This window comes from Pecten maximus, chromosome 2 (assembly GCF_902652985.1).
Source record: "Pecten maximus chromosome 2, xPecMax1.1, whole genome shotgun sequence".
NCBI lineage: Eukaryota > Metazoa > Mollusca > Bivalvia > Pectinida > Pectinidae > Pecten > Pecten maximus.
Genome location: NC_047016.1, coordinates 50,003,384 through 50,291,741, shown reverse-complemented (window position 1 = coordinate 50,291,741; position 288,358 = coordinate 50,003,384). Strand labels below are relative to the sequence as shown.

The following is a 288,358-nucleotide window of genomic DNA, read 5'->3' as shown; positions in this document are numbered from 1 at the left end:
AATTGTTTTGTATTCATAACTAGATCATGCTTGAATCCTCGATCAATATTTAACCTAGATCTACGCGAAACTTAACCTTAAGTGAAACCTTTCACAATCATCCGCTGTCATTGGCTACACGTAATGGGCCTGTTACTTATCAATAAACTTATCATTACCGTCAAAATATCGTTAAACTGGATATGGTCTAATCGACCATCTCAATAACAATTAATGGAGTCCCAGCTAAATGTGTCGGTGTTTAGTTTCATCAGGTTAATGTGATACAGCTTATATAAATGTCATTCAAAGCTATATAAACCACAACGTATATTCCGTTTCGTTTATCTTTAGTTGTGCGTTTCACTCCCAAGGGGTTGACAAGTGTCTCTTTATAAATGTAGCTGCAATAAGGATTTATCTCATTTTGCTGGGTGTTAAATATCCAGCCCGGTCTCATTAATCACATTTCACTTAACTTTGTGATTCAATTATCAATTGTCATGCCAGCGCTCTATTCTCTACAGTTGCAAACACTGCTCCCAAAGGGTCTGTTACGGACAATCAAACATAAAGGCAATGCAACAGTACAAAGAGAAAAGCATGATGACTGTCCGTGCAATCACGCGCTCCGATATGGTGGTAGGTATTTTGGGAATTATATGAACTAAGGCCAAAATTTTCAAGAGGAAAGTCTTTTATCTACAAAAATGCAAAATGCAAAAATCTTGTGAAACAAAATTCCTCGCAGGAATTATAGAGTTTTCATTGGGTAAGATAACGCCAGTGCTAAAGAGTTTCATTCCTGATTGAATGGCTTTGATATTTCAACTATCAACATTTTCCTTTAAAGTCAAAATAGAAAAAACAACATATATCGCGCTATATATACTCTTCGCTAAAACTATTTGATAGTAATTTTGACATAAGTCGTTTCAGGTATGTCTATAGTACCTACAATGTCATTGGTCTCTTGAAGATACCAACAAACATTATCTAAAGCGGGGAAGCGTGCTTCGCAAGGTCACCCCTAACCAGAGAGGCCCGGAAAAGGCACATGTCACAAAATGTCTTCCTTAGTCATTTGAGTGTCTATTTCATTTCTGTAAAGATAAGTCGGTAATCCTGGTATCTTAGAAACATAATAATCGGCAATCTGACTTTATAATCAATGCCAAGATTATGTGCCTTATCATTACTCGAACTCCGAAAAACTAGCACACAACCTCTAGGAAATAGATATAAGTAAATTTCAAATACAAAATAGTGTACAAAAGTGTTAGACAAACACCTCAACGTTAAATGTACATTGCAAGTTAACATTATAACCGTGTAGTTTAATTGATGAAGCCGGAAAATCAATACTACTCATAACCGTAAGCATTTGTTTGATGGCGAAAGGCAATGAGAAGATAAGCTTCCGCGAGGGGACGAACTGTTTACACACGAAAACAATCTTCAACTGAAAAATACTAGACAAGAAACGATAAGAACACAGCTACCAATTAATTAGACCAGGTCTTTATCGGCCTGTACAGTTATTATCATGATGCTATGTTCATTGTCGTCAGGAGAAGACAGTATTGAGACAAGCTAATCCCACAAATACAACATATAAGTAGTTCATGATATGGTTTTATGTCTCCCGTATGAAGCATTCATAACTGTTAATCTAATATCAAGACAATGTTTATTCCGTGGAATCAATCTTACTGACGAAGTTTCCCGAAACGCCACCGAGAATCATTGGAATATTTAGCTGCGAGACGCCATAACAAGTTTCAAACATGGTACAGTATGTTAGCAATCATAACGTAAAAATTAGAGACAGTTTCTGCGTATCTCTTTCGATAAACGAGCGCACTAATGTTTTCCCTACGTAAATGTCAAAGGATACTAGAAATGTCATTCTGACACTTAGACGGCGATTCTGTGTTCCGAGAACCTGGGGTAAGTTAGTATTAAAAAGCGACGCGTAGCGGGCGAAAATGTTACCAAGGCAAGTAATTCATGAACGATGAAACCGTTGTCAATTTTGTTGTATAAGTGGCTTTGGGGAAAGTTAATGCTTCCTTACCAGTCTAAAATGTATTAAGTGAATATGTATACAATACATATAAAACTAAATGTCAGGAAAATTCTTTTTGAAAATATTAAATCGCCAGAATATAGATTTTATATCAATACTTAATCCTATCACCGACTCGTTAGAGTAGCTGAGGCGATCAAAGTCAACGCCAACGCTGTCGATGTCACCTGATTTGTACAATAGGTCGGTAACCTGCCAGGGCTAGGGGATAATGATGTGCATTGTTTAACGCTGTCTAATAGCGGTCAATGCCAGCGATATCACGACTGGGCGTCACGTGATATGACGCGATAATGCACGCGCTTAATAAGCTAGAATTAGCAGCAATCGGAGATTTCCAGCAACCAATCCTGTACGAGAAATTAAATCCTTCAAAAGAAGGGAATGTGAAGACCATACATAATCGGCAAAAATATAATTGAACTATTTTTTAAAGTGTGGGACTGCATGTAATTTTATTTAGATACGAATCTGTCCACTGCTCCGTATTCATTTACTGATTTAGAAATGTGTCTAACGTCACGTCAGCTCAAGAAGTTCATTTTAGATCGGTGCCTATTTGTATGACGTCATCTCAAGGATCGCATTATAGTGCCATCTTAATGAACTATCATGCCTCAGATAAAAGTTAAAACATTTTCTCCAGCATTTTGTGCTGATTCCAGAATGGAGCAGTTATTCCCTGTATACCTCCTTCATTGCCGAGAATCACACAGGGAGAAGCAAGTGCAATTTTGATTGTTTTAGTGTTTCATGGCCTAGGGACAGATCCATAATCTACATATGAAAAAAAATAGCAAGCATAATTTTGATTGCTTTAGGGTTTCATGACCTGGAGGCAGAACCACTATTATATCCATAATATTCCTCGCATTGGCGAACGCCAAATTTAGTAGCAAAATAATGAGGAATGAGAAGGCATTAAGACAAAAACAGTTGTTTAGAAAGTATTGAAAACGTTTAGCTGCTTAATTTATTCGTATCGTACATATCATGTAATTGTGACAGCAGGTACAATCATTACACCGTATCTTCAAGTATTCATCAAATAATCTTACCATGGACAATCCAGCTCCGTACATGGTTAAGATTTTTGGAAAAGTATATTTCGTATACTAGAATGCAATTTTACAATAATGACCTATTTTAAATGGTTAACTTTTAACAGAACGTTACTTGCTACGGTATTATTATGATTACACTCGACAATAACCATCTTAAGATATATTATAAGAATAACAAATTTAAAAAGAAAATTATGAAACATTAGATGCATTAAACGTTCAATAACAACACGGCAAACTGTATGATATCGCCGCCATATTTTTTATAGGAATACCAAAATATTTGACAGTAGTATCGAAATGTTTCTATAATTCAACGCAACATCAGAACGGTGTTTAACAGTCGTTTTATTTACAACCTATTTCCGATGAAGCTTGGTAGTGATGATGCTGATTATATTTACTCGTGTTTCGTTTATTTCATGCAGGTAATTTTTTCGCGAGTCTGTAAATACCTTGAGTATAAGCGAACATTTTATACTCGCGAAAATAACCGACTTTGACGGCATGACTATTAAAATGCTTTGTTCATCTCTTCAGTTAGTACCTTCCGATGTATTTAAGTGATGTGTCCCTTAAAAGGGCATCTTTGAATAGTCCAATTAACTGATGGCGTTTTCGTGATATGGCACGAGCTACTGCAAGGATGATGAAAGGTCATAATTGTGTGTGTGGGGGGGGGGGGGGGGGGGGAGGAGGGCGGCTGAGGCGAAGAGAAAAGAAATAAAACAAATAAATAAAATACAATAGATGTAGTAAACAAAATTCATTTAACAACTAAAATTGCTCGTCTATATTTAACAACGACATTCCAGACAGATTAAAGGGGCCATATTTAACTGTAAATATAACATCCGCTAACGACATTTGATATTGAACATACATGTCGCAGTAAAGTTGACGACAGCAGCATACCATTAGTTTCATTTCCTCTTTTACACGTCAATCATGTTAAAGCTTTAAAGTCCGTCCACGCTAAAGCAAACCCGACAGATTTTATTGGTAAACTCTAGTCCATGTCCTTTGATAAAGCGTGTGTCAATTATCTGAGGTTTAAGGTATAAACATTTACATTCTTTAGACACCGTGGATAACCTTTTTACGTTATTGGAAATGTTACGGGGTTACTCATATAGGCCACGCACGATTTAGTCAATTTAATAGTAAATTATTTCCTGGAATCGTAATAAGACCGTGTTGCATGAGTTTACGTTAAAAGACTACAAACTTCATTGAGTGGGCTCCACACTCATAAAACCACCATGCGATAAAGGCCCTGCCACTTTGACAACGTGGCCGACTTAATCATTTCCGGTGTGGGTTTTAGTTTTGTTACAAAATGAATAAGGCAAAAGTGAACTATAAATTGCGTTGTAGAATTGTACTTCAGAGTTTTTGTCGTTTTTCATTTTTTTGAGCTGTGGCACTTTAACTAATTGATTAAGAGTACAGACAGTCTTTGTGGGAGGCTTTCGTCACTTATATTATTACAAAGTACAGTCCATTCCTACAGCAAGTACTGATTTAAGTTCATTTAAACAGGCTTGATCAGTAAATATGAACAGATTAAGAACCTACAGTTATACCACTGAAACTGACAAATATGAGAATATGACGAAGGATATTACAGACCCTATATATGAAAACCGTAATTATTCCGACTCTCATTTAATATTCTATTTCTTGATTGTAACATCCTTGCTTTTCAAGCAAATCCCACAGCTGATTAGTCCGGTATTCAAGTGCTTGTACCCATTTTCACGATATCTGTGACAGATGCCAACTAGTGACGACAGGAAATGATGAAACTTGATGTAAAGGAAATATTCTATCTTCTATTATCTTTTGCAATTTGACCTGTTCAGTGCTCAAAATGTTCCTGGTGATTTCCATTTAACTGAACTTGTTCATGTTTTGAGTACGTGGCGTCACCGGAATTTGACCTAGATTTGGGTACCGTCGATGAAGCGCAAACATTGTACTCCTTTGAGATCTTGCTTTTATTCTCCTTTTATCGTGAGTTTTAATATAAAATGTTATTAATGTTTTTTGTTGTTTTTTTTTTTTTTCAATTTATCGGAAGCAAAAATGAATTTATATATGTAATTGCTTGAATCCAGAGTGTATCACTATGATTCTGTACAAAATCACTAGCCGAAGACCCTAACAATCCATTTGGTTATTTTCGAGTGGTGATATTATTCAGATCGAAGACTTACACGTGCTATATTCTATGTGTAAAGTGATGTTCTCTGGAACAATTGGAGACCAGCTTTTCGGGGTCATGTACTTGTGTTGTGTTTAAAGAAGCGATGGGAGGTTAATTTTACCTCAGAACATACAATTAAGCTCTGGAGTACGGAAATAACGTCATGCTCACTGAAACATAGGGAGGTCAAACTTTCGTCAGATGTAGGCCCGGAGTATTAATTGCTCCTCTTTGACGTCACGTCGAAGGTGATTAAAGCTAAAGCATTAAACATCAGTAAAAACTGAACATTTAAGTACATAGCAAAGATTCATTTTCGTTTTCTACATCAATCGAGCGGAAGTTAAATGGCGAGCCATGCCGGTACCCTCATGCCATGATATGACCCAAAGGACCAAAGTTATGTAAGAAATGTCAGGTCGCTTAATTAATTAGCAAACCGATTGACATTTAACATCGAGGGGTGTCTCTTATCGATTAAAATTACGTTGGCGGGAGAAACATGTTCCTCAGTACACAACTTTAGTTTTAACGAAATGTTCTATAGAGATTAGTTAGCTATTTTCTTGCGATGCCATTAATGTGAAAAGGATGCAATACGCCAATGGTCAGAAACCTGTATCATCGACCAACGGTAATTCAACACCTGTAACTGACTATTCAAGGAATATGAAAGCTTTGCGCTTCTGTAGATTTTCTCTCGGGATTCATTGAAAAATTATTTTCAAACGATTGAGAAAAACAAAACAAACAAAAATACTATTCACGGGATTTTCTCTCGGGATTCATCGAAAACTTATTTTAAAAGATAAAAAAAAGACAAGTAAATAAAACTATTCACGGGATATGCAAGCAGTGCTCTTTTAGATATTTTCTCTCGGGATTCATCGAAAATTTATTATCAAAAATTAAAAAAATATATATCAATAAAGACAATCTTTTTTTTTAACATTATTATAGTTTACAAACATGCCTCCTCGACAAATACTGTTTTGAAACGCAGATTCTTATATATTGATAGAGTGCCTGGTTGATATTAACATATTTTTGTACTTAGTAAGGTTTATAACCGTGGTAACAACATTGGATTATAATTTGTATATAAATTGTTTAGATTAATGTCGGGACAATGTCTTTACGAGTAGCTAGGAGGTGATTCTCCCAATATTGGAGATTTCTATGTCATGTCTTCAACTGTAAACGATTGTTATACCATTATTAAGTACGATTTCCACAAAAAACAAATAAACATGACAGAAATGGACTATTCATTCTGCAAACTGGAATCCGCTAGGTTTATATTTATTCAGATAATTGCAAAGTTCGCTTGAATAATTAGCGAGGGCTTCCGTGTGAACACAAATTGGTGAATTTATGTCAAATCTGGTAATGATTTCACAGCTTTTGTCATTTAAAGTACAAAGGATAATTTCAGTTGAAATAATGTTATCTCAGGACAGGACAATGAAGACATTTAATTGATATTGGTGTTCCATTATTGCGTGTCGATCACTGAACATCCAGTTTTAAACCCTTCCTCCTACAGTTTCTACTTCTTGTGTAACATATTTTGAGATGCACTTTGAACATAACCTGACTGCAATCGTGAAGGATGTTGTGTGAGGTTTAAGAATAAAAAGAATACAAAATACACCATTGGGAATCATTAAAATGATGAAGATTTCACAATCTAGCGAATAATTTTTAATCACGGGTGATTGGATTTTTTATCACGGTTCACTGGTTCTATTTTTATCACGATGAAGCGATGAAGTAATACGGTTGACTGCGTTCTATATTAATCACGCTTTACTTGCGGTTACTTTGCCAAGTTTTACTCATGATTGGCTAAGTTTTATCTAGCCCGAGTATCCTCTGGCCCTGACACCATGCATGTCTGGTGTAGGGCCAGAGCGCACTACTATATGAAAACGTGGAATTCTCTGACTCCGTTTGGTGTCCCTAAGATTTTGATGCAAACACAATAATGTAACAGCCAAGTGGTTCGACCTAACCACTAATCCTGGTAGCGTGGCTGACTGCTACATAGGTTTAGGTATCAATCTTATTGATATAACACCTACCATAGCAGTACCGCGTGTCAAATATTCTGGACTTTTGCACAGACATCCATGGTAAATTTGTATAATAGTTACTTCTCACTATGTTCAATTCCCGTCATGCTTTAGGATGAAGGATAAGTTATAAAATTAAAGTAAAGAGTTATTTCACATTCGTCTATATACTAGGCTTGTTCTGGCAACACTATTCCCCCTGTTGTGATAGTGTAATCTGTACCTCCTAGTATCTGATATGTCCACACTGTATCGTCGTTTCTCCCGCGTCTGTATTGATAACACGTGCACACTCTAGACAAGGGTCAGCGTTTCCGGTGACGGTAATGGACGCGTATGTACACGAGTTTCTGTAGCTCAGAAATACATTTATTATGGATATCATCCAAGTTTAACGCTGATGATAAAACAGCTAATATTGTCCATATAAGTGTTACATGAAGGTGACGAATATATAAAAGCCCTTATAAACACATTTGTCACGTTGGCAACCGAAACATAAACTGGAAACCGAGGCATTCGGCCTTTATACAGAGGTCCATTTACGGTAAATTACGTTACATTGGTGACCGAGACAGGTGACATGTATATAGAGGTCCATTTACAGTAAATTACGTTACTTTGGTGACCGAGACAGGTGACCTGTATATAGAGGTCCATTTAGAGTAAATTACGTTAAATTGGTGACCGAGACAGGTGACCTGTATACAGAGGTCCATTTACAGAGTGTTTAACTGCAGATTAACTCGATTGCTTTTGTTCGATACTCTCGACTTTTGTCGAGTAAAATTTTTGTTGAACAAAAAAAATGTTAAAGAATGGAAAAGGGCTCGACCCTTCTGCGGTCAGAAAGAATGGAAAAGGGCTCGACCCTTCTGCGGTCATGTGTTCATTCAGAAAGTTAAGATATCACAAAGCTCGCGATATGTCGACTTATGATGAAATCATGCGCGGGTCTGTTGCGCTGTATCATGTCGACATAACGAGACATGCCCTAAGCTAGGTTATTTTTAGAATAAATTTATTTCGTCTTGAGATATTGTAGAGTAGGGACATTGTGATCAAAAAAGTGTCTCGTTGAATTCGGATTTAAATTAAGTTAATGTATAATAGGTGTAGAAATGTGTGAATTTACGACGACATTATTCCATAAAAAAACATAGACATCGCCTACATATGATCTATGTGTAGTGATGTTTTGATAATCTTTATACTCAGAAGTACATATGATACTGCCCATATTGTCTACCCTGTTTGATTACTGCCATGGCGAGGCCTCAGACACAATACACGAAAATTAACACTTTTACGGCGCAATAAGTCACATCATAAACTCATGATCTCGAGTGCCTATGAAAACCTGTTGCTAAATTGTCGATAAACGAGAAGTGATTCCGATAGACGAGGAATCATTCGGAAAGTCCTCTGTTATCATGTATGTATGTTACGTACCAGGAGTATAGGAGATTTGCTCATCTATAACAAGTTTCGCCTGTTTTATCGATTTATGAGTTATAGAGCCAATGTATTTATCCCAATGTGTCCCTAAAACATTCTAACAAATTACAATACACTAAGGGCCTTCCTTTGCTCCGTCGAGTACGCCAAAGTACGTCAATGAAGCTAAATCAGTTTGGCCAGAAATGTGTTGAAATTGCCACAAAATAAAATCATATAATAGTGACAATATAATTTGACAAATACTTATTCAATAGATAATAGTCTGGATTTACAGTTATTTGACACAAGTTTTTTTTACAATTTCCCCCTACTCACCGTAAACCTTAACATCATGTTGCTTAAAACGTTTTAGCATAAATGCAATCACATACATTTAATCATGGGCATTTTTATGTTTTTCAGTGGATTCAGACCAATCTGAAATTAAAAAGAGGATGGCTCCAGAAATAGATTATGAAGGATACAACCCGTACAGCGATCTATCCGATGAGGACTTGGCCGAGATTATCAAACGAGGAAGTCTACTTCGGTTCGGAAAACGTGGCAGCCTTTTGAGATTTGGAAAGCGTGGAAGTCTGCTCCGGTTCGGCAAAAGGAGGTCAATCCTGCGCTACGGAAAACGTTTCGATGACCAAGACGAAAATATGGAATTGCCCCTTGAAGATTACGCCGACGCCGGAAGTGACGACAAAAGAGGAAGTTTATTCCGATTTGGAAAAAGGAGGGCTCTTTTCCGGTATGGTAGGAGTGCAGACAAACCCCACACACCGTTCAGGTTTGGACGAGAGGAGGAATATTTAGAGAAATAGACCTTAAATTCCTAAATATATACATATATTTTTAAAACAGAAGAGACATTCTGCGATGACTCATAGCTTAAATGATACCTTCAGATGTCCAATTGCAACAGAAATACGAAATGTATATAGAACCGATTGCATGCTAATTAGTGTGTTCGAAAATGTTTCCTCGAGAATGACTACAGTAGTTTTCACCGGACTACTTTTTAAGTCATATATATCTGATGTATGATTATTAGAACCGGAAACGCGTAAGGACCCACAATTCCTCGCGGAACATGAACTTGTGAAGGCAGTTAGATGTCTTGAATCTGTGTACATCATTGCCATATTCCGGTTGGGGAAAGAACATGATGCCGCTCGTACTATGTGGATCTCGTGTGGAAAGAATTGATTTAAAATTCGACATTCGCTAGAAAAACATGGTTATCATATCTCATAAAACTTTCAGCAGAATCTCGAAACTTCAAAATGTTTTAATTAGAACGGTTAGAATATCTAGGAGATAAAGTCAATACGTAAGCGTGATAAAGTGATGACGTCACCGCAATATATTGTTGTTTTTGTTTTCAGTGTCAATTGTTTTGTTGGAGTGATATATTGTATTTAATGTTCAAGATACTGTCTGCTCACTAAACACTAGCATTATTTTATTCAAAAATTCCCGGTTTGTGAACTGCAGAAGCACGCCATTTGATCATAATGGTATCTGCTAATCAGCTAGAATAAGGTATTATTTGTGATCAAATTCAACAAATACAAAAAAAAAATTGCATGACGAAATAAGGGCGTAAACTTTTAAAAAATATTTTTGCCATAGAAGAAAAATAAATATTTAGAAATAAATCCTTTATACGTGTATATGAAAGTGTGTATTCTTAAAAAAATTCAAAAATATGTTACTCACAGTTATATACTGGTCATGGTTATCGGCGATATTGGCTTATATAGCGTACCTACGACGTCTCTAATTGGTTAGTTATGGGTCACGTGTTACTGTTTTTTGTCCCCATTGTCCTATACAGTGTGGTATGTTAGGCGATTTTGTTGAAGTTAACTGGTGATGTCGACAAAAAAAGGAAAATAAAGTTTATATTATTGTATGCTCTGCTTTGAAAGCATTCAGCGTTTTTCCTCGAACTCAAATGATACGTGACGTCATGTTGAAATTTTGTAGATGAGAACGTGACGTCACCATTTCTGGCCACTTCAATGGTATCGTCTTTATTTTGTTCTATCAGTACAATGCAGAACAGAAAAAAACACTAAAGAACCATTGAGGGTTTCGAACCTTTCAAAAATAAATTTGGCAAATGCGCTGTTCATTCGCTAAACTTGATTTTTCTGTCATCATTTTCAGAAGATTCAAATCGAATTGAAAAATCTCGCTCGACTTAATCCACCCTTAATCAAGACAATAAATGATCTGACAATGATAATTGTGAGGATTTAGGGTCGTAATTTGTTAACGGTAAATACACACCATTTAATAAAGAATCAATATTGCATTGAGTTATCTCCCCTTTATGACACGGTGCATGTTGAACTTCCTGTTTCCGATTTCATCAACGTTCTTTTTGTCCATTGGAAAGCAATATCGGTTTTAAGAGAGAAACTACTTACACCTAAGTAATGGATTGTTTGCAATGAGAAATGTTTTCTTTCTGAAAGTTAAGGGACACTGATCTGATGAAAATGGGGTCTGGCAGAACTTAACTGGCATTTATACTCTTATAACTGCAAAGTAGTGTACGTGTTATACAGAATAAACATTTATCACATAACTGGCCCGTTCTGCCATGTCATACGGCTATGTCATAAATATCGTAAGACACATGTATAATTTAATTTTGTATGAAAATACCTCCATAACAAATTTTTTGACGTTGCGAAATGTAACGTCATTTTTGATTGGCTGATGACGTTGCGTAATAATTTATCACAGAAAAGAGTTCGCCAAAGAAAGTGAAATATCTTGGTGTGTATAAGACGAAATTAAATTATAAGAATTAACATTAATTATTTTGTCTGTTATACAGTCATAACATAAAAAAAAACTGGAGTGTACTCTCTTCATAAACCGCTTCGCGGTTTATTTAGAGTACACTCCAGTTTGTTCTCTTATGACTGTATAACAGAAAAAATAATTGATGTTAATCCTTAAGTAATAACACTATTGTGACGTCATCATAAATATGTGACGTCGCATGATTGTCTGGGAAGACGTATATACCTTATACCAATGAGAAGGGCCCATACGTGGATCAATTCAATACACAAAATTGTCCGTGAAACAACTGTAGCTCATGGGGCAAACACGCTATTGATTGGTCAAGAACGCTATTCATATTGAGAGAGGTACCCTTGGATCAACATGGAATTTGAAAAAGTTACAAAACTTACATGGATGAAATTTTCATAGACGACAGAGTTGTTCTCTATCTTTTCAATTACATCATTATTAACATTCTATATCCTCGGTATTTCCCACAGTAAAGAGTAAAGATGACGAGGTGATGGTCGACCCGGTACCCTGACATGATCATAATGGCAATTAATCTATTAGATTATAGATCTACATGGATGCGGATTGCACACATATAACATATATATTCGACACAGTAAAACTACGACAGAAACTTCAAATATTTTCCTTCGGATATATACCAAAGATACAGCTAAACAATACTTATTGGCCCAGATGGAAGCACCAGGGTGATCTTACTGTGGGAGGAAGCCGGAGAAAACCGGAGAAAACCGGAAAGACCGGAGAAAACCGGAAAAAACCAACGTGGTTTGGCAGGTGACCCAATGTTTTCACGTACGATCGGGGAATCGAACCCGCCTAGGTGAAAGAAAAGTGTTTCCACTGTGTCACTCAACCATCGCTTAAGTAACACAAACTGATTATGCAATAAGTCAAAGTAACCAGACCCTATTTCGTGAAACTACTTTAACTTAAGGAATTTCCTTGATTACAAGTTTTCCGTTGAAAAGCATTTCAGAACTTAAAACGAAAAAAAAAATCGTAGATAAGGAACTTTACTTGATTATGTTATGCTCTCCCAAGGAGAACTTTAAGTCTAGGATTTTACTTAAGACAAAGATTGTTGATGAAACAGGAGTCAGTTCATCGCACTCTAGATGACACCAGATATGTTAGAGACCGAAGGGATGGAAATCCAGAGAAGACGTTTGTGATTTCAAAATTGATAACAATTTTCAAATAACCTACACATGGATCATGTAATATAGAATGTATCAATTAAATATCAAACGACAGTTATGGGTTCGAAATTGCATGTACACGAATGTGAGATTATATTTAACATGCAACTCTAAAAATGTTATTTTAAAAAGCTATTATGCAGACTTCTACCTAGTTTATATCCACAATTGATGGGAGACGAAATTTGCTTAGTTTAGACAATAGCATGACGGAATCTATTAAAAGACACGCATACGTAGTTTATGACATGTTACTCCATGTAGACGTGAAATCACGCGATGGAAGAAGCCATTCATTCGCTGACTTGAATTATAAAACACATTAACACCTGAAATTCATTAGGATATGTCATTATCTGGCGACCTACCATACCGTTTATACATGTACCTTAAGTTAACAGCTTTTGATTTTGATGTGGCGTTTTATACGGATAGCTAGGTTTCTCATTTTTTAAATATGAAATATCCGGCAAAAATCTTCAGGAAATTTCAAATATTAATACAGGACGTTTGGTTTGGTTTGTTTTTGTTTAACGTCCTATTAACAGCCAGGGCCATTTAAGGACGTGCCAGGTTTTGGAGGTGGAGGAAAGCCGGAGTACCCGGAGAAAAACCACCGGCCTACGGTCAGTACCTGGCAACCCAGATGTAGAGGGCTAGTGATAAAGTGTCGGTACACCTTAACCACTCGGCCACCGCGGCCCCTACAATATAGGACGTCAAAGTCTTTGCCAAGTCACAGCCAGGAATTAAAGTAATCACCACGTCCGTCCTTATTTCTTAACCGAACATCTCTGTTAAAACGATCGAACCATTTGTAGCGCGAAAATGAAAACGGCCAGAAACATGATTGATTCTATTACGATTGCAATAGTTTTGCTGTGAATTGAAAACAAAACTTTCCTAACAAGGAACTCAATTCTCATTGTATTATATTTGTCAATAACTTCTAAAAGCTGCCATTTTAGTATTGATAAAATTGTTTCCGGTAAAATAATTTCCAAAGTGGTGGGAGAATTAATAAATTTTTAATATGGACTACAAATCACAGACATGTTTGAGTTCCAGTGACGTCATTCGTTCCGTGCGACAATAATAGGGGAAAAAAAACATGTATTAAAACCGAAATTTGATAATCCTAGAGATTCCGTTTGTTTAATAAGTGCACAAATCTTTTTGATTGGAACGGGATTATTCAGATAATTTGATTCAATTTTAATTACGCATCACTGTGGAGAGATTGTGTTATCAAGCTTTGTCGCCCTGACAAGAGAGCATTTTAAACTAGTATAACTTCCGGTACGTTAACCAGAATTATCAACTGATCTCGTAAAGTCACGTGATAATAATATTGGAGAACATTCAGCGTAATAAAGGGTTGATGTTAATGTATTTTCCGTGAAATGAAGAGTTTGCCAAGGTTCCCTAATTCTCTTAGCGCGTCAATCAATGATGTCAGAATTGAGAATGTTATGTAATGTTTTTATTTCATGTATACGCCATGTTGAACATGTTGCTCAGTTAAAATATTTTATCATGACGATGTACACGGACCAGAGTTAGGTCGTTAACATCTTACATCATGACGATGTACACGGACCAGAGTTAGGTCGTTAATGTCTTAAATCATGATGATGTACACGGACCAGAGTTAGGTCGTTAACATCTTACATCATGATGATGTACACGGACCAGAGTTAGGTCGTTAATGTCTTACATCATGATGATGTACACGGACCAGAGTTAGGCCGTTAACATCTTACATCATGATGATGTACACGGACCAGAGTTAGGCCGTTAATGTCTTACATCATGATGATGTACACGGACCAGAGTTAGGTCGTTAACATCTTACATCATGATGATGTACACGGACCAGAGTTAGGTCGTTAATGTCTTACATCATGACGATATACACGGACCAGAGTTAGGTCGTTAATATCTTACATCATGACGATGTACACGGACCAGAGTTAGGTCGTTAATGTCTTACATCATGATGATGTACACGGACCAGAGTTAGGTCGTTAATATCTTACATCATGACGATGTACACGGACCAGAGTTAGGTCGTTAACATCTTACATCATGATGATGTACACGGACCAGAGTTAGGTACATGTAGTTAACATCTTACATCATGATGATGTACACGGACCAGAGTTAGGTCGTTAATGTCTTACATCAATGATGTACACGGACCAGAGTTAGGCCGTTAACATCTTACATCATGATGATGTACACGGACCAGAGTTAGGCCGTTAATGTCTTACATCATGACGATGTACACGGACCAGAGTTAGGTCGTTAATGTCTTACATCATGACGATATACACGGACCAGAGTTAGGTCGTTAACAGCTTACATCATGACGATGTACACGGACCAGAGTTAGGTCGTTAATGTCTTACATCATGACGATGTACACGGTCCAGAGTTAGGTCGTTAATGTCTTACATCATGACGATGTACACGGACCAGAGTTAGGTCGTTAACAGCTTACATCATGACGATGTACACGGACCAGAGTTAGGTCGTTAACAGCTTACATCATGACGATGTACACGGACCAGAGTTAGGTCGTTGACATCTTACATCATGATGATGTACACGGACCAGAGTTAGGCCGTTAATGTCTTACATCATGACGATGTACACGGACCAGAGTTAGGTCGTTAACATCTTACATCATGATGATGTACACGGACCAGAGTTAGGCCGTTAATGTCTTACATCATGACGATGTACACGGACCAGAGTTAGGTCGTTAATGTCTTACATCATGATGATGTACACGGACCAGAGTTAGGTCGTTAATGTCTTACATCATGATGATGTACACGGACCAGAGTTAGGTCGTTAACATCTTACATCATGATGATGTACACGGACCAGAGTTAGGTCGTTAATGTCTTACATCATGACGATATACACGGACCAGAGTTAGGTCGTTAACATCTTACATCATGATGATGTACACGGACCAGAGTTAGGTCGTTAATGTCTTACATCATGACGATGTACACGGACCAGAGTTAGGCCGTTAATGTCTTACATCATGATGATGTACACGGACCAGAGTTAGGTCGTTAATGTCTTACATCATGACGATGTACACGGACCAGAGTTAGGCCGTTAACATCTTACATCATGATGATGTACACGGACCAGAGTTAGGCCGTTAATGTCTTACATCATGATGATGTACACGGTCCAGAGTTAGGTCGTTAACAGCTTACATCATGACGATGTACACGGACCAGAGTTAGGTCGTTGACATCTTACATCATGATGATGTACACGGACCAGAGTTAGGGCGTTAACATCTTACATCATGATGATGTACACGGACCAGAGTTAGGTCGTTAATGTCTTACATCATGACGATGTACACGGACCAGAGTTAGGTCGTTAATGTCTTACATCATGATGATGTACACGGACCAGAGTTAGGTCGTTAATATCTTACATCATGATGATGTACACGGACCAGAGTTAGGTCGTTAATGTCTTACATCATGACGATGTACACGGACCAGAGTTAGGTCGTTAACATCTTACATCATGATGACGTACACGGACCAGAGTTAGGTCGTTAACAGCTTACATCATGACGATGTACACGGACCAGAGTTAGGTCGTTGACATCTTACATCATGATGACGTACACGGACCAGAGTTAGGTCGTTAATGTCTTACATCATGATGACGTACACGGACCAGAGTTAGGTCGTTAATGTCTTACATCATGATGATGTACACGGACCAGAGTTAGGTCGTTAACAGCTTACATCATGACGATGTACACGGACCAGAGTTAGGTCGTTAACATCTTACATCATGATGACGTACACGGACCAGAGTTAGGTCGTTAATGTCTTACATCATGATGACGTACACGGACCAGAGTTAGGTCGTTAATGTCTTACATCATGATGACGTACACGGACCAGAGTTAGGTCGTTAACATCTTACATCATGATGACGTACACGAACCAGAGTTAGGTCGTTAACATCTTACATCATGACGATGTACACGGACCAGAGTTAGGTCGTTAATGTCTTACATCATGACGATATACACGGACCAGAGTTAGGTCGTTAACATCTTACATCATGATGATGTACACGGACCAGAGTTAGGTCGTTAATGTCTTACATCATGACGATGTACACGGACCAGAGTTAGGCCGTTAATGTCTTACATCATGATGATGTACACGGACCAGAGTTAGGTCGTTAATGTCTTACATCATGACGATGTACACGGACCAGAGTTAGGCCGTTAACATCTTACATCATGATGATGTACACGGACCAGAGTTAGGCCGTTAATGTCTTACATCATGATGATGTACACGGTCCAGAGTTAGGTCGTTAACAGCTTACATCATGACGATGTACACGGACCAGAGTTAGGTCGTTGACATCTTACATAATGATGATGTACACGGACCAGAGTTAGGTCGTTAACATCTTACATCATGATGATGTACACGGACCAGAGTTAGGTCGTTAATGTCTTACATCATGACGATGTACACGGACCAGAGTTAGGTCGTTAATGTCTTACATCATGATGATGTACACGGACCAGAGTTAGGTCGTTAATATCTTACATCATGATGATGTACACGGACCAGAGTTAGGTCGTTAATGTCTTACATCATGACGATGTACACGGACCAGAGTTAGGTCGTTAACATCTTACATCATGATGATGTACACGGACCAGAGTTAGGTCGTTAACATCTTACATCATGACGATGTACACGGACCAGAGTTAGGTCGTTAACATCTTACATCATGATGATGTACACGGACCAGAGTTAGGTCGTTAATGTCTTACATCATGATGATGTACACGGACCAGAGTTAGGTCGTTAATGTCTTACATCATGATGATGTACACGGACCAGAGTTAGGTCGTTAACAGCTTACATCATGACTGATGTACACGGACCAGAGTTAGGTCGTTAACATCTTACATCATGATGACTGTACACGGACCAGAGTTAGGTCGTTAATGTCTTACATCATGATGATGTACACGGACCAGAGTTAGGTCGTTAATGTCTTACATCATGATGACGTACACGGACCAGAGTTAGGTCGTTAACATCTTACATCATGATGATGTACACGGACCAGAGTTAGGTCGTTAATATCTTACATCATGATGATGTACACGGACCAGAGTTAGGTCGTTAACATCTTACATCATGACGATGTACACGGACCAGAGTTAGGTCGTTAATGTCTTACATCATGATGATGTACACGGACCAGAGTTAGGTCGTTAATGTCTTACATCATGACGATGTACACGGACCAGAGTTAGGTCGTTAATGTCTTACATCATGATGATGTACACGGACCAGAGTTAGGCCGTTAATGTCTTACATCATGATGATGTACACGGACCAGAGTTAGGTCGTTAACATCTTACATCATGATGATGTACACGGACCAGAGTTAGGTCGTTAATGTCTTACATCATGATGATGTACACGGACCAGAGTTAGGTCGTTAATGTCTTACATCATGATGATGTACACGGACCAGAGTTAGGTCGTTAACATCTTACATCATGACGATGTACACGGACCAGAGTTAGGTCGTTAATGTCTTACATCATGACGATGTACACGGACCAGAGTTAGGTCGTTAATGTCTTACATCATGATGATGTACACGGACCAGAGTTAGGTCGTTAACATCTTACATCATGATGATGTACACGGACCAGAGTTAGGTCGTTAATGTCTTACATCATGATGATGTACACGGACCAGAGTTAGGTCGTTAATGTCTTACATCATGACGATGTACACGGACCAGAGTTAGGTCGTTAACATCTTACATCATGACTGATGTACACGGACCAGAGTTAGGTCGTTAATGTCTTACATCATGATGATGTACACGGACCAGAGTTAGGTCGTTAATGTCTTACATCATGATGATGTACACGGACCAGAGTTAGGTCGTTAACATCTTACATCATGATGATGTACACGGACCAGAGTTAGGTACATGTAGTTAACATCTTACATCATGATGATGTACACGGACCAGAGTTAGGTTAACATCTTACATCATGATGATGTACACGGACCAGAGTTAGGTCGTTAACATCTTACATCATGATGATGTACACGGACCAGAGTTAGGTCGTTAATGTCTTACATCATGACGATGTACACGGACCAGAGTTAGGTCGTTAACATCTTACATCATGATGATGTACACGGACCAGAGTTAGGTCGTTAATGTCTTACATCATGATGATGTACACGGACCAGAGTTAGGTCGTTAACATCTTACATCATGATGATGTACACGGACCAGAGTTAGGTCGTTAATGTCTTACATCATGATGATGTACACGGACCAGAGTTAGGTCGTTAATGTCTTACATCATGACGATATACACGGACCAGAGTTAGGTCGTTAACATCTTACATCATGACGATGTACACGGACCAGAGTTAGGTCGTTAACATCTTACATCATGATGATGTACACGGACCAGAGTTAGGTCGTTAACATCTTACATCATGATGATGTACACGGACCAGAGTTAGGTCGTTAATGTCTTACATCATGACGATGTACACGGACCAGAGTTAGGTCGTTAATGTCTTACATCATGACGATGTACACGGACCAGAGTTATGTACATGTAGTTAACATCTTACATCATGATGATGTACACGGACCAGAGTTAGGTCGTTAACATCTTACATCATTCAAAGTAAATACCTGAGATACTTGTATATATTTACATTTGCTCCGCATTTCCCCATTGACACAATGCTAAGAGGCAGTTGCCACCATACGCCTATAACACCCAATGCCTCAGGCTATAACACCTAGTGGGTCATGTGACATTAAAAAAGGCGGGATTTTTTTTGTATTGGTTAAATTATTTTCAAAGTTGACGAAAATGTTAAGACAATGTAAATATAAGTATTAAACAGTGGTTTTAATGTTGTTATAGTCGATATGGCAGCAAGATGTATGATGGGCAATTGTAGCATGGGAACCCGTTAGGCCAACATACATCTTGCTTTCATATCGACCATAACAACATTAAAACCATCGTTCATTGCTTAAATAAAAGTAACAGCCACTTTTAGCCATTTCTTACGACAACCATACTTGATAAACATAGTAACAAACACACGACAGTGCTATATTGATTGATCTTACATCCATGTTGAACCTATCTTTCGTTTGTGTTGTGCAACATCAAGAATAGTGTTAGTATTGTACAAACAAATTGGCAGATTAATAAGTAATGGTTCTTTTTCAGTAAAGACATGTTTTTGTTTGTATTTAAAATAATACATAAAATACATATTAATTGTAGGGTATGAAATCAAAGTATTTACTTTTAGCAAAAGTGTGTATTCATTTTCTTGAAGGGCTAAATAATATATATTTACGAGGTTATTCAGTTCCTTTATGTTTTTTTTCATGCTGAACAGTTGTACAAGATTGAAGACGTTGATTGATTTATGATAATAACTTTTAATCTAATTTCTATGTAAAATGGACGCTGTAGAATAAAATGGACATTGTAGTATAAAATGGACCTTGTAGTATAAAATGGACATTGTTATATAAAATGGACCTTGTAGTATAAAATGGACATTGTTATATAAAATGGACCTTGTAGTATAAAATGGACATTGTAGTATAAAATGGACCTTGTAATATAAAATGGACCTTGTAGTATAAAATGGACATTGTTATATAAAATGGACCTTGTAGTATAAAATGGACATTGTAGTATAAAATGGACCTTGTAATATAAAATGGACCTTGTAGTATAAAATGGACATTGTTATATAAAATGGACATTGTAATATAAAATGGACATTGTAGTATAAAACGGACATTGTAATATAAAATGGACATTGTAATATAAAATGGACATTGTAGTATAAAATGTACATTGTAATATAAAATGGACATTGTAGTATAAAATGGACATTGTAATATAAAATGGACATTGTAGTATAAAACGGACATTGTAATATAAAATGGACATTGTTATATAAAATGGACATTGTAGTATAAAATGGACATTGTAATATAAAATGGACATTGTAGTATAAAATGGACATTGTAATATAAAATGGACCTTGTAGTATAAAATGGACCTTGTAGTATAAAATGGACATTGTTATATAAAATGGACCTTGTAGTATAAAATGGACATTGTTATATAAAATGGACATTGTAATATAAAAGAGACATTGCAGTATAAAATGGACATTGTAGTATAAAATGGACATTGTAATATAAAATGGACATTGTAGTATAAAATGGACCATTGTAGTATAAAATGGACATTGTAATATAAAATGGACATTGTTGTATAAAATGGAAATTGTAGTATAAAATGGAAACTGTAGTATAAAATGGACATTGTAATATAAAATGAACATTGTAATATAAAATGGACATTGTAGTATAAAATGGACATTGTAGTATAAAATGGACATTGTAATATAAAATGGACATTGTAGTATAAAATGGACCATTGTAGTATAAAATGGACATTGTAATATAAAATGGACATTGTAGTATAAAATGGACATTGTAGTATAAAATGGACATTGTAATATAAAATGGACATTGTAGTATAAAATGGACCATTGTAGTATAAAATGGACATTGTAGTATAAAATGGACATTGTAATATAAAATGGACATTGTTGTATAAAATGGACATTGTTGTATAAATGGAAATTGTAGTATAAAATGGAAACTGTAGTATAAAATGGACATTGTAATATAAAATGAACATTGTAATATAAAATGGACATTGTAGTATAAAATGGAAACTGTAGTATAAAATGGACATTGTAATATAAAATGGACATTGTTGTATAAAATGGAAATTGTAGTATAAAATGGAAACTGTAGTATAAAATGGACATTGTAATATAAAATGAACATTGTAATATAAAATGGACATTGTAGTATAAAATGGAAACTGTAGTATAAAATGGACATTGTAATATAAAATGAACATTGTAATATAAAATGGAAATTGTAGTATAAAATGGACATTGTAGTATAAAATGAACATTGTAATATAAAATGGACATTGTAGTATAAATGGAACATTGTAGTTATAAAATGGACATTGTAATATAAAATGGACCATTGTAGTATAAAATGGACCATTGTAGTATAAAATGGACATTGTAATATAAAATGGACATTGTAGTATAAAATGGACATTGTAGTATAAAATGGACATGTAATAATAAAATGGACATGTATATAAAATGGACATTGTAGTATAAAATGGAATTGTAGTATAAAATGGACATTGTAATATAAAATGGACATTGTAGTATAAAATGGAACATTGTAGTATAAATGGAAATTGTAGTATAAAATGGAATTGTAGTAATAAGTAGTATAAAATGGACATTGTAATATAAAATGGAACATTAGATAATTGAAGTATAAAATGGACATTGTAATATAAAATGGACATTGTAGTATAAAATGGACCATTGTAGTATAAAATGGACATTGTAATATAAACTGGACATTGTATATAAATGGACATTGTAGTATAAAATGGACTTGTACTATAAAATGGACATTGTAATATAAAATGGACATTGTACGTATAAAATGGAAATTGAAGTATAAAATGGAAATTGAAGTATAAACATGGACCATTGTAGATTTAAAATGGACATTGTAATTAAAATGGGACATTGTAGTATAAAATGGACATTGTAGTATAAAATGGACATTGTAATATAAAATGGACATTGTTGTATAAAATGGAACATGTATTATAACATTGGAAATTGTAAGTATAAAATGGAACTTGAATCGTTATAAAATGGACATTGTAGTATAAAATGAACATTGTAGTATAAAATGGACCATTGTAGATATTAAAATGGACATTGTCGTATTAACTGGACATTGTAATTAAAAATGACACATGTGTATTATAAAATGACATTGTTAGTATTAAAATGGAAACTAGTATAAAACGGGACTTGTGATATAAAATGAACAATTTGTAGTATAAAATGGACATTGTAGTATTAAAATGGACATTGTAATATAAAAGAGACATTGCAGTATAAAATGGACATTGTAGTATAAAATGGACATTGTAATATAAATGGACATTGTAGTATAAAATGGACCATTGTCGTATTAAATGGACATTGTAATATCAAATGGACATTGTGTATAAAATGGAAATTGTAGTATAAAATGGAAACTGTAGTATAAAATGGACATTGTAATATTAAAATGAACATTGTAATATAAAATGGACATTGTAGTATAAAATGGAAACTGTAGTATAAAATGGACATTGTAATATAAAATGGACATTGTTGTATAAAATGGAAATTGTAGTATAAAATGGAAACTGTAGTATAAAATGGACATTGTAGTATAAAATGGAAACTGTAGTATAAAATGGACATTGTAATATAAAATGAACATTGTAATATAAAATGGAACATTGTAGTATAAAATGGACATTGTAGTATAAAATGAACATTGTAATATTAAAATGGACATTGTAGTATAAAATGGACATTGTAATATAAAATGACCATTGTAATATAAAATGGACCATTGTAGTATAAAATGGACATTGTAGTATAAACTAGACATTGTAATATAAAATGGACATTGTAGTATAAAATGGACCATTGTAGTATAAAATGGACATTGTAATATAAAATGGACATTGTAGTATAAAAGGACATTGTAGTATAAAATGGACATTGTAATATAAAATGGACATTGTAATATTAAAATGGACATTGTAGTATAAAATGGAAATTGAAGTATAAATGGACATTGTAGTATAAAATGGACATTGTCGTATAAAATGGAAATTGGAAGTATAAATAGACATTGTAATATAAAATGGACATTGTAGTATAAAATGGACCATTTGTAGTATAAAATGGACATTGTTAATATAAATGGACATTGTAGTATAAAATGGACATTGTAGTATAAAATGGACATTGTAATATAAAATGGACATTGTAATATAAAATGACATTGTTAGTATAAAATGGAATTGAAGTATAAAATGGAAATTGAAGTATAAAATGGACATTGTAGTATAAAATGGACATTGTAGTATTAAAATGGACCATTGTAGTATAAAATGGACATTGTAGTATAAAATGGACATTGTAATATAAATGGACATTGTTGTATAAAATGGACATTGTTGTATAAAATGGAAATTGTAGTATAAAATGGAAACTGTGTAGTATAAATGGACATTGTAATATAAAATGAACATTGTAATATAAAATGGACATTGTAGTATAAAATGGAAACTGTAGTATAAAATGGGACATTGTAATATTAAAATGAACATTGTAATATAAAATGGACATTGTAGTATAAAATGGAAACTGTAGTATAAAACGGACCTTGTGATATAAAATGAACATTGTAGTATAAATGGACATTGTAGTATAAAATGGACATTGTAATATAAAAGAGACATTGCAGTATAAAATGGACATTGTAGTATAAAATGGACATTGTAATATAAAATTGGACCATTGTAGTATAAAATGGACCATTGTAGTATAAAAATGGACATGTAATATAAAATGGACATTGTTGATATAAAATGGAAATTGTAGTATAAAATGGAAACTGTAGTATAAAAATGGACATTGTGTAATATAAAATGAACATTGTAATATAAATGGACATTGTAGTATAAACTGGACATTGTAGTATAAAAGGACATTGTAATATAAAATGGACATTGTAGTATAAAAGGACATTGTAAGTATAAAATGGAACCTGTGTAATAAAATGGACATTGTAGTATAAAATGGAACATTGTAGTATAAAATGGACATTGTAAGTATAAAATGGAACATTGTAGATATAAAATGGAACATTGTAGTATAAAATGGACATTGTAGTATTAAAATGGACATTGTAGTATAAAATGGACATTGTAGTATAAAATGGAACATTGTAATAATGACATAGTATAAATGGAAATTGTAGTATAAAATGGAAATTGTAAGTATTAAAATGGACATTGTAGTATAAAATGGACCATTGTAAGTATAAAATGGACATTGTAGTAATAAAATGGACATTGTAGTATAAAATGGACATTGTAGGCTATAAAATGGACATTGTTGTATATAAATGGAAATTGTAGTATAAAATGGAAACTGTAGTATAAAATGGACATTGTAATATAAAATGAACATTGTGTAATATAAAATGGACATTGTAGTATAAAATGGAACATGTAGTATAAAATGGACATTGTAATATAAAATGGAACATTGTAATATAAAATGGAATGTAGTATAAAATGGACATTGTAGTATAAAATGAACATTGTAATATAAAATGGACATTGTAGTATAAAATGGACATTGTAATATAAATGGACCATTGTAATATAAAATGGACCATTGTAGTATAAAATGGACATTGTAGTATAAAATAGACATTGTAATATAAAATGGACATTGTAGTATAAAATGGACCATTGTAGTATAAAATGGACATTGTAATATAAAATGGACATTGTAGTATAAAATGGACATTGTAGTATAAATGGACATTGTAATATAAAATGGACATTGTAGTATAAAATGGACATTGTAATATAAAATGACATTGTAATATAAAATGGACATTGTAGTATAAAATGGAAATTGTAAGTATAAAATGGAAATTGTAAGTATAAAATGGACATTGTAGTATAAAATGGACATTGTAGTATAAAATGGACCATTGTAGTATAAAATGGACAATTGTAGTATAAAATGGACATTGTAATTAAATGGACATTGTTGTAAAAATGGGCCCTTGTTTTATAAAAGGGGAAATTTTAGTTAAAAAATGGAAACTGGGGAGTATAAAAAAGGACATTGGGAAATAAAAAGAACATTGTAATATAAAGGGGGACATTTTAAATATAAAATGGAAACTGTGTATTTAAAAAGGACATTGTAAAATAAAATGAAAAAATTGTAATATAAAAAGGGCATTGTAGTATAAAATGGAAACTGAGTATAAAAAAAAGGGCCTTGTATATAAAAGAAAAAATTTTTAGATAAAAAGGACCTTGTAGTATTTAAAAAAGGGCATTGTAATATAAAAGAGACCCTTGGCCAATAAAAATGGACCTTGGGAGGATAAAATTGGGGCATTGTAATTAAAATGGCATTGGTTTTTTATAAAATGGACCATTGGGGTTTTAAATGGCCCCCGGGAATAAAAAGGCATTTTGGTTTAAAAAGGGGGAAAATTGTAGTATAAAATGGACCATTGTAGTATAAAATGGACATTGTAATATAAAATTGGAAACATTGTAGTATAAAATCGGAAATTGTAGTATAAAATGGAAACTGTAGTATAAAATGGACATTGTAATATAAATGAACATTGTACGTATAAAATAGACATTGTAGTATAAAATGGACATTGTAGTTCTAAAACTGGACCATTGTATATTAAAATGGACATTGTAATAATAAAATGGACATTGTTTATTAGAAAATGGACATTGTAGTATTAAAATGGACATTGTAGTATAAAATGAATTGTAATATAAAATGGACATTGTAGTATAAAATGGACATTGTAGTATAAAATGGACAATTGTAAGTATAAAATGGACATTTGTAGTTTAAAATGGACATTGTAGTATAAAATGGACAATTGTAGTATAAAATGGAACACTGTAGTATAAACTGGAATTGTAAGATAAAATGAACTTTGTAATATAAAATGGACATTGTTGTATAAAATGGAAATTGTAGTATAAAATGGAAACGTAAAAAAATGGAAAATTGTAAATTTAAAATGAACATTGTAATTAAAAAAGGCAAATTTTAGTCTTTTAAAAAAGGAAAAATGTTTAAAAAAATTAAAAAAGGACCATTTTAGTTAAAAAAATGGAAAATTGTAATTAAAAAAAAAATGGACCTTGTAGTATAAAATGGACATTGTAGTATAAAATGGAAAATTGTAATATAAAATTTGGGCATTGGGAAAATAAAAGGGAAAAATTGGGAGTAAAAAAATTGGAAAAAGGGAAATATAAATGGCCATTGTGTATAAAAAGGAAATTTTAGTAATAAAAAGGGTTGGTTAAATAACCCCCGTAAATAAAATGGCCCCCGTGTTTTAAAATGGGGGCCCCCGTGTATAAAAAGGGCATTTTAAATAAAAGGGGCATGTGTTTTAAAAGGACATTTTAGTATTAAAAGGACCTTGTAAATAAAATGGACATTGTAATATAAAATGGACATTGTAGTATAAAATGGAAATTGAAGTATAAAATGGAAATTGAAGTATAAAATGGACATTGTAGTATAAAATGGACATTGTAGTATAAAATGGACCATTGTAGTATAAAATGGACATTGTAGTATAAAATGGACATTGTAATATAAAATGGACATTGTTGTATAAAATGGACATTGTTGTATAAAATGGAAATTGTAGTATAAAATGGAAACTGTAGTATAAAATGGACATTGTAATATAAAATGAACATTGTAATATAAAATGGACATTGTAGTATAAAATGGAAACTGTAGTATAAAATGGACATTGTAATATAAAATGAACATTGTAATATAAAATGGACATTGTAGTATAAAATGGAAACTGTAGTATAAAACGGACCTTGTGATATAAAATGAACATTGTAGTATAAAATGGACATTGTAGTATAAAATGGACATTGTAATATAAAAGAGACATTGCAGTATAAAATGGACATTGTAGTATAAAATGGACATTGTAATATAAAATGGACATTGTAGTATAAAATGGACCATTGTAGTATAAAATGGACATTGTAATATAAAATGGACATTGTTGTATAAAATGGAAATTGTAGTATAAAATGGAAACTGTAGTATAAAATGGACATTGTAATATAAAATGAACATTGTATATAAAATGGACATTGTAGTATAAAATGGACATTGTAATATAAAATGGACATTGTATATAAAATGGAACATTGTAGGTATAAAATGGACCATTGTAGTATAAAATGGACATTGTAATATAAAATGGACATTGTAGTATAAAATGGACATTGTAGTATAAAATGGACATTGTAATATAAAATGGACATTGTAGTATAAAATGGACCATTGTAGTATAAAATGGACATTGTAGTATAAAATGGACATTGTAATATAAAATGGACATTGTTGTATAAAATGGACATTGTTGTATAAAATGGAAATTGTAGTATAAAATGGAAACTGTAGTATAAAATGGACATTGTAATATAAAATGAACATTGTAATATAAAATGGACATTGTAGTATAAAATGGAAACTGTAGTATAAAATGGACATTGTAATATAAAATGGACATTGTTGTATAAAATGGAAATTGTAGTATAAAATGGAAACTGTAGTATAAAATGGACATTGTAATATAAAATGAACATTGTAATATAAAATGGACATTGTAGTATAAAATGGAAACTGTAGTATAAAATGGACATTGTAATATAAAATGAACATTGTAATATAAAATGGAAATTGTAGTATAAAATGGACATTGTAGTATAAAATGAACATTGTAATATAAAATGGACATTGTAGTATAAAATGGACATTGTAATATAAAATGGACCATTGTAATATAAAATGGACCATTGTAGTATAAAATGGACATTGTAGTATAAAATAGACATTGTAATATAAAATGGACATTGTAGTATAAAATGGACCATTGTAGTATAAAATGGACATTGTAATATAAAATGGACATTGTAGTATAAAATGGACATTGTAGTATAAAATGGACATTGTAATATAAAATGGACATTGTAGTATAAAATGGACATTGTAATATAAAATGGACATTGTAATATAAAATGGACATTGTAGTATAAAATGGAAATTGAAGTATAAAATGGAAATTGAAGTATAAAATGGACATTGTAGTATAAAATGGACATTGTAGTATAAAATGGACCATTGTAGTATAAAATGGACATTGTAGTATAAAATGGACATTGTAATATAAAATGGACATTGTTGTATAAAATGGACATTGTTGTATAAATGGAAATTGTAGTATAAAATGGAACTGTAGTATAAAATGGACATTGTAATATAAAATGGAACATTGTAATATAAAATGGACATTGTAGTATAAAATGGAAACTGTAGTATAAAATGGACATTGTAATATAAAATGAACATTGTAATATAAAATGGACATTGTAGTATAAAATGGAAACTGTAGTATAAAACGGACCTTGTGATATAAAATGAACATTGTAGTATAAAATGGACATTGTAGTATAAAATGGACATTGTAATATAAAAGAGACATTGCAGTATAAAATGGACATTGTAGTATAAAATGGACATTGTAATATAAAATGGACATTGTAGTATAAAATGGACCATTGTAGTATAAAATGGACATTGTAATATAAAATGGACATTGTTGTATAAAATGGAAATTGTAGTATAAAATGGAAACTGTAGTATAAAATGGACATTGTAATATAAAATGAACATTGTAATATAAAATGGACATTGTAGTATAAAATGGACATTGTAGTATAAAATGGACATTGTAATATAAAATGGACATTGTAGTATAAAATGGACATTGTAGTATAAAATGGACATTGTAGTATAAAATGGACCATTGTAGTATAAATGGACATTGTATATAAATGGACATTGTAGTATAAAATGGACATTGTAGTATAAAATGGACATTGTAATATAAATGGACATTGTAGTATAAAATGGACCATTGTAGTATAAAATGGACATTGTAGTATAAAATGGACATTGTAATATAAAATGGACATTGTTGTATAAAATGGACATTGTTGTATAAAATGGAAATTGTAGTATAAAATGGAAACTGTAGTATAAAATGGACATTGTAATATAAAATGAACATTGTAATATAAAATGGACATTGTAGTATAAAATGGAAACTGTAGTATAAAATGGACATTGTAATATAAAATGGACATTGTTGTATAAAATGGAAATTGTAGTATAAAATGGAAACTGTAGTATAAAATGGACATTGTAATATAAAATGAACATTGTAATATAAAATGGACATTGTAGTATAAAATGGAAACTGTAGTATAAAATGGACATTGTAATATAAAATGAACATTGTAATATAAAATGGAAATTGTAGTATAAAATGGACATTGTAGTATAAAATGAACATTGTAATATAAAATGGACATTGTAGTATAAAATGGACATTGTAATATAAAATGGACCATTGTAATATAAAATGGACCATTGTAGTATAAAATGGACATTGTAGTATAAAATAGACATTGTAATATAAAATGGACATTGTAGTATAAAATGGACCATTGTAGTATAAAATGGACATTGTAGTATAAAATGGAAATTGAAGTATAAAATGGACATTGTAGTATAAAATGGACATTGTAATATAAAATGGACATTGTAATATAAAATGGACATTGTAGTATAAAATGGAAATTGAAGTATAAAATGGACATTGTAGTATAAAATGGACATTGTAGTATAAAATGGAAATTGAAGTATAAAATAGACATTGTAATATAAAATGGACATTGTAGTATAAAATGGACCATTGTAGTATAAAATGGACATTGTAATATAAAATGGACATTGTAGTATAAAATGGACATTGTAGTATAAAATGGACATTGTAATATAAAATGGACATTGTAATATAAAATGGACATTGTAGTATAAAATGGAAATTGAAGTATAAAATGGAAATTGAAGTATAAAATGGACATTGTAGTATAAAATGGACATTGTAGTATAAAATGGACCATTGTAGTATAAAATGGACATTGTAGTATAAAATGGACATTGTAATATAAAATGGACATTGTTGTATAAAATGGACATTGTAGTATAAAATGGAAACTGTAGTATAAAATGGACATTGTAATATAAAATGAACATTGTAATATAAAATGGACATTGTAGTATAAAATGGAAACTGTAGTATAAAATGGACATTGTAATATAAAATGAACATTGTAATATAAAATGGACATTGTAGTATAAAATGGAAATTGTAGTATAAAATGGACATTGTAGTATAAAATGAACATTGTAATATAAAATGGACATTGTAGTATAAAATGGACATTGTAATATAAAATGGACATTGTAATATAAAATGGACCATTGTAGTATAAAATGGACATTGTAGTATAAAATAGACATTGTAGTATAAAATGGACATTGTGGTATAAAATGGACATTGTAGTATAAAATGGACATTGTAATATAAAATGGACATTGTAGTATAAAATGAACATTGTAATATAAAATGGACATTGTAGTATAAAATGGACATTGTAATATAAAATGGACATTGTAGCATAAAATGGAAATTGTAATATAAAATGGACATTGTAGTATAAAATGGACATTGTAATATAAAATGGACATTGTAATATAAAATGGACATTGTAATATAAAATGGATATTGTAGTATAAAATGGACATTGTAGTATAAAATGGACATTGTGGTATAAAATGGACATTGTAATATAAAATGGACATTGTAATATAAAATGGACTTTGTAGTATAAAATGGACATTTGGTATAAAATGGACATTGTGGTATAAAATGGACATTGTAGTATAAAATGGACATTGTAGTATAAAATGGATATTGTAGTATAAAATGGACATTGTAATATAAAATGGACATTGTGGTATAAAATGGACATTGTAGTATAAAATGGACATTGTAATATAAAATGGACATTGTAGTATAAAATGGACATTGTAGTATAAAATGGACATTGTAGTATAAAATGGACATTGTAGTATAAAATGGACATTGTAATATAAAATGGACATTGTAGCATAAAATGGAAATTGTAATATAAAATGGACATTGTAATATAAAATGGACATTGTAATATAAAATGGACATTGTAGTATAAAATGGACATTGTAGTATAAAATGGACATTGTAGTATAAAATGGACATTGTAATATAAAATGGACATTGTAGTATAAAATGGAAATTGTAATATAAAATGGACATTGTAGTATAAAATGGACATTGTTATATAAAATGGACATTGCAGTATAAAATGGATCTAGGTATATTACGATACCGACCTTTTTCTATACATAACTGATGAGATACACGTCAGGTATAGACTTTTTTTAAGTAAAACTGTAACGTGAAGCTATCAATCAGGAATTGATACAAATAGAATTTAGATGATTTTTCAGAAAATTCATTTTTGTTTCAATGAAGTTATTTTTCAAACGCTACTTAAAACAATGTAAAGATATAGTTTCATTATCAACATAGTATGCATGCCAAACATTGCCAATGTCAGACGCCAGTAATAAGTTTCTAAATTTACAACGCCAATTACAATTTCTGTGATTACTCTCATCCAACTGCTTTAAAAACACAATTATCACATTTAATTACTTTCAACTAATATTTGATATTTCCTAATGTTATGTAAAGCATTCGCTCTAACTCCGAGTACATCATCAAAGATGGCGTACTTTTCTTTACATTCCGGATTCTTTTTAAACAATCAACATACACTTTTTCTACTTTGTCGACAGCAGGAAAACCCTACGTTTCGCAACCATAATTAAGAACTGGTGAAATAAAGACATGAAATATTCAGTTTAGATTACATGTTTGTAAAGGTCATCTGTGGCAGCATTTATAATTCTTGCTTTCATTTCTAGGGTGTAACAATCTACAAAACGAGAATTCATCAACTTTACATAAAGTTCATATAGATAGCAAATCCAGTGATATTTTACAAGCCAATATTTACATTTACACTGCAGCTCCATTATATAACTTCACCAAGCGCACTTGAAGGCTACGAGTCCATATTTTCCAAACCTTTCTTATGGACGTCATTATTATTGTGACGTCATAATTGTCACGTCGGCGATAACTAAGGATGGCTGTTGAAAAAAGACTGTTCCGTCTTTGACGGTAATAATTTATTAATTTATCGTAGGAGCAAAATTCCTGGATATAGCTTTAAAAAATCGTTCTCAAATGTAAAAATAAGCATTTCCGTTGGAAGTTATGGGCTGATGAATTCCTACTGGACAAAGCAAATTTAATGTCTTTGTGCAGTTGGCATGCATCAGCCCATAACTTCCAAGCGGTAAAACATGCGTAAAATGCAAGTTTCAGGAGAGCACAGTAAATTCATATGGATCACGTAAATAAGTAACCATGTCGTTATGCTCACAAGTTTCAATAGCAAAAAGTGTGAGCATTTGTTTGACCGGAATCAACCTGTTACTAAAAAACTTGAAATATCGCCATGAATACCAAGGTTATGCGACCAATGCTTTATAAAAGGCGTCATTAATGGCATGAACTTCATTTTTGTCGCCAAAAGCTTTGATAGATAAATCATAAGGGGGGGGGGGGGGGGGGGGGGAGAGAGAGAGAGAGCAGTAGCAAAATACTCTCTACTTCCACTTTGGCGGTTTCCTCCCAAAGTAAGACCCATTGCTCTCTTCCATCCAAGCAGACAAAAGTGATTTACAGAAGTTGATAAAACTGCACTTGTGGTTTGGCAATTGTTTTAAACAATTTTTGATGTTGAAGGAGGAAGAGGGTTCAAATACTTCGAGAAAATGTTTTACCTTGGACGGCCAAATCGAGATTTACACCACACCTTTGCACAGGAAGTAGAGCGAGGCAATTAAAGTTTTCAATAATTACTTAACGTCAGGTTCAAGAGGAAATAGAGTTAGGCAATTAAAGCTTTAAATTACGATATTGTACGAAAAGAGGAGTTTGGCAATTAGCGTTTTAGGTAACGGAAATATCCAGGAATTTATTTAAGGCAATGAAAGTTTAAATTAAATCAAGTTTGGTTATTAAAGCGTTACAGTACGACATTTTTGCAGGAAGCGGGGTTATGTAGCTAAACACTTACACCTCCATCTTGTTCACAGAGCGAAGACTTTATAATTGTAGGGCAGGCTTGCTACTGAGCAGAATTGGTCAAAAGGGCCTTGCTGTACAATGTATGTGACTATGACACATTCCGATACGCCACACGCAACTTTATCGATAATAAAATGATATTGGTATCAAGGACAGATCATCAGAAACTCCCAATCCTAAAAATGAGAGAGATCTCCTGCAGCATAGGATTTCCAGTCGGGAATAGACAGAAATGAAAGGCCACATTTTTCTTTATTTCCGGTTTATTGACAGCCGAATTTCTTTCCGCTGAGTTCTTTCTTTAGAACTTCCAGACGGTCACCAATGGCGTGACGGAGGTCAAGACTTCGGACAATGATATCGGAAATCGTCGTGTGGTGAGGTCCGGGCTCCAGTGAAGACAGGAACATTGACCATATGTACTCCAAGACAAATAATCTGTGTCACTGACACGCTCTTTTATATCCGTTATACAAACGCTGTAAAGATCAGACAAAGCTATTTTTATCAGTTTCGTATTTCACATTTTACTGACAACCGTGTACACCTAATACACATATATAGTGAGATTATATAAAACAGGGTTCCAGAAACAACCAACATTTTTAGTATTTCACAGTTCACTTAATCATATTTGAATATGCCATTCCTTTTCCATTTGGGAAATATAAAATGTCCACAGAACCTGCAGTTTACATTTTACAGTAAATATATTAAGTGCCGCAAAGATACCTCATCTCTGCAATTTGGGGCATACATTTCTCACATTTGCCACTTCGTTTCCACATCAACAATTTTTATCATCATTTTAGTATGATAAATTTACTCACCATTTAAAACCATTACCAAAATAGATTACATGCATTCTCTCTACACACACGTATTTCAGAAAAATACTTGATTCGTCAAAATAGTTTTCAACCATAATGAACATAGGTAGTTTTTACTTACTGAAATGATGTCAAACAATCTGAAAGTCATTTCATTAAAAAAAAACATTTAGAATATTCCAACGTTAAAACATCTTTTGTAATGTTCATACAAAACATACAATGACATACTATTATATACATGTAACAGTAGGTATTTAGGTATCATTTATTGTTATATGATGTAAAAAGACCATACCTGGCTATAGGTCAAGTTACAACAGTGTTGGCAGTATTCACAATAAAAAGAATGTTCACCATTAATGAAAATACCAATACCAATACCATAATATTTGTAAATGGAATAAGTTGCCGATATGTGTGTGTTGTTAGCTAATTGACTCGCCTCCGTTAACTAACCTGCCTGGTTTGGTTGACCCTAAAAGAAAACTGTGTAACCTATTTCCACGACAACCTTTCTAGCTTTTTTGGTTGCCGAGACACAAAGTGGTTGAAGGATTAATTTGTAACGTTTTTTTTTTTATTTTCGTCCACCCCGAGGCAAAATCATTACAACTGTTCTATATTTCTATTTTATAGAAGATATATTTTGCTTGGCGATATAGCATTACGGCCAGTGAGGAGTTCCTTGTGTGTTCATGAAAACTCCATTTGAGATTCAATCAATATTTTATATTAATACATGAACAAATTAAGTATGTTCCACAAGTTCCCAACAAGCCTGGCTCAGTTGAAAACAGTTTATTTGAACTTCTTTGCCTGTGAATCTATAGACACTGCTTGTGTTTAGTGAGAGAGATATGTATTACAGGATACTTCCAGTGTGGCAGCAAATACCCACTGTGCGTTTTCCTGGTGGACAATGACAATAATAATTTATGGCATAGTCATTCTTTTACGCTTTGAACGCTATCCAAACATTGTACTTTGTTTGTGCTTCGTGACGAGAACGTGTTTGTACCCGGATGAGGCCATCAGTGTGCTGGTACACCCATACCACCGTCGGTTAGGTGTTCTGCAATGATTACATGAATTGACAAGCGCCACATATGGCGGTTTCCAGGTATTCCATGTCATGTTCTGAAAAGGCTATCTCAATCGAACTTCTTCCACTCTGATATTGCCCTCTTCGACTTAGGACAGAGCTCTGTCAGCGAGAGAATTCTTCAATGAGAGCCTGGCCAACATTCTGATTGCCTGTTGGCGATCATTTGCTTCACGGTCGATTGATTGATTGTATGTGGGTCGAGAGATACCATTCGGACAGGCAGTGGTAATTCTTACAAGCTGTATTCAATTATTTAGATAATATAATTGGATGATAAATGTAGCTACTTTTCAGAAAAGTCTCCTCTGTTTGAATCGTCATTTACGACCCTGAGCTACGTGTTTTTTGTACACTGTTTTGTCTTAGTTTGATATTTCCTTGTCGTGCCGTGACTTGCCTGATTTCATGTAAGAATGTATGAATGTTCCAAACTAGAGTGACTCGATGAGGTTAAGAACATCACTGAACCCTCTGTCAACAAAAACGTTATCACTAGCATGTAGCCATATTGTCAGGGTTTCCACAGTTTTCGCTATCTTGGCATTGTTTTCATTGCCATAAAATGACTCTATTGTGTCAAAATCATAAACATTTGTAAGGACGAATCTCATTAACTGTAGATAATTCAACATTGTTTACTGCAATAGGATATCCTTTGAGTTTTATGATCTATACTTTTCTGGTTGTATATATACGTGCCATCTAACACAACAAAACTTTTTCTCACAGAAGGCTTTTGTGAGAGAGGTGTTGTGGAAAACGGTTTCTTCCCTGGTTAGATTTTCTAAATCATGGTATTTGGATGCGATAGTCATGTTCAATGCTGAAGTAAGTATATGGACGTTAAGGAAAGGTCAGAAATAAAAAAAAATATATTATACAATGCATGCAACTGTGGCCAAGTCATTTTGTTCTACGTTTAACCCAAGATAAGATTAATATACTGAATGATGAGCTACATTTTGTCAGCGATTGTGCTGACACATGTACTAGCTCATATATGTGATTTATGTTATTTATGTCGTCAAGTGACCAACCTGGCCATGCCTTACAGTCCTCATTGGAGAGTGACTCAAAGTCCTACTTGGGCTTGTCCATTCCGACAATCACTATGGCACTCACAGAAGATAGCTCCTGCTTTGTCACAGAGGTGCACCTTTAATGGAGCACGATTTTCCTTACTTGCCAACCTGGGATGTAAATCACTGCCGATGAGATGGTTTGAGCATACACATAAGTCAGTAGAACACGACACAGTTCGAATTTCAGAAAATGTGTCAGAGCAGTGAGGAAGGGGCGATAGATAACTGGACCTATACTGTAAACAAACTATTCATCTCCTATGGAAGCTTGCACCATCTTTCCACAGATGAAACTGAGCATTTCTTTCCACAGGGCTAAACCAGTACAGTCGGAAAGTTTAATACCTCTCTGGCACCAACTGGTCTTGACTTCCTCTCATAGCGCTTAGATCATTTGTAACAAAAGACTGCATCATGAATTATTGATTGGTCCCTACCTTCTTTAAAGACGTTTACAGAGCCATTTATGGTAAGTAGCCTTTCGAAAGATCTTTCCTTGATTTGGGAGGATCCCTTTCACGAACTATGCACCCTAGTGTATTAAAGTATATGGAATTTCACTATTCAAATGTTCAATAATTTAGCACCAGCTTTTTATACATATTGAATATAAAGTGCTGAGTGCCCTTTTTGACATTTATTCATTTAAATAACACATGTGCAGACAAAATAATAAACGACACAAGGTTTTACTCTTGCTTGTAAAATCTTAAGATGTTTACATGTTGGTCATCAAAGACCAATATTGTTATTGATTCGGACCCTATTGAAGAATTTTTGATAACACATATGGATATTGACTTAAAGAGACATGCGCTTGTTGAGGGTAATTACATTGTTATGCTGAACTTCTTGATATGCATGACGGCTTGATTTTGCTCATACTCTATAAGAAAAATCTTTGCGATCAAATAATATTTTCGTATATTCATTGACAAGTATTATTCAAATGCTTGAAAAACATAACAGATATTAAGATTTGATAAAAAAAATGTTATTCATTCATTTTTTTTCATTTAAGAATTATAGAATTACTAATTATAATATTTTCTATGCTTTCTAAAATTAATATTAAACATGTACACTCTGTATTCATCAAAACTTGCCTGACCATGTATATGTACTTTTGTTTCTCTCTGTCCTTCTCTCTCTTTCTCTGTGGTCAACCCTCTATTCCTCTCTCGTCCTCTGTACATGTGGTCTTTCCTCTCTCTTCCTGTGATCTGCTCTCTCTCTCTCTCTCTCTCTCTCTCTCTCTCTCTCTCTCTCTCTCTCTCTCTCTCTGTTCCTGTGGGTTGCTCTCTCTCTCTTCCTGTACCTGTGGTCTACCCTCTCTCTCTTCCTGTACCTGTGGTCTACCATCTCTCTTCTTGTACCTGTGGTCTACCCTCTCTCTTCCTGTACCTGTGGTCTGCCCTCTCTCTTCCTGTACCTGTGGTCTACCATCTCTCTTCTTGTACCTGTGGTCTACCCTCTCTCTCTTCCTGTACCTGTGGTCTACCCTCTCTCTCTTCCTGTACCTGTGGTCTACCATCTCTCTTCTTGTACCTGTGGTCTACCATCTCTCTTCTTGTACCTGTGGTCTACCCTCTCTCTTCCTGTACCTGTGGTCTGCCCTCTCTCTTCCTGTACCTGTGGTCTGCCCTCTCTCTTCCTGTACCTGTGGTCTACCATCTCTCTTCTTGTACCCGTGGTCTGCCCTCTCTCTTCCTGTACCTGTGGTCTACCATCTCTCTTCTTGTACCCGTGGTCTGCCCTCTCTTCCTTTCTCTTCCTGTTTATGTGACCTGTCTTTCTCACTTTGTGTACCTGTGGTCTACCATCTCTCTTCTTGTACCCGTGGTCTGCCCTCTCTCTTCCTGTACCTGTGGTCTACCATCTCTCTTCTTGTACCCGTGGTCTGCCCTCTCTTCCTTTCTCTTCCTGTTTATGTGACCTGTCTTTCTCACTTTGTGTACCTGTGGTCTACCATCTCTCTTCTTGTACCCTTGGTCTGCCCTCTCTCTTCCTGTATCGTATCATTAAGATAATGGCGGTATCAGCTAAGCTTGTTTGTCATTATCTACAAAAAATATTTAAATGTCAGTAAATGATATAATTCACAAACATCTGTGCAACTGTTGGCGTAATTAAATTGCTTCCTCAATCCTAACTACATCTTATGCCATAATCATCAGACTTATATAGACTTCGCCTGATATTCTATGCCATTGACTTTGTAATGATGTTAATAAAATTTGATAAAAATGAAAATGTCATGACGCTAAGCTTTCATAAACACGTGACTTCTAATGTCAGACAACTAAAAAATGACATAATTCATGAAAATCCTTATATACAAAGTCATGTAACAAGTTCATGTTACGGAGGCTCTTCCTGAAGTTGAAGGCAGATGCTTAACTATAACAAGGAACACCCAGACATATCGAGAATCGATTTATAATTTAGATACGATTTTAAAACGGATTGCTTTTCTCGGTTCGTTTATTGAAGTATTGATTTTGTTAGTAATAATACATCATGTAATTGTTAATTCGCCTGGGAGGTCTGATAACAGCACGTTAACATACGACATGTATAATGCTGCACGCATGTTTTCTCGGTCAAGTCACTGACTGATTATAATCATAACACGTGACCGTAAGTTTCGTAAAAAGCTAGCTCCACAGGAAGCCGTATTGTTTTTTGGCGTTAATAAGCGATAACAATACCATGTGAACAAGCTACTATGAGTACTTCTCTACTTGGTTGTCAGTCTATTTTTATAAAAGCGTATTATCGAAGCAATGCTTTCTATGTTGTTGGTTTTTTTTTGGTTTTTTGTTTTGTTTTTTTCATTCTACGTGACTTAATCGTACGACAGCAATGGCGAAGCCAGCATTCAATCGAATATCTTCGTGACCTTTCCATCGGAGTAGAAAATGCAACATACTTTTTAAACCAAAATCATCGCCAATTTCTCAAGCCGCCTTACCAACCTCTTTGTGTTCTTCTTTGAGAATTGCTTTACTGGAAACCTTAAATTTCAAACGCTTTTCTATATTTATGTTTTCTATATAAGTTATATCATCTTCTGTAGACAATCTAAGCACGAGGATGTACACAATATACTTCAAAATGAACCCGTTTAAAAATACTACTGTTCCCATTAGTGGTTCATTACGGCTCGTATTAACTGTTCACCTTGTCAAGTTTGTCACCAAACTCACAGGAGAGATTCCATTCTTTTATCAATGCATCACCAATATGCATTTGTCATACATAACATAAAATTATATAGAATAATTTTGTGAAAGAGACCAACGACTATACAAACATAGAGCCTTCTGGCAGGCAAACACACAAGACGTATTCCCGTGAGAAACACGGGTTGATTAACTCTATTGACACGTTTTATAGCCACCATCTATGTCTAATTTTGGAAATATCCCAGCTCCTTTCCCAATACGAGTTTCGTTATATCTTAACAACCTTACTTGTACCTCCAGTGTCACTAGAACAGCCAACATTTCCATACGCTACAAAACCTGTAATCGACCTAGATTTTCAGTGTCGATGATGAAGAAGAAGACGCTTACCTTGCCAGAACGCCTGGTCTTATTATTTTTCTTTTGTTTTATAAATCATATCCTGGTCTCAATCTTATCTTTGTTATCCTTTTATAGTTTCTATAATTTTGACATACATATAATAACTTTTTTATCTATCTACACTTTGGATTGATATTTGCCCATGTATTAACTCATCCCTGTATACAAATCTGAATGACACTCCCAGTACTCATACTTTAGGAGCGTGGTTTCCTTGTGAGGTTTAATATGTCTAATTTGATTTTAAGGGTCTGTCTTGACTTGATAAAACCACTGTATATTGTAATTCAATATTCATTATTCAACATGTAGCGTTTTAAATACGTACATAAATTTACTATTAACTCGTGTTTTTACTGATGAACCATACCCATAATATAACTTGATTATAAGCATGAAACTTTATTGATATATTTACACATTAACAATGAAAATGTCTGCTTCATTGTTTACACTGTAACTATGACAACCGACGGGTGTTCCTACATGTAAATACAAAAGACACCTGTTGCTACCGGGATTTCCAGATTTCTTCTTTTCCGAGTAACCTGATATTTATGAATTAAAATCATGAGAACTTTGTCGAGGATATAAACATCTTTATTATCAGTGTTTAATACTTTATTAATATCATGACGTTTGCCTGGCGTCTCCCATTCACAGTTATTATGGCCAAATCAGACGGTCTGTAGAAGGAAGTAAATTTTAAATATTTACATTTGCTCCACATTTTCCCATTGACACAATGCTAAGAGACAGTTGCCACCATACGCCTATAACACCCAGTGGTCATGTGACATTAAAAAAGGCGGGATTTTTTTTGTTGGTTCAGTTTTTGTCAAAGTTGACGAAAATGGTAAGACAATGTAAATATAAGTATTGAACAGCGGTATTAAAGGGTTCCCATGCCATTACCCCACCATACATCTTGCTGCCATATCGACTATAACAACATTAAAACCACTGTTCACATTGCTTAGGTGCAGATAAACCAACCATACCTGTTGAACCCTTGTTGATTTGCTAAGTTGTTCCGTTCTAACCACCCTTGTTTTCATTTGAGAATGAGACTTAACCCGGATGTTACCTACATTTTCACGACAGTTGTCATCGGCGAAGAAAGAGACGCTAACCCTTCTGGGACACCTGGCCCTCTTCTCGTATTTTTCAATGTTCCCTTTATCTAAATCTATAGTTTTAGAGTATGTCCTCATTTTTGTCGATTTGAGTTCTTTTGAATATCGATACTGAGTTTCTTCAACTTATCCTGAAATCTGAGAAAAGCATGGACTTACACTAATATAGAATTAAAATCAATTGGACCTCTACCATACACTGCAAGCATGATCTAGCAACAGTTCATCTGAGGTCATCTCAGCATGATCTTTGAGCCCCGCCAATCAGTAATCACGTAGCAAATCCTCGTAGTGTTTCGTTCAAACAAATTTATAAATATTAACAGTGAAGATCAGAGATTTCCGATATTATCATAAAACATAGCAGCGTCCATGTGAAAGTCAACGACTCCATCATCAAATAAAAAGTACTGCTTAGCTCGACAAAGTAGTGTTGGTCATGTGCGTTTTTATTATAATCAGAGATATTAGTACTCAAGTCAACGGTCGTGTGAAAAATTATCTTTACATGTAAGGTTCCCATCAGATCTAAAAGGTTAAAGAGAATTCCTTATAGGGTGATTTGTGACGTCTTGGCCAAATGCTAGCTTCTAACTCTAGATCAAATGATGTTATACGCTCATCTGCGGGAGGTTTTTAGATCTGATACAGCGTTGTTTAGTAGAGGATAGAAAAATAGCAGGAATTACAAGTACGATTTTAATAATATTTGCCCCTACATGAATTTTCATTTTCTCAAAGATTAATAAACGAGTCGGATATGTTTCATTTTACTGAGCCAAGATAAACTTTGAAATATTAGATACTATGTAGATTCTGTTTAGCACAAAATATAGCATATCTTGACAAAACAGCATTTTTTTTTTTTTTTACTTATATTGAATCTTAAAATGCTCATTTGACCCTTTGACCTTGAATGACCCAATTGTGCTGCTGACATTAAACGAATAACAGCCAACAATTCGCTGTTTCCTTTGTGATATCACTTTGAACATGTCGTGAAGAGGAAGGGGATTTGACAATGATGGAACCAATGTAATGTACAACCAATTGTTAGGTGTTATGTCAATATCACAATTCACATTAAAGGCGTTATGACACAGAAAACACCATAGATATTTGATAATATACTAGTATATATATATACATGTACTTATTCAACACTGATGTTACCTGAAATTCACCAGGGATCTTTGATATGAAGATTTAGAATAATTCTAAATTGAACCAAGATATCTTATAAACCGTATTGGTACTCGTTCCACCAACAAACACATGTTTTATTGTGGTTCGGCAGGCGTTCAACAATTTACTTTTACAAAGCGTAATCATTCTTAAAATGTATTTTCTTCTCTGCTCTAGTTTTTGAAATGTTCAGGTTTTGCGATTTGTGCCTTACAACAGCGACACTCTCCAAATGAAATACAGGCTTGGAATATCCGTTGCATTGGTTATGTAGTTTTGACATTGAAGAGATCTGTTGCCGGATTTTAAGCATCATGGGTGTTTTTTTGTTGTTGTTTTTCCTGGTGTCTTTATTTTAATTTTTTTCTCCATTTCGTTTGACGTTCCACGACCACGAGGTCCTCGACATCATACTTCCTATGTTTTTTTGGTTTTTTTTTTAATATGAAATATATACATGCTGTGCAAAATCGATATGTGCCATTTGTTGACGGTATGTTGTGACACAAAATAAAAGGATGAGGACATAACAGGGGGCTAGAATCCAGTTACTAGCTAAGTAAACAGCGCTCTCCTGATACCGCGGTATTGACTGCAGCACGCTGTACGAGTAGAGCTATCAGGTTGAGTGTCTCTGGAAGCGACATTCTCCGCTGGTAAAGTTAACGAAAGCGCCTGCTGATACTTTTGAAGCCTTCGGCTAAACATTGCAGATTGTTTAAAAGGAAAAACGATTTTTTAATAGAATATAAGTGGTGAGACGGAATGGTGTTAAAGCGAAGGACGAATGGACAAAGAATATCTGACTCATCCGCTTCGTTGAAATAACACATACAAGGCCATGCAGTGTATGTAATGTTAGTATTGTGGGGAAAAAAATGAATGACGTAAATATTTTATATTACCACCATATATAAAATATGAACTTAATGAATTAATAATTCCTTGTCATATGCAACTTGATTGTAATCTTCAAAATTCCACTTTGAACTAACTTGCTAGCCATTGATATTTTACTGAAGCGGATATGATTATCGATATTTCCTCATACAATCATCGTGTTATTCAATTCATACCAATATGTTTTGTGTAATGGAAAAAAAATATGAAATTTTCTTTTTCCTAGAATATCATGATCATGAAAGCAATAATTTGTTAAAAATAAATAGCACAAGGACCTTAATGTCAAATATAAGTACCCTAGTGCAATTATAAAGTGATGTATTAAATGCCATTCAACACTTGTACCAAAAACTTTAAGTTTTTTGTCAGTATAAGAGGTCTAAGTCCAAAATATGTCAAAAACGCTGAGTTTTTTCTCAACAAATCTTTTAGTTCGACTCCGGGGGGGGGGGGATAGAATAACCCTGCAGGGACCTTTATACCAAATATCAATATGTCTTTCAACACATACACAAATGTGTTAATATTAGAAAACCAACGCAAACGCCAACATAAGCTCTCCCTCTTCTTCAAGAGACGAACTGAAAAATGGGTTTAACCTTTTATAAATCTACTGTATTTCATCATAACGCTTCGACCTGTTTTACCGACAGGAGAACTCATTAAGTTTTGTTGTGTGTGTAAATATGTGAAATACAGAACGTTTTACGACATTAGCTTCCCTACATTGACAGATAATAAGAAAGGTGAATTCAGGCCGCCTCGGGAACAAGGATATAAATCAACTCTTCATCGAATAATTAATATTTTTAGAGACTGCGTTTTTGGCCGCACGACTACAAAATAACCATGCCAACATAATGATCATTTGACACTTTATTGATACGGGTTGGACATGCTAGAGACCGGGCCACGCCTCCTCGCGGCAGGCTAACAGGTAATAACATTTCGTAACGGTTATAGGGACATGCATCACATGTCAGACACGTGACCAAATGTCGTTCTATTTCATAACAATATATCGGCCTTCCTAATGCTACGGAAGGCGCTTTGGTTTGTACTTTAGGCGTTTTTTTTATCATTACTCTCCCTACTGAGTTGTGCCTAATAAACTACTACTAAAGTGCATTGTAATAAGAGCTTCGAGTAAACATCATCGGCTTATAGAATTTATTTATAGACATTTGATTGGTTCCTTGCGACCTGTAACAAATATTTATTTATGGTATATTAACCGTAAATAACATCTGTGATGTACATTGTAGACTATATATATATTAAGATCTCTGAGATAGAATTAAAAGTAGATTTAAGAGTATATACCATGTTAAACTGGTTAAAAATATTTCCTTGGTAAATTGCTGAAAATAGAAATATACTAAATGGCAAATTGATGGAAATGGGAAAAATACAACCACGATGAATTGAAGAATTACTAGCAGGGTAATTTGGACTACCGTGGTAAATTTATGAGAAATACTACCACGCTAAATTTGTTAATATAACTACCATGGTAAATCGATGAAAAATACTCCACACAATTTCTAATCAACCTTGTGGAATTTAACAGATGAACCTTTAATGGGACGACTTTACAATCCATTTTTATCATTTTTAGTAGTGGTACGGCAAAATGAAATATTCATCGATTTATATTAAAAACAAATATGGATTGAAATTGAACATGAAAGGCGGTACAAATATATGTCAAAACTCGACCATAAGAAGATAATTCCAAGCTCTTTGGTTTGGTTTATTTTGTTAAACGTCCTATTAACAGCCAGGGTCGTTTAAGGACGTGCCAGGTTTTTGAGGTGGAGGAAAGCCGCAATCCAAGCTGTATTTTGAGTTAAAACCCTGTTAATGGCGAACAAGACAAATCTGACATAACATGTACCATGTACGTAATCAAATTCAAATTTCAAATTTCTTTATTGCATTTAGCTTTACAGCTCATTTGCATTGTACATATGTAATAGTACAAAATTCAGTTGGCGTACATACGGGACACTGCACATATAATTATATCAATTAATTAGAGAATGGACAACATCATTACATCAGAGATTTTCTCAAATTTACTTAAAACATTTAGCTCTTTTACATTTGTTGTGCTTAATAGTTGGACAATCTTAAATACACATGGCTTTTTCCAATAATATTTTTTTTTATAAATTTCTGCCTTAGATATTGATACATTGGACATACAAGGAAAAAATGGAATTCATCCTCAAGATCACGATTAGGATCACAAAATTTACAGATACGTTCACTCATGACTATATTAGAATAACGAGTAGTCAACAGGCGTTATAAATCAACAGAATTGTCATTGTTTCGAGGACTGATGACACCAATAATAGCAATAACAAGTTAACACCATCCTCCCTGGTTTCATACGACACATCTATTCACAAAAACGTAAGGTACAATTTAATCAAATCACTAAAAGAGTAATTTCTGGTACATTAACTGGAATTATATCTCTCGAAATGTCACGAACATGTGATATAAACTTTTTATTTACTATGTTTAAAAAAAAATGTCATTTTAAAATGTTTAAATTTGCAAATTCAATTATAGAAACTGTACATATAATTGAACTGATTATATCTAATGTCTTTAATTAAAGCTGTTATAATCAGCCTTTGTGTCTTAATTACAGATATAAATGTGCAGAATATCGGTGTGTATATAGTGATATTGCGCAACAGGCGATAAGAAAATGAGCCAATTTCATTGAATTGTTTTTTTCTAATGTAACTAACAACGGTCTAAATACCATACGGCATTGCAGGGATTGAATAATGTGAAACAATTCACCTATATTAACGCATAAAATTCTCGGTAGATGGCGCGGTTTATTGTGCACACGAGACGTCTATTATTTATCCAATTAACGCTAAGTCTGATCTTACGACCTCGTGTTTCTCATGAAAAATGTTTAGGTGTTTATAGTGTCTTTCTAATTGGTTTATTTAAATAGATCTTCAAATAATTAATTTATCTAACACTTGGTTTCTAATTAAGCTTTGCTATCTTTTCTAATACTTAGTAATCAGCTGTGTAATGGATTGTCTAACATATATCAGTTTAATGATAATTTCCTTATAAATGAAATAAGAAAAGATTTGCCTAAATGTGGCGATATTCAACAATTATTGTGTTGGATTGTTCAGATATTTTAATCACTTTATTCTAAGTACAGAATGTATATTGATTAATCCTAAATAGAATAATTTAATTACGAGTCATAAAAAGGACGGCACTTAGCCCACACAAACGAACGATAGCACATTTCCAAATATGGATGTGTTGTTGATGATACGTCGAGTAATCGTATTGTCGATCAATTAACTTAAAACAGCATCATGCAACATTTTAACCTTCCAGATTTCGCCAGCGATGCATAAGGCCAAATATATAAACAACTGGAATTCCAGGAGGGAGGTTAACGAAAATATAAATGGGTTTGAACAAAGATTAATTTTCTTGTCGATGCAGTAAATAAATATATGTAAACATCGAACGACTGTTGTTGTCATTATACGGACTGTCCAGAAGGAGACTACAGATTCCGGACTCCTACTCCAGTGTCCACAACTTGATAGAGATTATCTGGAAATCGACGTCTTGTTTGAACGTGTTGAAGTAAACGGACGGCCACTTAGCACACGATGGTAACAACGTTAGCGCGACAAGGCTGGTGTAAGAGAGGGAACGGAGCCGCTGAAAAAATCCGGAAAACTAAATAGCTTAGGCATGTGGCTATCACAGTCGGAGTGTTACACCCATTTACGATCTGAGGTAATAAGATAGCCCGTACTTTATTCGATCGAACCGTTTGTTGACCCCGATTGATGTCACCAGTTTCCTAAACGACGGGCACATAACCATTTAGCGCTTGTGTTAGATAGACTATCTATAATCTGCTTTCTGGTGATTTCAGTCTAAAACCGGAGATTTCTGAGCTCCTCTACGACAATCTTTCTCGTTTAATACACATGCTTTTGGGTTTTTTTTTATTTATTTTTATTTTTTTTGTTGTGCGTGATTTTTAAATGTTGATGATTTAGGCGGTTGCTGTGTTCTCAATCACGTGGACAATTCCGCGCAGAGGAGAGGCATTGTGTAAAAACCCAATACAGTTGACATGATGACGACGACGACGATGATGATGATGATAATGATTGCTTTTTTTTTTTTTTTTTTTTTTATAAAAAATGTATTTTGAAAAATAAAAAATCAAGTTTTCTGGTTCAATCGTTACGGTATCCTTATGACAACGATGATGATGATGATGATGTTTTTTTTTTTTTTTTTTTTTTGATAAAAAATGTATTTTGAAAAATAAAAAATCAAGTTTTCTGGTTCAATCGTTACGGTATCCTTATGACAACTATCCCAGAAGTCCATATCTTATTGTTTACTGGAGAAATCATTTATATCACGTTAAACTTAACGACACACACTAATGTGTATAAATACAATATACAGCAGACAATCTAACAGTTGTGTAGGCGTAATGAGCATGCATTAAGACATGAAGTGTCTACTTTCTTATAAAGTTTTTTTCTTTAAGTATCAAAACAAAATTAGCGTATACAGAAGCGGATATTGTCAACCATCAATCGGATCTTCATCTAAGTTTCTAAAACCTACTACACTGATTAAATATTTTGTTGGGGGCAAAGGAACACTATATTTAATCATTTTGTCCATCTGTATTAAAGAATATGTTATTAGACAGCAGAATACTGTTGATTGATTCTATCGTTGATTAATGAGTATCGCCTACTCTAGTAAAATTGAACGGAAGAGCAACAGCGTCATGTAAACGGAATTAAAACCCATCGTTAGAGATAGAAAAGAACAAAACAACACCAAATCGACATAGAAAGCAACAAGAACAACGAGATACCTCAAGAATCGACGAGATATCACAACACTGAAAACAGCACAGAGAGAGCTGACGATGTGATAAAAGCAGAAAAAACAATATGAAGATCTCAGCAACATAAAACAAAAGTAAATACAAAAAATGTACAAGAACAGTAATTAATTGGACAGCAAGACAGAAGGACGCGCAACATCAACAAGACAGAAGGACAGACAACATCAACAAGACAAAAGGACAGGCAACATCAACAACACAAAAGGGACAGACAACATCAACAAGACAGAAGGACAGACAACATCAACACCACAAAAGGACAGGCAACATCAACAAGACAAAATGACAGACAACATCAACAAGACAAAAGGACAGACAACATCAACAACACAAAAGGACAGACATCAACACCACAAAAGGACAGACACCATCAACAAGACAAAGGACAGACAACATCAACAAGACAAAAGGACAGACAACATCAACAAGACAAAACAACAGGCAACATCAACAGGACAAAAGGACAGACAACATCAACAAGACAAAGGGACAGACAACATCAACAAGACAGAAGGACAGGCAACATCAACAAGACAGAAGTACAGAAAACATCAACAACACAAAAGGACAGACAACATCAACAAGACAGAAGGACAGACAACATCAACAACTAAAAAGGACAGACAACATCAACAACACAAAAGGACAGACAACATCAACAAGACAAAGGGACAGACAACATCAACAACACAAAAGGACATGAAACATCAACAACACAAAAGGACAGACAACATCAACAAGACAGAAGGACAGACAACCTCAACAAGACAAAAGGACAGGCAACATCAACAAGACAAAAGGGCAGACAACATCAACAACACAAAAGGACAGACAACATCAACAAGACAGAAGGACAGACAACATCAACAAGACAAAGGGACAGACAACATCAACAAGACAGAAGGACAGACAACATCAACAACACAAAAGGACAGACAACATCAACAACACAAAAGGACAGACATCAACAACACAAAAGGACAGACAACATCAACAAGACAGAAGGACAGACAACATCAACAACACAAAAGGACAGACAACATCAACAAAACAGAAGGACAGACAACATCAACAAGACAGAAGGACAGACAACATCAACAAGACAGAAGGACAGACAACATCAACAACACAAAAGGACAGACAACATCAATAACACAAAAGGACAGACAACATCAACAACACAAAAGGACAGACAACATCAACAAGACAAAAGGACAGGCAACATCAACAAGACAAAAGGACAGGCAACATCAACAACACAAAAGGACAAACAACATCAACAACACAAAAGGACAGGCAGCATCAACAAGACAAAAGGACAGGTAACATCAACAACACAAACGGACAGACAACATCAACAAGACAGAAGGACAGACAACATCAACAAGTCAAAAGGACAGACAACATCAACAAGACAGAAGGACAGACAACATCAACAACACAAAAGGACAGACAACATCAACAACACAAAAGGACAGACAACATCAACAAGACAGAAGGACAGGCAACATCAACAAGACAAAAGGACAGACAACATCAACAACACAAAAGGACAGACAACATCAACAACACAAAAGGACAGGCAGCATCAACAACACAAACGGACAGACAACATCAACAAGACAGAAGGACAGACAACATCAACAAGTCAAAAGGACAGACAACATCAACAAGACAAAAGGACAGACAACATCAACAAGACAAAAGGACAGGCAGCATCAACAAGACAGAAGGACAGGCAACATCAACAACACAAAAGGACAGACAACATCAACAAGACAAAAGGACAGGCAACATCAACAACACAAAAGGACAAACAACATCAACAACACAAAAGGACAGGCAGCATCAACAAGACAAAAGGACAGGTAACATCAACAACACAAACGGACAGACAACATCAACAAGACAGAAGGACAGACAACATCAACAAGTCAAAAGGACAGACAACATCAACAAGACAGAAGGACAGACAACATCAACAACACAAAAGGACAGACAACATCAACAACACAAAAGGACAGACAACATCAACAAGACAGAAGGACAGGCAACATCAACAAGACAAAAGGACAGACAACATCAACAACACAAAAGGACAGACAACATCAACAACACAAAAGGACAGGCAGCATCAACAACACAAACGGACAGACAACATCAACAAGACAGAAGGACAGACAACATCAACAAGTCAAAAGGACAGACAACATCAACAAGACAAAAGGACAGACAACATCAACAAGACAAAAGGACAGGCAGCATCAACAAGACAGAAGGACAGGCAACATCAACAACACAAAAGGACAGACAACATCAACAACACAAAAGGACAGACAATATCAACAAGACAGAAGGACAGACATCATCAACAACACAAAAGGACAGACAACATCAACAACACAGAAGGACAGACAACATCAACAAGACAAAAGGACAGACAACATCAACAAGTCAAAAGGACAGACAACATCAACAAGACAAAAGGACAGGCAACATCGACAAGACAAAAGGACAGACAACATCAACAAGTCAAAAGGACAGACAACATCAACAAGACAGAAGGACAGACAACATCAACAAGTCAAAAGGACAGACAACATCAACAAGACAAAAGGACAGACAACATCAACGAGACAAAGGGACAGACAACATCAACAAGACAAAAGGACAGACAACATCAACAAGACAAAAGGACAGACAACATCAACGAGACAAAGGGACAAAAACAAAACATGAAGAGTCGGCACCAAAAAGACAGTAACACACAACCTGATGTTCGCTATGGGTACCTCAATATACCAAATGCGATACCTACCATTCATATTTCATATACAAATGTTTCATAATCTAATGTATATATATTTGATGGTATTTTCTTCTTTGTATTTATTGATGTATGCCTTTGTTTGATTTTCGTAAATTTTTTTCATACGCTTTAAAATTTAGCTACGACATATCACTGTACCTACGTGTTATTATCAATTTCAAATAAGGATTTCTCATCTGTTTTTTGTTCATTTGTTTTTCGTTTATTTCGTCGGTCTTTTACTGCTGTACAAGTAAACTTGTAATTGAACAAACGGAAGAAACCCCATGCATTTATTTTGCACATTGATTAGATCGATGTTAATGTTAGGAAGATGTCCGAATCAAACGCCTGGACGAGCAATCACCACGTCAAATCATGCAATTGGTTGGTTTTGTTTTGTTTTGCTTTTTTTGTTTGTTTGTTTTGTTGTTTTGTTGGTTTTTTGGGGTTTTTTTTGTTTTTTGTTTTTTTTTAAATTTTGTGTGTTTTTTTGTTGTTGTTTGTTTTGTGACAGACATTGCGATTTCAGAACGTATCAACCAAAATGATGGTGAAAATAACATTTTCGCTCAATCTGAAAATGTTTTAAGCAGTTCTGCCTGTAGGGTATATTGAAAGTCTGTTTACGTTTTTAAACTGTTTGTTATCTAATTGGGTTTACACATTTTTTCAAGAACTCTGACATGCAAATATAACTTCTTGTCAAGTGACTTTTTGCGTTATAAATTACAGTTGTATAAGAAGGGGATGGCGTAACACTGTCTAGTGTCATGAGTTGATTTGGAACACGTGGTTTTACTCCAGAGGAGGCGCTGTCTGGTCCCCGAAGGTATCCTATTATAGGATCATCAATGATTTTTACAAAAGTATCGACATTTACATACAAAAAAAAAATGCAACTGACAAGTTAAAAGGCGATTTAATGGAATACACGGAAAATAAACCAGAAAACCAATCAATCAACAATTTAATATACAGAAACCAATTCAAGCTGACCAGTTAAATAACAATTAATTAAATACACTGACAACAAACCATAGGACTAATGAAACAACAATTTAACATTCAGAAAAAGTCAGTGGACGAATTAAACAACAATAAGATGTACAGAAGTCAGTGGACGAATTAAACAACAATAAGATATACAGAAGTCAGTGGACGAATCAAATAACGATTAGATATACAGAAAAAGTCAGTGGACGAATTAAACAGCTATTAAGTACACAGACAACAAGCCAAATGATCAATCAAATAACATCTAACATACATACAGCAAATAACGTATAGATGTACATGTATCTGTCAGAGAAAATATTACACGATAATTAAACAGTCAACATTTCAGATGACACATAAAACGAAGGAGAAAATGACTAACGATTAAAAAAGGTAACGGGTTCAGGCGTTCCAGTAGGGAAGCGTCGTGTTCTACTGCCGAGCGATTACTATGGGTAAAATCCAAGGAAGATCACGCTCTCAAACCATCAGACATAAAGACGATGATATAGTATATCCAACTTAATATTGCATAATTAAAGGAAATAATTCAAATTGAAACCAAAATGACATTCCTTCTACTTTTAACTATCTTTATCTCTTGGTATTAACATCTTTGAATTAACTTTGGCAGATGAGCACGGTGGGTTGGATAAGATGACATAAGATTAAACATGTTACTATTCAGAAATGGGAAATTAACAATATTGTTAAGGAATCCATCACAGTTATATTGCTCATTGGTAAGCTTCCTCTATTGTCTACTTTATTTGTTAATATCTAGACAATCTGATGATGTAACAAAGCCTGTTATTTTAATGTTTTCAGATTTTTTAGGTTATCGACATAGTCAATACACTTATGTTAATTAAAGAACTTTTGTTATTTAAAGAAAGTTCTTCGTTATCTTTTCTGATATGATCTTCAATACCTTAGGTGTCTCGTTAAAACAAAGTAAATTTTCTAAGGGAGGGACTCAGTTCGTTCCCAAGGGTACGCTAACGTCCTAATGGAATAGCATGCTGTTAAACCAAACGAAGATATTGTCACCTAGGAATCAATCACTCTCATGATTTCAACATCTGATACCCAAGTCGTGTGTTTTCACAACACACACTCCAGTATAGCTCACAGTCATATATAATTGTGCCGCGGTTCGCTTTCTTGGTAAAGAAAATTGCTATTTTACAATCCTTGCAAACGAATAACTGAATTCCTAAAGTGCAGAATCACGGAGGGGAATCACGTGATCTGAAGATACAAATTCAAAATTGTGGCCACCAGTGTAGAAAGCATAAAATGAGGTAAGACACTGAAAATACTCATTACATAGACTTTTCATTGTAGAGAGCATATTCTATACTCTAATCTAGACATATCTATACCTCATGTGTTCTGGAACAGTCCGTAGTTTTCCGTAACATTCTGACGAAAATTTTGAATCGAATTCGTCAGTGGAATCCTTTCGATTCGAAATTTTGGTCAGAATGTTACGGATAACTACAAACTGTCCCAGCACACACATGAGGTATGGATATGTCGAGATTATAGTATGACATATGCTCGCTACAATAAAAAAAAAACCTATGTAATGAGTGTTTTCAATATCTTACCTCATTTTATGTTTTCTGCACTAGCGGTCGCCATTTTGAATTCGTATCTTCTGACCACGTGATTCTCCACGGTGAGAATGGAGTATGGCAGTGTAAAGAGTGGGGAATGGAGTATGGCAGTGTAAAGAGTGGGGAATGGAGTATGGCAGTGTAAAGAGTGGGGAATGGAGTATGGCAGTGTAAAGAGTGGGGAATGGAGTATGACAGTGTAAAGAGTGGGGAATGGAGTATGACAGCGTAAAGAATGGGGAATGGAGTATGGCAGTGTAAAGAGTGGGGAATGGAGTATGACAGTGTAAAGAGTGGGGAATGGAATATGACAGTGTAAAAAGTGGGGAATGGTGTATGACAGTGTAAAGAGTGGAGAATGGAGTATGACAGTGTAAAGAGTGGGGAATGGAGTATGACAGCGTAAAGAATGGGGAATGGTGTATGGCAGTGTAAAGAGTGGGGAATGGAGTATGACAGTGTAAAGAGTGGAGAATGGAGTATGGCAGTGTAAAGAATGGGGAATGGAGTATGACAGTGTAAAGAGTGGGGAATGGAGTATGACAGCGTAAAGACTGGGGAATGGAGTACGGTAGTGTAAAGAGTGGAGAATGGAGTATGGCAGCGTAAAGAGTGGGGAATGGAATATGACAGTGTAAAGAGTGGGGAATGGAGTATGACAGCGTAAAGAGTGGGGAATGGAGTATGACAGTGTAAAGAGTGGGGAATGGAGTATGACAGTGTAAAGAGTGGAGAATGGAGTATGACAGTGTAAAGAGTGGGGAATGGAGTATGACAGTGTAAAGAGTGGAGAATGGAGTATGGCAGCGTAAAGAGTGGGGAATGGAATATGACAGTGTAAAGAGTGGGGAATGGAGTATGACAGTGTAAAGAGTGGAGAATGTAGTATGACAGTGTAAAGAGTGGGGAATGGAGTATGACAGTGTAAAGAGTGGGGAATGGTGTATGACAGTGTAAAGAGTGGAGAATGGAGTATGGCAGCGTAAAGAGTGGGGAATGGAATATGACAGTGTAAAGAGTGGGGAATGGAGTATGACAGCGTAAAGAGTGGGGAATGGAGTATGACAGTGTAAAGAGTGAGGAATGGAGTATGACAGTGTAAAGAGTGGGGAATGGAGTATGACAGTGTAAAGAGTGGGGAATGGAGTATGACAGTGTAAAGAGTGGGGAATGGAGTATGACAGTGTAAAGAGTGGAGAATGGAGTATGACAGTGTAAAGAGTGGAGAATGGAGTATGGCAGTGTAAAGAATGGGGAATGGAGTATGACAGTGTAAAGAGTGGAGAATGGAGTATGGCAGCGTAAAGAGTGGGGAATGGAATATGACAGCGTAAAGAGTGGGGAATGGAGTATGACAGCGTAAAGAGTGGGGAATGGAGTATGACAGTGTAAAGAGTGGGGAATGGAGTATGACAGTGTAAAGAGTGGGGAATGGAGTATGACAGTGTAAAGAGTGGGGAATGGAGTATGACAGCGTAAAGAGTGGGGAATGGAGTATGACAGTGTAAAGACTGGGGAATGGTGTATGACAGTGTAAAGAGTGGGGAATGGAGTATGACAGTGTAAAGAGTGGAGAATGGAGTATGACAGTGTAAAGAGTGGAGAATGGAGTATGACAGTGTAAAGAGTGGGGAATGGAGTATGACACTGTAAAGAGTGGAGAATGGAGTATGACAGTGTAAAGAGTGGGGAATGGAGTATGACAGCGTAAAGAGTGGGGAATGGAGTATGACAGTGTAAAGAGTGGGGAATGGAGTATGACAGTGTAAAGAGTGGGGAATGGAGTATGACAGTGTAAAGAGTGGGGAATGGAGTACGGCACTGTAAAGAGTGGGGAATGGAGTACGGCACTGTAAAGAGTGGGGAATGGAGTATGACAGTGTAAAGAGTGAGGAATGGAGTATGACAGTGTAAAGAGTGAGGAATGGAGTACGGCAGTGTAAAGAGTGGGGAATGGAGTACGGCAGTGTAAAGAGTGGGGAATGGAGTATGACAGTGTAAAGAGTGGGGAATGGAGTACGGTAGTGTAAAGAGTGGGGAATGGAGTATGACAGTGTAAAGAGTGGGGAATGGAGTATGACAGTGTAAAGAGTGGGGAATGGAGTATGGCAGTGTAAAGAGTGGGGAATGGAGTATGACAGTGTAAAGAGTGGGGAATGGAGTATGACAGTGTAAAGAGTGGGGAATGGAGTATGACAGTGTAAAGAGTGGGGAATGGAGTATGACAGTGTAAAGCGTTGTGAATGGAGTATGACAGTGTAAAGAGTGGGGAATGGAGTATGACAGTGTAAAGCGTTGTGAATGGAGTATGACAGTGTAAAGAGTGGGGAATGGAGTATGGCAGTGTAAAGAGTGGGGAATGGAGTACGGTAGTGTAAAGAGTGGGGAATGGTGTATGGCAGTGTAAAGAGTGGGGAATGGTGTATGGCAGTGTAAAGAGTGGAGAATGGAGTATGACAGTGTAAAGAGTGGAGAATGGCGTATGACAGTGTAAAGAGTGGAGAATGGCGTATGACAGTGTAAAGAGTGGGGAATGGAGTATGACAGTGTAAAGAGTGGAGAATGGAGTATGACAGTGTAAAGAGTGGAGAATGGAGTATGACAGTGTAAAGAGTGGGGAATGGCGTATGACAGTGTAAAGAGTGGAGAATGGAGTACGGCAGTGTAAAGAGTGGAGAATGGAGTATGACAGTGTAAAGAGTGGAGAATGGAGTATGACAGTGTAAAGAGTGGAGAATGGCGTATGACAGTGTAAAGAGTGGAGAATGGCGTATGACAGTGTAAAGAGTGGAGAATGGAGTATGACAGTGTAAAGAGTGGGGAATGGAGTATGACAGTGTAAAGAGTGGGGAATGGAGTATGACAGTGTAAAGAGTGGGGAATGGAGTATGACAGTGTAAAGAGTGGGGAATGGAGTATGACAGCGTAAAGACTGGGGAATGGAGTATGACAGCGTAAAGAGTGGAGAATGGCGTATGACAGTGTAAAGAGTGGGGAATGGAGTATGACAGTGTAAAGAGTGGGGAATGGAGTATGACAGTGTAAAGAGTGGGGAATGGAGTATGGCAGTGTAAAGAGTGGGGAATGGAGTATGACAGCGTAAAGAGTGGGGAATGGAGTACGGCAGTGTAAAGAGTGGGGAATGGAGTACAGCACTGTAAAGAGTGGGGAATGGAGTATGACAGTGTAAAGAGTGGGGAATGGAGTACGGTAGTGTAAAGAGTGGGGAATGGAGTACGGCAGTGTAAAGAGTGGGGAATGGAGTATGACAGCGTAAAGAGTGGGGAATGGTGTATGGCAGTGTAAAGAGTGGGGAATGGAGTACGGCAGTGTAAAGAGTGGGGAATGGAGTACGGCAGTGTAAAGAGTGGGGAATGGAGTATGACAGTGTAAAGAGTGGGGAATGGTGTATGGCAGTGTAAAGAGTGGGGAATGGAGTACGGCAGTGTAAAGAGTGGGGAATGGAGTACGGCACTGTAAAGACTGGGGAATGGAGTATGACAGTGTAAAGAGTGGGGAATGGAGTATGACAGCGTAAAGACTGGGGAATGGAGTATGACAGCGTAAAGAGTGGGGAATGGAGTACGGCAGTGTAAAGAGTGGGGAATGGAGTACAGCACTGTAAAGAGTGGGGAATGGAGTATGACAGTGTAAAGAGTGGGGAATGGAGTACGGTAGTGTAAAGAGTGGGGAATGGAGTATGACAGTGTAAAGAGTGGGGAATGGAGTACGGCAGTGTAAAGAGTGGGGAATGGAGTATGGCAGTGTAAAGAGTGAAGAATGGAGTATGACAGTGTAAAGAGTGGGGAATGGAGTATGACAGTGTAAAGAGTGGGGAATGGAGTATGACAGCGTAAAGAGTGGGGAATGGAGTATGACAGTGTAAAGAGTGGGGAATGGAGTATGACAGTGTAAAGAGTGGGGAATGGAGTATGACAGTGTAAAGAGTGGGGAATGGAGTATGACAGCGTAAAGAATGGGGAATGGAGTATGACAGTGTAAAGAGTGGGGAATGGAGTATGACAGCGTAAAGAGTGGGGAATGGAGTATGACAGTGTAAAGAGTGGGGAATGGAGTATGACAGTGTAAAGAGTGGGGAATGGAGTATGACAGTGTAAAGAGTGGGGAATGGAGTATGACAGCGTAAAGAGTGGGGAATGGAGTATGACAGTGTAAAGAATGGGGAATGGAGTATGACAGTGTAAAGAGTGGGGAATGGAGTACGGCAGTGTAAAGAGTGGAGAATGGAGTATGGCAGTGTAAAGAGTGGGGAATGGAGTACGGCACTGTAAAGAGTGGGGAATGGAGTATGACAGTGTAAAGAGTGGAGAATGGAGTATGACAGTGTAAAGAGTGGGGAATGGAGTATGGCAGCGTAAAGAGTGGGGAATGGAGTATGACAGTGTAAAGAGTGGGGAATGGAGTACGACAGTGTAAAGAGTGGGGAATGGAGTACGGTAGTGTAAAGAGTGGGGAATGGAGTACGGCAGCGTAAAGAGTGGGGAATGGAGTATGACAGCGTAAAGAGTGGGGAATGGCGTATGACAGTGTAAAGAGTGGGGAATGGAGTATGACAGTGTAAATAGTGGAGAATGGAGTATGACAGTGTAAAGAGTGGGGAATGGAGTACGACAGTGTAAAGAGTGGGGAATGGAGTACGGTAGTGTAAAGAGTGGGGAATGGAGTACGGCAGCGTAAAGAGTGGGGAATGGAGTATGACAGCGTAAAGAGTGGGGAATGGCGTATGACAGTGTAAAGAGTGGGGAATGGAGTATGACAGTGTAAAGAGTGGGGAATGGAGTATGACAGTGTAAAGAGTGGAGAATGGAGTATGACAGTGTAAAGAGTGGAGAATGGAGTATGACAGTGTAAAGAGTGGAGAATGGAGTATTGCAGTGTAAAGAGTGGGGAATGGCGTATTGCAGTGTAAAGAGTGGGGAATGGCGTATGACAGTGTAAAGAGTGGGGAATGGAGTATTGCAGTGTAAAGAGTGGGGAATGGCGTATGACAGTGTAAAGAGTGGGGAATGGAGTATGACAGTGTAAAGAGTGGATAATGGAGTATGACAGTGTAAAGAGTGGAGAATGGAGTATGACAGTGTAAAGAGTGGAGAATGGAGTATGACAGTGTAAAGAGTGGGGAATGGAGTACGGCAGCGTAAAGAGTGGGGAATGGAGTATGACAGCGTAAAGAGTGGGGAATGGAGTATGACAGTGTAAAGAGTGGGGAATGGAGTATGACAGTGTAAAGAGTGGAGAATGGAGTACGGTAGCGTAAAGAGTGGGGAATGGAGTATGGTAGTGTAAAGAGTGGGGAATGGAGTACGGCAGTGTAAAGAGTGGGGAATGGAGTACGGCAGTGTAAAGAGTGGGGAATGGAGTACGGCACTGTAAAGAGTGGGGAATGGAGTATGACAGTGTAAAGAGTGGGGAATGGAGTATGACAGCGTAAAGACTGGGGAATGGAGTATGACAGCGTAAAGAGTGGAGAATGGCGTATGACAGTGTAAAGAGTGGGGAATGGAGTATGACAGTGTAAAGAGTGGGGAATGGAGTATGACAGTGTAAAGAGTGGGGAATGGAGTATGGCAGTGTAAAGAGTGGGGAATGGAGTATGACAGCGTAAAGAGTGGGGAATGGAGTACGGCAGTGTAAAGAGTGGGGAATGGAGTACAGCACTGTAAAGGGTGGGGAATGGAGTATGACAGTGTAAAGAGTGGGGAATGGAGTACGGTAGTGTAAAGAGTGGGGAATGGAGTATGACAGTGTAAAGAGTGGGGAATGGAGTACGGCAGTGTAAAGAGTGGGGAATGGAGTATGGCAGTGTAAAGAGTGAAGAATGGAGTATGACAGTGTAAAGAGTGGGGAATGGAGTATGACAGTGTAAAGAGTGGGGAATGGAGTATGACAGCGTAAAGAGTGGGGAATGGAGTATGACAGTGTAAAGAGTGGGGAATGGAGTATGACAGTGTAAAGAGTGGGGAATGGAGTACGGCACTGTAAAGAGTGGGGAATGGAGTATGACAGTGTAAAGAGTGGGGAATAGAGTACGACAGTGTAAAGAGTGGGGAATAGAGTACGACAGTGTAAAGAGTGGGGAATGGAGTACGGCAGTGTAAAGAGTGGGGAATGGCGTATGACAGTGTAAAGAGTGGGGAATGGAGTATGGCAGTGTAAAGAGTGGGGAATGGAGTATGACAGCGTAAAGAGTGGAGAATGGAGTATGGCAGTGTAAAGAGTGGGGAATGGAGTATGACAGCGTAAAGAGTGGGGAATGGAGTATGACAGTGTAAAGAGTGGGGAATGGAGTATGACAGTGTAAAGAGTGGGGAATGGAGTATGACAGTGTAAAGAGTGGGGAATGGAGTATGACAGTGTAAAGAGTGAGGAATGGAGTATGACAGTGTAAAGAGTGGGGAATGGAGTATGACAGTGTAAAGAGTGGGGAATGGAGTATTGCAGCGTAAAGAGTATAGAGAATGGAGTATGACAGCGTAAAGAGTGGGGAATGGAGTATGACAGCGTAAAGACTGGGGAATGGAGTACGGCAGTGTAAAGAGTGGAGAATGGAGTATGACAGTGTAAAGAGTGGAGAATGGAGTATGACAGTGTAAAGAGTGGAGAATGGAGTATGACAGTGTAAAGAGTGGAGAATGGAGTATGACAGTGTAAAGAGTGGATAATGGAGTATGACAGTGTAAAGAGTGGAGAATGGAGTATGACAGTGTAAAGAGTGGAGAATGGAGTATGACAGTGTAAAGAGTGGAGAATGGAGTATGACAGTGTAAAGAGTGGGGAATGGAGTATGGCAGTGTAAAGAGTGGAGAATGGAGTATGACAGTGTAAAGAGTGGAGAATGGAGTATGACAGTGTAAAGAGTGGGGAATGGAGTATGACAGTGTAAAGAGTGGGGAATGGAGTATGACAGTGTAAAGAGTGGAAAATGGAGTATGGCACTGTAAAGAGTGGAGAATGGAGTATGACAGTGTAAAGAGTGGGGAATGGAGTATGACAGTGTAAAGAGTGGGGAATGGAGTATGACAGTGTAAAGAGTGGGGAATGGAGTATGACAGTGTAAAGAGTGGGGAATGGAGTATGACAGTGTAAAGAGTGGAGAATGGAGTATGGCAGCGTAAAGAGTGGGGAATGGAGTATGACAGTGTAAAGAGTGGAGAATGGAGTATGACAGCGTAAAGAGTGGGGAATGGAGTATGACAGTGTAAAGAGTGGGGAATGGAGTACGGCAGTGTAAAGAGTGGGGAATGGAGTATGACAGTGTAAAGAGTGGGGAATGGAGTACGGCAGTGTAAAGAGTGGGGAATGGTGTATGACAGTGTAAAGAGTGGGGAATGGAGTATGACAGCGTAAAGAGTGGGGAATGGAGTATTGCAGTGTAAAGAGTGGGGAATGGAGTATGACAGTGTAAAGAGTGGGGAATGGAGTATGGCACTGTCAAGAGTGGAGAATGGAGTATTGCAGTGTAAAGAGTGGGGAATGGAGTATGACAGTGTAAAGAGTGGGGAATGGAGTATGACAGTGTAAAGAGTGGGGAATGGAGTATGACAGTGTAAAGAGTGGGGAATGGAGTATTGCAGTGTAAAGAGTGGGGAATGGAGTATGACAGTGTAAAGAGTGGGGAATGGAGTATGGCACTGTCAAGAGTGGAGAATGGAGTATGGCAGTGTAAAGAGTGGGGAATGTAGTATGACAGTGTAAAGAGTGGAGAATGGAGTATGACAGTGTAAAGAGTGGGGAATGGAGTATGACAGTGTAAAGAGTGGAGAATGGAGTATGACAGTGTAAAGAGTAGAGAATGGAGTACGGCAGTGTAAAGAGTGGGGAATGGAGTATGACAGTGTAAAGAGTAGAGAATGGAGTACGGCAGTGTAAAGAGTGGGGAATGGAGTATGACAGTGTAAAGAGTGGGGAATGGAGTACGGCAGTGTAAAGAGTGAGGAATGGAGTATGACAGTGTAAAGAGTAGAGAATGGAGTACGGCAGTGTAAAGAGTAGAGAATGGAGTACGGCAGTGTAAAGAGTGGGGAATGGAGTATGACAGTGTAAAGAGTAGAGAATGGAGTATGACAGTGTAAAGAGTAGAGAATGGAGTATGACAGTGTAAAGAGTGGGGAATGGAGTATGACAGTGTAAAGAGTAGAGAATGGAGTATGACAGTGTAAAGAGTAGAGAATGGAGTACGGCACTGTAAAGAGTGGGGAATGGAGTATGGCAGTGTAAAGAGTGGAGAATGGAGTATGGCAGTGTAAAGAGTGGGGAATGGAGTATGACAGTGTAAAGAGTGGGGAATGGAGTATGACAGTGTAAAGAGTAGAGAATGGAGTATGACAGTGTAAAGAGTAGAGAATGGAGTACGGCACTGTAAAGAGTGGGGAATGGAGTATGACAGTGTAAAGAGTGGGGAATGGAGTATGACAGTGTAAAGAGTGGGGAATGGAGTATGACAGCGTAAAAAGTGGGGAATGGAGTATGACAGTGTAAAGAGTGGGGAATGGAGTATGACAGTGTAAAGAGTAGAGAATGGAGTACGGCAGTGTAAAGAGTAGAGAATGGAGTACGGCAGTGTAAAGAGTGGGGAATGGAGTATGACAGTGTAAAGAGTGGGGAATGGAGTATGGCAGTGTAAAGAGTGGGGAATGGAGTATGGCAGTGTAAAGAGTGGGGAATGGAGTATGACAGTGTAAAGAGTGGGGAATGGAGTATGACAGCGTAAAGAGTGGGGAATGGAGTATGACAGTGTAAAGAGTGGGGAATGGAGTATGACAGTGTAAAGAGTGGGGAATGGAGTACGGCAGTGTAAAGAGTGGGGAATGGAGTATGGCAGTGTAAAGAGTGGGGAATGGAGTATGACAGTGTAAAGAGTGGGGAATGGAGTATGACAGCGTAAATCTCCATTGGATGCTTTTTAACGTGCACTGACAGCTTTAACAGGGATACGCAAGTAAGAGCCGAACAAATCAGAGTTAAGGTAAGGAAACAGGATGTACAAAACTATAAACTCAATACGTAGAAAGGAGATTTGAAACTTTGCCTCCGTTTCCAGCAGTTCTCTAAGTGACCGTCCTATCAGCAGCTGTTGAAATGACTGCAAATTGATGTTTTTACATCTGACCTTTGCTGCGTTCCCATCTTAAATCTACATTACCGCTCCAGGCATTATTCCCGTCTTAAAGCAGACCTGAAATGCCGCACTTTATTGGATTAGATGAGAACAAATCTGTGAAAGCATTTGGTGCGCTATGCCACAACATAGCCGTCAATGTATAGTAATATCGTCATGCTCTATTTATAGAAATAGTGTAGGCAACGACATGCCCTTTTTTGGGCACATCGGGGTGTATTTTGGTTTAACTTACCGAGTTTAAGTCTACTGGGAAACACGAGCTTTTGTGTATAAAAGGAATTTATTGAACCCTCAAATACTTTCCATTATTAAGGGATATCGAAAATTCTCATTACCATTTCTTTCGATCGGTATTTGTTGTCGTTCAAATTTTACTTGATGATTGGTTTAGGCAGACATGTAGGGTCGCCCCTTTTAACCGCTGGCGACACGTGTAATTCTTGTGTGTTTTAACATGTCAAAATTATTGATGAATGGGCTCTTAGTCGCCGAAAGTGACATTAAATTTAAAACATTTAAACTCTCTAATTAGCATATCTGGATCATGACATTAACGACTGTGACTCAATCGTTTATTTTACAGCTTAAGACGACACAGACTTTAACATAGTCAGCGGCACAATACAATAATTCTCAGTTATGGCAGTTTTCAAGAAAACGGAAAAAATAACTTTCTACTTCTTCACTGAGATTATATTTATAAAGAATTTAAGAAGATGAATTTACAACTTATATACTTGTCAACATTAAAATACGTTCCTATACGGCAATTATGAAAACTTATCAGTTCTCCTTGTACACCATCATAAAAAAGTATAATTTCAGACCATTTTGCCAATGTTATTATAAAAAGGCCTATACTTAGATCCGATATATTTGAATTTAAGTCGTTCCAATAATTACTTAAGGTGATTGTGAAGAAAAAATACTTCTATAGGTGAATCCGGGATCATATAATTTTCGTAAAACGCAATCGGTTGAGACAGAAAGACAAAATCAATTTAAAAAAAAAAAATATGAAGAAACCAAAAGATACATAAGAAACCGATAATGTTGGTGGACTAAGATGACCTCTCTACCTATATGAACCCAGTTTCAGTAAGACCAGCGTACCTGCCTGACCTGTGTACCTGTGTGTCGCACGTGTAAACCCCTCGTGACATCCATTGTTTTTCTATTCTCGGTAGCGACCACCACTGGCTGTCTTATGGTCGAAGTGGGAAGTGGCGTGAGGAAGCAGGCGATCGTTTTACCTCATACAGACCTGGACGCCTACTTAATAATAGACAAATCCAATATCCTAGTGGTGTCCGTCATCTGTCGCCTATCAATCAATTACTGAAGCGTTATTGCGGCCATGGACCACACACTCCCCTCCAATGTTATAACAGCAACGTCACATAAAATCACATCACTACACCACGGCACCACACCTCCCCACCATCACATCACTACACCACAGCACCACACCTCCCCACCATCACATCACTACACCACGGCACCACACCTCCCCACCATCACATCACTACACCACGACACCACACCTCCTTACCATCACATCACTACACCACAGCACCACACCTCCCCACCATCACATTACTATACCACGGCACCACACCTCCCCACCATTATATCTCTATAACACGGCACCACACCTCCCCACCATCACATCACTATACCACGACACCACACCTCCCCACCACCATATCATTACACCACGGCACCACACCTCCCCACCATCATATCAATAGACCACGACACCACATCTCCCCACCATTATATCTCTATAACACGGCACCACACCTCCCCACCATCACATCACTATACCACGACACCACACCTCCCCACCATCATATCAATAGACCACGACACCACACCTCCCCACCATCGCATCACTACACCACGGCACCACACCTCCTCACCATCACATCACTACACCACGGCACCACACCTCCCCATCATATCACTATACCACGGCACCACACCTCCCCACCATCACATCTCTATAACACGGCACCACACCTCCGCACCATCACATCACTACACCACGGCACCACACCTCCCCACCATCACATCACTATACCACGGCACCACACCTCCCCACCATCACATCACTACACCACGGCACCACACTTCCTCACCATCATATCACTACACCACGACACCACACCTCCCCACCATTATATCACTACACCACGGCACCTCCCCACCATCACATCACTACACCACGGCACCACACCTCCTTACCATCACATCACTACACCACAACACCACACCTCCCCAACATCACATCACTACACCACGGCACCACACCTCCCCACCATCACATCACTACACCACGGCACCACACCTCCCCACCATCACATCACTACACCACGACACCACACCTCCCCACCATCACATCGCTATACCACGACACCACACCTCCCCACCATCATATCACTACACCACGGCACCACACCTCCCCACCATCACATCACTACACCACGGCACCACACCTCCCCACCATTATATCACTACACCACGGTACCACACCTCCCCACCATTATATCACTACACCACAGCACCACACCTCCCCACCATCACATCACTACACCACGGCACCACACCTCCCAACCATCACACCACTACACCACGGCACCACACCTCCCCACCATCACATCACTACACCACGGCACCACACCTCCCCACCATCACATCACTACACCACGGCACCACACCTCCCCACCATCATATCACTACACCACGGCACCACACCTCCCCACCATCACATCACTACACAACGGCACCACACCTCCCCACCATCATATCACTAAATCACGGCACCACACCTCCCCACCATTATATCACTACACCACTCCACCACACCTCACCACCATCACATCACTACACCACTCCACCACACCTCCCCACCATCACATCACTACACCACGGCACCACACCTCCCCACCATCACATCACTACACCACGACACCACACCTCCCCACCATCATACAACTACACCACGGCACCACACCTTCCCACCATCACATCACTACACCACGGCACCACACCTCCCCACCATCACATCACTATACCACGACACCACACCTCCCCACCATCACATCACTACACCACGACACCACACCTCCACACCATCACATCACTATACCACGACACCACAACTCCCCACCATTATATCACTTTACCACGACACCACAACTCCCCACCATCACATCACTACACCACTGCACCACACCTCTCCACCATCACACCACTACACCACGGCACCACACCTCCCAATCATCATATCACTTTACCACGGCACCACACCTCCCCACCATCACATCACTATACCACGACACCACACCTCCCCACCATCATATCACTACACCACGGCACAACACCTCCCCACCATCACATCACTACACCACGGCACCACACCTCCCCACCATCATATCACTATACCACGACACCACACCTCCCCACCATCATATCACTACACCACGGCACCACACCTCCCCACCATCATATCACTACACCACGGCACCACACCTCCCCACCATCATATCACTACACCACGGCACCACACCTCCCCACCATCACATCACTATACCACGACACCACACCTCCCCACCATCACATCACTACACCACGACACCACACCTCCCCACCATCACATCACTATACCACGGCACCACACCTCCCCACCATCACATCACTACACCACGACACCACACCTCCCCACCATCACATCACTATACCACGGCACCACACCTCCCCACCATCATATCACTTTACCACGACACCACAACTCCCCACCATCACATCACTACACCACGACACCACACCTCCCCACCATCATATCACTTTACCACGACACCACAACTCCCCACCATCACATCACTACACCACTGCACCACACTTCCCCACCATCATATCACTATACCACGACATCACACCTCCCCACCATCATATCACTATACCACGGCACCACACCTCCCCACCATCATATCACTATACCACGGCACAACACCTCCCCACCATCACATTACTACACCACAGCACCACACCTCCCCACCATCATATCACTTTACCACGACACCACAACTCCCCACCATCACATCACTACACCACGACACCACACCTCCCCACCATCATATCACTTTACCACGACACCACAACTCCCCACCATCACATCACTACACCACTGCACCACACCTCCCCACCATCATATCACTATACCACGGCACCACACCTCCCCACCATCATATCACTACACCACTGCACCACACCTCCCCACCATCATATCACTATACCACTGCACCACACCTCCCCACCATCATATCACTATACCACGGCACCACACCTCCCCACCATCATATCACTACACCACGGCACAACACCTCCCCACCATCACATCACTACACCACGGCACCACACCTCCCCACCATCACATCACTACACCACAGCACCACACCTCCCCACCATCACATCACTACACCACGGCACCACACCTCCCCACCATCACATCACTACACCACGACACCACACCTCCTTACCATCACATCACTACACCACAGCACCACACCTCCCCACCATCACATTACTATACCACGGCACCACACCTCCCCACCATTATATCTCTATAACACGGCACCACACCTCCCCACCATCACATCACTATACCACGACACCACACCTCCCCACCACCATATCATTACACCACGGCACCACACCTCCCCACCATCATATCAATAGACCACGACACCACACCTCCCCACCATTATATCTCTATAACACGGCACCACACCTCCCCACCATCACATCACTATACCACGACACCACACCTCCCCACCATCATATCAATAGACCACGACACCACACCTCCCCACCATCGCATCACTACACCACGGCACCACACCTCCTCACCATCACATCACTACACCCACGGCACCACACCCTCCCCATCATATCACTTATACCACGGCACCACACCTCCCCACCATCACATCTCTATAACACGGCACCACACCTCCCCACCATCACATCACTACACCACGGCACCACACCTCCCCACCATCACATCACTATACCACGGCACCCACACCTCCCCACCATCACATCACTACACCACGGCACCACACCTCCTCACCATCATATCACTACACCACGACACCACACCTCCCCACCATTATATCACTACACCACGGCACCTCCCCACCATCACATCACTACACCACGGCACCACACCTCCTTACCATCACATCACTACACCACAACACCACACCTCCCCACCATCACATCACTACACCACGGCACCACACCTCCCCACCATCACATCACTACACCACGGCACCACACCTCCCCACCATCACATCACTACACCACGACACCACACCTCCCCACCATCACATCGCTATACCACGACACCACACCTCCCCACCATCATATCACTACACCACGGCACCACACCTCCCCCACCATCACACCACTATACCACGACACCACACCTCCCCACCATTATATCACTACACCACGGTACCACACCTCCCCACCATTATATCACTACACCACAGCACCACACCTCCCCACCATCACATCACTACACCACGGCACCACACCTCCCCACCATCACACCACTACACCACGGCACCACACCTCCCCACCATCACATCACTACACCACGGCACCACACCTCCCCACCATCACATCACTACACCACGGCACCACACCTCCCCACCATCATATCACTACACCACGGCACCACACCTCCCCACCATCACATCACTACACCACGGCACCACACCTCCCCACCATCATATCACTAAATCACGGCACCACACCTCCCCACCATTATATCACTACACCACTCCACCACACCTCACCACCATCACATCACTACACCACTCCACCACACCTCCCCACCATCACATCACTACACCACGGCACCACACCTCCCCACCATCACATCACTACACCACGACACCACACCTCCCCACCATCATACAACTACACCACGGCACCACACCTCCCCACCATCACATCACTACACCACGGCACCACACCTCCCCACCATCACATCACTATACCACGACACCACACCTCCCCACCATCACATCACTACACCACGACACCACACCTCCACACCATCACATCACTATACCACGACACCACAACTCCCCACCATTATATCACTTTACCACGACACCACAACTCCCCACCATCACATCACTACACCACTGCACCACACCTCTCCACCATCACACCACTACACCACGGCACCACACCTCCCAATCATCATATCACTTTACCACGGCACCACACCTCCCCACCATCACATCACTATACCACGACACCACACCTCCCCACCATCATATCACTACACCACGGCACAACACCTCCCCACAATCACATCACTACACCACGGCACCACACCTCCCCACCATCATATCACTATACCACGACACCACACCTCCCCACCATCATATCACTACACCACGGCACCACACCTCCCCACCATCATATCACTACACCACGGCACCACACCTCCCCACCATCATATCACTACACCACGGCACCACACCTCACCACCATCACATCACTATACCACGACACCACACCTCCCCACCATTATATCACTACACCACGGTACCACACCTCCCCACCATTATATCACTACACCACAGCACCACACCTCCCCACCATCACACCACTATACCACGACACCACACCTCCCTACCATTATATCACTACACCACGGCACCACACCTCCCCACCATCATATCACTACACCACGGCACCACACCTCCCCACCATCACATCACTACACAACGGCACCACATCTCCCCACCATCATATCACTACATCACGGCACCACACCTCCCCACCATCACATTACTACACCACGACACCACACCTCCCCACCATCACACCACTACACCACGGCACCACACCTCCCCACCATCACACCACTACACCACGGCACCATACCTCCAAGCCATCACATCACTATACCACGGCACCACACCTCCCCACCATTATATCACTTTACCACGACACCACACCTCCCCACCATTATATCACTACACCACGACACCACACCTCACCGCCATCACATCACTACACCACGACACCACACCTCCCCACCATTATATCACTACACCACGACACCACACCTCACCACCATCACATCACTATACCACGACACCACACCTCACCACCATCACATCACTATACCACGACGCCACACCTCCCCACCATTATATCACTACACCACGACACCACACCTCACCACCATCACATCACTACACCACTCCACCACACCTCCCCAACATCACATCACTACACCACGGCACCACACCTCCCCACCATCACATCACTACACCACGACACCACACCTCCCCACCATCATATCACTACACCACGACACCACACCTCCCAACCATCATATCACTACACCACGGCACCGCACCTTCCCACCATCACATCACTACACCACGGCACCACACCTTCCCACCATCACATCACTATACCACGACACCACACCTCCACACCATCACATCACTACACCACGACACCACACCTCCACACCATCACATCACTATACCACGACACCACAACTCCCCACCATCATATCAATACACCACGACACCACACCTCCCCACCATCACATCACTACACCACGGCACCACACCTCCCCACCATCATATCACTACACCACGGCACCACACCTCCCCACCATCATATCACTACACCACGGCACCACACCTCCCCACCATCATATCACTACACCACGGCACCACACCTCCCCACCATCACATCACTATACCACGGCACCACACCTCCCCACCATCACATCACTACACCACGACACCACACCTCCCCACCATCACATCACTATACCACGGCACCACACCTCCCCACCATCATATCACTTTACCACGACACCACAACTCCCCACCATCACATCACTACACCACTGCACCACACCTCTCCACCATCACACCACTACACCACGGCACCACACCTCCCAATCATCATATCACTTTACCATGGCACCACACCTCCCCACCATCATATCACTACACCACGGCACAACACCTCCCCACCATCACATCACTACACCACGGCACCACACCTCCCCACCATTATATCACTACACCACGGCACCACACCTCCCCACTATCATATCACTATACCACGACACCACACCTCCCCACCATCATATCACTACACCACGGCACCACACCTCCCCACCATCATATCACTATACCACGGCACCACACCTCCCCACCATCATATCACTACAACACGGCACCACACCTCCCCACCATCACATCACTACACCACGGCACCACACCTCCCCACCATCATATCACTACACCACGGCACCACACCTCCCCACCATCATATCACTACACCACGACACCACACCTCCCCACCATCACATCACTATACCACGACACCACACCTCCCCACCATTATATCACTACAACACGGCACCAAACCTCCCCACCATCATATCACTATACCACGGCACCACACCTCCCCACCATCACATCACTACACCACGGCACCACACCTCCCCACCATCATATCACTACACCACGGCACCACACCTCCGCACCATCATATCACTACACCACGGCGCCACACCTCCCCACCGTCATATCACTACAACACGGCACCACACCTCCGCACCATCACATCACTATACCACGGCACCACACCTCCCCACCATCACATCACTATACCACGGCACCACACCTCCCCACCATCACATCGCTATACCACGACACCACACCTCCCCACCATCACATCACTACACCACGGCACCACACCTCCCCACCATTATATCACTACACCACGGCACCACACCTCCCCACCATCACATCACTACACCACGGCACCACACCTCCCCACCATCATATCACTACACCACGGCACCACACCTCCGCACCATCATATCACTATACCACGGCACCACACCTCCCCACCATCACATCACTACACCACGGCACCACACCTCCCCACCATCATATCACTACACCACGGCACCACACCTCCGCACCATCATATCACTACACCACGGCACCACACCTCCCCACCGTCATATCACTACAACACGGCACCACACCTCCGCACCATCACATCACTATACCACGGCACCACACCCTCCCCACCATCACATCACTATACCACGGCACCACACCTCCCCACCATCACATCGCTATACCACGACACCACACCTCCCCACCCATCACATCACTACACCACGGCACCACACCTCCCCACCATCACATCACTATACCACGACACCACACCTCCCCACCATTATATCACTATACCACGACACCACACCTCCTTACCATCACACCACTACACCACGACACCACACCTCCCCACCATCACATCACTATACCACGACACCACACCTCCCCACCATCACATCACTATACCACGACACCACACCTCCCCACCATTATATCACTACACCACGGCACCACACCTCCCCACCATCATATCACTATACCACGGCACCACACCTCCCCACCATCACATCACTACACCACGGCACCACACCTCCCCACCATCATATCACTACACCACGGCACCACACCTCCCCACCATCATATCACTATACCACGGCACCACACCTCCCCACCATCACACCACTACACCACGACACCACACCTCCCCACCATCACATCACTATACAACGACACCACACCTCCCCACCATTATATCACTATACCACGACACCACACCTCCCCACCATCATATCACTTTACCACGACACCACAACTCCCCACCATCATATCACTTTACCACGACACCACAACTTCCCACCATCACATCACTATACCACGACACCACACCTCCTTACCATCACACCACTACACCACGACACCACACCTCCCCACCATCACATCACTACACCACGGCACCACACCTCCGCACCATCATATCACTATACCACGGCACCACACCTCCCCACCATCACACCACTACACCACGACACCACACCTCCCCACCATCACATCACTATACAACGACACCACACCTCCCCACCATTATATCACTATACCACGACACCACACCTCCCCACCATCATATCACTTTACCACGACACCACAACTCCCCACCATCATATCACTTTACCACGACACCACAACTTCCCACCATCACATCACTATACCACGACACCACACCTCCTTACCATCACACCACTACACCACGACACCACACCTCCCCACCATCACATCACTATACCACGGCACCACACCTCCTTACCATCATATCACTATACCACGGCACCACACCTCCTTACCATCACATCACTACACCACGGCACCACACCTCCCCACCATCATATCACTACACCACGGCACCACACCTCCCAACCATCACATCACTATACCACGACACCACACCTCCCCACCATCACATCACTATACCACGACACCACACCTCCCCACCATCACATCACTATACCACGACACCACACCTCCCCACCATCACATCACTATACCACGGCACCACACCTCCCCACCATCACATCACTATACCACGGCACCACACCTCCCCACCATCACATCACTATACCACGACACCACACCTCCCCACCATCACATCACTATACCACGGCACCACACCTCCCCACCATCACATCACTACACCACGGTACCACACCTCCCCACCAATATATCACTACACCACGGCACCACACCTCCCCACCATATCACTACACCACAGCACCACACCTCTCCACCATCACATCACTACACCACGGCACCACACCTCCCCACCATCACATCACTACACCACGATACCACACCTCCCCACCATCACATCGCTATACCACGACACCACACCTCCCCACCATCACATCACTATACCACGGCACCACACCTCCCCACCATCACATCACTACACCACGACACCACACCTCCCCACCATCACATCGCTATACCACGACACCACACCTCCCCACCATCACATCACTATACCACGGCACCACACCTCCCCACCATCACATCACTACACCATGACACCACACCTCCCCACCATCACATCGCTATACCACGGCACCACACCTCCCCACCATCACATCACTATACCACGGCACCACACCTCCCCACCATCACATCACTACACCACGACACCACACCTCCCCACCATCACATCGCTATACCACGACACCACACCTCCCCCACCATCACATCACTATACCACGGCACCACACCTCCCCACCATCACATCACTACACCACGGCACCACACCTCCCCACCATCACATCACTACACCACGGCACCACACCTCCTTACCATCATATCACTACACACCGCTCCATCATCGTTAAGGTTTCTTAAATGTTCGGCTCTCAAAATCTAACAGTTTCTAAAGAAACTCATTTTCAATTGAGAATTATTAAGATTTTAATTTGGTATGAAACCTTTAGATTTATTGAAGGTCAAGACCGTGTATTTGTAAATAGGAACAAAATTGACTGCTTCTGTTCGATTTAAATTGTGTTACATTTAACGCCTTACTCTTCTTTAATGTAGTAAACTAGTTACCATACATGCGTTAATGATATTAGAGTGATACAAATCTTCAAATGCTGATAAATATAATTTAATGATAATGAATGTCAGGTATATTACATAAATATGTGCGACTGTAATTCGTTATCCACAGACAATGCTTCAACAGCTGTTGTTTGTAATTGATACCAATAAGATTGGCCGATTACCACAGTCTAACAGTTACATGGTCGACGCCATCGAAATACCGGAAGTGACGTTTCTGATTGACTAAACATACCGACACCATAATCAAACAGTAATTCTAATTCAAAACCAATGAAATTAGAGGGAAATTTGAAACACTAAATCTTTTTCTATTACAGTTCCTGAGTTATGCTCGTGACAACTAAGATTGGAAATCCAGACGGACAGCTCGGTAAGTCGACATCAGTATAAACCATCCAGACGGACAGCTCGGTAAATCGACATCAGTGTAAACCATCCAGACGGACAGCTCGGTAAATCGACATCAGTGTAAACCATCCAGGCGGACAGTTGGGTAAATCGACATCGGTATAAACCATCCAGACGGACAGGTGGGTAAATCGACATCAGTGTAAACCATCCAGGCGGACAGTTGGGTAAATCGACATCAGTATAAACCATCCAGACGGACAGCTGGGTAAATCGACATCAATATAAACCATCCAGACGGACAGCTCGGTAAATCGACATCAGTATAAACCATCCAGACGGACAGCTGGGTAAATCGACATCAGTGTAAACCATCCAGACGGACAGCTGGGTAAATCGACATCAGTATAAACCATCCAGACGGACAGCTGGGTAAATCGACATCAGTGTAAACCATCCAGACGGACAGCTGGGTAAATCGACATCAGTATAAACCATCCAGACGGACAGCTGGGTAAATCGACATCAGTATAAACCATCCAGACGGACAGCTGGGTAAATCGACATCAGTATAAACCATCCAGACGGACAGCTCGGTAAATCGACATCAGTATAAACCATCCAGACAGACAGCTGGGTAAATCGACATCAGTGTAAACCATCCAGACGGACAGCTCGGTAAATCGACATCAGTATAAACCATCCAGACGGACAGCTCGGTAAATCGACATCAGTATAAACCATCCAGACGGACAGCTGGGTAAATCGACATCAGTATAAACCATCCAGACGGACAGCTCGGTAAATCGACATCAGTATAAACCATCCAGACGGACAGCTGGGTAAATCGACATCAGTATAAACCATCCAGACGGACAGCTCGGTAAATCGACATCAGTATAAACCATCCAGACGGACAGCTGGGTAAATCGACATCAGTATAAACCATCCAGACGGACAGCTCGGTAAATCGACATCAGTATAAACCATCCAGACGGACAGCTGGGTAAATCGACATCAGTATAAACCATCCAGACGGACAGCTCGGTAAATCGACATCAGTATAAACCATCCAGACGGACAGCTCGGTAAATCGACATCAGTATAAACCATCCAGACGGACAGCTCGGTAAATCGACATCAGTGTAAACCATCCAGACGGACAGCTCGGTAAATCGACATCAGTATAAACCATCCAGACGGACAGCTGGGTAAATCGACATCAGTATAAACCATCCAGACGGACAGCTGGGTAAATCGACATCAGTATAAACCATCCAGACGGACAGCTCGGTAAATCGACATCAGTATAAACCATCCAGACGGACAGCTGGGTAAATCGACATCAGTATAAACCATCCAGACGGACAGCTGGGTAAATCGACATCAGTATAAACCATCCAGACGGACAGCTGGGTAAATCGACATTAGTATAAACCATCCAGACGGACAGCTGGGTAAATCGACATCAGTATAAACCATCCAGACGGACAGCTGGGTAAATCGACATCAGTATAAACCATCCAGACGGACAGCTGGGTAAATCGACATCAGTATAAACCATCCAGACGGACAGCTCGGTAAATCGACATCAGTATAAACCATCCAGACGGACAGCTCGGTAAATCGACATCAGTATAAACCATCCAGACGGACAGCTGGGTAAATCGACATCAGTATAAACCATCCAGACGGACAGCTGGGTAAATCGACATCAGTATAAACCATCCAGACGGACAGCTGGGTAAATCGACATCAGTATAAACCATCCAGACGGACAGCTGGGTAAATCGACATCAGTATAAACCATCCAGACGGACAGCTGGGTAAATCGACATCACTATAAACCATCCAGACGGACAGCTGGGTAAATCGACATCAGTATAAACCATCCAGACGGACAGCTCGGTAAATCGACATTAGTATAAACCATCCAGACGGACAGCTGGGTAAATCGACATCAGTATAAACCATCCAGACGGACAGCTGGGTAAATCGACATCAGTATAAACCATCCAGACGGACAGCTCGGTAAATCGACATCAGTGTAAACCATCCAGACGGACAGCTCGGTAAATCGACATCAGTATAAACCATCCAGACGGACAGCTGGGTAAATCGACATCAGTATAAACCATCCAGACGGACAGCTGGGTGAAATCGACATCAGTATAAACCATCCAGACGGACAGCTGGGTAAATCGACATCAATATAAACCATCTAGACGGACAGCTGGGTAAATCGACATCAGTATAAACCATCCAGACGGACAGCTGGGTAAATCGTCATCAGTATAAACCATCCAGACGGACAGCTCCGTAGATCGTCAAGTGTTAACCTACACAGAATATAAAAGAAGGTTCAATTACCTCCACACAAACAAGACTGCTCTTTTTTCAGTAAATGATACATTAAACGTCTGCTTGATTTGGAGAACTTTGCTATAAAGCTGAATTATCCAAAGGTGAAGTGTACTTTCGTCGCCATCATTCCCGTACACATAAAACCAAAAAGATTCTAAATTATAACGAAAAATGACGAGTTTTTGTTTCATTTAAAAAACAAAAGTACTCTAAAAGGATACATAAATTGCTTAATGTCTTCAGAAAGATAGCCGTTAGCGACCTCATCCCTTCGGAGCACACCTAACTCGGGGAACGCCAATGGCGAATGTTGTATACAGGTAAAGTGTTTTAAAGACTAGTGGTTTATGTCGATTCGGCTCTGGGCTCCCTATGGATCGACAGTGAGAACTTTTGCGAAGGGCCTTAGTAAGCCGTAAATAGTTAGAAAAGGAAAGTAAATAGATTTGCTGACATTTAGACAAATGTACAAATAGTACATTATTAGTAATTACTACGAAAGCTACGTTATTATATGTTAGGCAATGCCAATCAAAATTGTAGTTCTTTGGAATAGGCTCTCTTAACATATCTGAATCTACAATTTGATATTAAAAAATGGTTATTCCCTACAATTTACTTAAATGTCTACAAAAGTCTGAGCAGCAGTTTTTAAATGTATATCTTAATCTAACTTGTGTGTGTGCTTGTGTTAAAACTACAGTAAAGATAGGGCGTTTTTGACTGTGACTGTTGACTTTGATGATAGGATATTAAATACTGCTTCATGTAATATACGAAACATTTTTCTCAAAATGTACATACCATTATTCATCCCTATTACATGCCAAAAAAGGGCATTATAAAAATATGAATAAAAAAGAAAACACCATAAAAACAAAACCAAAAAAGAAAACAAGTAAAATTTTTAAAAGTGATCATTTATATGAATGGTGGTTTCATCGTTACATCCTCATTTTGAGGTCGAGTCATAACCCGGATGTGACCTAGATTTGAATGGCGGGTGTCGTCGATCGCGATTTGACCGAGATTTGTCTGGCGGGTGTCGTCGATTTGACCTAGATTCAGATGGCGGGTGTCGTCGATTTGACCTAGATTCATAAAGCGGGTGTCATCGATTTGACCTAGATTCATATGGCGGGTGTCGTCGATTGGACCGAGATTTGTATGGCGGGTGTAATCGATTTGACCTAGATTTGTATTTCTGATGTCGTCGATTTGACCTAGATTTGTATCGGTGGGTGTCCTCGATTTAACATTGATTTGTATGACGGGTGTCGTCGATTTAACCTTGGTTTGTATGACGGGTGTCATAGATCACACTTTCCATTCCGGAACACCTTGTCCTATTCATTTTCTTAATGTTCATGTTTAATCATCATTGAGTTCGAATACTGATTTTGCTTACATGTTTGTACAATGTATTATCTCTTGTTTGTTCTTTGCGACCTGACGAATATGTATCTGCATAACAGGAAATGAAAACTAGTTGTTCTGCCATGACAATCGATATATACAAAATTATATCAATTCCTTGTATATATGATATGTAAAATCTCTCTTTGATATCTATATATAAAACAATTACAGACAGTTTAATTGTTATGATATATATTGATAACTAGATATATTCCATTAAGATTTGTTTTAGCGGATGTGGTGCAGTGATATTACCCGGGGAGCCGTTTTACTGTCTATCCCCATGTTGTGTTAGCGCCCCATATGGTATGTAAGCTGTGGGTATTTCTGGCTAGACGATCAGGTGTAGTAGGTCGGAATTAGTTTTCCTTTGCCCTTTGTTTAACTGCTGTATGCTATAACTAATCATAACAAAATATTTCCTATGCACTGTGTGTTGTTGATCCGAAGTTCAAGATTTGAATTTCATGGCGTATTTATACTGTGTTGAATATTCATGTATGTAAGAATCAAAATATCTTTAAACTGTCTGAATGATATCTGTGATATTCCGAAACACTGGCTGCTGTGGCAAGTGATATGTAAACTTCATTGTGATACAACTGAACACCTCATTCGTAACTACTCAGCCGGTTCCGTACCTTCCGTACCCGGAGAGAATCGGCCGAGGTGTTCCGAGTACTGTATACCTTTGATATTTTACATATCTATACATCTCTGATAATCACTTAATGTCTTCTAAGTGATGCCGTATCTATCTAAGTGATAGTTTTGGTTGTTAAGTAACGAAAACCAGCCAAGTATTGTCGTTTTAACCGCAATATACATAATTATTTATTCTTCTTTTAGATGCTTTTCTTTCTTGGCAAAAAAAATAAAATAAACTTCTATGTATAAACAGGATCAAATCGAAAGCAAATATGTTCCATGTTATCCATTTTAACACTTTATATAATGTGCTCATCTTCGGTTTTCGATTGTCGCAAGCTACACAGTTGTATGACGTGCTTCCAATGTTCAACAATAGTAATGAGATTACTGTTCCAGTCTATTATCAGAAAGTACAACCTCTTGTTGAGTCACGTGCTGACTGGGTCACTTCCGGCTAACGTTGGACAGTCCAGTGTCTCGCGCCGTTGTTACCACCTGATGGTGTTAACCTGATGGTGTTATCGTTCTATTTCTCTTAATGAGGCACGGACAATCAAATCAGCACCGGACTATTTCTTCCGCGGCGACATAATATGTATTTTGGGTTGTGATGAGGACAACGCGTCAAGTACAAGTTACAGTGCAAACGTATTAGAATGCGGACAAGTCAAGTAGTTTAGCTAGCAAGCGAGTATCATATTATTATTCATATTAAACATCTTTTTGAAATCAAATTATTTGATTTAACAACATGGACAGAACAATAATATAAATATGTGCGTGCGTGCGTGTGTGCGTGCGTGCGTGCGTGCATTTTTTTGTGTAAGGGATAAGATTTTAATGACTTATTGTCTGCCGTACCGTTTCCAAACATAGGTACAGGGCCCGTATTCATGAAATTATTCTCACGCTCAATCATGAAATCTGTGTTCAACCCAACTTCCTTTACATTCGCTGAAATATTGACATTACAATTCAAAAGAGAAAACAAATAAGCATCGAAAATAATATATCTCACTTTAAGTCTTCCCGGAATGTCTTCGAATCATCGAAAAAAATAAAATTGATTCCGTTATCACAGCCATTACGACAAAATTAGCCTGAACACAAAATATATGTATTTGAGCGTGAGTACGGTTTCGTGTATACGGGCCCTGATGTTGTGAAATAAGGCATGTAACAGATGATTCCTCTATTCCCATGGCAAGCTTGTTAGACTTGTAAAGCATAATGAATTAACAAAACACCAAAATTAAATTGAAATATGCCCGTTTTATTAACGACGTAAGGATATCAATGTACATATACATTTTACATACATTGTTACATATCTAACGTTTTTTGATAAACCGTAGGTTATAAACATCAAGTCTAAGATGGGGGTATGCAAAACGCCACAGAGATAACCTAACCATGGGTAAATCCAACCCAAGGATAGGTTATCTCTCCCCCATCCGAAACAAGGCATGTTATTATCTATAACTTTGGAGTCAGGCACGGTTACCGGCTTCAGTATAACGTTGAATAATCTAAAAGTTATGAATATGACATGTTGAATGTCATTTATAGTCATATAAAATGTAATTTGTATAAACACACAATCACATCAATGAATTGAATGAATTGAATGAATTGAATGCTAAATTACAGAAGTTAAACACCGTAAATCACATTCATCACAAGCTCATGACAATAATCCACAAGGATAATTATATCTGTTTTAATCTTAACATATGTCCCAACAACATGACATTTATAAGTTTTCTGAAACAGATGTTATGTAGTGTTGCCACCACTTAAATTTTAATTCATGCTTAGTTGTTAATCTTTCTACAAAATAGCATATTGGAAATCAACAAATAACATAATTTGAAAATAATTGGAAGGTCAACATTACTTGGTAAATAATATCCTTAAAAATGAATATCTAAATCTTCAAATAAGTTTTCCTATGTCTGGGATTCATCGAAAAACATATTCGACACATATTGAAGTGTCCTGACACTTTATGACTAGCCCTCCACCTCTGGGTTGCGAGTTCAAAACCTACGTGGGGCAGTTGCCAGGTACTGACCGTAGGCCGGTGGTTTTTCTCCGGGTGCTCCGGCTTTCCTCCACCTCCAAAATCTGGCACGTCCTTAAAAGACCCTGGCGGTTAATAGGACGTTAAACAATTTAAAACCATAAAACCAAAGTACACTGTAGCACGTGTTCCTGAATACATTGTATAAACCTGTGGTATGACGTTACTGAATACGTTGTATAAACCTGTGGTATGATGTTCCTGAATACATTGTATAAATCTGTGGTATGTTCCTGAATACATTGTATAAATCTGTGGTATGTTACTGAATACATTGTATAAACCTGTGGTATGATGTTTCTGAATACATTGTATAAACCTGTGGTATGATGTTCCTGAATACAGTGTATAAACTTGTGGTATGATGTTTCTGAATACAGTGTATAAACTTGTGGTATGATGTTTCTGAATACATTGTATAAACCTGTGGTATGATGTTTCTGAATACATTGTATAAACCTGTGGTATGATGTTTCTGAATACATTGTATATCAACCTGTTGTATGATGTTTCTGAATACATTGTATAAAGCTGTTGTATGATGTTCCTGAATACATTGTATAAACTTGTGGTATGATGTTTCTGAATACATTGAAGCTGTTGTATGATGTTCCTGAATACATTGTATAAACCTTTTTTATGAGGTTTCTTGAAGTTTCACATTAATGTAAGTTCATAGTTGTATCCATGTATGAGTTTATGTGAAACAGAATGAACTTTGACATCATACGAGCAAACAGGATGTAATCAAGTCGTAACTTTTGAATTAATATAAGATATATAAAAGCTGATGAATGAAAGAAAAGTATAACAGTTTAAATGATTCATTAACATGTTTAATCATTAGAAGGATCCCTGGGCTTCACATCTTGACCTTCTTCCTGCATTATGTGCTTATAGAAGAAAACAGAAAATACAAGCATAACACATACTATTACATCTTAAGATATATCGCCGACATCGTATAATACTACTTCTTAGGAAATGGCACACACAGTATAGAATCAAAATTTTGGTGGGTGATAATATTTTAAGTTATACATGTATGTTTGTAATATTTCAATATCTTAAGTTTTATGTTTGTGATATTTCAATAGCTTAAGTTATAAGTTTGTAATATTTCAATATCTTAAGTTTTATGTTTGTGATATTTCAATAGCTTAAGTTATATGTTTGTGATATTTCAATATCTTAAGTTATATGTTTGTAATATTTCAATATCTTAAGTTATATGTTTGTGATATTTCATTAAATATACAAAATACACTTGTTTTCAATAGATCATACTTTTTCATTGTCGAAGATGCACAAGAAAACATTGAAACGCTATAAATCTGAAAAGATCCTCTAAAGCTGATTCACCAGTAAACACCCGAAACGCTAGAAAACTGTAAGGATCTTCTAAAGCTGATTCACCAGTAAACACCCGAAACGCTAGAAAACTGTAAGGATCTTCTAAAGCTGATTCACCAGTAAACATTGAAAAACTGAAAGAATCAGGTAACAAACTGACAGTATCATTTAAAATGATATTAATCAACGTAACGTGAACATGTGTTTTGAAACAAGACTTAAATTTGTCGAATGCATAACAAATATAACTTGATATAATTAGGAAACAGTTAAAACTTCAATAAAAAAAAATCCAAAAAACATCACACAAAGCACATTTGATCGATAATTCAATGCTCGTATGTACCGCTTTATAGCAGCAGTATACCCTGTTTTGTGTGTTCGCTAGTACGACATAGAACATACATTGATCATCTATGGTAGAAACTATACATACACATTATACAATTTGCATCTGGAGGTCGCGTGCTCCTTGTCTTGTCCAACTTGTTACTGAGAAGCTCAGAAGTAACGACGAAAACAATAACGTCTCAAACGTCAGGGAGACCATGATTTGTGACGGGAAGTGGATGTCATTTCTCACATCCGGTGTCGGCCATGACAGATGGAAAACAGCAAATTGATTTATTTCCTCCGAATAGAATAATGAGCGAGGCGGCATATTGACCACGTACATCACATACATTTGAAAGTGGAGACTAGAAACAAGGAGACCATGCTGCAACCAGTTGCCAATATCACAGCCCAGTGTGGGTATTGCTGAATTTGTCAAGCATGTAATGCAATGCGATTGCATTCTTAAGCAAGTTTAGCAATATAAGGCGGTCGCGTTGGCATGTAAATCACCAGCAATGCTGTTAGGATTGTACAAAAGAAAGGGACTGGCATATTAATACATTGAATTTAGGACAAAGACAGTAAACGCCGAATCATGAATAAAACTGACACCATACATGTGTGTCGTAAAACAAAGCATTATTGAGTCCTTGACAGAAGTGTCCGAAAGCCTGCATTTGCTATAGTACACATCAAGTGTGGATGTTACGTTTAAAGAACAACGCGGTTTGTACGTTATACCACCTGAAAACGTGTACGATTGGTTCTACATGTCAAACAAGTTGAAACACATAGATATAGTCCCTTTGCTCTTCTGACCCGTTCGATACCGCAAGCTTATCCTCACATACGGAAATTGCTCTTGGTTGTATGATACCGTCATCTTCTGTTAACAGTTCCCGGATGTTTTTCCCATCGGCGGACATTTGCACCACGTTGTTGGAATCGTAGTCACAGACATAGACGTTACCTTCTACGTCGACGTCCACTCCAGCAGCACTCTTCACGACACCGACTTTCATGATGTCAGTGTGCCTGTTGTCATGCGACAATCTGCTGACGGCCACTCTGCCATCAATGGTGGTGTTATGTGTGAGAAACAAGTGACCACGCTGAGAATCTTGAGCCAATCCGTATACATTATCACGATATTTCTGTAATTTGTGGGTCGTACCGTCCTCACTTACACTGCACACTTCAGATCCTAAACTCACTACAAATCCTCCATCTTTGTACGCAATACCATAACAAATAGTAGTAGTGTTTATTTCCGATATGATGGTAAGTTTGGAGGATGTGACTGTCACTACACGTATTTTCCCGGGATTACGAACAGCGGCCGCCACAGTTGTGTAATCTACCGTACAAAGGTCATTTATTGACCCTTTTATCTCGTCAACAACATTTCCTTCGGGGTCGATCAACTTTATCTTTTTGTTGTTGTAATCTCCAGCAACGACTCGGCCATCAGGAAGACAAACAAGTCCAACCACGAAACAAGGGGACGAATCCGACGGACAACGAATGTACGTCTTTCTGATTTGTTTTATCTCACGTGTAGGAAAAGGTCGAAGGAAAGCATCCAAACAACCTGGGACATTTCTATGCTGCTTTCGAACAACGACTTTCCCAAGACTCAAGGCTGCACACATAGCAGAGACATCGAATTTGAAATCATGCTCAAACATCGTGGTAGAAAACGATTTCATTATCTCTACTACCAAATCTCTACAGGACTCGAGCTCGGCTTGACCTCTTTGATACAGTAGAATCGTAGCCCTGTGGTCGTTATTCTGCGCAGCTGTAACTGACGATGCCAGGGTACCCTGCAAGACTGTCATCAGTCGTTCACACTTTTGACTGGAAACCTTAAAATTCTCCTGTTCTTTTTTGAACTCCGAAATCAAATCCTCAGTGACTTTTTTCTTTATTTGCTCAACGCATTTATTTATCCGTTCTTGCAGTTCATCAATGCTTTTCAATACCGCATCTTTATCGACTGTGACACTTTGCAGCTGTAGAAAGAAGTTCTTAATTAGAGTCTCCATGGTGTCAGCTCCTTGCTGTAGATATCTCAACCTTTGATCCAGTCGGGACGTATTTTCTAGTCCATGACAGTATTCTTCTATTGTAGACACATCTTCACACCTCCTGTGGTCGACATATATACACTTACTGCATCCAAAACACTTGTGGTTCTGACAGTAGCAATCACTCTTCTCATTGTGTTTGTCGCATCTTGTGGTCGAGTTTTCCTGCCTGATCTGGAATCTGTTAAATTCCGTCATATTGACAATATCACAATCGCTGTGGACCATATCATGGTGTTCCTCCTTGCATTGTTTGCAGAAGAATGTCTTGTTGTATTCACACCAGAACTGTGCAGACGTCGTATTACCTTTCTTCTGACAGGGTTTGCAGTAGTATTGTTCCGTCTTCTTGTTCGCTAGCTTGATCCTCTCTACGGCATGTCTGTCGGTCGGGAACTGTTTAGCCCAGTTTGTCTTGTCCTCTGATTTGTCGACAGGGTGAGTCAGTTTTCTACATACCGGACATGTAAAGGACGCCGCCGTACCATTCGACTTCGAAGTTTCTTTGACGATGTAGATACTCAAACATTCCTCACAGAAAGTATGGAGGCACGGTAGGTACTTTGGCTGTCGTAACTGCTCCGGACAAATCGGACATTCAAGGAGATATGAATCCGATTGGCTGGGTCGTGTATCAACCACTGAGGGAAGGTCTGGACGTGGGCCTCCTTCCGCCATGTTTGTTGGCACATTGGGCGTCCCTCTTATCTACAAAAACAAACGTAACAAAGAATTGTCAAGGTGACGCATTTGATTAAGGATTAAACTGTCTTTTTTTGGTGTCTATGGTCGATATAGATGCCAGAGCTATGCAAACAAACGTCATATTGTGCGCTAGCTTGTTTGCAAAGCTCTGGTATCTATATCGACCATAGACACCAAAAAAGACAGTTTAATGCTTATATTTACATTCTCGACATATTCGTTTTGTTATTTTTGAAAATTAGAAATAAAAATGCCAATATTCAGCGATTTCGTCAATGGGGTTCGACAAATAGAACAGCCTATTTTTTCAAAATTCATTTGTCACGTGTAGATTGGCAAACAAAAAAGTGCATTGAAATAATACGAAAAAAAACAAAGTATGTTCAATTCTTTTAGTTATTTGTGTAACAATATTGTATAAAATGTCTTTTTGATGCTTTTTAATTAACATAAAAAACGATTTACGTGAGTTACAAGTAGTTTCGGTGGGTGAATATATTCATGCGCGGCATGGATTGTTGGCACGTTTTGGGTGTCAATTATGGTCACATAGACTGCAAATCTTTTTACTAAGTTTATATCGTGGCTTTGCCACTAAAATGTAAATATGTGAATATATATTTGAAAACCGGTAAAACAAGTATTTCTTATATTGCACTATTTTTGTTTTTTGTTGTTTGATTTTTTTTGTTTTGTCTTGAAATATATTTCATCTATAACCATAGATCCTACTCTAAATGATACCAACGAAAGAAACTAACTGGTGGATCATAAAGTGTTAAACAACATGATATCATGGTAAAACCGAAAACAAGAAATTCCAGAGGAGTGTTATTGCTTACCTAAGACGTTCATTATTTGTTTACCATAGATTATCTTTATTTGTTTACCATAGATTATCTTTATTTGTTTACCATAGATTATCTTTATTTATTTACCATAGATTATCTTTATTTGTTTACCATAGATTATCTTTATTTGTTTACCATAGATTATCTTTATTTGTTTACCATATATTATCTTTACCATAGACGATCTTTATTTATTTACCGTAGATGATCTTTTACCTCTTTTATTCGTAACATTCATTCTAACTGAATACAGTTGTGTTTGTAATTTGCCGATTTAATTACATGAATTACAATATAATTTTATTTATTGAAAAGCATAGTAAATTGACACAAAATACATGTATACTAAAATTAATATGACTAACGTGTGTGACAACAGAATGAGGTGGGAATCAACAACTATCAAACTAACATTAGTTGAGGAACCTTAAAACAACTATGTTACTTCAGCTGAGGGGACTTAATACAATTCTCTGTAAGATCTTTATGCTTACATCAGTCGGGCTGGACCAGAACATGGTACTGGGAATATTGAGGCTTCTATTAATTCCAAAGGGCGCTATACGAGTCTGGACATGCGACCTCCCGAGACTCCAACATCCGGTGTCGTCAATTATTGTAACTTGTTACTATGTAAGTCATCGCTGTCAAACGATTTATACAATGTAATTTATTTTTGATTTTTTTTTATGAAATGCCGTGATAAACAAGTGTAAACATAAGGATCTTATTTTATTTCTTGTACCTTCATCGAAGTGTATTTACATTGGGAGTAACTACATATTTCTTTTCTTTTTTGCGTGTTAGTGAACAGTTAAGTTACCCTTATTTGAATACACTTGATATTTATTTGCTGTTTTCGAACAACAACTTCCCCAAGACTCTAGGCTGCACTCATGTCATAGACATCGAATTTGAAATCGTGTTCAATCATCGTGGTAGAAAGCGACTTCCTCATATCTATTGCCAAATCTTTACATGAATCGAGCTCGGCTTGACCTCTTTGATACAGCATAATCGTAGTCATGTGGTCTTTATTCTGCACAGCTTTAACTGACGATGCCAGTGTATTCTGTATTACCAACTTGAGTCGCTCATACTTCTGACTGGAAACCTTTAGTTTCTCCTGTTCTTCTTTGAATTTAGAAACAAAATCCTGACTGACTTCCTCCTTCAACTCCTCCAAACATTTATTTATTCGTTCTTGCAGGTGATCAATGCTTTTTTCAGTACTGCATCTTTATCGCCAGTGACAATTTGAAGCTGAAGATAGAAGTCCTTAATCAGGGCCTCCATGGCGACATATCCTTTTCGTAGAGATTCCCAAATCTGATCTAGTCGAGCCGTACTTTCTAATTGCTGATAGTATTCCTCTATTGTATATACGTCTTCACACATCCTGTGATCCACATCTATACACTTGCTGCATCCGAAAAACTTGTGGCCCTGACAGTAGCAATCCATCTTCTCACTGTGTTTGTCGCATCTTCTGGTTGAAGTTTCCTGACTGGGCTGGAATCTGCTTGATCCCGTCAAATTGACGATATCACAATCGCTGTGGACCATGTCATGATAATCTTCCTTACATGAATCACAGAAGAAACTTTTCAATGTCCCCCACCCGAAATTAGCTTGCGTCATGTTTCCTTTCTTCTGGCAGAGTTTGCAGTAGTGATGTTCCGTCTTCTGATTCGCCAATCTGATCCTCTCTACAGCATGTCTGTCGGTCGGGAACTGCTTGGCTTAATTTGTCTTGTCCTCTGATTTGTCGAGAGGATGAGTCAGTTCTCTACATACCGGACAGGTAAAGGACGCCGCCGTACCATTCGACTTCGAAGTTTCCTTGACGATGAAGATACTCAAACATTCCTCACAGAAAGAATGGAGGCAAGGTAGGTACTTTGGCTACCGTAACTGCTCCAGTCAGATCGGACAGTCTAGGAGCTGAAAATTCGATGGCTGGATCGTGTATCAACCACTGAGGAAGTGTTTGGTCGGTTACCTCCGTCTGCCATGTTTATCCGTGCTTGTGGTATCTCTCTTCTGTACAAGTACAAAAGAAACATTGTCCTCTCAAGATGATATAATGCATTAAATAACTTAATGAACTCAAATGGTCCTTTTATTGTTTATCACAGTGCTAACTTGTTTCAACGTTGTTAGTATTGATTTAGGAAGACAACTGTCAGTCGGATATTTTGAAATATATATTTTGTTATTAGAACATTATGTTAATGCAGTTTACTTCCATCACTCAAGCTTCGCATCATTGATATGATATTAAGTTTGAATGCGTTGGGGGAAAAGTCAAGCAATTTCTAATGTTTAAGTCACAAAGCCACAAAAATAGCATTGCTAATTAGGAATAATTTGGTATTTAGGTTGCAGAACTGGTCGGTACATGTAATTGAGTAAATGCTAACTAATGTAAGTTATCAATATCTTTGATGACTTGATTTGACTTGTCTTGGTTTGGAACCGCATAAAACGAAAACGAAATTAAAAACAATTGTTCAGATAACTTTAGGCAAAAGAATGTACATGGAAAATATTAAAGATGACTGTGCAAGTTAAAAGGCTTTCAAACAAGAACTAAAAATTCGGAATGCTTCCGAGATATTCCCCTATCTTAACGGTGGAGACATTTTAATTTATGCGTTGCTTGGATACGAGTATGGGCGTTTATGGTTATAAAAGTTGTTATAATTTGCACCAATAATTTTAAAAACAAACCTATTCTGGAAATGTACGCTACTGTCAATTAAAGTGAGGCAGTTAAAAAAACATTTAAAATATGAAATCTTGAACTTGCACGGTCACCTTTAAGCAAGCAAATATTACATTACTCACTCTACCTTCCTCCCAATCCTTTAGAACGGTTAGTGAATTTGAATAAAACACTTGATCAATCAAGCAAAACGTGAATCAGGTTCAGCCGCTGTAGCATACTACGTACCATGAGAAGTATTCTAATAACTGTCAGCCATTTAAGTTTGTTTGAGTCTCGTTTGTGTGGCTTACATTTATTTAGCACTGTATGTCTGTGTAATCTCCCACAGATCCCATATTACTGTACCAAAAAACTATTTTTAGAATTGTCAACCATATAATTTTGTTTGGTGTTGTATTTTATGTATAGATGATTGTATGCTTGACTGGTACCGACTTCGATACCATTCATTGTCCAGGGGCCATCTTGGGCTTCTGGCTAAGAATCAAAGTAGTAAAACTAATAATGTCACATGAATTCCGATCAATTTCGTTTCATTATGTTGTAATGATTAAATAACAAAACCTGATATCGACCTTGTGATAGTTAACTTTCAGATTGATTCCTTAAACATTGCTACATAAATTAGTGTCGTACTATAGTGTTCACCAGGTGAAGGATAGAAAATTGGACCTTGACCTTTGACCTGGTAACATATTCCACAATATCTATGGAGGCGATGCACATTTCTTTAAAAAATAAAGCCCAAAATGGATAAGATATATATATATATATATATTTAAAAAAGGAATTCATTTCCAGAAAAACAAATCATATTTATTTTCATTGCTAGACCCCATTTCCTTGCAAAGCCTTAGGACAATAGCATGATATAATGCACCAAAACTTTAAATGGATTAGGCGTCAATCAAGCGTAAAATATGGGTTAGATGCAGTCTATGATGTAGATAATGTGCTAGCATTCCCCTATTCAAAGACATGTAAGAACACCCCCTCACCTTGCCGCGTAAAATTATCCTGAAACTGCTAGTGACGTCATAAAAACAAACATGATAAGGCACTAAAATTACCAGGAACCGTCTTCTAAAACTACACACAAACGTATTATATTACCACAAACGTATTGTATTACCACAAAAGTATTATATTACCACAAACTTATTATATTACAGACGGTTCCATAACAGAGGGGTACTCCTAACGCAAACAGAACACTGACTACAGTCGGTGAGACGAAACCTAGCAATGGTAGACGAAAAACCAGTAACTTACTAGAGACGGTCTGGATAATATAGCACTTATAGTAAAGTATATGCCACACCTACTCCTATACGTATATGAGGTCTTATTCCACCTGATTACATTGGTGGATATTACGACCTCATATTGGATCAGCGTGTGTTTCTCGTAGCTGCCAGCGCCCCGACTGCAACAAAAAAAGTGTCTTAGACGATCTAATACGATAATTTTTGTTACAACTATGTGTACGCTTACTTGTTGATGAAGTATCAATCCACTTATGCACAAACTGATGATGGACACCTCTTAAATATAAATAAATCCACACAAATTCACTTGCAACCTACTGTGTTCAAATTCTGGGTCACTAAAACGACGATTAGTATAAAATACGGAACGCAAATGAAACATCATTAAACTCTCACATCGTTTCGTTCGTATTGTCTATTGTAATCCCAAATTTGGAAGAACCGGAAATAACCAAGAGAGGTCACAATCAAAACAAGTATGGCGGTATATTTAAGTGGGACCTACGCTTAAATTATTGATTATAATCACTAGTTTTTGGATACAGATATGGACATACATTTTGAAACTGTGTGTTTATCATAGCTTAATAGGAAAAGGTAGGTCACATCCTAAGATAACTTTTAAACGATTTTAATTAGGTGTATCACAACAACATATCCTACGCACGGTGGTAATTAGAGGTTACATGACAGCCTGTTAAAAGTTTTCTGTCGTGTTAACCTCTGATAATATTGGAGAAATGCTACACCCACACCAAAAAAAACTAGATAATAAATTTGAATGTAAAGAAATATTGTGGTTACAAGTGTTGTATATGTGTGTATTACATATTTTGTGACCACCAGAGATGTTTCTGGCAAATGAGTTTGATGTACTTTGAGTTTCCGCGAAAATTTGAGATAAACTACACGAAAGCGAAACAAGGAGAATTTGTTTTGTTTTCATCAAAATTCAAATCTATTACACAACACAAATTTAAGTTCCTTTGTTTCGACTAAAGGTCGACTTTTACATTTCCAGGCGCTAAAAGAAGATTTATTTTGCTAAAGTCTTGGTTTTCATTCCTTTTCTCACAGAATATTGTGGGTAAATTAATTATTTCCCACGGATGGTAGCTGCATGAAATGTTGAAGCGGAAATGGGTTTGGCACTTCTGCCTTTTACAGCCTAAAAGTCTATCAAAAATGTCAAATGCTTTTCCGCTACAAAAGTAGGCACATGAATTTATCATGTACAAACTTTTGTTTTATGATAACATTGAACTGTGTTTCCATACCTTCCTCTTTCGGTTTCCATATGTCTAGCATTGCTATCGCTATATTGCATGTGTCAGAGCCTGCGATATGTGATACACAATATTTGCACATCAAATTGAGCAATATACTTCAAATATATTGTAAGCGAAACATATCGGTTAATTATACACATGTATGTGCACTCACCTGTCCATGTATTTAAGTTGTTTGGTCAGGTCTGATGACAGTGACCAGGGGAGCACGTACTCTGCTGCTCTGACTTGTCTTCGTAGCCTTTGTTACGTCATCCGGTACACCACGATATAATGGTAGAATAGTATGCCGGTGCGTTATATCCGGATTTTAATGGGAATTGTCATCTCATCGCTAATAATTCGTAACATATTATCTTCAGAAGTATGGTGATTTTATACGTGAAGATAACCATTCTTATAATATCCCACAGCATGGTCATTTCATATGTATGTCAGCAATAATGATAAGAAATATTAGATATTAATAAATATTTTGTACTCTTATATTTCCATACTCTTTGTTATCGTTCATTTTTTTCCTATCTCTGATCACGTCTACAGCTAAAGGGCATGTCACACCTAGGCGATGTGGCTCGCCAGGGCCGGAACAAACTTTGGCGATTTTCGGGGTTCGGTATTAGTACGGAAGCGGAACGGTATCACATCGCTAAGAATATTAATGATAGTACCGATGGAAACTGTCATGTTAGGTTATCTATAAGGAACGTGAGTTGCCATTGTTAAAAAAAGAGGTATCCCCAAGGTAAGGCGTAAGGAAAGAAAACAGAATACGTAAAACTAGGTACAAGTGGTACAAAAGACATACAAGATATTAGCAAAAAAATGAATTAATTAATTAAATTAAATTTAAAAAAAAAGAGTCGGACACAGTAAAGCCAGAAATATTGAACCACATTATACTGCTGTTTTGTTCTTCTAGGACGGACTCGCCAATGACGTCCCAAAGAGTTGATTCTTTGGAGGCGACAGAGAAAACTGGGGGAAAAATCGAAAAAAAAAATGTCAAAATCTGCCTGAGGTAGTGCAACGTTCCCATAATTCAATTTATGTATCTATGTAATATACAACACGGTCAAGACTACTTAGTTTTTACGATGTTTTGGACAAATATAACACAACTTTTTTCTGATTTGTACTGCAAATAACTAATTATGTATATTAATGTAAAAAAATATAAATTTTATTCATTATACAACAATTCCGGACCAAGTTATCCAAACTTATTTCAACTATTGTTGATGGCCCGGAAAGAAGGGCGGTAGGGGTCCTACTGCGGGGGGAAACCGGAGTACCCCGGGAAACCCCGCGTAGTCCGGCAGGTGACCAAATAAATTTTTAATTCGATTGGGATGTCGAAACCCGGGAGTCTAATTGAAACGCTCACCGCTGTGCCATTCGACCATTTAAGCATTGAACTGCTTTCATTTGGAAGTTATGGGCTGATGAATGCCAACTGGACAAAGGCAAATTTAATGAAGCGCGCTAGCGCTTCATGTTGAATTTTCCTTCGTCCAGTTGGCATTCATCAGCCCATAACTTCCAAATAAAAGCAGTTCAATGCTTATATTTACATTTGACAACGAATTTGAAAGACTTTATTCAGGAATTTTACTCTGATAATGAATGAACAAATTATTATCGTCAAAGACGGCACAGCCTTTTCAACAGCCATCTTTCGTTATCGCCGACGTGACAATTATGACGTCACTATAATAATGACGTCATAATAAAGATTTGGAAGTTATATAGTGGGGCTGCAGTGTAAATGTAAATATATAGTGATATTATACCTCATTCATTTAAGTGCCTATTTGAGTCTAGTAGTTGCTCCGGTCCATATATAGTATATGGCCCGGAGTCAAGGGCCGAAGTCCTTGACTCCGGGCCGACGCTATATGAAAATGACGTCATAATACCAAGTTGACGTCGTCATATTATGACGTCATCATTTCAGACACTGAGCGAAATGGCGTCTGGCAGTGATAGATTTGTTGGTCATATTCGGTATAATATAACAAATATTGCATGTCACTTCGGGCAATATGGGAGTTTATGGACTGGTCAGTCACCCAAATATATGTATATGGACCTCAGCTTCGCTTCGGTCCATATACATATATTTGGGTGACTGACCAGTCCATAAACTCCCATATTGCCCTCAGTGCCATGCAATATTTGTTAAATATATCATTTTAACGTCCACCATTTAGTAATGAATAATGATTTGTTACCACAAATATTTATAGACAACACTCCTTTCAACGCCTATACGTACACAGACTCGATATTACAAACATCTGACATAATTTGATGTGTTCTTGAACCTCCCATAATTTAACACGTAAAAAACAGACATCAGCCACCGAATACACTTGAAATCGTCTTCGTTACCTTACTCAACCCACAACAATAATTGTAAAACAAGAATGCAATTAACATGAATCTCAGGACAGGAAATATTATAGCTTTTTATGAGTAGATCTACCCACAGACTAAAAAACTGGCCCTTAATCCTGACGATCAGTGTTCGTGCAAATGCATTGTCTCTTTTAAATCGAGGTCGAAATTACCCACGAGTACCTCTCCTATACGTAATACGCATTTTTGTCTACAATGTACTGGTGTCGACGTTTGTGATTACGTTAAAGTGTGACCCACTGCTTCCTTGCCATTGCCTCGGTTCTAACTTCGTGGACATGACAATACTTGGATTTGATAAGAAGCAGACGACGGGATATATTCCGATATATCTAGCAAGATTATTCTCTCACTCTTTCAATGTAAATACAATGTATATACTTTATTTCTTGTGCCTACATTAATTCACTTTGCCACATTACTATTGATTTGAAGTTTGAACTAGTTACGATAATATTTAGCTGGTTACAATTCACCATTGTGGTAGTGAAATCATATATCCAGCATGTGAATCCTGCGTGGATATTGAGCGAGAACTAAGTGCGCGAATCTTTAATGTGACTACAGCGCATGTACATTATGACGTACACAATTGTGTGCTGATTAAAGATGGCGGCAAATCATCACATGGTTACCATGAGTCGCTCTGGATTAAATCCGAATACGCAAACAATTATCTCTGATTGTCATTCAAGTTGAAACACCTGGATGTAGTTCTTTTCTGACGAACAGTTCGTCATCGCGATTCTATCACCACAAACGGAGATTGAATGAAGATCCGCAATATTGTCCATTTTTGTTAAAAGCCTTATGTGTTTCCCGTCCCCGGACATCTGTACTAACGTGTTGGAACCACAAACGTAGATGTTTCCTTCCTTGTGTACGTCCATCCCCGACACACATTCAACGATACCGACATTCACCAAGTCAGTGTATATATTGTCACGTGACAACATTCCGATGATCGCTCTATCACCAGTAATTGTGAAATAGGAGATAAACAGGTGTCCATGCGTAGGGTCATAAGACAAAGCGGATACTGTCCTATCGTACTGGTGAATCTTATGGACAGTTCCATCACTTTTTACACTATATACATAACACCCTTGACTAACGATAAACTCGCCATTTCGGTATGCTATACAGGAACAAGAGCCCAAGGCTAGTTTTATTTCGGCCGAATTGACCAGTTTGTATGGTGTAATGGTCACTACGTGTATACCGTCGTCTTTCTCCGTTAGGACAGCTATTGTCCTGTTGTCCACTATACAAACGTCCCAGATAAGTCCGTTTACGTCCAGTTCGTCCACAACATGTCCTTTTGCATCTATTAACTTGAGCTTTTGTTTATAATGATCTCCAACTACGAGCCGACCATCGGGCAGGTAAACATAGCCCCTACAGTCATATGTATCCGATGAACTTTTCCTATTCACTTTTCCTATTTCCTTTAGTTTACATTTAGTTAAATCCTTTTTTAAATTTTTGATACTTTCATGAACAATGCGCTGATCCTTTCGGACCGCTATCTTCCCAAAGCACAAAACTGAACTAATATCCCAGTTCGAATCAAGTTCATGTTCAATCCGTGTAGCAAAAAGCGACTTCTGCATCTCTTCTGCCAAGTCATGATACGATTCAATCTCCGTCTGACCCCTTCGGTAAAACAGGACCGTATTTATAAAGTCGTTCCTCTGCAACGCTTCAGCGGCCGACTCCAAAGTATTCTGCATAGCTGCCTTCAGCCGTTCACACTTTTGACTGGAAACCTTCAAATGATCTCTTATCTCCTTGTATTTTGCAATCATATCGTCTGTTACATCCTTTTTCTTTTCTGCGATACGATGCTCAATCTTTTTTTGCACATCTTCAATGCTTTTCAAAGCGGTATCTCTGTCATCTGCGTTGGTCTGAAGCTGTAGATCAAATTCCTGTATTAGAGACTCCATTTCGGTTACCCCTAGTTGTAGAGACCTCGTACTTTTGTCGAGTAATGATTCATTTTTCAATTTCGCACAAACATCTTTGAGGCTTGTCAAAGCTTTACAATCCTTATGACCGGCAGTGAGACATTTAATGCAACCGATGAATTTGTGATCCTCACAGTAATAATTCTTCTTTCTGTGATGTTGTTCACATTCTTCATTCATATTCAGCCGGTCAAACCAGTTTGTCAGGTCAACAATATCGCATTCAGTGTGGACCATGTCATGGAAATCGACTTTACATGACTCGCAGAAGGAGGAACTGGTCGCTTTACACCAGAATCTTGCATGTGTCGTCTGTCGCTTCTTCTGGCACGGACTACAGAAGAATGACTCTACGGGATGGTTCGCCAGTCTGATCCTCTCTACAGCATGCCTGTCGGTCGGGAACTGCTTGGCCCAATTTGTCTTGTCCTCTGATTTGTCGACAGGATGAGTCAGTTTCCTACATACCGGACAGGTAAAGGACGCCGCCGTACCACTCGACTTCGAAGTTTCTTTGACGATGTAGATACTCAAACATTCCTCGCAGAAACAATGGCGGCAAGGGAGACACTTTGGCTGACGAAGCTGCTCCAGACAGATTGGACATTCTATGAACATGAGGTGTGAATAAACCAGGTTAGATCGTGTGCTGTCTTTGAAGGGAGGATCTGAACTTTGTCCACCTTCTGCCATGTTAGCACTTACCTGTAAATATAATGCAGAAAATGTATCTTATTTGTGGAATACGTTAACCATCTAAGCCTCAAGTCTGGACGTCGATTAGTTTATCTGTACATATACAGACGAGCTAATCTATGAAGTCTGAATTGGTAGGTAATAGATGTAATAAGACAAGATAAGAAATTGGATATAGTACGACATCATTTGGCAATAGTGGGACCACTTGATGAGTGTCAAATAAATAGTGTGACAGCTAGATTAGCGGTGACTGGATAGTGAGACAACCAGATTAGTGGTGACTAGATATACTGGGAGAACCAGATTAGTGGTGACTGGATAGTGTGATAGTTAGATTAGTGGTGTCTGGATAGTGTGACAGCTAGATTAGTGGTGACTGGATAGTGGGACAACCAGATTAGTGGTGACTGGATAGTGGAACAACCAGATTAGTGGTGACTTGGTAGTGTGATAGTTAGATTAGTGGTGACTGGATAGTGTGTGACAGCTAGATTAGTGGTGACTTGATAGTGAGACAACCAGATTAGTGGTGACTGGATAGTGGGACAACCAGATTAGTGGTGACTTGGTAGTGTGATAGTTAGATTAGTGGTGTCTGGACAGTGCCACAACCAGATTAGTGGTGACTGGACAGTGTGACAGCTAGATTAACGGTGTCTGGATAGTGAGACAACCAGATTAGTGGTGACTGGATAGTGTGACAGCTAGATTAGTGGTATCTGGATAGTGTGGCAGCTAGATTAGCGATGACTGGATATACTGGGACAACCAGATTAGTGATGACTGAATAGTGTGTGACAGCTAGATTATTGGTGTCTGGATAGTGTGACAACCAGATTAGTGGTGACTGGATAGTGGGACAACCAGATTAGTGGTGACTGGATATACTGGGAGAACCAGATTAGTGGTGACCGGATATTGTGTGACAGTTAGATTAGCGGTGACTGGATAGTGCCACAACCAGATTAGTGGTGACTGGATAGTGTGACAACCAGATTAGTGGTGAATGGACAGTGGGACAACCAGATTAGTGGTGACTAGATAGTGAGACAACCAGATTAGTGGTGACTGGATAGTGGGACAACAAGATCAGTGTTTACTGGATAGTGGGACAACCAGATTAGTGGTGACTGGATAGTGAGACAGCTAGATTAGCGGTGACTAGATAGTGGGACAACCAGATTAGTGGTGACTGGATAGTGTGACAGCTAGATTAGTGGTGTCTGGGAACCAAATTTGCTATCGACATATACAGACCAATATGTTATATAGTTACTACGATGAACATATAATTACGAATCAGGAATTAGACTTATATATATTATGATTGATGTGTTATGTATTTAGTGTCCATCAAAAATAATTGAAAAATCCTGATGACTTCACCAAGTATCCAAGAACATATTAAAACCGTGTATCGAAATTCCCAACTTGAACGATCTACGTTGGTAAGAAATTATCAAGAAGTGTTGGTATGTCGGTATAACGCTTTCTTGACTATCTGTTGTCAACATTTACTCTTCACATTCACTCTTCACATTTTATTCTTCACATTTACTCTTCACATTTACTCTTCACATTTTATTCTTCACATTTACTCTTCACATTTACTCTTCGCATTTACTCTTCACATTTACTCTTCACATTTTATTCTTCACATTTAGTCTTCACATTTACTCTTCACATTTTATTCTTCACATTTACTCTTCACATTTTACTCTTCACATTTACTCTTCACATTTTATTCTTCACATTTACTCTTCACATTTACTTTTCACATTTACTCTTCATATTTACTCTTCGCATTTACTCTTCGCATTTACTCTTCGCATTTACTCTTCACATTTACTCTTCACATTTACTCTTCACATTTACTTTTCACATTTACTCTTCATATTTTCTCTTCGCATTTACTCTTCGCATTTACTCTTCACATTTACTCTTCACATTTACTCTTCGCATTTACTCTTCACATTTACTTTTCACATTTACTCTTCATATTTACTCTTCGCATTTACTCTTCACATTTACTCTTCGCATTTACTCTTCACATTTACTCTTCACATTTACTCTTCGCATTTACTCTTCACATTTACTCTTCGCATTTACTCTTCACATTTACTCTTCGCATTTACTCTTCACATTTACTCTTCACATTTACTCTTCGCATTTACTCTTCACATTTACTCTTCACATTTACTCTTCGCATTTACTTTTCGCATTTACTCTTCGCATTTACTCTTCCCATTTACTCTTCGCATTTACTCTTCGCATTTACTCTTCGCATTTACTCTTCACATTTACTCTTCACATTTACTTTTCACATTTACTTTACTCTTCATATTTACTCTTCATATTTACTCTTCGCATTTACTCTTCACATCTACTCTTCACGTTTACTATTCACATTTACTCTTCACATTTACTCTTCGCATTTACTCTTCACATCTACTCTTCACATTTACTCTTCACATTTACTCTTCACATTGTACTCTTCACATTTACTCTTCACATTTTATTCTTCACATTTTATTCTTCACATTTACTCTTCACATTTTATTCTTCAAATTTACTCTTCACATTCACTCTTCCCATTTACTTATGCCGATAGTATATTTTCTTACTTTAACATTGAAGCCCTGTCAGTTGCGGAGTTGGTGAGTGAAACAGTTATACTGGAGACGTATTGAGGTTAAACGTAATTAATTAACAAAAGTGACATATTGGAGTTCTTAATGATAAAAACTGTTTTTGACCTCTCCTAAAAAGGCAGAGTGTTTATAGACTGGTTCAAATTTAGTATGACTCATAATAACAGGTGTCACATGATTGTGTCACGCTGGGTAGGAAATAGACTAGCTGCCTTTGCGGTAGATAATAATGACTTCCCTTTTATTCCATTATCTTCACGGCTCCGGTATTGAATAGATAAAGCAAAGATCAAGATGCCGCAACGAAAAGCAGGAAATTTCGATGACGAGATTGCCTTAACATGGATGTCTTTTGAAGCGGTACTGTGTTAGCTGTTCTCAAATCTCTTCATCTCCCTTATTTCCAGCTGACGTTTGGAAGCTACATTTCAAGTACACGTGTATTGTAGTTGTCCCATCTACTTCGAATGAGCCATACACGACTTTTGAGATATCCCCTCAATTTCAACCAGTGACTACTACAATAGTAATATAAGACTTGCGAGATATCCCCTCAAATACTACAATAGTTATATAAGACTTGCGAGATATCCCCTCAAATACTACAATAGTTATATAAGACTTGCGAGATATCCCCTCAAATACTACAATAGTTATATAAGACTTGCGAGATATCCCCTCAAATACTACAATAGTTATATAAGACTTGCGAGATATCCCCTCAAATACTACAATAGTTATATAAGACTTGCGAGATATCCCCTCAAATACTACAATAGTTATATAAGACTTGCGAGATATCCCCTCAAACACTACAATAGTTATATAAGACTTGCGAGATATCCCCTCAAATACTACAATAGTTATACAAGACTTTCGAGATATACCCTCAATTTGAAACAGTGAATACTACAATAATTATGTAACACTTTCGAGATATTCCCTCAAATACTAAATGAGTTATATAAGACTTTCGAGATAGCCCCTCAATTTGAACCAGTGAATGCTACAATAGTTATATAAGACTTTCGAGATAGCCCCTCAATTTGAACCAGTGAATGCTACAATAGTTATATAAGACTTTCGAGATAGCCCCTCAATTTGAACCAGTGAATGCTACAATAGTTATAGAAGACTTTCGAGATAGCCCCTCGATTTGAACCAGTGAATGCTACAATAGTTATAGAAGACTTTCGAGATAGTCCCTCAATTTGATTTAGTTTAACCTATGTTAGGATAGGTATAGAAGACTTTCGAGATATCTTGGAAGTGCAGACTACAACCATTATGTTGTTATTAATTCCCATCAATTGAGACAATCCCTCAATTGACTACAAAAATGATATATATATATACAACATTTTGTACTCTTATTTAACAGGTAAGTAGGTATTTTAGACACATACAGACTCACATCATATGTCAGCATCGGTGTCAATGTGGCAAACACAAAATGTTGAACTGCCGAGACGAGTAAATCCCAAGCTACAATATAATATGTCGGTTGATATGTTAATTGCGCCGCGGTGTGCACTGTGTGCCCCTTTTCAAAGTGGCAAGGTAAACGGATGTATTTAAGATGTCTAGTGTTGATCAGAGTAACTAAATACAGGTGTTGAAGGTGGCTGTTTTATATAGAATAACATCAAGCAAATATATGACGTCCAAGGTCCACACTTTCACGCTTTTTGTTTAATATGTAACAGGAGAGGAGAAAATGTAGCGGCCAGACCGGGGTTCGAATCCGGGACCTCCGAACACTAGCCGGATGCTCTACCAATTGAGCTACCTGGTCACCGATGATCGACCCAGTCCAGTCCCGCTACAAATATTATGGAGTATGACCATAGTTAGCCCGAATTTCCTCTGGTGTGAGGGCCAGAGGAAACTATGGCTTATTCATAGCTTAATATAATATTCTCTAATGAATTCCCCTTAAGAGGACCCCTCGCTGTTTACTGTTACATGATGAAATATATGCATACCTGTGAAGGTGTATACAATTTCACTACAATACGCATAAATTAAGACGTGACTCATGTTTAGGACATTTTATCCGTGCTGCCTGTCTAGCTAGGAGTTATCAGACGACAGTAACTGTTATAACTACCATTTGCCATTTTATATTTGTGTAATTAAGCAAAAAAAATAAAAGCAAATAATGACGTGATATATTCTTTATTCAAATCGATGTTTTTGGTAATTACATGATGTTTATAACTACAGGGAAGGCTAATATAGGCTTTGCCTGTTGCCTAATTCCGATAGGATTTTCTGAAATTAAAGAATATTTTTATGCGACATATCAATATTTAAGGCATATATTTACATATAAATATATATAGTATATTCATAAACAACCCACACAAACGAAGATATGTTTCCATGACCTTTACGTAAATTAATTCTTATTGCAGTGATCGGCATCATATGTTATATTGTAACCAATTTATAGTTATTTTGTTTTGTTTCTTCATGCCATGCTGAGAGATACTTCTTATTTAAATGTGGCGTTTAAGTTCACCGAGATAAACTGAATGTTTTGAAAGAATGGCGATAGAATCGGATAGCCAATTGTGCAGCAAATGTCACCAGCTCGGGTAACCATTCGCACCATCTCGTTGAAATTTCCGGCAATCTTCGGAAATCAACTCCGATTGCCGAAGATTGACGGAAACTTTTCCCTAGATGTTGCGATTGGTCGGGAAACATGCTATCATCTCTCAATCTTCACACTTTAAAGTGACATGATAACCGTTAAAGTGTTTTAGACCTGGTGTTCTAGTTTAATTCATTAATACAGTGCAACTTCCGAAAACCGAACCTTCTAAAACCCGAACACCTCTGAATACCGAGCGAATTGTCATTGTACGGAATCGGTACTTCTTTATTATAGTATTAAAAACCTTCCAAATACCGATCCCTCTGAATTCCGAACACCGGACACCTCTGTACAGTGCCATTTATTCCAGTACGGATCAACCTTGATGAACGTATTATTTTAAAATGGCCCCTTTACTTCGTTTGTAAAGCCCACATTTTTATATATCAATAAAAACAAAAAATATCTTTAAAAAAGATAAACGGTATAGTTTTAATGCTGGTGGTTATGATGCAAAACTGCTGGTGAAATAAATTAACGAACTGATTATATAATGTGTTTCAGCACAAATAACAAAATTATATCAGTTTGAATCATTTTTTTTGAGATAATAAGACTGCATTTGAATCAGGAATATAATATTATCAATGTGTCATTTGAAAAGATACATCCACTTATTCAGCTTGCATTCAATCTTAACTTTGTTTCCCTTTTAATTGTATATCTGCATTTTGCATTTACCGCTATATTGACCAATCACATACTTCATCTTGACCAGTAACGCCACCTGTCGCGTCATATCCGGGACCAAAAGAATATTATACGGCTATGCCGAAAAAACAGCCTCATTTCTAGCCAAAACGAGTATGCTATTAATATTGACATCTTTTTATAGCCGGGAACGATCCATAACAAAAACAGCGACACTCTCTTTTGAATCCATGTTCACTGACTAGACATTTGTATTATTACCCTTTTATACAACATGAATTAATGGCAGTGTAAATGAGATGCACATCCACTTTTAGACTAGGTGTGGTTTAAAGCATGTCATCTATCAGTAGATGATCTTATTTCGTAATTTACGGAAATTCAAGTCATTTTGAGCGCACCTACGTAATACTTTTTTAAATGAATTCATAACATCAAATTTCCACACAGAAGATAGAATCCGCCAATTTTGTAAACGGATAGCAATACCACGCAAACAGCTCATGGCCCTTCCTCTCAGGCAAATTGAACCACTACAATTAAATTATTCATGGATGATCAGGAAAAATATCCAATTTGGGCAGATTTGTTTTAATCAGTGACCAGATATATGAGTAAAATTACTCCCCCGCGCATGCTTTGAAAGTTGATATTAACGCATGTTACTGCATTAGGGGCTTACTAATTCTCCTGTATATAGAATACACAATTTCTGATTCTGGATTCCAATACTTAGTAATTAGAGTGATTTTATATTTAGGAAGTAAAATATTCATGAGATACAAGCATCGCCTATGCTATCCGGAAAACACATAAACAAACGGCATGTTTACATACTGGAACGAAACAATCTGTAGCTTCTCACTCCCAGTTTTATTTTCCTTTTCCGACGGAGGGTCTATAATCTCGTCGGAGAGTTCCACCTCACGTCGTTGCTATGGCAACAGCACACGTATGCTAGTCACCACTTTGACACGTAGAGTGGATTTACAAGCATGCTCTCATTAACACTGCCAATCCTTGTTATCAACGTTTCGTCTGTTACTAGTTTTGTTCTCAACAAAGGCAGCATTGATATACAGACAGTCCACAGACAAAGTATAGCACACCATTCATACTGTGTATGTTATAAAGCATTTATAATTTAAGTATCTAATTTTATAAATCCATGTAAGACGACCACCACTGTTACAACAACAAAATATCAAAAGAACAAATTGTCACAGAAAGAGAATAGCAATGAGGTTAGAACTGTTACAAAAGGACGATGTACAAAACTGTAACAATAGGACAATACAGAAGAGTAAAACTGTAACAATAGGACAATACGGAAGTGTAAAACTGTAACAATAGGACAATACGGAAGTGTAAAACTGTAACAATAGGACAATACGGAAGTGTAAAACTGTAACAATAGGACAATACGGAAGTGTAAAACTGTCACAATAGGACAATACGGAGTGTAAAACTGTAACAATAGGACAATACGGAAGTGTAAAACTGTAACAATAGGACAATACGGAAGTGTAAAACTGTAACAATAGGACAATACAGAGTGTAAAACTGTAACAATAGGACAATACGGAAGTGTAAAACTGTAACAATAAGACAATACGGAAGTGTAAAACTGTAACAATAGGACAATACGGAAGTGTAAAACTGTAACAATAAGACAATACGGAAGTGTAAAACTGTAACAATAGGACAACACAGAAGTGTTTTAAGATTGATTAGCCATATTCAATTTCTGAACGTTTACAAACTATCAAAAAGCCAGGGTCTCGTTTACAATAATTTGGATATCACTTCATAATTATGTCAGTCTTTGAATCTAATTGTGAAAACAGTCGAATTTGCCATCTTTGCGTGTATCTAAATATGTTATAAAAGTTCAGTTTGACAATTTCATATGCAAAAGAGCTAAACAATCGCAGAGTAAAGTATATTCTTAACAAGACACGGAGAATAAGGCGTTACACTGAGGGACGTTAAGGCTCCAGATATCACAGACATATCCATGAACAATACAATCAGAAATAGCAATTGTTTATAAATGTGGCAATCAATTGGGTGTCGGTGATAATCTCACGCCTAACGTGACACGCTAAATTATTGGATGTATAATTGGAAATAAATGGTAGAGTGACCGTTCAATGGTTGAACACTGGGTGAAATAAACCGGAAATGACGTCGCCCAGACAATCGGACTGCCACGCCACCTACACAAATGTCACAAACAGCTCTCTATACCGATTTCTGTGACAACATAATTTCTGTCTGGCGTGTAATTTGTGTTCTGATTAAAGAAAATACTATTAATAGTTACATTTTCGAGAGATAGGGCATTTCACAGCGTTTTGATTCGTATGTGCCAGAAGACTTGAGGAAATCCTCTTAAGGGTTATCTATATAGGAGAATAATGTTGAATTTCAAACCCAAATAAGCCACAAAAATAATCAAGAAATATACCAAAACGTATTCATGCTGTAGATGCTAACAGTTTCTTCTATAGAGTTACTTTGAGGTAAGATGTAGCAAGGAATAATTCTAAGTCACACAAATAATCAAACATGAAAACATAGACATACTGTTATGCTCACAAGTTTCTATTGCATACGATAGGGGCATTTGTTTGACCGGATTTGATCTTATGTACGTATAAACACTGATTTTGTTTTAACCTTGAAATGCAAATGGCGGCTGGGAATATTACACAAATATGGCATAAAGGGGGCGTTTAAATCAATAAAATGTGTCCATGTCATACTTTTAAAACCATCTGATCATAGTAAGAAGGACTTTTTAAGACACATTGTTAAATTACTGAGTTTAGGTCCTTTTCCCAGAAATATGCACATTTTACCTGAAACTTAGTGTTTGAATCCCCCCCCTAAAACAGTCTTCTTGCCATGTCCTGAGACCTTTATTATGTCCAATAAGAGCATGTCCGATGTTTGAAATACCTCCTTGTGGCCTATATGCCATATATGTGTGCTGCACCATTTGCATTTTAAGGTCAAAATAGAATCAGTGTTTATACATATCATAAAGTCAAACCAAACCAATGGTCTTATTGAATGCTTTATAGACATGTGTGAACACAACGGCAGGACAATTTTGTGCAATATATGTGATACCAATGAACTAATTGAGTGCCCCTGTGGTTGACCCTCTATAGAATTTACTCAATCTTGTAAAATATGAATATATTCCTCGAAATTGGAAACAAGGCATTATAGTAACCATACATAAAGGCCATGGAAAACCAAAGAAGACCCAAACAGCTACAAAGGAATTACGCTTTTGCCGGTATTTATTTATTTTATTTATTTTTGAAACAATAGCAGTGTTGTTTGTTCATATTTTATGTTTATGTGAATCAACAAAATAAAATAGAGATAGTCATGCTATATTAGAACGTCATACTCCATGCTCCTTAGTGCATTTCACCCCATAAACTAAGTGTTGAAGCCGTGCTAATTATAGCTCTTTTTATTGGTGTATATGTTTAATGGATTTTTTTAAACGACAACCGATAAATGAACGAGTTTAATATATAGAGCATTGCCATGAGTGTAAGAGTCTATTCATAGAATAACTCGTACGAGAATATAATTGAAATCTGTCAAAATAATGCTACATGTATATAAGGCAGGGAATTTCACCTCGAACAGTTTGTTTTTCTCTACGGAGACAATATTGGCTTGTCCTTTGTGTACTCCATTGAAATGATGATTTTTATCCAAAGAATGTCAGCTAAAATATTCAATAGAGTGATTAAGCAAACTTTATTCAAAATGATAAAGACTATTTTAATCATAATAAATGATAATTATGATAATTGTGAAGTGATAAGTATTAATGATTGAATACATGAATAATCTGTGAATATTAGTCGCATATAAATCAATCTGTATACTTTTCATGAAATAAACGTGTTAGCCATAAAACTACATAGAAGATAATATTCAGCACGGCCGCGAACAGCCTGGGGTACTTAATTATCCGGCAGCTGAACGTCTATGCGGGATTCAAAATCTTTTACTTAGATATTTTATCGTACTATATAAGTATGTTCCTACAGAGAAGATGAAATTATTTTTCTATGTTATAATAGTACAAAACGAAGTTTCTATGGGTTTTCTCCAATAAATTTAAGATTTAAATAAGATATTTACATTCTGTGTTGCATTTGCCTATATGTCGTTAGTAAACCAAATTGCATTCATAAGACTGTATACTACAATTTACAGTGATTCGGTCAGTGTAGGAATACAGCTCCAGGTGTTGTAGGTTAAAATAATGGCCGCACAGTTACTTTCGGTCTAGTAAGAGGGATCCCCACATGCGATGTGCTACCTACCGACACACGTTTACTACCATAAATTGAATCTGTAGGCTTGTTCTATTGGTATATCATGCAATAATTGAAAAAATTGCTAGCTGCACATAGTTTATACAAAAATATTCATTATATAAGTATGTAATCAATTTTTTTTATCAAAGCTATTGTATACATTAGGCATAGTATAGTTTACACATCTTGTACACATTAATGACTGATTTTGTTCTTAACTTATTCATCTCGACTTCACTAATTTTGTAGGTTATATTTCCTCCAATCAATATATGTAATACATGCATTTCATAATCTTGAAGCGAGTGTAAATAGACACTAAACAGTATATCATTGATATTAATTATACAGCACCAGAGCTGGTCCCTCAAATCAGCCGTACTGTAGCACTAGATGTATCTTTTGGTCTTTATTTAAAAAAAAACCCATATTTATGACATAATTCCATTGTACTCAAGCTACGAATGTTAAAACTATTTTCATTTTATATTATACATATTCTCTGTGTTGAGGAAATCGAAGTGCGAACTTCCAAAAGCATTAAGTTTTAGTTGATTAATTATTTCTCGAAACCCTGTAAAATCATTATCAACTTTCTTTATTTACATTGTGTACCTCATATTTCGTTACAGAATTAGATTCTGTATATTTCCAAGCACCTTTCTTTCGAAGAGTTCCTGTTTGAACAAAACTGTCTAGATTTTAAGGCAGGTAATACTTTTTAAGATATTTTGACTTCCTCAGGAATGAATCCGTTTGGGTACGGTCTATATCTAGCCAAAACGAAAAGGGACTGGTAATAAAAACTTTACTAATAAAAGATATAGGATTCATTCTACGAAATTATCTTAATATTCCTCAAAAAAGTCCAACCGAGTCAAGATGTACACATGTCTGTTCTGGTTCTTTTTATCGAATCGTTGAATAGATTTTACAAGAAAATATTATGCTCTTTCTAGCATTGATATTTCGGTTTTTGTCAATTGCCAAAGCTCGCACCCTTAAAAGGCGGATGGATACAGTTTTATTTTAATAAGCTTCGCTACTGTTAAAGGTTTGGGAGCAAAAGAATGTGTACCAGAATCGATAAGGGACATTGTACCCGATCGTAACTTATAACATGCTAATGTTGTTCTCTCAGTAGAGTTCTCTTAATTATCAAAATTATCATAGAGGCGACTAAATTTGGTATCCCTTTTCTTCATTCTTCATAGTGTTTCCTTTGACACTGCCTCAGATTTGGCCTTTAGTTGAGCGTTCGCCCCTCTGAGGAAGGCTTTGGGTTCTGTCCCTTTGCCGAGACGTGGCAAGAGTCTAAAAATGGTAGTTGCTACTCCTGCTTAACGGTATATTAAGGGATGGTTCGCCTCTTGTCAGTGTAATGCGACCGGGTGGTGTGTCATGCTGGATGTCTTCAACAGTATACTTCATGGAGGTACCAATATTAAATCGGCATCAGTTTCATGCTATCATAAGGAGGCAAACATATCCAAGCCTTCCAAAATACACACAGACACCACACGCATGCATCTCGCACACATGGGAGGCTGTCCTTAAATCACCATACTTGTTAACAGGGCGTTTAACAAAACAAAACCAAGCCATATACCTCTGTACACTTGTATCATCAAAAAATGTATTTTTAAATTTATTTTTTTAAACTAATTGTTGAAAATGATATTTCCCCCCAGTTTTCTGACAATTTAACCCGGTCTAACGGTTTTTTGTATACTGAATTTGTTTACAGTTGGAGTCGTGTATATGTTAAATCAATAACAAGTGGACGTCTGTTACGGAAATAATGAGAACGGGAACAAGTCATTATCAGCAGGAAGATACAGGAAACGTAAAAATGTAAGCATTTAACAATTCTAGGTATTGTGTTTTCAAAGTCGTGATAGATGACCGAACTTTTTTCTGGTAGACATTACATATTTCGCTTACAGACCAGTTCAATAATTAAAAACGCATAAGTAGGTGTTACTTAAGCATTGAACTGCTTTCATTTGGAAGTTATGGGCTGATGAATGCCAACTGGACAAAGGCAAATTTAATGAAGCGCGCTAGCTTCAAGTGAGCTGAGTAAAGTTATATAGTGGGACTGCAGTGTAAATGTAAATATACGTCGGTAAAAATGTTCCATCATCGACTTATACTAATTTTGAAACTCTTTTTGTGATAAAAAAAATAACCCGATGAGAATATCGATAATTCTAAATCATATTAAGTACATTAAGGGGGACTGTTAACGGTGATAATATTTCTCAACTTGTCTTGCATCGGGAGAACAAAAGAGTCCAGATTGGAAGTTTGAATTTAATTTGCGTAGCATGCACTTCTTACGCACGCGAGAAAACTGCAAATAAACAAATCAAATTTCTACAACTCAATTATCTTCTTATGCAGTGCATGCTCCAACATTCCAAACCAACGAATTTACGTGTTTTAGCAGTTGATTTATTTCAAGGATAATCCTGTCAAAACATGAAAACATCTTAATAATGATATTATTTCACTCAGTTCAGGGTCTCCAACTTTTAAAGTGTTTAGCGCTTGTTTGGTCAGAAGATTGGAAATGCACGGACTGTAAATGAGAGAGGATTTATACGGTAGTTTGGTTTGATTAAATGAAGGAATACACATTAAATGCCCTGGCAGTCAATTAGGTGTTACATTAGGCAGGTAATGTGAAATAATCTAATAAAGACACCCACAGCAGATGTCTTTAAACAACTAACTTTAAAGATTTGTCTACAAATACCATATTAACTTTATAGATGTGTCTACAAATACCATATTAATTATATATACATGTCTACAAGTATCATATTAATTATATATATATATGTCTACAAATACCATATAAACTCTATATACATGTCTACAAGTACCATATTAATTATATATATGTCTACAAATACCATAATAACTCTATATACATGTCTACAAGTACCATATTAATTATATATATGTCTACAAATACCATATTAATTATATATATATGTCTACAAATACCATATTAATTATATATATATGTCTACAAATACCATATTAACTCTATATATATGTCTACAAATACCATATTAACTGCTTTACAAGTTGTATGCCATTGTAAGTCACATCTACATTTTTTTTTTCATATTTCATCATCAAAATGAAGATACATATATGATAAACAAGAGTTGCCAGAGCGATCATGGCGCAATCCACTGAATGATCTTAATTGTCAGACTGATCATCTTTCTTCTTTTCTCTTCTTTCCTTTTTCCTCTTAATAATCTGATAACCTCCAAATGAAATCTCAAAAAGATCAAAGAAGAACTGTCTGAGAAACAGAGATAACAAACAGACTGTCAACATCCAAGGCGACTGCCTGTCGGCCATTTTGTTTTCATGTTCAGATTAAAAATTGAAATATTCCTCCAGTGCCTTTAAAAACAAAGCGATAAAAACTTCAACTATTAAAATTCATGGTGGCCGCCTGTCGGCAATTTTGTTTTCCCTGATCAAAAATCAAAATTGAATAAGCACAATTAGGGCTCAAGGGGAACCGACACATGTAGTTTGAGGAATATCCCTCCAGTACTTCTTATGAAATAACGATAACAAGGATTGTTTACGGCCGGACGACGGACGGATCACGGGCGTAGGGCGATTTGAGTAGTCCAACATCTGATGGTGGCGGGATAAACAGATCAGTAATCTTCTCGAAATCTTTGAAACTATTGCAAAATCAGTCATGGTGGAACAAATAAATAAATACCCTTGACCAAAAACCGAATAAAAAGAGTTGTTCAGAGACACCGTCTTCTGATTCAAACATATTTTATTGTCAAAAAGGGTTGGGCACAAGTTTTTGTAACTTATCAACGCCCTTTCCGAAACCGTTTTCTTCAAAGACGATAATGTAAGTCTTAGTGAAACCAAATATTTATTTATATCTTGTTTTATTTTTAGAGAGTCGTTATAATGACATTTCAAGAAAATATTAAACCATCTCTTCAGCACCACAAAATCACAACAGGAAATAGGGGATTTTGTATGTGGGGCTTAACGTCATGGCTGTAGCCACTGTTATATGAGGACACTTGTTTAGATGGACTCAAACAAAAGAATACAAAATCTCAGAAAAAAAGCTCTGGAAGAAAAACAACAAGAACCAGTCACACAGCATGCTAAAAGAAAGACGTTCACTCGATGACACATCCAGAAAACCGTCGCCACAATGTGACAAGTATCAAAAAAAAAAAAAAAAAGGAAAAGAAAAAAACCGTTTCTGCATTTCTATATCTCATTTTATTCCAGTTTATCACAGATATTTTGTTTGATTAGTAATAGTCACATGGTAAAACAATAATACAGAAACATATTAATTGTTAAAACAGGACATCCAGCAAGCTGTGTTGTTCCGAAGGTTCTTCTATACAGTATAACACGCATTTCATTTTTTTTTTTTGATTTTGAAAAATGCATTTTTAATATTTATGAGAATCTGTCAGATTGAAAATTTAGGGCATTTTTATACCATCTAGGGGTTAACAATGTATAATGTTTAAAATAATTTGGGTTGGTATTTTTTTTCAAATGCTTTAAAGAATATAATTTCCTTGTTACTAGGAACAACATTGCTTAACTGAATAATACAATTGATAAAAAGGTCTTTAACAGAATATTCTAGCATCCTCAAGGTCTATCGAAAACGAACATATGTAGTAGAACATGAGCAATCCACAAAGCGTTCAAGACCAATTTATCATGATGATGAATTGGGAGGATCAATAACAACATTTTGTAGCATACAAAAGCATTTAAAACAGCATTTTCTGTGTACAACGAAATCTTGTTAATCTGAGCACTTTAGCTTCTGTATGCAGCAAAACCTTGTTAATCCGAACATTTACTTTGACTAATAAAGTAATTATTTAAAATTTGTTAAGCTTACGATACAGGAAATTCATCTGTGTTTTTGACATGAATCATTCAAAGAAAATAGATAATAGATACATACTTTTATGTAAATTGTGACGAAAACAACTCGATCAAATATAGATCACATGACATGTATAACTAAAGATTAATCATTCATTGATATAAAATAACTTTTGTGATCCCATTTTTGTTTAAAATAATTGAGAAAATTATTACTTTAAATTCTAATTATTGTTGTGCAGAAAATTGTTACATTTGACGTGCATTATCAGAAATCGATCTTAATTTATCTTATTTCACATCGACTATTACGCAACAAGGGCTTTGGATACTATTTATAACTTGTACCCAACGCCGCTGCTATTAAAAAGGCAATGAAAATGTTTAAATTGAAATTCAAGAGGTCAGAATGATTATCTGGACAATTCTTTAAATCATAATCATCATTAAAATCAAATTATGTTTTACATGTCTAATTAATCTGAGGTTGTAGCAAAATGATATATTGTTATGGTGAATTTCATTATCAGTGAAGATTACAAATTTAAATTAAATTGTTGAAAATAAATAAACTAAATAAATAGGAAAATGTTTGCTTAAATATTGTATGTCGATGAATATTGATGAAGTTTAAATACAGAAAATATTAATCAAAATCATTTTGGCAGTTAAATAATTCGTTAACATTGTAATCATATCACAGACGCTCTTTTTCAATTAATGCACGATGAAGATATTTACCGAATAAACATCTCTTAATAAGAAATGCTTGTCCTCTAGATAACAAATAAACCATTCTTTGTTAAGTAGTTGTAAACACATTAATCACAGCTAATAAACTACGGGAATAGCCGGTCGCTAACAAGCTACACACGTCGGCGGCAAAAGCCGAAATGGAAGTGAGAAAACATTATGTCCGGACAGACGTAGGAACTGATGGATAATTCCGACAAACATGTAGCATAAATCACAATTTGTACCTTCCCCTGTAAAGCTCTGTCCCGGTGGGGACAGTCCATAAAAGGAGTAATACGTATCCGAGGAATCCGCCTACTACATCAGGATTCCTGGGTCTGTCAAACACACCCTTCCAGGCCGTCATTGGTGGTCCATTAACGCTTCCGTACACAACGCATGTGTATCAATTATCACGGAATAAGACGACACGGCCTCCTTCTGCTAAATATCACTCGTGGGACCTGTTGGGATTACGTAGACAAGAATAATGAAATCTTACGAGGAGATTGCAGCAAACGGTCGACTTTGAAGGTCAAGCGCGGTTGCTGGCCTGATGGACACTACTATCAAACAACGTCACGATCAGTCAAATTCTGGTTAGCCGAAAGATATATATAGAAGTCCGTTCTCGTCACTGACAGCTCCCAGACATATGATGTCCACACATGGCACAAATCTGCGTCCATCATCTCAATCAGAAATATACAAGACTCACTTTGGGTCAAGCGATGTCGACACACAAACCCAAATCACAATAAAAATGGACATCGCTAATTAGCGGAGCATGTGTAAGGTCAAAAATCTATCACAGACGCCGTCGCAAAATGCAGCTAAGTGTCAATTAAGATATGCGTTCCCAGGTACCGGTCACAAAAAAATGTCATAAATTGAATTGCCATATCGTTGAACCAGGTCATAGACACCAAAACGTGTTATTTCCTGGGAGCCAAGTGCTGGCACCAAGTCGAAGAAAGGAAATTGCGTACACATCACAATTCAAAATAAGTCTATGATCACATCTCAAGTAATAACTTTAATAATACTATAAATCAACATTTGTTTCAGTATCCCATTCAGAAATATATTAAGAACATCTATCCATGGACAGTCTATTTCCAATATGTACAGACGGGTGATAACTTACCAATACAATAACGCATTATTACTGTAAATCAACTTATTTTCACGGTGATTTATTTTCGCGATTTACAGTCATTTAAATACCTACTCTGTGATTGAAACTATTTCGCAGCGATGTATTTTTGCGAATTTTTAAAAAATTGCCCGCAAAAAAACTCGAAAATAAATCGTACGCGAAAATAAGTTTACAATATTATAACGAAAACATCGATTTACATGCCCTGAGGATTCCTAACGATCTGTTACATATTCACTAAGATTAGACCTGGATAATCTAGTTAGTCTGTTGTAAAAAATGCTTAACTACATGTATGTAACAACCCGGACATTTCACTGGAATGTAACAAAACCCACTTATAACTATGGTCACGAATTTAAATCCAAAGGTTCGAGCTTGAGAATGTCTTACAATGTTAAATGTTTTACTTCTGTATTTAATTCAAATGTCATGTTAAATAAGATATAATAAAGTAATTATTTTACCGTGTAAATTGACTAAAACTTACACGGTCTGTGTCTTAGCCAGCTTGATTAATACAACGCCGCCATTTATCGCCAATACACTCAGTCTGTTGTACCCTACGATATAGTAAGATCAATCACAATATTTTGAGACCAGTTAGATTTAAACTGTAGCTCATATGTAAAATACCGACATCATTAACTTCATGACTACTCTTAATACCAGATATTAGGGGGAATTAATATGGACACGTCGTGCACGGGTTTATATCAAAATATTCAACCACACTGACTTTGTGTCCACGTCACAAAAACAGGAACTATAAGCAAAAATCTATCTGAATACGCCAAATCCCGAGAAATAATTCAGTTTCAGTATATTAGTCAACGGATTAAGTAGTACCAGTAAGAGGCCGTTTATTGGCAGACAGCTAGAAGAGCAAATACCCTGATTTCAGAGGTAACCCCTTATTTTTAGGTCCGGGGTTAAACTAATAAAGAAGCGTAGAGCATGCGTCTGTATGTGTCCACGTCACAGACGCGGTATTCTCTCGGTGAAATTAATATGTATTATCAGTTGTCTACCACGATGGACACTATCAAAGCCTTTGTATGGTCCCATTCTTCTTTTAACACCCGATTCAGTTCCACATCTTGTTTCCATCAGTTTTTAGTAGCTACAGGAGCGGCTCTTAGCCTCTTTATGTATTCTTGTCCCCATTCTCGGAGTAAACCCTGTCAAAGATAATGAATTAATAACTAATTGACAACTGCAAAGATTAATTAATACATTAAGTAATCATACAATTGAATGGATGATGATATATCACATATAAACAATAAAACAAACAGAAAACAATGCTATGTCAGCTCGATACATACTAAGTATAATTTGATTGAGACGAAAATGGAGGGAAATATCTGCCTGTAGGTTTTACACAGATAACTTTAGATGTCTCCTAGAGTTTCTGCGTATTGTGTTGATTTTAATTTGATCCTATGGATATCGACCTTCTATATTGAATAAACTGACAGTAAATCACTCACTTTCCATGTCAAATGCACAGAACGAATGGTATCCCCTCCCGATATCAATTTTATAGACAGGTAGTGCGGTATGTTGTCAAAGCTTGTTACGAACATAAGGACCGAATTCCAACATTGCTGCTTTATAAGTACGTCTGACTCCATTGCCAGCTCAGAATGAAACCTGTGATATACACTATTCCTTTAAATAGTTATGTGACCAACACAGATATACCCCGACCCTATAAATAGTTATGTGACTAACACATATATACCCCGACCCTTTAATTGGTTATTTAATTAACACAAATATACCCCACCCTTTAAATGACTATGTGACTAACACATATATACCCCGCCCCTTTAAATGGTTATTTAATTAACACATATATACCCCGCCCCTATAAATAGTTATGTAATTAACACTGATATACCCCGCCCTATAAATAGTTATGTGATTAACACTGATATACCCCGACCCTATAAATAGTTATGTGATTAACACTGATATACACCGACCCTTAAATTGGTTATGTAATTAACACTGATATACCCCGGCCCTATAATTAGTTATGTGACTAACACTGATATACCCCGCCCCTTTAAATGGTTATGTGATTAACACAGATATACCCCGGCCTTATAAATAGTTATGTAATTAACATAAATATACCCCGACCCTATAAATAGTTATGTGACTAACACTGATATACCCCGACCCTATATATAGTTATGTGACTAACACATATATACCCCGACCCTATAATTGGTTATGTACTAACACTGATATACACCTCCCCTTTAAATAGTTATGTGATTAACACTGATATACCCCGGCCCTTTATATAGTTATGTAATTAACACTGATATACACCTCCCCTTTAAATAGTTATGTGACTAACACTGATATACCCCGACCCTATAAATAGTTATGTGACTAACACTGATATACCCCGCCCCTATAAATAGTTATGTGATTAACACTGATATACACCGACCCTTTAAATGGTTATATAACTACTGTGATAATCTTCAAAAGTGAAGTTACTACTTAATTGTAAACAAAATCTGTTGAAATATCTCGTAACACGCCTATTTTCAACTATAGGTATTGCCTATGCCCACATAAATCTAATCAGGTGTAGAACTTTATGATGTTGTTATATGGTCTGATTATGAATTGATGAAGGGTTTGTGAGATATATCAATACACATTTTCGCTAAAGATGCATCCCCCACAAACGAATCAATGGACATCTTATTTTCTTCTTTACTAAGTGGCAGATACAATTTCTCTTATCAGCATTGCCCGTTTAGAATTACTCCTAAATAAATTACTATTTCGCAATTATTTCTTATAACAATGATAGTTTAGAATTACTCCTGAAAGATTTGCTATTTCGTAATTACTTCTGCTAATGATTCTAGTTAAAAATTACTCCCAAAAGAATTGCTATTTCGTAATTACTTCTGCTGATAATACTAGTTAAAAATTACTCCCAAAAGGATTTTTATTTCGTAATTACTTCTGATAACAATTCTAGTTAAGAATTACACCTTAAGATTTGCTATTGCATAATTACTTCTGATAATAATACTGGTTTACAATTACTCCTAAACATCAGAACTGAGTTTCCTTCCATTTCAATTCGTCCTTAACTGCACACTCCGTTCCAGAATTACCTATACATCTTAAATTGTGTGTGCTACGCTGTTTTTTTTAAAAAAAAATTTGAGTGTCCAGTTTCGGCTTCTTATGATTAAAATACTCAATCACTATTTCATGGAGGCAAATTACCAACTTAAAAAACGCTGATCAAGATTCTACATCGGAGGCTGAAATAAAATTTGGAAGCTATTGAAATTGACACCCGTTCCTAACAAAACAAGCAATGAAATCAATTTTTACTAAACCATCTTTGAAGGAAACTACAATTGTGTCAGACGGAACGCTCATACGTCAGAAATGATTAGTCGGTGTTATTTCTACGTATTACTGGCGACGTTGCTGTTGAAATGCTGTTGTTTTAGGCCTGTTGCCAGATTGGAATTGATGGTTGAGAGGGGTCTATCACCGTTGTTGCGACTGATAGTTGACACAGAAATGAATTAAACTGAATCTCATCCATTTGTCTTCAAGTGTACTCTTCCAAAGCTGAATTCTTTAATTGACCGTTTAAAATGATTTACGTCATAATTGACAAAATACGAAAAAGATTAATTCAATGTTTCAGTTCTTTCTCTAGAAACAAGCATTAAAGTCATTTAGATGGACATTAATTCGGGACTTCTTTCTATCAATACCTGACTGCGGCCTGTTTTCAATGATCACAAGACTTTGACATTTTAACAGAAAGCATGGCATTAGTGTCATTCTTAATACTCCGAAGACTATTTGAAAATTTTAAACTTGAAGGAAGCACTTACGTAATGAAGCATTTAGAACAATGTATCCATGTTCTTCATTTACCTTAAAACAATGTATGTTTCGTGAAATACGAAGCTCATTGGCAGCCGGCTGGCCAGACAAATGTCGACAATGCTATTTTTCTGTGTATAGTATATATACAATATGTATATCTCTTTACGTAATACGGTTGATACCCACAATCAATAAAAGTAAGAAGATTTATCACAATAATGTTTACACGTTCTGTTAAATACAGACGCCTGGCAGGAAGTAGGAAGGCGTGCAGACAACGTATAAAATGGAGCCAATGGTATAGGCTCGGTTATAACCGGAACAAACATCGTAAGTACCAGTACTGGCAATCGATAACATAAAAAATAACCGTCATTACAGTTGCCATGAAAACAATACATTATATATCAACGCAAATTAAACTGAAAATTATTCATGTACCGTTTCTGAGAACAACACGCCTTAAGAAGACGTTTCGGTTATCAAACAGTTGTAACAACAACACGTTTGAAAATTCATTAAGATATTAGACGTGCGACGTTACACTTACTGATAATAACAGTATATTTGGGTTGTTGAATTTAGTAACTACGCTGAGTAGCCAGGGTTTTCTAAATGATCAACATCGATATACACTAAAGAATTCTTACTTTTGTAATCATGACGTGATTCCCACCCATGTAAATATCGTATTGAAGATTTGACGGCGATGTGATGGTGGCCTACATAATTTCCTATATAATACTTCACAAGGGTGAAATTAGTGTAGAAAACGCTAGCAATTCCGGAACACCTGGTTCTGCCTTAACATTAAGGTGACGGTATCCAAATCGTATGATTAACCAAAATGGGCCACAATTTCATTAACAAGAGTACCGCAAGACTGAGCAATATTCGCCCGTCCCATATCAAAGATAAATGCATTCGGTGTTAAATTAAAATTGAAATAAATACAAACTTGTTAATGAACAATAATAATGTCTAATAAAAAAAAATCAGAAATCATTTTCGTTTCACAGCAAAGTACAAAGTTTGAAAGTGAGTTGGAAACTGAGGAAGGGGATCTACATTCGAATCATAATTGCGTTCAAGGAAAGACAAATGCATGTATAATCATAAAGCCTACACAGTTTCAAAGAGATCGGCTGAAAGAATTTCTTTTGGATCGCCGAACAAAATCCAGTTACTGAACTAAACAAAGGGTGATAACGTTTGCAAAATTCCTTTCAAAGAAACGCAGCTACATATAGCTATTTTAAAGCCTACAAGAAATCCATTGAAAACTGTAAAAAAATGCTCATTTGAAGTGTGCAATATTGAAAAAATCAGTCCGTAATCAGTTCTGGATACTGACATTTGGAAATACAGAAGAAGCTAATATTGGTGAACTTCGGATAACAGTTTGGCTTTTTGAAACACACTTCGATATTCTTCTGATGATATGACCGTAAATTGACGTACTTCATCTTCTTGATGTGTGTTTGGTGATCTGTTTTGATTCTGTCATCTTATTTGAGTTCATTGGTGACCTTCCAAAAGATTATTGGCATACCAATAGGAACAAACTGTTCCATCTACTGACTGACTTATCTTGAAAACCTTGCCCTTGCAAAGTACTTCAATCGAATGATGGTTATCTTTACATAATAAAGACTTTATCAACCATGTCGATCAGAAATGAACCATGTAGAACTTGAAAGCAAGGACACACAAGTCTCTTCAACACCAGCTGCTAATGTCGATCTTATTTTACAAATTAACCAACAAAGACAGCTTACAACCAAGATGCATGATTAATGTGATGATTGCAACTTACCAACAGTTTACATATTTAGATAGCAACATCCCTGCATCCCCTACCTACGGTGTATACCTGACCCCAGATGATTCGATATTCAAGGGCGTGTTCCCATGCTCACGTTTCCGCTACATATGTCGACTACTGACAGAGAGTTTAACAACAAGGTTTGAGAGATACAGGTTGATGAAGACCATGGGAACGCGATATGGTCGATTTCGTGATCTCATTTGGAAATATTCTAATTCCTTTAAGCATTGATGTCATTTTTTTTAGTTTCATTGGGGTATGAAAAAAAATTGTTTGCAAACTTTTGTAAGAATCCGCTACGCATACAATTTTTTTTCATACCCATATGAAACTAAAAAATAATTGACATCAACGCTTATAATACATAATTGTTTTAATTAATTTTCAAAATTTAAACATGTTTAATGTACAATTGAACTGATCTTATAAGGGATTCTTTTTTCACAAATCAATGAAAATGTCAATGGCCGTATTGTGACGTCACATATTTCGCACCATTTCGGATTTTTTTCATAGAGGTATGAAAAAAAATCTCAACCAATCAGAAAACTACATTCTGCGTACAAACACTGGACAATTAATTATTTTAAAAAAATTGTTTGCAAACTGTATGAAACCGCGTAGCGGATTCTTACAGAAGTTTGCAAACATTTTTTTTCATACCCCTATGAAACTAAGAAATAATTGACATCAACGCTTATAATTATTTTTTGAAAATAATTTTCTAATTTAAAACATATTTTATGCACAATTTTACTTGTTTTATATGGGATTGTTTTTCTCAAATCAAATCCAATTCGTATTGTGACGTCACATTTTTCGCGCCATTCTCGGAATTTTTTTCATAGTGGTAAGAAAAAAAATCTCAACCAATCAGAAAGCCGCATTCTGCGTACAAACAATGCAAAATTTATTAGTATACGATAATAGTCAGACGTGTTTGACGCTTATTGATAATCCTAGTGGTTCGTTGTTACCGTCCGAACTTCCATTGAGGATTGTAACTTAATTCGGATTTGACCTAGATTTGAACGAGGAGTGCCATCGATGAATCAGAAGACAACCTACTCTTCCGGAACTCCTGGTCTTATTCTCCTTGTACTTATGTTTCAGGAGTCTAGATACAAATTATATTTTGTTTATATTTTTTCCTCGTTTAATCGATTTTGAGTTTGAATTACGGTTTCGTTATTATGTCGGTATTCCTTATCGTTTTTGAAATGTCAAATAAGTGTAGGAGTCCACAAACCTCCAAAGCACTCAACGTAAATGAAGATCTATACTGATCGTCTCGAATGAGGTATATATATATATATATATATATACACAAGACAATACCACACCTAAACTACATTATTCAAATGTTAAACACATCAAAATAATGACAAACGTAATTTCCCTTTCAAACATGTTGGCGTAGGTGTGTCGATTGATACTAATTGTATTTTCCTGTTTGTTGTCTGGACTAAGTATAATGAAAAACCATTTCGTGTTGTTTTTTTCTCCCTCTCCTTGTGTATTTTTCCAGAGACTTCAATTAATTGATTGACAGATTGACATTCAACCTACCTCCGAATAGTTGAATGAACGGCCTAATTTACTAAACACTGGTCGCATCTCTTCATCAGTGTAAAGGTACTTGGCTATCTCTCCAGGTGGCGGCTAAAGAACGAAAAAGTGTAGATGTCAACATACGGAGTATAACAGTTTAAAATAAAACCCATTCTCCAAACGTGCTAGGCAGATAATAATGGTTATAGGTCATCTCCGACGAGCTTTCATGGCAAATTTAGCTTCTTATACAGTTTGGAGATAATTTGTGGATAATTATGAAATATTTTGATCAGAAACTATGCTTCCTGTACATAAAATAACAAGAGATCCCAGAGGGATCTTGGCGCCCACCATTGAATGATCTTTATAGGTTCCATGTCAGATTGATCTTTTCTCTACTTTTCCCTTCCTCTAAGTCTTACTAATCTGTGTAAATTCAGAAACAGCCCTCTAGTACTTTTCAAACAAGGGGAACCTATATATAAAATTTAAGATTTAGCGATAATGGCTGTCTGTCGGCCATGTTGTTTTCGGATTGGTCCCAAAATGAAAAAAAACTAGGCACTAAGGGGAACCTACATATGAAATTTGAGAAAGATCCCTTCATTATACTTTCTGAGAAATAGCGATAACAAACTTCAATTGTCAAAATCCAAGATGGCTGCCTGTCGGCCATGTTGTTTTCTGATTAGTCTCAAAATGCAATATGCATAACTAGGCACCAAGGGGAACCTGCATATGAAATTTGAGAAAGATCCCTTCATTACTTTCTGAAAAATAGCGATAACAATCTTCAATTGTCAAAATCCAAGATGGCTGCCTGTCGGCCATGTTGTTTTCTGACTAGTCTATAAATGCAATATGCTTAACTAGGCACCGAGGGGAACCTGCATATGAAATTTCAGAACGATCCATTCAGTGCTTTCTGAGAAATAGCGATAACAAACTTCAATTGTCAAAATCCAAGATGGCTGCCTGTCGGCCATGTTGTTTTCCGATCAGTCTCAAAACGCAATATGCATAACTAGAAACCAAGAGGAACCTACTTATGAAATTTGAGAAAGATCCCTTCAGCACTTTCTGAGAAATAGCGATAACAAACTTCAATTGTCAAAATCCAAGATGGCTGCCTGTCGGCCATGTTGTTTTCCGATTGGTCTCAAAATGCAATATGCATAACTAGGCACCAAGAGGAACCTACATATGAAATTTGAGAAAGAGCCCTTCATTACTTTCTGAGTAATAGCAATAACAAACTTCAATTGTCAAAATCCAAGATGGCTGCCTGTCGACCATATTGTTTTCCGATTGGTCTCAAAATGCAATATGCATAACTAAGCACAAAGAGGTACTTACATATGAAATTTGAGAAAGATCCTTTCAGTACTTTCTGAGAAACAGCGATAACAAACTTCAACTGTCAAAATCCAAGATGGCTGCCTGTCGGCCATGTTGTTTTCCGATCGGTCTCAAAATGCAATATGCATAACTAGGCACAAAGAGGTACTTACATATGAAATTTGAGAAAGATCCCTTCAGTACTTTCTGAGAAACAGCGATAACAAACTTCAACTGTCAAAATCCAAGATGGCTGCCTGTCGGCCATGTTGTTTTCTGATTAGTCTCAAAATGCAATATGCATAACTAGGCACCGAGGGGAACATGCATATAAAATTTGAGAAAGATCCCTTCATTACTTTCTGAGAAATAGCGATAACAAACTTCAATTGTCAAAATCCAAGATGGCTGCCTGTCGGCCATGTTGTTTTCCGATCGGTCTCAAAATGCAATATGCATAACTAGGCACCAAGAGGAACCTGCATATGAAATTTGAGAAAGATCCTTTAAGTACTTTCTGAGAAATAGCGATAACAAACTTCAATTGTCAAAATCCAAGATGGCTGCCTGTCGGCCATGTTGTTTTCCGATCGGTCTCAAAATGCAATATGCATAACTAGGCACCAAGAGGAACCTGCATATGAAATTTGAGAAAGATCCCTTAAGTACTTTCTGAGAAATAGCGATAACAAACTTCAATTGTCAAAATCCAAGATGGCTGCCTGTCGGCCATGTTGTTTTCCGATCGGTCTCAAAATGCAATATGCATAACTATGCACCAAGGGGAACCTACATATGAAATTTGAGAAAGATCCCTTCAGCACTTTCTGAGGATTAGCGATAACAAGAATTGTTTACGGACGGACGGAGGGACGGACGGAGGGACGGACGGACGGACGGAGGGACGGACGGACGACGGACCACGGACGCAGGGCGATTTGAATAGCCCACCATCTGATGATGGTGGGCTAAAAACTCAACTCAATGACCTATACGAGATTCTCCTATCTACCTTTGAAGGTCATTGGTGATCATCATTATGATGTTGTAGTTATCACATTTCTTCGGACACGTTATCCTGTTGCTTATTTAAATTCCCGTTATAACGTTAATATGAAGACCTACCAACATAGATTTGCCACGTAACGTGGAGACTCGTCTCACTAGGTATAACATAGTAGTGGCAAGAATTTTCAGGTTCCTCTCGGCAACGTCCGTGAGAGGCTGTGAGGACAGACCGTAGTCCACCGGCTTCATAAGCAACTGTGAACAAATATATTCTTTATACACTGAATTGTTGATAGAACGCAGTCATCCATACGTTTAGATATGAATCACAAATAGGAAAGTGAAGAAAATGAAATTAGTAAGTATGGCATTAGTCATAAGAATTTCTACAAAACATGTGTTAAAAACATAAGTCCACCAACAGTGCCTTCCTTCCTGCAAGCATTGTCTCGAAGGAAAGTCCACAGACAACCAGACGATAATACAAACTATCACATAATCGTGACGACATACACAAACCAATTACGTCACATCGTGATGACATACAAAAACTATCACAGAATCGTGACAACATACAAACCAATTACGTCACATATTTACGTCAAAAGCAAAAATGTTATTAGTGCATATAGTATGAAATTAGAATACACGGTGAACATCGAAACACGCTTTTTATGTTTCAGTCACTGGAAAAATGGGGGTTCTGGGAAAATATAATTAAAGTGAACTATATTTTCATTGTATATGTGCTCAAAATAATTATATACCAACCAGTACAAACTACAAACCTCAATCTTACTTGCAACGAAGCAAACTCTGACTGCAACCACAGTAAGTTGTACTATTAGCGAGATGTTTCTCTGTTGTGTTTTTGTATGGTCACGTGTAATAAACTCACACACAACACGTGTTCTGTTGATATTTACAAATAAGTTAGTTACAAACTGGCAACAGATAAGTTAGTTACAAACTGGCAACAGATACGTTAGGTACAAACTGGCAACAGATAAGTTAGGTACAAACTGGCAACAGATAAGTTAGGTACAAACTGGCAACAGATACGTTAGGTACAAACTGACAACAGATACGTTAGGTACAAACTGGCAACTGATACGTTAGGTACAAACTGGCAACAGATAAGTTAGGTACAAACCGGCAACATATAAGGTAGGTACAAACTGGCAACAGATAAGTTAGGTACAAACCGGCAACAGATAAGTTAGTTACAAACTGGCAACAGATAAGTTAGGTACAAACTGGCAACAGATAAGTTAGTTACAAACTGGCAACAGATAAGTTAGGTACAAACTGGCAACAGATACGTTAGGTACAAACTGACAACAGATACGTTAGGTACAAACTGGCAACTGATACGTTAGGTACAAACTGGCAACAGATACGTTAGTTACAAACTGGCAACTGATACGTTAGGTACAAACTGGCAACAGATAAGTTAGTTACAAACTGGCAACAGATAAGTTAGGTACAAACTGGCAACAGATACGTTAGTTACAAACTGGCAACTGATACGTTAGGTACAAACTGGCAACAGATAAGTTAGGTACAAACTGGCAACAGATACGTTAGTTACAAATTGGCAACAGATAAGTTAGGTTCAAACTGGCAACAGATAAGTTAGGTACAAACTGGCAACAGATAAGTTAGTTACAAACTGGCAACAGATACGTTAGGTACAAACTGGCAACAGATAAGTTAGGTACAAACCGGCAACATATAAGTAAGGTATAAACTGGCAACAGATAAGTAAGGTACAAACCGGCAACACATAAGTTAGGTACAAACCGGCAACACATAAGTTAGGTACAAACTGGCAACAGATAAGGTAGGTACAAACTGGCAACAGATAAGTTAGTTACAAACTGGCAACAGATAAGTTAGGAACAAACCGGCAACAGATAAGTTAGGTACAAACTGGCAACAGATACGTTAGGTACAAACCGGCAACACATAAGTTAGGTACAAACTGGCAACAGATAAGTTAGGTACAAACTGTCAACAGATACGTTAGGTACAAACCGGCAACACATAAGTTAGGTACAAACTGGCAACAGATAAGTAAGGTATAAACTGGCAACAGATAAGTTAGTTACAAACTGGCAACAGATAAGTTAGTTACAAACTGGCAACAGATAAGTTAGGTACAAACTGGCAACTGATACGTTAGGTACAAACTGGCAACAGATAAGTTAGGTACAAACTGGCAACAGATAAGTTAGGTACAAACTGACAACAGATAAGTTAGGTACAAACTGGCAACACATAAGTTAGGTACAAACTTGCAACACATAATTTAGGTACAAACTGGCAACACTGGCAACAGATAAGTTAGGTACAAACTGGCAACAGATAAGTTAGGTACAAACTGACAACAGATAAGTTAGGTACAAACTGGCAACAGATAAGTTAGGTACAAACTGGCAACATATAAGTTAGGTACAAACTGGTAACAGATAAGTTAGGTACAAACTGGCAACAAATAAGTTAGGTACAAACCGGCAACAGATAAGTTAGGTACAAACTGGCAACAAATAAGTTAGGTACAAACCGGCAACACATAAGTTAGGTACAAACTGGCAACAGATAAGTTAGGTACAAACTGGCAACAGATAAGTTAGATACAAACTGGCAACACTGGCAACACATAAGTTAGATACAAAGTGGCAACACTGGCAACACATAAGTTAGATACAAACTGGCAACACATAAGTTAGGTACAAACTGGCAATGTATAGAACCATGGTGGGGAAAGAAGTCATGCAAACCTCGGACATTGACGTTCCACGTATATACAATCAATGGGCGACGTAACATGATAGCGTACGCTTCTAAACTGTAGAGTTCGGTTAATATATTTGTGACGCATTCAAATTGTTTGAAAATATCTATTGTAAATTCTCTTAAAAATGTATAAAAATGAAATTATAAATACGAAAAACTGATTTCAGGGAACGTTTACCCATTGCGATTCACAAACTGATAGCGAAGACCTAAGATTGTAAATCGTTTCACAAATGAATGGCTTATGTCTGAGATAATCAATTTCTAGAATCCTATTTCAATCAGAAGGTATTAATGTTTTCTTCAGAGAAGAATCCATATGATTCAAAAGAAATATATGTGACATTACCACGTTATGTTGAAAGCCGTACATATGTAAGTATATCGGCACCTTCCACTTACATTTCCTATGCTCTCGCATGTAAATACAGACTGGATTGAGAGACATATTTGCCTCGTGTTTTGATGCAATTGTAATCGATGATTAGTCAGCACTCCTTCATTAAAGCAGTGACCTCATTGTGGATAGTACAATCATACGATGCAGGAAAGGTTCAGCTTTCTATGGAAATTATACCTTTCATGATTTTGTGTCAATAAATGGTGATATCCTGTTTCATTTGGAATATCTGCAAATCGTGTCTTTTTGTATCAAAATTGCATTCGGATCACTCAAATGAACGCTACAGTAACATTAAATTGATCTCCAAATATAGTTTCATCAATGTTTACCGCAATTGCAACAAATAAGAAATACATTTTAAATGCACAGATAAATCATGCATTAGATGTTTTATCATCAACATATGACATACAACATGCACTTCTCCCAAACATGTATCATACAGACGCTTATCAATCAACAAGAACTCTTACGGTTGTTACAAGACTCCTCGAGATGAAGATTCCGACAATAAGGAGAAAGGCCTCCGCATCACCAATATTCGTTGTTCTTCCGTTCTCAGTAAATTGAAGTCTGTCCTGTTTGTGTAATGGAGATGGCAATAACGAATTTCAATCATACTATCAATTACTATAAAACATTAAAAAAATTGCACTGTTCAAACCAACAGTTTTAAATTCTGCATATGGATTATATATCAACATATCATTTTAAAAATCTGTGTGCGGATTTTATTTCATGCGAGTGATTTGAATATTATGTGTACATATTTGGTTTCATGTGATATTATTTTTGAAGTCTTGTTTGATATTTCATATAGTCCTATATTTCAAATTCTTGCGCACATAATTCGTCGGATATTATTTTGAAAACCATGTATTAATTTTTCTTCGCGGAGTGCTTTTCCTTAGTTGTTGGGTACTTTATGATTTTGTTTAAATTTAGATGTAATAGACAAGAGAATTACTTACCAGTTCCGCCTGCCAGAAGTATCCATCGGGGAAGCGCTTTCCATTACGGACTAGTTCAAACACGGCAGACTTTCTGTGGGTGCCCAATACCCCAGAGCTTGGCTGTAAAAGTCACATGACTTTGATAGATGTGTTTTGATATATTACAACCATTAAAATAGACTATTTCCTCCACTAGTGGTAAGTGGCTATCCCTAAGGTACGTCTCTCTGTTGTAGCTATGGTATTCTACCATGAATTTCTCATTTTACTTTATTATGTTCACATTTTCTTGTTCATTATGTCTTACATTACCAAAGAAAGAAAAGCTCAATATAACCTCACGAAATGTTTTCCCGTCACAATACACATTTAAACACACATATTTATTACCATACAAACTTACAAACGATGTGACCTCTCAGTACACATACTTTTATCACAACAAATAGTAATAAAAGTATGACAAAGTGAGAGATGCCATAGAAGATAACATTTTGTATGTTTATAAGATATTTTGATTCTGACAAAGAAGTACAAGTATACTATTCAAGTTTGTTCCCTAACGATGCAACTTGTCAGAACTATTCTTATTGAACTCTTGACCTATGAACAAAATGGTCACGTGAAATAAATTCACACACAACACGTGTTCCTTTTATATAACTACAAATAAAAGCATCTGTGTACCTTCCTACCGGAGACAGTGTTTCGCTGGTAGGCCAAATGAGTGACATATAAAGAAACAGTGTTTCAAACATCTTATGTGATGTGTCTATAAATATATCGGCCCAGACACAAATGAAAACATGATAATACTTTCTCAAACAGTAATAAACGTATGACAGACCTAGAGATGCTGATGAAGAAAACATCATAATTTATATGTTTATAAAATATTTTTATTTCTAAAATAAAGAACTTGTATGCTATTTTATGTTTGCATGCTTAAGATATTAAAAATCACTTATCAGAACTGTTGCGATTGAATAGTGAATACCTTGACCTAAGAAAACAAATTGACACGTGAAATAAACTCAAACACAACACGTGCTCTGTTTAAATTTACAAATTAACATCTGTCCACCTCCGCACCGGAAACAGTGTTTAGCAGGTAAGCCATGTGAGAGATACATAAAGAAAAGGTGTTTCTAACATCCTTTGTATATGTAAATATGTCGGCAATGACGCAAATAAAAACATAATACTTTATTATTTGAATTGTGATATTGAGATCGGACTAAAGGACAAAGCTAAACTACATTACAAAACAACTTCTAGTGATACAAGTCAACTTCGTCAAAACATGTACTTGATTTTGTGTATGTTTGATTTAACGATAAACTTAAACTGATCACAAGTAGGGGTAGGTATCGATAAGGGTCTATCTGAGATCATTTGACATGGAATCCTTCTCACCATGATTTCGGTAATGTGGTAGACGAGATTCTCCACCACATATTGGAGTTCCTGGAGCATTACATTTGTCTCTTTATCGCCAGCCCTATCACGGAGCAGGTTTGTCAGGTCGTAGGCCTGCGGACTCACCACATCCGCTAGCACAGGATATATATTACCACTGGGCTGAAATCACATCATAAAATCAAACGATCTCTATATATCTGTGGTAGCGAGGAACTTTAAAATCTTCAAGCTTTATAGCAAAGACATGACAGAAAACAAGGCCATAAATAGCATGACCGTGGCCGTGACTTAATTTGTATTTACGTTAAGGTAGCTGTGGTCGTGACTTTATTTGTACTTACATTAAGGTAGCTGTGGTCGTGACTTTATTTGTACTTACATTAAGGTAGCTGTAGCCGCGACTTTATTTGTGTTTACGTTAAGGTAGCTGTGGTCGTGACTTTATTTTGTATTTACGTTAAGGTAGCTGTGGTCGTGACTTTATTTGTACTTACATTAAGGTAGCTGTGGTCGTGACTTTGTTTGTACTTACATTAAAGTAGCTGTGGTCGTGACTTTATTTTATATTTACATTAAGGTAGCTGTGGTCGTGACTTTGTTTGTACTTACATTAAAGTAGCTGTGGCCGTGACTTTGTTTGTACTTACATTAAAGTAGCTGTGGTCGTGACTTTATTTGTACTTACATTAAGGTAGCTGTGGTCGTGACTTTATTTGTACTTACATTAAGGTAGCTGAAGTCGTGACTTTATTTGTACTTACATTAAGGTAGCTGTGGTCGTGACTTTATTTGTACTTACATTAAGGTAGCTGTTGCCATGAATTTATTTGTACTTACATTATAGTAGCTGTAGCCGCGACTTTATTTGTACTTACATTAAAGTAGTTGTGGCCATGACTTTATTTAATCTTCCATTAAGGTAGCTGTGGTCCCGACTTTATTTGTACTTACATTAAGGTAGCTGTTGCCGTGACTTTATTTGTTCTTACATTAAGGTAGCTGTTGCCGTGACTTTATTTGTTCTTACATTTAGGTAGCTGTAGTCGTGACTTTATCTGTACTTACATTAAGGTAGCTGTGGCGGCGACTTTATTTGTACTTACGTTAAGGTAGCTGTTGCCATGACTTTATTTGTACTTACATTAAGGTAGCTGTAGTCGTGACTTTATTTGTACTTACATTAAGGTAGCTGTTGCCATGAATTTATTTGTACTTACATTATAGTAGCTGTAGCCGCGACTTTATTTGTACTTACATTAAAGTAGTTGTGGCCATGACTTTATTTAATCTTCCATTAAGGTAGCTGTGGTCCCGACTTTATTTGTACTTACATTAAGGTAGCTGTTGCCGTGACTTTATTTGTTCTTACATTAAGGTAGCTGTTGCCGTGACTTTATTTGTTCTTACATTTAGGTAGCTGTAGTCGTGACTTTATCTGTACTTACATTAAGGTAGCTGTGGCGGCGACTTTATTTGTACTTACGTTAAGGTAGCTGTTGCCATGACTTTATTTGTACTTACATTAAGGTAGCTGTAGTCGTGACTTTATCTGTACTTACATTAAGGTAGCTGTGGCGGCGACTTTATTTGTACTTACGTTAAGGTAGCTGTTGCCATGACTTTATTTGTACTTACATTAAGGTAGCTGTGGCCGCGACTTTATTTGTACTTATATTAAGGTAGCTGTGGCGGCGACTTTATTTGTACTTACGTTAAGGTAGCTGTTGCCATGAATTTATTTGTACTTACATTAAAGTAGCTGTGGTCGTGACTTTATTTGTACTTACATTAAAGTAGCTGTGTTCGTGACTTTATTTGTACTTACATTAAAGTAGCTGTTGCCATGAATTTATTTGTACTTACATTAAAGTAGCTGTGGTCGTGACTTTATTTGTACTTACATTAAAGTAGCTGTGTTCGTGACTTTATTTGTACTTACATTAAAGTAGCTGTTGCCATGAATTTATTTGTACTTACATTAAAGTAGCTATGGCCGTGACTTTATCTGTACTTACATTAAGGTAGCTATGGCCGTGACTTTATTTTGTACTTACATAAAGTAGCTATGACGTTCACATTATTCATATTTACATTAAAGTAGCTTTGGCCGTGACATTTTTATACTTATGTTGAGGTAGATGTGGCCAATTCTTTATTTATACTTCATTTAGGTTTGGCCGTTACGTTTTTTATATTTATATAAAGGTAGTTGTGGCCATCATTTTATTTGTACTTACATTAAGGTATATTCTATGTAGTGCAGCGACAATCTCTTTGAGAATGATACCAAACAGGAAAACGCTGCTAGGTCTGTTTCCAATGTTCTGTGCATGGAATACATAAAACATGATATTTTATCAATATATAAATTAATGAAAGTTTAAGCATCGGTACTGTATATCATATATTTATCGTGTGCAGTTTTCTATGCAGTAATCAATAGCTTCAGCGAAAATGCAAAATATTAAAATCTCCACAATTAGATTGACTGAAGTAAAATTAGAAACACAAATGTCTTATGACCACAAAATATCGACTTGACATATTTTTTATGTCAAATCATTAAAACTATAATATACAAGTCCCTAAGCATTAATTATCTTAATAATGAAACTCTGAATCATAGAAATATAAAAAAAAAAATGAAAGAAATCGCGAAGAAATACACGAAATAAGTCAACTGGAATACGAAAATAAATACTCACTGATATGAAAAGACTTATAGAATAGATTGAGCGTCAGTTTTAACAACGCTATCTTCTAAGTTTCCTACTACAAATGCATTTCTTATTTGATATATATTTAAAGCACCATGGTAAATTATATAATAACTGTGAACAAAAAGACAATTCTAAAAGCTCCCAAGGCCTGTGATTAAACCTTGCATGCCGCTTAACTGTACATAATACAGTGTACCTTCCTATCACTGTGACAAATCTAGGAGGAGTAATGATCTTGTAACAAATTTATATTTTCTGTATGAAAGTATTGTGTATCTAAGGTTAAATTTTCTAGGTAATTAATCATTATCTCCGTAAAATTTTTTAGCCTGAATCTTAGTATTATCCCCAGTTACATAACAACAGTAAATCACGCTAGAATGTTAGGCTGTACGAGAGTCTTGTGAACGATCTGACATTTTAAACACCGCCATTAGAACTGGAACACATTCATCAATATGTACCACTCTGTATAGTATGACAATGCATTTAGTTTAAAAGTGCAAGATAAAGGCATTTAATATCTAATCATATTAAACAAATCATTCATCAATCCGAGAAATATTTCTTCAAAAATTGTTCAATGATTGTTTATACAAAGTATGTAACATTTTAAGACTTTGTTAAAAATGTTTCGTTTACATAGGAAAGATAAAATTTGGACAAATTAAAAATAAAAGTTATTAAAATAATTTGGTCTAAAATGTGGCTTGTATCATGCTTGTCATGTTGGTAAGTGTGTCTGATAATAAGAGTAAATAATGGCAATAAAGAAAGCTACAATTTCTACTTCGTATTATCTTACACGCATAAGTTGTTGTTATTTATCATAAAACGTTGATCAGTATTTTTTACCACTTTTAAACACATGTTTTATTACTTTATTATAAAGTAACATGAATACTGTCTAATTAATGTTTATTAGGTATATTGTATATAGTGTAAGTCGTATGAAACTACCTACTAACTTTATACAGGTATAAGGGATATACCATACCGCCACCCATGCTTATCTACAAGGCAAACCGATCTCAACAATGGCTACCTCTAAGTAGACTACCACCAAAAGAAAGCATCGACATTTATTTTGTTAATAAATTAAAACTACTTACAATAAAAACTACCGAACATTAAAACATATCCCTACAAACAAATGTCAACCACGCGTACAAACCAGTCCTAATACTATCGAACATCCAAACCTTTCTCTACTAACAAATGTCGTTACCACCCGTCGAAACTTATATGCGCATGGAGAAATTCTTCGCATGTATCAGCAGTTTTCAAACATCAATTAGTTACCTCCAATGTACAATTCAATCTTATTTCCTAGTGATTCTAAGACGAACCAGGAACTGCCTATAAAATGTTATTTGCGAATTATCATATTAACCAAGCCCAATATTTCTCTTTTTGTATGGTACCTTACTTATCATTGAAATCTACACCCTCATGCCTTCAAAATCAGCAAGAAGCAAGAATCCACTGGCCAACGTAAACTGTACTTACAAACCAACCACAACCATCAATATCAGTGTAGGCCAGCGTTAACTGCCCTGACAAATAAGTTACAACTACCCACACACTATGTTTAAATACAAATACAAATTTAAGTAACTTGGCTTTCAGTTAATTAAGATCTCTCTGTGTAAGTTCTTCTTAAAAGCACCAAGCATCACACCAACAAAAGCTGCTGCATTCACCGTGAGATTAAGTAAGCTAAGAGCTACAGCCGAGTTTAGACTTAACCTTAACGTTACCCCGGATAATGCTTAATCCCTTTTACATCAAAGACATCTCAAGGACAGCCAAAAGGACATACTGGTACTTTCTCTGAATTATTCATTTTATCTACACCACTAACAGCAGTCTGAGATAAAAGTATCTATGTATGAAGATACAAACACAATGCTTCACTTACTACATCATCAGTTTAAATTTGATGTGTTATTCAAATCAAGGTCATGCTCGGCTGATTAAGAACAATGATAATGTTGTTGTTATATATATAAAAAAAACTCGTTTACCAACAGGTGTAATTCAAACACCTGTGGGAACCTAGATTTCCTATCCTAAAAGGTTTGGAGTCACCAAACGTTTTCCTTTCGATGCTGATTACAACACAAGTTATTTATATAAATTCTTCGTATAGTTATTAGTACAGGTATAGTTGATAAGATATAGTGTGTACATATAAATTTTACAGGTAGTAGTTAACATAAAGTTGTTAGTACGTATAAGTTGTGAGTACAGTTATTAGTGTATACAGAAGTTAGTGATACAGGATAGTTAGTGTAGTAGGTATGATTAGTGTATACAGTATAGTTAGGTAGTACAGGATAGTATGTAGTACAGTATAGTTAGTGTAGTACAGTATAGTTAGTGTATACAGGTATGTAGTGTTAGTACAGGTATAATTAGTGTAGTACAGGTATAGTTAGTGTAGTACAGGTATAGTTAGTGTATACAGGTATAGTTAGTGTAGTACAGGTATAGTTAGTGTAGTACAGGTATAGTTAGTGTAGTACAGGTATAGTTAGTGTAGTACAGGTATAGTTAGTGTAGTACAGGTATAGTTAGTGTAGTACAGGTATAGTTAGTGTAAGTAAAAGTATGAGTCAATATAGTGTAGTACAGGTATAAGTTAGTGTAGTACAGGTATAAGTTAGTGTAGTACAGGTATAAGTTAGTGTAGTACAGGTATAAGTTAGTGTAGTACAGGTATGAGTTAGTGTAGTACAGGTATGAGTTAGTGTAGTACAGGTATAGTTAGTGTAGTACAGGTATGAGTTAGTGTAGTACAGGTATGAGTTAGTGTAGTACAGGTATGAGTTAGTGTAGTACAGGTATGAGTTAGTGTAGTACAGGTATGAGTTAGTGTAGTACAGGTATGAGTTAGTGTAGTACAGGTATGAGTTAGTGTAGTACAGGTATAAGTTAGTGTAGTACAGGTATAAGTCAGTGTAGTACAGGTATGAGTTAGTGTAGTACAGGTATAAGTTAGTGTAGTACAGGTATGAGTTAGTGTAGTACAGGTATGAGTTAGTGTAGTACAGGTATGAGTTAGTGTAGTACAGGTATGAGTTAGTGTAGTACAGGTATGAGTTAGTGTAGTACAGGTATGAGTTAGTGTAGTACAGGTATGAGTTAGTGTAGTACAGGTATGAGTTAGTGTAGTACAGGTATGAGTTAGTGTAGTACAGGTATGAGTTAGTGTAGTACAGGTATGAGTTAGTGTAGTACAGGTATGAGTTAGTGTAGTACAGGTATGAGTTAGTGTAGTACAGGTATGAGTTAGTGTAGTACAGGTATGAGTTAGTGTAGTACAGGTATGAGTTAGTGTAGTACAGGTATGAGTTAGTGTAGTACAGGTATGAGTTAGTGTAGTACAGGTATGAGTTAGTGTAGTACAGGTATGAGTTAGTGTAGTACAGGTATGAGTTAGTGTAGTACAGGTATGAGTTAGTGTAGTACAGGTATAAGTTAGTGTAGTACAGGTATGAGTTAGTGTAGTACAGGTATGAGTTAGTGTAGTACAGGTATGAGTTAGTGTAGTACAGGTATAAGTTAGTGTAGTACAGGTATAAGTTAGTGTAGTACAGGTATGAGTTAGTGTAGTACAGGTATAAGTTAGTGTAGTACAGGTATGAGTTAGTGTAGTACAGGTATGAGTTAGTGTAGTACAGGTATAAGTTAGTGTAGTACAGGTATGAGTTAGTGTAGTACAGGTATGAGTTAGTGTAGTACAGGTATAAGTTAGTGTAGTACAGGTATGAGTTAGTGTAGTACAGGTATGAGTTAGTGTAGTACAGGTATTAGTTAGTGTAGTATAGGTATAAGTTAGTGTAGTACAGGTATGAGTTAGTGTAGTACAGGTATGAGTTAGTGTAGTACAGGTATTAGTTAGTGTAGTACAGGTATTAGTTAGTGTAGTACAGGTATTAGTTAGTGTAGTACAGGTATAAGTTAGTGTAGTACAGGTATTAGTTAGTGTAGTACAGGTATAAGTTAGTGTAGTACAGGTATAAGTTAGTGTAGTACAGGTATAAGTTAGTGTAGTACAGGTATAAGTTAGTGTAGTACAGGTATAAGTTAGTGTAGTACAGGTATTAGTTAGTGTAGTACAGGTATTAGTTAGTGTAGTACAGGTATTAGTTAGTGTAGTACAGGTATTAGTTAGTGTAGTACAGGTATAAGTTAGTGTAGTACAGGTATAAGTTAGTGTAGTACAGGTATGAGTTAGTGTAGTACAGGTATAAGTTAGTGTAGTACAGGTATAAGTTAGTGTAGTACAGGTATTAGTTAGTGTAGTACAGGTATGAGTTAGTGTAGTACAGGTATAAGTTAGTGTAGTACAGGTATGAGTTAGTGTAGTACAGGTATGAGTTAGTGTAGTACAGGTATAAGTTAGTGTAGTACAGGTATGAGTTAGTGTAGTACAGGTATGAGTTAGTGTAGTACAGGTATAAGTTAGTGTAGTACAGGTATGAGTTAGTGTAGTACAGGTATGAGTTAGTGTAGTACAGGTATAAGTTAGTGTAGTACAGGTATGAGTTAGTGTAGTACAGGTATAAGTTAGTGTAGTACAGGTATAAGTTAGTGTAGTACAGGTATGAGTTAGTGTAGTACAGGTATGAGTTAGTGTAGTACAGGTATAAGTTAGTGTAGTACAGGTATGAGTTAGTGTAGTACAGGTATGAGTTAGTGTAGTACAGGTATAAGTTAGTGTAGTACAGGTATGAGTTAGTGTAGTACAGGTATGAGTTAGTGTAGTACAGGTATGAGTTAGTGTAGTACAGGTATGAGTTAGTGTAGTACAGGTATGAGTTAGTGTAGTACAGGTATGAGTTAGTGTAGTACAGGTATAAGTTAGTGTAGTACAGGTATAAGTTAGTGTAGAACAGGTATAAGTTAGTGTAGTACAGGTATAAGTTAGTGTAGTACAGGTATGAGTTAGTGTAGTACAGGTATGAGTTAGTGTAGTACAGGTATAAGTTAGTGTAGTACAGGTATGAGTTAGTGTAGTACAGGTATGAGTTAGTGTAGTACAGGTATGAGTTAGTGTAGTACAGGTATGAGTTAGTGTAGTACAGGTATTAGTTAGTGTAGTACAGGTATAAGTTAGTGTAGTACAGGTATTAGTTAGTGTAGTACAGGTATTAGTTAGTGTAGTACAGGTATTAGTTAGTGTAGTACAGGTATAAGTTAGTGTAGTACAGGTATAAGTTAGTGTAGTATAGGTATAAGTTAGTGTAGTACAGGTATAAGTTGATGTAGTACAGGTATGAGTAAGTGTAGTACAGGTATAAGTTAGTGTAGTACAGGTATAAGTTAGTGTAGTATAGGTATAAGTTAGTGTAGTACAGGTATAAGTTGATGTAGTACAGGTATGAGTAAGTGTAGTACAGGTATTAGTTAGTGTAGTACAGGTATTAGTTAGTGTAGTACAGGTATAAGTTAGTGTAGTACAGGTATAAGTTAGTGTAGTATAGGTATAAGTTAGTGTAGTACAGGTATAAGTTGATGTAGTACAGGTATGAGTAAGTGTAGTACAGGTATAAGTTAGTGTAGTACAGGTATAAGTTAGTGTAGTACAGGTATGAGTAAGTGTAGTACAGGTATTAGTTAGTGTAGTACAGGTATAAGTTAGTGTAGTACAGGTATAAGTTAGTGTAGTACAGGTATGAGTTAGTGTAGTATAGGTATAAGTGTTAGTGTAATGTTTCCAAACTAGGAAACAAAACTTGGGTTAAAAGAGGTACATGACACTTTGCTAGATTCTAATTAAGTTGTTTCTGCAAGTGATGAAAAGAACAACAAATTATTTTAAAGCGTGCTGATGAATTAAATTATGTGTTTTTAGTTATTAGTAAAGCTGTTATTTCGGCTAAAAGGAGAGAACTTACTTAATATACATACCCTCTGTTTCTTATTTTTATACTTATGATAGCAAAGTAAAATATTATTAACTGTAAAGAAATCTTTATAAAGATTATAATCATTATTTACTTTTAACATACATTTACAATAATGTATGTATTAAAAGAAAATGTTCAGAACAATGATCTACAAATCTGGGAAACAATATGTAGATTTCTTTAATAAAAAATATTGAATTCAGAATTTTTCAATTCTATAATCTTAATTGTAATTTTGAAATTTTTGTCTATAATTTTTTTTTTTTTTTTCGATCCATGGCCCTGCTACAGTTCTCTCCCCTTGTTAGTGTGTTAGTCTACCTTCTTAGCCGCAGTTCTAAGTATTGCTATAAACCATGCAGCATAAGCTATGTGCCGGAACCTTCTGAGCGCTTCTGAAAAACAGAAAAAAGAAAAACACAATTAGGAAATTATAACAATTGTAAATGTATTTAACTACATCTAATCAATTTTTATATGAAACAATTAAGGAATGGAGAAAACAAAATCATTGGAGTTCAAGATTCATTTTTATTTTGCATGATAATAATTATTTTTTAAGAATAAGTATTACGAATATCAATTTGGGAGTTCAAAATGGGCGTGTAAATAACTCGAGATCTACCATCACAATAATCAGGACACAGTTTTTTGAAAAGGGAATCAGACAACAGAATGATTATCAAATGAAAACAAAATAGTTACTTATATACATACTCAAGTAGTATTGAAGGAGGGAACTTAACGCATTCAAAATAAATATGAATTAAGTATAATGCTTATACAGGGGTTATTCTATAGCTGAGGGAAGGTTGGTCATCAGAATGGGGACAAAATGGGAACGTTCCTCTAACGTAAGTCTTTAATTTTTAGAATTGGTTACTTAACCGAATACAATGCTGATTCAGTCTCAAAAGTCTATTAAATACAAGGGGTTTAAAATCACAGAGATAAATAAGCGAAAATTGATAAAATGTTTAATTAATCAATAACGAACACACTGAATTACAAACATGGCCTCCTTAATGAAGAGCAGACTTAACGAGCTCCTCCTACATAATGTAATGTGTATTTTCACTGTAGTACTTACTAGGCCCAGGGAAGGCATGTTTGGTAAAGGGCTTTACCGCTCGTTTTGATGCTGTGTTGTGTGGAGAAAAATAAAAAGTTAATAATAATTACAAAATAAATAACATTAATTACAAATGAAACTGAGCAAAATTTTCAACAAAGCAACAAAAATTTGAATAATTTCAGCTGATACTGATTACAGACAGAATAATTTATTGAGTAATTTCAAATGACATCATTCTTAAATTTTTACAACTTATTCAAATTCAAGAAATCAAAATTATGAAAATGGCCTAATTTTACAAAGAGAATTTTGTAATTTGTAAACATTCAAAACATTCTTCCCTCCAGTTAAATTTTCTTGTCCAATGTGACATATTTAAATCAATCTGTCTCAGTTAACAACGTTTAAAACTTAATATTGTAACAATTAGCCTAGATATCAAGAGAATTTGGGCTTTAAAGAATAAATTGTCTAATTTTGTATTCTTCTGGGTCAATTTAATACCCTGTCATGCCCACTTCATTGGGTCAAACCCATTATACAATGCAACTTAGCATGAGTTGGCCCCATAATATCAAGACGAATACGGTGTCAATCAGTTTATCCATTCAGGAGGAGAATTTTTTTTCAAAATTAAATTGGCTAATTTTGCAATAAGTGGGTCGCCATCACATTCAATCAGGGACTTTTGGGTCTTTGGTTTCAATATAACATATAATTTATTTGTCATAAATGAATGATCATGGTTGAAATCCATTTAACTGTCAAGTAGCAGGTGCCATCTGATTATTGCACCTCGCCTCTCAGGCCCCTGAATAAACACACTATAATTTTAAAAGTATATTCAATCACAACAATTAATTAGAACACAGCAGAGCAAATTTGGTTGAAATCCAATGATTCGTCCAGGAGGAGAAGGCTTTGAAAGAAAAAGTTGACAGAAGCTGAACGCAGCACTGCATCATAAAATCAGTGGATGAGCTGGTGAGCTTAAACCAGAGACTTGTAACACATGTGATATACAAGTCTCTGCTTAAACACGATATTTTACTGTTAACCACACTCAAAGATAGAGTTCAGCTTGAAAAAACTAGATAAAAACATAAATGGTTTCAGGAAAATACAAGAATTTACAGATGGTGGGACACTTGGATTGTATAGCTGTCAACTGTCTTAACAATTGAGGTGATCTGGCTTGCATTTCTCAGAAACAGAACCGACTCAAAACATTTTACATACATGAATGATTTGTTTAAAAACTTTACTCCTTATAATTATTAACCCATTTTGTGTTACATAAACATATGAGAGATCCCAGAGGGATCTTGGGGCCCACCATTGAATGAAAGACTGATCTTTTCTCTTCTTTTCCCTTTTTTCACTCTTCTTTTGAAACATTTAAGAACTCGGCCATGTTGTTTTCCTATCGGTCCCAAAATGCAATATCCTCAACTAAGGAACCAAGTGGAACTTGCATATGAAAAACTAAAAATGTCCATCACACCAGTTACGCTTAGTATTAACGTTTCCATGGCATAATAAGTAAAATTTCTCTGAATATGGCCGTACATATATACACGACAATATAGTTTGAAAACTTTGGGCAAAACTGATGCTGAAATGACAATGTAAATTGTACATAATCACCTTATCTTTCTGATAGAGATGCTTTTTCAGATTGGAGTTTTAGAAATGTTGAATTTGTTTACCACTTTCAAATGTTTTAAAATCTTAAATTTTTGTCTAACAGTGTGGTTGCAACTTTTATGCTGTTAAAGCAGTGTGAGTATTCATTTGAATTTTGATTAAAAAAAAAGAAAAAAAAACATGAAATAAACAAAAAATATTAAAGCCTTAATTGTCTTCTGCGAGGAATTATCGGCATTAAAGAAATGAAAACAATTTACAAACAAGTTTTCTTTGTCAACATGTGTACTTTAGTTTGATATCTATGACAGAACTTTCATCATTTCAGAAATTAATCAGAAGAATAAAAAAACATTCTTCTTTTTAGAAAAGTTTGTATTTATTGGTAGTTAAAGACTAAAAAAAAAAGTCAACATAACAATCTACCAAATATGTTTGTCAGTCAAAATTAATTAATATTAGTCAGTGAAATATGTTTGTCAGTCAAAATTAGTCAGTGAAATATGTTTGTTAGTCAAAATTAGTCATTGTAAATACAAATGGCCTCCTTTTCTTCATCAAACAATGACAAACACCTGTCACTTTTCTTATTCTAAGGAGAAGATCATTCATACATACCAACAGGTGGTGGAGATATTGACCGCGGTCTGGACACTTGACCGTGAGGTATGACTAAAGCTCTTGCAGGTTCCGGCCGTCCAGTAGCTGCAACTTTTTTTTTTTTTGAAAGAAAAATGTCAAAATTGTTTAAAAAACTGCTAAAAAAACTTTTTCTTCTTCTGATAAATTTAAGCATCACAAATTTTATTAAATTATATTTTTTCTTATTTTGTTAGTATAGAGAAAATATCTGGTTTTGCATAGAAAATACACAATAAAACAGCTGTTTATTTCCTTAATGAATATTCCCCTACAAGAAACACATTGAACACCATCAATAAATCGTCCCTCGTACCTCAAAACTAATTTCACGGTTTTACAGATTAAAATTCTTACTATGAAGTCTACCTTTGGATGGCTTACTCCCCATGGTCACAGATGAGATATGGCCGTACCCCATGTGTACCTGTATTACCTACCCAGTACCTAGTGTTCGTCAATGTCTAGGGGGAGCGGCATTTAATGTAGCATGAACGCCATCTATATATCCCGCCTAAACAACAACTGTATGTGTGATTTAATATAGAGATATGTTTGTGTGTTTAAACTTGTACCCCATCTGTTTATTTACCCTGTGAATACACAACAACTGTTTAGCTATTGTCTAGATTCATCATACATCCATTCAAACATGGCCTTTCATACACTGTATTTAAATCAGCTTTTTAAATTACATGTATGATAATTTTTCACAAGTTTATTCCTCATTCACGTCTTGACATCCTTTCATTTATATGGTTTTCAACTGAACATTGATTTGGAGTTTTAAAAACTTCCCAATATTAAAATGTTGAAAATAAATTATGAGTTTAATGTATCTAGCTAGCTATATTTTCACATAAATGGAGAAATTTGGATTTTTCAATCATGGGCCGTTCTGATTTTCATTGTTTTGGCCTTAAGTGTCACAGATGAATCCTAGAAGTATGAAAAAGATAACTTCTATGCAAAACCAGATTCTGTTTTCTCCTAAAGTATTTTGATAGCATATAAATGAAACATTCGCAATATTGAAATAGCTATCTTAATTGTCTACAATTAAAACAGGAAGCAATTGTAACATAATTCTACACAAATTTAATCTACAATACTGAAATTAATTACAATCCACCTCGTATTAGTACTCCGGTGTCATCACACTTCGATCATTTAAGTTCTTGAATTACTTCTCGTCATGGAAACCAGTAAATTGATAAATAGTTACCGATATGATATATATTATATAATACAGAAAACTACACTGCACCTCTACCGGCCGTTAAATTACTGCACACCACTGGGTCCCAGTTTCATCAACGTTAAATTTTCCAGAGGAATGAATTAATTTTTAATACTTTCCTACGGAAAATTTTGAGATATGGAATGAAAATAGGATATGTTATGGAGATATTGAAACATCAGGCAGTTTATGAAAGTGACAACATACTTTATAAAATAAACATAAAACAGTGCGATATCAATATTATGAAAATACAGTGTGAATATCTGAAGGACTGGCTGGAATGCAATATTTTGACATTTTAAAATGAGAAGTATTGTATATTAAAGCTTACATTACACTTGAGCTAACATACCTAGATCTTCATGGACATTTTGACTAAATTGCTCTTTAGTAAAAAAATTTTTTTATCTAAAATTTAAAAAATCAGAACATTTTTTAAGAAATAAATTTGTACATCCTTCAGGTGCACTGTGTTTTCATATCAAAATTTCAAAAGTTCAATTATGAAACATTTTTTAAATAAGAAAATAATTACATGGTATACAGTTAAGGAAGAACAGAAGAATCGCTACACAGAAATCATCCACATTGTACACAGAAGATAGGATATAGATATTATGTGAAAATTTTACATCAAATGCCTTGGTTTTTCTTACCTTTCACTTAATCAGCAGACTTTTCTAATGGGCTGGAGGACAACTGACGAAAATTCTAAGGGCCGGAGGACAACTGACGAAAATTCTAATGGGCCGGAGGACAACTGACGAAAATTCGAATGGGCTTGAGGACAACTGACGAAAATTCTTATGTGCTGGAGGACAACTGATGAAAATTTGCCCCATCTAGAAAGACCTTGGTTAGATACGTCATGTTTAATTAACATGTATGTGCGGTATTTAAGTCTTCCATATATACAACTCCCACTTGCTACGTTAAAATTTGTAGGTATTATTGTTCATGGCTTCAAGCCATTCAGATAATTTGGTGGCACAAATGTTCATAAATAACCCCATTATAACCAATAGTATTTCTATTTTTCTATTAATCTTGTATTTATATAATTTTCGTCGTTACCTATCCATCTTATGTTCATATACAAAACTGGATTTTATTTTATACAGTATTCATCATCATCATCATCATCATCATTCATCACCATTCATCGTCGTCATCGTCATCATCCACAATTTACATCATGAGAGAAACAGGATATCAAACTTGTGATAATTACGTTCATAGAACAAACTCATTATATTTGGATTTTAATCATTCTGGTCACTCTATACATTTTGACATTTATAAATCAAACATTTAAATCTGGGCAATGGAAATTCAATAAGCCTTAAGGGCAAACAGTAAACTGTATACATTATAAATTCTAATTTGATTTCTATAAACAAGACGCTGGACGTTGATATAACATATTATGTTCCAATATCATGCCCAGTTTGTCATCTTTGTAATACTTATGTAAATTCATTCCCTTTAGGATTTCCTGACTGGCGCCTGATGAAATGTGTATGGAATACTAAATCATTTACAAGTTAATGTACGCCTTCGATTCAAAATCACCAAACTAAACCATTCCATATATGTATATAAGTATACATTAAATTCCAATAAATCTTCAAATCGACTTCTATATCCTGAAGATGTCATCGGTAAACAGATACAGTAGTGTATAGTAAGTCATCTGAGATTTACTTCTTTACATTTAAAATCTTGTTCCAGACTAATCCATTTTCTACCTCCCAGTCCTAACTGGATTTCAAAAATTTCCACCTTTAACATCCCTGGTGAGTCCTAGGATGAATTTATGCTGTGGCTACATGTATGATGTATCTTTGTAAAGTAGCTGTATGGTGTATCTTTGTAAAGAGGCTGTATGGTGCATCTTCGTATTCATTGACAAAATACTGTATTTATTTCTCAACTCATACTTAGAAGTTTTGTTCTGACTTGTTGACCATTTTGCACAATCCTTGATATTTGTCTAATTAGCTAATTAGAAAACATTTATAAATTTTCAGGAAGGTAAAGATAGATTTCATTGAAGTTTTCAAAATATTGAAAAAAAAATTTTTTATAAATGATGGAACACCATTTGATAATAGTTATATTATTTCTTCCAAAATTCTTAGATAATGAAAAAATAACAAGAGGCCCAATGGGCCTTAACGGTCACCTGAGATTTGAAATATTTCAGTTAATTTAATTGACCCTTTTTAGCCCCACCCATCAGCCCCTAGGGGTCAGTCAGGGCCAACATATGCATATTATCAAACTTTCATCCCATGCTGAAAATGTTAACCAAGTTAGAATGAATTCCAATAGAAATCAAACAAATCATAGTCAAAAATGTGATTTCCCTATATAAACTATAGTAAAATTTACCCCCTCCCCATGGGCAAACACATGACCCCAGGGTCATGAAATTCATTAATTTAGTAAAACACCATAAGACCCTTCCACCTATGAAGAGCATTTGATTCTACCTTATTTCGGTCTTGAGAAGAAGATTTTTGAAATTTCAGTCAATTTGACCCTTTTTAGCCCCGCCCATCAGCCCCTGGGGGTCAGTAAGGGCCAACATGTGCATGCCATCAAACTGTCATCCCATGCTGATAATGTTTACCAAATTATAATGAATTCCAATAGAAATCAAACAAATAAAAGTCAAAAATGTGATTTCCCTATATAAACTATAGTAAAGTTTACCCCCTCCCCAGGGGCAAACTTGAGACCCCAGGGTCATGAAATTTACAATTCTGGTAAAGCACCTTAAGACCCTTCCATCTATGAAGAGTGTTTGATTCCACCATATCTGAGAGTAGAGAACAGGATTTTTGAAGTTTTAATCAATTTGACCCTTTTTAGCCCCGTCCCTCAGGCCCCTGGGGGGTTGGGACCATATAATTTACAATTTAGATTAGGTCACTTGAGACTTTGTCTCAGGTGACCTAAAAACAGGTGTCAAAAATCTCTATGAAATTTTGTGCTTTTATAAAATGAAATTATATACAAAATGTACTGAAGAATTTTTATTAGAAACTCCCCTCTCCACTATTGACAAAATTTCATTATAAGTATTATATGAGTGTGGGAGATAGGTATGTTGTATACGAGACACTCCATCTATGTACATGTATATATATATACCAATATCATCAGTCTCTAATATATCTATATGAATGATCTCTTCATGTGTTAAACTCAAAGAAATTTCACGCACCACCAAATATGGAAATAAACTCTTTTCTACCCATATTATGTTTGCAAGATTTGGCCCATGGAGAAAATTCCATTAGTTTATTTCACAATATTTCAAACTCTTATAAGTTGTGAGGTACTAAACTCTATCAAATGAGGGCTGTTCATGCTGTCTCGGAAAGTTTGTGGTTACCAAGTCCATCACTGTGTTTATATGAATCAAAATTAAATACAAATTTCCTTACAAGCTCTTTACATAATGTTCTTTTGAAATACCAAGACTCGATGAATGATGTGATACAAATGTATATAGAGTAAAAAGGGCTAACTCGGTCTACAAGATATTTGTCATCGAAGATATGGATAATTATTCCATGTTCAGTTAATGGTAGTTATTTTTTTAACTATACATGAAGATGAGTATGTTTTAAACATAATAAGGCCATTTTACTGATCCTGTAATCCTGGATTTTGTTTTTAAGATCAGCCATTTTTCTGTTCCTGTAATCTGTATATCGGCCATTTCACTGTTCCTGTAATCTTGTTTTTTAGATCGGCCATTTCACTGTAGGACGTTCCTGTAATCTTTAGATCGGCCATTTTACTGTCCCTGTAATCTTGTTTTTTAGATTTGTCATTTCACTGATCCTGTAATCTTGTTTTTTAGATTTGTCATTTCACTGATCCTGTAACCTTGTTTTTTAGATTGGTAATTTCACTGTACGACGTTCCTGTAAATCTTGTACTTTCAGATCGGCTTTGACCATTCCTGTAATCTTGTTTTTTATATCGGCCTTTTTTCTGTTCCTGTAATCCTGTTCTTTCAGATCAGCCATTTGATCGTTCCTGTATTCCTGTTTTTTAGATTGAAAAGATCTGGCTGGTATTTTTTAATTTCTTGACTTTCATTTGTTAGAGGACAAAGCGCTCAGCAACACAAAAATTAATTTTGATTTTTAGTCAATTGAACGTTATATTTTTGACAGGCATAGGGAAAGATCAGATCAATGTTTTGATTTTATGTCAGAAGGGAATACCACTGTGGTGGTCACACAGCTTTCACTCTATAAACTGAAAATTCCACAGGTCTTGATTGGCATGTAGAGCCATACCACATGAACAAGAGAGAGGGGGTAAATTTATTAATTCTGCTATTATAAAGTGCCTGATCTAGTCTGAAGTATTTTTGAAGCACTGAACACAACACAGATACCCAAGAACACGTTTGCCCATCTTGAGTGACTCCAGTAAATTTTGCAGGGCACTGGCCGCACTCGCTGATTTTAGGGGCAATTATTCCGAAACCTTGTCCAGTCTTGGTACATATTTCCTACATGCAACTATACTGGCTTAAACAGTTGTAAAACCATGCCTGTTTTTAAATTTCTTACTACTATTCTCAGTTTATCTTTGAAATTCACTCTACCTTCATTTAAAATTGTCTACTCGCTACTTTGTTCGTGTCTTTACTATATAATCTATGTTGGTTAGGATTCTGTCACAAAAGCAAGAAATCCATTGTTTAAATATTCACTGACAGCAACACATTCTATTTGGTGATGGCTGTAATAATGACACAAACATCACAAAATGCATTTTTCTGGTCCCAAGTTAAATCAATTTTCCTTAAATTCTTGTAATTTCTTAACTGACAACTTTTCCTTAGGAAAGCATTATTATTGGAGGTATAATGAAAAAAACCTTAAAACTTTCCAGAAATTATGTACCCCCCTGTAATTTGTGCAGTTTTTTTGTACTGAAATAAAGTTAGGAGTGCGCAAATGCTTAACCATGGAAAATGTTTGAAATTAAATTTCAAAAGTTAAAGTTATGGTCGTTAAGGAAACTTGAGCAAGGCCAATTCTGACAGTATCCAAACAGGGTTCCATGACAATGATGTATGTATGTACAATGTATGCAGTGTATCATTGGCCAATAGTCTCCATGACCTACGTTACAGATATGTTTGGAGACTAAATTAACAAGAGGCCCAATGGGCCTGTATCGCTCACCTGGCTCTACAGCAACTTTGAAGTTGCTTGAGGTCATTTCTACAGATACTATGCTGATTACTTCTTTATTCAAATATCACAGTAAGCTAAGTTTATTCATATTAATAAATTTTCTAGTCCTCCATTCAAGCATTTTATTGGCCTAATATCAGCTCTCAGAGGCTCTTGGCTATCGCAAAATTATTGTTTACGGATTTAAGCCGATTTCACCCCTGTGACCTTGAATGTAGGTCAAGGTCATTCATTTGAACAAACTTGGTAGCCCTTCACCCCAGCATGCTAAAAGCCTAATATCAAGTCCCTAGGCCTCTTGGCTATTGAAAGAAGTTGTTTGAAGATTATAGCCTATTTGACCCTGTGATCTTTAGTGAAGGTCAAGGTCATTCATTTGAACAAACTCTGTAGCCCTTCACCCCAGCATGCTACAGGCCCAATATCAAGTCCTTGGGCCTCTTGGTTATTGAGAAGAAGTTGTTTGAAGATTATAGCCTATTTGACCCATGTGACCTTATAAATGAAGGTCAATGTCATTTATTTGAACAAACTTTGTAGCCCTTTACCCTAGCATGCTACAGACCCAATAACAAGTCCCTGGGCCTCTTGGTTATTGAGAATAGGTTGTTTGAAGATTATAGCCTATTTGACCCCTGTGACCTTGAATGAAGGTCAAGGTCATTTATTTGAACAAACTTTGTAGCCCTTCACCCTAGCATGCTACAGACCCAATACCAAGTCCCTGGGCCTCTTGGCTATTGAAAGAAGTCGTTTGAAGATTATAGCCTATTTGACCCCTGTGACCTTTAGTGAAGGTCAAGGTCTTTCATTTGAACAAACTTTGTAGCCATTTACCCCAGCATGCTACAGGCCCAATATCAAGTTCCTGGGCCTCTTGGTTATAGAGAAGAAGTCGTTTGAAGATTATAGCCTATTTGACCCATGTGACCTTGAATGAAGGTCAAGGTCATTTATTTGAACAAACTTTGTAGCCCTTCACCCCAGCATGCTACAGGCCCAATGTCAAGTCCCTGGGCCTCTTGGTTATTGAGAAGAAGTCGTTTGAAGACTATAGCCTATTTGACCCATGTGACCTTGAATGAAGGTCAAGGTCATTTATTTGAACAAACTTTGTAGCCCTTCACCCCAGCATGCTACAGGCCCAATATCAAGTCCCTGGGCCTCTTGGTTATTGAGAAGAAGTTGTTTAAATAAAAAAGTTGAAGCCGGACGGCCGGCCGGACGATGGTCACCGCACCACGGCATAAGCTCACTAGCCCTTCGGGCAGGTGAGCTAAAAACCAAAATGTCCTGTTCTAAGAAGCATTAAACAGAATCTTGCTACAAAGACCATCTGAACACTACGGATACATTCACTTTATAAGAGGTTTTTGAGTTATTGAGTGTTTGAATTTTATGCAATGCTTTCAGACAAAACTGTTGTTATGCCCGTCTGTCAAGTGAACACCGGTGAAGACATATGACTATTTTTTCGAAGGCCCCAAACTTGTACAAAATATTGTATATCTTTACAAGACTGGTGTTTTTTTTCCCAGCCCTGATTGGATGAATGATGTCATGTGACGAGAAGGTGGTTGGATGGCACAGTGGTAACACACTTGCCTTTCACCTGGGCGGCTGGGTTTGATTCTCCGATTGGGCGTGGAAAGGTATGGGGTCACCTGCCCGTCCACATACAGACCCATTTCCTCCCACAGTAAGACCCTTCGCGCTTCCATCGGGGTCAACAAGCGTGATTAATATAAATTAATATAACTTGTTTCGCAACTGTTGTAAAATAAATAAAGTTTACGTGTGACGAGTCTGTAAATCTGTTACAGACCTTGTTCAATGAATAGAAAAGTGTTACAGACCTTGGGCATTATGACATCATAAACACAATACAATATATTGACTGGGTTTGTCATCACGGTATGCCTTCACAGAGTCACGACGGTACACATGGGAATCTAGTAGGTTGACATATGTGACATAGTTAAACAATGGTTACAAAAAGACTTTAGTTTCGGTCTATCACTGATTTACGGACCTGGTCTGAACATTATTCCCTCACTTGATTGCACTGATGTCCTGAATGCCTTAAGATTTGATAGGAAAAGCCTCAAGAAATGACAATGAGAGTGTACGAGGGTTATTCATCAAATTCTCTCACTACACATCTCCAATACAAACAGTGAATACAATAGCACAGAGCCTTGGCACACCGTAAAAGACATTTTTAAATAGAATATATAAAATTGTAACCTGAAGCAAGTAAAGCATTGGTTAAAGTGCGGAAATATCCAAACATCAGATTATTGGAGACTGACCATTATAACCAATTTTCACTCTTTACTTAATCATATTTTGTTTTCAAAGCACTCTTTTTCAAAATTAAGATTTTTCCTACATTTTCAAACGTACCCTAACAGGTATTTTGCCAATTTCTCTGTGCTAGTCTTCACTCAAATTTCTCCTACACTTCTCTTAATTTCAGAAGTTTTTAAAAACTGGCTAATACACAGTTCAAACATTTTTTATGCATGAACATTTAACAGATATACTCTCATTAACATTTCATCAAAAACCAAACACAGAAACCTCAGTATTTACTGATGAAAGTGTCCTGTTGATATGTCCCTATGGCTGTATACCATAAACTATACTTGGTCCATGAGCTAAAGCAATTTTACTGGTAGTGTAAGGAGAACGCCGGTCTCTAATTACAATAGTGTTTACACAGTAGGGGTAGACTATATCAGTTGAGAAATGAAAGTAAAATGCATCAACTCATAGACTTGATTTTTAGACATTTCAATCATCACGACCTAGCTTTCCCAACCAATAACACTGTCAATGTTATCTCAAACCCATCGACATGATCTTAAAAGTTTTCACCAACAACTCAAAACATCCATTTGCGATCTAAATGTAACATTTTATTTATCATGTAATAACTTTGTATATACAACCATATATAGTAATATATTATCCTAAACCATCAAGTAGCAATGGCTCATTTTTCTATTTAAGCAATAATATAATTAACATTTTTGGTTGTTAGCAAAAAATAAAATCCAAGACTTTTATGTTGTTGAAACAGTAAAACACATTATCTTATTATATATATATTTTTTTATACCCAGGAGGTATTGGAAAATTTAAATTCAAAACCTTGACCTTGAACCATGAATTGATATTTCAAACTATAAATAGTATCGGTTGTGTAGCATCATAAACGATATAATTCAAAATGTTTTCACTCTTTCTTCACTCCTGTGAAATCTGACTCGCTAATCAATTTAAAGATTAACTGTTTAGCAAATGTGTCAGAATTTCCAATAAATATGTTTCAACATTGAAGTTTAAAATCCTATCTGGCATGTCCCCTGGATTATCTGTTTCTATCATTAACATTAGCTTCCATTTTTTGTTTCACAAAACATTACCTCCTTGATCGGATAAATCTATACCTGACAAAACATGAAGGAGATATTTTAATGATCATTTAACATTTAATACAATCAACAGTGAATTTCGACATCCATGGTTTCAAAATCTGACAAGTATTGATATTTGAACATCTACACAATTTCAGTAAACTGATAGGAATTTCTTTCATATTGAATATTTTAACCACTAATGACAATGTCAAACTTTTGGCTCAATCACCTCTTCAGAGTCACACAACTCGTCAACTGTATGATGGAATTTTATATTCAATATGTGGCAAAGACTGAATTTATTACTAAATTCACAATTCAAATGTGTATTTGATATTTGCATGTTCTTACAATCATAGTGTTAAAAAATTACGAATAGTTTTTTCCCTTTTTTCTTTTTTTTCCCCTTCTTCTTTTTCTTTTTCCAAACCCTTAAACTTTCGAAATATCAGCAGTTGCTCGATAAGAAGAATCTAATTCACAAGTTGAATTTCGCTCACAGATCTGGTTGAACGATCAAAATGTCTATAATGACAACAGATAGAGTCTATTTAATCTAGTATTTTTGTTAACTTTTCTAGTACATTTGTTTTAATCGTATATATAAATATCTATCTATCTATATGATAAGATTTCTACAAATACAAAATGATTTACCCTTTTTCAGAACAACATAGAGCATCCCCAATATATAACAATAAAACATTTTTTTTACAATATCACAGAGATTTGGCATAATCATAGACTGAATCGTGTCGCTATCACATTCATTTAATACATTTATACAAATTTATATAAATAGCTACCTATATCTCTAAATGTCTTCAATTTCAATTCAGTAGAATAATATAAAAAAAAAATTATAAAATAATTATTTATTTATTTAATCAAATTTAATGATAAAATAATTATTTATCTAAATTAATTTAAATTTAATGATAAAATAATTATTTATTTAAAACAATTTAAATTGAATGATAAAATGATTATTTATTTAAAACAACTTAATAAAATAGGCACTGGAAATTAAGTTCAAATTTTTGTTTAGATTCTTAAAAAAAATCCCTAGAATTTAAACTTGAAAGAAAATTATTACAAGGTTCTTAAAAGCACACCAAATTAGGCAAGAAGAAAATGTTTTTCTAAAATCTGCCATTTCAATATAGAATACATTTCTTACATGGAAACAATATAGAATACATTTCTTACATGGAAACAATATAGAATACATTTCTTACATGGAAACAATATAGAATACATTTCTTACATGGAAACAAGTAATTATGCCTTTTAAAGAGGAAAAGCTATCTAATTCAGGAATAATACGCGATTTATGAAGAAAACATATTTGATTAATAAATTCCTTATGGGAAATTATTCCAAGAATAAAAAAGTCTATAACATAACTAGTGAAGTTTGTAAATGGAAGTAATTTTTTTAAATCGGGTCAATTTTAATGTGAATTGTGTGAATGAAATGAACTATTTTACAAAAAAAAAAAATGTCTTTAAGAAAAAATGCAGAATCTGTGTAAAGTTTCTAATCTCAGTGCGTGTGTGAATGAGTACATTAACATGATACAATTGAGAATAACGTCATACAATAAGTTATACCTAATACACGATTCTATAAATAGATCTCAATGGCAAGTGCTACATATCATACTTTGATAATATTTTCATTAATTTATTTTGCGTAACTTAAATCAAAATAGCATTTAATAACAAAACCTAAACCAGCTAATCTTTAGTCCTATTTACGGTATGATGGCCAATATTGACAATAAAAAGTAATTGTTGTTAAAATCATTATATTAATATATTTACCGAAAATTTGATAGTTTGATATCTTTTTTTTTTTTTTTTTTTTTAAATTATCTATTTTTAATTTTAAATAATTGTTTCCGAAAACTACTAAATGCAGCCGTTACTGATTAATTAAAACTTTTTTCAATGAATACTCATCTATAAAAGATATCATTTTCCCAATACACAGAGGCATTGAGTAGGTGTACAGACATTCTACAGATAGGAGATCACCCGTTCCTCAACCTCTCCATCTCTCTCTAACACATACTGACTGCTGTCATAAAATACTCCAATCAAACGGCCCAGTTTCAGCCAATGAAAGACTTCCTTTAAATCACCTGGTATTTCTTATATAATTATATATCAACAAATAATCTTGATTCCATTTCCAACAAAATGGTGAAAATCCCAGAATCAAAATTGTCATGAGTTCATTTAGCACAGATGTCGCCTGTAACGAGTTCACAGAGCTAAAATGCCTAGCCAAAGTTCAATCAGCATCAGGTCAAAGTTCAAAGTTCACTCAGTGGTAGACATAATAGTTGGAGCCGTCATCATGAGCATTGAAGTATCCGGGCAGGGTGTAACCTGGAAGTACAGAAAAAAGAGCTCAGGTCACGGGCTTCAAAACACACAGTGCAAAATGCTTCAAAAAAATCTAAACGAATTGTACAAATAAAAAATTTTCATTTTCATTTTTTAATATCTGAATAATAATTTAAACTTTAATCTTGAAAGAAACTTTATTGAATAAAAAAAAAAAAAAAAAAATCTGGAGTTTTTGTTTGGAAACACGAATGACATTATCTTGACTTGTTTTTAGTTTTTTTACTACAAATTTCATCTTTATTTTTTCATTGATTGATTTTGATATTTAGATTGTTTCAATCTTTTAAAACAATGTTCTTTTTAAATAAATTTTGAAAATTTTGAAAAATATGAATTTGGAAGGGAAGTATTCTGGAGCACCCTGCCCGTTACTGCAAAGCAAGTAATTGTCAGTACAGCACAAAAATATACGGTACAACAAATACTACAACACATGGATTATTGTTAGTCACAAGTCGATCAGCATAAGTTATAAACAGAGTCACACACCCTCAGTCACTCAACACAAATGCTAAAATGATCTGGTTTCAATTTGTCACATGTACTGCCAGCCTAATATCATATGGAGTCAGCAATTCGTCATGGGTACGTCTCCTGTTTGTAAGGGGCTACTTTTCTATCATCAAATTGCATTTTTATTCTAATGTCTTTGAATGTCACTTATGATGATGCTTTTGAACAATTCTGAAATACCATGTATACTGAATGTAATTGAAAAACTGTCTTTTAAATTTAGTTTTTTTGTATATATGTCATTCTGGATTAATCGTCCATGATATTTTTCATTAGTGTGGTCACATTTACTGATAACCAGTTCAGTGTGGTCACATTTACTGATAACCAGTTCAGTGTGGTCACATTTACTGATAACCAGTTCAGTGTGGTCACATTTACTGATAACCAGTTTAGTGTGGTCACATTTACTGATAACCAGTTCAGTGTGGTCACATTTACTGATAACCAGTTTAGTGTGGTCACATTTACTGATAACCAGTTCAGTGTGGTCACATTTACTGATAACCAGTTTAGTGTGGTCACAATTACTGATAACCAGTTCAGTGTGGTCACATTTACTGATAACCAGTTTAGTGTGGTCACATTACTGATAACCAGTTCAGTGTGGTCACATTTACTGATAACCAGTTCAGTGTGGTAACATTTACTGATAACCAGTTCAGTGTGGTCACATTTACTGATAACCAGTTCAGTGTGGTCACATTTACTGATAACCAGTTCAGTGTGGTCACATTTACTGATAACCCGTTCAGTGTGGTCACATTTACTGATAACCAGTTTAGTGTGGTCACATTTACTGATAACCAGTTCAGTGTGGTCACATTTACTGATAACCAGTTCAGTGTGGTCACATTTACTGATAACCAGTTTAGTGTGGTCACATTTACTGATAACCAGTTCAGTGTGGTCACATTTACTGATAACCAGTTTAGTGTGGTCACATTTACTGATAACCAGTTCAGTGTGGTCACATTTACTGATAACCAGTTCAGTGTGGTCACATTTACTGATAACCAGTTCAGTGTGGTCACATTTACTGATAACCAGTTCAGTGTGGTCACATTTACTGATAACCAGTTCAGTGTGGTCACATTTACTGATAACCAGTTCAGTGTGGTCACATTTACTGATAACCAGTTCAGTGTGGTCACATTTACTGATAACCAGTTCAGTGTGGTCACATTTACTGATAACCAGTTCAGTGTGGTCACATTTACTGATAACCAGTTCAGTGTGGTCACATTTACTGATAACCAGTTCAGTGTGGTCACATTTACTGATAACCAGTTCAGTGTGGTCACATTTACTGATAACCAGTTCAGTGTGGTCACATTTACTGATAACCAGTTCAGTGTGGTCACATTTACTGATAACCAGTTCAGTGTGGTCACATTTACTGATAACCAGTTCAGTGTGGTCACATTTACTGATAACCAGTTCAGTGTGGTCACATTTACTGATAACCAGTTCAGTGTGGTCACATTTACTGATAACCAGTTCAGTGTGGTCACATTTACTGATAACCAGTTCAGTGTGGTCACATTAACTGATAACCAGTTCAGTGTGGCCACGTTTACTGATAACCCGTTCAGTGTGGTCACATTTACTGATAACCAGGTCAGTGTGGTCACATTTACTGATAACCAGTTCAGTGTGGTCACATTTACTGATAACCAGTTTAATGTGGTCACATTTACTGATAACCAGTTTCCTTACATAGTACACTAAAGCTGAAACTTGAATCAAATATGTCTTGATATGGTAGGATCATGACCAGAATTTGCTTCAGTCTATCCAGCTGTACAAATAGGTATCAGTATGCTTACAGGATATCTAACAGAATATCCGGCAAGAAAAAATTTTTCACAAAAAAAAATTTAGGGGCACCCCTTTTCTAACCTTATTTCACTTTTTAAAACCAAGGGGAAAAAAAATTTTCTTTCGATAAAATGGGTTTAATTTTTAAACCTTTCTTGGGAATTTTTGATAACCTTTTTAGGGGTCAAACTAAAACCTTTTCCTTCCCAAAAAAATTTTTGATACCCAGGGGTTTTCAAGTAACCTTCATTGGCACATTTTTGAAAAATTCGGGGAAATTTAGATAACCTTAAAATTACTAAACATTTAAAGAAAAAATTAGGGGTTTACAATGATAACCTTTATTTCAATTTTCGAAAAAAATTTCAGGGGTCACAATGAAAAAACTTACTTTACTAAACCCCAGGGAAACTGAAAAATTTTCTTTCGAAACCATTCGTGTTGGGGTTTTTGAAAACCCGTTAGGGCCAATTTACGTAACCCTTTTTGGGGTCCTTTTCTGAAAAATTTTTTGGGACATTTTCTATACCCCCAAATAGTGAGAGAGACATTGACTCAAACTCTAAATAAACATAATGACAAAATACTCTCAGGAATCACAATGACTCAACCTCTAAACTCTAACTAAACACAAAGAAAAAATACTCTCAGGAATCACAATGACTCAAACTCTAAACTCTCACTAAACACAAAGAAAAAATACTCTCAGGAATCACAATGACTCAACCTCTAAACTCTCACTAAACACAAAGAAAAATTTTACTCTCAGGAATCATAATGACTCAACCTCTAAACTCTCACTAAACACAAAGAAAAAATACTCTCAGGAATCACAATGACTCAACCGCTAAACTCTAACAAAACACAAAACAAAGAAAAAATACTCTCAGGAATCACAATGACTCAACCGCTAAACTCTAACAAAACACAAACAAAGAAAAAATACTCTCAGGAATCACAATGACTAAACCTCTAAACTCTCACTAAACACAAAGAATAAAATACTCTCAGGAATCATAATGACTCAACCTCTAAACTCTAACTAAACACAAAGAAAAACACAATGACAAAATACTCTCAGGAATCACAATATAGTGTTGTGTAGGAAACAAGACTTTAGGGAAACCTGAAAATTGTACTGTATAATCATACTATCCTACTTGACCAAAAATATCCCCAGCACATACATTAATACTATCAGGATTCTCAGAATAAAACATTACCACCTTTGTAGCATGTAATTTTCTTCATTGCTCTGAAATCTTGTGTTTTACATCAAACTCTGTTGGAAAGAGAACAAAAGCGCCAACATAATCAAGAATTTTCATTGTTTAACATAAATATTACACCTGTTAATCATGACTACCTGACTCAGGTGAGGCACACAGGTGTAAAAGAACCAATCGCTGTATGGTACTATAGATATCAAAAGACAAGGAAATCCTGTTGGCTAAAAAGCCACTAAACAAAATTATTTATAATCCTGACTGCAAAACAACTTGTTTTAAGCCCAAGATTAAATCTTTCAACAGCTCAAAAATCATTTCAAAGGTTAACAAGAAAATTCCATAGTGATTAATCATCTCAGAAACTATGACGAACAAAAGACTGTCTCGGGGCAATGTCAAACAATCTTTTATCCAATCCTCTATTCATTAGGTCGATTCATCCGCCAACAGTGTGATTTTGAATTTTTTTATACATTAAAATGTAGTTATCAATGTTCTGTTAAATGAAATATATGTACTGTGTCATCCAAAAATAAGTCCCTGCCCACAACTAAGCCAGTTATTATGACTTTCTTCATTTTTGCAGAATCAGCAGTTTTAAAATAGTACTAAGCTAACAGTGGTTCACATATAATATTATATGCACTTAAAAAAATTTCATACTATACTAGCTTGTGGATAAATATGGTACTTAGCTTTTACTCTAGAGGAAGAGGCTAACTTGAGGATATATACTGTACTTAAAACTTTTACACTAAAGGAGGGGGCTAACTTGATGATAATTACGGTACTAAACTTTTACACTAAAGGAAGGGGCTAACTTAATGATAATTATGGTACTAAACTTTTACACTAAAGGAAGGGGCTAACTTGATGATAATTATGGTACTAAACTTTTACACTAAAGGAGGGGGCTAACTTGAGGATAAATACGGTACTAAACTTTTACACTAAAGGAAGGGGCTAACTTGAGGATAAATACGGTACTAAACTTTAACACTAGAGGGGGAGGCTAATTTGAGGATAAACATGGTACTAAACTTTTACTCTAAAGGAAGGGGCTAACTTAAGGATAAATACGGTATCTATATATTACAATAAAATGTCTCTTTTTTGCCAAGACTTTTCTTAAAAGTATTTGACCCTCCATTCATTTAAACATCATTAACTTCCCTTCACCTTCAACCTTTAATGATTAAAGACCAAATAATTATTAAATTGAATTATTTGGCTACTGTATCTCCTCATTAGGACATTCCTAGAAGGACTAAACAGCTGTATGATGTCCTTAACATCACAGATGAGTCTTAGAAGGATGAAACAGCTGTATGATGTCCCTAACATCACAGACGAGTCTAAGAAGGATGAAACAGCTGTATGATGTCCCTAACATCACTGACGTGTCCTAGAAGGACGAAACAGTTGTATGATGTCCATAACATCACAGATGAGTCTTAGAAGGATGGAACAGCTGTATGATGTCCCTAAAATTGCTGACAAGTCATAAAAGGTTGGAACAGCTATATGATGTCCCTAACATCACTGATGAGTCCTAGAAGGTTGAAACAGTGGTATGATGTCCCTAACATCACTGACAAGTCCTAGAAGGACTAAACAGCTGTATGATGTCCCTAACATCACTGACGAGTCCTAGAAGGACAAATAGTTGTATGATGTCCCTAACATCACTGACGAGTCCTAGAAGGACAAAACAGTTGTATGATGTCCCTAACATCACTGACAAGTCCTAGAAGGATGGAACAGCTGTATGATGTCCCTAACAACACTGACGAGTTTTAGAAGGATGAAACAGCCGTATGATAAAATTAAATTTATTATCAGCTTTATTGCACCTATGAATTTCAATTTGTATTTAAAGGCATTGATATCTCGTGCATCTTTCGATAGTCGGTCAGTGGCTTTATTCTCTATATAGAATTTGCCATCAAAACTGATATTGCACAGTTTCTAAAAGAAATATGTGAAAAAGTCAAGGACTTTCTGAGAAATAGCAGTAACAAGGATTGTTTAAAGATAACATCACAGACAAAGAGTGCTTTGATCTTCCAGATTGTGGGTGTAAAAATACGGGATTGATAACGTCCTCGAATCACCACAAAAGAGGCTGAAAGACACGAGCCGATGTCATATCAAACATAAGTGTACTGAGGGGTCCAGTAAGTTTGATATAAAACAAATAACGCTCAATTCAAAACACTTATGTTCTATTTCAGATAAAAAAACAATGGAGATGAGAAAACTATTGAAGTCAATATCTATGACTGGTTATCTTGACGAGGCTATGATATACTGTACCAACATTTTAAACCTATAGAATGAGAAAGAACATCCAAAAAATAAATAAATAAATAAAAATAAAATAGATTTCATTAACATGTATGTGTATGTTGGAGTTGAATATTGTAAATTGATTATTTTGAACCTGTTATAAGCAAGAAGAGTGTTGATCAAATTTCAATTCCAGGATATTAGAACGATGATATTTCTGTATTTCATCGTTATCAACATCATCAAGCTGTCATATCAAATCTATAAACGGCCTTTTGAGGATACACAATGAGGATACACAATGACATTGATCGTCGTGAAGTTGGATCGGGATTAATTAGAAATCAAATCAAAGCAGAGAATACCTTCAAATGAAAAGTCTCCATATTTCTTAGAATTAGAATTAGAGTTAGAATTGTTTACGTGAAAACAAAGCAATTTGAGTGAACTTCACCTGCTATGAAATGAAGGTATTCGGTAACCAACTGCTGTTTTCATTTGTGAAGGGTTCAATGTTCTCAAAACAAACAAGGTCATATGAGGACAGCAAACTACATTTGCAGGTGTTAAGGGAGATAATTTTAGTGCTAGAAAAATCAGATGAAAAAAAAAATTAGTTTAAAGATATGAAGTGTTACAATGCAGTAGATTAATTCTTTGTCAGTTTATTGTGGGTCAAGTAAAAGGATAGATTTAGAACGCTCTTGAATCTGCAACAGGTCAACATTACCAAAGCTAAATACCTCTTTAAAAGTAGCAGGTTGATGTCACTTGGTATACATATAAATATACGTCAAACACACATTTTAAGGGTCGGAATAGAGTCACATTACATCAAATTGCTCACCAATAACCTCTCCTTTTTTAAACATTTTCCATTTGCCGGAAACGTAAGTTGGTATTGCACCTGTGTTTTTTCCCTGTTATTTCACACAATACTCTAATTTAATTAAAGGTGTTTTTTCCCTGTTATTTCACACAATACTCTAATTTAATTAAAGGTATATTCCCCTGTTATTTAATTAACACAATACTCTAATTTAATTAACGGTGTATTTTCCCTAGCTGTTATTTTTCACAATACTCTAATTTAATTAAAGGTGTTTTTTCTTGTTATTTTTTTTACAATACTCTAACTTAATTAAAGGTGTTTTTTCCCTGTTATTTCACACAATACTCTAATTCAATTAAAGGTGTATTCCACTGTTATTTAATTAACACAATACTCTAACTTAATTAAAGGTGTATTCCCCTGTTATTTAATTCACACAATACTCTAATTTAATTAACGGTGTATTTTCCCTAGCTGTTATTTTTCACAATACTCTAATTTAATTAAAGGTGTTTTTTCCCTGTTATTTAATTAACACAATACTCTAACTTAATTAAAGGTTTATTTTCCCTGTTATTTAATTAACACAATACTCTAATTTAATTAAAGGTGTTTTTTCCCTGTTATTTCACACAATACTCTAACCTAATTAAAGGTGTATTTTCCCTGTTATTTAATTAACACAATACTCTAATTTAATTAAAGGTGTTTTTTCCTGTTATTTTTTACAATACTCTAATTTAATTGAAGGTGTTTTTTCCCTGTTATTTCACACAATACTCTAACTTAATTAAAGGTGTATTTTCCCTAGCTGTTATTTTTTTACAATACTCTAACTTAATTAAAGGTATTTTTTCACCTGTTATTTTTTTACAATACTCTAATTTAATTAAAGGTGTTTTTTCACCTGTTATTTCACACAATACTCTAACTTAATTAAAGGTGTATTTTCCCTGTTATTTTACACAATAAGTATACAGGATGTATCATCACACTGACATCCCATGCCGATAATTCTAACCAAATTTGATTATTTTTAATTCAAACCAAATTATCCTGAAAACTATAGTAAAGTTTTCCCCCTCCGCAGAGGGGCATTTGATCCTAACATATCTGGATATTGAGAAGATTTTTTGAAATTTCTGTCAATTTGACTCCTTTTCACCCCGCCCCTCAGGCCCCTGGGGGAATGGGAACAATATACGGTGTAATTAACAATTCTGGTCAAACTTTCATGGCCATGGCAGGTTTCTGCAACATTTCATCGAAATTGGCTCAGGGGTTTTGGAGAAGAAGTCGAAAATGGCCAGATGGTTTCTGCAAAATTTAATTGAAATTGGATCAGGGGTTTTAAGTCAAAAATGACATTTTTTTATAGACAAAAGTTGAAAATGTCCTGATCAAAAAAAGAGTCTTACCAAATTAATATCTCAGTCTTTTAAGCATCACAAGATCTATGTGTACTCTTGATAAGCAGTGCCGTCCTGGTGATGTAATCGGACGTCAGCGAGCATTAGTGTGTTGTATTAGTATACTCGCAACTCATCATTGACAATATGTCAGTGTGTCAATAGTGATTTGGCAGAAATTTCGGGAGTTGTCCCAACTGTACAAAGCAATGTTGTATTTAACACTGATACATAAACACCAGTCAATTTGGTTACGTTCTCAGTTCACACGTATCTATCAAGACATATTAACGTTATCAAGGAACATGAAGTTCTACAATTTCACTAAAATCAAACAGAAAATTGTAATTTCCTTTTTCTTCAATCAACATGCTGTAAAAACAGTTCCTCTCAGATCCAAGATATCATTCCAGATTGATTTTAGAAAGTAAAGTTGACAGCACATTGGTATGTGTTTCTAAATTTATAACGCTAGCGTTTCCTTACTGACACATGCAATAATCCCTTTAATAAAACACACAGGCCTATAATTAGCTGTAGCGGAGATTGTATATCTGTGCCCGATAAAGGCTAATCACCTGCCTTTGACAAATCTTAATCTCTTCATTTTTTGTTTTGTACTTTTCTTGAATTTACCATATATCACGGTGAGAAACCTGTCAACTCCCATTAAATCGCGCAATGGTAATACTAGCTGTTACGGATATCTGACTTAGATGTAAATACACAATTAGTTTCTTGTCATCACGTATGCATTGGAAATTAAAGACAGGCTTTTAATGGAGACAAAATATTCTTTTTACTTATTAGAGAAAAATAAATTTTTAAGGATTTCTTTTAAAAGGTGTTATGGAATTTCTTAGAAAAGCTCTAGTATTGTAAAATTAAAATGTCAATGTGATTATTAGTTACGCTTCAGTGACAAACTGTAAAATAACACAGGTCTGTATAACTGAATCTTCCATCAATCATTTGTACATACAACTGTTAATTTGTACAAAATAGGTCATTTGTACAACAGCTGACATTTAAAACATTCTAAGCTTTATTCAATCACCCATCCCTGTATAGCTGTCTATTTCTATAACTATAGGTAGACTAACACATCAGATAACACCACCCCATCACATGTGTACTACCCATCAGTAACAGCTGTCTATCAGTATAACTAGGTAAACTTTTACCAGATAACACCACCCCATCACATGTGTACTACCCATCATTACAGCTGTCTATTTGTATAACTAGGTAAACTTTTACCAGATAACACCACCCCATCACATGTGTACTACCCATCATTACAGCTGTATATCTGTATAACTGGGTAGACCAACACATCACCACCCCTTCACATGTATACTACCCATCATTACAGCTGTATATCTGTATAACTGGGTAGACTAATACAAGATAACACCACCCCATCACATGTGTACAGTACTACCCATCATTACAGCTGTATATCTGTATAACTAGGTAGACTAATACAAGATAACACCACCCCATCACATGTGTACTACCCATCATTACAGCTGTATATCTGTATAACTGGGTAGACTAATACAAGATAACACCACCCCATCACATGTGTACTACCCATCAGTACAGCTGTATATCTGTATAACTGGGTAGACTAACACATCACCACCCCTTCACATGTATACTAACCATCATTACAGCTGTATATCTGTATAACTAGGTAGACTTATACCAGATAACACCACCCCCATCACATGTGTACTACCCATTATTACAGCTGTCTATTTGTATAACTAGGTAGACTATATTTATACACATTAGTAAACACCACCCCATCACATGTATACCACCCATCATTACAGCTGTCTATCTGTATAACTGGGTAGACTTATACCAGATAACACCACCCCATCACATGTATACTACCCATCATTACAGCTGTATATCTGTATAACTGGGTAGACTTTTACCAGATAACACCACCCCATCACATGTGTACTACCCATCATTACAGCTGTATATCTGTATAACTGGGTAGACTAATACAAGATAACACCACCCCATCACATGTATACTACCCATCAGTACAGCTGTATATCTGTATAACTGGGTAGACTAATACAAGATAACACCACCCCATCACATGTATACTACCCATCAGTACAGCTGTATATCTGTATAACTGGGTAGACAGTTACAAGATAACACCACCCCATTACATGTATACTACCCATCAGTACAGCTGTATATCTGTATAACTGGGTAGACTAATACAAGATAACACCACCCCATCACATGTGTACTACCCATCATTACAGCTGTATATCTGTATAACTGGGTAGACTAATACAAGATAACACCACCCCATCACATGTATACTACCCATCAGTACAGCTGTATATCTGTATAACTGGGTAGACTAATACAAGATAACACCACCCCATCACATGTATACTACCCATCAGTACAGCTGTCTATCTGTATAACTTGGTAGACTAACACATCACCACCCCATCACAGGTGTACTACCCATCACTGTACAGCTGTCTATTTGTATAACTGGGTAGACTAATACAAGATAACACCACCCCATCACATGTATACTACCCATCATTACAGCTGTCTATTTGTATAGCTAGGTAGACTAATACAAGATAACACCACCCCATCACATGTATACTACCCATCATTACAGCTGTCTATCTGTATAACTAGGTAGACTAATACAAGATAACACCACCCCATCACATGTATGCTACCCATTATTACAGCTGTCTATTTGTATAACTCGGTAGACTAATACAAGATAACACCACCCCATCACATGTATGCTACCCATCATTACAGCTGTCTATTTGTATAACTGGGTAGACTAACACATCACCACCCCATCACATGTATACTACCCATCATTACACCTGGGTATCTGTATAACTAGGTAGACTAATACAAGATAACACCACCCCATCACATGTATACTACCCATCATTACAGCTGTCTATTTGTATAACTAGGTAGACTAACACATCACCACCCCATCACATGTATACTACCCATCATTACACCTGTGTATCTGTATAACTAGGTAGACTAATACAAGATAACACCACCATGACATTGATGTATTGTTACTAATTAAGTCTTGTTTTAACACATGGTGCCATTAAAGTAAACTTTTAGTTTCAGTGTTACGCATTACAACATGTCAAACAATCATAACAGCTGACATTCTGTGTAAGAAGTCTGTATCTACAATACATATTCAAACAGCTGGCTTCTTATTCAATTATCATAAGTAATCAAGTTAAAAGCAGTCTGTCCAGAAATAAAAAAAAAAAAAAAAAAACAGGCAAGAACGTATGTTACATTAAGTTTAAAAGATTCACAGACATATATATATTTTATGATTCAGACAGATAGATATGTTAGAGAAGAAGTGAAAGCGTTTATGGCAGTGAGGTTGTTTACGACTCCCTAGTTCCGTGTCCTATCGCCATGGTACTGTAAACATGATAACCATGGTACTACTATAACTACCAAGCCTTACCCTCCCTGATGGGTCGTCCCCCGCGACTTATTACAGAATAAATACAAAATTGACAAGTGTAATATTTCTCTTCATCAAATTGTTTTTGTAATTAACAATATCTTTTTTCTGTTGTTTGAATAAGCTGATTTTTTTCAGACATCCCTTAAAAACAAGATGAATCGGCCAACATATAGTTAGTGTAGTTAGTCATTTTTTTACCAAGAAAAATATCATATTCATTTTGTTGATGGCTAAAACTAAGAAACTGCAAACACAATATGATACATCTAGATTAATGCTTTTCCTTTAAATACAAATTCTCCTTAAGTTTACGCACATGTATTCGTTAATGCAATCCCTTTGAAACAAATAATGTTAATGTTTTAGAGTTTAAGTTTCATAAATACGTGTACTTAAGAGATGTGAAATTTCAGCGCCATGCATCTTCACGTATTTCAATCATTACCTCCCTTTTCACAAATCAGAATCGCACCAGTGTTTGCTCCGAATGTCATACATACTGCCTGGTCAAAGACTTAATCTGACTTCGGACTGTTTTAATTATGTCAAGTCAACACTAAAAAGCAAAGTCAGTTCAGTTAATTTACTGGGAAGAAAACCATCCATCAAGCATGATCTGAGCAAAGAAAGACAACTCTGACAAATCAGTGAATTCACTTTTGTTTTTTGTTTTCTCAACATGCTTATATGGAAAATTTTCCTCTCATGCATATATATATATAACAGAGTTCATCTGATATTGGTTTAATTGGGGACTATACGTACGGTAATCTTATTCAATTACCAAATATTACGATAGTGTGTTTGCATATGTTGAAGCATTTCTTAAATTTTCTTCTATTTCTTTCATTTTGTGAGAAGTAATAATTTTTCATCACATCAGCCACAAACTACTTTGTGAAGATTAAAAGATAAGTAATTTGGATTAAAGTCAAATATTTACCAAACAATACATATTTGATAAATCAATTTCGAAATTGCATAAAAAATCAAATTAATCATTTTGTGACACAAAATGAGGTAATGCTTGCTTTCTTGAAAAACAGATTTGACACGGAATTGATATATATATGTTTATACAATGTCTGATCTCAAAAATGTGCCCCCGTGAAAATGAACTCTGGGAAATAGAGAAATACTCTACCAAGGCATTTGATGCAAATCGCAGTATGGAGAGAGAGATCATTGGTAATAGATGGGCTGATAGTTAGCAAACTCACCCCGAACAGGGGTCATCGCCCTGGAAACGAAACAAAACAGATGATTAGTCAACAAAAACAATATCAGACAATTATATTGGTACATCAATATCAAATGGAAACATTTAAATTACTCTTAGTGAAGATATTTTAAAATTTATTTTCTATATCAAAAGGTTGATAAAAAAAAAATCATTTTCCTCCTGCACATGCATTTCTTTTAAGGGTCTTTAGCATTTTTCTAGAATTTTTTAAATATTGCTAAACATCTCTGTATCCAATCTCTATATATGATCTATAACATTTTCAATGTCCTTTTTTTCTTAAAATATCTGTTTTAAACAATTCCTTCTTAGAATTACAATGGATACTACTATTTTAAATTCCGGTGGATATATTAGTGGAAATAATTATAAAAACATTGGTTTGGTTTGTTTTTGTTTAACGTCCTATTAACAGCCAGGTTCATTTAAGGACGTGCCAGGTTTAGGAGGTGGAGGAAAGCCGGAGTACCCGGAGAAAAAACACCGGCCTACGGTCAGTACCTGGCAACTGTCCCACGTAGGTTTCGAACTCACAACCCAGAGGTGGAGGGCTAGTGTTAAAGTGTCGGGACACCTTAACCACTCGGCCACAACATTGAATTTTAATTTTCATTAAAGACCAGTAATAGTTGAATCATAGCTAAATGCCAAACATTTTATAATACCATACAAATTGCAGGTATACCTTTCACTCTGTTTAATTGTTTTCAAATTGTTACTCCAACTATTCTATCATTTATGCAATGGAGGTAAAAACCTCTAAGTAGCTGCAAAGCTTTACAGCTCAACATTCTGTAAATTTGTATTCAGAATCATAAAAAACATGGTACTTTTTCAATGAAATCACATTAAGACTACAAATCCAAGGTTTTAATTTGTCATTCATTTGACAATTTATAAATGTATTTGATGAAAAAATTTTTTTTTGCGATTTTTCATATTTTTCTGCAAGTTAAGAACATGAAAGTATATTTGATTGATTTCTGAAATGATTAATTGTATGTACCCATAAGGGTTGGTAAACATGGATTAATATTCAAAAGAAAACACCTCCTTCTATTCTGATAAATTTCTGTTTTTATTTGTACTGAAAATCCTCCCTTGGTTCATACATCAAACAAACGGCTAGGCCTTTCAACTCAGTTTGTATAATTACATATTTCTGACAGATGCTGTTGATAGGTTGACATTCTAAATCATACAAACAAGCAAGGCCACTGATCAAGGTCGATACAACCACTGATCAAGGTCGATACAACCACTGACGAAAGGTCGATACAACCACTGACGAAAGGTCGATACAACCATTGATGAAAGGTCGATACAACCACTGACGAAAGGTCGATACAACCACTGATCAAGGTCGATACAACCACTGATGAAAGGTCGATACAACCACTGACGAAAGGTCGAAACAACCACTGATGAAAGGTCGAAACAACCACTGATGAAAGGTCGATACAACCACTGATCAAGGTCGATACAACCACTGATGAAAGGTCGATACAACCACTGATCAAGGTCGATACAACCACTGATGAAAGGTCGATACAACCACAGATGAAAGGTCGAAACAACCACTGATGAAAGGTCGATACAACCAATGACGAAAGGTCGATACAACCACTGACGAAAGGTCAAAGGGGGAGCCACGATTTTTTCGTTTATGTTGAATTTTTGTGGTCATTGCAAAGTTCCTTGTATCAAGTATTTATATACACAAGTACTAGGCTCATGATAAGAATACTATTATACTGGATCAGAGAATGGTGTATGAGGAGTGGGAATACAAAACAGGAATGTCCAGATTCTAAAGAGCAGAACAGTGTATTACCCCGCCCTGTGAGGGTATGGACAGGGGAGAGAAGATGAAAGATAACACAGAACAGTGTATTACTCCGCCCTGTGAGGGTGTGGATGAGGGAGAAAATGAGAGAGCTAACATAGAAAGGTTTACTATTCCACGCCCTGTGAGGGTGTGGATGAGGGAGAAGATAAGAGAGTTAACATAAAAAGGTTTACTATTCCACGCCCTGTGAGGGTGTGGATGAGGGAGAAGATAAGAGAGTTAACATAGAAAGGTTTACTATTCCATGCCCTGTGAGGGTGTGGATGAGGGAGAAGATGGAAGAGCTAACATAGAAAGGTTTACTATTCCACGCCCTGTGAGGGTGTGGGCGGGGGAGAAGATGAGAGAGCTAACATAGAAAGGTTTACTATTCCACGCCCTGTGAGGGTGTGGGCGGGGGAGAAGATGAGAGAGCTAACATAGAAAGGTTTACTATTCCACGCCCTGTGAGGGTGTGGGCGGGGGAGAAGATGAGAGAGCTTACATAGAAAGGTTAACTATTCCACGCCCTGTGAGGGTGTGGGCGGGGGAGAAGATGAGAGAGCTTACATAGAAAGGTTTACTATTCCACGCTCTGTGAGGGTGTGGATGAGGGAGAAGATGAGAGAGCTAACATAGAAAGGTTTACTATTCCACGCCCTGTGAGGGTGTGGATGAGGGAGAAGATGAGAGAGCTAACATAGAAAGGTTTACTATTCCACGCCCTGTGAGGGTGTGGGCGGGGGAGAAGATGAGAGAGCTAACATAGAAAGGTTTACTATTCCACGCCCTGTGAGGGTGTGGGCGGGGGAGAAGATGAGAGAGCTAACATAGAAAGGTTTACTATTCCACGCTCTGTGAGGGTGTGGGCGGGGGAGAAGATGAGAGAGCTAACATAGAAAGGTTTACTATTCCACGCCCTGTGAGGGTGTGGGCGGGGGAGAAGATGAGAGAGCTTACATAGAAAGGTTTACTATTCCACGCTCTGTGAGGGTGTGGGCGGGGGAGAAGATGAGAGAGCTAACATAGAAAGGTTTACTATTCCACGCTCTGTGAGGGTGTGGGCGGGGGAGAAGATGAGAGAGCTAACATAGAAAGGTTTACTATTCCACGCCCTGTGAGGGTGTGGGCGGGGGAGAAGATGAGAGAGCTTACATAGAAAGGTTTACTATTCCACGCTCTGTGAGGGTGTGGGTGGGGGAGAAGATGAGAGAGCTTACATAGAAAGATTTACTATTCCACGCCCTGTGAGGGTGTGGATGAGGGAGAAGATGAGAGAGCTAACACAGAAAGGTTTACTATTCCACGCCCTGTGAGGGTGTGGGCGGGGGAGAAGATGAGAGAGCTTACACAGAAAGGTTTACTATTCCACGCCCTGTGAGGGTGTGGGCGGGGGAGAAGATGAGAGAGCTTACACAGAAAGGTTTACTATTCCACGCCCTGTGAGGGTGTGGGCGGGGGAGAAGATGAGAGAGCTTACATAGAAAGGTTTACTATTCCACACCCTGTGAGGGTGTCGGCGGGGGAGAAGATGAGAGAGCTAACATAGAAATGTTTACTATTCCACGCCCTGTGAGGGTGTGGGCGGGGGAGAAGATGAGAGAGCTAACATAGAAAGGTTTACTATTCCATGCCCTGTGAGGGTGTGGGCGGGGGAGAAGATGAGAGAGCTAACATAGAAAGGTTTACCAGTCCATGCCCTGTGAGGGTGTGGGCGGGGGAGAAGATGAGAGAGCTAACATAGAAAGGTTTACTATTCGATGCCCTGTGAGGGTGTGGATGAGGGAGAAGATGAGAGAGCTAACATAGAAAGGTTTACTATTCCACGCCCTGTGAGGGTGTGGGCGGGGGAGAAGATGAGAGAGCTAACATAGAAAGGTTTACTATTCCACGCCCTGTGAGGGTGTGGGCGGGGGAGAAGATGAGAGAGCTAACATAGAAAGGTTTACTATTCCACGCCCTGTGAGGGTGTGGGCGGGGGAGAAGATGAGAGAGCTAACACAGAAAGGTTTACTATTCCACGCCCTGTGAGGGTGTGGGAGGGGGAGAAGATGAGAGAGCTTACATAGAAAGGTTAACTATTCGATGCCCTGTGAGGGTGTGGATGAGGGAGAAGATGAGAGAGCTAACATAGAAAGGTTTACTATTCCACGCTCTGTGAGGGTGTGGGCGGGGGAGAAGATGACAGAGCTAACATAGAAAGGTTTACTATTCCACGCCCTGTGAGGGTGTGGGCGGGGGAGAAGATGAGAGAGCTTACATAGAAAGGTTTATTAATTCATGCCCTATGAGTTGGAGAGTATTACATACCCGGTGGGTCCAGGCAGACCTGTGGTGCTTCTGTAGGAATCACACAACATAAAAATAGCTCGTCACCATGACATTTAGAAGTTAACATACATTCTTTAATTATTCCATAAAACATTTCACATTTTCAAACATATTTCTCTGGAAACTGACCAAAAAACTCACAATAGTTCTGCAACATTAAAGTATTTCGTACATGATCTTAAACAAGCAACGTACGGAACAGCATGTCTTTCTGTATACACCACCTAACTAAGTAAGAATACTTACGGTTGTATAGCGGGGAGGGAGGGGTAGTGATGGACCATGGGTTGTGGTTGGGGTGACATTTGGTAATGGTGATGATGAACAGCTCCTCCTCCTCCTCGACCAACCTATATAACACAGAAATCAGTATAAAACAGACCAAACATTACCAACTGTTGTATTAACTGAAGTGAGGAGAGGATCTGGGTCACACGATATGTCATTATTTATCCCTAATACAATCACAACTAAGACTACTGTTGAAAAATATGCTTGTATTTTCCAGAGCTTTAAAAAGTTCTGAATAAAACATTATTGCTATCAACTCAAAGCGGCAATTAACATTTTTAATCGGTAAACACAAACTTTATAAAATGTAAACTAAACAGTTTTTTCCCTGTTATTCATTTTCACACATTTCTAAGGCATTTAAAATTCTTGAAAATTGGTCACTGCAAAATTGTTTCAATCGCAGGTACATTAGGCCTTTTACAACTGTAAATTGCAAAATTGAATCACTGAGAAAAAGTTGTTATGCATGAAAACGCGAAAATAAATCGTGGCAACACAAAAATAAGTTGCATGACATATGTACTTGTAAAGGGAGATAACTCTTACCATAACAGGAGCTGCTGGTTCTGCTAAGACTGCCGGTAAAGCTGTACGAGGATTTCCTGGTAAATTACTCATCATCATTTGTTGCATGACTAACTGGTGCATCTGTGCCCCCTGCATCATCATCATCTCCATAAAATCTGTAAAAGTGGAGAGTAGAGGTCACCTTACTAGGTCAGATTGTATATAGGTCACCTTAGTAGGTCAGACTGTATATAGGTCACCTTAGTAGGTCAGACTGTATATAGGTCACCTTAGTAGGTCAGACTGTATATTAGAGTAAAAGTGGAGAGTATAGGTCACCTGACTAGGTCAGACTGTATATAGGTCACCTGACAAGGTCAGACTGTATATAGGTCACCTTAGTAGGTCAGACTGTATATTAGTGTAAAAGTGGAGAGTATAGGTCACCTTACTAGGTCAGACTGTATATTAGTGTAAAAGTGGAGAGTATAGGTCACCTGACAAGGTCAGACTGTATATAAGTGTAAAAGTGGAGAGTATAGGTCACCTTACTAGGTCAGACTGTATATTAGTGTAAAAGTTGAAAGTATAGGTCACCTTACTAGGTCAGACTGTATATTAGTGTAAAAGTGGAGAGTATAGGTCACCTGACAAGGTCAGACTGTATATTAGTGTAAAAGTGGAGAGTATAGGTCACCTGACAAGGTCAGACTGTATATTAGTGTAAAAGTGGAGGGTATAGGTCACCTGACAAGGTCAGACTGTATATTAGTGTAAAAGTGGAGAGTATAGGTCACCTGACAAGGTCAGACTGTATATAGTCACCTTAGTAGGTCAGACTGTGTATTAGTGTAAAAGTGGAGAGTATAGGTCACCTTAGTAGGTCAGACTGTATATTAGAGTAAAAGTGGAGAGTATAGGTCACCTTACTAGGTCAGACTTTATATTAGTGTAAAAGTGGAGGGTATAGGTCACCTGACAAGGTCAGACTGTATATAGTCACCTTACTAGGTCAGACTGTATATTAGTGTAAAAGTGGAGGGTATAGGTCACCTGACTAGGTCAGACTGTATATTAGAGTAAAAGTGGAGAGTATAGGTCACCTTACTAGGTCAGACTGTATATTAGTGTAAAAGTGGAGAGTATAGGTCACCTGACAAGGTCAGACTGTATATAGTCACCTTAGTAGGTCAGACTGTATATTAGTGTAAAAGTGGAGAGTATAGGTCACCTTACTAGGTCAGACTGTATATTAGTGTAAAAGTGGAGAGTGCAGGTCACCTTACTAGGTCAGAATGTATATAGGTCACCTTAGTAGGTCAGACTGTATATTAGTGTAAAAGTGGAGAGTATAGGTCACCTTAGTAGGTCAGACTGTATATTAGTGTAAAAGTGGAGAGTATTGGTCACCTTACTAGGTCAGACTGTATGTTAGTATAAAAGTGGAGAGTACAGGTCACCTGACAAGGTCAGACTGTATATTAGTGTAAAAGTGGAGAGTATAGGTCACCTGACAAGGCCAGACTGTATATTAGTGTAAAAGTGGAGAGTATAGGTCACCTGACAAGGTCAGACTGTATATTAGTGTAAAAGTGGAGAGTATAGGTCGCCTTACAAGGTCAGACTGTATATTAGTGTAAAAGTGGAGAGTATAGGTCACCTTACTAGGTCAGACTGTATATTAGTGTAAAAGTGGAGAGTGTAGGTCACCTTACAAGGTCAGACTGTACATTAGTGTAAAAGTGGAGAGTATAGGTCATCTGACTAGGTCAGACTGTATATTAGTGTAAAAGTGGAGAGTATAGGTCACCTTACTAGGTCAGACTGTATATTAGTGTAAAAGTGGAGAGTATAGGTCACCTTACTAGGTCAGACTGTATATTAGTGTAAAAGTGGAGAGTATAGGTCACCTTACTAGGTCAGACTGTATATTAGTGTAAAAGTGGAGAGTATAGGTCACCTTACTAGGTCAGACTGTATATAAGTGTAAAAGTGGAGAGTGTAGGTCACCTTACTAGGTCAGACTGTATATTAGTGTTAAAGTGGAGGGTATAGGTCACCTTACTAGGTCAGAATGTATACTAGTGTAAAAGTGGAGAGTATAGGTCACCTTACAAGGTCAGACTGTATATTAGTGTAAAAGTGGAGAGTATAGGTCACCTGACTAGGTCAGACTGTATATTAGTGTAAAAGTGGAGAGTATAGGTCACCTTACCAGCTTAACCTAACAGGAATTTCCTTTCAGCTATAGTGGTGGGATGTACATTTACAGAGCATTGGTTTGGTTTGGTTTGGTTTGTTTTTGTTTAACGCCCTATTAACAGCCAGGGTCATTTAAGGACGTGCCAGGTTTTGGAGGTGGAGGAAAGCCGGTGTACCCGGAGAAAAACCACCGGCCTACAGTCAGTACCTGGCAACTGCCCAACGTAGGTTTCGAACTCGCAACCCAGAGGTGGAGGGCTAGTGATAAAGTGTCGGGACACCTTAACCACTCGGCCACCGCGGCCCCTTACAGAGCAAGAGGTCACTATGCACATCAAGCCCTAACATGGGCAGAGTATTTTTCGCTACTCCTTCCTTTTACAGGTGCCACTGACTACTCCTAGTGAAAGCTATAGCAAATTGAGAGGCTTCCTTGGAGCTAAAGAACCTGGGTTGTGGTTGTCTTCAGGAACGAAGACTTCATGAAGGAGAGAGTTGTGTAATAGCGGTTGCTAGCTGGAGTCTCTCTTTAGCCTAACTGTAGGATGTAGAGCCAAAGGTCACTAGGTTCATTCCCAATCCTCTCAATTCCCTGAGCTCATCCTCTATAGATATAAGTTAGGAACTAAAATGACCATGAATCAGAGTCAGATTGTGCTTCCACTAGGCTACCTAACATGTAACATATCTAAGGGAAGATATATACATGTGTGGAGTGATATTCAACAACCAGAAAATATCTTGATATTCCTAGCATATTTTAAGTGATATTTACTGTACTTCTAAAACCTTTCAATACAGGATGTTGAAATCCTGGGCACAGAAAGAAATACATCTATGTCGTTTATCATGGACTAATTTAGTTAAACTTGGTTCTATGGTTTAGGGTGTAAACATCAACAAAGTCTGTTCAGGGGTTTTCAAGGTATTATATTGTGTCCCATGCAGGAGCGGTCAAACGTGTCCTTTGACCCTTTAATTTTGACCAATGACCAAAAATATGTGATCAGGTTTAGATATATAACATTGACTTAGTAAGGATGGGAGACTGAGATCTGTTGTGGAGTTCTCTATATATAACATTGATTTAGTAAGGGATGGGAGACTGAGATCTGTTGTGGAGTTCTATATATATAACATTGATTAATAAGGGATAGGAGACAACAGACCTTAATGGGTATACCTATATACTATTTCATAAAATGATGGGGTATATAACATAGAAACACAAATGACGAAGGAAGACATCCCTTGGGTCCTCTTATCATATCTTCCCAATTTCAGATTGATAAAGTCAAAATTAAAGATTTTTGGTAGGGGGGTACTTTTTATGCAAGGGGGGTACGTTTTGGTAGGGGTATAAAAAGTATCCGGTTACTTTTTATGCAGAATAAAAAGTATCCGGATACTTATTATGCAGGAGGTACATATTGCATGACACCAGGCCTCGAACTCACGATCTACGGCACCCAATCGCCTAGCCAGAAATATCTGCAGCTTATACCGCTGCGCCACATCGGCATATATATATATATATATATATAAAGACAAACCTGCTTTGTTAAAGAGGGAGCCCTTTTGAGGCGGGTTGTCGTCGAAGCCGATCCGTTGTAAGACTGGCTGTGGGATCTGCTGTATGACCTGTTGTGGGATCTGAGGGGGCGGGGCTTGCTGTAGCGGGGGCAGGTGGTACGTCTTCGGAGTGTTGATGCGGTGCTCTATCACATGTTTGACTTGATTCATATCTGAAAACAAAACAACAATGAGCCAAATTGTCTAGTTCCTTTAGTTCAAGATTCTATCGACGTAGGTCACAAGCCAAATATCAAGACCCTGCACCAAATGGTTCTTTAGAAAAAGATATTTCAAGAAAAAGTTATGCAAGATATGCAGCCTGATGCCATGCTGTGGCAATTTCTTTTCACACGATCCCTCCATCTGGAAATTAAAATGTTCATAAAACTTATTGTATGTAATCGCCTTCAAATAACTAATGATAACTGTTGAAGCAATGGATACCTGATGCACACCAAAATGTTCATATAAATGAAACAGGTAAAAATATATCTTTCTATTTTGTTTTTTTATTTCTACATTGGTCCGTCCTTTTTCATTTAGAGATTCTTCCTTCCAGTGTTATATTACTGATAATTATATAACTCAGAGGGATCTAACTTAGGGAGATCGTCCACTGTATAGATTTGTTATGGTCAACTTTGCAGAGGAATGAAAAAAGTATTGAATATTGAATATTTAAATTTTTATAGTGAATTTTCCAGACCAATTCACTTCACCTCAAAAACATTATCAGGCATCGCAAGTACCCAACATACATGTACCTTGAAGAATGGCTGAGAAAAGTGCAGAAAATTTAGTTGACGGACTGACAGACAGGGAGAAAACCTATAGTCCCCCTGGTTTAACAGGTAGGGGACTAATTAGTTTTTGTTTTGTCTTCGTTTAACGTCCTATTAACAGCCAAGGTCATTTAAGGACGTGCCAGGTTTAGGAGGTGGAGGAAAGCGGAGTACCCTGAGAAATACCACCGGCCTACGGTCAGTAACTGGCAACTGCCCCACGTAGGCTTCGAACTCGCAACCCAGAGGTGGAGGGCTAGTGATAAAGTGTCGGGACACTTTAACCACTCGGCCACCGCGGCCCCTAATTAGTTAATTCTGCACTGCCCCTACCTACTCTACCCTACCCTACCACTCTCTCTTTACTTCTCCATGTGGTATATACTGCATCTCCCCGGTTTTAATACAATGACGTGGACAATAAATATACCTGTTGAGGGATTGACACAAGATTATTCTGTATGAAACATTTTTGCTACCGACACACTTTACAAATAGGGTCACAAACACAAAAATATTCTCCAGAACATAAAATTTATACTCCTATCACAAATTAATCAATCTATAATGTTTTACGTGTTTATTGTATCTAGGATCTAGATTCAATATGGAGCATATGAACATTTCGCAGCACTGACGGACTGAAGAATTGGTCTTCGGGTGAAAACCTGTACAGAATTGTCCACACATTGTAATGTTTGACACAAGACACACTTTTGTAATTAAACACCCGAGGCATTGATCATAGATGGACATCTCTGGTTCAAACCTCACTGGAATATAGATGTTGTGAAAAAGATCAATTCTGGGACACGGTTCTGTCTAGTAGGACAAAAAATATGGAAATATTGAACTGGGAACCATTCTACAAGTTCTAACTATGGCATAAAGGCGTAAATTTCATATATGATGAAGAATTTTTAATACCCATCATGAAATAATTATGGAAATATTTTATGGGGCATAGTCCTGTGTTTTATATGGTATGACAGGTTTTATATGGTATCATTTCATAGCGTCTAGTTACTGAAGAATATGCAAATTTTCATTGGCCTGGTTCTGCACTAATTATAACATATCTATACAAACACTTTATCAATATCATTTTGGGCAAGGTTGGGTTTTTATATAAGGAAGAGAATGTGGAAACATTTCTAAAATTTAATGAAAATTTATGTTCTGAATCCAGGATTACTGACGTCAAAGGTGAGGATTTCTAAACTCTAGACAGTCGTAAGACATGGTACCTGGTTACTAAGGATCTAAACTCTAGACAGTCATAAGACATGGTACCTGGTTACTAAGGATCTAAACTCTAGACAGTCGTAAGACATGGTACCTGGTTACTAAGGATCTCTAAACTCTAGACAGTCGTAAGACATGGTACCTGGTTACTAAGGATCTCTAAACTCTAGACAGTCGTAAGACATGGTACCTGGTTACTAAGGATCTCTAAACTCTAGACAGTCATAAGACATGGTACCTGGTTACTAAGGATATCTAAACTCTAGACAGTCGTAAGACATGATACCTGGTTACTAAGGATCTCTAAACTCTAGACAGCCGTAAGACATGGTACCTGGTTACTAAGGATCTCTAAACTCTAGACAGTCATAAGACATGGTACCTGGTTACTAAGGATCTCTAAACTCTAGAGAGTCGTAAGACATGGTACCTGGTTACTAAGGATCTCTAAACTCTAGACAGTTGTAAGACATGGTACCTGGTTACTAAGGATCTCTAAACTCTAGACAGTCGTAAGACATGGTACCTGGTTACTAAGGATCTCTAAACTCTAGACAGTCGTAAGACATGGTACCTGGTTACTGGGGATCTCTAAACTCTAGACAGTCGTAAGACATGGTACCTGGTTACTAAGGATCTCTAAACTCTAGACAGTCGTAAGACATGGTACCTGGTTACTAAGGATCTCTAAACTCTAGACAGTCATAAGACATGGTACCCGGTTACTGAGGATCTCTAAACTCTAGACAGTCGTAAGACATGGTACCTGGTTACTAAGGATCTCTAAACTCTAGACAGTCATAAGACATGGTACCTGGTTACTGAGAATCTAAACTCTAGAGAGTCGTAAGACATGGTACCTGGTTACTGAGGATCTCTAAACTCTAGACAGTCATAAGACATGGTACCTGGTTACTAAGGATCTAAACTCTAGACAGTCGTAAGACATGGTACCTGGTTACTAAGGATCTCTAAACTCTAGACAGTCATAAGACATGGTACCTGGTTACTAAGGATCTAAACTCTAGACAGTCGTAAGACATGGTACCTGGTTACTAAGGATCTCTAAACTCTAGACAGTCGTAAGACATGGTACCTGGTTACTGGGGATCTCTGAACTCTAGATGTACACTCTAACACCTTAACCTGGTTACTGAGGATCTCTGAACTCTAGATGTACACTCTAACACCTTAACCTGGTCACTGAGGAGCCCTGAACTCTAGATGTACACTCTAACACCTTAACCTGGTTACTGAGGATCTCTGAACTCTAGATGTACACTCTTAACACCTTAACTTGGCTTGGTTACTGAGGACCTCTGAACTCTAGATGTACACTCTAACACCTTAACCTGGTTACTGGGGATCTCTGAACTCTAGATTTACACTCTTAACATCTTAACCTGGCTACTGAGGATCTCTGAACTCTAGATGTACACTCTTAACACCTTAACCTGGTTACTGGGGATCTCTGACCTCTAGATGTACTCTTAACATCTTAATCTGGTTACAGGGGATCTCTGAACTCTAGATATACACTCTAACACCTTAACCTGGTTACTGGGGATCTCTGAACTCTAGATTTACACTCTTAACACCTTAACCTGGTTACTGAGGATCTCTGAACTCTAGATGTACACTAACATCTTAACCTGGTTACTGAGGATCTCTGAACTCTAGATGTACACTCTTAACACCTTAACCTGGTTACTGAGGATCTCTGAACTCTAGATGTACTCTAACATCTTAACCTGGTTACTGAGGATCTCTAAACTCTAGATGTACACTCCAACACCTTAACCTGGTTACTGGGGATCTCTGAACTCTAGATGTACACTCTTTCACATTAACCTGGTAACAAACAATCTCTTAACTCTAGATGCACATATAATTACTGAGATGGATGGTGGGACATCATAACCTTATTACGTAGGATTCAGTCCTCTACAGATATAGTGTTGATGTAGCCCTCCCTGAGAACATCTATAAATCACTCCAGCATTACAACATTAAACCTGGTTTATATAAATCTTATCATCGTCCTGCGATACAGATAAACCGACTACTGGTATACTAATTCTCCATATCAGGATATGACAGTTATTGCGATCTCCCATTCTATATACAGGGGAAAATATACCAACAAAATAAATGTCTGACCGCTGTCAGATTTATTACAACTTATAAGTAAACCATATAGTATCAACACTTTCCAATTTATCACACTGAATCCACCCCACAAACTCTTCACTTTTGTGAACAATAGGAGCCTACAATAGACTTTAACAGATTAAAGTGTCAAATTAAAAATGGAGATATTTTCCAAGGCTGTCAAACAAAAAAAATCTGGAATTATGTGAATTGGAAAATGGACAAAAACACTCATGAAAATCTACCCAGCTACTTTAGGTACTGATTACAAGTACCAAGGCTCAGAAAAAATTTGGTGAATCAAGATATTGTGAATTGGGATACTTTTAAAGGGGCATAACTCCACAAAAATCTCATCAACATGAAAAAAAAATGTCAACCAAATAGCATTGGGTACTGATTATCTGTATTGAGTTTTACAGAAAATGGTTGAGAGAGTAAGAAAAATTAGCCTATTTTGAACAAACTTCCACCTATGGACCGAACAAATGGACAGACAGAGAGACACACCAATTCAATATTGAATATATATTCAATATTCAACACCATATATATCTGAGCGGTTGAGACTGTTTTATATTGACTGGTATACTGATACCTTTATAAGGTAGGAGACAAACTTTAGAAGTTCTGATTCTCTTTATTCAATCTTTTATTTTAAATGCATACATCAAACCAAAAATTCATCAAACTTTTCTTCATAAACAAAACCTTGTAATAGTTTGTTTATAACAAAGAAAACCATAAACAGTGTATGTTAACTGTTTTTTAACTTAAATATACAATATATATATTTAAGAACTTAAGCATCTACTTCGATGACCATGTAATGTTCAAACACTGACATCAGTTCCAGAACTTCTATGAATTACCGACACCATGCAATTGTTAAGGGTTTACGCCAATAATATACTTAATTTTAAACAATCGGTATTCTATGAAACAGGAAATCATACTTCATCAGAAATTTTACTGGTACATCAAAGATTTTCTTGAACAAAGCCATTATAAATTTGAAACACAATTATAATTGTACGGTTAATTTTTTGATGACAAGAAAAACAAAATGACTCTTGGGCAGTCAGTGGAAAAATATGCAGTTTTAAATTTATCAAGAATTTTTTTTTACTTTCATCAACATAAAACATCAACTATGGACTCTGTAGCTTCCAACAAGCCAGTGAAATTTTATTTCACGTTATCAATTAGTGATATTGATATGGTAATAATCATAATAAATTAGACCAGAATCAGAAATTGTAAATTACAATTGGCACAACTTCAGCATGACCACACAAACATCTTCTGAAACTTTCATTTAAGCAGGACAAGAAAATTCATAGAAAAAAAAAAAATTGACTCATATTTTATGATGCTAATTAAGTTTTCTGCTAATAAGCCATGAAGTATTAATAACTAAGTGAGTTAATTACCTCGGCGCCGATCATGTTTTGTGTAATCCCCGATGACTCGATTGCCTGCATCAATTAACCAGTTTTCCATAATATATGGCACATGATCGTGGTAAAGTACCGTCCTAACATGTAGACTCTCTCACTTTCTCGTCATAATGAAACCCACTTTCTTCCACTCTAGGTAAGCGTGACATCCACAAGTGGGTATTACGGTAGACAGAAAACTTCCCGCCAATAATCAGTACGGGTTAAAATACTTATATCACTGTAGCTGCATGGTTTTGAAATGGCAACATACACTTAAATGCATGAAATAATAGTGATATCCACAAATTCAACGTCCGTCAGTTGGAGAGGAGATCATTAACATATTACAAGTGGAAGGAAATGTTGGACTAAGTTTGTAGGTATGCGGTGTTCTGATCAAGACAGAGTGCTAACTCCGTCACAGGTATATGTACACGTTCACACAGTATGGAGTTGCTATGGGAAAGCTATTCAAGTGAAAATTTTCCCTGGACAATGTGTATAATGAATGTAATATTTTGTTTTGCAAATAACGGCAGTAAAATTCAGTCTTTTCATCTGATTTTGGTCAGCCTTTTCACAGCCCGCCACACAAAGAAGCGGTAGTAATAACCCTTTATGAGCTGTTGTATACCTGATGTAGATTTTCAATACATACGTTTACCTATCATTGAATTCATTGAAAGTGTGAAATATCAGTTCTTACACACCAGGGTGTGAATCTGCCGATTTCTCCCGTGTAGTCCGACCTGCTAACTATAACAAATTCAGGGAGATGATACCTGTCAAGCTTTAGCCATCTACAACTCAAAACACATTCAAAAACTCCCCTTTTATTGACAAAGTGTATATGAAGATTTGCAAGGATCAGAGAAGCATTATCACCCCTGTAAAGAACTCTTATTTAAAAAGAGGTGAGATTAATTTCAATAAGTTTATTCAGCTCAAATTTGGCGTAGCTTGCAAATGGTGTCATTTGTGGAGTATAAGCGGACACCTATGGTAACCATACAAAGGCAGACTGTTCAATAGCAACTCCAAACGAAAACACGCCACTCTGTACACATCAGATTCTTAGGATTCCATTGACCCTACTCAAATCAAATTGATCCATGCACATACTTATAGAGAGTCCGTCTCTATACAAGTGTTTGTATTGACGTTAAAATGCTTGAGTTCACTGTGCTGTGATTACATAGGATCCTCTGGTTGTGCATTTAACAATCAAAATTTAATATTGTGCAAAGTCATTCTGAATAAAGGGTAGAAGAATTATGTACTTCCTCAAGGTTGTACAAACATTACAGTCCATAAATGTCTGATATTTCCGTATCTGTTTTTTTTTTTTTATCTTATCTCGAGTTACTACTTTTCGACTCCCACGGCAACTTTGTTGACTCAATCCTTGAGATATTTGTCTACTCAACTTCCATCTGAAATAATTCTTGACTCACTCCTCGAGTTATATCTGTACTACCCCTCCCACTTACCATCACTGTCGACTCAATCCTCGAGTTATATCTGTACTACCCCTCCCACTTACCATCATTGTCGACTCACTCCTCGAGTTACTTGTCCATGATATCACCATAGGTGACTCAATATCAGTCACTTGTTTATAATACCCCTCTCACTAGACATCTTCTTGACTCGATTCTTGAGTTACTTGTTTACAATATCCCCTTCCATTTAACACCATCCTTGACTTACTCCTCAAGTTACTCCAGTCTTGTCTACAATACCCCCTCCAATCTGACACTATCCTTGACTCATTCCTTAAGTTACTCCAGTCTTGTCTACAATACCCCCTCCAATCTGACACTATCCTTGACTCATTCCTCAAGTTACTCCAGTCTTGTCTACAATACCCCCTCCAATCTACAACATCCTTGACTCATTCTTTAAGTTACTCCAGTCTTGTCTACAATACCCCCTCCAATCTGACACTATCCTTGACTCATTCCTCAAGTTACTCCAGTCTTGTCTACAATACCCCCTCCAATCTACACCATCCTTGACTCATTCCTTAAGTTACTCCAGTCTTGTCTACAATACCCCCTCCAATCTGACACCATCCTTGACTCATTCCTTAAGTTACTCCAGTCTTGTCTACAATACCCCCTCCAATCTGACACCATTCTTGGCTCATTCCTTAAGTTACTCCAGTCTTGTCTACAATACCCCCTCCAATCTACACCATCCTTGACTCATTCCTTAAGTTACTCCAGTCTTGTCTACAATACCCCCTCCAATCTGACACCATCCTTGACTCATTCCTTAAGTTACTCCAGTCTTGTCTACAATACCCCCTCCAATCTGACACCATCCTTGACTCATTCCTTAAGTTACTCCAGTCTTGTCTACAATACCCCCTCCAATCTGACACTATCCTTGACTCATTCCTCAAGTTACTCCAGTCTTGTCTACAATACCCCCCTCCAATCTGACACCATCCTTGACTCATTCCTTAAGTTACTCCAGTCTTGTCTACAATACCCCCTCCAATCTACACCATCCTTGACTCATTCCTTAAGTTACTCCAGTCTTGTCTACAATACCCCCTCCAATCTGACACCATCCTTGACTCATTCCTTAAGTTACTCCAGTCTTGTCTACAATACCCCCTCCAATCTGACACCATCCTTGACTCATTCCTTAAGTTACTCCAGTCTTGTCTACAATACCCCCTCCAATCTGACACCATCCTTGGCTCATTCCTTAAGTTACTCCAGTCTTGTCTACAATACCCCCTCCAATCTACACCATCCTTGACTCATTCCTTAAGTTACTCCAGTCTTGTCTACAATACCCCCTCCAATCTGACACTATCCTTGACTCATTCCTTAAGTTACTCCAGTCTTGTCTACAATACCCCCTCCAATCTACACCATCCTTGACTCATTCCTTAAGTTACTCCAGTCTTGTCTACAATACCCCCTCCAATCTGACACTATCCTTGACTCATTCCTTAAGTTACTCCAGTCTTGTCTACAATACCCCCTCCAATCTGACACCATCCTTGACTTACTCCTTAAGTTACTCCAGTCTTGTCTACAATGCCCCCCTCCCATCTGACACCATTCTTGACTCAATTCTTGAGTTTCCAGTATTTGATTCTTATTGCTCAATATTTTATCTTTAAGCTATTTATTTTCAAATTTGATTACCATCATACAATATGCTATTGTCCATTTTGATTTACCTGTTTGTGAGTTTCCAACCTTCCAAGGATCATAGGCTCTCCAATGGCTTCCTCTGTGATTCATTGTAACATGTTTTATCCACGGAATCTCTCATACTACAGAAACAGATCCATTTTCAGCATCCTCCATATAATGAAGAAGAATGTGTCACTCAATCTCAAACCACCTTTAATACAACTTCTTCAAAACAAGAAGTAAACAAAACTGTTCTTATAGTAAACAAGGCTTCTTTAAAGCCAGGATTGAAATACGAGATCGTAGAGGTGGCTGATATCGTGTCCTTATCATTCATTATGATGGGATGAATATAGCGTCGGGCTGTGTCAACAACCCTGTATCTACTGACCAGTAGTTGTCTTGTAGATAATACCTCACCAGCACATAGCAAATAGCAAAGCCTACTTTTACTCCCTAGCCATGCTAAATGACCTGGGTGAAAAGCACATCGTGAGAAAATCCAAACATCAGTTTCTGTTCGAAAGACGCAAAACTGTACGAATAATTCAATTTTTTTGCTATAAATGATTCAAATGTTTTGAAAGTATCTTGCAATGTTTTCAAAATTAACAATTACATCTACTAAAATTGACTGTTATCATGATTGAGATTAAGTCGATCCCCCTTATCATATCGTAACTACAGGTTGTCTTGTTGACCAGATAAAGACATATTAATATCATTTCTGGCCTCTGGGTCCTCGATTCTCCACAAAACTATGTCAATTACTCCAACCCTGTACAAAGGTTACTCCCGACTAGCTCAACGAACATCAAACATTTTAGCAAAGCTAAAACATTCCGTCCTTGGTCGGTTTGATTTGGCCATGTATTGATGTTTAATTGATAATTCTTCATAGGTGGCGCCACTGAAAAGCTTGGTGGTAGATCACTAAGTATTTTATTTTAACTGGAGACATATTTCACTCCAAAGGTGGAGAGTTAATCCAAGGGGCTTAACTCTAGTAAGGTTACTGGGTGTAACACAGTACCTATGTTAATCCAGTTTATATTTAGATTATCAACTCGACAAGATTCCACGATTGTTGACAAAACCACCGAGGAGTCTGTTAAGTAACAGTTTAAATCAATGTACATTTTTTCTTCAAAGTTTGGCACCGAGAAACTCGATACCTTAGGGAACATCACATTGTGTAAGGGGGATTTAATACAAGGGACAACATACGACATCTGTAACATTTCAAGTGATATAGTCCAAGAGTAAATCTGAGCGATGTTTCATGGAAGTCATATCAAGTAAAAGAAAATTTGTTTTTAATAACCTGCATATTTAATGCAATCTCATTAACATCTTCCAGACTATTTGTATAAAGCTCTTTCATTTTTAGAGTCAGAAATTAATTGGTATGACCAGCAATATAATGATTTGTAACCATATCGCGACACAAAACGCAATTCACCTTTGAAGCGTCACATTTGAATTCACAGCCCGAGACCATTTCCCAATACTCAGTAAAATTATATACCAGTAATTTATGTGACTATATCCAAGGACATTGTAAAGCCAATAATTAGATCAAAATTCAAGGTTTTTCATGCCTCACAACAAAATTAAATGAATTTTCAAGTATCCAAGCATAAGTAATGCTTGGTAAAATTGTATTTTAGTAAAAGTAACTTTCTGATGACGGTCACACCAACTTACTTACAATGCAATATTAGCACACCTTGTGGGTGATGTGCATATAGTAATATAGAAATTTCAAGTTTCAGCAAGACACCTTTAACTGTTTAGAAAGTTTCAAATGAATAAATTCTGCATAAAGTTTTGACCTTTGACCTTGAAGTAAAGTTGATAGCAACCTTGTTTCAGAACACTTTGCACACAGACCAAAACTTACTTTAGTCTACAAATGATTTGAGCAACAAGATATCTTAGACAGTTGAAAAACTATTGCCTATAGGAAAGATTTTATAGAAATTTTTGCAAATTCCTTTAAAAGGTCATTAGGACCCACCAAAATCATATAAAACGTCTTTGGGGACTACAAAATCGTATAAAAGGTCATTAGGGACTACAAAATCCTTTAAGGGAACAACAGCAATCAAACTAAAATGTTAGATATTAACTCTTATTTAAATGTTTATACAGTTTAAACTAACAACTGTGGCCAGGATTAGCCATATCTTGTGAAACAGTCCGAAAGCTTTTAGCTGGCCGAAATATTTTGTATGTCTAAATATGGGTTTAAATGAGATTTAAGAGGTTAAATGAGGCTAGTCAACTGACAATAATATGTCCCCTTTCAATTAGAGAGAGGAAACAGAACATTTTCTTCCAAATATGTGACAAAAAAGGATAATGCCAAATTGCCATTTTACAAAACATACAAAACTCAGACCCCTCGGAAATACACTTGTTACAGAGCTGGTCAGTGTTGGTAAGAAACTTCCAGTCTATCCAGCCACCAATGATCTACCCTTAATGTGCGGACTGCAGGATTTCTGTTTCATTATCTCTTTCCGTACTATCTGTTTCTTCCGGATTCCGTACCAGAAGTCGTTTTTAGTCTCGCCCCCAGATGTTTAAACAAAATGGCAGACTACATGTGTGTTTTTGGTGTGTTGTTTTTCCATATAGAAACACAAAGGGTAGTGTTATCTTTGTACATACTTAAGAAATATTTAACTAAATAAGATCTAGATGTCAGATTGAACACTCTGAAACGTCCTGTACTCTGATATCTGAACTGCAAATGTAGCAAGCTGCCATATTGTTTACATTAACAACATATTGAGAAAATATCACCTATTACTCTAACGGAAAAACATGTAGCCCAAACAAAATAAAAATAAATTTATTAACCAAAATGGTTGTTTCAAAACTTTTGAACACTTTTTACATGCTTTACATTGAATTACAATGGTACTGAAAGAGGTAATCAAAAGATTTGCATTAGTTTTACACTCCAGCTATCTTAGGGATTAATAAAAGGACACCAACCTTGACCTGGAGGTCGATAGGAGTAGTCTCCCTTGTTGAAGTCTGGGAGTGATCGTCGTGAGGGAGGGGGCTGTACAGGGAGAGGGTGTATATCGCCGCCTAGCACTAAAGGATCGCGGTCGTCTGCCTGTGTAGTCGTTGTTCATTAATTGTTCATGCTGAAAAGATATAATTCCACATTGTTTACCTCCATTAAAATCTCAACTGAATGCATGCTTTCAGTATCCTCAATATATAACAGCGCTCTTTTCTCTGAATAGTGAACGATTCCCTCAATATATTGACATACTTGAAGACAAACTTTCTCTAAACAAAAGCTTACTGTATGAGAAAAAACATGTGTGATCCCAATTATACAGAATTTCTTCTGTATGTGTGTGCAGATGTACGAGTGGTGTTATGTAGATGTATATAAGTACATAGATGTTGTGAAGATGTTACAAAGTGCTCCGTTTATCATGTACATGTATTATTGTATTGAATAAAAAAGATAAGTTACAAAAAAAAAAAATGTATCTCAGTACACCTAGATCTTATCAGAATGGCAGTATAACAAGGTCACTATAACTGTCTAGCTAAACTAGATTTTATCAGGACGGCAGTATAACAAGGTCACTATAACTGTCTAGCTAACCTAGATTTTATCAGGACGGCAGTATAACAAGGTCACTATAACTGTCTAGCTTACCTAGATTTTATCAGAATGGCAGTATAACAAGGTCACTATAACTGTCTAGCTAACCTAGATTTTATCAGAATGGCAGTATCACAAGGTCACTATAACTGTCCAGCTAAACTGGATTTTATCAGGATGGCAGCATAACAAGGTCACTATAACTGTCTAGCTTATCTAGATTTTATCAGGACGGCAGTATAACAAGGTCACTATAACTGTCTAGCTAAACTAGATTTTATCAGAATGGCAGTATAACAAGGTCACTATAACTGTCTAGCTAACCTAGATTTTATCAGGACGGCAGTATAAAAAGGTCACTATAACTGTCTAGCTTACCTATATTTTATCAGAATGGCAGTGTAACAAGGTCACTATAACAGTCTAGCTTACCTGGATTTTATCAGGATGGCATTATAACAAGGTCACTAGAACTGTCTAGTTTACCTAGATTTTATCAGGACGGCAGTATAACAAGGTCACTATAACTGTCTAGCTTACCTAGATTTTATCAGAATGGCAGTATAACAAGGTCACTATAACTGTCTAGCTTACCTAGATTTTATCAGGACGGCAGTATAACAAGGTCACTATAACTGTCTAGCTTACCTAGATTTTATCAGGACGGCAGTATAACAAGGTCACTATAACTGTCTAGCTAAACTTGATTTTATCAGAATGGCAGTATAACAAGGTCACTATAACTGTCTAGCTAAACTGGATTTTATCAGAATGACAGTATAACAAGGTCACTATAACTATCTAGTTTACCTAGATTTTATCAGGACGGCAGTATAACAAGGTCACTATAACTGTCTAGCTAACCTAGATTTTATCAGGACGGCAGTATAACAAGGTCACTATAACTGTCTAGCTTACCTAGATTTTATCAGGACGGCAGTATAACAAGGTCACTATAACTGTCTAGCTAACCTAGATTTTATCAGGACGGCAGTATAAAAAGGTCACTATAACTGTCTAGCTTACCTATATTTTATCAGAATGGCAGTGTAACAAGGTCACTATAACAGTCTAGCTTACCTGGATTTTATCAGGATGGCAGCATAACAAGGTCACTATAACTGTCTAGCTTATCTAGATTTTATCAGGACGGCAGTATAACAAGGTCACTATAACTGTCTAGCTAAACTAGATTTTATCAGAATGGCAGTATAACAAGGTCACTATAACTGTCTAGCTAACCTAGATTTTATCAGGACGGCAGTATAAAAAGGTCACTATAACTGTCTAGCTTACCTATATTTTATCAGAATGGCAGTGTAACAAGGTCACTATAACAGTCTAGCTTACCTGGATTTTATCAGGATGGCATTATAACAAGGTCACTAGAACTGTCTAGTTTACCTAGATTTTATCAGGACGGCAGTATAACAAGGTCACTATAACTGTCTAGCTTACCTAGATTTTATCAGAATGGCAGTATAACAAGGTCACTATAACTGTCTAGCTTATCTAGATTTTATCAGGACGGCAGTATAACAAGGTCACTATAACTGTCTAGCTTACCTAGATTTTATCAGGACGGCAGTATAACAAGGTCACTATAACTGTCTAGCTAAACTTGATTTTATCAGAATGGCAGTATAACAAGGTCACTATAACTGTCTAGCTAAACTGGATTTTATCAGAATGACAGTATAACAAGGTCACTATAACTATCTAGTTTACCTAGATTTTATCAGGACGGCAGTATAACAAGGTCACTATAACTGTCTAGCTAACCTAGATTTTATCAGGACGGCAGTATAACAAGGTCACTATAACTGTCTAGCTTACCTAGATTTTATCAGGACGGCAGTATAACAAGGTCACTATAACTGTCTAGCTAAACTTGATTTTATCAGAATGGCAGTATAACAAGGTCACTATAACTGTCTAGCTAAACTGGATTTTATCAGAATGGCAGTATAACAAGGTCACTATAACTGTCTAGTTTACCGAGATTTTATCAGGACGGCAGTATAACAAGGTCACTATAACTGTCTAGCTAACCTAGATTTTATCAGGACGGCAGTATAACAAGGTCACTATAACTGTCTAGCTAACCTAGATTTTATCAGGACGGCAGTATAAAAAGGTCACTATAACTGTCCAGCTAAACTGGATTTTATCAGAATGGCAGTATAACAAGGTCACTATAACTATCTAGTTTACCTAGATTTTATCAGGACGGCAGTATAACAAGGTCACTATAACTGTCTAGCTAACCTAGATTTTATCAGGACGGCAGTATAACAAGGTCACTATAACTGTCTAGCTAAACTAGATTTTATCAGGACGGCAGTATAACAAGGTCACTATAACTGTCTAGCTAAACTAGATTTTATCAGGACGGCAGTATAACAAGGTCACTATAACTGTCTAGCTTACCTAGATTTTATCAGGATGGCAGTATAACAAGGTCACTATAACTGTCTAGCTAAACTAGATTTTATCAGGACAGCAGTATAACAAGGTCACTATAACTGTCTAGCTAAACTAGATTTTATCAGGACGGCAGTATAACAAGGTCACTATAACTGTCTAGCTTACCTAGATTTTATCAGGATGGCAGTATAACAAGGTCACTATAACTGTCTAGCTAAACTAGATTTTATCAGGACAGCAGTATAACAAGGTCACTATAACTGTCTAGCTAAACTAGATTTTATCAGGACGGCAGTATAACAAGGTCACTATAACTGTCTAGCTTACCTAGATTTTATCAGGATGGCAGTATAACAAGGTCACTATAAGTGTCTAGCTAAACTAGATTTTATCAGGACAGCAGTATAACAAGGTCACTATAACTGTCTAGCTAAACTAGATTTTATCAGGACGGCAGTATAACAAGGTCACTATAACTGTCTAGCTAAACTAGATTTTATCAGGACGGCAGTATAACAAGGTCACTATAACTGTCTAGCTCAACTTGATTTTATCAGAATGGCAGTATAAAAAGGTCACTATATCTGTCTAGCTTACCTAGATTTTATCAGGACGGCAGTATAACAAGGTCACTATAACTGTCTAGCTAAACTAGATTTTATCAGGACGGCAGTATAACAAGGTCACTATAACTGTCTAGCTTACCTAGATTTTATCAGGATGGCAGTATAACAAGGTCACTATAACTGTCTAGCTAAACTAGATTTTATCAGGACGGCAGTATAACAAGGTCACTATAACTGTCTAGCTAAACTAGATTTTATCAGGACGGCAGTATAATAAGGTCACTATAACTGTCTAGCTCAACTTGATTTTATCAGAATGGCAGTATAAAAAGGTCACTATATCTGTCTAGCTTACCTAGATTTTATCAGGACGACAGTATAACAAGGTCACTATAACTGTCTAGCTAACCTAGATTTTATCAGGACGGCAGTATAACAAGGTCACTATAACTGTCTAGCTTACCTAGATTTTATCAGGACGGCAGTATAACAAGGTCACTATAACTGTCTAGCTTACCTAGATTTTATCAGAGTGGCAGTATAACAAGGTCACTATAACTGTCTAACTTACCTAGATTTTATCAGAGTGGCAGTATAACAAGGTCACTATAACAGTCTAGCTAAACTAGATTTTATCAGGACGGCAGTATAACAAGGTCACTATATCTGTCTACCTTACCTAGATTTTATCAGGACGGCAGTATAACAAGGTCACTATAACTGTCTAGCTTACCTAGATTTTATCAGGACGGCAGTATAACAAGGTCACTATAACTGTCTAGCTTACCTAGATTTTATCAGAATGGCAGTATAACAAGGTCACTATAACAGTCTAGCTTACCTAGATTTTATCAGGACGGCAGTATAACAAGGTCACTATAACTGTCTAGCTAAACTAGATTTTATCAGGACGGCAGTATAATAAGGTCACTAGAACTGTATATTACCTTAATTTTATCCAGTAATTCTTGTCTTCTCAGCATAATCTGCTGCATACGTAATTGCTGCTCCAAATCATTGTTACCTAGCAACAGTAAAACAAAACATCTACATTATTTTGAAAACAATAGGCACACAATAGAGACTCCATTCCATTTGTGATACTCTGTCATTCCAAGTGGTACTCATGACCAATTTTAACATATGTAGGCAATATGGGATACATGCTCAGCCCCAGACAAACCCATGCATCATGATAAAAGGGCAATAACTCTGTAATTAATTGGTATTAGTATCTAACCTTTCTTCCTTCACAAAGGGCTATAGGACTATCGTATACAATTTGGCAGTTGCACTGAATATAAAATAAAAACTGGCCATGCAGTCCTATGTTATAGATAACACAAGATTGTCTTAGGTAGTGATAATTATCTCAAGTCATTGTCTTAGGTTGTGATAATTATCTCAAGTCATTGTCTTAGGTTGTGATAATTATCTCAAGTCATTGTCTTAGGTTGTGATAATTATCTCAAGTCATTGTCTTAGGTTGTGATAATTATCTCAAGTCATTGTCTTAGGTAGTGATAATTATCTCAAGTCATTGTCTTAGGTTGTGATAATTATCTCAAGTCATTGTCTTAGGTTGTGATAATTATCTCAAGTCATTGTCTTAGGTTGTGATAATTATCTCAAGTCATTGTCTTAGGTAGTGAAAATTATCTCAAGTCCAATTGTACCAGTCTCAAAGAGATTTTAATTGATATGAGTTATGTGATAAACAGAATCTTGCACTCTTTTAAATGAAATATGATATAATAGATAGGACACTTGATTAAAGGCTCATGACATATCAATTTATTGAGCTCTTAATAAATTCCTCACTACATTTAATCTTATATAGACTCCTCCATATAAACTACATGTATATTTAAAGTTCTAAATAAGGTGATCAAAAGACGTGTGGACTGATAGAGTGTGATTCAACTCATGGTACTACTTGTGGGGACTAGTTAATTTATAAACCTTTTAACACCAGTTAAATTATTCTTTATACATCTTAACCCCATTGACACAGCACCCCAAAACGTTTTAACCCGTTACTATATTTACATTTCATAGATAAGGAATAATTGACCTCCGTTGTCCTCTACAACAATTATTAATGTGTATTTAATATCTATCCCCTCTGTAAATCTGAAGGCACTACAAAACTCCTAGTCATTGATGGATGGGACAGGTTTAAACGTTAGTCCGACATCAGAGATCAGTGGGGCCTATAACAGTGTTCTGTTAAATCTATTGTAATGCGTTAAATCCCTAAAATAACTACAGCTTTGTATCATCAAAGACACCAGAGAAAGCCAACTCATTCTCATATAGATAAATTGATTTCTTTGGGTGAAAATACATCATTAATTTCGACACATGGGGTGTTCCTTTATGCAAAAAGACTCATATAGTATTGATGAATTGAATAAAAAGTCAAAGTGCACTCAGGGACATAGCCAAAGTGCACCCAGGGACATAGCCAAAGTGCACCCAGAGACACCAGGGACATAGCCAAAGTGAACCCAGGGACATAGCCAAAGCGCACCAAGGGACATAGCCAAAGTGAACCCAGGGACATAGCCAAAGTGCACCCAGGGACATAGCCAAAGCGCACCAAGGGACATAGTCAAAGTGCACCCAGGGACATAGCCAAAGTGCACCCAGAGACACCAGGGACATAGCCAAAGTGCACACAGGGACATAGTCAAAGTGCACACAGGGACATAGCCGAAGTGCACCCAGGGACATAGCCAAAGTGCACCCAGGGACATAGCCAAAGTGCACCCAGGGACACAGCCGAAGTGCACCCAGGGACATAGCCGAAGTGCATCAAAATTTGATGCATATTAAGACCCCAGCTCAGGGGTCAACATTAAGGCTTGTCCGCTTGTCCGGTACCAGACTAAATTGCTGTCGGACAAGTGAATGTATCAAAATGCTTGTCCAACGGGACAAGTAACAAATATTGTCTTTGTGTTGTTTATTTATATTCTAAAATCAACATTCACAAGACTTCACCTTATACATATGATAAAAAAGAAACGAAAATTCAGAACACTATGCAGATGATAACGTAACTTTCCATGTTTTTTGAAAATATTCAATTTTGGTGTCTTTGAATTGAATATGCATATTGGAAAAAAAAGGAATACCGTATTTGACCTAATAAGGGCGCCCCTACCTTTTTTAAAGGAAATAAATCTTTGACTGAGTGTCAAAATGGTGTTCAAAAGTAATAATTCTTGTGCAATGTTTTGCTACTTTATGTGTTCAGTTTTCTTCAGCAAATTAAGTAACTGCAACACAAGTTTTCGCCACTATTTGTCTATTCCTACAGATGACATGTCATTGCAAAGGGCACCCGAAACTAAACACACATACAAATAATAACTAACCATCTTTATTTGAAGATAAAGTAAAAGACTTCATTCTTGTTGATAAATAACTTTTGTTCAGAACAGAAAGCTAGTAAAATACATTGTTAATCAATTATTAGGTCAAAAAACGATGTCTGGGATGATCTGGGAAATCATCTGTGTCTATAAATAGAACACAAAAGAGTTCCATTTGAACATAAATGGTGGAACACACGTTCTCTGGTCTAAAGATCAGCTGGCATGGTTTACAACTTTACAGGTATATTCAAGTGATATTTAAGCTTAATATGATAATGAATAGATATTTTCATCTGGAATATATTTATGACGGAGTATTTTACCGTTTCCACAGCCTTGGGTATTGTGATATAAGGTATAGTCTGTTTCATAAAACTTCAGAATAACTAATCTTAATAAGGGCTCCCCCACTGTCAATTACCCGCGCCCTGCATCCTTATTAGGTCAAATACGGTATGAATAAACGCGTACAAGGAAATTGTAAGTGAATTTGAAGGTTTGCTTTGGTTTGCTTTTGTTTAACGTCCTATTAACAGCCAGGGTCATTTAAGGACGTGCCAGGTTTTGGAGGTGGAGGAAAGCCGGAGTACCCGGAGAAAAACCACCGGCCTATGGTCAGTACCTGGCAACTGCCCCACGTAGGTTTCGAACTCGCAACCTAGTGGTGGAGGGCTAGTGTTAAAGTGTCGGGACACCTTAACCACTCGGCCACCGCGGCCCCTAATTAGTTAATTCTGCACTGCCCCTACCTACTCCACCCTACCTCTCTACTTCTCCATGTGGATATATACTGCATCTCCCTGTTTTAATACAATGATGTGGACATTAAATATACTTGTTGAGGGATTGACACAAGATTATTCTGTATGAAACAGTTTTTCTATCGACACACTTTACAAACAGGGAATTTGAAGGACTAAAGTGGTGACATATGCTGATACTATCAGGCTAGCTATTTATTGCAAGATTTAGCATAAATAGTATTTCAGATATTTATGCACTATTGCATTTCTACAATTATGTTCATGTTTTAGTCAGTTAATTTCTATTCTACTACTTTAGTTTCTGCAAATCGAAAATAGGCAGTCGGTAGCATTTTTTTTTCTTCATTATGTAACTTTGACAAAACACCAATAAATATCAGTAATATAGTTGTCATTGCAATGTTATCGTTTTACTGCATGACACACAGACATTGAAAAAACATCATCAAACTTAATTGAAAATTTTCAAGTGGGACAAGTGATAATTCCATTCGGACAAGTGAATATAAATGTTACTTGTCCAAAGGGACAAGTCCCAAAAAAAGTTAATGTTGACCCCTGCAGCTCTTAAACTCACGTCTCAAAAAGGCAAATCAAATTTGTGTGTTCAAAGAAGTCTTACAATAGCTAGCTGGAGTATTGATCAAAACAAGAAGGTACGACAAAGGAAAGAAAACTTCAATCCTACCTTGTCCCTATATAACCAGGCGATTTGTTCAGTGTTAGCCTGATCTTTCATGGTATCTGTACCCACTGAGGTATCCGAAGGTACTTAATGATTGATTGATTGATCTACATGGGGAAGAAACTTACAGCATTCAGCGCCAGAGGCTCTAAAGGCCTAAAGGCTCTGGTCACACAGGGAAATTGTCAGGAAGGCTATCATTCTAAAGATTCTGGTCACACAGGGAAATTGTCACGAACGCTATCATTCTAAAGATTCTGGTCACTCAGGGAAATTATCACAAAGGCTATCATTCTAAAGATTCTGGTCACACAGGGAAATTGTCACGAATGCTATCATTCTAAAGGCTCTGGTCACTCAGGGAAATTATCACAAAGGCTATCATTCTAAAGGCTCTGGTCACTCAGGGAAATTGTCACAAAGGCTATCATTCTAAAGGCTCTGGTCACTCAGGGAAATTATCACAAAGGCTATCATTCTAAAGGCTCTGGTCACTCAGGGAAATTGTCACAAAGGCTATCATTCTAAAGGCTCTGGTCACTCAGAGAAATTGTCACGAAGGCTATCATTCTAAAGGCTCTGGTCACTCAGGGAAATTGTCACGAAGGCTATCATTCTAAAGGCTCTGGTCACTCAGGGAAATTGTCACGAAGGCTATCATTCTAAAGGCTCTGGTCACTCAGGGAAATTGTCACAAAGGCTATCATTCTAAAGGCTCTGGTCACTCAGGGAAATTGTCACAAAGGCTATCATTCTAAAGGCTCTGGTCACTCAGGGAAATTGTCACGAAAGGCTATCATTCTAAAGGCTCTGGTCACTCAGGGAAATTGTCACAAAGGCTATCATTCTAAAGGCTCTGGTCACTCAGGGAAATTGTCACAAAGGCTATCATTCTAAAGGCTCTGGTCACTCAGAGAAATTCTCACAAAGGCTATCATTCTAAAGGCTCTGGTCACTCAGGGAAATTGTCACAAAGGCTATCATTCTAAAGGCTCTGGTCACTCAGGGAAATTGTCATGAACGCTATCATTCTAAAGGCTCTGGTCACTCAGGGAAATTGTCACGAAGGCTATCATTCTAAAGGCTCTGGTCACTCAGGGAAATTGTCACAAAGGCTATCATTCTAAAGGCTCTGGTCACTCAGAGAAATTCTCACAAAGGCTATCATTCTAAAGGCTCTGGTCACTCAGGGAAATTGTCACAAAGGCTATCATTCTAAAGATTCTGGTCACACAGGGAAATTGTCACAAAGGCTATCATTCTAAAGGCTCTGGTCACTCAGAGAAATTGTCACAAAGGCTATCATTCTAAAGGCTCTGGTCACTCAGGGAAATTGTCATGAATGCTATCATTCTAAAGGCTCTGGTCACTCAGGGAAATTGTCACGAACGCTATCATTCTAAAGGCTCTGGTCACTCAGGGAAATTGTCACAAAGGCTATCATTCTAAAGGCTCTGGTCACTCAGGGAAATTGTCATAAACGCTATCATTCTAAAGGCTCTGGTCACTCAGGGAAATTGTCACGAAGGCTATCATTCTAAAGGCTCTGGTCACTCAGAGAAATTGTCACGAAGGCTATCATTCTAAAGGCTCTGGTCACTCAGGGAAATTTCACATTGTTTACCAATACACAAGATTGTGTATATATTCAATTAGCCAGTGGTCAGTAATTCACAAGGTAGTATGGACGTCCATACCACCACTTGACTGACCATCTGGACCAATCGTGTGATTAATATACATTGATATAACTTGTTTCGCAATTGTTGTAAAATATATAAAGTTCACATTTTACCAAGTAATACAGACCGAGCCTGTTGATATGTCGGACCAAAGATTTTGCGATACAAATGAATTTATGAAGTAAAAAAGAAAATGTAGTCGATTATAAAACTTTAGTACTTACTTTCTGTAGAATTTGGTCTCAGTTTTTCTCGCTCATTTGCTATTTTCTGAAAAGACAAAAAAACAATCATCATTCAGTATATTGCCCATCGAGACTTCACAATGTTGTGTAACTAATATCACACATACTTGACCCGATCTCTCACATTATTTGGCTCTATATCTAGGTGAAGATCGATCGATATTGGTAGTCTTAATTCTTTAATTAGATGTGTTGCTGTGACATGAATGCCCTGTCAGTAACCAAAAGCGTTTGGAACTTTTTAATGTAATAGGTTTTAATGAAGAGCTAGTTGTATACTTTCAGGAAAAGTGAAGTATTGGTTGAACTGTACAGATTACCAGCTGGTTCAAATATTATTTGAGGTGAAGTCACTACGTTCCACCAGATATATTTCCATTTTAAGAGATTCTACATGTTGGTGTACTTTTTTCTCAGCTGATTTTTATCTTTTTTTTTTCTCTGAAATTCCCTCCAGAGTTAGTCAAGGCTCTCCAAGTTAGGCCCTACTGTTATTAAAATTTTAATTAAAATTAATCAATGGAAAATAAATTGACCAAAACCAAACCAGAACATGGCCTGCACTTTTATCATTAAAATTACAGTTCTACATTTGCATCCATTAGAGAGTAAATGAAATAACGATGGCCAAAGTAACAACCCTTTATGCCACCAACCATAAAATGACCATTGTTTAAGGCCAAGCAAAATCATATAATTGTTTCACTGGTATACTTATAGAAATTGTCAAAATTTTCATGATACAAAATTGACACTATCATACAAATGTCAGATGTTTATGAATCCGGATTGGACCTGTGACTTTTGTCAGGGTGACATTTATTTAATATGCTAATCAATTCCATATTTGTTTTTTCACCACCTGTACAAATATTTCATGTTGCATAACTTTAAACACCTCTTAACGGAATTAAAAAAAAAATACAACTATCAATTGATTCATCAAAATAGTGAAAAAATGATTAAAAGTAATAAAAATATGACTTACAATAAATCATTGTGAAAATGTTCCACTCTCTGGGTCACATGTTGGGAGAATTCATTCATTAAAGTCTATTATCAGGAATCACAATGATAAATTCTCCTTACGTATGTTATGTTGTATTTTGTGATTCGTTGCTAGACAAGACTTGTTGACCTTACGACCTACAGGTACAGGTGCGTCTGTCGTGTTTTCCTTGGTGACACTGTGAAAGTCCTACAGAAAAATCTTCACACAGACATCATTTCAAATTCAGTCGGTGTGAAATTGTGTGAAAAGGACAACTTGTGATTGGCAGAAGATACCTGTATATACCTCCGCGTGTCCGACTGTGAGCTTTTGACAGCGTAGTCATCATCGATATAATAGACATCTCCCATCTTAATATTCTACTCAAAACCCTTATATCATAGGTGTATCGTCAAATACATATACTCCTCCAAACTAAAATTATATATAGGTACAAGATTTTTACACAATTTTTTACCAGAAATATCATGGAATGGCATGGTCCTTTGTAATTTTTTTTCAGGAATTTTTTCTTTCTGTCTTTGGATTAAGGACAACAAACTCTTGTTATATATCCTCCTTTTGGAAATGTAGTGATATTGTCTTTGTCTTAATGTAAAATGAAATATAATAATTTAACTTGATGGAAGCATCTAAAACATGGATTGCTAAATTGATACATACACCCTTCCCTCCAATGCCGTTGTAAAAATTGATGTAAATGAATGTACAAGCACAGGGTCTGTGAAATCACCGAAATAAAAACTACATTGTGATAACAAAACTACTTTATGCTCGAATAGTGTTAACCGAGTTTCATAAAAATTGGCTGAAAGAAGTATTTTCTCTCGACAAACTTCGGTCTACACAGGAACATCCTATTCCAGTTTACTTGTCAATTAGCTTCATTATGGAGGGCACAGTACAATTGTCATGAAGCAAAGGAAGTTTGCTAACGACACTGCTTTATTGACGGCCTACATACCTTTGACTGACAACAGTAAATTCACCTTGACATTGAAGAAAGGACAAAGGATTTAATATACCGAACAAACTTTAATAAATACCTACAATTATTTTCAAATGATTCATCAGCATGAATACAAGCTGTTGAATGATTTTCCGCTACATTTATCAAACACAAATACCAAATTTTACCACCAACCTGGCATGTTACTTCCAATATTTAATATTTTTTAAATTTTTGTGAACACCTGAACAATATCGAACCCATTACATTTGGATGTTAATGGGGTTTGTATTTCATCAAGTTAATTACTCTTAAGCCAGATAAAATATCACATCCCATTTCTGTTTATTCCACATTACAAGCTTCGTAAAACTTTTATTAATATTTACTATCTGATTTCATGCATTATTTCTTTGTATTCAACAAGACTTTAAACATACATTTTATTTTCCTAAATGCATTCACTGGTAACATTTATTGAATTTTGGTCCAACTTTTTTCAACAATGTGAGTTTATATAGTAGGAAATACATTGTTTTCCGTCTTTGTAATATTTTAATAGATATTTTGTGTTTCCATTAACAAAAAATTAAAACAAACAAAATCTGCACACATAATTAATATTTTCAGTGTTATAAACAAATAACCTATCCTGCATTTTAATTTCATTATGTCAAATATCATTGGACACAAATTTCATTTCATATAGCTTCTCATGATTCAGAAAACCAATCATTTTCAGGCATCTACAGATATAAATCATAAAACCTGAAATATTTTTAATTTCATTTATCACAATATTCTTGAATATGAAATTATTCTTATTCATCTTACTTAAAAACAGATGTATGTATGGCCAACCTGTGTCTGGGTGCCATTTCGTTCACCAACATTCTGATTTACCACACAATCAAATACCCATTCTTTGATCAATGCAACTACATTCTGTTTATTTGAAAAAATATTTTCTGAAAATTGCTTTAAAACAAACATTCAGTTTCTCAAAAGCTACTCTTAAATTGGCCTGAATTATTCAACATCAGCTTTTCTCAATGACTGTTTTGTGAGTTTGGAATATTATATTGCAATTAAAATCAAATAAAAACTGGAAACACCAAAGATAAAATTTTATATACTCTATAAATATATTATATATCAATGAAGTTTCTAAAAAAATCATTCAGGTTTACAAATGGATTATTATACAGATTATATAACATCCTTTGATAGACTGCTCTTAGATAGTGAGCAATAGGCAATCATGAAAATGAAATCATTGTACATTTATAAAAGAACACATAAAATCTCAAAGAGTGACAGAAATTTCAATTTTACCTACCAAATAATGAAGTGCAGATTTGAAGCTCTCTCAAAGAAATTGAATTTCTAAAATTTAAATTACTAATTTATGATTTAAATATCGTCTCCTGCTGCGGTTGCCCCACTTCACACCAAGTCAGAGGCACTTCACATAAATCAAACTCCACCTACTCCCACTTCTAACACAGACAAATCAGCCATTTTATTTTCAACAGGTGTATGAATTATTTTCATTCAAACACACTTCAACAGAATCCGAGTCCTTCTCGGTAACCCATTAACTCAAGATCATCGTACCTACCACTTTAATTTGTACCTATTAACTAATGGATCAAACAGGTAAATGACATAATATGCTTTTTTTATAAACGAGTTTGATGCTTTTTATTAAAAGAGTCATTATCAAACAAAATATTTCATATACAAATTCAAGTAGATCAAATCAATAAATACATAAATACTTCAACCTTCTTTGGCCTGAATTTTTTTTTTCTTAATCCTCATGTTTTACGATTCCTCATGATGCATTCTCTTTCCAATCTTTTTTTTAATTTTTTTTTTTTTGCTTTTTATTTCTTTTGAAAGGAGAAGTAATTATTAACTCATTTTATTCCATGAATATAAAACAAGCTGACTGGGGATTGCTTAAGCAATACATGCATGCCCTGTACCAGCCCCCACCAGATATTACACTGCAATGATTTTTAAAGAAGCAAGGATTTAACTTGACCCAACATCCTTGAAACTCAAACCTGTCATAATATTGCAGTCCTTTGTAAATGTGTGAAGTTTTAATCAAAATCTCTCAGGGAATGAAGCCACTGGAGCGCTGACAAAGGATTTTATGAAAATAGTATTGGTGACTTTGACCTTGACCAAATAACCCTGAAGGTCAAACTTGCGTGAGATATCATGGTCCTTTGTAATTGTAGTAAGAAGCTGTTAGAGTGCTGAAAATCTTTGGGTGTTACTGTACATTGGTACATACAACATAGACGTAGAGGACACCAATCAGTCCCCACGACTTCACTGTTAGTAAAAACTATTCAGAAGAAATAAATTTCCAGACCTGATAAGGGAAATCACAGTTTAATGCAAACTATGACAGAACTTCAAAATGGGTCAAACCTGCGTTCATTAACCTTTTCACCTTTGATTTCCTATTGAGCCCCATGGAGACCTCTTAATTCAACTGTGATCTTTCCCTATTGGGCTCCATGGAGACCTGTGCATTTTCCTTGGCTATCCCTATTGGGCTCCATGAAGACCTCTTCATTCCCTAAATTGATTTACCTATTGGGCCCCATGGAGACCTCTTGATTCATCTGTGATTTCCCTATTGGGCCCAATGGAGACCTCTTCGTTTACCTTGGATTTCCCTATTGGGCCCAATGGAGACCTCTTCGTTTACCTTGGATTTCCCTATTGGGCCCAATGGAGACCTCTTCGTTTACCTTGGATTTCCCTATTGGGCCCCATGGAGACCTCTTCGTTTACCTTGGATTTCCCTATTGGGCCCCATGGAGACCTCTTCGTTTACCTTGGATTTCCCTATTGGGCCCAATGGAGACCTGTGCATTTACCTTGGATATCCCTATTGGGGCCTCGTGGAGACCTATTCATTTACCTTTGATTTCCCTATTGAGCCCCATGGAGAGCTCTCTGTTCAACTTTGATTTCCCTATTGAGCCCCATGGAGATCTCTTCATTTACCTGTGATTTCCCTATTGGGCCCCATGGAAAGACGCCTTTTAATATGACATACATTGTCAAGTCTAACTTTCCCATAAATCCCTTACGTGAACATCAAGTCATTTTGACAACTGATTTCTTAAAAATGTTGTTTACCTTAAAAGGTGGCTTATTTGAAAACACTTTATATCGTTAAGGATAATCCCCAAGTTTTATCCAGAACAGAGAAAATGCCCTGGAACTGATTAGGGGAGAGCACTCTGTCATATAAAAGTTAAAGGTTATCAGCGTGATGTGATATGAGTCACCTTAATATTAAACAGGAATTACTGAAAAAGTTACTAAAGTCTGCCCCATCAAGAGTCAATTTAACAGTACAAAAAAAATTTACCATATTTATCTGGCAAATAACCCTATCCCTGATAATGAAGCCATTTTCTGTTACAATCCAACAAAATATTAAGTTTAGAAATGCTGTTTTATCATTCTACAATGTAGCCAACCCGTTGGTTGAATTAAAAAAAAATTGCCATTATACTGTTATGTCCTCGACCTTTACTTGTATTTCCTTGACTTTAAAATCTCGAAAAACAAGAGGCCCATAGGGCTAACCAGTCATCTGACTCTAAAGAACCTTCTACTGCTGTAGTATACATGCTCAGTAGCAAGTATAGTGGTACCATTGGCCATGGTGGCCATCTTGGATTTCAGACCGACCCCAAAAAATAACAACAGTTGGTCAGGACCTTCTCAGGATCACTTCAAGTAAATTTAAGCTGAATCCCACAGGTGGAACTTGAGAAGTTTGAAATAAATGTTGTTCAGGAAAACCATGATTACACTATCATGTTACAAAATGGCCACCATGGTTGACATGTCAAACTTTTTATGAGGCCGAAAAATAAAACATGTTGGCTCCACTTCTTAAACATCCCTACCGATTATCAGTTCAATAGCATCATGTGATGGTGGACAGGACACGCCGACGGACGAAGCACGAAGGGTCAGATGACCTTAAAATTTAAACTTGTTTAAATGAACCTAATACTAATTAAGATATACTCCGTAAAGACCCTCTATATCTTGCCATTTAATCAGCTTTGATTTTTTTTCATAAATTTTTAAAACTGCCAATACATTTATGGATACATATATGTCCACACAAGGTAACAAACGTCACCATTTAATGGCTCATTTTGTATCCTTATCTAAAGCCTCCAAACTTTCCTAGGTATTTTGGGAATGGGACCTTGGACAAAAACTGTGAGTTTCTGTCGACATACAACCTGTCACTCGAGATAATCATTAACATTGTGGTGGGTTGTTAAGTACAATACCTCAGATCAGAGCTAAATCCTTCACCTGGGAAAGTTTACTCGGTACAGTATCCAGGAACTGGTTGATAGATTCGATACATAATGGTTTACAAACCTATCTCCCTTTAATTCATCTAAAACAAAAAAAGATACTTGATGTGGCAGAGCAAAATGAATGGCCCCACTAGTAACCAAGGAGACGTTTGGAATATTTTAGTGTTATTGGCTTTGGATGTGCAGGGCTTTTTCTGAAGGCTTTTTGGGGCCGTTAATTGGCCCCATTCCCAATAGAAATTATTTCATATTTTGGCCAAATCCCCAAAATTTGCCCTTTACTCCTGAAAATTAAAAAGGTTTTTGTAATCATTAACAAGAGGCCAACAGGGCCTGTATATTTCACTGATTAATAAAATCATAACCGCCCATTTACACAACAATGGATCGCCTTTGCCCAATGATACCCCAGACCAAATTTCATCAAAATACATTCAAGTGTTCAGTAGCAATTCAATTGGTTTTTTTTGACAAACAACCAATAGACAACAGATGGACAGATGATTGGACGGGCGCTGTGTCATGGCATTAATAAATATGATGGTAAGCAGCTAGGCATATTTAACAAGAGGCCCAACGGGCTTAAACGGTCATCTGAATACCTTGAGTACATCACACTACTATAGCAAGTAATTAAAGGGGCATTTCTTGATTCTAGATCAGAAAGATGCAACAAGAATTGCTCACATGGCTCTACAGCAACTTTGAAGTATATCAAGGTCATTTCTGTAAATACTTTGCTGATTACCACTTTATTCACATATCATAGGCTAGGTTTATTCATGTCAATTAATTTTCTAGTATTTCATTCCAGCATACTATTGGCCTAATATCACATAACAGAGTCTCTTGCTATCAAAAAATCATCATTTAAAGATTTAAGCCTATTTGACCCCTGTGATCTTTAATGTAAGTCAAGGTCATTCATTTGAACAAACGTGGTAGCCCTTCATCCCAGCATGCTACAGACCCAATATCAAGTCCCTGGGCCTCTTAGTTATTGCAAAGAAGTTGTTTGAAGATTTTAGCCTATTTGACCTTAAAGGGGTCAAGGTCATTCATTTGAACAAACTTGGTAACCCTTCACCTATGCATGCTACAGGCCAATATCAAGTCCCTGGGCTTATTGGTTATAAAGAAGAAGTCCTTTGGAGATTTTAGCCTATTTGACCACAGGACCTTAAAAGTAGGTCAAGGTCATCCATTTGAACAAATTTGGTAGCCTTTACCCCAGCATGCTACAGACCCAATATCAACTCCCTAGCACTCTTGGTTATTGAAAAGAAGTTGTTTGAAGATTTTAGCCTATCGAACCCCCTTGACCTTGAAAGTATGTCAGGGTCATTCATTTGAACAAACTTGGTACCCCTTCACTCCGGCATGCTAAACACCCAATATCAACTCCCTGGCACTCTTGGCTTAGGAGAAGAAGTTGTTTTAAACATTTCAGCCTTTTCAACCCCTGTGACCTTGAATGTAGGTCAAGGTCATCTATTTGAACAAACTTGGTAGCCCTTCACCGAAGGATGCTACAGGCCAAATTTCAAATCCCTGGGCCTATTTGTTATTGAGAAGAAGTCCTTTGGAGATTTTAGCCTGTAAGACCTATGTGACCTTGAATGAAGGTCAAGGTAATTCATTTGAACAAACTGGGTAGCCCTTTACCCCGCATGCTACAGGCCTATTATCAAGTCCCTGGGCCTCTTGGTTATGGAGAAGAAGTTGTTTGAAGATTTTTGCCTATTTGACCCCTGCGACCTTGAAAGTAGGTCAAGGTCATCCATTTGAACAAACTTGGTAGAGCTTTATCCAAGGAAGCTACATGCAAATATGAATACCCTCACCCTTCTGGTTATTAATAAGAAGTCGTTTGAATTAAAAGTTTTAGGACGGCGGACGATGCATGATGACTATAGGTCATCCTGACCCTTTGGGTCAGATGACCTAATGATTTGGAGATATAGATTGTGAGTTAGAATCCTTGATATATGACAAGCGTTAAACAAATTTTCCTTCATACTGTTATATCTACAGTTTATATATTTATATTAAACCAACTTTTTGCAAATGAGATGAAATTAAAATCAAGGAATGTTATGCGCTGTGTTTAATGAGGCTGTGACCATCTGGAAGTCATAAATCACTCACAATTTTTTTTTTAATTTGTATGCCTTTACTAACTGCTTTATTGAAAATAGAACAAAATGGAATTTTTTTAGACAATTCAATATGTGTCAAAAGTGGAGGAAAATATTTAATTTTCCAATACCACTCACTACAATGACATTTGGTAGGAAATTTCAGGCCAATAATTAGCATGCTATCACTACCAATGATTAAATAGCAAACTCTGTAAGCTTACATAATTTGTGGTGTAGAATTCAGCAATGGAAGGGACATAATCCTTACATACCGAGTGTTACCTGTATTACAGGTGAGTACCGGCCACACCTGTCCTCAGAGACACAGGTAGCGACACCACTCCTCTCTGTTTATCTACAGGTGAACATTCCAGATATACCTGTTTACTTATCTCTCAAATGCCAAACGTTCAAAAACATTGAACAGGGCCATCACCAATGAATTATTCATATCCAGTGAAATGAACATCTCATTGATGACGCACTTGTGTCCTGTCGAGGATAAACAGAGGCAACCATGACAAAATATCAAAATATTTATATGACATACCGAATATTATTTAATGAAGAACATCACACGATTACTAGCTTAATCTACTGAGGATAAACGGATGCGATAACTCTGACCTTTCATCTTGAGAAAATAACACGTTGCCAGGAAGGAAAACATTTTCATCAATTACTAGTTTAAAACACTTGAGTATTGTATCCTTTGTTGCAGTTCTGAATTGATTTGAACCAATAATAGAAAGTTCAGACCTCAAATAAGAAATTCAGATGCAGCTGAAATGAAATCTGGTTTATAAACATTTGTCCTAACAATCCTTAGATATATATAATTGTCCACAAATACCCTCTTAATTCCCTATCAAAACATCCTCGAATGTTCCAGCATCTGTACAGCTGGGTAGACTGGAATATCAGTTTGGTACTCATTTGTACAGCTGGGTAAACTGGAGTATCAGTTTGGTACTCATTTGTACAGCTGGGTAGACTGGAACATCAGTTTGGTACTCATTTGTACAGCTAGGTAGACTGAATTATATGAAGGAGTACTCATTTGTACAGCTGGGTAGACTGGAATATCAGTTTGGTACTCATTTGTACAGCTGGGTAGACTGGAATATCAGTTTGGTACTCATTTGTACAGCTAGGTAAACTGGAATATCAGTTTGGTACTCATTTGTATAGCTGGGTAAACTGGAGTATATGAAGGAGTACTCATTTGTACAGCTGGGTAGACTGGAATATATGGAAGAGTACTCATTTGTACAGCTGGGTAGACTGGAATATATGGAAGAGTACTCATTTGTACAGCTGGGTAAACTGGAATATCAGTTTGGTACTCATTTGTATAGCTGGGTAAACTGGAGTATATGAAGGAGTACTCATTTGTACAGCTGGGTAGACTGGAATATCAGTTTGGTACTCATTTGTATAGCTGGGTAAACTGGAATATCAGTTTGGTACTCATTTGTACAGCTGGGTAGACTGGAGTATCAGTTTGGTACTCATTTGTACAGCTAGGTAGACTGGAATATCAGTTTGGTACTCATTTGTACAGCTGGGTAGACTGGAATATCAGTTTGGTACTCATTTGTACAGCTAGGTAGACTGGAATATCAGTTTGGTACTCATTTGTACAGCTGGGTAGACTGGAGTATCAGTTTGGTACTCATTTGTACAGCTAGGTAGACTGGAATATCAGTTTGGTACTCATTTGTACAGCTGGGTAGACTGGAATATCAGTTTGGTACTCATTTGTACAGCTAGGTAGACTGGAATATCAGTTTGGTACTCATTTGTACAGCTAGGTAGACTGGAATATCAGTTTGGTACTCATTTGTACAGCTGGGTAGACTGGAATATCAGTTTGGTACTCATTTGTACAGCTAGGTAGACTGGAATATCAGTTTGGTACTCATTTGTACAGCTGGGTAGACTGGAGTATCAGTTTGGTACTCATTTGTACAGCTGGGTAGACTGGAGTATGTGGAGGAGTACTCATTTGTACAGCTGGGTAAACTGGAGTATGTGGAGGAGTACTCATTTGTACAGCTGGGTAGACTGGAGTATATGAAGGAGTACTTATTTGTACAGCTGGGTAGACTGGACCATACATAGTTCTACATATATCACGGTTGTACCATTTGTATAGCTGGGAAGAGATATCAGTGCCCATCAATCAGTATTTGCGATTCTATGATGTAACCTTCATTACAATTTATTTTTATCCTTGACTTGAACAAAGCCCGCCTGTATGATAATTGCTATTTTTCTTTCCTTTCTTTTCTTCATATTTTCAGATTGTTAAGAAATGAAAATTGGAATGATTTTTTTTTTCAATCTGAACAGCATATCTACCTGACTACAGATTATTAAATCCTGAAGTCTTTTCAATTAGCTTTTGATGTGTGAGGTTTAACACATCATAATATCCGTGACGGATCTCTGTATTTAAAGGGAGCATTGTATAGTGTGAGTAATATATATTCAAATTGTTGATCAATTGATTTTAGAGGTGCAAGGTTCATCAATTATCTAAGTCTGCTTTACAGACCTGGTGCTCTAATTACTTTGTTATTATCCAGGAGTGATATGTTGATAATTCTTCAGTGTGAGACACCACACAACAACCAAAGTCAACAATATTATCTTAGGTCTCCAATATTTAAAATGGTCCTCACACCAGGATTTGGCTGAACCCCAAACAACAGCCCCCATCTCTTTCCAAATACACTCAAGTATCAGACTACCAAATTGAAATTCAGATCATTGTAGAGGCCCACTATGACCCACAACCTTTTTACTCTGCTTGTGAATTTGTTTGACTTTAGGGGGATATATATTTTTTATGACTTTAGTATAAACTTCTATTAAATTGGCAGCAGCTTGCAGTAAATCATCTAAGAATTACTGCATAAATCTTCAAAATTAATCAATTCTGTGTAATACCAGGTGCTCCGGCTTACCTGGGTATTGAAACCTGAGGTAGACAAGGAGTTTTATCTACCCTATATCTACACAGGTATAGACTTTTAGTCATGTATATTTCTTTTTTATCATTCCATTATCAACGAAAATCCATCTTATCAATAATTATCATATTATGGGAATCATGTCCCGCTGTTACATTAAATCGAACCATCCTCCGAATAAACATGGTACCATCGCCTTCCTGATTATGGAGTTGTAAAGATAGTACAAAACATATGTATTAACTCAATATAAGTACCTTTATTGGCACTCGATGGCACCAAGTAATCTAAAAAACCCAGGTAACACCAAGTAATCTAGGAACCCTGGGTCACACCAACAGTACTAAGTAATCTAGGAACCCTGGGTCACACCAACAGTACTAAGTAATCTAGGAACCCTGGGTCACACCAACAGTAATCTAGGAACCCTGGGTCACACCAACAGTACTAAGTAATCTAGGAACCCTGGGTCACACCAACAGTAATCTAGGAACCCTGGGTCACACCAACAGTACCAAGTAATCTAGGAACCCTGGGTCACACCAACAGTACTAAGTAATCTAGGAACCCTGGGTCACATCAACAGTAATCTAGGAACCCTGGGTCACACCAACAGTACCAAGTAATCTAGGAACCCTGGGTCACACCAACAGTACCAAGTAATCTAGGAACCCTGGGTCACACCAACAGTAATCTAGGAACCCTGGGTCACACCAACAGTACCAAGTAATCTAGGAACCTGGGTCATACCAACAGTAATCTAGGAACCCTGGGTCACACCAACAGTACCAAGTAATCTAGGAACCCGGGTCATACCAACAGTAATCTAGGAACCCTGGGTCACACCAACAGTAATCTAGGAACCCTGGGTCACACCAACAGTAATCTAGGAACCCTGGGTCACACCAACAGTACTAAGTAATCTAGGAACCCTGGGTCACACCAACAGTAATCTAGGAACCCTGGGTCACACCAACAGTAATCTAGGAACCCTGGGTCACACCAACAGTAATCTAGGAACCCTGGGTCACACCAACAGTACTAAGTAATCTAGGAACCCTGGGTCACACCAACAGTAATCTAGGAACCCTGGGTCACACCAACAGTACTAAGTAATCTAGGAACCCTGGGTCACACCAACAGTACCAAGTAATCTAGGAACCCTGGGTCACACCAACAGTACCAAGTAATCTAGAAACCCTGGGTCACACCAACAGTACCAAGTAATCTAGGAACCCTGGGTCACACCAACAGTACCAAGTAATCTAGGAACCCTGGGTCACACCAACAGTAATCTAGGAACCCGGGTCATACCAACAGTAATCTAGGAACCCTGGGTCACACCAACAGTAATCTAGGAACCCTGGGTCACACCAACAGTAATCTAGGAACCCTGGGTCACACCAACAGTACTAAGTAATCTAGGAACCCCGGGTCATACCAACAGTAATCTAGGAACCCTGGGTCACACCAACAGTACTAAGTAATCTAGGAACCCTGGGTCACACCAACAGTAATCTAGGAACCCTGGGTCACACCAACAATAATCTAGGAACCCTGGGTCACACCAACAGTACTAAGTAACTAGGAACCCCGGGTCATACCAACAGTAATCTAGGAACCCTGGGTCACACCAACAGTAATCTAGGAACCCTGGGTCACACCAACAGTACTAAGTAATCTAGGAACCCTGGGTCACACCAACAGAATCTAGGAACCCCTGGGTCACACCAACAGTAATCTAGGAACCCTGGGTCCACACCAACAGTAATTATGGAACCCTGGGTCACACCAACAGTAATCTAGGAACCCTGGGTCACACCAACAGTAATCTAGGAACCCTGGGCATAACACAACAGTACCACGTAATCTAGGAACCCGGGTCACTACAACCGTAATCTAGGAACCCTGGTGTCACACCAACAACCAGTATCTAGGAAACCCGGGTATACCAACCAGTATCTAGGAACCCGGGTCACCACCAACAGTAATCTAGGAACTGGGGTCCCACCAACAGTAATCTAGGAACCCTGGGTCACACCAACAGTAATCTAGGAACCCTGGGTCACACCAACAGTACTAAGTAATCTAGGAACCCTGGGTCACACCAACAGTACCAAGTAATCTAGCTAACATGATGGAGACCGGCGCCCGGTCAGTACGATTGAACCAGGTGATGATGGAGACTTTGGTGTACTGGTAAGACAAACTGGGCTGGTGATATAAGTGTCCCTACTTCAGGTCTAGGTATAGGCACTATCCAAAAACAAGATACCTTACTCTGCTCTGCTCCAGTCGTTGTCCCAAGGGAGTTGAGAAAGTTGAGAATATGCTGTTAGCCCTGAATGGCAGCTTCTGCAGTAACAATACTTCCAAGGGAGTTGAGAAAAATAATCATACAAACTGATAAAATAAAGGTTTGTTCCCAATTTGTGAACCACTTTGAGAGACAGTTTAGGCTATGATTAAGAACTTTAACTTAACATTATTAGATTTAGTCTTGATAGGAGATGGTCGCCCCGGTCACTCTCTAAACACCAGGGTACTCTAGGTAAATAATATCTCTATATCACATATCTGGGTTGGTAGGGCCCTTAAATCCTAAAATCTGATTTTACAGATATTACACTGCTGATTTAGTTATTAAAGTGTCGAGCGACCTTGACAGTAGATCCAGGGCACTCATATATATACAGTACTCGATCCCGATATCTACTGGTCAAATAGCAGCCAGAGGTTCTAATAGTTATCTAGAAGGAGTTGTCCAAAGGAAAAAAAAGTTGACTGGTGGACAGATCGATCGGCATACTGCTGCATCATATATACCAAAAACAAACTTAGCATTTCATGCTTCAACTCATAACCAAAATATATACTACAGGAGCGAGTCCAACGAAGTGGGTTTCTCTTTAGGTCTGAATTTGGTGAATGGAGTTGTTGAAATGTTTCAGCTTAAAGAGAGTCATTATCAGAAATTAAAATTAAGATCTATGAAGAAATCCGCTGTGTGTTGAACTGACTTCTTTAGTATGGATTGCTCTAGTGAGACATTTTGTATACTATCATATCCACCGTAGATTTGTCAGGATTTCTATGATTTCTACCTTGAGAGATATTGTGTCACTCTGACCCCCCCCCCCCCCCCCCCCCCCCCCCCCCCAGAGGGTAAGAGTGAGGCATTGTCAATGGAAACATAAGAAAGAATCAAGTTTTTTAAGACAGAAGATAAGATCCCAAATGTATTTGCCTCTTATGTATATGCCATAGGGCAGCAGGTACCATTCTTCTGCCCTACCTACAAGGCAGTTTTTTTATTATCAAAGCAATCTTAAACCATGAACATACAGGTAACATTAAAATTTTCTATACATTTACTACTACATGATTCAAACCTAAAATTCAGAGTTGTTTTAATCATTCGCTCCCTTTAATAAGTTATACATGTATAGGTATTCGTACAGAGTTTGAGACATTTTAACCTTAAAACACTACTTTATAGATCATAAAACTGTCACCAACATCTAAAATTAACATAAATAACAACTTTGTATTTACTTTCCTCTTCATTTGAATTCAAGACCCTTATGTCAGACATTCCAGGTATGCTGCTAAAATTTGACAAATATCAGATTAGCTTTTTTGGTTCATTTGTTTGGCAACTATTCAACTTTACCTTTCAAACTGTTCTTTCTTCATTGTCATAAACTTCAGCTAACAAATGCAATACATCGTCATGATATAAACTTGTTTTGATGGTCTTCTGTGGGTCTGATGTCATATGACCTAGTATAGACTTGTGTGGGTCTGATGTCATATGACCTAGTATAGACTTGTGTGGGTCTGATGTCATATGACCTAGTATAGACCTGTGTGGGTCTGATGTCATATGACCTAGTATAGACTTACCTGGGTCTGATGTCATATGACCTAGTATAGACTTACCTGGGTCTGATGTCATATGACCTAGTATAGACTTACCTGGGTCTGATGTCATATGACCTAGTATAGACTTGTGTGGGTCTGATGTCATATGACTTGGTATAGACTTGTGTAGGTCTGATGTCATATGACTTGGTATAGACTTGTGTGGGTCTGATGTCATATGACCTAGTATAGACTTGTGTGGGTCTGATGTCATATGACCTAAAATAGACTTGTGTGGGTCTGATGTCATATGACCTAGTATAGACTTGTGTGGGTCTGATGTCATATGACCTAGTATAGTCTTGTGTGGGTCTGATGTCATATGACGTAGTATAGACTTGTGTAGGTCTGATGTCATATGACCTAGTATAGACTTGTGTGGGTCTGATGTCATATGACCTAGTATAGACTTACCTGGGTCTGATGTCATATGACCTAGTATAGACTTGTGTGGGTCTGATGTCATATGACCTAGTATAGACTTACCTGGGTCTGATGTCATATGACCTAGTATAGACTTGTGTGGGTCTGATGTCATATGACCTAGTATAGACTTGTGTGGGTCTGATGTCATATGACCTAGTATAGACTTGTGTGGGTCTGATGTCATATGACATAGTATAGACTTGTGTGGGTCTGATGTCATATGACTTGGTATAGACTTGTGTGGGTCTGATGTCATATGACCTAGTATAGACTTGTGTGGGTCTGATGTCATATGACCTATAATGACTTGTGTGGGTCTGATGTCATATGACCTAGTATAGACTTGTGTGGGTCTGATGTCATATGACCTAGTATAGACTTGTGTGGGTCTGATGTCATATGGCGTAGTATAGACTTGTGTGGGTCTGATGTCATATGAATTAGTATAGACTTGTGTGGGTCTGATGTCATATGACCTAGTATAGACTTGTGTGGGTCTGATGTCATATGACCTAGTATAGACTTGTGTGGGTCTGATGTCATATGACCGAAGATAGTTTTGTGTGGTGCCTGATGTCATAATGAACGATGATGTCTGCTCTGTGGCCAAGTTGTCTTATGACCTTTTATGGCCTTGCCTATTGTGTGGCTATGTTGTCATACGACATTACCTGTTATGTTAACCCAATCTGCCAATTAACTGGGGTTCAAAATATACTTAAGGCTATATCCTACCTTACAACTCAATATCAATAGCTGTTAAACAATAATGAGCTATGTTTTAAAACTTGAGTATAATGACTATTGTCTTGTGAGCCTATCAAATATGTCACCAAAGGATGAATTAACCCCGAGATACACATTTATATATTACTTCTTTTGACTTGGAACTCTTTTGAAAAGAAGGTCAATAACATCAGAAAGCATACCACCTTAACTGATCAGTTCTTCAAGGAAACAAGTTATTAATTTGATCCAACTGTAATAACACTAAAATATTGAAACCACAATTAAATATAATAATTCTAAGGGAATTGACAAAACCGGGATTCAGTATATTTATAAATGGACAACACCAGAATGAAGTTCACATCTTTCCCAACAACTGACAAAACGGCTATAATCCACATACAATTCTACTTATTCATATCGAAATGTACTTCAAATGTCTATTGATTCTTTATAAAAGATCACCAAGAAAATCAAATTCAATATGACTACTACGATTATATATATTTCTTTTACACGTATTGAAGACCAGCTTTTAACACAAATCTAATCGGGCGTGAAATTTTTTAAATCATCAAGCATAGGATTTCTAAAAGACATAAATAAACAGTTTGATGTACATCAGACTCCTCAGAAGAATTTAACGTCATTTTATATCCTTTTTCGTTCAGAAGAATGTAATGGTCCTTTAATAAAATCAGTAAGTAAACAGTCCGGACTAGTCCGTATATGGCCGTTATAATCAAGGTGAGTAACTGTACGTGGAAACATTTACATAGTCTCGTAATTTATCCAGTCACTTTGATCAAACATTGATCAGAATTATATAACAGCCTTTCCATTTCTTTAAAATAAACAGCAAGACCAAGCAATGTTTCAACAATTTTGGAAGGATTATTTCTTAATCAAATTTGGCCTGTCTATAATCAAAAATAACTATTTTGTCACTGAACATCCATACAGATCCAGATACTTTGGAGGGCGAGACATAATTGTTTGTCAATATACATAATATACATGTGTTGAATATAAAGTAAATCAAAACAAAAAACATTAACTTCAAATCATGTCTAAATTTTTATTTTTATCACTGAATTTTTTATTTTCTCAAATTATTTGACCATCAGACAGCATTCTTGCACAATGTTTATTGAATTATTATTAAAAAATATTCTTTTACAAATAAATATGGCAAATAAATGAATAAATATATATATTTTTTTTAATCTTTAAAAAAATGATTTTATTAAAAAAAGATTTTTTTTCAATTATAAAAAAATAATTTTATAATTAAATAAACAATTTTTTAGATACATAAATAAATCTAAAATTTTATAAATAAATAATAAAATGAATGAATAACTCTTAACATTTTGTGAGGACACTCTAGACTCAGCGTAGTACATAACATCTCTTTTGCATTTAAAAGTGTAGGTGAGCTGAAATCTGGACCAAAGTATAAAGGTATTTGTCAAATATCTGTAAAATTATGACAGGGTCTAACCTAGGTGAAAACTGCACATGTTGTATATCGACAGGTCCACATCGGTAGAATCCATTATTTGATATACACCAATGGTTTAGAAGTTACCCTGTTAAAGCTCTGGGTCACAACCAAGTAATAATATTGATAAGACATGTTGGAAGATAAACTATTTCTGTCCGATATTTAGGGACGATTACAGAATTGATTTGAATGTAATATTGGAGATTGTAGATAAAAGAACATTACACTTTGTACAGAATGAAGATCCAAAAAATCAAACTAATCACCAATCTAAGGCGTTATGTAAGATTAAGTTTCATAGAGATTTACCGAGAAATTCCACAAGTTACACATGAAAAACGTATAAATACTGTACCTATAATGTTTGTATCACTAACATCTCTCAGTTGTGTTTCTGTCTCTACACCTGACACACAATGATTTTATCTGTTACTGTGTATAAACAATTAAATAAAAACAACATCACAGAAACACCAATATATACCATCGTTATTATAATTTAGCTTTAGGTGAGGAATGAGGCCCACTACAGAATAATCTATATCAAATAATTAACGCCAATATTATAATGTATATTTCAACAAATTAAATATTGTGAAATTAATCAGCAAAAATAAGGTTTTAATTTTTTTTTTTTTTGTACATCAGAAGGACATCTTTCTTGACAACTAGCATTTGAATTTCCATGAGGGAGAATGCACTTAAACAAATTTGTTAAGCCCCATAGAGGAACTTTTATAGACCTCCTTTTGATAAACTTATACCCGAAAAATATTTTAGGCTGCTCTTTATTTGAATTTCAAAAGTTACAAACAAAGAAAATATTTTACCGATACTTATTTATGTCTGAATTTTATGATTCAAATCAGGAGAGTTGACAAAAATGAGATATCTGCTTTTATCTCGATAACAGATGTCAAAATTTATTATATAAACCAGCAAGATATCATTTTGTGATGTACATTGTAAATGTGAAGTTTCAACCACTTAAAACCCTCCATGCTGTTTAAGAATAAGTATACATCTTTTGTTTTTTTTGCTGTTTTTTTTTCTATCTCAAGTGATTTATAAACAGCACTTCCACATATGCCATTATAAAGTTTCCTGACTTTAACTCCATCTCAAACGAGTGTTGGTAGCAGTGACAATATAAACATTTAGAGTTAAAACCCCTCGCTTTATACAATGTAATGACGGCAACTCCAAACACCATTCAACTATTCATAAAAACAGCATCAGTCAGAAGCTTGAGTAAACAGATACATTTCCTATGAGAACAAAACGTTTATATGATGTCAATCCTGAATAACACATTCTTACACATGTCAATCACAATACATTTATTCTGATTGAAAATAAATAAAGTGTTTTATCCTCTCATTGTCGTTTAAGTTAAGTGTCAACATTCGGTCGTGACAGAGTTGATGTTGTCCCTACCAGTCGGACAAGTGAGGGGAAATTGGTTTTTGTAAGTATAATATAAGCTATTTACCTGGTATCAATGGACACTTGACTGTAACAAATGACTGTGTACAAATAAAGCCATACAAACAGGTGTGTAACTGTCTCGTTAACAGGTAAGTTTTCTACCTTTAAAGTGTTAAAACATGAGTAGTCGTACCAATATAATGAACAAACATAGCACTATAGGACACAGTGCTGGGAACTGATCTCACTTTTAAAATCTTGTCTCTGGTCTATCTCAACTTATCCTACTGTCCCAATTTTCATGAAACAGAATTGCATTTAGAAAATTATTACTGTGGGTAAATTTCAAACAAGTTATAAAACTGAAATGTATCATCAGTTCCCTTCAAATTCACATGCGATGCTTCAATTCTTCCCTTCTGTAACACCCAAGACAGGCCTTGTCTCCTGGTATTGGGATGGGGTATTTTTAATTTCTCTCATTTTGGGAAGAAAATTGGTGAAATCGGCAGGAAATTTTCAGTTTCAAATTCTGAAAACTTAAGTATGAAACAAGACAATTCTACAAATCACAGTCCCCCACTAGATGTGAATTTATTAGCCAACAATACAGTACACAGGTAATGAATTTGTATCAAAACTAATTCTACACACTAATTGTTTGTCAGACCCACAACTTTCAAGATGCAATTGGTGGTATTATTGTGAAGGATGTCCGAATATACAATGTTATATATTCAACATCTATATTGCCGACAATGCCAGGTGTAGTCTACGATCACACAAGTATAGGTGCGTAAAATAGGCCCTAATACGACCTTGACCAAATGTAGACTACACCGATTGTGGTCACGCACGTTCGAACATCAACTCCGGGACGAGGTGAAATAAACATCTTCGCCTAGAGAAGTCAGCTCGTCACAACAGTATCAATGTGAATGAATTCAGAAATAGTAAGAGATATCAGAAGTTCAATGCAAGTGAACTCAAAGTAAGACGAACCTTAATGCCCGAAGTAAGAAGTTCCAGCGACAAAAGGAAAAGCAGGTCTGGCCCCAGCATTTTCTTTTCCTTTGATGTTGGTCAAAGGTGAAAATGAAGGTCAGAGTGACCTACTTTTAGTACATGACACACCTCTCTCACCTAGGTGAACCTGTATGTCCCTTGTATGAAGTTCCAATGACAGGTAGTATATAAGTGATAAGAACTCTGACAATTTTTTTCTTCGATATTGATCAAAGGTCAAAATGTAGGTCAAAGTGACCTACTTTGACCTACTTTTGGTATGTGACACACTGCCTCACCCAGATTGGTTTGGTTTGGTTAATTTTGTTTAACATCCTATTAACATCTGAGGTGATTTAAGGATGGCCTCCCGTGCGTGCGACATGCATGCGTGTCGTGAGTGCGTGTGTGTGTTTTGGGAGGCTGCGGTACGTTCGTGTTAAGTCTCCTTGTGATAGGCCGGAACTTTTGCCGATTTATAGTGCTACCTCACTGAAGCATACTGCCGAAGACACCCAGCAGGACACCCCCACCCAGGTGAACCCATGAACCAAGTACATGTATGAAATTCAAGTAACAAGTAACATAGAAGATAAAGATAAGATACTGATTTAATTTCAATTGTGAATTGGGCCCATTTTCAGCCCCAAAGAAGTCCCGAAGAATCCCTGATATAGTCTTGTAGCCATGAACGTGATTGTCCAGGGGTCTCCATGAAAATCTATCACTTGTTAATATTTTGCCTTCATCTTGCCAACTTAAAATCCATAGAATCAGTTCTATCTGTCTCATCAATATTTTCTTATTGTTTTTTTTTTTAAAACATCTCACACTTTTGAACAAATGCCCTACACGCAAGTTACCTTTTCTATAACCCGTTAATCGAGTATGTGTGTATCATGATTAACCAGTGTATCAAATGACCCAGTCGGCCTTCACAGGTAAATTTACGACACTTCAATTACACCTTTATGTCAATTTCTGACGACTTCTCTTCACACCTAATTCTCTATCTACCTCCCACAAGTTGTAAAAGCGGTAAGCTATGTATCGAGTTAGATACTTACAAAAACACTTGTATGTAAGTTGATAAGTTATTATCAATAATCTGTGACATCCTATACAGTATCTATTCAATCACACATTGTCTGTGATAAGTCGTCTCAAATAATTGTCGTAAGAATTCGATCATTAAAATTTAATTAACATGCTTTGACCTAACCCAGAATTTCATCTCAATCATTTCACCACTTGTTCAGACAAAAATCAATCAGTGGTTGAACCATGGTTGACAAGACATGTGCATTACATGTAACCAAAGTGATTTTGTTTCAACTATAGCAAGACCCTAGTTATTATAGTTTCAGATCAAACTCGCTCCGTGATTGATGGCATTATGGTCACATAGATCAAACAGTTTTATAGTCTAATAATATGCATTGCAATGGAAGACTGCAGAGCAATTATATCATTGATGGTAAACTTGAAGCAGTATTATATTAATAAAACAAATTTTTAAACCAAAATTTAGAAATACAAACTGCATAGAATTATGAAGGATTTCTTACTATTGATGGCAAACGTACTCAATCATAATAAAATTGGGTCAGCTCAAAATATGTGTATTCCCTTAACTTGACAGATAGCGTGAATTGTATGTGTGTTGGTCAAATTGATGATCAAGTTCCTCGTAGACTCAAATTTCCTCAGGTATAGAACTCACCTAAGAAGATGATTTTAATTTCATTAGTAATGATCGAAATCTATTATACCTGGAATCCATTATCAGATTTACTATGTCGGATGTCCCAGGGGTCATCATAGAGAACCAATCAAATCAATTAGCCTTCTCTCTGATGTGTTTAGAGATGTACAATTTCAACGTAATTTCTCATCAAGGGATATCAATACTAGAATTGCACATTTCAAATTTGTTTGAGGATGTTATTCTGAAAAGTGTTCAACCACACATTTAAAATTTAAACATTGTACTTATTAGGGACTTGAACCCTGGACCTCCAAACTCTTGACAGGCTCAAACTACTAGTCACTATATCACCTGACTAATGTCTTATACTAGTCACTATATCACCTGACTAATATCTTATCAGGCTCAAACTACTAGTCACTATATCACCTGACTAATATCTTATCAGGCTCAAACTACTAGTCACTATATCACCTGACTAATGTCTTATCAGGCTCAAACTACTAGTCACTATAACACCTGACTAATGTCTTATCAGGCTCAAACTATTAGTAACTACAGAGGAGCCCACTTATTTGCATATCGGTTATTTGAATATCCCGCTTATTTGCATAAAATTCTCAGGTCCCGATTTTTTTCTTCTTTATCTTTGTATTTCAATCCCGCGTATTTGCATCGACTAAAACACCGACTCCCGCTTATATGCATATAAAAATTCCAAAAAATCGAAAAATTTTAATTGATTTAAAGGGTATTTTTATGAAATGTTTTTTTAACTTACATATTGATTTAACACGATGTACAACGTTATCTAATCATTGGTTCATACTTCGTCATTACAGGTTACGTTCGATGCATCGATATCGACATTTAGTTATTATCCAGACCATATCAGTAGCATTGTGCAGAAGAATTACTGAATAAAATATTTACATGCCTCATCTTTTGATGAGATTTGTTTATTTATTATAGCATCGATCCAAACTTGTGTTCTGTGCACTTGAACACTCGCTGAGGCAGGTTGCGATCGTTGTGATTGTTTACTAGGCGCGTTGCATTATGGGGGCATATGTGTAATGAACGACAACTCTTTTTGTGTGTGCGCCATTTTCCAAAACGAACCCAAACAACAATACACATGTCACGGTCATATAAGACAGTCTATTGCTTCAGCAGTTCATCATCTATGATTAAACAACTAATATACTCATAGCAGGAACACAACGCATCTCGAGACGATAATGAATGTTAATTGAAACGATGACATCGTAGTGCCAACCCATGTGTGTATGACCGATATCGGACCCAGAGTGACGAGTAACTTTAGTAAACAATGAAGTGTATGCAAATATTTTTATTTGTACATTTACAAAGAATAACAACCCATGTATTTCGTATTTACTCTTATATTTTAAATAATGGTTTTTTTTTTAAATATATTTTTAATGCAAATAACGTAAACAATCATATAGCGCCCATTTTGAGTACCTACCTGACGATCTACATGTGTATAAGAGGGGCCAAAACCCAACTCCGTCTATATGAATACTCCGGTTATTTGCATATTTTGTCATGGAAAAAGGGCTATGCAAATAATCGGGTTGCTCTGTATATCACCTGACTAATGTCTTATCAGACTCAAACTACTATTCACTATATCACCTGACTAATGTCTTATACTCGTCACTATATCACCTGGCTAATGTCTTATACTAGTCACTATATCACCTGACTAATGTCTTATCAGACTCAAACTACTAGTCACTATATCCCCTGACTAATGTCTTATCAGGCTCAAACTACTAGTCACTATATCACCTGACTAATGTCTTATTAACCTCAAACTACTATTCACTATATCACCTGACTAATGTCTTATCAGACTCAAACTACTAGTAACTATATCACCTGACTAATGTCTTATCAGACTCAAACTACTGGTCACTGTATCACCTGACTAATGTCTTATCAGGCTCGAACTACTAGTCACTATATCACCTGACTAATGTCTTATACTAGTCACTGTATCACCTGACTAATGTCTTATCAGACTCAAACTACTAGTCACTATATCACCTGACTAATGTCTTATCAGACTCAAACTACTAGCCACTATATCACCTGACTAATGTCTTATCAGACTCAAACTACTAGTCACTGTATCACCTGACTAATGTCTTATCGCCTGACTAATGTCTTATCAGACTCAAACTACTAGTCACTATATCACCTGACTAATGTCTTATACTAGTCACTATATCACCTGACTAATGTCTTATCAGACTCAAACTATTAGTCACTATATCACCTGACTAATGTCTTATCAGACTCAAACTACTAGTCACTATATCACCTGACTATTGTCTTATACTAGTCACTATATCACCTGACTAATGTCTTATACTAGTCACTATATCACCTGACTAATGTCTTATCAGACTCAAACTACTAGTCACTATATCACCTGACTAATGTCTCATCAGACTCAAAATACTAGTCACTATATCACCTGACTAATGTCTTATCAGACTCAAAATACTAGTCACTATATCACCTGACTAATGTCTTATTAACCTCAAACTACTCGTCACTATATCACCTGACTAATGTCTTATCAGACTCAAACTATTAGTCACTATATCACCTGACTAATGTCTTATCAGGCTCAAACTACTAGTCACTATATCACCTGACTAATGTCTTATCAGGCTCAAAATACTAGTCACAATATCACCTGACTAATGTCTCATCAGACTCAAAATACTAGTCACTATATCACCTGACTAATGTCTTATCAGACTCAAAATACTAGTCACTATATCACATGACTAATGTCTTATCAGGCTCAAACTACTCGTCACTGTATCACCTGACTAATGTCTTATCAGGCTCAAACTACTCATCACTATATCACCTGACTAATGTCTTATACTAGTCACTATATCACCTGACTAATGTCTTATACTAGTCACTATATCACCTGACTAATGTCTCATCAGACTCAAAATACTAGTCACTATATCACCTGACTAATGTCTTATCAGACTCAAACTACTAGTCACTGTATCACCTGACTATTGTCTTATACTAGTCACTATATCACCTGACTAATGTCTTATACTAGTCACTATATCACCTGACTAATGTCTTATCAGACTCAAACTACTCATCACTATATCACATGACTAATGTCTTATACTAGTCACTATATCACCTGACTAATGTCTTATACTAGTCACTATATCACCTGACTAATGTCTTATACTAGTCACTATATCACCTGACTAATGTCTTATCAGGCTCAAACTAGTAGTCACTATATCACCTGACTAATGTCTTATCACCTGACTATTGTCTTATACTAGTCACTATATCACCTGACTAATGTCTTATCAGGCTCAAACTACTAGTCACTATATCACCTGACTTATGTCTTATACTAGTCACTATATCACCTGACTAATGTCTTATACTAGTCACTATATCACCTGACTAATGTCTTATCAGGCTCAAACTACTAGTCACTATATCACCTGACTAATGTCTTATCAGGCTCAAACTACTAGTCACTATATCACCTGACTAATGTCTTATACTAGTCACTATATCACCTGACTAATGTCTTATCAGGCTCAAACTACTAGTCACTATATCACCTGACTAATGTCTTATCAGGCTCAAACTACTAGTCACTATATCACCTGACTAATGTCTTATACTAGTCACTATATCACCTGACTAATGTCTTATCAGGCTCAAACTACTAGTCACTATATCACCTGACTAATGTCTTATCAGGCTCAAAATACTAGTCACAATATCACCTGACTAATGTCTCATCAGACTCAAAATACTAGTCACTATATCACCTGACTAATGTCTTATCACACTCAAACTACTAGTCACAATATCACCTGACTAATGTCTTATCAGGCTCAAAATACTAGTCACAATATCACCTGACTAATGTCTTATACTAGTCACTATATCACCTGACTAATGTCTCATCAGACTCAAAATACTAGTCACAATATCACCTGACTAATGTCTCATCAGACTCAAACTAGTAGTCACTATATCACCTGACTAATGTCTTATCAGACTCAAACTAGTAGTCACTATATCACCTGACTAATGTCTTATACTAGTCACTATATCACCTGACTAATGTCTTATCAGGCTCAAACTACTAGTCACTATATCACCTGACTAATGTCTTATCAGGCTCAAAATACTAGTCACAATATCACCTGACTAATGTCTCATCAGACTCAAAATACTAGTCACTATATCACCTGACTAATGTCTTATCAGACTCAAAATACTAGTCACTATATCACATGACTAATGTCTTATCAGGCTCAAACTACTCGTCACTGTATCACCTGACTAATGTCTTATCAGACTCAAGCTACTAGTCACTATATCACCTGACTAATGTCTTATTAGGCTCAAACTACTAGTCACTATATCACCCGACTAATGTCTTATACTAGTCACTATATCACCTGACTAATGTCTTATCAGACTCAAAATACTAGTCACTATATCACCTGACTAATGTCTTATCAGGCTCAAACTACTAGTCACTATATCACCTGACTAATGTCTTATCAGACTCGAACTATTAGTAACTATATCACCTGACTAATGTCTTATCAGACTCAAACTACTGGTCACTGTATCACCTGACTAATGTCTTATCAGACTCAAACTACTAGTCACTATATCACCTGACTAATGTCTTATACTAGTCACTATATCACCCGACTAATGTCTTATACTAGTCACTATATCACCTGACTAATGTCTTATCAGACTCAAAATACTAATCACTATATCACCTGACTAATGTCTTATCAGGCTCAAACTACTAGTCACTATATCACCTGACTAATGACTTATCAGACTCAAAATACTAGTCACTATATCACCCGACTAATGTCTTATACTAGTCACTATATCACCTGACTAATGTCTTATACTAGTCACTATATCACCCGACTAATGTCTTATACTAGTCACTATATCACCTGACTAATGTCTTATCAGACTCAAAATACTAATCACTATATCACCTGACTAATGTCTTATCAGGCTCAAACTACTAGTCACTATATCACCTGACTAATGTCTTATACTAGTCACTATATCACCTGACTAATGTCTTATACTAGTCACTATATCACCTGACTAATGTCTTATCAGACTCAAACTACTAGTCACTATATCACCTGACTAATGTCTTATACTAGTCACTATATCACCTGACTAATGTCTTATCAGACTCAAAATACTAATCACTATATCACCTGACTAATGTCTTATCAGACTCAAACTATTAGTCACTATATCACCTGACTAATGTCTTATTAGGCTCAAACTACTAGTCACTATATCACCTGACTAATGTCTTATTAACCTCAAACTACTATTCACTATATCACCTGACTAATGTCTTATACTAGTCACTATATCACCTGACTAATGTCTTATCAGACTCAAACTACTAGTCACTATATCACCTGACTAATGTCTTATCAGGCTCAAACTACTAGTCACTATATCACCCGACTAATGTCTTATACTAGTCACTATATCACCTGACTAATGTCTTATCAGACTCAAACTACTAGTCACTATATCACCCGACTAATGTCTTATACTAGTCACTATATCACCCGACTAATGTCTTATACTAGTCACTATATCACCTGACTAATGTCTTATCAGACTCAAAATACTAGTCACTATATCACCTGACTAATGTCTTATTAGGCTCAAACTACTGGTCACTGTATCACCTGACAAATGTCTTATACTAGTCACTATATCACCTGACTAATGTCTTATCAGACTCAAACTACTCATCACTATATCACCTGACTAATGTCTTATACTAGTCACTATATCACCTGACTAATGTCTTATCAGACTCAAACTATTAGTCACTATATCACCTGACTAATGTCTTATCACCTGACTAATGTCCTATCAGGCTCAAACTACTAGTCACTATATATCACCTGACTAATGTCTTATTAGGCTCAAACTACTAGTCACTATATCACCTGACTAATGTCTTATACTAGTCACTATATCACCTGACTAATGTCTTATCAGGCTCAAACTACTAGTCACTATATCACCTGACTAATGTCTTATTAACCTCAAACTACTAATCACTATATCACCTGACTAATGTCTTATTAGGCTCAAACTACTCGTCACTATATCACCTGACTAATGTCTTATCAGGCTCAAACTACTCGTCACTATATCACCTGACTAATGTCTTATCAGACTCAAACTATTAGTCACTGTATCACCTGACTAATGTCTTATCAGGCTCAAACTACTAGTCACTATAACACCTGACTAATGTCTTATCAGGCTCAAACTACTCGTCACTATATCACCTGACTAATGTCTAATCAGGCTCAAACTACTCGTCACTATATCACCTGACTAATGTCTTATTAGGCTCAAACTACTCGTCACTTTATCACCTGACTAATATCTTATCAGGCTCAAACTACTAGTCACTTTATCGCCTGACTAATGCCTCCACACATTATATAATCACATTCATGAGTGTAAGAATTGTTTTTTAACATTTTACCTTCACCGCCAACTCGTTTAAAAAGTTACAACACAGACACTTCATACACCTTGATGGTGTGTATTGGGATAGGGGGGGGGGGGGGGGGGGGGGGCAATTTCAGTCCAATTTCAGATATTTCTGTGCTAGGCGACAGTACTTGTGTGTTAAGAAGAGAAATATAATTGTTATATATAGACCGGGATTCGAACTGAACTAGTCCTCCAAACTCTAAACAGCCCACTTCATAACTGATCTACCTAACGTCAATGATAATCCCTAGCTACACCCTGGGTTCCCTTCACGGCAACAATGTAACAAGATGAAAAGACACAGGATCAGACCGAATTCAAACTCCAACAACCCAAACTCTAATGGCAGACATGTTTGTAGTATATATAATGAACTGAATTACCTGTACATTGGCTGTCAAATAGCTTAGTCCCAACACAGTATAAATCTGTGATAATTTACACTCTAAATGTGGTTTAAAAATTTCATTTTTTGAAGGTTCCATTGTCCTATGACGAATATGATAAATGACATTAGGAAGAAATTTTCTACGTTCGGTGATAATATAGCCTCTTTTTATAGAACAGTAGGTCGTAACCTAAACTCAGCCGATTCTACAGACAAATCTTCTATCGTTTCGATGTTGTATTGTTCGTATGTAGTACAATCGGTTTTATTATATATCTTACATAGATCCACAAAAGGTACAAGCAATATTCACACCAGGTAAATATTCTCACCTGTACAATCTGGTACACACAATTATCAAAAGTTTATTTCAATAAAATATCACTACTTTATACCACAAAGCCACCCTCAACCTCTATCGATGAAGAAAAGGTACAAGGCCAGCTCTAATCGTAATATGTTTGTTCCGAACTTGTACAAGATCAGGATTATACTCCAAACTTACTATCATCACACGAAACAGATTTGTATAAACCTGTTGTTTGATTAAGCAACCGATTCAATAACACAGTATGGTTTCATTTGCTATTTTCTAATTCCTTAGAAAACTTAATTGGGTGTTTGGTTTGGTACAAAGCATAATGAATCAATGTTTGATTTCTACCAGAAATTTACAATTGTGCACTTTAATGAACAATTTAAAATGGAACCTGAAATTTACATCAACCAGTGTAACTATATACACTTATGTACTTGAAAAATATAGTAATTTTTTCTTTAAAACTGGGAAGTATTCCTGCTTAATTCTTTAGTTTTGGGGGAAAATCATACAAATTGTAGCTAGGGGAACATCGTAAGTTTTTGGCTGTAAAAGAGATAAAAAATATCACTTTAAAGAGATTTAACTTTAAAATGGTAAAGAAAATGCCAACAACCATCATATTTACTCAAAATATACGAAAGAATTGAGTCGGAAATTTGACATAAGATAATTTTTTATTTATTCTGTTTTTTTCTCATATAGATATTTTTTCATCACATCTAAATGATATTTCATTCCAATATCAGGTTACTTGATATCTTGGTTATGCTGCGGAATTCAAATTGGTTCAAGGTCAATATTACTCTGAACAAGTTAATATGTAACGATTCACCAATGCATAGGGGCCGCGGTGGCCGAGTGGTTAAGGTGTACCGACACTTTAACACTAGCCCTCCACCTCAGGGTTGCGAGTTCGAAACCTACGTTGGGCAGTTGCCAGGTACTGACCGTAGGCCGGTGGTTTTTCTCCGGGTTAATAACTCCGGCATTCCTCCACCTCCAAAACCTGGCACGTCCTTAAATGACCCTGGCTGTTAATAGGACGTTAAACAAAAACAAAGCAAACCAAACCAAATCACCAATGCATAGATATATTGGATCCCAGAGTAGTATCCTTGATTTGTATCGCTATACCTGAAAAGTTATCTCCCTTGACCAAAGTCAGCTTACGTTTTGTAGTAAACAACATGGCTGACAAGGCCATTCCAGTGACTTATAAAGCCGCCTGTTGGAGTTCTTTAAAATCCAATTTATCTTAATTCAAGAACGCTTTGTGGGAAATGGACAAAACGTATATTTTTTTAAACAAATGTAGACAAAGACTCAAATATTCCGGAAATATCACAAACAAAACATGACTACTGTACGATGGAATACCAGATATCTGATAGGTCATCAGCTTCTCATATATCGTGATATATATCGTATCGTGACCCCGGTATCGCGATACGAACCGTATTGCTACCCACCTTGCGATACACAGCTCTATTAAAATGTCATTAATCATTTTGGACACAGCAAATAGTTGTTCACATGAAGTTGTCCATTTGAACTGTCCCCATTAGATCTTGAATGTAGGTCAAAATTACTTCAAACAAAGACAGCCCTTCAATCAAGCTTACCACTGGCAAAGAATGTATCTTTAAATATCAAGCCTTTTAGATAAGGAAGGAAAAGTTATACTGAACATCACACCAATAGATGAGCAATTCCCATCTCAAATTATCAAGTTGAATCCTTTTAATTAATCTTCTTAAAGCAAATTTAACATTAAATTTCCTACATCAATTTAGTTTCAAATTCTGGGTTTGTGTTATCACAAACCAAATGATAAATTAGAACAAAAATCAAAAGAATATCATGCAAAATATGCTTGATATTTAAAACCAAAGACAACTTGATATTTTTCAAGAATGCTAATTAAGAAATATTCAATACAATTTTCAAGTCAACTACCAAAGGGCCATTCTCAGTCCATCTGTGTACAAACTAATATATAACATGTATAACCATGTAGATGTCCATAAAATGATGAATCTATTCTATATTGATATATCAATAATAATTATGAAGACTTATTAAATGATAAACTTTAATTACCTTTGACAAGTTCTCAGGTATTTGAAAAGTTTAATTTTCAATAAGGCAATTCAATTTCTCAATTTGCCTTGCAATGCGTTACAGCTGTAATTTTTGTGCACCGCAAACCACCCAATTGCCCCGAATCATCAAGCACCCTGACAACTTAGATCATTATACAAGTTGTAATTTTTGTGCACCGCAAACCACCTGGTTGCCCTAAATCATCAAACACCCTGATAACTCGGATCATGATACGAGTTGTAATTCTTGTGACCCGACATCACCTGACTGGCCTAAATCTGTCTTGCTCGCGAGTGCAACAAGTTCCAGTTTAGGTTAAGGTTTCGGACTAAGTGTAATCTCCTTTGTATTTTTTAGACCTAAGATACATCTCTAGGAAACTTTTCAATTCACGAATATTTGTTAAGTATGTGTTATATACAGGAGACAGGCAGGTTCTATTCAAACTCATCTTGTTATTTCTCTATTTTAATTTTCCATTACTCAAATTTTGTACAACAGCATAATGTGTGCAAATAAATTTTCATTTTTTTTTTTTAATTTTACATGTCATGGAATGTGACTGTCAGAAAAGTAGTTATTTCGCAATGTGTCACTGATCAAGAAAATACTGTTTAATCTTGATTAAAGTACATTCCTTTTATTTTAAGTGTATTTAATTGATTTATCTGTAACTGTGCTAATAATTATTTCAAATAAAAAATATACAGACTAATCAAATATTTAAAATGTTAAAGAGTTGTTTACACGACGTTTACATGAAGCTAAAAATAGGCACTGCAATCATTCTTCATGGTTTTGTGTATTTTTGTAAAAACCATTTCAAACAACTTTAAATATTTATACAAAACCCACAGACAAAAGATGACGGGATATTGTCATCTTTCATCTATCACATTTAAAAGTCCCTGTCTGCCATTGTTGTTTGGAATTCTTGTTCATAGATAACTGGTCTCCTCGGGCTTCTCGACTTAAAAATATTTGCGATATTCTCCTAACACATCTTTCTCCTAAAAAAATCTCTGAAATAGTACTAAAATATGAAAACTATGCCTTTGAATAAAAACTATTTTTAAAAAATTCTGTTTTTTTTTTTTATATTTTATAATATACATGCCAATTTAATTATATATACCATGAAACTTACTAAATACCTATGACAGGGGGGCAGGGATAAAGTTGGTAGATAGAGACAGCTAAAGAATTTGTCTAATTGAAAGAAAAAAAATAAAACATTCTGACCTGTTGGACCATTTTCATCCGTAGTCGTGTCAGGTAATCATGGACACTGTCCGTGTCCGTGGCAGCCATTTTCTCCGGTTTCCTTAGCAACACAGTACACTTTTTTGGTAGTTCATGTTCCTTTCATGTCACTGGTATAGAATCCTTTCATCGGACTCACCTGTTTGGAAATTCAAAATACTTTCTTCAGTTTGTTCAACAGTCTATTGAAGGCAGTATTGACACGAATTGGATCAGTCCACTTTCCATACGAGGTTGGAACAGGTCTTACCTTTAACAGGTAGAATGATAACTTCAAACCCATTTGACAGATAAAGAGTGCATCTTTTCATACCTAGCTCCTTTTACCTATAGTGTATATAAATATATCTACCTGAAAGCTATTTCAAATCCTACAAAAAGCTTACTAACAGTAAATTTCTTCTCATTTCTAAATTCCTTTAAAAATACTTTTTTTTCTACAAAACTTGTAGAAATATTATTCTGAATGTAGTTTGATTAGAATATATTTCAACATTTACTTGAACTTGAAAGTCAACTTTTATGCTGAACAAAATTTTGTATGATTTTTAAATGAAGTTGACCATGCTTTCGTATAACTGGGCAAACCTTCTCATTACGAGGACCAAATATTAAAACTTTTATCAACGGAAATTTTAAATAACTGTATAGCGAGGGATTTCCACCAAATTGATTTCTGGCCGATGGTTGTATACAAATGGACGTGAGATGAAAGTCATGTAAGGTAAACTCGAGACATGGTAAATCTTTAAACACCCAACCAACCGATCACTCTTATAACTGAACCATAAAATTATTTTCTCAGTGGTCACTATAATATGTATGTGTACAAGTAAACAAACAAAGTTCAGTTTTGCCACAGAAACACATTAACATAAATTGTACTCTGGTAAATATAAACCGCAATCTTCCTCTTGGCTAGAGAGAAATTGTATTTAGCTTGAAATATCTCATATATGCCTAATAATCCCTAGTAATAAATGATTTATAATCAATAACATTCTCTGTTACAATACATACACAGAAATACTACTAATGTCAAATTCAACATTTTCCTTAATAGAGGAAACAACAGATAATTCTTACATTAAAATATTGTAAAGATCATGACAAAAAATCTTTACTGAAATAATATGAACAATACAAGTCCCTGATCATCCATCCACATCTCGAGATTTAAGACGGTTGAGACACTTATTATTTCTCAGATAGTAATCAAATTATAAACTTAGGCCTTTAATAATATTATAAACTTAACTGACGAGTTAAGTTTGTGCAGCATATTTTTCCCATTTTAACAAACTTGGAAGAAAAACATCTAAATGGTTATTTTAACCAAAGTTTAAAAAAAAAGGTTACTTCATGGCAGAGGTATAAAAATATAGACTGCAGTGAACATTTTTCTACAAACCTTTCTGTCTAAACCTGAAAAGAATGATTAAGGAAAAATATTTATTAGAATTTCAAAAATTTGAATTTTATTGTTTTCATCAGTCAATATTTGTAGCTAGTGTGTGCAGGATTTCTACTTACGAAATGAACACATCAATGTTGCAAATGTTGGAAACTCTTCAGGCATTTTCTACTAAGTTTTACTACGAATTTAACTTAGTTATGGAAATCTTAAAGTAAAACATGAACACATATATAGCTGCAATACCTGACAAATTCATTAGTTTATTAGCTTCCTTTTTTAATTGATTTTAAGGTAATGTAGTCTCTAATATATAAAACTAGCATCAAAGTTATTAAACTCACGAGTTGCTCCAATTTTAGGCAAACACACTTTAATTTGAAATGTGCACAAAAAAAAAAATTTTTTAGATGTAGATCTTAAATATCAAAGCAAAGTTAATTCATATTATACGAAACATTAGGTGTATGTGAAGCTAGAATACAATAAAGAAGTTTTTAATGTCAATTCTTAAACCAAAACATGATGAAATCTGCAAATTTACAAATGATTTCAGAATTTTAGCTGTCATTTAAACCAACAAGTTTATTAGTATGTATGGTTTCATAAAAAAAATATGGGGAAAAAATCAATATTTAGAAATCATTTTTACAGATACACAATTTCAGCTGATTGCATGAATATGACAAAAAAGGGGGTAAGAAGCATTTCAAAAACATCTCAGCATTTCTACTACTGTTCTGATTCATCAGTATGGTATACTGGGAGGGCATACAGCATTCAAAAGCCTGTGTATACAGCATTCCCCAGCCTGGGTACAGCATTCACAAGCCTGGGTATACAGCATTCCCCAGTCTGGGTATACAGCATTCCCCAGCCTGTGTATACAGCATTCCCCAGCCTTGGTATACAGCATTCCACAGCCTGTTTATACAGCAGTCCCCAATCTGTGTATACAGCATTCCCCAGTCTATGTATACAGCATTCCCCAGCCTGGGTATACAGCATTCCCGGTCTGTGTATACAGCATTCCCCAGCCTGTGTATACAGCATTCCCCAGTCTATGTATACAGCATTCCCCAGCCTGTGTATACAGCATTCCCCAATCTGTGTATACAGCATTCCCCAGCCTGTGTATACAGCATTCCCCAGTCTATGTATACAGCATTCCCCAGCCTGGGTATACAGCATTCCCGGTCTGTGTATACAGCATTCCCCAGTCTGGGTATACAGCATTCCCCAATCTGTGTATACAGCATTCCCGGTTTGTGTATACAGCATTCCCCAGCCTGGGTTTACAGCATTCCCCAGTCTGTGTATACAGCATTCCCCAGCCTGGGTATACAGCATTCCCCAGCCTTGGTATACAGCATTCCCCAGCCTTGGTATACAGCATTCCCCAATCTGGGTATACAGCATTCACAAGCCTGAGTATACAACATTCTCCAGCCTGTTTATACAGCATTCCCCAGCCTGTGTATACAGCATTCCCCAATCTGTGTATACAGCATTTCCCCAGCCTGTGTATACAGCATTCCCCAGCCTGTTTATACAGCATTCCCCAGTCTGGGTATACAGCATTCCCCAGCATGACTATACAGCATTCCCCAGCATGACTATACAGCATTCCCCAGTCTGGGTATACAGCATTCCCCAGCATGACTATACAGCATTCCCCAGTCTGGGTATACAGCATTCCCCATCATGACTATACAGCATTCCCCAGTCTGGGTATACAGCATTCCCCAGCATGACTATACAGCATTCCCCAGTCTGGGTATACAGCATTCCCCAGCATGACTATACAGCATTCCCCAGCATGACTATACAGCATTCCCAAGTCTGGGTATACAGCATTCCCCAGCATGACTATACAGCATTCCCCAGTCTGGGTATATCATTCCCCAGCATGACTATACAGCATTCCCCAGTCTGGGTATACAGCATTCCCCAGCATGACTATACAGCATTCCCCAGTCTGGGTATACAGCATTCCCCAGCATGACTATACAGCATTCCCCAGTCTGGGTATACAGCATTCCCCAGCATGACTATACAGCATTCCCCAGTCTGGGTATAGCATTCCTCGGCCTGGGTATATAGTAAGCAAAGCCAAAGGGGGACAAATCCTATACAAAATCAAAATGTTTTATGAGTATATTGACAAATCAAACACTCATGAATGTCACTGTAAGAGGAATTTATCTGAACTGTTAAATCATTACAGAATCAATGGTCAGACCATCTACTTACTTGATAATTGTTCAATAAATTGAAGTAGTTTTACAGCTAGCCAATATACTGTTATAAACCAACTTCAAAGACCCAGGAAGTACAAGCTTCACTGCTGAAACTTCTTTGATTGACAAACCTCCGTCAAAAATGACGATTACGGTTGCGGGAAGGATCGTTGTATGCTTTAAAAGAATTAAAAAAGTGCAGGGATTTGGGTACAGTGAGAGGGTTTTTTTTTTTTTTTAAATTAATTTTTTTAGTGGAAACTATAAGATAAAACATTATGAGGGTGTGTCTATGGTGTATGTTTGAGATCATCAAGGGCTGCATTGTGTATATGTGCCTTGAAGATCTCTAGTGTAGTGCATTGTACTGCTGCCACCGGGAGGAGGTTCCATTGTGTTATTGTGTGTGGGAAGAAGGAGTATTTGTATGTGTCATTGGTGGCAGATAGGTGTCTGAAGGTGTAGGGGTGTGTTTGCCTTGTCCTAGGGTCTGCTGGGTGCATGATGCCGTGTGGGTCTATTGCGACATGATGGTGAATGATTGTGTATAATAGTATGAGTCTGGTCTTGAGTCTACGTGTTTGAAGTGTGGGCCAGTTGAGTTTGTCCATCATGTCTTGTACTGAACTTGTGTTGTGGTATCTGTTTTGTACGTATCGTGCTGCTCTGCGTTGAATTTTTTCTATTTGGTTGATTTGGTTTGTGTTGTGCGGGTCCCATATGGAAGAGCAGTATTCCAGTTTGGGTCTCACTAGGGCTTTGTATGCATGTTCTTTTATATGTTGTGAGTTTATTTTCAGGTTGCGTTTTAGGAAGCCTAGTGATCTGTTGGCGTTTGCGGTGATGTTGTTGATGTGTGTATCCCATTTGAGATTTTTCTGTAGTGTGAGTCCTAAGTATTTGCTGGCGTCGACTTGTTGCAGTGTGTGGTCGTGCAGTTTATAGTTGTATGTTGTTTTGGTGCGTTTGTTTGAAGTGGATATGATATTGCATTTGTTTGGGTGAAATTTCATGAGCCAGTCTTGTTCCCACTGTCCTGCTGCATTTATGTCTTGTTGTAATTTGTGTGCGTCGTTTATGTTGTGGATTGTCTTGTAGATGATGCTGTCGTCGACGAAGAGTCTGAGAGTGCTGTGTTTGATGTAGTCTGGTAGGTCGTTGATGTATATGAGGAACTTACTACCTTATTTGACCTAATAAGTGCATTGTGCACTTACAAAAACACAAAAGGAATGTTTTTACAATGACACCATGTACAGGGAAAAGTTCTGTGATGGGAACATTTTTTTTTTCATTTGCACATCTTTATGTAGCTTAAATAATCCTTTTGCTTAAAGACCAGGTTATATTAACAGATTAGTGAAGTAAGGAACTTTTTATATTTCAATTACCACAACCATCCTCCTTTCCTGTAGAGTGTGTTTATTAGGTTGGGTATGGTTAATATGTTAGCAAACTATGGAATTTAAAAGAGAAACTGTAAGAATACGGGAAAAAAAAGGAAACATTGAATGCTTCAGCTTTCTTTTAACACAAGCTGAAAATTAACCTGTTAAGGAAATTCTGTTTGGGAATTTAACATTGAAATTGGGAATTTGAAAGAATCAGGGGCCAAATACCAGCCTAGGAAATCTCAACACAAGATTCAAACACAATAATAAACATTGAGAGATAACTCCGGTCAAATGAAAGTTACAAGGGACCTGACAGACAAAAAACATCATAGCATCATATTCTCATCAAATCGGACAGGTTGTATAAAAGAGTCTGCAATCATGATCAGTTTTAGGAGTCTATCAAAACATCAGATCAACTGATTTCTTGAGAGTTTCTAAAGTTTCATGAAGTCTTCTGAAAAATAATTAATTATTGCTTGTTTCCTATTAAGAAAGACCTATACATAGAATTTTAGTGTCAGTGTAAACAAAAACTTGGCCAGCAGAGGAGAACCCAATGGAGGGGTGCTAGTACTAGTAAAAGACAGGGACTGGTTCATCAGATCGGCCGGAACGACGAAAAGAGTAGGTAAGTCAGAGCATCAGAGTATGGACGTACACAAGCGGTCTAAGTGTGGGAGGAAACTGGAGTACCTGGAGGCCCCCCAACAAGGCAGATATCACTGAAAACACGACCAGTTCCTTCGGAGAGTACTTATATCTTGGAGACTGAGCAGAAGGACAAGAAAAAGTAGAGTACCACAGGCAGATATATTAGCTTTGTCAAAGAAGGGGCGCAGCTGAAGACAACGCCAGACAGACAGGAATGACTGGAATTTTTGGAGGAGCCAATGATTGGATACTAATAGTACGACCTGGAGAAGAAAGCAAGCTCTTCAAGAGTCCCCAGAAAGGAAGCAATGAAGTATGTTAGGTCTGATGGAGGGATACAGGGCATGGTGTTTTACCCAACTGAAATTGGAGTCAGGGGATTAACAAGTGCCAAATCGGAGTTTTTCTGCTGCCCCGGTGCCATAGTTCAAGCTTTGCAACATATACCTTTTCTTTCCTAATTAACCCATCTTTTGACTTGTGTCTCCCTGTACATTTAGACCTCCTCGTTGTCTCTAGCTGTTCCACCGATGTTGGAAATATCCCGCCATGTGTCAATTTCCCAACCGGAAATGTAAACCATGATCACGTGACCCTACGTCACTGTCCAAAATGGCGAATGTCAACAAGCGAGTCATATGAGAGCAGGTAAAGCAATGACAGTTGCTATCTCATCGATGTCAGTGTCGTTACCCGTGATTATTCATGAGGATTCGTCACATAGATATATCTGCTGAATGTTGACATTAATTTAGATTGTGAAATTGATTTCTCTTTTATTGATCAGTTCTCATTGTCACATGTAAATATATTTCGTAATTTTACGGGTCAAATTTAGGTTCTAGATTACGATCAAAACAACCAGCGTCTACCAAGGACTTTGTGCGTATATATGTGTCAAATGACCAAAGTGTGGTATGTTATTTGTTGATAATTGATAAATGTCCATCGCCATTCGGTTTTCCCTCTAAACACGGTACGTTAGCAACAAAAAAATGATACTTGTGTATCCGATCATTTACAGTGGTTCTTAGTTGATGACAACAACGTTAACGTCAAGTAGATATTTTCGGAATTTCTGGCTAAACATCCAGCTGTTGAAATGTGTTATATTATATTTTTATTACAACGTAGCCCGGGCTATGTACAACCAGATACCTATATTAATGTATAGGTCTCTGGTACAACGTAACTGTTTTTACAAGTCGTTGAATATGGGAATCAGTCTAATCTTTATGCAACAGAATCGTTTAATATACCTTATGAATTATTAATTTTTTTCTTTCAGGTTGAATAGTTAAATTTGTTCAACCAAATTGATAGTGCCTTTATTGAACTAGTACAATAACCAGAATGTCCGGCTCGCAGACGTCGTTAATCGCCAGTCTGGTTCACACAATAAGTGCCCATACATCTGATGTCAATTGTGTGGCGTTTTCTACCGATAACAAACTTGCCACCAGCTCTGGTGATAAAACTACAAGGCTTTGGGATATCAACGACTTCACGGAACTACCCAGTTCTCCTTTGTGCGGCCATACCTACTATGTACATTGCTGTACGTTTTCCCCGTTTGGGACCACAGTGGCCACTTGCTCTACCGATGGTAAACTGATAATCTGGGACGTGCAGAATGGGAAGAAAGTGGCGATGTTACAACATCAGAAACAGAATGGTATACGTGTGTGCCGATTTTCTCCGAATTCGAAATATTTGATATCGGGAAGTGATGATGAAACTGCCTGTTTATGGAACGTACAACAACAAAAACTTCTCAGGTATTGATATTTTGTTTGATTTCTTTTGGATTTAGAGTCTTTTGAACCATTTTAATACATTTTTAAAGGAATGGGAGGCATGGGGAAGTTATATAGAGAGGAGGGGAGGGGTGGTGGCAGTTTGGATCACCCTCTTGTTAATTCTTACCTGATTCGACAATCATAATTATATAGACTAGCTATGAACAACATATTGATGTGAATTGATTGTCAGGTTATAAGAAAAGAAAAGCAGTTGTTTTACAGATGATCAAGGTATAATATGTTGGTAAAATCAGGTTTTATAAAACTCATGTTTTACGGTATATATGTAGTACAAAGATTACTTTTCCGAAAATCAAAGATCTACTATGTGGTCAATGATTCAACTCTTTATTTTTTTTTTTATTTTCAGAACCTTTGCAGAGCATGAAGCATCAATTGTTGGATGTGCATTCTCTCCGGACAGCAATTTCGTGGTGACAGGTTGTTCCAATGGTAACCTCAGAGCTTGGGATGCTAACTATGGACACTCCAAACATTTGGCCTACATCCTGGAAGGTCACGACCTTGGGGTGACATGTTGTGACTTCTCTCCTACCTATGGGTCTGCACGAGGTTAGAGTCCATTGTTCATACAACATATTCCAGTTTTTTTCTGTCTATATATTTGGTTCCAAATTTAGTTTCCATTCCGAACTGTGTATATTGTTAATTTTACCCAATGAAGTCGTAAAAGATCACAAAAGCTGGATCTAATATTTTTCTGCAAGGAAATGAAATTCAGCAACCTATATACTGTATGTACCCCATTTTCTGCTTATTTTACACTTTTGCTCAGCAACAAAAAATTCTACCGGGTAATTTTCACAAGGCGATATGCAATTTCATCAATCGCTATTGAAACACTGTGAAATGGTAACCAGTATGATATCGTAAAGAATGATACATGATCTTTATCAACACATAATTTTTTGAAATATCACATATTTATCAAATTGATGAACTAATTGAACTTCTGAAATGGAGATTACCAGTACATGTCTTGCAGTTTAGAAACTCACCCATAACACAAACAGTATAAATTATATACCTGTATCAGCAGTAAGATCAGAATTTCCTATTGCTGTGGTATTGATTATTATGGATTAATGTAGATGACAATGTGACGTGGATTTCTTTGTTTGACAGAGGTGTACAAAGATGGCAGTGTATGGTTCCTGCTGGCGACTTGTGGCCAGGACAGCCTGGTCAAGCTCTGGGTGTTCCATACTCAAATGGGCAGTAGAAGTAAGTGGTCAGAATTACATTCATATTGAGGTCCGACGTGACAGTAGAGGTAAGTGGTCAGAATTACATTCATATTGAGGTCCGCCGTGACAGTAGAGGTAAGTGGTCAGAATTACATTTATATTGAGGTCCGACGTGACAGTAGAGGTAAGTGGTCAGAATTACATTCATATATTGAGGTCCGCCGTGACAGTAGAGGTAAGTGGTCAGAATTACATTCATATTGAGGTCCGACGTGACAGTAGAGGTAAGTGGTCAGAATTACATTCATATTGAGGTCCGACGTGACAGTAGAAGTAAGTGGTCAGAATTACATTCATATTGAGTTCCGACGTGACAGTAGAGGTAAGTGGTCAGAATTACATTCATATTGAGGTCCGACGTGACAGTAGAAGTAAGTCGTCAGAATTACATTCATATTGAGGTCCGACGTGACAGTAGAAGTAAGTGGTCAGAATTACATTCATATTGAGGTCCGACGTGACAGTAGAAGTAAGTGGTCAGAATTACATTCATATTGAGGTCCGACGTGACAGTAGAAGTAAGTGGTCAGAATTACATTCATATTGAGGTCCGACGTGACAGTAGAAGTAAGTGGTCAGAATTACATTCATATTGAGGTCCGACGTGACAGTAGAGGTAAGTGGTCAGAATTACATTCATATTGAGGTCCGACGTGACAGTAGAGGTAAGTCGTCAGAATTACATTCATATTGAGGTCCGACGTGACAGTAGAAGTAAGTGGTCAGAATTACATTCATATTGAGGTCCGACGTGACAGTAGACGTAAGTGGTCAGAATTACATTCATATTGAGGTCCGACGTGACAGTAGAAGTAAGTGGTCAGAATTACATTCATATTGAGGTCCGACGTGACAGTAGAGGTGGTCAGAATTACATTCATATTGAGGTCCGACGTGACAGTAGAAGTAAGTGGTCAGAATTACATTCATATTGAGGTCCGACGTGACAGTAGAAGTAAGTGGTCAGAATTACATTCATATTGAGGTCCGACGTGACAGTAACAGTAAGTGGTCAGAATTACATTCATATTGAGGTCCGACGTGACAGTAGAGGTAAGTGGTCAGAATTACATTCATATTGAGGTCCGACGTGACAGTAGAAGTAAGTGGTCAGAATTACATTCATATTGAGGTCCGACGTGACAGTAGAAGTAAGTGGTCAGAATTACATTCATATTGAGGTCCGCCGTGACAGTAGAAGTAAGTGGTCAGAATTACATTCATATATTGAGGTCCGACGTGACAGTAGAAGTAAGTGGTCAGAATTACATTCATATTGAGGTCCGACGTGACAGTAGAAGTGGTCAGAATTACATTCATATTGAGGTCCGACGTGACAGTAGAAGTGGTCAGAATTACATTCATATTGAGGTCCGACGTGACAGTAGAAGTAAGTGGTCAGAATTACATTCATATTGAGGTCCGACGTGACAGTAGAAGTAAGTGGTCAGAATTACATTCATATTGAGGTCCGACGTGACAGTAGAAGTAAGTGGTCAGAATTACATTCATATTGAGGTCCGACGTGACAGTAGAGGTAAGTGGTCAGAATTACATTCATATTGAGGTCCGACGTGACAGTAGAAGTAAGTGGTCAGAATTACATTCATATTGAGGTCCGACGTGACAGTAGAAGTAAGTGGTCAGAATTACATTCATATTGAGGTCCGACGTGACAGTAGAAGTAAGTGGTCAGAATTACATTCATATTGAGGTCCGACGTGACAGTAGAGGTAAGTGGTCAGAATTACATTCATATTGAGGTCCGACGTGACAGTAGAAGTAAGTGGTCAGAATTACATTCATATTGAGGTCCGACGTGACAGTAGAAGTAAGTGGTCAGAATTACATTCATATTGAGGTCCGACGTGACAGTAGAAGTAAGTGGTCAGAATTACATTCATATTGAGGTCCGACGTGACAGTAGAAGGTAAGTGGTCAGAATTACATTCATATTGAGGTCCGACGTGACAGTAGAAGTAAGTGGTCAGAATTACATTCATATTGAGGTCCGACGTGACAGTAGAAGTAAGTGGTCAGAATTACATTCATATTGAGGTCCGACGTGACAGTAGAAGTAAGTGGTCAGAATTACATTCATATTGAGGTCCGACGTGACAGTAGAAGTAAGTGGTCAGAATTACATTCATATTGAGGTCCGACGTGACAGTAGAAGTAAGTGGTCAGAATTACATTCATATTGAGGTCCGACGTGACAGTAGAAGTAGTGGTCAGAATTACATTCATATTGAGGTCCGACGTGACAGTAGAGGTAAGTGGTCAGAATTACATTCATATTGAGGTCCGACGTGACAGTAGAGGTAAGTGGTCAGAATTACATTCATATTGAGGTCCGACGTGACAGTAGAAGTAGTGGTCAGAATTACATTCATATTGAGGTCCGACGTGACAGTAGAAGTAAGTGGTCAGAATTACATTCATATTGAGGTCCGACGTGACAGTAGAAGTAAGTGGTCAGAATTACATTCATATTGAGGTCCGACGTGACAGTAGAGGTAAGTGGTCAGAATTACATTCATATTGAGGTCCGACGTGACAGTAGAAGTAAGTGGTCAGAATTACATTCATATTGAGGTCCGCCATGACAGTAGAAGTAAGTGGTCAGAATTACATTCATATTGAGGTCTGCCATGACAGTAGAAGTAAGTGGTCAGAATTACATTCATATTGAGGTCCGACATGACAGTAGAGGTAAGTGGTCAGAATTACATTCATATTGAGGTCCAACGTGACAGTAGACGTAAGTGGTCAGAATTACATTCATATTGAGGTCCGACGTGACAGTAGAAGTAAGTGGTCAGAATTACATTCATATTGAGGTCCGACGTGACAGTAGAAGTGGTCAGAATTACATTCATATTGAGGTCCGACGTGACAGTAGAGGTAAGTGGTCAGAATTACATTCATATTGAGGTCCGACGTGACAGTAGAAGTGGTCAGAATTACATTCATATTGAGGTCCGACGTGACAGTAGAGGTAAGTGGTCAGAATTACATTCATATTGAGGTCCGACATGACAGTAGAAGTGGTCAGAATTAGATTTAAACTGAAATCCGATGTGACCACTGGATAGATTCAAGTCCTTTGAAGTGTGAGAATGGGTCAAATACAATCCCACCATATCATATTTTATTTTTCATTAATAGATTCAGAAGTGTATATTTATAGGCCCTTAAGTGGTTCCCTTTATCATAAACATTCTGTATTTAATCAATTTAATATACATGTTTTATCTAACATGAGAATGAACCATGAAAATAAACACAACAAATTAAGTTAAATAACAAGACGTTTTGTTTTGATATGGTACAAGCAAACAATTGTACCATACAACTGTACAGAACTAACCTGCTACCACGAAAGACAGTATTCACAGAATCTTGTGTTATACAGTATTGTCTTAAACAAAATATATAGGTAATAGAATCCTACAGAAAATATAATGTAATGTCCTCACAAAATTTTCTTTTTCAGCGGTTGATTTGACCACAATACACACAATGGTTGGACATAGTGGCCCGGTCATGTGCTGTTGTTTCTCCCCGAATGGTCAGCTGCTTGCCTCTGCGTAAGTCTGCTACTTATGACTAAATAATTGTACTGAGGAAATATGCTTGTTGTATTTTCATCATCATCATCATCATCATCATCATCATATTGGCCATACAAGGGTCCAAAGGAATTACAACAGAAATGGAGAACAGTACTGCCAAAACTGAAAATTAGGAATTGATTTGAAAGGCGTTGGTTTCCTAAGAAATATCCCTAGCTCAAGAAAGAATCAATGTTGTATACCATGTTTTAGGGGATACCAGACATACAGCTGGGCCCTTCCTGGCCTTTGTTAATGTTCTCGTTCAATATATGTATATATTCTCCAATTATATTTTTGATACTCAACTGTAAAAAAAAACTGTATAATGTAACCATGGCAACAGTTAAAATTGGGAAAATTTGTCCTGAGATTATATTGATTTTGTAATAATCTGTTTGGTATGACTGGTTGTGTTGCTGATTATATAATTTGTTATCATGTTAATCTGCTGGACAAAAGTCATGTGATCCTCAGTCAATTTATCAGTTGTACAGACCATTGTGTATAATGTCATTGTTTTGTTTCAGGTCAATCGATAAGACCATCAGACTGTGGGATCCAGTAAGTATGATAAAACAATGTAGCTTTGTCTAAATAAAAGCAAATAGCACATACTCCCAATTCCCCTAATTAAAAACCCGTCCTACAATTGCATATTCCCTACCCCACACTCCATCCACTACACATCTGCTTTCCCCTCCCTCTGTCCCCTATCCCCTACCCCTCCCCTCCTCCCTTCCCCATTACCCCCACTCCTTTTGCCTTTGCTCTCCCTCTCCCTCTTCCCCTCCCTTTTTTCTCCCCTTCCCCCACTTTCCCCCTCCCCTTCTCCTGCCTTCTTTTTCCCCTTCCCCCTTTCCCCCTCCACTCCCCCCTTCTCCATTACCCCCACTCCTTTGTCTTTGCCTTCCCTCCCTCCTTCCCCATCCCTTTCCCCTCCCCTTCTATTCCCTTCTTTTCTCCTTCCTCTACTCTCTTCTCTCTCCCCCCTCCCTCTTCCTTTCCACTCTGCCCTCACTCTCCCTCCCCTTTCCCTCTTCCTTCCTTCTTTCTCCCCTTTCCCCCCTTCCCTTCCCCCTTGCCCTCATCCATTACCCTCTCTTTCTTCTTTGCCCTCCTCTTCTTCCTTCCCTTCCCCCTTGCCCTCATCCATTACCCTCTCTTTCTTCTTTGCCCTTCTCTTCTTCCTTCCCTTCCCCTACCCTCCTCCATTACCCTCTCTTTCTTCTTTGCCCTCCTCTTCTTCCTTCCCTTCCCCTACCCTCTGCCCTCCTCCATTACCCTCTCTTTCTTCTTTGCCCTCCTCTTCTTCCTTCCCTTCCCCTACCCTCCTCCATTACCCTCTCTTTCTTCTTTGCCCTCCTCTTCTTACTTCCCTTCCCCTACCCTCCTCCATTACCCTCTCTTTCTTCTTTGCCCTCCCCTTCTTCCTTCCCTTCCCCTACCCTCTGCCCTCTTTGATTACCCTCCTTTTCCCTATGATCTCCCTTTTCCCTCCCCTTCCCCTCCAACTACAATTCACAATATATGATACAAACTACCAACTAAGAAATATTTTATGATACTACATAAACCAGGATAATAAGCAATGTTACATTAACTGGAGCTTGAAACATGATAATAAGCAATGTTACATTAAGTGGAACCCTCTGTGTTAACCATTACTTATATACTAAACCATGATAATAACCAATGTTAAGTGGAATCCTCTGTGTTTACCCATACCTACACTATAAAACATGATAATAAGCAACATGACACGTAGTGGAATGATTTTATTTGTGTTACCACTCCTAACATGATATTCCCTTTGGAACAGAATTCCTGATAACAGCTCTTCTTTCATTTCCAGGCAACAGGAAGCTCACTACACATAATATCTGGACATTCACGGTATGTGGCTAGTGAGGGTCAATTGTATAGAGTGGGTAAAATAATCATACTTTTATTTTATGTATTTTTCAGTCAGTTTGCCATCCATGTATCTGTTCTGATCATCTATATTGTGTTTTTATCCAGAGATGCAAGGTGATTAGTCAGTTCAGGTCGTAAGATATTGGTAATAAGGGTGCTTATGTATATACTTCCCTGTTGTGTAAAAGTGGAGAGTTACTTGGAGGAAGGGAGAGAGAGAGTATTTCCCAGTTTGTAGATATGTGACATTGTAATATGTATCTCCTTGTTTGTAGGTATGTGACATTGTAATATGTAATATATATTATCCTGTTTGTAGGTACGTAACCTCGTGTGCCTTCTCCAGTGATAGCCAGTTGCTGGCGTCAGGATCTAACGACAAGACAGTACTGGTATGGAAGATCACCACACAAGGTGAAGCGATCGGTAAGTGTAGGACTATCAAACACATTCCTCATCTACAGCCTATCCCAGCCTGGCCGCCGTGGCTGAGTGGTAAGGTGTCCCAACACTTTATCACTAGCCCTCCACCTCTAGGTCACGAGTTTGAATCCTACGTAGGGCATTGCCTGGTACTGACCATAGGTCATGTTTTTTCTCTAAGTACTCCAGCTTTCCTCCATCTCCAAAACCTGGCATGTCCTTAAATGACCCTGGCTGTTAATAGGACGTTAAACAAAAATTACAAAAAACAAACCTTGGCCAATTTGATTGATAAAACGCAGGAAATACCCTGTAGACTACATACATGCTATACCTCCTACAAAATCTACAAAAAGTATTAAAGTCGAGTAAGTCCCACATAATTAATTGTTTTATAGATAACCTGAACACAGACCAGGACAGGAAAGGTGCGGCCGAGCAGAGCTATATGACTGTAAAGCCTATAGCCCAGTGGGCCGTCGAAGACGTGTGTAACTGGCTAGTCACCATTGGGATGGGGCATTATACAGACAACTTCAAGTCTAACGACATCGACGGCACCGAGCTAGTCAGTCTCAACAGCGAAATGCTCATCTCACTCAGAATAGGTGAGCAAACGTCAATCATTGTAAATAGTCACGACTTTCAGATTGGTCAGAGAAACAAGATGGCTGACCGGCAACCATCTTTGATTTTGATACATGACAAGTTTTATTGCCTGTTTTAAGAAGTACAGTAAAACTCGGATAAGTCGAAGTCGACGGGACCAAGCAAAATATTCGACTTATCCGATGGTTCGACTTATCCGTGTTTGTATATGGAGACAAAACCCGACTATCATCGGTTGTATGCAGAACAAGTGCTTGCATGATAACATAGTCGAAAATAAGCAATACATAATAACAAAGAAATTAATTAATTGTACATGATAACAATTATTCCTTTATCTAATAAACAATATTGTGCACAGTTACAGATAAAAACAAAGTTCATGCGTAAAATAGTCTTTGACATAGACACACGATTTACACACGGGAGTCGCAAATGACAGCATAATATTCTATGAAAACGTTACATATATTATAAGAATATAAATGTATATATTGTACTCATATTATTTATCTTTAAATCCGTTTATATTGTTCTCCAATTTAACAATATTAAACAATAAACAGGAAAATTGATCGACCGTACGCGTGCTGATTTTGTATCAAAGGTGAAGGCCGCGGTCAGTGTTTTATCGGCTGCATAATCATGCATTGCCACAATCTTTTGAACAGAGTAAAATCATCCCGCATATCATTGTTACTATTGCATCGTCGTATTCAGAATTTAGGCATATATAGATAAATCAATGACAGACAGGTATTTTTCTTTGCATTTTTCGATGGAAGATATGTAATTTATCGTTTACTTTTTCCTTATTTTTTTCGGCGGCCTTGTGCATCAAAACAGTAAACAGAACACATATTGGTTTGTAGACTAAAACGTGCACATTTTATTCTTAGTTATGTATACCTGAACGTTTTACTTCACCTGAGCACCTGTATAAACAATGGGATGATGCGTAACCGACAGCCGGAAACTAATAATAGGCTCTGTTTACACCGTTACGGGTGATCGGTCACACTCGGTCAATCAGACGAGGCCAGCAAATTTTACCTGAGACAGCATGACGCCTCGATGTTCGACACAAAAATGGAAATTTTGGTATAGTTTAGAAGGGAGGGACCACAAAATATATTCGACACAACCGCAGTATTCGATTCAACAGTGTTCGAGTCATCCGTGCTTAATTTACTAAGATAAAGAAGGGAAAAAATCGGGACCGAACGAAACGTTCGACACATCCGATGTATTCGATTCAACCGTGTTCGACACAAGTGAGTTTTACTGTATATGTACTTGCATTGGATTCATTTGTTCTTTCTCTTTCTTTTAGATATATTTTCATTTGTGTAAGTTTATATTTAAAACTGTATGGAAGAACAGAATGACCGACAGGCAGCCATCTTTGATTTTGATACATGACAGCCATTTTGAATTTTGGAATTTTCACATTATCATTGCTTGCAAACATTTTTAGGGATTTTTCTTAGTGTTCAAGATGACAGATTTCAAAATATCCCTTTGAACTCCTTCCCTTTGTGCTCAGTCCTTGTGTGTGTTTGATAGAATATTATAATTTGACTACTATTGAATTATTCCCAGATGCCCTCGGCCATAGAAACAAGATACTGAGAGCCATGAAGTGTATCAGTGTGAAGAATGAACATCTACTGAAAGATCCTGGTAAATATTCCATCAAACTTATTGTTTGTCATTAAGTTTTCATTTACTTATAGTAATCACTTAAGTTGTAACAGACACAAGTTTGCATTAATGATTCATTTTTATTTTGACAGTAGTAAAGTTAGCTCATCATGTGGCTCAAATCGACTTTCTCCATGTTGCAATCGTAAAACAAGTGTTTAAATCACACAAAAAATTATATGTATTGCAATTTTACAGTATAAGTTTGTGCCATTTTAATTATCCATAGGACGAAATCACTGTTTCTTATGTATGAAATCCAGCTATAGATAGTATGCCTTAATTGTAACACAGGACCATGATAAAATAATTATCCAGGGTTGAACCATGAGGTTAGATATTTCATTCTAGCTTATAGGAATGTTCAAACCCCTGTGCTTCGATATAAATTTTGATGCCAACAATAGGACAATGATGTAATTCAAATTTTTTGTTGTGTACCGGTAATTTAAATTTTTTGTTGGGTCCTTGTTCTTCAGATGCTGGCATTCCAGATGAATATCTTTGTCCAATCACCAGGGAGCTGATGAAAGACCCTGTCATAGCAGAGGGTAAGTACTGGGCTCTTTTAGCTTTTGGTTGTCCAGATGATTTGACAGGATTGCCTGTTTTAGGGAAAAAAAAGTACAGATTTAGTGATTTCATTGTTATATCTGAATGCCCATCAAAGTTTAAGCATGGTATGTGACCTTTGTAAAATTAACACACGTAGATGAATAGGCCCCTGATATATCTTTAATCTCAAAAAGGAGTTGCCGCGTACTCAACGTGCAATAAGCCCACCCCACCCCTAGTAGGAAATAAAGGTATTTTAATGGGAGGAGGGTTATTGCCAAATGTATTTATTTATTTTACTGCTAAATGGTTCTAAAACAGGTTTCATACCAACTTGGGTTTTCGGCAGAATACCTAAAATACGAGAGGCTATTGAATGGTAAATTGACCCAACACTCTTTGTTAATTGAAGACTGAAACTATCTGATTATTTTCAAGACTCAAATCAGATTCAACAATTTTCCATCTGTAAATGGGCAATTACAAGTAGGCCACTTAATCCAATACAGCATTATTCATCTGTAGATGGCTACACTTACGAGCGGGCGGCCATTACAGCGTGGACCTCCAAGGGCAAGGACAGGAGTCCTATGACCAACGCCATTCTCTCCACCAAACAACTCACTCCCAACCGCAGCCTCAAGATGCTCATACAACGGCACCTCAATGGATAAACAGACCAGGACTGTTGTGTGCTGTTTATTTTCAGATCTTGACCACATGTAATTATGAAATATTTGTGGACACAAGTTTTTTCCAATCATTATTTTGCTAAGTAACCCAAAGGCTAAAGACATCCATTCAGAAATTCATGGGGTCTTGTCCAGAGATAGTGCTGACAGTTGAGACGAAGGGTGAAACAGTCATGTATATATATTCTGGCCTGCAGTTATGGCCACTACTGGGGAAAAAATCAAATTTTACTGCAAAGTTGTTAAGATACCACTTCAATGCCTTTATTGAAAAATTAGGGATAAAATAAAATTGATATCTTTAAAGCAAAATCATTATTGATGTTATAGTCATTTGTTATTTCCATGAAAAAGTATTCTTTAAATACTTAATTTTGGTCTAACTGTAAAAATTTGAACTAACAATTAAGACATTTATATTAATCACTGAACAGTCATTAGATTGCAGAACTGGTCTGGGCGGAGCACTGGTGGCCAGATAGCTCAAATGGTTAGTGCGCTTGTCTAGAGGTTAGAGGTTCCAGGTTCGAGTCCCGTCTGGTTGTTGCATTTTTCCTCCCTGTTCAATAATGACAGTCTATATACATAATGTTAATCTGTATAAACTTTTAACTGTTATCAGGCCTATTGTTTCATGTTAAATGGCCGTCACAAATCGTTTGTCAAGTTAAATGTATTTTTGTTATGAACTGTTTGTGAGATATTTTGTTGATCTGTTGTATGAAAATACATTATGTACTTTGTGTATTTCTCAAACAAAATTAAATTTATAACTACCAGTTATTTTTAAATTTCCTTAATTCTAAATGTTTGTTTATCAAAAGTAATGTTAAAACTCCTGTTTTGACATTTATAATCATTTAAAACAGTAATAATATTGTTTTTAGTAACAAAAAAAATTATAAGAAATATTAGAATTGATGGCCTATTACAGTTTGATGAAGTTTCACAATAACACTTATATACAGGTATATAGACAATAATTTGTAGTAAAGTACTAAATGTTGTAGCTTTACATTGTGATATTTTTGCAAGTATGGAGGGAAAATCAAAGTAGGATTGGTGTTGTAAAGAAACTGTCCTACCTCGTGTGTGTGTCTGCCATAAGATACTGGATCAGACAGACGATCTGTTGCTGGTTCAATGTCCATTTCGTATAGATTAATTATAGGGTAATCACTGGACGGAACATTAAAATCATGATTGTTGATAGATTAATCACTGGATGGAACATCAAAATCATGATAAATAATGGATTAATCACTTGATGGAACATCAAAATCATGATAAATAATAGATTAATCACTTGATGGAACATCAAAATCATGATAAATAATAGATTAATCACTTGATTTAACATCAAAATCATGATAAATAATAGATTAATCACTTGATGGAACATCAAAATCATGATAAATAATAGATTAATCACTTGATTTAACATCAAAATCATGATAAATAATAGATTAATCACTTGATGGAACATCAAAATCATGATAAATAATAGATTAATCACTGGATGGAACATCAAAATCATGATAGTGATATTTCCGTTTGTGGAGCTTTATTAATCTGCTTTTCATTCTTTTGTTGTCCCATTATGCATGCATGTAAATACTTTTGTTTTTGGAGAGCCATGTTTGTAACAATGATCGTCATTGAATATGTCCAGCTCGGCAGCTCCTGCAGTGTGAACCGATTATTTACGACATTACCAGGATAACAGTGTCAATATTAGACTAAAACAAACCAATCAGGCACAAACAAAGATCAGCCAAAATGATACAAAAATCTGCCTACCACAGGAAGTTATTTATTGCAGAGTGATTACAAGCTTATGTCTTTATGTTATTACTGATAACTGGATTATTGATATTGTACACATATTTTTATATACATTTGTATACTATACCAGATTGATCTTGAAGTCCTACTTTTCTCCATGTTTGTGTTCCATTGTCATTAGATATTATACACTGTATATAATTTAATTTGTATCTTATTCAAAATATGTCAAATGAAAACAAAAATGAAATCAAGATTCAAGTTATTTTGGTTACTGGATAACATTCCAATTCAGATTTACACAGGTTTTATATTAGAAATCCAGTGTTATTTATAAGGCCAGATTACACAGGTTTTATATTTAGAAATCCAGTGTTATGTATAAGGCCAGATTATACAGGTTTTATATTAGAAATCCAGTGTTATCTATAAGGCCAGATTACACAGGTTTTATATTAGAAATCCAGTGTTATCTATAAGGCCAGAGTACACAGGTTTATATTAGAAATCCAGTGTTATCTATAAGACCAGATTACACAGGTTTTATATTAGAAATCAAGCGTTATATATAAGGCCAGATTACACAGGTTTTATATTAAGAAATCCAGCTATATCTATAAGGCATGATTACACAGGTTTTATATTAGAAATCCAGTGTTATATATAAGGCAGATTACACAGGTTTTATATTTAGAAATCCAGTGTTATATATAAGGCCAGATTACACAGGTTTTATATTTAGAAATCCAGTGTTATCTATAAGGCCAGATTACACAGTTTTATATTTAGAAATCCAGTGTTATATATAAGGCCAGATTACACAGGTTTTATATAAGAATTCCAGTGTTATCTATAAGGCCAGATTACACAGGTTCTATATTTAGAAATCCAGTGTTATATATAAGGCCAGATTATACAGGTTTTATATTAGAAATCCAGTGTTATATATAAGGCCAGATTACACAGGTTTTATATTAGAAATCCAGTGTTATCTATAAGGCCAGATTACACAGGTTTTATATTAGAAATCTACAGGTTTTATATTAGAAATCCAGTGTTATCTATAAGGCCAGATTACACAGGTTTTATATTTAGAAATCCAGTGTTATATATAAGGCCAGATTACACAGGTTTTATATTAGAAATCTACAGGTTTTATATTAGAAATCCAGTGTTATCTATAAGGCCAGATTACACAGGTTTTATATTTAGAAATCCAGTGTTATATATAAGGCCAGATTACACAGGTTTTATATTAGAAATCCAGTGTTTTCTATAAGGCCAGAGTACACAGGTTTTATTTAGAAATCAAGTGTTATCTTCTAGAAATCCCTTGTGATTGTTAAGGCCAGATAACATATTTTTATCTTTAGAAATTCATTGTGGTTTTTATTACACAGGTTTTGAGAAATCTAGAAGACTTCCGATGGTGATCAAAATGTTCTCCAAACCACCGAGTCCTAATTGACGTCCATGATCAAACTTTTTTTCCTTCGATACATTTTGTACATTAATTCCTGTACTGTAGACGAATCCACAATGGTGATCAAATTTCTGTGATAGGCATGATTGTCATTTTAACTGTTGTTTGTTCCGAGTTATTTCTTTGTGGGGAAATTTAAATACAGTATAATAAATCATAATTTTGTAGATTTTCTTCGTTTTCAAAGTGTTACAAGATATTCTGAGTGGAAATGTTTTGATTTTGTAAAACTTTGTATCTGGAAATGACAAATAAAAAGTGCTTAAAAAGTGAAGATATATAGTGTTATATGTGAACCATGACTGGAGAATCATGTGCCTTAATTCCTCATGCATGCTGGGAAATTTGATAGAAAGTCAAGAGCTGGATTCACTTTCATTGTTACTTGAATCAATGGCGTTTTGAACAATAGGTCACAGGCGGTATTTGGCTTAAACAGTTTTTATGAACGACCACAACATTTCATATCATACACATTGTAAAATATGATAAAAACAAATTCTAGAAGTTGACTATCAAAATTGATGTTTGCAGAGTAGTTACAATATATTTGAAACAAGAGGCCCAGAGGGCCTGTATCGCTCACCTGGTTTCATGAGATATGAAACAAGAACTATGCTTAAGTATATTTGCCACTGGTATTGCTATGTCAATATATATCATATGCATTTTATATGGTTACATGAACATTGTTTTTATTGTAATTCTAAAAATGTCAATTTAGCCAAATTGATCCCTTTTGGCCCCGCCCCTCAGCCCCCCGGGGGTCAGCCCCACCAACTGTACAATTTTGAATCCCTACCCCAAGGGGATGTTACCAAGCGAATATGAGCGATATATATATATCCATTGCTTAGTTTCAGAGAAGAAGTTGTTTATATCAATTTAGGCAAATTGACCCCTTCTGGCCCGCCCCTCAGCCCTCAGGGAGGTCAGCCCTATCATTTTTACAATTTTGAATCCCTACCCCAAGGGGATATTACCAGTCAAATATGTGAGATATCCATTGCTTAGTTTCAGAGGAGAAGTCTGGCCCTTTTTGGCCCCGCCCCTAAGAAACCCAGGGGGTTAGCCCCACTAATTGTACAATTTTGAATTCCTACCCCAAGTAGGTGCTACAAGGCAAATACGTGAGATATCCATTGCTCGGTTTCAGAGAAGAAGTCGTTTATATCAATATAGCCCAATTGACCTCATTTGGCCCCGCCCCAGAGGCCCCCAGGGGGTCAGCCCCATCATTTGTACAATTTTGAATCCCCACCTCATAGTGATGCTACCAAGCAAATATGAGCGATATCCATTGCTCGGTTTCAGAGAAGAAGTCGTTTATATCAAAATAGCTAAATTGACCCCTTTTGGCCCCGCCCTAGAGGCGCCCAGGGGGTCAGCCCCATCATTTGTACAATTTTTAGTCCCCTACCCATAGGAATGCTTCTGACCAAATTTGGTGAAATTCCGATCAGCGGTTATGAAGAAGAAGTCAAATAACTCAATTGTTGACGGACGGACGGACGGACGACAGACGGACGACGGACGGACGGACGACGGACGCCACGGTATGGCATAAGCTCACCTTGGTCCTTTGGACCAGGTGAGCTAATAATGTTAACATTTAACCTGCTATGGAAGTTTAAAAAAATTTTGACCTCACACAGTAAGATCATAAATAAGATGCAATCTCCAAAGAACTGATGAAGTACAAATTTTACAACAAGAAATTCCACTCGTGTGAACATAATGGTGTTTATATAAGTAATACACTGACTACGGACACACCTACCATTGAACTTTGAACCCTAGTGGTGTCGGGATTGCAGTTGGTGTATCCAGTAGGATACAACATTAACCTTGGACATTGATCCCAATTGGAGGCAGAGTGTTGGTGTATCCAATAGTATTCCAATCGTTTCCTATGGGAGGTGTTTATAATAGTATTTTATCCTCCATAGTTATGAAATTGATCATCCTCTTCTGAGAGTCACCAAATCTATCAACTCTGCGATCATTAAGAGATATTGATGTAGAATAACAACAATGACAAAACTGATTGTTTAAAATTTTATTTTTCATTTTAAAAATATAAAATGAATCGAGCTACTGGAAACACAAGAAAAATACTTGTGGTCAATAATGCAGATACAAAATTTGAACTGCAGAGTATACAACATTTTTTGCCAAAAACTAGGACATATCAAAACCCAAAATTTATTTAATCATAAAAGCTTTAAAACATAGATCATGATAAATAATTATGTACTTTTAAACATGCATTATGCAAAGAATAAATTATTTAAACATTAAACATTTTTGATGACATCAGAAAACAAGTTATCAAATATAAATTTCATAAATTACTTTTAAAATTTACTTGTTGATTTTATGTACTAAATAACATCAATTTTCATATTTGCTTAAACCATAGTCAATTGTTTTCATTAATAAGTAAGATAAAAGAACTTTATAAAATGTTCAAAATCCAAAATATCTTTATAGAATATTGTCCCTATACAATTATATATAGAAATGTTTAACCAACTTGTAATTTTACCATATTTTTGAGAAATCTCTGCCTTAATTACCCAGCACTACATTTTCCAATTTGCCTGGTGGCATAACATTTGGTAACATATATTGCTTGTGTAGAAAATATTGTCTCATTTTTTACCCAAAACATCAGCTGAAATAAGCATCCAATCAAAATATATTATCTGTTATGTTGGGTAGCAAATTGATGTCCAAGGGAAGTAACTCTTAAAGTCAGGTTTACTGTGCAGAACAGGTTTTGTACACTGGCACCTCCCACTAGAGTAACATATATAGCACCCAATACATGAATTAATGAATGTTAATATAGAACAAATACATGCTTCCTTATAAAACACACTTCATACAACATGTATACCAACACTTAGTTAAACCTGTATAATCTGACCAGATCATTCCCACCACAATGTCCGACTTGACAGTAAACCTGTATAATCTGACCAGATCATTCCCACCACAATGTCCGACTTGACAGTAAACCTGTATAATCTGACCAGATCATTCCCACCACAATGTCCGACTTGACAGTAAACCTGTATAATCTGACCAGATCATTCCCACCACAATGTCCGACTTGACAGTAAACTCGTATAATCTGACCAGATTCTCCCGTCACAATGTCAGAATTGACAGTTAAACCTGTATAATCTGACCAGATCATTCCCACCACAATGTCCGACTTGACAGTAAACCTGTATAATCTGACCAGATTTTCCCGTCACACTGTCAAGACTTGACAGTTAAACCTGTATATTCTCTCTACCACAATGTCAAGACTTGACAGTAAACTTGTATAATCTGACCAGATTTTCCCGTCACAATGTCAGAATTGACAGTAAACCTGTATAATCTGACCAGATTTTCCCGTGTCACAATGTCAGATTTGACAGTAAATCCTGTATAATCTGACCAGATTTTCACCCGTCACAATGTCAAGACTTGACAGGTTTCACTGTAGATCCATTCTCAAACCTCTCATAGCTTCATTGTAATACCTTTCTGTAACAAATCTGTAACCACGTTCGATTATTAAAGTATGTCATATTTATATATAAAATCACAACTTTATGTAATATGGTCCACATCAACAAGTCCTCTGTTATTGAAATATTGAATTATGATGCACTATTGTTCACTTACAAATTGATGATGATAAAATGAATGAATTTATATTAGAACACAAACTGGTGTAATATCACTGTTTTGGAAGTATTCAGGGTCCTCGATTCTTTGGCAGTGTTCACCTCGAATACTAAATCTTTGAAGCTTTCACAAAATCAGGAATCCAAACTTGACATGAGAATTAGTAAATCAAATGTCCAGTAGCTAATATTCACCCTTTTCCAGAGTCATTAACATCCATCACTATGAAAGACTTTGGAGATGTTCTTAAATCATTTCCATATGGCCCTGAATGATACTACAGGCATTTTATTACACTGAATTGTACCACAAGTGTTTTATTATGACCCTGAATTGTACGGCGTACATTTCATAATTACACTGAACTGTCTACTTCAACTGTCCCTGGAGTTAGAATCAGTCACAAAGACTCTCCCATTATCACGATGAAGCTGTTGCTTCTGAGGTAGAATTCTTATCTTCAGCTTTCTCAGCCTTTACATCCTCCTCCTGCTCCATGACCTTGAACACGCCCTTCACCTCCCGTACTGGTTCTTTGGACTTCTTCTTCACAAATGAACCATCTACAATAAAAGAGAGAAAATCAAGCTACTACTGTCAGGTTGTATGTGCCTTTTTCAGGGCTTTTTGGGGCTGTCAATAGGCCCCATTTCCATTTGAAATTATTTAATATTTAAGCCCAACTCCCAAAATTTGCAAAAAAAGTCATTCCCAATTCACAAATTTTCTTCCAAAATGAGACAAAAAGGCCCAACCCCAAACCACTTAGAAAAAGACCTGCTTTTTTTGCTTTTTTTTGTTTAACTCATTGTTTAAAGGCAATTCAGTATAGAAGTCCCTATCAATGATTTGATAGTGAACCACCTATATTAGTATGGGCTAGATTAACAGTAAACCGAATTTGTGCTAGCTGGGGTAAACAAGGTGATGTTTCTGGCTCAAACACCGTCAAACTGAGTGAAACATTGTGAAAATTTACACAGAACACAATACCAATCACAACATCACTTTTCTGTCATTAATGTCAAATTCCTTATATTACATTACATGATGGAAATCTTTATCTTATTAACATTTATAATGTCAAATTGCATATGAACAGGTGAAATTCTCCAATGTCTTTCAAGGGCTCTACACATTTCTAGTAGTAATTGATCAAGTGAACTACTAACTACAATACTTACAGCCCTTGTCCACAGCTTTCTACCCCTCGTAACTACTAACTACAATACTTACCTCCCTTGTCCACAGCTTTCCATCCCTTGTAACTACTAACTACAATACTTACCACCCTTGTCCACAGCTTTCCATCCCTCGTAACTACTAACTACAATACTTACCTCCCTTGTCCACCCCTTTCTACCCCTCGTAACTACTAACTACAATACTTACCGCCCTTGTCCACCCCTTTCCTCCCCTCGTAACTACTAACTACAATACTTACCGCCCTTGTCCACCCCTTTCTACCCCTCGTAACTACTAACTACAATACTTACCGCCCTTGTCCACAGCTTTCCTCCCCTCGTAACTACTAACTACAATACTTACAGCCCTTGTCCACCCCTTTCCACCCCTCGTAACTACTAACTACAATACTTACAGCCCTTGTCCACCCCTTTCTACCCCTCGTAACTACTAACTACAATACTTACCGCCCTTGTCCACAGCTTTCCTCCCCTCGTAACTACTAACTACAATACTTACAGCCCTTGTCCACCCCTTTCCACCCCTCGTAACTACTAACTACAATACTTACAGCCCTTGTCCACCCCTTTCCACCCCTCGTAACTACTAACTACAATACTTACCTCCCTTGTCCACAGCTTTCCATCCCTTGTAACTACTAACTACAATACTTACCGCCCTTGTCCACCCCTTTCCACCCCTCGTAACTACTAACTACAATACTTACCGCCCTTGTCCACCCCTTTCCACCCCTCGTAACTACTAACTACAATACTTACCGCCCTTGTCCACCCCTTTCCACCCCTCGTAACTACTAACCACAACACTTACCGCCCTTTCCACCCCTCGTAACTACTAACTACAATACTTACCGCCCTTGTCCACCCCTTTCCATCCCTTGTAACTACTAACTACAATACTACCCTTACACCCCGAACACCTCCCTTGTCCACCCATTTCCACCCCTCGTAACTACTAACTACAATACTTACCGCCCTTGTCCACAGCTTTCCACCCCTCGTAACTACTAACTACAATACTTACCTCCCTTGTCCACAGCTTTCCACCCCTCGTAACTACTAACTACAATACTTACCTCCCTTGTCCACAGCTTTCAACCCCTCGTAACTACTAACTACAATACTTACCGCCCTTGTCCACCCCTCGTAACTACTAACTACAATACTTACCTCCCTTTCCACCCCTTGTAACTACTAACTACAATACTTACCTCCCTTGTCCACCCCTCGTAACTACTAACTACAATACTTACCTCCCTTGTCCACCCATTTCCATCCCTCGTAACTACTAACTACAATACTTACCTCCCTTGTCCACAGCTTTCCTCACCCTACTTAACTACATACTACGCCTTGTCCACCCTTTCACTAACTAACTACAATACTTACCGCCCTTGTCCACCCCTCGTAACTACTAACTACAATACTTACTGCCCTTGTCCACCCCTTGTAACTACTAACTACAATACTTACCGCCCTTGTCCACCCCTTGTAACTACTAACTACAATACTTACCGCCCTTGTCCACCCCTCGTAACTACTAACTACAATACTTACCTCCCTTGTCCACCCCTCGTAACTACTAACTACAATACTTACCGCCCTTGTCCACCCCTTGTAACTACTAACTACAATACTTACCTCCCTTGTCCACCCCTCGTAACTACTAACTACAATACTTACCTCCCTTGTCCACCCCTCGTAACTACTAACTACAATACTTACAGCCCTTGTCCACAGCTTTCCACCCCTCGTAACTACTAACTACAATACTTACCGCCCTTGTCCACCCTTTTCCTCCCTTCGTAACTACTAACTACAATACTTACAGCCCTTGTCCACCCCTTTCTACCCCTCGTAACTACTAACTACAATACTTACCACCTTGTCCACCCCGTTTTCCATCAACTCCTACAATTCTACCTCCTTGTACCACCACCCACTTAACCTACAATACTTACCTACCCTTGTCCACCCCTTGTCCATCCCTCGTAACTACTAACTACATACTTCACCCCTTACCCCCCTTGTACTCTAACTACATACTTACCTCGTCCACTTCACCCCTCGTAACTACTAACTACAATACTTACCTGCCCTTGTCCACCCTCGTACTACTAACTACACTCCGTCACACTTCACTAACTACTAACTACAATACTTACCGCCCTTGTCCACAGCTTTCCACCCCTCGTAACTACTAACTACAATACTTACCGCCCTTGTCCACAGCTTTCCACCCCTCGTAACTACTAACTACAATACTTACCCCTTGTCCACAGCTTTCCACCCTGTACTACTAACTACAAAACTTCCTTTCCACCCCTCGTAACTACTAACTACAATACTTACAGCCCTTGTCCACCCCTTTCCACCCCTCGTAACTACTAACTACAATACTTACCAGCCCTTGTCCCACCGCCTTTTCCACCCCTCGTAACTACTAACTACAATACTTACCGCCCTTGTCCACCCCTTTCCACCCCTCGTAACTACTAACTACAATACTTACCGCCCTTGTCCACAGCTTTCCACCCCTCGTAACTACTAACTACAATACTTACCGCCCTTGTCCACCCCTTTCCTCCCCTCGTAACTACTAACTACAATACTTACCGCCCTTGTCCACAGCTTTCCACCCCTCGTAACTACTAACTACAATACTTACCGCCCTTGTCCACCCCTTTCCTCCCCTCGTAACTACTAACTACAATACTTACCGCCCTTGTCCACCCCTTTCCACCCCTCGTAACTACTAACTACAATACTTACCGCCCTTGTCCACCCCTTTTCCACCCCTCGTAACTACTAACTACAATACTTACCGCCCTTGTCCACAGCTTTCCACCCCTCGTAACTACTAACTACAATACTTACCGCCCTTGTCCACAGCTTTCCACCCCTCGTAACTACTAACTACAATTAGCCTGTCCACCTTCACCCACCACCACTCGCCCTTGTCCACAGCTTTCCTACCCCTGTAACTACTAACTACAATACTTACCCGACCCTTCCACCTTTCCTACCCCTCGTAACTACTAACTACAATACTTACCTACCGCTTTCCCCTTTCCACCCCTCGTAACTACTAACTACAATACTTACCGCCCTTGTCCACCCCTTTCCTCCCCTTGTAACTACTAACTACAATACTTACCGCCCTTGTCCACAGCTTTCCACCCCTCGTAACTACTAACTACAATACTTACCGCCCTTGTCCACCCACTCGTACTACTAACACAATACCTTCCCTCGTAACTACTAACTACAATACTTACCTCCCTTGTCCACAGCTTTCTACCCCTCGTAACTACTAACTACAATACTTACCTCCCTTGTCCACCCCTTGTAACTACTAACTACAATACTTACCGCCCTTGTCCACCCATTTCCACCCCTCGTAACTACTAACTACAATACTTACCGCCCTTGTCCACAGCTTTCCACCCCTCGTAACTACTAACTACAATACTTACCGCCCTTGTCCACCCCTCGTAACTACTAACTACAATACTTACCGCCCTTGTCCACCCCTCGTAACTACTAACTACAATACTTACCGCCCTTGTCCACCCCTTTCCTCCCCTCGTAACTACTAACTACAATACTTACCGCCCTTGTCCACCCCTTTCCACCCCTCGTAACTACTAACTACAATACTTACCGCCCTTGTCCACCCCTTTCCACCCCTCGTAACTACTAACTACAATACTTACCGCCCTTGTCCACCCCTTTCCACCCCTCGTAACTACTAACTACAATACTTACCGCCCTTGTCCACCCCTTTCCACCCCTCGTAACTACTAACTACAATACTTACCGCCCTTGTCCACCCCTTTTCCACCCCTCGTAACTACTAACTACAATACTTACCGCCCTTGTCCACCCCTTTCCTACCCCTCGTAACTACTAACTACAATACTTACAGCCCTTGTCCACCCCTTTCTACCCCTCGTAACTACTAACTACAATACTTACCGCCCTTGTCCACCCCTTTCTACCCCTCGTAACTACTAACTACAATACTTACAGCCCTTGTCCACCCCTTTCTACCCCTCGTAACTACTAACTACAATACTTACCGCCCTTGTCCACCCCTTTCCACTTCGTAATATAACTACAATACTTCCTTCCCCCTTTCCACCCCTCGTAACTACTAACTACAATACTTACAGCCTTGTCTCACCCTTTCTACCCCTCGTAACTACTAACTACAATACTTACCTCCCTTGTCCACGCTTTTCCACCCCTCGTAACTACTAACACAATACTTACGCCCTTGTCCACCCCCTTTCCTAACCCCTCGTCCTCCTATAACTACTAACTACAATACTTACCTCCCTTGTCCACCCTTTCACCCCTCGTAACTACTAACTACAATACTTACGCTCCCTTGTCCACCCATTGTACTACTAACTCCAAATTACGACTGCCCTTGTCCCAGCTTTCTACCCCTCGTAACTACTAACTACAATCTTACCTCACTTGTTCCACCCCTCGTAACTACTAACTACAATACTTCCCTCCCTTGTCCCACCCCTTGTAACTACTACTCCATACTTACTCTGCCCTGTCCACAGCTTGCCTCCCCTTTGTAACTACTAACTACAATACTTACGCCCCCTTGTCCACAGCTTTCCTCCGTCCCCCCCTCGTAACTACTAACTACAACACTTACCGCCCTTGTCCACCCCTCGTAACTACTAACTACAATACTTACCATCCTTGTTGCCCGCAGCTTTCCACTGCTCGTACAGGTCAGATCGATCCAGCAGTCGGTCAAGGTCACGGTTACTGATGACACTGCCTGCCTTATTTGAGTTGTTCATTGTCATCTGATGGTCATTAGACTTGAGAAGGTCCAACAACTCATGCTGGGTCAGAGGCTGTAGACTTGAATTGAAGTTTGAAATACCACTCTTGAACTTTTCTGTAAAAGAGAAATTGTGATACTTGTGCTAATCTACAGATTATTAGATTTTTAGATATCAATAAGATATGTATAATTCATGTCAATGCCTCTGGGTGAAAAAATATTTCACACCCAAACGTTTTTATCTCCATCCAAAAAAGGCAGGTTGGCAAACTTTTAAATAATCTTGTTACTAAGCTTGTATGGAGCAAAAGTATTCGCTTTAAAAGTGCTTGTTCAAAATAACACAATTAATGGTTTTTGTTCTTTACATATATCTTTTTATCTATTTTCTTAGGATTGATTGTCCTGGCAACAGTAAAGATGCATAATGATAATAATCAGATGTGTAGAGAGGCCCAAGACAGGAGAGCTGCCCTGTATTGCTGTATTGTATAAAGAGGAGAAATCAGATTTACTGAAACCACATCTATTTCTAATTTACCTTTATGGATGACCATCTTCTCTATCTTCCTCTTGGCAGCTGCTCGCTCCACGATGCGCTGGTCAATTGTGTTAGATGTGACAAAGCGATAAACACAGATGGGCTTTGTCTGTCCGATCCTGTGACACCTGTCCTGTGCCTGCAGGTCGCACTGTGGATTCTAAGGGCGACAAGGAAATCATGTTATAACCAGGGCGACAAGGAAATCATGTTATAACCAGGGTGACAAGGAAATCATGTTATAACCAGGGCGACAAGGAAATCATGTTATAACCAGGGAGACAAGGAAATCATGTTATAACCAGGGCGACAAGGAAATCATGTTATAACCAGGGCGACAAGGAAATCATGTTATAACCAATGCGACAAGGAAATCATGTTATAACAAGGGCGACAAGGAAATCATGTTATAACCAGGGCGACAAGGAAATCATGTTATAACCAGGGCGACAAGGAAATCATGTTATAACCAGGGCGACAAGGAAATCATGTTATAACCAGAACATGGCTGCAGGATGTAAAAGGACCTCTTAATAAGTCACATAAAAGAGTCTACGATACTTGATAGTTTTGTTCAACCATAAATAGATGTCTCCAGAGAATGTATAGACGAGGCAACTGCTAAATGTATCATAAGAGGAAGGGGGAGGGGGGCTTCTTATCTGGTCATATGCCAGGGACAATCTCTGAATTGAGAAGATAAAGTGTCAGAAGAAAGACATATCACATCATATGAGAGCAATAGCAATGGGAGGATTTGTTTAAAATAGTGTTGTTCCAATTAATCTATTTAATCGCTGTTGTTCCGTTTAATCAATTGAATTGATGTTGTCAGGGCTTTTTCTTACTGGTTTGGGAAGGGGCCTTTTTGTCTAATTTTGGAAAGAAAATAGATGAATTAGGGAAGATTTTTTAGGAGTAAAAAAAAAAATAAGTCCCAATCGGGAATGGGGCCCATTTACAGCCCCAAAAAACCCTCAGAAAAAGCCCTGGTTGTTCTGATTAATCAATTTAATTAATGTTGTTCTGATTAATTAATTTAATTGATCAATAAATTTATAGCGATACCCAACCTTATTTTAAAATACAGGGCATAAACTACAGCTAATGTGGTTGTTAGGGCATTACAGGACAGCACATAAGTGCAGCTAATGTTAGGGTTGTTAGGGTTATTACTGCAACATAGTTCTCTGCGAGTTGCAAGTACTTATTGGGCTTCGTGTCTTGAAAATAAAACAAAGAGGCCCAATAGGTCTGATCCATCACCTGCTTCTAAAGCAACTTTAAGGATGGCCTTAATTCTCTTTGTTATTCAGGAGGGGAAAATCAACATTTTATTTTGGTTTTGAAAATATATAGAGGCATTTCAACAAACATGCCAGGTATTTATCCTAGCATGCTACTGGCAACATCATGACACTGCCGAAGAAGTCATTTAAAGTCAACTCATTTGATCCCTGTGACCTTGAAAACAGGTCAAGGTCATTCATTTGAACAAACTTGGTAGCCCATCACCCAAGCATGTTCATGGCCCAATGAATATGCTAATTGTTTATAGATGCCCAACAGATGATAGATGATGACGGACAAAAGGCAATAAGAATAGGTCTAATGTCTCGGTGACCTAAAAAGCTATTATAATTCTAATTAAAACAATTGCTTGAAATATGTATTTCAGACAAAGCATTAGCAGCATTTCTATTATCAATCCCTACCCAATCGCTGTCGTAGATTATGACGGTGTCTGCAGAAACAAGGTTGATACCAAGTCCTCCTGCCCTTGTACTCAGGAGAAACAGAAATATCTCTGGGTCAGAATTGAATGCTGCCATCTGCAAAACGAAATCTGAAAGTGGTATTCCGCCAGGACACAAAGTGAGATCAAATGACAGAATTTGAACAAGACAAAAAGAAATCTTATGATAGTGTTCTAAAAGTACAGAGGGAGATTTTATTATGGTATTCTGACAAAGACAAAAGTGAAATCTAATGACAGAATTAAAAACAGGCCAAAGTGAAATCTATGATATTCCAAAAGAATATAGCAAAATCTATTATTATATTCCAATGAGGTCAAAGTGAAATCTTATCTTGGCATTCTATTGGACAGTGAATCAACCGATATCCATTCCTGCACTTTGACTTTGAGGACAATTCAGTATTTGTAATCAAAAGATATATTCTGTTCTATTATAATCTTTTTGGAACTAAATTACTTTTCAATTCTAATTTCAAAACAATAATTTAAAAAAACTAAAATTCAACAATTGTTGTGAAAGGTTACATACTTATAATTGGCTTCTGTACATGGATAAACATGCAACATTCATGACAGTTAACTTAAAACATGTATCTTTTGATCCAGTGTCATGTAGACAGATTGACAATGACAGTAATATTTTATATTCCTGTAACTTACCGATTCCTGTCGGCTTTCAACATTACATGAACCGTCTAGACGACAAAACTTGTATGACCTGAAGTAGCAATAGTCTTCTATTACATCCAGCATGGTGGTAAATTGGGAAAAAATCAGCACCTACAAAGCATCCACAACAGAGAATTAACCATGACCAAGGCAGGTCTGCAAATACAGTACCAATGGAAAGGTCTTGTCACAAGGAGCATGCATGTGAAATAGCTAGGCGGTATCCTCATTTGTATGGACACATTTCAGGGCTTTTTCTCACTGGTTTGGGAAAGGGCCTTTGTGTCTCATTTTAGGAAGAAAATTGGTGAATTGTTGGAAAGATTTTTTTTTTAGGAGTAAACTGCAAATTTTGGGAAGTTGCCTTAAATATGAAATAATTTCAATTGGGAATGGGGCCCATTAACGGCCCCAAAAAGCCCACAGAAAAAGCCCTTCATTTTTTATGAAAACTTTACCCTAGCTGTCTAAGGATGATGACTGTGGTCTGTACATATTAATCTTTGAACTTTTCCCCTACATATATTGACCCTCTTACCTTGTGATCTCTCGACTTCAGCTCCTTCAGCATGCGGTCCAGTAGCAGCATCTTGCCACTCTTCTTTACGATGTCCTCATCTACTTTAAAGTTGCCAGTGTCTGGGTCGAGTGGGTACTCCAGCAGGTATGGGTGGTTACAACACTTGCGTAGCTGCATCATCACACCTCTCAGCTTTATAGTTACCTGAGATGTTGCCATGACCACATCCTTTGCTGGTGTCCTGGAGAGAAATTCATCAAATTTTACAAAAATACTGATTTACTGTATTTCAGAGTATTAGATTTTTACTAGATATCTCTCTATTAAATGGAGATCCTCCCACAATTTTGTCATATTTTACAATAACACTTCTGTTTTCTTAGTTCCATACTCAATGAATATATTTTTCTTGTCATTGACTCTACCTTTTTTCATCAAGGAGACCAAGCATAATAACCATGCCTTGGGAAGCTTGGTTTGGTTTAGTTTTGTTTAACATCCTATTAACAGCCACGGTCATTTAAGGACTTGCCAGGTTTTAAAGGTGGAGGAAAGCCGGAGTACCCGGGGAAAAACCACCGGCCTACGGTCAGTACCTGGCAACTGCCCCACGTAGGTTCGAACTCGCAACCCAGAGGTGGAGGGCTAGAGATAAAGCCTTGGGAAGCTCATCGTAAAAGATTTTTCATGGTGCATTAATTATCAACGATAATGACCCAGAATTAATTTGATTGACTCACGAAGTATTTTGTGTCGTCTCATCATTAACAGCTGTTATCCAGGCACTTAGATCTTCCTCGTCCTTTTCAATTGCTTTCTCTGTTTTCTTCAGTTCAGCACGATCCGACTCCGACTCCATCATCAGTTTATAGTTGATTTTCTTTTTGGTCGAGCCCCTCACTGGACGTCCTTTCTCACTCAATTCAACCTTCGGTTCAGGTTTCTGTCCATAAATGAAATTTGATGTTTTTTTGATACAAGAGATAGTACAGCAGGCCTGCCTTTGCTCACTAGGACATACACGCTCAAATAAATTATGGCAAAATATTCTCATCAAAGCTGTATTGAAAGCAGTTTCCTAATGTGTTGTTTGAGGTCATAGTTTGTCAAAGATCTCGAAATGTACTTTTTCTGAGACTGAAATTTTACTCAAACATTTCATCTAGGATAATGGTAACATTCTCAGCAGTAATAAGAGATATTTTCAATACACCAAATGTCATCACATTCTGATCAACAGGAATAAGAGATCTTTTCAATACATCCACTGTCACCTTTTTTCAAGGCATGAACTTAAGCCTATAGATATACCATTAAAATACTTCAAAGGTTGATTCCAGATTTGTCAAACTCAGATCGCCAAGATCTAGAGGAAAGATTCATACAGAACAATGAAAAATCTGCATTTATAGCGAAAAAAAACCCCATCATCCCTAAATTTCTATGTCCAGATTACCTCTTTATCAATAGACTGTATTACCTGACATATAAAGTACTAGTTCATGACAAAGACTAACCTTTGTAGATTTTAGCCGATCGAAGATGGTGTGATCGATCAGGCTGCTGTAGAACTCCTGCTGGATCTTAGTCAGAGGAGCATACACCAGGATCTCCTTCTTTGGAGGGATGTTTAGTTCCACATCCTGCTTCAGTCTCCGCAACATAAATGGCGTCAAGATCTGTTGAACACGATACAAGGTGTTTGATAAAATTGAAATCGAACAATGGAACATACTAGTAGGAAGGTATGTACAGTTTTTGTTTTTTATGGCCAATACATTTTCAACATCTTTTGGCTAGCCATTATCAGCACTAAATGTAGCAATTCAACTGTCAGAGCCGAGATGCAGAAAATGGTGATTATCAGATATATCATAGCATTGCCATAGTGAAATCACATGATACTGTCCTGAAGTCACACGAGAGTTGTGAAGTCACATGACAGTCGTGAAGTTACATGAGAGTTCTGAAGTCATACAACTAATAACCTACCTGATGTAACATGGATAGGATGTTCATCTGTTGCTCTTCTTTAACAATGTCTTCATCAGCTTTGGTGCCCGACAGTCTCTCTATATCAAACCAGGCCTCAAAACTGTAAACAGTAGACTTTAGCTATCAACACATGGACAACAGATTATAAACCTGATGGAAACTGTGGATTGGATGTCAGAGCTAGGACAGATCGGCAGACAGGCAGAAACACATACAATCTGGATTATAGGTGTCCATCATTATAATATGCTGCAATGATGCTTTTCTAAATAATATAAGCCAAGTCTACTTGTGTAACATTAAACTTTTTTCATATTATATGAATACTTGAGAATCAAGTTAGTAAATGTATTTGACATCCGGTAAGGGAATGTGCAGGAAGATACACCCACATTAAAGGAAATCAATACAGAATCTAACTGACCTTCCTAAGTCATCAAAGATCTCCGGGAGAAGGAAATTGAGGAGAGACCAGAGTTCAGATAAGTTATTCTGTAGCGGGGTACCAGTCAGGAGAAGTCTGTGTGTGTTCCTGTACAAACGAAGTTCCCTGCACAAAGAAACAAACATATTGTTATATTAACATATGTAAAAGGATTCATCTTATCTTAACATGTGTAAAAGGATTTATCTTATCTTAACATGTGTAAAAGGATTTATCTTATCTTAACATGTGTAAAAGGATTTATCTTATCTTCACATGTGTAAAAGGATTTATCTTATCTTAACATGTGTAAAAAGATTGATCAAACATCAAAACAAGTTCCAATCAGCTTATTAATTCAACCTTTTTAAAAATAATTCACATTGGATAACAATTTTTTTCTCATCAAGTATACCATAATTTTAAATTAGAAATCTTACCTGATCATGTGATCATGCAACAATGTGTGTTTATGATGAGATTTCTTACATGAGCAGGCAATGACTTATGATTTTGATGAGATTTTGTACCTGATCAGACAACAATGTGTGTTTTTGATGAGATTTTGTACCTGATCAGACAACAATGTGTGTTTTTGATGCGATTTTGTACCTGATCAGGCGACAATGTGTGTTTTTGATGCGATTTTGTACCTGATCAGACGACAATGTGTGTTTTTGATGCGATTTTGTACCTGATCAGGTGACAATGCGTGTTTTTGATGCGATTTTGTACCTGATCAGGCGACAATGTGTGTTTTTGATGCGGTGACCCTCGTCCACAATGAGGTATTTCCACTCAAAGGAGCTGAGCAGTTTACGGTCCCTCATTGTGATCTCGTACGACGTGATAACCACAGGCTGGACCTCCACATCCTTCTTCACTTCGTACTTTTTGTACATCTTCATCCTGAGTCGTGTCCTCTCCTCGCGATCACCATGGTATAAGATCACAGGCACCTAAAACAGAGAAGCCATACTCTAATGGCTGCTTAATGCTGTACTTTTAACTAAACAGACAGACTGTAGCCACCTACACAAGAAAAGAATCCTCAGGATAAATAAAATGTATATAAACACTAATGCGTCAGTTAGAATATAAAGTGTTACATCATTACACAGCAACATCATGAATAGTACTGAAGTCTCCAGTACACATATCTAACATCAAGTATTGTACTGAAGTCTCCAGTACACACATCAAACATCAAGTATTGTACTGAAGTCTCCAGTACACACATCAAACATCAAGTATTGTACTGAAGTCTCCAGTATACATCCAACATCAAGTATTGTACTGAAGTCTCCAGTACACATATCTAACATCAAGTATTGTACTGAAGTCTCCAGTACACATATCCAACATCAAGTATTGTACTGAAGTCTCCAGTACACACATCAAACATCAAGTATTGTACTGAAGTCTCCAGTACACATATCCAACATCAAGTATTGTACTGAAGTCTCCAGTACACACATCCAACATCAAGTATAGTACTGAAGTCTCCAGTACACACATCCAACATCAAGTATTGTACTGAAGTCTCCAGTATACATATCTAACATCAAGTATTGTACTGAAGTCTCCAGTACACACATCCAACATCAAGAATTGTACTGAAGTCTCCAGTACACATATCCAACATCAAGTATTGTACTGAAGTCTCCAGTATACATATCAAACATCAAGTATTATACTGAAGTCTCCAGTACACATATCCAACATCAAGAATTGTACTGAAGTCTCCAGTATACACATCAAACATCAAGTATTGTACTGAAGTCTCCAGTACACATATCCAACATCAAGAATTGTACTGAAGTCTCCAGTACACATATACAACATCAAGTATAGTACTGAAGTCTCCAGTATACACATCCAACATCAAAATATGCAAGATTTTGTAATTTTTACTATTCCTACTATTAGTAAGTTGATAAATCTATAACTGACAATTTGTATTACGTTGGAATATAGTGTGATTGATCAATGTATTCTATTACATAGTTCCTTACCTTTGGTGCAAACCTCTTGAACTCGGAATGCCAGTTGGGCAGTGTGGATAGCGGTGCACACACGATGAAGGGTCCGGGTACACCCATGGACACCATGTGAGCCAACATTGCTATGCACTGAATTGTCTTTCCTAATCCCATCTCATCACCAAGGATACCATTGACACCATTCTCATACAATGTCTGAAATAAAAACAATTCTCATGTAATGTCTAAAACAATGACATCATTCTCATAATGATGTCTGAAACATTGCCATCATTCTCATATGTCTGAAATATTGCCATCATTCTCATATGTCTGAAACACTGCCATCATTTCTTATGATGTCTGAAACATTGCCATCATTCTCATATGTCTGAAATATTGCCATCATTTCTTATGATGTCTGAAACATTGACATCATTCTCATGTAATGTCTGAAGCATGGAGTATCATTGCTGGCACAGAATAATACAATAGTAATTCTAGACATACCTTCTAACAGAATAAGTTATCAACAGTACACATCGAGATGGAACCTACCTTGAGCCAGGTGAAGCCTTCTGACTGATACTGTCTCAGCTTTCCACCACTGAACAATTTGGGCTGCACAAACGGCATGCTGGTATCATACTCCTGAAAGTCATACAGAAAGTTTATCTGAATTTTATTCTTTTCCAGACATCAAATAAAGATACATTTGTACAAGTAAGTGTTTATGGTGTACTAACCCTTTCACTGATTAATCACATGGCCTTTCATTGTATTATCAGGGCTTCTTCTGAGATCTTTATGGGAACGTTTATGGACCCTATTCCTTATTGAAATTACTTCGTATTTAAACCAAAAAGTTCAAGCTTACTTCTGAAAAAAATCTTTTGCAATTCACCATTTTCTTCCCAAAATGAGACAAATGGCACTGTCCCCAAACCATTGAGAAAAAGCCCAGAATCATCACCAATCACGAACAGTCACTACTTGTAATTGCTCCTATTCCCCAAAACAAATCATGGGATTAGACCAAATTAATTGAAGTAATAGCATCTGATAATGTTTTATTTTGTTTTTTACTATTAATGAATTTTTTTTTATATATGTATTTATTATTAACCAGATTCTCACATTCATGTTAAAGTCTAAAACAGACACTTTAATGAATTACAAAAACAAGTTACCTCGTCTTCCTCATCCTTCACTTCATCTTTGACATCTTTATCATCACTTTTGGCATCCCCCTCCATTTCTGTTGTTTTTGTTTCAGATGTCTGCTCAGATTTTGTATTTTGTACGTTCTCGTTGTTTTCAGTTGTGTTTGACTTGTCTGCATCGACAGATTTCCCATCCTCTGTTTTCCTCTTCTTCTCAATTGCCTGTTCATAAATGAAACGTCTCAGCATATTAACTCTGATACAATTGGGGTCGCAATGGCTTATTTCTATCAATTACCAATGATATGCAAATCTTGAAAAACATGTTTTTTTTCAGAAATTTGTCTTTATATAATCTGTTCTTTGCTATGATGCCACAAAGCCTTGTTCCAAGTCCTTGCTGTGCAAGTTTGAAAAGTAACAATGCCTGGAGGCAACTTCACACGTTTTATAATGACGAAATACAAAAGATATAGAAGATCTTACATGAGGGGTGATGTCATATGAAATTCATTAAACCAGTCTGATTATTTTATATGTCTTTAGGCAACAGAATACCATATCTATTGAAACCACTCTATAAAAAGGCCGCTTTTCAACTTCCTTTGAGGGCTATTCCATTAAAATATCTACCTAACCCCAGGACCCCACAATAAATCAATTCTATACATGGTTGGATTACCTTCCTATTACTTCTATGTAATTCATTAAATTAATTCTATAGGGTGGTACCCCTTAAAACCAAACCTGGAGTCCTGGGGTGGGGTAGATGTTTTACTGGAAAAGCCCTGAGTGGGCTCCATGTTATGTGAAACAGTTATGTTCTACATGGTTTTTATCAGTAACGGGTGAACTTACCGAGAAAAACTTTGAAATATTAGCACCTTCAATAGAATCCACCTTTCTCTTTCTTCCTCGTTTTTTACTGTTTGTTTCTGAAAAGAAGATTTGAATAAGCTTATACTACTGTTGAAGATAATTATCTTTCAAATTAGCACCCATGGTTAACATGGAAGAAAATATAGATATTTTCACAATCAATCCTATCTATAGCGAGTTTTCAGCAATCATTGGACAGACATACTGTATAACATCAAAGATTCATTGTCTATAAACTTTCAATGTTTTCATGGTTGCTATGGAACCACAAATATAAATATTTACGGTTGCTATGGAACCACAAATATAAATACAACAAAAATTGTTGTATGCATTATTGTTTTATTGACTAACCACAACATATGTATCCACAAAATAATCAGTAAACTACAATCCACAAATACTTCATGTTTAACAGTATGGGGTCCGTAAACAAACCATGCTCACAAGAGGCACTGGACAGGTTTGAAATTATGGTACTGATAAATTCTCAGTCATATATCTATAAAGTTCAGTATTTATCCTTTAATAAACCCCTCACCTTGTCGAAAAGTTCAATATCAATATTTTTTACAAGGACTTATTTATGAACCATATTTAGTTTACTATTTAAAACTGATGATTCTGCAATAACGCTTTTTTGCGAACAGAGACTAAATTATGGATAAATATGTAGAATGTTATCAAAGTACATTTTAATTTGCTGCTAACAACAGGTGGTCACTAACACCAGTATGATTAACTGTGAAAATGAAACAAATCACAAATTCCTCCTTTATTGAAGCTGTAGTTGTGTTTATCAAGTTATGAAGCCAGAGAAGCAACAGCTATATTATAGTGGAAATCATAACTCACAAAAACTTCATTTACAAGTTGTAACTTTGATAGCAATTCATAAATATGTTATTATTTGTGAATTTTTTTTTCCTTAAGCAACTCAAGTGAAAGTGTAGATCTCAGTGATTTGCAGACATGTCTACCGAATATACTTTACCACTTTGGCTGCTGGAGCTATCCTGTGACCCCTGTGAACCTTGTGACCCCTGCATTTTGTTTGACCTCCTGGTTCGTGTGGATCTTGGTGAGGGAGCCATGTCAGCTGTCTGAGGGGAGTTACCAGAATGCTGCGGTACTGAAGGTTTCAGTGGGGAAGATGAAGATTTTGTTTCCATGTCTGCAATGTTTTGTGAAAATACTTGATATTGTAATCAAAGCAAATGGAGCGATTAAATACAGTCATACTCAATTCTTATGATTTTGAAATTCAGTGAAAGGCTTACATGTGCCAAGATGATCATGGACGTGAATGTGTGATTATCATCATTATATTTATAGATAAATTGAAATTTACCTACAATTAGTACAGGTTGCTTCATATGTAACACAATGGACTTGATGACGTAATATTATTGCGTAATTTATAAATGTTGTTAATTATAATTATCAATTATAATTGCCATAAATATTTAACGATATGTATATACTGAAGTTTGGTCAAAGGTAATTACCATAGATATTTTATGATATGTATATACATGTACTACAGGTTGGTCAAAGGCGGTCAGAATGTTTACATATGTTGAAATAGTGTTCTCAGAGATAAGGCGAGTCCTGCCACGTTAGGCAAACGTCATTAAGGCAGGATGACCATTTATTTAAACGTCATTAAGTCAGGATGACCATTTATTTTAAAGTCCTTAAGTCAGGATGACCATCTATTTTAAAGTCATTAAGTCAGGGTGACCATCTATTTTGGACCAATGTCAGCATTCCTTAACTTATGTAAAAGTTAATTCACGTGTTGAAAACGTGATGGTCAAAAGTGGTTTCATAACAACCTACTATAAAAGGGACACTGTCCACGGGGAGTGCAGTGCGGACCCGGGACACAGACAGTACAACATCTCGATGTTGTACCTAGCACTCATTTTCGGCCACGTAACTAAAGCCTCATATTAGAAGTTATTGCCAGTTGACCAGCCTGGGGGAAAAGATGTTAAAACGCCACGAGCCATCTAATTAAAGAAGTTACTTCAAAGAACCTGCGGTTGAACTTTTCTTTTATATAAGTACATGTAAAACACCTGAAGTGTTACACATATATCAGCTAGTTGCAATATGAAATGATGTTCTTGATAAACTACAACAGAAAATACCTTCTTCCTTTTGGATTTCTTGTTTGTTTGCCTTTTCCTGTTCCTGATAAAAACAAAACATATCATCTGTTATAGTCATTACTTTGGTAAAATTATTCTTTTAAGTTGATTTTTCATTATATGTTTGTAAAGCTTGGGTATTTTTGGAATCAAATTTATATATATATATATGCAGTGGTTAATCTACAATTCATTATTATGAATCCATTTCACATGTATTGCTAAAAACAGCAAGCCCTACAATGTTAAATTGAACTTTTCCAGAAATCCCCATCAAAATTCCACGAGTACAGCCTGGACTCGCATGTAGATTTCCTTCAAGAGCATTTGTATGATTTATTTTAGAGTTTAACCATTAGTGATGGGAAAGTTGTAGTTTAACTTTTAACTGAACCTATATAAATATTTGTCACATAATACATATAAAGGACACATTTCAAATATTACACCAGATTTAAACATAAAATTTCATTAAATGTGCAAATGGATGTCAGTTAATTGAATGATTCTTTATTATGAACAACACTATCAATCATAATGATAAACACACCTCTTTCATATTCTTTTCCTCTGTCTTCGCCTTCCTTTTTTCCTTCAATTCTTTTTTCCTTTTCTCCTCATCAGTTTGTTTCTTCATCCTCTCCAGAAGATACTGGGTGTACATGTTACTTTTACTCAGTAAGAACTGAAGTCTTTTGTAACGCTGTTCTTTTATTTCTTTATCCATGTCCTCCCACAACTGTAAAGCACAGAAAATACAGAATTTTATTAACAATGTGAACCTCTGACAATGTGATGAAGACAAGAGTTATCTCCCTTAGAACAGTTACATGAAGCATATACGGTAAACCTCCGGTTAGTTCGAACAAAATTAAATAAATATTGACGAACCTGTTCGAATTATTCGAAATTATGCTTCAGAAAATAAGCGCGAGTTCGAACTATTCGAGTCAATATCGGTGAAAATCTCGGCAGAGTAAAATCATTAGACACAAACACATCCATCGTAAATCTGATACGTAATAACGGCGGTCTGAACAATGGCACATTTACAAGCAAGTAAAATGATAGTATTTCTGTGGATTGTTTTGACTGGATATGAATGCTTTTCATGTCACTCAGCACGATCGGGCAGCCGATCCTTTCAACTATACCGCAAGCGACACCTCGCGTAGCATGCTTACCTAGTGTGAGGTCGCAGGTTTTCAGGTAATACTTTGATTGGCAGTACTTAAGAGATGTCCAGTCACAATTAAATAATCATAATGCTAAGTTAACACTAGTTATATGTGAAAATTCACGGACGATTTCTTAGTTTGCCATACACAGCACAAATACAAATATCGCATGTTTTTTATACATTGTTGGGGCCTACATTTGCAATCAGCTGTCTCGTGCGTGGTGTATTTTGCAATGTAACAAAAACTAAATTAACGCTAACATATGTGGCATATATTAGGCCTAAATCACAGACGCATTCTAATGATCACGCATACAATCTAATAACCTAAACGTGCTTGTTGATCAAATTTAAATCTTGGCATTTTTTCTGGGTCGGTCATCGGGGCCGGGTCGTCGCGAGCTTTCAATGGAGTTTGCCGGAAAAAATGTTACTTTACGTTCTTCATTTGACAAGTTCGAACTATCCGAAATGGTGTCTGTTACAAACAGCCAGAGTTCGAACTATTACTAGCTAAAAAATTACTGTTTGTAGAAAAAAATGTGTATTCGAACTATCCGTGTGTTCGAATTAATCGGAGGTTTACCGTATATATAAACATACTGTTTTCCTTTGCTGAAAAAATAACAGAAATAAACATGTCAACTTTAGCCTGGTTGAGAAGCTAGCTGACCTAGTCAATTCGGCCCGGATTAACATTTGAAAGTTAAGCCAGATAACTCACCTTTGCATGTTCATCTCGCTGTTTTTTGTCTTCTTCCTCGCCCTCTTTGTTCAGCTTTTTCTCCTCCTCAATCATCTCCTTTGTCAATATCGTCCCAGTAGCTTTAACAGCGTCGCCATCTACTTCCTGTTTAGACATATTAACCATATATACAGCAAGAGGTTTACACGATTCCCATGAATGTCCTCAAGACATATGTTGTGCTAATAGTCATTTGATTTTTGTTGTGTTTATACCGACATACAAGTATTGTTCAGAATAAGAATACCACAAGAGATAACTGATTTGACATACAGTCCATGGATTATGAAATAAGGTGGTCAATGTAGTACATCATATATTCATTATTTTCTCAAACTCCATTTAATGGAATGTTGCATGGTTTTTGTCATTTCCAGTGACTTTATTGTATTTCTATTTAATTAGCTTCTACATGCAAATTAACTGTTATAACAGTGTTGTTTTTTCCTGTCCAATCAATTTAATAATAATGGATTTTTTACTTAAATCTGATTACATATTATCTTTAAAGAATTAATTAACCAATCAATTAATTGAAAATAGACTTGTCACTAAAATATCATTCAGACTCTTTCCCTTAACACAGTTCTACACTGTGAACCAAAAATGTTTCTTACATCAGTAGCCATTGAGGACTCCTCCATCTTAATCTCTGAAAAAAGAAGGACATTATCACATTAGGTTGAACATTACAGAAATGATATTTGTTGCTGGAAGTTTTATTAATAGTCCAAAAACCAATTTATTTTACCTCAATTTACTGCAATGCCTCTTATGATCAAATAAAACAAGTCCAGTAAGATATTACACTTTTATTTTCAGTTATGGACTTCCTCTGAAATTCCAAAATCATGGGTTGCATGCGTTTTTTTATACAGAAATTTTGTTGGTAGCAACAAACAAGAACTGTATGCATCTATCAGTTTTTTTGGGTTTTTTTTTCGCTATTGGTGAATATGTTTATTACCTTTTTTAGCACTAATGGTGGGGTCCTCAACACATGAAGCTGACACAGCAAGATTCTGATGAGCATCCTCTCCTGGTACATAAGCCTCATCTTTGGGGAGAATGGGCGATTTACTTCTACTGTCTGTGTGTGTAGTGGCCTCCACAACTGTATCACTCCTATAGATAAATCAAATTTATAAAGTCGTGTGGCAAATTTAAAAGTTTAATTAATGTTAGAGAATAATGAAGTTATGAAGTGTGCCTTAGATATAAGCCAGGTATAAAATCAGGTAGTTTAAGTCCACTAATGGCATGGGGTGTCAGGTCGTTTCAGTACATTCGGAAGTCGTCCACTAATGGCGTGGGGGTGTCAGGTCGTTTCAGTACATTCGGAAGTCGTCCACTAATGGCGTGGGGGTGTCAGGTCGTTTCAGTACTTTCAATCAAAATTAAAATAAAGTAAAACATTCATTTTTTTTAATCAATACATAATAAATCTGTTTTCAGATTCATACATATTATATAACAGACATGTTCCAATAATGGACAAAATTGCTTAAACTGGAAATAAGGAGTTTTCTTGATTTTTTGGACTCCCCAAACTTGTATTTGACAATTGGACGTGGAAGGAACATGTCTTTTTGACAGATTATGTTTTGACCCTTCAGATTTCAGAGAATAGAAATGATCATTTGACTTCTGAAACTTCTAATAACTTTCAAGCTACGTATATATATAATACTTACATAGTACAACTACCCCTAGTAAGAATTTTGTGATATATGGTTTTATTCACATTCAGTTTTAGATATACCAGCAGCATGTCAGTTATCCATTCACTAGGCCTATATTCATCAAATTGTTTCCACAAAATACGCGTTGCCGTTTCACGTTCTGCAAATCAGCTGCAAATAGATCTATTGACTTTAAAAAAAAACTAGTTTGCTAATTAGCAATTCACGCATGCAGTTACACAAACAAACAATGATAATTTATCAATTAGGCCTACCATGTCGATACATCAAACTCTCAAATACTGATACTTACATGATTTTGTTTGGCTAGAGACGACTCGGTGTTTTGTAACGGTAAATGCAGCACGCACGGAAACAGCTGACTTCTCTGATGCAGCCGACAGCTCCTAATAGTGTTTCTGCTAGGTTTTTACAGCAGTCGGTTTGCCGAGATGTAGGTTTTCCGTTTTGGTCAGTTTAAACCCGTTGCTGTCAACGATTTTCACATATTTGTTCTTATTTCACACGTTTTCTGATATTCCAACCATCCCCTATCTTACACAAGAGTCTTCTTTTCCCGCCACTGGCAGGGGGCGCTGCAATAAACCGGTGATACCGGAAATGGAATTCCCCCAAGGCCAAGGCTAGAATTTTCACACCTGATAAATCTCATGATAATGTTAGTTTCCGTTATAATTGACAACAATATCCGCTGATCTTTTTATGCCTTGGTTATGTAGAACATAAGAGCGATGTTACCGACACTTTTTAAAATTAAACTAACAGACTTAGTAGTGTGCCTTGGGATTTGTCGCCGCAAGGGCACGCACCTGTAGGTGTCTTATTTAGGGCAAATTTGTTGCAAATAAACTGGTTTAGGTTTGGGTTTATGGTTTAAACCTGGTTTTCAAAACGGTTTGTAAACTAAAACTGGTTTGCTCTTGAGAAACAAATGCGAAATTCTAGTTTTCAATATGGTGTCTTTGGGAGAAAAAGCTTCAGAGCAGTATTTAAAACGTTAATACCTCCTGAACGCACAAAAATCCCCCGAATCCCAAATTATGTTGAAGACATACTTCCACAATTCAATGACAGGGAAACGCATGCAGTTCTAGCAGACTTTCTTTAAAACACAAGGGAACACTATCATACCAATGGGAAAACAATTATTAATATTTATAATTTATATTTTATTTGTCCAGTCAAATGACACTACAAGCCATAGCTGGCAAGTTTGGAGCACGTAGCGCACTTCAAGAGCACATTCTGCATGTGTGTTGACAACATTCGCCATCTTGTTTTCAGAAACGAAACCTTCCAAACCACAACCGGTGGTGGTTTGAATGGTTTAATAAACTAGTTTAGGTTTATCAGAAACAAATGAATGAACCGGTTTCAGTTTAAATGTGGTTTGAAACTGGTTTACTCAACAAATGGAAAGTTTACAGAACCGGTTCGAAACTAAAACTGGTTTTAGGAGAACAAATTCGCCCTTAGTTTCACAGGTATCATTAGTCAGTCATTGTCAGAAATTATCGTTTGGAATCAGTGAGCCTGTCAAATACTATAGGGACACTTTTAGTTAAATCATGGACTTTATATGTATATATATCACGGACTATATATATCATTATTGTAAGTCCATGAATTTATAGTCCTAGATCTAGTTGCAGCATTTTTATTTTGAAACAAGTGGATGGTACATGCGACAGAATGTGCATTACTTTTACCTCGTGTTATTTATAATTCTCTAAAAATAAGTAATTAAACGTGAAAACTTATATGGGACCGACAAATTTTGCCATTTCTCATATAATGAAAATATAGGGTTAAAATGGTATATATATGGACCTGACTGTTTTAAAAAGAAGTGCATCAGTCTTACAATTACGGAAGAGCATTAGGGCCATGAAGCAAAAAAATTTAATTCATTTTTTCATGTTAATAACTCGAAATTTCGACTTACTAACTCGAATTTCGAGATAATAATTCGAAATTATGACTTAATAACTCGAAATTTCGAGATAATAACTCGAAATTTCGACTTAATAACTCGAAATTTCGACTTACTAACTTGAAATTTCGACTTAATAACTCGAAATTTCGATATAATAACTCGAAATTTCGATTTCCCATTCTTGTGTATATATATGTATGTGGGAGGCCACTTAAAAGGGGCCAAGAACTAAAAAGGCTTATAGTAAATTGATAGTGGAGGTAATAGGGGCCTTTCATCTATGTTTTCAGTCTTTGACAAATCACGGAATTACAAGTACAGATGCTATCGAAGACTTTGATTAAATGAATTCAACAATTCTGCTTAAAACTTCATGAAAGTTGAAAGATGGTCACACATGTACCTGTATATACACGTCATAATGTCGTAACCAATGAATCGCCTGAAGATGGCCGTTAGGCCTGAAAACGTTAACAAAACACAACAGTTGTCATGTTGAATTTATATTTTTCAACTTTATATACATATACATACAGTGCATTCCTCTTAATATCATGTCCTATTTGTCAGACAAAAACATATTTACAGTAGTGTGACATTAAGAGAAACTGTTTTTTTCACTAAATCTAGTGCATTACCAATCTCCATAAATAAAATTGTTATCTCGAAATTTCGAGTTATTAAGTCGAAATTTCGAGTTAGTAAGTCGAAATTTCGAGTATAACTCGAAATTTCGAGATAATAACTCGAAATTTCGAGTAACTAAGTTGAAATTTCGAGTTATTATGAGTTAGTAAGTCGAAATTTCGAGTTATTATCTCGACATTTCGAGTTATCTCGAAATTTCGAGTTATTATCTTGAAATTTCGAGTTAGTAAGTCGAAATTTCGAGTTATTAACATGAAAAAATGAATTACATTTTTTTGCTTCATGGCCCCAATGCTCTTCCGTATACAATAGACTTGGTTGTCTCCGCTCCCAATATAGTTAGTTTCACTTTCACAGTGGCGTAGGAAGTCGTCAAAAAGTGGGGGGGCAAAATTTTTGTTAACCTTAAATTTTACACACTAAACAAATCGTATGCCATCTCCGCAAAATTAGCCAATAATTATCATTTGAACATCCCATGATAGTTTTGATAATTTATGTAGTACAAAATAAGTTATTTACGCAAATCAGAATATATATATTAAATATAGCAAAACATGAATCACCAGGCCCGCCCAGGGCGGGGGGGGGGGGGGGGGGTCCAGTAATTTAGTAATAATGCGAGCGCCGTAGGCGCGAGCCGATTTTTTTTTGCGGGGTCCGAGGGGCCGCCCAGCGGGTCCAGGGCAGCGCCCTGATATGGGGTCAAGGGGGTCTAAGCCCTCCGCGGAAAATGAATATAGTACATTTCCAATAATTCGGGATCAGGCGCGGATCCAGGAGTTTTCGAAAGGGGGGTCCAGTAATTAAGTGATCATGCGAGCGCCGTAGGCGCGAGCCGATTTTTTTTCCTTTTTGCGAGAGGTCTGGGGGCCGCCCAGCGGGTCCCAGGGTGGCGAAGCCCCCCTGTAGATCTGCAATCGAAAGGGGGGCCAGTAATTTAGTGATAAAGCGAGCGCCGTAGGCGCGAGCCGATTTTTTTTTTTGTATTTCCTCGTACCTGTCGGTAATAAGTATCACTCTATTCACGTTAAAACCGCGCATTCTTCTTCATGTTGTGTTTCTGTCTTTTTTCTCATTATGAACTCAATTAACTTCACAAATTATCATAAACTTATTGAATCTATGTGATGAAGTTGAGCAAAATTTCTTATAAAGATATAAATATTGACTTACCAGGCTGTTGCACAGGTCTGAGGATTGATATACTAGTATAAAAGTCGGAATGTTCCGGATGTACAAGATAAAGTTTTTATCGTTGCCTTCAAGAAAACATTATCGGTTCGGAAATATACAGATATTTATCGAAATGAATATATAAATTCGCGTTTTATCCCCTTTTTTTAGATTTTGGATGTCAAAAAGTGGGGGGGCAAAAAGATATGTTTGCCCCCCCACTGAAAAAAGTGGGGGGGCAATTTCCCCCCCCCCCCCCCCCCCCCCCCCCCGTGTTTTCTATAAGTGAAGTTTGAGTCACAAGACATGTATCCCTATTGTAAAACGACATTGTCATTGGATACGAGCTCCAATGTGTCGACATGTTGGATATTGGCGGGATACAAATCTTGTGAAACAAACTCGTTTGGAATTCGTTCTGTGTAAATGACGTTATAAATAAGTTCATAATGTTCCCAATAAAATGCATTATTAGGGTACCGTTTTCTCATTTGGTCCGTTACTCGCTCAAACTTCATCACAAAAACTTTCAAATACGACTGAATATCGCTATTTAAAAACAAAAACAAAAACAAAAAAAACACGTTTATTTCATCGTTTCAGTGGTGAATCTAATTAGGGACATATATACACCTCCCTGATGTCATGTGTTGGATATTTTCATACAGCAATTCTGTCGACTTACTCGTTGGCGCCCGTCAGTACCGAAATCAGATTCATAAGAAATTGATTATCTTACACACATGAATACCGCGACTGGTGTAGTCACAGACATACCTGGCCCTCAATAAATAAGACTGACGTAACATTTTTGTAAATTATAAGTTTGCATAACGTACATAGTAAAATTGAAACGTGTAAACATCCAATTTAAATATTATCCTCCGTGCGTTTTAGGTATTAATTAAATCAATTGCGTTCGGCGCCAAGCATGGAGAGAATTTTAACGATTCTCGTATTTCATTTTTCATCAAAATCTGAAACCATGTACAAATCTCGACTCGCATAACACATCCGTCCTCTTTTTAAATATGTAAAAATACTCACCGGCCACAGTATTTCCAAAAAATATAATCAGATTTAGCTTTTTTTTTAAATAAATGAAAAACTGTTATAAAATGTTAAGTGCCTAGCTATGAACTAAATCCCGCAATGTAGTGATTTTTGTTGTTATCCATCGTCATTATCAAAGTTTTGAGTCACAAGACATGCATCCCTATTGTAAAACGACATCGTCATTGGATACGAGCTCCAATGTGTCAACATGCTAGATATTGGCGGGATAAAAGTCTTGTGAAACAAACTTGTACAGAATGGGATCGGATGGAGGGGTAGGCTTTTTTGTTTACAGAAGTACTAATAAAAAGGGGAATCCAACTACTTAAAAATTCGAAAATTCTTCGGTTAAGTCACAAGACATCCTTATTGTAAAACGATATCGTCATTGGATATGAACCTTTAAGTCTTGTGATACAAACTGATCTGGAATGACATCAGAACCTACTTCATTCGTTCTGAAAATCTGGAAAAATAACTTGTGTACTGTTTTCTCATTTAGTTGCCTTTGATAAACAAAAAAGTGGATACCGCTATTTATAAAAATATAAATATATATTTATTTCATCGTTTCAGTGGTGAATCAGGCACGTATACATCCCTGGTGTAATATGTTGGACATCTTCATACAGCAATTCTGTCGACTTACTCGTTGGCGCCCGTCAGTACTGAAATCAGATTCATGAGAAATTGATTATCTTGCACACTTGAATTCCGCGACTGCTGTAGGTAGTGCTGTAGTCACAGACATACCTGGCCCTCAATAAATAAGACTGACGTAACATTTTTGTAAATTAGAAGTTTGCATAACGTACATAGTAAAATCGAATCGTGTAAACATCCAATTTAAATCTTATCCGACGTGCATTTCGGGTATTATATCAAATGGGTTCGGCGCCAAGCATGGAGAGAATTTTAACGAAATTCGTTTTATTTCATTTTTCATCATTTTTTTTTTCAAATTCCGAAACCATGCACCAAAGCTCAATTCACATATTACACGCCCTTTCTCTCCCATGTCTATAAGAACAAAATACTCACGACTATAATAGTCAATAGGCAAGGTTTTTTAAAATGAAAAACAAGCTTTAAAAAGCTTCGAGAAATCTAAGTTATTAACTAAATCCCGAAGTGTAGATAATTATTGTAACTGATCGTCAGTGCCAGGAACATAACCACAGGCGTCTGCTCCTGGTAAGAATAAATAGAAAAGATATTAGCCCCTACTATATCAACCTCGTAGGCGTAGAAGTTGGAGCTAATGTATTTTTCTGTTTATTCTTACCGGAAGCAGACGCCTGTCACATACCCAAAATGAAGTTCGAGTCACTAGACATGTATCCCTAGTGTAAAACGACATCGTCATTGGATATGAACCCCAATGTGTCGACATGCTGGATATTGGCGGGATAAATGTCTTGTGAAACAAACGCGTTTGGGATCAGATGGCATGGCTTAACTGCAAGTTGATTTGCAGAAGATGTGCCATAACAATTTTTTTACAATTTTTTTACACTTCAACTTTTTACAATAATATACATAATTTTTATACTTATTTTTTTTCAAACTATTGTATACACATATACCACCATTTTACGTTGTCACATCGTTGTTTGGAATCTTCAGGAAGCCAATTTTGGTCCGCCTGCTCGTTCAAACTATGTCAGTACAAAACTTTCAAAGATGGCTGCTTTTTCATGCAGACGGCACTATTTTGCCCACGATACTTCAAAATCTCACGCATGCTCAACAGCATTTGAAATTTGCAATATAACTGATTGGTTGCTAGAATCACGCCATGTTAATATTGACAGGTAATATCCATTTCAGGGCGTGGTTTAGTATTGGCGGAATGTCATTAATTGGGAAATGACGTTAAACGTGTATCAGGCTTAACTGTCATTTCTGGGATAGTACTTCGATTGTAATTACAAAATATTCAAATTTTCGGGTAAATTTAACCAGCTCTAGAGGCAAAAGAATTTGTACTCCGTTCAAGAAACAGCGGGACTGAGATGGGCGACGGACCGTTTACGGGTTCGAAACCCAATCGGGCTGGCGTCGTCGACACTCAGCTCTTACAGAAACAGAAACACACCACATAAACTTTCGATTGGTGGTATTTTCTCTTTAACTATATCCATATTTCCCTTTCTGAGTTATATTCCGACTTTCGCCGTGTGGTGTCAAAAGTGCGATCGAGTGTTCTATTCACCTTCACAAGAAGAAAACCGAGTAGAGTTTCCTATCTTACATGAAATTTTGTCTGTAGTGTTCGACAGACACCTCTTGTGGTTTGTAATACGAACTTATGGTTACCGGGAAATATGCTTGGCTGTGTGACACATATAAAATATATTTCAGTGGTATGTATGCTGTGGAAACTACAGTTCAAACACCACTTCCATATAATATATTTTAAATTTACTTTTACATATGCAAGCACCTGTGTGTTGAAGGGCACACATACAACACATGCATCAGTTAAATGGCGTTTCTGTTCTTTTCATGAACATGATTTTAAAAAATGACACTATAATCAGAGACATATATAGGTATATATGTCTCTGCAGGTATATATGTCTCTGCTATAATGAACATCAGGGGTTAATTTTTACCATAATCAATACTTTTCGGCGAGCTTGACATCTTATCATTGGTAATTGCTATCGTTAGCTGTAATTCTCTCTCTATGTCTGATAATGCTGGATTACTTGTGCCCAAATCCTATTGCCTCACATTTATCAATTATTTCAATACAAGATTTTAAAATTCTGTCAATGTATCCATTCCTTTCACGAATTGGATATGTGGAGGTAAAATTTTGTAATATTTTATAAAAGTCAAAAATGTTTGAGAATGTGATGTATATGAGTAGTATTATTGTGTATAATTAACACGTGTACAATATAATAGACCTAAATCCGTAATTGATGACGTCAATTAGATTCTATATTCACAGTTGTATACTTTGAATGACGTTCATGTGTAGGCCGAGTTAAAAGTGCATCAAGGTCAACAGGATGGCACTCTAACGTAATCTGCTTCTTATTTAATCGGCTGTAAGCGAGATACATTATTACATACTCACGCGCATCTGCAGTACCGAGCATGTGAGCGGAATATACTGAAGCGTGATTAATCATAACTATAAGGTAGGGCCAAGGCATCCTGATATCAAAACATTTATTGTTGGATATCTTAAATTTGTTATTTTCTTAACTTCGAAGAGGCATCAATTATTGTAAAAAAAAAGAAAGAAAAAAAACTAGCGCAAAATATTAACAAACGATCATTTTTGATATACTTGAGGAATTGCCGTGAGAATAAAACCAGGCGTTCCGGAAGGGTAAGATAGAATCCAGGTAATGTTGCGTCTTCAAAATGAAACTGGGGTAGTTACACAAGAAATAATCACATAGTATATAAAACTCGAGGGAAGTGGTGTCTGACTAAATCTATAACGCATTTTCACCTCAAAATCTGTTTTATGTTTACGATCCCTCATAATTTTTGCCTTTAAGATAAATATCAGTATATATTATTGTTATTAACTATGTATTTGTTATCTTGTCACTTTCTGTAGCAGTCATGTACGATTTTGTGTGAGGCAACTTTTGACATCGTTCACCTGATGATATTTTCTTAAAGGACAACCTAAAGAATAAAATGTCATGCCAATCAAAGATATGACGCATCATAACTTCATCATCTTATTGAAATAACCTTGTCACAGAACCAATAAAATTATTTATCAACGAGGCGTGTGTCATTTATGCATGCATACCAGACACTCTAGCTAACATCTGCCACGCTGTTTAATGAAAGGTTCAGTTCAATCACTCAGCCATTGCGACTACGACAATAAATATAATCGCATGCGAACGCAAATAGTCACGTGCCATTTCAAAATTTTGCTTACGGAAAGGGCCGAGGGTTCCTGATGTTTGTTACCTAGAAATATGTACATCTATAAGATTCTACCAGAAGCAGCGGCGCCCTCGCCCCACGATCCTCATTCCAATATACACGTTGACGAACCATATGGGGTAACAAAAATTAGGTCATTGTTACTATAAATACAATTTTGACATCCTCGCTCTATTATCCGATTGTCATGAAAAGTTATAATGTTATGTAATGTTATATGATTTTTCCATAATATATACAAAAACTTAATGCAAAACTAATAACAATGTGCAGTTGATAGTGCGTGTCAATTAAAGACAGTTTGTGTGTTACATTTTATGACAGATTGTTTTAATGAAAAAACGTCACAATCAATTTGTACAATAACGTCACTGCTGCTTCTTCTGGCGGATACCGTGCATTCATTTACGTCCTATATTTAAAGTTGGCTGCTCAATGCATTTTTGAATACCTGTCCAGGTGAGAAAACCTGTGTAAACAGGAAATATTTCTACTGTCTATACCGGAAACGGAGACCACTTAATAATAACGGAATCCGTCACCTCATTCGTCCACAAACCGGAAACAGGAAGTCTAAACCTGTTAAATAGACTTCTGTCTGAACCGTAATTAGTCAGTTAATCAACAATTGATAAATATAGCTTAGTTTTCTCTCTTTCCGATATATCTGAGCACGGGCGATATATACATATTGAATTTAAATCAATTTTATTGCAAAAAATGCACAAAAGGATTGGACGCGAGTTATCACAAATTATAAATGTTTTTTTTTTCCATAATACAATTATTCATAATATGCGAAACTTAGCAATAGCCTAATGATAAACAGCATATAATAATTACATGTATATCTTAAAGAGAGCAGAAAATAAAAGAAACGATACAGAAAAGAAAAAGAACAGAAAAAGGGAAGGATGGGGAAGAGAGAGAAAGAAGGATACTTGTTGGTGAAATACATTGTAAAAGATAACGGGCAGGCAAATGACATTATGAATATTAAACATACACGTGTACACGTACTTCTTTGTGAAACATCATGGTGAAAATTGTGTAGAGTTGTCTACCCTTAACCGCCCAATGACACATCTTAGTTTTACAGAAGCCCAATACTAATACACGTGTATACCATTACACAACTACACATATTTCATGATAATTTATGTGTCACTTGGGTAATTAAAGTTAATTTAATTATAATTTAATATATGAAGAATGTTTGTGCCCATTGTAATGTCAGAAAGCGTTTGTTTAACTGAGAAAACAGTAGGCAAGGTACAAAGAAAAAAAAAAACGTTTAAGAGGAAGTAGTTTTACTACAAGCTGAAAATGCATTTGATAACGACTCGGTTTTTATTTGGCTACATTTAGTCAGAGACCTATATTTTTAGTTACATGCTGAATCGAGAGTTTTGTTAATTAGCAATAAACAAATGGCATGTTACGGGCTGGTTTTAATGTTGGAGAGAAGAGTGTTCCGATAAGGGATTGCTCCAGGGGAAAGGCTTTAGGTACTATAGGTAATTTCGTGTGAGGTAATGGAGGGATGTTTTATGGAAATCACATTACAAAGGAGTTTTTATAGTTTTCAAGTGAACCGGCAGGTAGGGGGGCGTGTTTCTTTATTTGTTTGTGTCAAACCTTATACCATAATAAACTTGTTTAATATCAGCTTTCCTGTAAAACGTTTTCAGAGTTTGAACAAACATATCGATACGTCTTTTTGCTGATGTTGTTATTGAGCTATTTTAGATTATGTAAGCAAGTTTTCCGGAAGTGTTTGCTACATTTGCATCTCAAGACGAGGACTGGGCAAAATGACAGCAATATTTTCATCCTTTTCTTCACTTTATTGTTGACTATTGAAT

General features: G+C 37.0%; 7 protein-coding genes and 2 long non-coding RNA genes across 24 annotated transcripts in view; 3 read left to right on the top strand and 6 right to left on the bottom strand.

The window, feature by feature from the left end:
- LOC117322378 (FMRFamide-related neuropeptides-like) overlaps positions 1 to 10,790 on the top strand; it is a 22,930-nt gene extending 12,140 nt beyond the window's left edge. The window contains exon 2 of the mRNA XM_033877247.1: positions 9,280 to 10,790. Coding sequence (XP_033733138.1) covers positions 9,280 to 9,686 — 407 coding nt within the window. The 3' untranslated portion in view covers positions 9,687 to 10,790. The remainder of the gene's footprint in view (positions 1 to 9,279) is intronic.
- A 38,203-nt stretch (positions 10,791 to 48,993) lies between these two features.
- LOC117343577 (putative mediator of RNA polymerase II transcription subunit 26) lies at positions 48,994 to 51,475 on the top strand. Its single transcript, XM_033906005.1, has 3 exons — positions 48,994 to 49,250; positions 50,159 to 50,579; positions 50,705 to 51,475. Exons 1-3 carry the CDS (start codon positions 48,994 to 48,996, stop codon positions 51,473 to 51,475), a joined length of 1,449 nt encoding a protein of 482 aa, XP_033761896.1.
- Positions 51,476 to 80,893: 29,418 nt separating this feature from the next.
- Positions 80,894 to 82,849, bottom strand: LOC117322377. The gene is made up of 2 exons (XR_004531533.1): positions 81,910 to 82,849; positions 80,894 to 81,874 (listed from the first exon to the last, which is right to left on the bottom strand). It is a non-coding gene; the product is annotated as an uncharacterized LOC117322377 (long non-coding RNA).
- Positions 82,850 to 82,855: 6 nt separating this feature from the next.
- LOC117322376 lies at positions 82,856 to 92,814 on the bottom strand. The gene is made up of 2 exons (XM_033877246.1): positions 92,502 to 92,814; positions 82,856 to 86,211 (listed from the first exon to the last, which is right to left on the bottom strand). The coding sequence occupies exon 2, from the start codon at positions 86,179 to 86,181 to the stop codon at positions 84,187 to 84,189; it is 1,995 nt and encodes a 664-aa protein (XP_033733137.1). The 5' UTR covers positions 86,182 to 86,211; positions 92,502 to 92,814; the 3' UTR covers positions 82,856 to 84,186.
- Positions 92,815 to 94,562: 1,748 nt separating this feature from the next.
- Positions 94,563 to 101,585, bottom strand: LOC117322375. Its single transcript, XM_033877245.1, has 2 exons — positions 101,503 to 101,585; positions 94,563 to 97,443 (listed from the first exon to the last, which is right to left on the bottom strand). Exons 1-2 carry the CDS (start codon positions 101,515 to 101,517, stop codon positions 95,455 to 95,457), a joined length of 2,004 nt encoding a protein of 667 aa, XP_033733136.1. The 5' UTR covers positions 101,518 to 101,585; the 3' UTR covers positions 94,563 to 95,454.
- Positions 101,586 to 112,032: 10,447 nt separating this feature from the next.
- On the bottom strand, positions 112,033 to 187,645 carry LOC117322372. 5 transcript variants are annotated; one of them, XM_033877243.1, is made up of 16 exons: positions 187,486 to 187,645; positions 175,680 to 175,871; positions 171,964 to 172,100; positions 171,370 to 171,473; positions 171,103 to 171,132; positions 166,942 to 166,961; positions 141,760 to 141,852; positions 139,510 to 139,560; positions 138,741 to 138,814; positions 132,019 to 132,105; positions 129,776 to 129,940; positions 128,378 to 128,479; positions 127,880 to 127,984; positions 124,322 to 124,459; positions 121,874 to 121,966; positions 112,033 to 115,763 (listed from the first exon to the last, which is right to left on the bottom strand). In XM_033877243.1, the coding sequence occupies exons 2-16, from the start codon at positions 175,867 to 175,869 to the stop codon at positions 115,692 to 115,694; spliced, it is 1,461 nt and encodes a 486-aa protein (XP_033733134.1). In that variant the 5' UTR covers positions 175,870 to 175,871; positions 187,486 to 187,645; the 3' UTR covers positions 112,033 to 115,691. The 5 variants fall into 5 exon arrangements, with proteins under 5 accessions (XP_033733134.1, XP_033733132.1, XP_033733131.1 ...); XM_033877241.1 differs by lacking the exon at positions 187,486 to 187,645 and adding an exon at positions 184,524 to 184,952; XM_033877240.1 differs by lacking the exon at positions 187,486 to 187,645 and adding an exon at positions 181,313 to 181,729.
- A 4,436-nt stretch (positions 187,646 to 192,081) lies between these two features.
- On the bottom strand, positions 192,082 to 211,810 carry LOC117322373. Its single transcript, XR_004531532.1, has 3 exons — positions 211,609 to 211,810; positions 197,851 to 197,896; positions 192,082 to 192,136 (listed from the first exon to the last, which is right to left on the bottom strand). It is a non-coding gene; the product is annotated as an uncharacterized LOC117322373 (long non-coding RNA).
- Positions 211,811 to 237,072: 25,262 nt separating this feature from the next.
- Positions 237,073 to 252,597, top strand: LOC117322371 (WD repeat, SAM and U-box domain-containing protein 1-like). 10 transcript variants are annotated; one of them, XR_004531530.1, is made up of 13 exons: positions 237,073 to 237,119; positions 237,760 to 238,249; positions 238,644 to 238,846; positions 239,420 to 239,518; positions 243,038 to 243,131; positions 243,686 to 243,719; positions 245,011 to 245,051; positions 245,392 to 245,498; positions 245,894 to 246,103; positions 247,707 to 247,787; positions 248,288 to 248,359; positions 248,889 to 251,287; positions 251,876 to 252,597. XR_004531530.1 is itself a non-coding variant. In XM_033877237.1 (12 exons), the coding sequence occupies exons 2-12, from the start codon at positions 237,825 to 237,827 to the stop codon at positions 249,035 to 249,037; spliced, it is 1,515 nt and encodes a 504-aa protein (XP_033733128.1). In that variant the 5' UTR covers positions 237,073 to 237,119; positions 237,760 to 237,824; the 3' UTR covers positions 249,038 to 252,597. The 10 variants fall into 10 exon arrangements, 2 of the variants coding, with proteins under 2 accessions (XP_033733128.1, XP_033733129.1); XR_004531531.1 differs by having other exon boundaries at positions 248,889 to 251,475; positions 252,135 to 252,597; XR_004531528.1 differs by having other exon boundaries at positions 248,889 to 251,475.
- Positions 252,598 to 254,367: 1,770 nt separating this feature from the next.
- On the bottom strand, positions 254,368 to 278,332 carry LOC117322369 (lymphoid-specific helicase-like). Of its 3 annotated transcripts, none has more exons than XR_004531522.1 (23): positions 278,040 to 278,332; positions 277,012 to 277,169; positions 276,662 to 276,696; positions 276,024 to 276,149; positions 274,670 to 274,858; positions 274,120 to 274,162; positions 272,958 to 273,137; positions 271,943 to 272,019; positions 271,112 to 271,306; positions 270,480 to 270,572; positions 269,955 to 270,137; positions 268,675 to 268,898; positions 267,940 to 268,065; positions 267,513 to 267,615; positions 267,038 to 267,199; positions 266,261 to 266,463; positions 265,539 to 265,761; positions 264,992 to 265,111; positions 264,288 to 264,404; positions 262,573 to 262,732; positions 261,936 to 262,145; positions 255,295 to 256,573; positions 254,368 to 255,241 (listed from the first exon to the last, which is right to left on the bottom strand). XR_004531522.1 is itself a non-coding variant. In XM_033877236.1 (22 exons), coding segments are annotated over exons 1-22 (3,072 nt in total). In that variant the 5' UTR covers positions 278,042 to 278,332; the 3' UTR covers positions 254,368 to 256,430. The 3 variants fall into 3 exon arrangements, 1 of the variants encoding a protein (XP_033733127.1); XR_004531523.1 differs by having other exon boundaries at positions 255,348 to 256,573; XM_033877236.1 differs by having other exon boundaries at positions 254,368 to 256,573.
- Positions 278,333 to 288,358: the final 10,026 nt, after the last annotated feature.

Coding starts and splice junctions, on each gene's coding strand:
- LOC117322372 (XM_033877240.1), bottom strand. CDS start 181,382: ATGGAAAACTGGTTAATTGATGCAGGCAATCGAGTCATCGGGGATTAC. Junction 171,474..171,963: donor AACCAGCAGCTCCTGTTATG/GTAAGAGTTATC, acceptor TGTGTTATATAG/GTTGGTCGAGGAGGAGGAGG. Junction 124,460..127,879: donor CGAGGAGTCTTGTAACAACC/GTAAGAGTTCTT, acceptor ATTTGTTCACAG/TTGCTTATGAAGCCGGTGGA.
- LOC117322369 (XM_033877236.1), bottom strand. Junction 274,859..276,023: donor AGCGAGATGAACATGCAAAG/GTGAGTTATCTG, acceptor TGTGCTTTACAG/TTGTGGGAGGACATGGATAA. Junction 262,733..264,287: donor TAATCTACGACAGCGATTGG/GTAGGGATTGAT, acceptor TGTCGCCCTTAG/AATCCACAGTGCGACCTGCA.
- LOC117343577 (XM_033906005.1), top strand. CDS start 48,994: ATGACAGACAACATCAACAAGACAAAAGGACAGACAACATCAACAACA. Junction 49,251..50,158: donor GCAACATCAACAAGACAGAA/GTACAGAAAACA, acceptor ACAACACAAAAG/GACAGACAACATCAACAACA. Junction 50,580..50,704: donor TCAACAAGACAAAAGGACAG/GTAACATCAACA, acceptor ACAACACAAAAG/GACAGACAACATCAACAACA.
- LOC117322371 (XM_033877237.1), top strand. CDS start 237,825: ATGTCCGGCTCGCAGACGTCGTTAATCGCCAGTCTGGTTCACACAATA. Junction 238,847..239,419: donor TACCTATGGGTCTGCACGAG/GTTAGAGTCCAT, acceptor TTTGTTTGACAG/AGGTGTACAAAGATGGCAGT. Junction 246,104..247,706: donor GCTCATCTCACTCAGAATAG/GTGAGCAAACGT, acceptor AATTATTCCCAG/ATGCCCTCGGCCATAGAAAC.
- LOC117322376 (XM_033877246.1), bottom strand. CDS start 86,181: ATGGCGGAAGGAGGCCCACGTCCAGACCTTCCCTCAGTGGTTGATACA.